General features: G+C 47.4%; 5 protein-coding genes across 16 annotated transcripts; 2 read left to right on the top strand and 3 right to left on the bottom strand.

Annotated features, from left to right (window-relative positions):
* Positions 1–29,390: 29,390 nt before the first annotated feature.
* On the bottom strand, positions 29,391–51,965 carry ACADS (acyl-CoA dehydrogenase short chain). Its single transcript, XM_061561367.1, has 10 exons — positions 51,578–51,965; positions 45,244–45,410; positions 42,765–42,914; positions 41,309–41,420; positions 40,360–40,511; positions 39,114–39,284; positions 37,260–37,397; positions 36,431–36,526; positions 33,736–33,792; positions 29,391–32,917 (listed from the first exon to the last, which is right to left on the bottom strand). Exons 1-10 carry the CDS (start codon positions 51,597–51,599, stop codon positions 32,762–32,764), a joined length of 1,221 nt encoding a protein of 406 aa, XP_061417351.1. The 5' UTR covers positions 51,600–51,965; the 3' UTR covers positions 29,391–32,761.
* Positions 51,966–52,651: 686 nt separating this feature from the next.
* LOC133348515 (uncharacterized) lies at positions 52,652–70,096 on the bottom strand. Its single transcript, XM_061561366.1, has 7 exons — positions 69,943–70,096; positions 67,334–67,423; positions 63,812–64,174; positions 60,752–60,838; positions 58,307–58,434; positions 57,648–57,695; positions 52,652–56,298 (listed from the first exon to the last, which is right to left on the bottom strand). The coding sequence occupies exons 1-7, from the start codon at positions 69,998–70,000 to the stop codon at positions 56,173–56,175; spliced, it is 900 nt and encodes a 299-aa protein (XP_061417350.1). The 5' UTR covers positions 70,001–70,096; the 3' UTR covers positions 52,652–56,172.
* Positions 70,097–71,740: 1,644 nt separating this feature from the next.
* Positions 71,741–97,256, bottom strand: UBE3B (ubiquitin protein ligase E3B). 5 transcript variants are annotated; one of them, XM_061561361.1, is made up of 28 exons: positions 97,142–97,256; positions 95,779–95,868; positions 94,883–95,062; positions 93,209–93,329; positions 92,311–92,370; positions 91,986–92,090; positions 91,740–91,836; positions 91,224–91,309; positions 90,653–90,735; positions 90,449–90,554; positions 90,215–90,335; positions 89,538–89,715; positions 88,611–88,783; positions 87,551–87,718; positions 86,740–86,911; positions 85,038–85,156; positions 84,391–84,505; positions 83,332–83,431; positions 82,392–82,529; positions 81,067–81,243; positions 80,479–80,589; positions 79,842–79,979; positions 79,351–79,416; positions 79,065–79,123; positions 76,247–76,429; positions 75,396–75,507; positions 74,717–74,809; positions 71,741–73,783 (listed from the first exon to the last, which is right to left on the bottom strand). In XM_061561361.1, exons 3-28 carry the CDS (start codon positions 95,050–95,052, stop codon positions 73,592–73,594), a joined length of 3,243 nt encoding a protein of 1,080 aa, XP_061417345.1. In that variant the 5' UTR covers positions 95,053–95,062; positions 95,779–95,868; positions 97,142–97,256; the 3' UTR covers positions 71,741–73,591. The 5 variants fall into 5 exon arrangements, with proteins under 5 accessions (XP_061417345.1, XP_061417346.1, XP_061417347.1 ...); XM_061561362.1 differs by having other exon boundaries at positions 95,783–95,868; XM_061561363.1 differs by lacking the exon at positions 97,142–97,256 and adding an exon at positions 96,882–97,112.
* Positions 97,257–100,892: 3,636 nt separating this feature from the next.
* LOC133348511 (acetyl-CoA carboxylase-like) lies at positions 100,893–204,836 on the top strand. Of its 8 annotated transcripts, XM_061561353.1 has the most exons (55): positions 100,893–101,026; positions 103,346–103,475; positions 106,578–107,299; positions 128,550–128,676; positions 129,090–129,228; positions 130,414–130,523; positions 132,483–132,564; positions 134,349–134,447; positions 135,906–136,018; positions 141,701–141,811; positions 142,281–142,490; positions 143,240–143,410; positions 143,668–143,829; positions 144,360–144,523; positions 146,691–146,841; positions 148,166–148,269; positions 149,252–149,333; positions 149,882–150,027; positions 151,141–151,291; positions 151,920–152,054; positions 153,091–153,237; positions 154,332–154,520; positions 155,032–155,132; positions 155,822–155,910; positions 156,683–156,807; positions 158,325–158,438; positions 158,654–158,767; positions 160,341–160,430; positions 161,492–161,610; positions 163,261–163,287; positions 164,021–164,170; positions 164,894–164,993; positions 166,845–166,952; positions 167,200–167,256; positions 167,810–167,851; positions 168,642–168,857; positions 171,346–171,501; positions 172,244–172,447; positions 173,902–174,057; positions 175,840–175,968; positions 176,580–176,849; positions 178,360–178,457; positions 179,379–179,499; positions 179,857–179,967; positions 180,887–181,030; positions 181,866–181,986; positions 182,404–182,500; positions 186,158–186,254; positions 188,096–188,231; positions 189,419–189,596; positions 191,529–191,641; positions 195,517–195,671; positions 196,492–196,698; positions 200,306–200,442; positions 202,161–204,836. In XM_061561353.1, the coding sequence occupies exons 3-55, from the start codon at positions 106,635–106,637 to the stop codon at positions 202,285–202,287; spliced, it is 7,467 nt and encodes a 2,488-aa protein (XP_061417337.1). In that variant the 5' UTR covers positions 100,893–101,026; positions 103,346–103,475; positions 106,578–106,634; the 3' UTR covers positions 202,288–204,836. The 8 variants fall into 8 exon arrangements, with proteins under 8 accessions (XP_061417337.1, XP_061417339.1, XP_061417344.1 ...); XM_061561355.1 differs by lacking the exon at positions 163,261–163,287; XM_061561354.1 differs by lacking the exon at positions 103,346–103,475 and having other exon boundaries at positions 100,900–101,026.
* Positions 204,837–223,302: 18,466 nt separating this feature from the next.
* On the top strand, positions 223,303–228,274 carry LOC133348388 (uncharacterized). Its single transcript, XM_061561161.1, has 2 exons — positions 223,303–223,953; positions 227,749–228,274. Exons 1-2 carry the CDS (start codon positions 223,303–223,305, stop codon positions 227,761–227,763), a joined length of 666 nt encoding a protein of 221 aa, XP_061417145.1. The 3' UTR covers positions 227,764–228,274.
* Positions 228,275–248,219: the final 19,945 nt, after the last annotated feature.

Genomic DNA, 248,219 nt, shown 5'->3' with positions numbered 1-248,219 from the left:
CCCCATGTAAGCGGACTGGTGAGTGTGTGTGTGAAGTGGAGAGCGGCGGCGGCAAGATTGATACACGAGTTCGATTCCCGGCCAGGGTTAACATCGGTGGCGTGTCGCGACATCAGCGAACTGTCTGTGGACCTCCCCGATATCAGCGCAGCTTTACCTCTTGCGCTGTGCGGAGTCAACATCTCCACGGGGGAAGCGAAGGCGAGCGGGCGCACTTTTGTTCGGCCCCACCAACGATGGATTCGTCTGACTTAAAACTTTCGTGACTGCAGGAATTCATATTTTTTGGTTCTTTCGGTAAAGTCGCGCAGATAAAAAAAGCAATAAAGTGAATTAAAATATCACGACGTTTCGATCGCAACACAAGCGGTCGCTTCGTGACTTTACCAAAGAACATGGATTCATCTGCTTCAGTTTCTATCCAAATATTGATTATAAATTGGCCGTCTTGTGTTTTCGAGCTTGCACGCGAACACTTTTCTGCTAGTAACAACTAAACGATCATGCATGATATGAGTGATCTGATTTCAAGGGTTACCTGGGGCGATGCTTAAGGATATGCCCCTGTTCTGCGTTAGGGACCAAGTGACTCTCACCTTTGGTTGTTTAATTTACCCAGGATTAGGGGGTCCTGCATGTAAAGGCTCACAATGCACCACTTGCGTCCACGTGCAGTGCAGCAATTTGAGTGTCAATCCACTGCTGGATGAGTGCCTTCCAAAGCGCCGCGTGCTGATCGCTGGTGTTTTTTTAAAGTTATACTTCACCACGCTGGTTAATGCGGGACGCGTATATATGGGTGCAAAAAAGTAGGTAATAACTAAAATAATGAGCCTAATTGTGGGCTTAATGTTTAACCTCAGTTATTATTATAATTATGATAACCTCGGTTACCTGATGACCACGTGTGGATGTGCGGGGAGCGGTAGTGCAACGGTTATGGCGCTGCGCTACGAGCCCGGCGACCTGAGTTCGATTTCTACTCACGGCCAATACCAATTATCTGAACCGGTCCTGGGCCTCCCCTAGGTCGACACAGCCTAAAATGAGTACCTGGTTGGACGTGTAAACATCGTCACGAGGCAGATAAAGGCGGCCGAGCGAGGTACTGGCTATCTACCCCTTCGTATGTCGTGCCGACCTTCATAGGTGCTGCTACTGCCTAATAGAACTTGCCCCAAATGTATAATTAAGTTATACGGGGGATCTTTGTCTTTGTACCATATATAGACGTGTGCTGATAATTAATATTTAACCATGCGCGCCGATTTCTAATGTCTTTTCAACGAGTGGTTGAATATCATCTGAATTCAGCAACACGTCATACAAAAACTTCGTAAGAAAGACAATGTGATTTGTGATATATGGAATTAGATATTGGCCCGCGTGTAGGAAGCTCTGAATTTATGATGTTATTTTCTCACTCATATCAGCGTGGTATCTGTAAACGCATGGCCTGTATGATCTACAGCAATTACTGCGAATGATCTAATTTGTTTAAGCCCGACTTTAGCGTTCTTCTTAAACCGCAAGTATGAATAGTTTAACGTATGTACGTTTAACTTCTTTCGCACCGTACGTAGCCAACCGTGCTATGTGGAGGTGCGGGGGTACACGTGCAGACGTAATCGTAATGAACACGAATTCGTTTTTCTGAAGACGCGCACTCACGAAATAGAAACGACGGGATGTCGGAGTCGGTGGGTAGCAACACGCTCTATGGAACCCGGCAACCTGAGTTCGACACCCAGCCACGGCTAACACCTGTGGCGAGTGACTGCTGTAAACCAGAGCCTGCCCGCCACGCACATCACCAGCCGGTACTGCCCGCTGTGGTCAAGTATGGTGAAACGCCACTCCCATAACGGACACGGGGTAGAGAATTCCATTTCGATTTTTACGCAATAAACACCAATGCATGCTGTGTGCGGATGGCGCGCACATGAACACTGCATGTCTCGGCTACAAGACGCGATCTCTTCCACACACCGTCCATAGAGACTGCATGACGTTCATGTTGATTAAAGTCGCCCTGCCCGATGAGACCGGCAGGTGAATTACCTGCGTCGCTCGACCCGTTTCAACGCGTTCCTTTCACTTGGGCAACATCATCAACAAGTCGGAGACAAAGATCTCCCGTATAGCCTGAACAGACTTTTGGGGCAAGTGCTATTAGCGAGTAGCGACACTTACTAAGGCCGGCACGGCACACGGTGGGGGGGGGGGGGGCAGAACAAATTGCGCGGCCGCCTTTGTCTCCCCAAAGGCGATGTTAACACATCGCGTCATCGCTCCAACAACCCGATGTACATTTAGATTTAAAGCTTTCGTGACTGCAGGGATTCATCTTCTTGGTTCTTGGTTCTTTCGGTAAAGTCACCCGATGTATTTTGATGCACCGTATTGGCACTTGCCTGCCTGCGCGCAAAGTCAGACAAAGAGTAGGGATTCTTTGTTCGATATCTGTATCGTGTGAAGATCACACACTGCAACTGGACTGGCAGCGGTGCGCAAGCACAAATAACAAAACACTCAACGGTACATTCGCCCAAAAAACACTGCTATAAAATGGGGAAAGCTAAATCATAATTTCAATTTGTGAGGATCCCAAAGCGCCACCGCGTATGGGAAAGCAGGAACATAAAACAGAGCCAGCAGCGTGAACAACCAAAACTATGGCGGTGAGTTTTCAGGGAAGATTTCAACAGCTCTAAAGGGATTCTGATTGTCTTGCCATCAGCGGAAACGCGTTCCATAGTCTTTGAGGTGCACTGACAAAATCCCGATCACTCCCAGGAACGGAGCCTTGATCTCGATAATAGGCGACGTTTTAGGCAACGGCCTTTCTTCGTCTCCTTCGTCTTCTTCACGGCAATGAATAACTAACTGGGCCCGTTATCCGTTCAGGTGTTGCCATTGAACGGTTTCAAGTTCGCGGTTGCTGGGCTCACGCGATCTCTCGTCTCTCTAAGGCGTCGTGCTCAGCGTGGCTTTGAACGCACCTACCACACGCACGCAATCCCCTCGTGTCGTTAGCATGTTACTCACACGTGTCGTTAGCATGTTAACTACACCGACGGCCTCTCAACGCAGAGAGAGACGGGATTCCCAAAAGAACAAAAATAAATTTCCGCCCAAAAGATAACGAACAAAAAAAACACAAATGCGCCGTGAAGACGTGAAGAGTCGAGAGGTATAAATTTTGATTTAAAGCTTTCGTGACTGCAGGGATTCATATATTTTTAAATTGGTTTATATAAATATTATTTTATTATTTCCCTTCTACGTGACTTTACCGAAAAAAACAAGAATATAGTCGAGAGGTATGTTCCCTATCGCCGGCCTCCTTTTATCACGGTTGACTACGTACGGTGCGAGAGAAGTTCAACATACATATATGTCAATTAAAATCAGGACTCTTTGTTACGCGTGTACTGGGAATTTAACTCAGGCGGGTCGGGTTCATGGCGCGGTTGCATCCCTCTGAGTAATTCATGTGCAGTCCTGTACTGTATCGAGTGAGTAAATCTACATTCCGTTCCATTGTCGCCACACAGAAATCACGATTGTTAATACATGGGATGATATGGACGACAAAAAAACCCACGACTATTTTGTTTCTTTGAGGAGACTATTAATTATTTATTTTACCAGGTAAGGGGCATTGAGCTATGTAGCTCCTATTGTTTGGGTCTTTCGGTAAAGTCACGTAGATAGGTTCAAATAAAATAACAAAAAACTACGACGTTTTGAAGGCAACACAAGCGGTCGTCATGCTTTCCATCATCAGGACCACCGCTTGTGTTGCGATCGAAACGTCGCCGTTTTTAGTTATTTTCTTTGAACCTATCTACGTGACTTTACCGAAAGACCCGAAGAATATGAATTCCTGCAGTCACGAAAGCTTTAAGTCAAAATTCATATAGCTCCTTTTCAGAAGCGACTTGGCCACAAATGATAGTTCAACGAAGTGGCTTATCGCGTAGAAATGCATGGCAGCCAAATGCTCTCGAAACGAATGTTGATTCGAAACGTGGAGGGGAATAACCGGATGACCCGGAGAAAAATCAACGCCACCACGATGAGAGAGAGAGAGAGACACGCAGACTCCAAATATACAGCAGCAGGCGTCAGGGTCGGGATCGAACTCACGACCTCCTGTATACCAGGCGAGGTAGTTAACATCTCCTAGCTACCGTGATGATGATGATGAGAGAGAGACACGCAAACTCCAAATATACAGCAGCAGGCGTCAGGGTCGGGATCAAACTCACGACCTCCTGTATACCAGGCGAGGTAGTTAACATCTCCTAGCCACCGTGATGATGATGAGAGAGAGACACGCAGACTCCAAATATACAGCAGCAGGCGTCAGGGTCGGGATCGAACTCACGACACCTGCTGTATACCAGGCGAGGTAGTTAACATCTCCTAGCCACCGTGATGATGAGAGCGAGAGACACGCAGACGGGATCAAACTCACGACCTTCTGTATACCAGGCGAGGTAGTTAACATCTCCTAGCCACCGTGCTGATGATGATGAGAGAGAAAGACACGCAAACTCCAAATATACAGCAGCAGGCGTCAGGGTCGGGATCAAACTCACGACCTCCTGTATACCAGGCGAGGTAGTTAACATCTCCTAGCCACCATGATGATGATGAGAGAGAGACACGCAGACTCCAAATATACAGCAGCAGGCGTCAGGGTCGGGATCGAACTCACGACACCTGCTGTATACCAGGCGAGGTAGTTAACATCTCATAGCCACCGTGATGATGAGAGCGAAAGACACGCAGACGGGATCAAACTCACGACCTCCTGTATACCAGGCGAGGTAGTTAACATCTCCTAGCCACCGTGGCGCACCGGAGATGCGGTGCGACTGTTCACTAATGTTCATTTACCATTGTCACGTGGTCTACAGCTGGTGATCTCGCCCTGTCCTGTGTGCACATTATCTTGTATTGCCGTCCTTCTTTAATCCCGGGTCTACCTTGACAAACAGAAACCTTTTGTCTTATTGGGTAATGGCAAATACAAACAGGACTCCGTCTCTGTACATGAATAACACACGCGCGTGTGTCTGTGTGTGTGTGTGCTTGCGTGGGAGCGGTGGTGTAGTGGTTAGCGCTACGCTGCGCTACAAACCCGGCGACCCGAGTTCGATTCCCGCTCACGGCCAACACCCAGTGACGATTATCTGATTATCTGAACCGGTCCTGGGCATCCCCGAGGCCGACTCAGCCTCAAATGAGTACCTGGGTGCGCTGTGTAGTAAACATCGACTGGGGAGAGACAAAGGCGTCCGGGCGTGGTATTGGCCATCCACCCCCTCGTGTGCCGTGCCGGCCTTAATAGGTGCTCGCTAACAGCACATGCCCCAATCGTCTGTTAAAGCTATACGGGGGATCTTTGTCTTTGTTAGTCCATCGGTCTACTGAGTCTCCACACCCATCTTGTCAAGCAGCATTTATTTAATCAAGCAACATCAGGGCCGGTTTCGATCTTCTGCATCTCACCAGCAGAGTTTGTTTTTCAGCCATGGGCTATTACCTGGTTCTAAATAAAGTACAATAAGCAGACTGTAACTCATCTCCTCCACATATCTGTCTCAACACAAAAACTAAAATTAACAAACAAAAAATCTATGCTAGTTTTACACTTCCCGTCAATCACACGCAAGGCCTTCTGGGAGTGCATGATTTCGTCAGCATTGGTTCAATACAAGCAAAACTCTCCATTGGATTTTCAATGCAATCACTGCTATATAGTGAACTGCCCGATGTTTTTCGGCAAGGACTCTCTCTTTAAAAAAAAAAACATGGGTCCTAGTTCGATTGAAAATTTTAAAAAATCCACGACGCGTCTGATTAGATGGATTATAAATGAAGGTTGCCGGCCAATGTAACCTCCTCCCCCACCACTCTCGCCATGCCGTACGGGTCCGTGTATCACGCAATGTATTGACAGGGGGCTCTGCATGTAATGTTACACTTCGATTCACATATCCATCCATATCGAAATTCCTTCTTCACTCGATTAATATAGAATACTCGTTGAACATTCATGAAAGAGGGTAGAAGCAAGCATCTATTTAAACCTCTCGTGAGGCTCGTGGTTATTATATTTGTGTTCTTTTATTAAATGTATTATTCTGTCAGTGAGATCCGATTTCCATTGTTCCGGCTCAAACATTGGACAAATGCACACAAAATATAAATGATTTTTTTTCAATATTATGTAACTAAATTTTAAATGCATATCTAATTGTTACATTTGACCATGAGAATTGTTATTCAACTTACTGGTGAGCTGAAATATTATTCTCAATAATAACAATAATACTTTGTGCGTTAAACCATTTCACACCTGACAATTTTATTTATCCCGTTATGTCCGGGTGGTGGAGGGCATTGACGACACGCAATTGGACAGATCATTTACATGGCCCGAACCCAACATATCAATTGTGAATAAAAGTATAACATTACGAGGAGTGGATTGTTTACAACGATTATAAAAAAATACCTATGTCAATCCACTTCTGGATGAAGACACCCAGGCAGCTATGGGGCGAGTAACTTCACCATACTTCACCACGCCGCTCAGTGCGGCGACTTTGAAGGGGAAGGCGGCCCAGGGCCGCTTTAGATGTGTAGTGTACCAATTCACAGACACTAGTAGGAGGTTCTCTCTCTCGTTAATTCCGGCCTTCACAACCTCAAAGGATAACCACACACCGGGTCGGGACAGCCAACATGCTGCTAGACCCACAGCTTGAAGAGGGTGACGATCACGACGAGTTCCACTCCAGATCGCAGCAGCCCCGACTGTGAGTCGGTGCTCGCCTTTTATCCTCCCCAGCGTGGCCAGGCTCTGCCCTCCGCACCTCCCAGAAGGCTCCGTGCCTTGCCCACAGGTGCAACTGGTAGAACGGGCTGCTACCCCTACCTCCATTGTCTACCAATCTCCCAGCGGCACGCGCTCCAGTGACTCATTCAATGTCACTACAGATGTAGCTCGCCATTGATGTTCGCCGTGTCCAGTGCTTGAACCCAATGCGCCTTGATGTGTTTTCTATGCGGTGCGCTTGGTCGACGCTACTTAGTGGTGAAGACATCACACGTGCTTGGGCTTGCGCCACGCAGGTGACTCATCGCCACTTGTCTACCGTTTGTAGAATCCGTGCGCGCATATCTAAGTTGACGGCGTCATTTGCACGTGTACGTATATTATTTCGGGTGGAGCGGTGGCGGAGCGATTAGCGCACCACTGGCCTAAAAGCTCGGCGATCCCGGTTCGATTGCCCGGTCGGTGACGAGTGATATGCGAACCGGTCTCGAAGCAACATTTACATAAAGCAACCCGCACTGGACAGCGTGGGAAGTATGGTCAAGCAGCATTCTCATCGACCCACACGGCCTAGGGAAGCTTCCATCCCAGCAGTGTATAGACAAAGCGCTCTGAATTAATATTAGTATTTATATATATTTAAAACTACAAACTCTCTTGAATTTTACCAGGTAAGGCCCACTGAGCGATATTTAGCTATTTTTCAGAAGCGGCCTGGCCACAAATAATACCTCAACGAAGATGGCTTATCGAGTGGGAATTTATAGCAGCCAAATACCCTAAACACATTTTTGAGTCTAAATGTGGAGAGAAAAACCAGAGGACCCGGAGAAAAATGCATGCGACCACGGACGGGGGAGAGAGACATGCAAACTCCAAATATACAGACACAGACGTCCGGGTCGGGTTTGAACCCACGACCTCCTGTATACCAGGCGAGGTAGTTAACATATCGCCACCGAGGTGCCACCTATAGCAACGTATATCCTCCACATGTTCCGTATCCTATGTAGATATATACACGCATGCATGTACTGTACTAGAAGTCAAGACTTAACATGGACTAAGATCTTTTCAAACTTAACCCGAGAAGAATATTCACATTTCTGAAAGAAAAACCCCTGCAAAGTCTACATTTTATCCGTAGCATATCAATGACAATGACAGTAAATTACTGCTGGATAAATGCCTCCCCGTGCAAAGTCGGGGTCGTTAAACTGCATTCAATATAGTGCAAGCTTAAGGTAGGCAACTCTCGTGCATTGATACATAAACATACGAGTTCGTAATTGGTTACACACATATTGTAATACAACCCCATTATATACAACACCCAACATAATTAATTCCCTTCTATAATGACCACACTAAATTTAAACACAGTCGCCCAATCACCATCTCCACTGTGTATCTAAATCAGCCGCCAGCCTCCCGTGCAACACGTGGCTTCTGCGTGACCACCCCCACTCTGAAACTCTCCCCACCCACTCTGAAAACAGACGCCGCTCCGTGCAGTAGCGTTGAGGCCCTCATGTGGCCTCTCCCTCCCTCTCAGTGCCCGATTATCCTCGTAGCAAAAGTAGCTACACATGTAGTAGCTACGGGCCCGCACTTTCAAGGGCCCTGCGCAAAATGCTTTCAAGCTATCAATTCCGGCTCAGTGATTCTGCACTTGCTCGATTACTATAGTAACTTTTTTTTTAATGAACGACTGGGTGTTTAAGGTTAGCGCTTTGTCGTATTATCTGGCTGTATATCAAATAAAAAAATACAATTACTTTACTATGCAAGTTCATTTTTCTATGTTTTTTTATATTTACGTGTTTTTTATTAATTTAAGATCTCTGTATAACATATGCTACAGCTTAATCCGACACTGCTCCCTCTCCTCAACTTTTCTGACCCTTCTTGACTCTAAAAATGTCCGTTCCTTTTCCTCGAACTTTACATTCTTTCTCTTCTCTGTTCCCTTTCCCATTCCTCTATATATTTCCCAAACCACTATACACATCCTTGACTCGACTCGTCTTCCCGCGATGGTGTAACATGGGCTAATACGTTGCTAGTTTATACTATTTATGGACAGTTCCACGTCAATGCAGTTGTATCATGGGGCGCAACACGTACTCGTACAGCCCCTGTGTCAATCCACGGCTTGAGTGAGGTCTTCCCTCCATGCAGTGGGTCTTCGGGGTTATCTAACCATACTTCACCACGCTGGCCAGCGCGAGTCGGTGCAAACGGTGAGCGTAGACGTTGGACGGTAGTACAGCACAACAATGGCTTTTTATGAACTGCCCCTGCTGACAACCACATCTGATACAAAAATCGGAATCGTCATTTACACTGGAATAATCCGATGAGCTATGAAGCTCTTCTCCACAGATGTCCAGTAGGGGCGGGTCAGTAGTTTACATCAAGGAACAATTCGATTCATCTCGCGATGAGTACTGCCTAAGGCCGAGGTTATATAAAACGTTCAGGGCTTTGCTTTGTGTTAAATACAGGAGCTCTTAAAATTAAGCGCTCCCAGAAGGCTGTGTGGCTGATGGGATACGATTTGTTTTTTTTACGTGAAGGTATTGATATGTGAAGGAGGCTTATTTTGTGATGTATTTTATCCTCAAGGGAGCTTCTGTTTATTTTTTGTAGAAAGCATCAGCATTGTTTCCTCCAATACACACACACACACGTACGTGCCCATTCAAGTGCTGTATGTCTAGCCAAACACGCGTGCATTGGCAGCCTATACCATGACTTTGTATGGTGCATGTTTATCCTGCAGAGAACACAGAAGGCCAGCCCGTCTCACGGACAAGGCGCTTCTTCTTCATTATTCGGCGCCGTTCCCACACTCACGAGACATTCGCCATCAAATACCCGAGACTCGATAGACACTCACTCACCTTACCACTCCCCTAACATTCACCGCAATCGAAACCCAACACTCGCCTGCAACCTCAGGCACTCTCCGCTAACCTGCCTCTCACCACTCACCCAAGACTCACTACGCTCACCCAATAGACCCCCACGAGCTGCCAGTGTTGTCGCGTGATGCCGGAGGCGAGACGCAGTTTCAGCCGGTCGCTTCCATGCCCCCTGGCGTCCACTCCGTGAGCAACGTCGTGCGCGAGCCAGTTTTGTTGACAGCCCCAATGCTCCTTCTTCTTGGTTCTTTCGGTAAAGTCACGTAGAATGGAAATAAAAATAATAATAAAAATAAAACATAATAAAATAATATAATAATAATAGAATAAAATAAAATACTATAATAATATAATAATATTATTTCCCCTTCTTGGTTCTTTCGGTAAAGTCACGTAGAATGGAAATAATAAAATAAAAATAAAACATTATAAAATAATTCTCATTATTTTATTATGTTTTTACCGAAATAACCAAGAAGATGAATCCCTGCAGTCACGAATGCTTTAAATCGAAATATTATTTCCATTCTACGTGACTTTACCGAAAGAACCAAGAAGATGAATCCCTGCAGTCACGAAAGCTTTAAATCGAAGCCCCAATCCTGGTTTGTACAACACTGCCGGACACGAAGGAGTGGGTAGTAGTAGCAAGTAGTGTTTAGTAACGTTAAATACGCAACACGCCTGCCCGTGTGCGCTGCACCCGCTCTCCAAAGCGCCATTCCTCGTGCTGAGGGTGAAGTCATTGTTGGGGTGGTGGTGGAGGCGGCGGCCCATCTCGGAGGATATTGGAAGCTAAGCTGGTGGCATGGCCCGCGTGCGCATGGCAGATGTTCCTCTGATTTCACTATGTAACACGATTTTTGTTCCTGGGTAGTAAGTGTTATTTTCTAATTGCTTACGTCTCAAAAGTACAGAAAATGACTATGATTCCCCACAAACGTTGCCTTTGTGACCAGGACTTTAAGTGAAGGAATGACACAAATGCACACGTTTTCTCATTGAAAATAGGTACATTTCAAAATATCACTGTCCTGGTCACAAAAGCAAAGTTTGTGGGGAATAATAGCCATTTTCTGTACCTTCGAGGCATAAGCAATTAGAAATTAACACTTACTACCCAGGAACAAAATAATTAGTTTTTTGTTACACAGTGTTCCCTGCCACAGTCATGAAGTCAAACGCTCGCGAATGGAGTTGGAAGGGAAAAAAACAATCCAATGATTGGCAACACCCTCGTTACAAAAAAAATATTCGAGTTGAGACTCAGTGAGGCTTTTCTGGGTAAATATTTGGCATAATTATGACTTATCGTTATCATTACCTATGGGGTGGGGGGTAGGGGGGCGCAGTGGTTCGCGCGCTGCGATAAGAAGTCGGCCACCTGAGTTCGATACCCGGCCAGGCCTAATGTCAGCAGAATCGCCACTTTTGATAACAAAGCAGCATCGACCAGCGCGATGAAGCATTTACTTTGATTTTATTTTTACTAATTTGAACCTATCTACGTGACTTTACCGAAAGACCCAACAACGTGAATTCCTGCAGTCACGAAAGCTTTAAGTCAAGATTTGAAGCGTGGATGGTCAACAACAACAACAAAAACCCACATGACCGCAACACATCGTGGGGGAGGCCTTCATCCAGCAGTCGATTAACGATGGACGGACCGATATAAATATACATGCAGTGTGATGGGTGACTTAAAGGGGCTGGCTGTAGATCACAAGTATTCATTCTATAACTGTGATGTGGGTGCGGGCTTAGCCAAAGCGTTGTGGCCATCTCTCAAGTCCGTGACATTCCGGACGCCTCTGATCGATGTAGGGGATGGTGGGGGAGGTGGGGGGAGGGTGGGGGGAGGGTGGGGGGAGGGTGGGAGGAGAGCTGTGGGGGGGGGGGGGCGATTGATGCGCTTATGATTCACACGCATTGCCCGCGTTTCCCACGTAAATCAGTAAATGATGCACGCGCGTGTGGACAGATCTGGTTGAACATTCATAAAAGTCAATTAACGGGTTCCGTGTCGCTCGCGAGAATAAAAAAAAAACGAGAGGAGGGAATTAAAATGACTTGGCTTTTACCGCAGTCCGGAGCGGAATTGCGTTCGCGGGTCCAGAAGGTCTGTTAATTAGAAATTGTGCTGGTTGGACGCGTCTGCTGCAACGGTATAATAGCGAGAGAATGAATTCGCATAAAAAAGTGTGAAGCGGGCAAGAGGATGAGGATGATGCGATATTTCAGCTGGCTCAGCGATCCGTGTTAAGTTTCAAATGGCAACACTCGCGCGGACTAGCGCGGAGTTCAAACGAGAAATCAGATTTTTGGTACGCATTGACGACGATTAAGCGGTCCACACATCTGTTTTTTTGAGTGTTCGTGGACGTACAGGGCCCGTCCATAGCGGGGTGCCGGGCCTGGGGCAAATCCCACGACGCCTCCAAACGAAACAGCAACCATGGGACCTTTTGGCCAGTGTCAAGAGAATAAAAAAATTGAGAATAGGCATTTTTTCTTTTTCTGGCAATCAAACACCGAATAGACGCCTTGTGCAAGGCATCGAGTTTGCATCACGGTTCGGCTTTTGCCGTTCTCTGGTCTCACGCTGGTGAGACAAGGACACGAAGAAGGACTGGAGGCCAGTCTGTCTTCAAAGACAATGCAAATATTATCAGAACATGTTTTTGCCACAAGAATGTATGATTAATGCAGACTTGATTCCTTGAAATAGGCATCTATATTTCGATTTAAAGCTTTCATGACCAGGGATTCATCTTCTTGGTTCTTTCGGTAAAGTCACGTAGAAGGGAAATAATACAATAAAAAAATATTATGTTTTATTTTCATATTTTTTATTTCCCTTTAAATATTATGGGTTTTTTTTATTTCCCTTCTACGTGACTTTACCGAAAGAACCAAGAAGATAAGCATCTATGTTGTTGTTCAAACATCTTAACACCTGTTTTATCGCCAGAAAGGGTAAAGCCTCTTCTTAAATCTTGAAGAGGCTCAGCAGTTCGCCTGCTGTATTTTTCACCTGAAGACGATTGCTTGTGTTGCGATCGAAACGTCGTGATTTTTTAAAATAAATACATTTTCTAGCTCCGTGACTTTACCGAAAGACCCAAAGAGTACCTCTTCTTAAACGTTTGTTCATCGTAAGTATTACATCTGACACCGTGACGCCAAAGAGCGAGGGCACCCCCCCTCCTCCCCCCCAAAGTGCGGCCCTAGGGGTGGAGGCCTCAGGGGTGGAGGTCTCAGGGGTGGAGGCCCCACGGGTGGAGGCCTCAGGGGTGGAGGCCCCAATTCGCCGCACCCTGGGGTCGGCTCTGCGCGGTCCGAGTTCGATTTACCCCGCCACTCATGGCCACCGACACCTGGCGTCGATAACACTGGTCAACAAAAAAAAAACATGTTTTTCTGGCCTGGACTTTTGCAGCTGTTTTAGACTAAATTCAGGATGCTGATTCCAAATCTGATCTCAGATTTGCTCTATCACATCTCATTTTTATGCTATCGGCATACCTCATTTTCATTCATTTTACCCGAAATTAACTCTGTCACTTATGATTGCAAGTTGTTGCGAGTCGGTGACTGCTTTAGTGTTAAAATATGGTGCTGTATTTTTAGGATAGTGTGTTTATAATATAATTTTATGTAGATATCCACATTTATTTAATATTTTCTTCTGCAGTTTTTATCGAAAATGCAATATTTGATATCTCAAAAACCTGATGTGATCGACAACAACTGATGACAGATTTGGAATCAGCACCCCAAAATAACATTAAAACCGTTGAAATACCTTATGCCCGAAAAAGTGTGTTGACCAGTGTAATTAATCTGCACCGGGCTTGGTGGGTACTGGGTGCGGTGCGTGAACAGCGCCACTTGGGAGACAAATGCGGTCTGGCGTGGTGCTGGCCACCCACACCACCCCCCCCCCCACCCCCCACGTGTGCCGCGCCGGCTTTCTCGATTTAATGTCCATTACTGGGAAGTTGTTGGCGTCTGCTTCTATTGCCGGCCCATTGTCTTCCTAGCGGATGTATTCCGGGGCGAATGTCGCTGCTTCGTGGCGGAGGCGTGAGCCGGTGTGATGCGAGAGAGTGCTGCGGACAACCGAGGCTTGTCCGGTCGAATTGAGTGCACCGGTTACGACTCTCGACTCTCATCGCCGAAGCCAGTTGAACGTCAGCGTCCTTCGCGAGTGACCTCACTGAGTGCTGCTCCTCGGCCAAATCGAGGAGCGGTAACTCAGCCCGCGGGGTGACACTCAGAGCGATTCTAGATTTGAAGCTTTCGTGACTGCAAGGATTTATATTCTTAGGTTTTTTTCGGTAAAGTCACGTAGGTAAAAATTTTAAATTAATGAAAGTTAAATAAAAAATAAAATAAAAATTACGACGTTTCGGAGGCGGAAGCTTGTGTTGCCTCCGAAACGTCGTGATTTTTATTTTATTTTCATTTTACTTTTATTCATTTTTATTTTTTACCTACGTGACTTTACCGAAAAAACCTAAGAATACTCAGAGCGATCACAGCAGCTCAGAGCGTCATGGTGCCGGTGACTCGGATGTCTCTAGCGAGTGTGTGGATGAGATGAACCCAACCTTTTCGTTTGCTGCCAGTGTCCTCCAGGTGTTACAGTAAAATCGGAGGGACACGCAGTGGCCCAACGTGATGGGGACGTGGGTCGTGCTCCACTCGTATGACTTCTTTCGCACCGTACGTAGCCAGCGGTGCTAATCGGAGGTGCGGGGGGGGGGACAACAGACTAAGCACAAAAAGCAGTTCTAAAGAAATTAGTTTTCAACCTAGATGATTTAAAACTTCATAGCTCCAGTGGCTTCCTAATATCTGAAGGAAGAGCGTTCCAGACGGCCGCAGAAGCGCATCTGAAAGCCGTCCTTGTTCAATGGCTGCTGCGAGGATGACCGGAGTTTGCGTGATGGTGTTTGCTCCTTAACGAGATCAGCAATATGTTGTGGTTCATTTGTGGAAAGCACTTTACGTGTAACAGAAGTTCACGTCCATTGTCCTTGCCCGATGATTGTCGTGAGTTCTAACTAACTACTTAACGAAATATTTTATTTATTTATTTTGCCAGGTAAGGCCCGCTGAACTATATAGAAGCGACCTGGCCACACATGACAGCTCAACAAAGTGGCTTATCGTGTGGAAGAGTACAGCGGCCACATACTCTAAACGCGTGCTTCTAAATGTGGAGGGAGAAACCGGACCACGGGGAGAGAGACACGCAAACGTACAATATACAACAGGCGTCAGGGCCGTGGATCGAACCCACGACCTCCTTCATTCCCCGCGAGATAGTCAACATCTCGTCACCTGTGTCGCTCGCGCAGGGGGCTGGCTGCCAGGTACCGCTGCCGAGCTGCTGTTGGTACGCACAGGACATCTTATTCCATTCCCCTCGCTCAGCGGTTTGGGGGCGAGTGTTGCAATGGGCTTGAGAGAGGGAGGGAGGGAGCGAGCGAGCGCGCCACGCGGCCGCCTCTGATGAGCGTGGGGTTTATGCGGAGGCACGCCCGGACCCCTCGGCCCAGCCACGGGGCAGCCAGCCGTGACACGAGCACCGCGAGCAATCATTGGGCTCACACTTCTCCGTCGCCACGGCCCCCCGCTCCCTCCCTCCCTCCCCTCCCTTTCTCCCTCCCTCCCTCCCCTCCCTTTCTCCCTCCCTCCCTCCCTCCCCTCCCACCCTCCCTCTACCAGTTCATCCAGCCGTACAATCTTCCATTCCTCCATCCGTCCGATCAATCCATATGCGTCTGATCCTACATCTTATTCACAATCTTTTACCCTGTATTCATCCGAATAACCGTCAATTCCACCAGCCATCAGCCATCTATTCCACTATCCATCGAATCCTCCATTCGTTCGTAAACAACCTGCAACTATCTACAAAACTAACCTCCATTGACCGAGGAGTCCACACACCCGTTCATGTATTCATTCACATTTCCATCCATTCCACCAACTATCCTCTATCCAATACATCCATCCCTCCATTCATCCTATGAATCCATAAAACTCTCTACTAAGCCCTAATTCTATCTCTCCGTCTATTAATATATCCATCTATTCACCCACCTTCCATGCCAATGTATGTATACATATTACCCACAATGCACTCGGGTTTAAAGGGGTGGCGACAGGTGATATGTCGAGGTTCCGTTTGTGCGATTGCGGCAATATGTAGCTAACCGATTTCTACCTAAAATCGCTCCATGCAGTCTGAATTCACTCATATGCGGCTATGCGGTCAGACTGGGACAAAGTTCAAAGTTCATTTATTAGGTATAGCCCTGTGAGCCATTCGGCTCTTGAATCGGGTGCAACCGCAACAAACAAAAACCAAAAACATGAACAAGAAAACATCTTAAAGTGACTATGTGCAAACAGAAAATCCAAGAAAAGACAGCAAAATATTGCAGAAAAAATCACCGTACACCAACCCTGTGTAAATATCCCAGTGGGATGCAAGTCAAAAAACAACAACAACAACATTGTGTCTACCGTACACGCTACTCGGCAGGCAGCTGTATGTATGTTGAACGTCTTTCGCATCGTACGTAGCCAACGGTGCTAATTGTACGTAGCCAACCGTGCTGTTGGAACGCATCGACTGCATGTAACGAGGGAAACTTGAATTTGCATGAGAAATCATCATAATATTGTGATGGCTAGATATTTAAATCACACACACTCAGGTTCACTACCGGAACACCCATTTTCCTACTGACTAATGTACGAATTCAACAATGTGGTTAGTATGTCAAGATTAGGTTTAAACATTCACTCACTATTAGGTTAGAAGTAATTTGAAAGAAATTGTTCGTATCTAGTCTCTACGTTATTTAGATTCACAATTTTGTAAGAATTAATTTAACGTTTTATTTCAGTCTATCTGCGTTTTGGCATTCCGGGCTAACGTTATTCGGTTTGAAACTTGTTTAAAGTGTGCCTGCTTAAACTAACGCTGTTAGATAACATTGGTCTGCAAGACCAATAGGTAGGCGGACTATTTCTCTCTACGTGGAGAGGAAAGGAGTATCCTTATTTTATTACCCATAATGCTCCACAACAGCATTTCATAAAACATGTTGTATGCACGATGTGGAGGGGATGGAGTGTTGGCGTAGCGGTTAGCTTTTCTCGCTATGGACCTGGCGACTTGAGTTCAATTGCAGGCCACAGCCGATACCGGTGGCGAGTGAAATGTGAACCAGTCCTGGACACCCTCTCACCATCTGCCAACTGCACTGTCCAGCGCGGTGAAGTATGGTTAACCAACCACCGTAACTCACAAAGGGATGGGCGAGTTTAAATATGATCCGTGTTTTGGTAAAGTGCGATTCGGATACTCATCAGATCAATAGACCCCCTTTGTTTGATCTATTATTTGGTTCTTTCGGTTAAGTCACGTCTAAAGATAAAATAATAAATTAAATTAAATAATTTATAATTTATTATTTTATCTTTAGACGTCACTTAACCGAAAGAACCAAATAATAATTCCTGCAGTCACGAAAGTTCTAAAATTAAGATTTGTTTGATCTGTTTAAGAAAAATGGCATCGGGTTGGGGGGCGACTTGAGACCAGGGGGACACTACCCCCGCCCGCCACCCCCTGCCCCATAGGTTCTGCGAGTAGTCGATTTCAAGAAAATGTAAAGCAAATCAGCCTCTGGGGTAGAGCGGCTCAGTAGATGCATTCACGGTTAGTCACCGGCCACAAGGAAGTTATGAGCGACGCGTAATCAGGGTGACTTGGTCACGCCGTTTCACGTGAAGCGCGCTCTAAATCAGGGCGGCGGTGACACTTTTAAGGGGGCCGTTCGCGAGGCTGTAACTCTCTTTAAGCGGTGGCCGAAATACACATTTATAACGGGCCAACAACACTCGCAAACGAGCCATTGTGCGGCGAGTGGCTGTTCAGCGGCATGCTGTCGGTGCCGGGTGTGCCACCTTGTGCGAAAAAAAAACATTTAAAAAAATGCACGTGGGCATGTGCCACGATGTATATGCCGCCGCCGTATGCATGGAACGGCTTCGGTTTCGGCAGCAGCTGGCTTGCACTCATTGATGAGGCTGTTCGTAATTACGAGCGAAACGTCGTACTCGAATTGTAAATGTTGCGGGTTTGCCCTCCAACACACCGGTGTGATGAATTGGTAACGAATTGGCCACGTTCTGTTTACGTGACAACCCTTATTAGTTGGCTGTGTCGGGTGGTGGCGGGTTTAACGACGTGTTTATCATTACGCGATCTAACCCACACACCTTTGTTATGGATGAACTGCATCGTTTTGCAACTCGTCAGAGTGGACGAAACGTTAATGGCTGACATTAATTGCATGACAATTTCAATGGTATTTCCCGGTATTAGTTGGACGTGTTTTGTGCGTTTAGAACGTTCTTCTCTGTGGCTTACTCAGTTGTCTCTTTCTCTCTTTACGGCATAAACATGCCGCAGTGGTTCTGCACAGTGTCTGAACATGCGGTTGCATTTATACGCTATGTAAAACCAAATTGTATTTCGTAAAATTCATTGAATAGATCCGCACTTCCATACGTCTTTAATCGTTAGCCCTACGTGTCCTTTAAAGGTGCAGTATATATTCATAGTATTTAATTGGTTGATGAGTTTCTCATTTAGCAAATACAAAAATGCTTCGCTCATTCTACTCGTAATATTTTATTCACGCTAAATATGGACCGTTATTACTCCCAAATGTAAGCCACGTATGTTTACATTTATAAGAAACGTGTTTTGGATGGGAGGGGAAAAGTATGTTTAAAGCCCACATTAATTTGGCTCATGCGGTTTTGAATACATATGTTTTACATTTGATCAGGTGAACTTCGAATATGAGCTTATAGTTTGACAACGTTAATTGTAAGAAATACTAACCGTTAGATACACTAACTACACGCTGATCGTGACTTGCCTCTATTTATGAAAAACCTCGGACAATAAACTACGAGCAACAACAACAAAAAACACTAAAACACAAACATTTGCAACCACTCATTCATTCAGAAAAAATAACTACAATAGCAATGACAACAACAAAAATAATAATGGCCCGTGTCCGGAAACATGGCGTTTGGATCTGCAGATCTGTGTCTGCCCTCTCTCTGTCTCGATAGTTGTAAAACACAAAACCCCACACCCAACAGAATTGAAGAGGGGGGGGGGGTCTCTCTATGCTAATTAATAGCAACCGATTGCTTGGCAGTGAAAGCAGGCAGTGAGCGAAGCCATCATTCTTGGGTGACAACAAGGGCCACGCTGTGTAAAGGCCCCCCCCAACCCCCCTGAGTGTGGATGCCCTTCCAAGTGTCCAGGCCGATAGGTTTATGACCTGCGTGTGTCTGTCTGTCTGCGTGTGTGTGTGCGTGTGTGTGCGTGCGCGTGTGTGTGTGCGCGCGTGTGTGTGCGCGTGTGTGTGTGTGCGTGTGTTTGTGCGTGTGTGTGCGCGTGTGTGTGTGCGCGCGTGTGTGTGCGCGTGTGTGTGTGCGCGTGTGTGTGCGCGCGTGTGTGTGCGTGTGTGTGTGCGTGTGTGTGCGCGTGTGTGTGCGTGTGTGTGTGCGTGTGTGTGTGTGTGCGTGCTGGTGTCTGTCTGTCTGCGTGTGTGTGTGCGCGTGTGTGTGTGCGTGCGCGTGTGTGTGTGCGTGTGTGTGTGTGTGCGTGTGTTTGTGCGTGTGTTTGTGCGTGTGTGTGTGTGTGTGCGTGCGTGTGTCTGTCTGTCTGCGTGTGTGTGTGCGTGTGTGTGTGTGCGTGTGTGTGTGCGTGTGTGTGCGTGCGCGTGTGTGTGTGTGCGCGTGTGTGTGCGCGTGTGTGTGTGTGCGTGTGTTTGCGTGTGTGTGTGTGCGCGCGTGTGTGTGCGCGTGTGTGCGTGTGTGTGTGCGCGTGTGTGTGTGCGCGTGTGTGTGCGCGCGTGTGTGTGCGTGTGTGTGTGCGTGTGTGTGCGCGTGTGTGTGTGCGTGTGTGTGTGCGCGCAGCGTTATGGTAGAGGGTCTGCCAGGAGGTGGGGGGGGGGGGTTATTGGGGTTGCGGTCAGCCATGGAGGTAGCCGGGCCCCCCACTATCAGGCCGTGTTATTGGAACTCGTTAGCTCTTCTTTCGCGAGTGTGCTGTAAAGCTCTCCGATGGCATTTTCGGGTTGTACGATGTCCGACGTTTCGCTGCACGTGCTGGGAATTAAGCGACGGAAGAAGCCCCCAGCACGGCGGAGCAAAACGTCAATAATGCCGAAGGACGCGCGGTGCAACCTGAATTCGCGTCGGGCAGGCGAGATGTTTTTGTTGAGCGATGATGTCGAACTTCTCTTAGAGTTGGTGAGCCATACTCGCCCCTGTGGTGTGTTTTCTCTCTCTCTCTCTCACTGCAGTCCTGCAGAGAGAGAGAGAGTACGGTGAGGATTGCGGTGTGTGCTGCACAGCCATTTGTGAGGCACGCGGCCAAAGGATTTCACGATTCGGTGCTGCGTCTGTGTTTTTGACACGGCCATTGTAATAACTCCCTTACCATCACCCACCTGGGACAGAAACATCCATCTGTAGGGCAGTGGTTCTTAACCTTTACTGCAGCCTTGCATCCCGTTGGTTCTCAATCGTAAAATATATATATAATGTTAATAAATACATTGGTTTGATGAAACAAAGTAATTGTGCTTGCGCGCTCGTGCTTAATGTGTGTTTTGATTATTTACCTTATACAAAAATATATGGTATGTCTCGCACCCCCAGGAAGGTCAACTCGCAGCCCCAGAGGGTGCGTGCACCACAGGTGAAGAACCACTGGTCTAGGTGGTCCTCATTGTGTACTCTCGGGATCTGCCGAATGTCAACAAATTCAGGACAGACGGAGACACAGCGAGGAAGCCAGAGAGAGAGAGAGAGAGACGGAGACACAAACGGCGAGACAAAGACAGCGATAGAGAGACATGGTGAAGAACACGCACAGCAGACAGGAACACACACAGACGGAAACATAGAGACAGACGCAGAGAGCGTCAGGGAAAGACACAGCGACGGGGAAACAGTGGTACGGCCACAAAGAGAGACTGAGAGAGACAGATTTGGAGACACACAAAGAGCAACCCTCCCTTCTTCTTCTCACACATGTCGTTTGTGAGTAACTAATTACTCCGAAAGCCCCCGTGACTTGTGGGGTCGTGTCCCTGCCCGACCCGTTCTCTCTCTGGGCCTCCTCGACAATCTGAGCAGTGCACAGAGTGGGGCCCGGAGACACGCGGGGGATGTCCGGGGCTTATGCGCTAGGGCAGCTATGAGCGGAGCATTCAATAGAATAACGTGGATTTTAATACAGCACAGGTATTCTTGGTTCTTTCGGTAAAGTCACGTAGAAGGGAAATCATAAACTAATAAAAAATAAAACAGCTCTGTTCTTCACATGAGGACGGCTGCTTGCGTGGTGGCCGAAACGTCGTGAAAATTTTATTATGTTTTATTTTTATTATTTTATTATTTTCCTTCTACGTGACTTTACGTCAGATCTGTTCTTCACCTGAGGACGGCTGCATGCGTTGTGGTCGGAACCTCATGATAATTTTATCTTTTATTTTTATTATTTTATTATTTCCCTTCTACGTGACTTTACCGAAAGAACCAAGAATATGAATCCCTGCAGTCACGAAAGCTTTAAATTTAAATTGTACAGCATAGGTAATTGGATTTTGATAACCCGGAGGCGAATGGTAGGGGGCATGGTACATTTCTATGGATATATTTGCCGGCAATATTTGTTTCATTTGCTAGAAAAGTCTGCAATTTGTCTAGAGTAATAGTCAGAGAGTTAAGTGAGAGTGTGTTACGGTATTTGAATTTAACGGACACTTTTTTATTTACAAATCTCCAAAAATAACTACGTCTATTTAAATGTAGTACATCATTTAGTGATGCATGTGGCAGCAGTGCACAAGCACAATTAACACCAAAAAAAACCTCAACACTTTCGTCAATCACGCTGGCCTTAAAATAAAAAAAACTTGGCTCTCCAACACACGGGTGTGCTGTACTAGTGGCGAATTGGCACGTTCTGTTTACGTGACAACCCTTACTAGTTGGCTGTGTCGGGTGGAGGCGGGTTTTAACGACACATTTATATATTTACGCGATATAACCCCCAAAAAACCCTCTATTATGGATGTTTAATTATATCTCTCTAACTTCTATAGCTACACGCATCACGTGATCATGAGCGATGGTGACGCGCTTGCGAAAGCCTTCAATCGAGGAGTGGATAGATAAGGGCTGATAATGCCATCGACTTGGTGTGTGCGTGGTGAGTGGGGGACCCGATTGGTGGTGCTCATTGGCAGAGCCAAACACGAGCCTGAGGTCACTGCTGACCTTGAGTTCAGATTTGTGGTGGCGATGATGGTTAGCGAGGTACCCAGTGCCGTTGCCTCTGTGCAAAACATCTTCAGGGCTTCAGCTGATTGAGAGCAACACAACCGAGAAAGCAACCTTTTATTCGTATCTGGAAATAAACTTAATTCTACGGTATATCCCAAGGGCACAAAAAGTCGGAGAAATAACTCGGCTTATCCGATTCAACATTGCTCAGCTTTTATTAGAATTGGCTGGGTCACTCATCGTTTTCCAAAACAGAACCGTGTTAGCGTAATGGCCACTACTGGCGTCATGTGCGGTGGTTTTTATAACCGTCAGTAATTGGTTGGAATTAATCGTGTGCAGTTGCAGTCTGCATCCTAAATCCATTTGATAATAATAATAAAAGTACTCGATAAAATATGAAAGGCGCGTAAATTTGTATCCTGTTTGCGAGTGACTACTTGTTTTTTGAATGGCGTTTACATTTTCTATCCATCCCAACAATTGTTCAACAATACCTTTTATTCAAAGAATCAGCACACTTCCTTGAACGCAAAGTTAAACTGGAAAGCCGATTAATTGAAAGCAACAAAAATAATCCGTGGCTTCTAAACCCCTTGCCTCGCTTTGCCTTGAGTTGCACCACTTTGGTTCAAACCAACCTGGACAAACGTTCGGATGAGTGAATAAACCCGTATAGCCGTAACACACTTTCAGAGGCAAGTGCTGCTAGCGAGTACGTGTACCTATGATAGCCGTGATGCTACACGAGGGGGTGGGTGGCCAGCACTCCGTCCGGCCCCCTTTCCTTCCATCGTGGCAAATTTTTACACATCGCACCAGGCACTCATGTGAGGCTCAGTCGACCTAGGGGAAGCCCAGGTGCGGTTCAGACAATCGGCACAGGTGTTGGTGGCCGTGAGCGGGAAGCGGAATCGGGTCGCCGGGTCCGTAGCGCAGTGCGCTAACCATTGCGCCACCACTCCCCATACAACAACAACCGCCATTCGCAACTAAATGGCGGTGACGTTACCAGGGGGCTTGTGCCAGGCTAGGTCCACTTTAAGGCAACGTGAAGTGTCAAACGCCCGCTGGCAGGAGGTTATGGAACAGACCCAGGTGCCATGGGTCGACTGTGAGATGACTGGCATCACCTGTGTCCCGACTGTGCCAACTTGCTTTTATCCGGACGGCGCTCCGCTCGTTGTTGTGAGCGTCGCTCCCCGTACAAAAAAACAAGACAACGATCCCCAGGAAAGCCTTAACATAATGTTTGGCAAAGTGTCGTTAGCGAGTACCACCTATGAAAGCCAGATGGCCAGCACAACGCCCGGCCGCCTTTGTCTCCCGAGTGGCGATGTTTACACAACGCACCAGGTACTAATTTGCGGCGGAGTCGATCTAGGGGAGATCCAGGCCGGATTAAAATAATCGTCATCGACGTTGGCCGTGAGCGGGAATCGAACTCGGGCCGCCGGGTTTGTAGTGCAGCGCGCTAACCGCTACACTACCGCTCCCTAGACACAAAGACAAAGATTCCCCTTATAGCCTTCACAGACTGTTGGGGCAAGTGCTGTTAGCCAGCACTTATGAAGGCCGGCACGGCACACGAGGGGGTGGGTGGCCAACACCACGCCCGGCCACCTTTGCCTCCCCAGTGGCGATGTTTACGCACCGCACCCAGGTACTCATTTTGAGACTGAGTCGACCTAGGGGAGGCCCAGGACCGGTTCAGACAATCGTCACCGGTATTGGCCGTGAGCGGGAATTGAACTCCGGTTCGTGGCTGCAGAGCGCTAACCGCTACGCCACCGCTCCCCAGACACACGCACGCACGCACACAGAGACAGGCACACAAACTCCATGCAACTTGCGTTGTTTGCCGGGCTCAAGTGGAGCCTGCCGCAGTCAAGTGTGACGGCCGATGTAATTTATGCATTGGAAGTTTGCAGCCCGCATTCCTCGCCGTCGGAGGCGTGTGCAAATCACGGAGGCATCAGATGGGGGGGCCGTAGTGGGGGGTGCGTGGGGGCGGCGGGGTGACTCGTTACGCACCGACACATGACAGCACAAGGACGGGGGAGGGAGGGAGGGAGGCAGTGGAGTGGGGGGTCCCCACGCAGGCTCACAGCTCCGCACCATCATCCTCATGATGGTGATCAGCCATGGTCGATCCCCTGCTGGGATGACGAGACACTTCTAGATTTGAAGCTTTCGTGACTGCAAGGATTCACACTCTTAGTTTTTTTCCGGTAAAGTCACGTAGGTAAAAAAATGAAATTTAAATTAATAAAAAATAACTAATAAAATCGCGACGTTTCAAGTCTCCGTCATCAGGTGGGACCGTCACAGCCAGATTTGCTGCATCAAATCTGGCTGTGACGGTCCCACCTGATGACGGAGACTTGTGTTGCCTCCGAAACGTCGTGATTTTATTATTTTATTTTTTTATTAATTTTAATTTCATTTTTTTACCTACGTGACTTTACCGAAAGAACTAAGAGTATGACGAGACACCCCAAGCGGTCGCCGTCTTTCCACGGTGCCGCGATGCAACAATGCCGCATCACGTCTCTGCACAGGAGCTGGTGTCATCGCTCGATCTCTCGCTCACTCTCTTTTATCGCGCGCGCCATCCCTCCTCTGAATGCCACTCCCATCATTCGTTCCGACCACCGCCATGATTCACGACGAGACTTGAGGCTCGCGTAAATGTTTGCCTATGAATTTGCTCGTAACGTATACATTGCGCATCGATGGGACTTTCCACGCCACACTCAGGGTTTTCCCAGGTTGATGGGATACAAAATGTCTCCCCCCAAATTTGTTTTTATCACGTCCATGTAGTTATGACGAGGCAAACACGTTGACATGCGCATGTGAATGTTTGTGCAGTGTGACTGAGAGGGGTGGGGTGAGAGTAAAATACCCCGAGGGTTTTCACGCACGGCACAGGTCCTCACGTCTCCAGCCTCACTCGAACTGCGCCCTGGAGCTACCGATAACCCAAGTTTGACCCCTGCTCTAAAGCCATCGGGGGCCCAACACTTTTCAAATAAACAATTCCGCAGATCGAGCAGAGACCTGTGGATGGCGCCCCCTTTCTGTGCCCACCTATGTGCGATTTTACAAACGTGCCACGTTGTACAGGGTGGTGCAGATGTTCTGTGACCCCCCCCCCTCCCATTTTATTATCTAAAACTTCATGTTTTTTACGTAAGGTTTATTTAGAACAAACATGAATATGCAAAAAGAAAAAAATATGAGGGGGCAATTCATTGGGGCGTCACAAAACATCTGGACCACCCTGTACATTACACATGACACACATAGAATGTCCGAATGAAGCTGCCTTGAAGTGATCATCAAATATGACATTTGCTGGACTAATAATGATAATATTACGCGAACTTGCTTATTCCCTAACTTCTGTGGTAATGATTGGATTTTTATTTTTTTACTCAAGGCTTACTCGGGCCTAGAGTTCTCTAAATGGCACTTTGGCTAAAGCCTCGCAAGAAAGGGCCAATAGCACGAGACGAGATACTTTCAACACAAAGGCGGTGTCATTTCGTAGACTGTGGCCCTAAAACAGTGTGACACTTCGGATTTGGGGAGGTCAGCATGGGGTAAAACAGCAGGCCATAGGAGACAGGAGTGTGAGAAATGTCCCAAGGGCAAGACCTAAAGCAATGCATTGAAGCCGAGCGTTCGTCGTTGGCTGCACACAAACACCGTCGCTGTGCACCACGTTTGCTTTGTCGCTTTGCTCCTCCTTCCATCTCGACATCTGAGTAACATTTTGGTGCGGCGTTTTTTAAAAGCATACAAATCCAAGCGGTCATTTTGCCAAATTTTAAATCGTCCACCTTAATGCCGCACCAGAGAGACGACCCCGAGGGTTGTTCGTGAGCAAAAGTTTCCAAAGTGTCCCACAGCGACACCAGAGGAAACAATAACAGCATCGCGGATCAAGACGGCCACAGATTTGTTTTGGGTCATAAAATCAGTAAATGGAATTGCGCGAAAACAATTACCCTTTGACCCCCGATCCGCATGCATACCACCCCATCGCTCCAACAAACAGGGGGCACCATTCTGGATGAGTTTTAATCCAAAGTCCACTCACTCGCTCGTACTTTGCATCACTGCCAGTTGCAGGGAATCACAAGTTAGCCGCTATGCCTTTGTGATTTCTGGGGTCACTGAGCCCTATTGCTCAACACCACTGGCGCACGGCTACTCCAAAAAAAAAGTACGTTCGCACATATTGTACGAGTGATTGTTTATTTTTTTTGTATGTATGTCTGTTGAACTTCTTTTGCACCGTACGTAGCCAACCGTACGAATTGAATGTGCGGGGGAAGGACAACAAACTAAACACAAAAAGCAGTTCTAACAAAATGAGTTTTCTATCTAGATTTAAAAGTGCATCGCTACAGTGGCTTCCGAATAGCGGAAGAAACAGCGTTCCAGACGGCAGCAAAAGCGCATTGCATTTAGATAGCAATTATAAAACGAATTACGTGACTGTTAGTCATCTTATCGTGTATCTGCCACTGATAGTTGTCGTATGGTGAAGACCATGCTGCTACGGCATATTGTAAAAAATCTGGTGTTGTTAAATGTATTTCCTAGAGCATCATTTGATGAGACGAGGAATCCATTCGGCAATCTCTCAGAAGCATTGCAACCCGTATGTTAAAGCATGGCTGTGGAACATCTTTCACGATACTTTTCCCAACATGTTCCAAGTCACCTTTGTATTTTCCCTTGCCACAGTAGGGATCACACACACCCCCATACAATCTGCCGTGAGATTACCGCATGACAGTCAATGCAATATAAATATTTATTTCATTTTTTTCTCAAGAGCTTCAGCCAAATTAAGTACAAAACGAAAAAAGTTACGTGATGAGTTTTTTTTGGTAGAGTAATTAATGACTGGACTGAGGCCATCATCATATTATCACTAGATTAAGAAGGTGGTTTAACCACGGCTGTGTGCCCAGATTGGAGCTATATGATCTCAACAGTTACGGCTGAGTGCTCTGACCCTATGAGCCACCGGGCAATATTGGCTAATGTGTTATGCTTCAGACAAAAAAGCATAAATACATCACTAGATAGTTTTGCTAACTAAATGCGGGACTGATAAGCAGGTTTATATGACAGGCATATCCTGCCTCTGCTTTTCACTCCTGTCATGTATTTGTATTGATTGTTGTTGTAACGTTCTTACCGTGAGTGCCCTTCGTCTGTGAAAAAGAGCTTCATAGCTCATGTGATTCCTCCAGTGTCAATAAATATTCAGATTTTTAAAAGGACAGCCACACAAATATCAATGCATATTCGAATAACAGAAACAACCCCATAGAGAGGGTATATTTTCAAATATACAGCGTGCTTCAAAAAAATGTTAACACTTCAGAGAATTTGCAACAATGCCACAAGAAATGTGTCTCCGGGCTCTGGAGACCACCTGGAGAAGATTCCAGGCACGCGATGACAACGATGGCGAACAATTGGAGACTCTTTGACTTTTTGAAGCTATTAACATACATTCGTTATCATGTTACAGTGTATTATCCGTTCTTTTACATTAAAAACAATAGTCCCATATAAGTGTTACCATTTATTGAAGCACCCTGTATTTCACGGATTTATAAAAAATCTTATAAATGTAGACGAGTGTGACCAATGTATATGATGTTGTTCCTAAACGCCTAGTAATAGTAAACTTGGCTCAACTGTAGCTGAATAAGGGTTATAACTGGAAACATCCAAAACCAACATTTCTGCATTTGGGATGTCAAAAATTAATGCCTGGTGTTTCATTGGTTTCACTCACCCTAAAATTCGAAATTGCTTCAAGCCTCATGCTAAACACTAACAAATATATGATCCATATGATCCTGTAGTGTGACACTGATGCCGATAAAAAGCAGGCGAAGATCACATCTGGTGACTATTTTACTGATCAAAATATAAAATGAAACCTGAAAAGTGGCTTGGAGTGGTGGCTCGGTGGTTAGCACACCGGGCGATGAACCGAGCATTGAGTTTCATTCCTGGCTATGGCTAACATCAGTGGCAAGTGGTATCTGAGCCGGTTCACCAACCTGCGCTGACAAGTGTGATGAAGCAAAGAGGTCTACATGATTATGTATTACTGGAAGAAAGGTGTGTGACATCAAATCAAACGGCAGCGTTTATGAGCGCTTTGTGCTTTAAGTGAACTTGTGTGATCTGTCATTTTAAAATGGGATACATTGTAAAACTTCAGAGCCCCCCCTCCCCCCAGTGGCAACGTGGATCTTTGATATATCTTGCCGGCACAAAAAGAACAGGTCACGTCACAGAAGCATTGCGATGTTTAGCGAGCGCACGACAAGAGGGCAATTCGAGTCGTTAAGACGACGCGTTAATGGTCCGCACGTGTGTGAAGTGTGGGCCGTGTGGACAGGCAGTTAAGTAATTTCTATTTTAATGCGGCAGATCACAAAAGAGCAGATTTCTACGGGGATAAAGTTCACTCTTTTTAAAATGTATATTAGCCTGTAAACTACTCCCAAGGCCAAGAAATGCTGGCGTCTTGTGGCTCAACGCGGCGCGTCGCTCCTTTAAAGTATTCCGTCCGGTCTCGTGCTCACTCTCATGTGCGAGCAGTTGTATAGAAAGTGCGTTGGCAGTGCTTTCTAGAAAGGATATGCGCACTAGGCTGTGCTGGTACACTCAGATAGACCCGGTAAATCCCGTGGCAAAGGATGCTTAGCGAATGGCTACTTCAGTGCCAAATCGTTTACCAACGCCGGGGCATTTTGTAAATGCGACAACGCCGGTGCTAGACTACTGGGAGCTCGAAGCAGACATTATTTTGCTGGGGCCTCCCTTTCAATCTGTACACTTACAATGAGTTGACAGAAGAGATATAGACAAGAGATACTGGTGTAGTGAAATAAGACAAATGTAGACAGATGTGAGACGAGAGACGAGCTACGCAGACAAGGTAGAGATTAGAGAGATTAATTGGATGTTAGTTTGTTTGGACTGAATTTGAGATAACCGTCCACACTCCTATTTGTTTCATGAACCTGGGGCTCCTGGAGCTGATTTGGCCCGAAGCATTTACTTTGTTTGATTAGGCCGAGCGCCGCCACTGTAATCATGAATTGGTAATCTATGAAGACGCAACATGATACGAAACAATGTACAATGGTTAAGAGTATTTTATATTGCAGATATCTTTACAACACACCTGTATGAGCCCGTGGGTTTTTCACCTAAGCACGAGGTCACACTTTGCGGAGTATGATGATATAATACATACAGATGTCAAATTCATTTAATGATTCTTAAGTGCACTGAATATGAAATAAAATAAGCACGCTATAACATGCGAACAATTTTAAGTCATTATTGCCATAAAATGCGTATTATACCAGGACACAGGCACAAATGATGTTACCCATTGGACATTACCACTGACGCTTCAGAATCGTGTTTAATGACTTCACATTTTACTTTCAGGGCAACTATAATACGTTTCCCTGTAAGTCGTTCACTGCTGGAAACTCCGCAATGCGGTGTGGCTGGCAATCTCTTTCAAAGACGTTCAAACGCCTTCAGTACAACCACCCAAACCAAATACACAATTCGCAATGCATCGTTATAATGCACAATATGTATATTTTTTATCAGTAAAATCATATACAACACAGCAATAAAACGACAATGATTTATAGTTCATCGTTTGAGGACGTTAGTTTTGTACTTTTGGCTTACAAGTTACATTTTTCCAAGGTTAACCCAGCATTTGAAGCCTTCATCTCCCAAATTGTAAATTACATTTGTATACTTCTTTGACTGACTTGAAAAGTAAAACACACTCGGTCACGGCGTTATATATATATTTTTGCAAGTGGTTGCTGGCAGACATCATGTGATCAATTCAAAAGGGTGGTTTCGACATTTACACCCACATTGTTGTCAAACGAAAATTGGTTTCTGGTGTTTTCTATAGCTTCGCTTGCGTCTGGATCGCAAGAACAACTAAAAGATACGGGCACCGTCAACGGGTGCTTTCTGTAATTCACAAGGCACAAAGGTTCATGGAACACATGAGCGCGGAAAACGTAAATCGTAATTTCGTGGACGGCACGCCAGGGTAGCAATTATGGAGTGGCACAAACCCCCGATGACACCTATTAAATTTGAAGAGTGCGTTTACTGGTACATTATTGCCCAGAGGCGCGTGGCTTCATAAAGGTTCTTACACAACACGCACCGTGGGGCTAAGCATTAACTATGGTGCAATCCATATCTTGTTGCATTTAGGGGGGGTCAAGCAGTTCCGGGACCCCCAATTTAGATTTTCAGCTGCTGTGCATGCAGACACGTACGCGCGCACACACACAAGCAACAATGTTACGCCCAGTTAAGAGCCTACTTAACTAAAGTTCTATACTCTTGGATACAATCAAATATCTGACAAATCGTTGAGGAATAAGTCGTGTGCAGTACAAGACGTTGCAACCGCTCGAGGTTCAGCTTAAGCAGGGAGGGGAAAAACGAGACCAACAGATGTGGATAACAAATTAAAGGCGCTCGGTTAGTGAGTGGCGCACGAGGCACTGTTTTCAAGAAGTAACTGTTTCACTTCGAAGTTTATTAATAGTAAACAAAAATACAATACACCAGCACTGTTATTTAGTTCAGAATAGTACAGCTGGAAGACTTGACAAACAGCATCGGACAAGTCAAGCGTGAACGATATTTGTGCGTTCGACGATATTTGTGTTTGTGCATAAAATCGTCAAATCGGTTTTGCTTTTATCGCGTGAAGCCGTTTTCTCACCCAATGTTTTCTACATTTGATTCATTTCACATTTTGGGTCCTACTCGCTAGAAAAAATCCCGACCGTCGGTCGCGGCTAGAGATGCACGGCGAAGTTCCAAGGGTCATAACTCAAAATCTTGCGTAAAAATGAAGTGCACCGCCGCACTTTACTGGCGACACGCGCGCAGATTCATAAACGCCGCTGCGGCGCACGCACGGAGGGTTGCGTCACGCTGCAGTTGCCGGAGATGTCGGCAAGTCCAGCGTGGCGGTTGAACTCTCCGCTGCATCAAACACCCCTTGATTTAAAGCTTTCGTGACTGCAGGGATTCATCTTCTTGGTTCTTTCGGTAAAGTCACGTAGAATGGAAATAATAAAATAATAAAAATAAAACATAATAAAATTATATAATATAATTATATTTTATTATTTCCATTGTACGTGACTTTACCGAAAGAACCAAGAAGATGAAACACCCCTTGCTTAAACCAAACTGCGCTATTCGCTGATTTTCTCACAGACGTGTTTTATCCCCATAAACAAATCGCCCGACACGTGCCCGATCTTATCATACCTCGGAATATAAGCAGCTCTGAGCCTGGGCAGTGCAAGCAGGTTGTCGTATGGCTTGTGGGGGCTACGTGGTGGACATGTACAGGACAGTGCAACTCCAATATTGTAAATCTATGCTCCCCACCTTCCACAAACCCCAACTGAACAGCGCGAATTATGGTCAAATAATCTCACGACCCGTACAGACGACAGGAGGCTCTAATCCAGCAGTGGACTGAGCTGTAAATGTACGTGCCGTTGTATCCTCCATCATGATCTTGTGTTAAAAATGTTTTTACGATATGTTTTATATTACATAAAGCAATTTTGGCCGTTGCATCTTGAAACGCACCGCTACCAATACATTCTGCTGTCATTCATTACGTTGTACTTGATCTTCCTTGTCAGCATCTCTGTGGCACAGTCAGGCGTAAATCTCACACAAACACGGTGGCAAGATGTTAACTACCCCGTCTGGCATACAGAAGGTCGTGGGTTCGATCCAAACCCTGACGCCTGCTGCTGTATATTTGGAGTTTGCATGTTCTCCCTATGGTCGTGTGGATTTTTCTCCGGCTCCTCCGGTTTATCACTTGCCATTTAGAATCAACATGTGTTTAGAGTATTTGGCCTCTATACATTTCCACATTATAAGTCACTTTGTAAAGCTATCAATTGTGGCCAGGTCACTTCTGAAAAAGAGCTATATTGCTTATTGGTGCTTACCTGGTAAAACAAAATATAAAAAAATACAAACACTTCTGATCGGATTTCGATTTAAAGCTTTCGTGACTGCAGGGATTCATCTTCTTGGTTCTTTCGGTAAAGTCACGTAGAAGGAAAATAAATAAAAAATTAAATAAAATATAATAAAATAATTCTCACGACGTTTCGGCCACAACGCAGAAGGCAGAGTCTGACTCTTCCTTCTGGACAGACCTGTTCTCCACCTGAAGACGGCTGCTTGCGTTGTGGCCGAAACGTCGTGAGAATTATTTTATGTTATATTTTTATTATTTTCCTTCTACGTGACTTTACCGAAAGAACCAAGAAGACTTCTGATCGGTTAATGTGGGGGCAGTGAGGACCGCCACAAGGCCTAGCGACGCCAGGGCGGACGCCAGTTTAGCGGAGGCCACGTGACGAAGTCAACGCGATGGCTGCTGGCGCCTAGGTCGGCCGCCCGACCCCTACTACTCCGTGTCGTACTCCTTGAGCAGTCGGTTGGCGATGACCAGCCGCTGGATCTCGCTCGTGCCCTCGTAGATCTCGGTGATGCGCGCGTCACGGTAGTGCCGCTCGGCCGGCATGTCTGTCACGTAGCCCATGCCGCCCAGGATCTGTATGGACTGCAATCGACACCGCCGTGGGTGGGGGGGGGTAGTTAGACGTGAGGTTGAGTGGGGTTCATTTATCATAAACAAGTGTTGTGCTTGATGTGAATGTAACAGAGGGATGTCTCAAAAAAGGTTAAAGCTTTCATTCTCTTTTCATTCTACAGTGTCTGGTATTTGAATATTGTATTTGGTCTGCAATTCCGTCCTTGCTAATTATCTATTTTTTTTTTGCTCAGGCGCCTCGAGATGTACTGCATGGGAGGTACGGTATAAATGATAACAGATAATGATGAACGTGTCCAATTGATACATTAAATATGTTGCTATATTACTAGAATTGGTAGTGGGCGTTCTGTGCTTTATATTGAGTTAAAAAGCTCCCAAAAAAGTTAGTTATCAATAAACTGATTTTATACTTGGGTTTAGCACCCTTAACACATCTCCAGTGACATACATTTGTAGGCATATGTTAAAAAAAGTTTAAACTGTTGTTCCAAAAGTTTGAGGGCAAAAATGCTTAAATTTAGATACTTGTATTTTTATAGCTAAAGCATAGATTGGACTATAATTGTACCAAATTTTATCCAATCTGGCCTTTCTAGAACATCACCTGAACTTAAATCGCTAACGATCGACTGCATTAGATATGGGCAAGAAGATGCCACTTCACAAAATGCGTGTAAATGTATTTCAATATTCAATTCTTATTGTCTGAATAAATATGAAATTTTATACTTTCAAATTATAAATGTGCACTCATCAGCAAGTCTGCTTCGGGACCACTGGGCACAGTGATGTTGGTAAGAAAGGCAATGTCTGCAAGAACGTACCTGGTGTGAAATAAAGGTAGCAGCCTCTGATGCTGCCAACTTGGCCATGGCAGCTTCCTAACACGGGCACACAAACACGCAGTCACGGACACATTCAAACGGGGATCTCCTACCTAAACGATTTACAACTGCATAATTTTCCACACGATTAATTCACCGTTTGCATGCATGCATACGGTAATAACCCGATTTCCGTCACCCCCTTTCACATCGCTCCGCAAATACGATGTCGCTTTCTTAACACCGCTACCTGATTTGCGTCGCCTCAACCCACAATTACGTCGCTGACAGCATCATCCGTCCTTTCTGATATCCGTCGCCTCAGCCTCCACCTGCCCTGTAAACGAACTACTTTGCGTCGCGCATAAATAGTTGTACTGTACTGCAGAGTAGAATATATTATTTACCTAGGGTATTTTGGAAATTTGTAAAAATTGCTTTGATTGACGTTGTTTCAATATTCGTCGCACCTTTCGGGAACGCCTCCCCGACGTAATTCGGGGTATTACTCTGCGATATAAATAAGTAGGCTCATGATAACGCGCATCGACTCATGTTGCTGACAATCATTTATTTATGGATTTTACAAAGTATTTTTTGCTCGTGTTACATTTCGCCTACATGGAGCAAAGGAGACTATAAACGAGAATGGGAATAAAATAGGAACAATCACATACCTGTCAACCCCTACCTTGTTAAAGACCAAATTAGAACTAATAGGGTTTTTCACCTTTTTTTCTGGCAACAAAACTGACAGCTTTTGCAAGGAATCATGCTTACATTAACCACAATACTTGCAGTCAAATGCAAACAAAAAACAATACTCTGCAAGTATTGTGGTTAATGTTAATGTAAGCATGATTCCTTGCAAAAGGTGTCAGTTTTGTTGCCAGAAAAGAGGGGAAAGACCCTATTAGTATATTTTGGTACTGGCAAAGAAGGTCCCATGATGACCAATTTAGACTTTATTGGTCACCCCGTACCCTTATAAATCTCAACGTTCATCCTATAAAGTCCCATCACCAGGGAAAAACACAAAGACAACATTTTTTTTGCCCGTACTGAAACGGCTGTACGCAGTATGGACGTGAAAACTCAATTTCTCTGCACAAGAAAACGGGTAAGCCGCAATGGGTTGACACGGTATGCAGTCCAAACGAGATGAAAAATAACGAGACAAATGAAACTGTGACTTCGCATCATGAGAACGAATGAACTCGCAGGGTGGGCAGTGAGGGTGGATTGTTCTATACCTCCTGCAGTAACAACAGTACGGATTTATACAGCGTCTGAAAAAATTACTGAAGATCAAGAAAGTGCACAACACATGCATAAATACATACACATGATTGAACACATGCATACACGCAAATATACATCTGATCGCAGATATACTAAAAGAACACACTTGTAATATAGACAGATACATACAAAAAACAAAGATCTCCCATATAGCCGGAACAGACTGTTGGGACGCGCACACACACAAATACATATGAGATACATATATAAATACACTACAGATATGTGGATACACATATAGACACCTGTACGTACAAATACACATAATAAACACACACATACACAATGCAGACACACACAAATATACACATAGATACAAATATACATATACACACGACGCAATGGCTTGCCATGTTACACGTAATATTGACAAAGATTCCCCTTATAGCCTTAACAGACTTTTGGGACAAGTGTTGTTAGCGAGCATCGATGAAGACCGACACAGCACACGAGGTGGTGGGTGGTCAGCACCACGCTCAGCCGCCTTTGTCTCTTCAGTGACAATATTTACACACCGCACCAGGTTCTCATTTGAGGCTGAGTCGACCTAGGGGAGCCCCAGGACGGGTTCAGATATCTGTCACCGATGTTGGCCGTGCGCGGTAATCGAACTCGGGTCACCAGGTTCGTAGCGTAGGCGCTGACCACTGTCGCACCGCTCCCCATACAAAGACACAGATCCCCCGTATAGCCTTAACAGACTGTTGGGGCAAGTGCTATTCGTGAGCACCTGTGAAGGCTGGAATGGCATACGAGAGGATGGCCAGCTCCACACCCGGCCGCCTTTGTCTCCCCAATTACAATGTTTACACATCGCACCAGTTACTCATTTGAGGCCGAGTCGACCTAGGGGAGGCCCAGGACCGGTTCAGATAATCGTCACTGATGTTGGCCGTGAGCGTGAATCGAACTCTGGTCACCGGGTTCCTAGTGCAGCGCGCTAACTGCTACATTACCGCTCCCCATACACACACGTAGAAGTGCACACACATACACAAAGATCCCCCGTATAGCCTTAACAGACTGTAGGGGCAAGTGCTGTTAGCGAGCACCTATAAAGGCCAGCACGGCACACGAGGGGGTGGGTGGCCAACACCACGCCCGGCCGCCTTTGTCTCCCTAGCGGCGATGTTTACACATCGCACCACGTACTCATTTAAGGCTGAGTCGACCTAGGGGAGGCCCAGGACCGGTTCAGATAATCGTCACTGATGTTGGCCGTGAGCGGGAATCGAACTCGAGTCGCCAGTGTTTGTATCACAGTGCGCTAACCACTGCGCCACCACTCCCGACACACACACACGCGCGCATGTATTCACAAGCAAGCGCGCATGTATTCACAAGCAAGCGGCGCGCAGTCAGACGCGACATGCGGTGAAGTGGGTGGCGATACCTTCGTGTAGTTCTTGCCGTTGTCCTTGAGCATCGCGGCTCTCCACGTGAGCAGTCGCGCGCTCTCCAGCGCCAGAGCCATATCTGAGAGCTTAAACTGCATCACAAACGCCCACCCGTGTTTTAGACTTGCAAACAAACGTGCTCCAAGCTATAAAACGATTACTGGGGTCATCACAAAAACTGCTCGTTTAAATATATTGCCGGTTTGGGAAATTAACAACAAGATGAGTCTGCTCGTGACAAAAAAAGGTCGATGTGTATAAAAAAAACACCAGTAACAAGTGTGACTATCTCAACATTCTATTAACATTGCCGATTACTATTTGTTTTGTTGAATTTATTAGAATACCTCGACGACCATGGTTGTGAACTATTTCTAAAAGGAAAGTGGCAAATTTAAAAGACAAAGTTCTTACATTCATTGAAATGTGCTTCCAACGAGAGACAATGAGCTGTCGCAATTTTGAACCAATGTATTTTTCTTGGCTGTAGCGCCTCCAGAGGCTGCAGGGGTCACGTGAACCCAGAACACAACACGCATTGAACGTCGATTCTCGCACACGTGATTTGATGCCTGTATCCCGAGCGATAGAATCAATTTCAAGAGCCGCATCGATGCACCGTTACGTTAACGAATTTTGTTGCGCAATTTTACGTGCGTTCATTCGACGCACAGATAGCTGCGCATGTTTAACCCACACCGAATAAACAGGGACGCACACGAACAATGAAATCAACTTGGCAGTAAGGATTTCAGGTTATCCAGGTCTCCCTGTGTTGACTTTTTGCGGCACGTGCAACTTATGAACCTGCACGATTATCCGTACCTGAATGGCCTGAAGCTTGGTGATGGATTTGCCAAAAGCCTGCCGCTTGCTGGCGTACTCCACCGCGCAGTCGAGCGCCGCCTGTCCGATGCCCAGCGCCTGGCCTGCGATGCCGATGCGCCCCGAGTCGAGGGTTTGCTGCAGGACAACGGTTGAGCGGTTACGGGAACAAATTCATCGACTCCTGCATGCCTGGGTCTCGCCAAATGCCAGTCCTCATGACACGCCATTGGTACGCCACCTGTTCGTATTAACAATCGTCCCCACCGCCATCAAACCAGAGGTCGCAAACGGGTTTTGATTCCTTACCCGTACCCATACCCGGCCGCACCAGGGTCACAAATGGGTACCTGGCCGGGTACGGGTACCCGTTCCCTACCTGTACCCTACCCGAAATGAGTAACAAACGGTTACTCACCAGTGACTCACGGCCTACCCATACCCGTACCCGGCCGCACCAGGGTCGCAAACGGCTACCCGTACCCGTACCCGGCCGGGTACGGGTAGCCGGGTATCGGGTAGGGTACGGGTATCGGGTACCCGGTTGCGACCTCTGCATCAAATACCGCATGGGCGCTGCCAGAATGCAGCGTCTGTCGCCCCCAATCGTCCGCTCGCTGAACTTCCCCCATTCCCTTGCTGTGAAACAGAGGTGGGGAATCTTTTCGTTCCCGAGGCGCATTATAGGATTTTCGAAGACGTTTGGCGAGTCACACATTAGCGCACACACACATCCCTCAGGCTCTACTGTCACTGCAAGAGGCTCTTGCCGGTAAAACAAATTTAAACACATTATTGCCAGGTCAAAAATATTACCCTCTAGCACCAATTCAGTGCTGCCAAGATTCTTGCAGTGATGGATAAAATATCGTTTGCGGCTGTTTCAAACTGGAAGGTCACATGTGGCTGTAAGATTCCTCACCCCTGCAAGAGGGAAATGTTAGGACGTCCCGGGAAATAGTTGCTTCACCATTATAAGAACATTAGTTGACAAAATATTGACAAATCTGGCCAGTGCTCCCTCTAGTGGGTAGCTGGGATCGCAACGTCAAATTACTGTATATCCAAGAGGTCACAGCTTTGTAGACCAATTCTTGATATCAAAACATGTTTTTATCGGTGAGCCACAACTCCATTACTCTGTACCACTGCTGTAATAAGTTGCCGTGGTTGCTGATAGTAAATGTGTTGCCGGTAACTATTGTCACAAAGTTGTCCTGGTGCCGTGTTTCACAAATCCAATCCCTGCGACCCCCCCTCCCCAAGGTACAGCTTTCTGTGATTACCAAACATCATGTGAAATCAATTGTGCAGTGGCTTAATTTGCATGTGACTAAAAAAGACTGGTAATTTAAAAGAAAGGTTGACCTTGGTGGGCCTCAAGGTCTGCAGTTGAGAAACACTTTCCGAGTTTACACCATTGGAACTTCCTTTGCCAGTAGCAAAATATGATAATTGTTTGTTTACCCTTTTATCTGGCAAACAAAACTGACACCTTTTTTTTACAAGGAATCATGTTTGCATTGACCACAATACCTGCCGTCGGAATGCAAACAAAAAAACACAACTCTGATAATGTATGCACTGTCCTTGAAATTGATTGGTCCACACCCGAGACAGCTTTCCTTAGAGCCTAGTCTCACGTGGTGTTGGACCAGACCGCAGGTATTGTGGTCAATGCAAACATGACTCCTTGTAAAAAAGGTGTCAGTTTTGTTGCCAGATAAAAGGGTAAAAAACCATTTATCACTTTCCGAGTTTATACAGCCCTTGATATGACATTTTCTTGAACAGCTCACAAGGTGTTTTCAAGTAATCCCACAGCAATTTGTAAATGCAAGAACCGACAATTACCATTGCAATCTTGAAGCCCATTCCAGGCTCTCCCACCATGCTGTCCCGGGGGATGCGGCAGTCCTCAAAGATGAGGTTGGCGGTGGATGATGCACGGATGCCCAGCTTGTCCTCTTTTTTCCCCAGCGACAGACCAGGGCACGGCATAGGCAGCACAAACGCGCTGATGCCCTGCTCGTGTGCGTGTGTGTGTGGTGACCATTCATGAGAAGTTGGATACAATCACGGTTCAACAATATTTGTTGCATGTACTCAAATGCTGGTGCCAAAAATGACTATTTGACCTTCTGCAGAGCAAATAATTTCTACCAAGCACTAGTTTGATGCTATGGGTGTGCATTTATTTAGCAGCATTTTTCATATTTAAGCAGGGATCTTTCCAAATTTATTTTGCCTGTACTCATTCACCATCGCAAATATGCTGATAATTTATTTCGACTGCTTCAAAGCATTCCATTTTGTGGAAGGACCAAAATGCACAAAAACATATATATATATTGCGATGGCCAAACTTTCAGATACCTTACGTGAGCTACGTGGTAACGTACACCTCAATCACATCTGTCACTGAGTGCGCGAAAAAACAAACTGTTGCCAAACTGAAAATCTTCCCCACGAGTACCTGATTAGTGCAGCTATTATGTTGCAATAAAATAAAATATTGTTTTGAGGTGGTAGGCCTCATGTGACCGTGGCCTTAGAGATATCACGATGTCATGAAAACAAGATGATTGCTGCTCCGGAGCTCTTACACAAGAACAGAATTTCGATTTAAAGCTTTCGTGACTGCAGGGATTCATATTCTTGGTTCTTTCGGTAAAGTCACGTAAAAGGAAAATAATAAAATAATTTAAAAAGCATTAAAAATATAAAACAAAAAAATTATCACGACGTTTCGACTGCAACACAAGCAATCATCATCAGGTGTGAAATCCACAAATTTTCTTGCTGTGGATTTCACACCTGATGATGATTGCTTGTGTTGCAGTCGAAACGTCGTGAGAATTTTTATTGTTTTATATTTTTATTATTTCCCTTCTACGTGACTTTACCAAAAGAACCACGAATAAGAACAGAATTGGCAACAAAAAAACCCGAGCCTTGTTGTTAAGGCTCAAAGGAGTTTTCTACCCGGCGAGACGCTTGTTAACAATCCTGGTGTGGCGAGTCAGTGTCTCCCGCTAGATCTGCGAAAGGGCGTGCCCCACGCGTGGACGTGTCCCAGCAAGGAGAAGAGGGCCACCACCTTGTGCTTGAGGCTCTTGTCGGTGGTGGCGAACACGACCGTCGCGGAGGCGTCCCAAGCGTTGGTAATCCACGCCTTGGTGCCGTTGATGACCCACGAGTCCCCGTCCACCCGCGCCGTGGTGGAGGCCGCACCCGCGTCGCTGCCGTTCCCTGCGTGGCGCAGAGCCCACGCGCGGTGGCTTACGAGGGTTAGACTCGCACGTCACTCACACATCACTCGTATGCCACGGGTCGAGTCGCTGCTTCACAATCTATTGCTCGACGTGTAACCCCTAGTAGACCGATCAGCTGGCTCTGTACCCCCCATCAGCAATAACTGCAAATTGTTGAATATTTGAAATTTTACTCTTTGGTTCTTTCGGTAAAGTCACGTAGGGAGAAAAAATAATAGATCACGACATTTCACTCGCAACACTTCAAATCAAGATTTAAAATTTTAATTTGAATTAAATTTACATGCAATTAGCACATAACATATTTAATTTACATGCAATAAAAATTAACTACATATTCACATTTTAAGTATGCACTGCCACCGTAACACCATATTACCAGCTTCTTTCGCACCATACGTAGCCAACCGTGTTCATCGTGCCCACTGGCATTAAGTGATTTGCATCATCGGTTGTTATAGGCTGCGTGGCTATGTGGTAAACATTAGAGGGCAGTGCTAAAAACTCCACACTTGTACTTTACTTCTACGCTCCCACATCCATGCTCTCCTCCTTCACAAACCCATGTCGTCCGGCGTGGAGAAGTGTGACCAAATAACCACTGCGACCGCACGGCGTGCGGAGGCCCTCATCCAGCGGTGAATTGACAATGGGCTGTGCATGTACATGCCGATTCATGTTACCAGAAAGTGGCCAAAAGAGGTTGGTTATGTAATGGAACAGCGGTAGTGGGTGCTGTACATGAGAAGGAAGCCAATTAAACTTGTCGCGCACCTGGCTCGCTCAAACCGAAGCAGCCGATTTTCTGTCCGTCCGTGAACGAAGGGATCCACTTCTCCTTGATGGCTTCACTGCCGTACTTCAGCACCGGCCCGAGGAACAATGACTGGAAGCAAACACGTTAAACACAGGCAATGAGTATTTGTGTAATCTGTAAGGCTGTATGTTGCGTATCAAAAAACAGCCCGTTGGCAATTATTCAATAATGTTCTTCACCTGAGGACGGCTGCTTGCGTTGTGGCCAAAACGTCGTGAGAATAATTTTATTTTTTATTATTTTATTATTTCCCTTCTACGTGACTTTACCGAAAGAACCAAGAAGATGAATCCCTGCAGTCACGAAAGCTTTACATCGAAATTTAATGGATGTACGTTGAACTTCTTTTGCACCAGACAAAGCTAGCCATGCTAATTTGAGGTGTGAATGAAGGCTCCTCACACCATATTAGTCGTTGTGGAGTTATTTGATTAAAATTCACCACGATGGTCAGTGTGGGTTTGGGAAAAGGGGGGGCCCAGGACTGGTTCAGATATTACTCGCCACGATATTGTCGCCAGGAATTCAACTTGGGTTGGCAGGTTCACAGTGAGCTAACCGATGCGTCACCACTCTCACCCCCATGAATAACAAATCATTGCTAAACTGGGAAAATGAAAGAGAGAGCAAATTATCGGGATTGTCCAAGGCCAACAAGCCCAGGGCAGGAGCCAAGAGCCAGGCACAGACTCAGCCATATGGGCCTGGCATCTGACCTCTGGTTATAAACTTTGACAATCAATACAAGGCTATGACCAGGACCACAAGAGTGGGATGGCAGGTAGGGCAGTTCGATACAGGCCTCAGAAAGGCTGGAGAGGGCATCATAAATAGTCGTGGTGGCCTCAAAGCGGGCGGCCACAGATGGAATTTCGTCCCGTGTCTCCAAAAAGGCAATGGTTGTGAGCAAGGTCAAGGGTGCACACGGGATGATTACACCGGTCAACACACTTTTTTCTGGCATAAGGTATTCCAACGGTTTTAAGGTAATTTTGGGGTGCTGATCTATCACATCAGGTTTTTTAGATAGCAAATATTGCATTTTCATTAAAAACTGCAGAAGAAAAATATTAAATAAATGTGGATATCTACATAAAATTATATTATAAACACACTATCCTAAAAATACAGCACCATATTTTAACACTAAAGCAGTCACTGACTCGCAACAACTTGCAATCATAAGTGACAGAGTTAATTTCGGGTAAAATCAATGAAAATGGGGTATGCCGATAGCATAAAATGAGATGTGATAGAGCAAAATCTGAGATCAGATTTGGAATCAGCACCCTGAAATTAGTCTAAAACAGCTGCAAAAGTCCAGGCCAGAAAAAAAATGTTTTTTTTTTGTTGACCAGTGTTATACGATGGGTCTTGCTGTACGGGAACATGGGCTCCAGGAAAGAGGCTCACATTGTTGACACTCATGATGACACCAGTGGACGCGCAGCCTCTGCTGATCTCCTCCAGCGCGATGACATAGGCCAGCGTGTCCAGCCCCGCACCCCCGTACTGCTCGGGCACCGCCATGGCCAGTAGCCCCAGCTCCCCCATCTTCTTGATCTGCGCGAGGGTATGGACAGAGTCATTTACTGTACATTTTCCAAAACAATAAACCTCCCTGCTCAAATCAGCCAATGGAAACAGTTGAGTGTCCTGTTGACATTGTCTGTTAGCATCAAACGCCTGCAATGAAAAGCATGGCTCTGTAAATGCAGCCCTTATGTCAATCCACTACTGCAATGAGGGCCTCCCCATATTGTGCGGGGTGTGAGGAGTTATTTGACCATACTTCACTTCGCTTGGTCAGTGTGTGGGGTGATGAAGGTGGGGAGCATGGATGTAGCAGCGTAGCACTGAACAACGGCTTTTGCTGCATTGCCCTCTGCTGACCACCACATGGCACAGCCCTGGAGTCACCGGACAAGGAGGCGTACATGGTTCCCATCCAACAGCTATTCAAGCTCAGAACTGCTTAGATTCAGAGTTATTTGATCATATGGAAAATATGGTAATAACAATGTCTTTTTTCGATTTAAAGCTTTCGTGACTGCAGGGATTCATATTCTTGGTTCTTTCAGTAAAGTCACGTAGATGGGAAATAATGAAATAATAAAAATAAACGTAATAAAATACAATTCTCACGACGTTTCGGCCAGAACGCAAGCAGACATCTTCAGGTGAAGAACAGGGCTGTCGGAAAGACAGCGTCTGAATCATTCAGACTGAAAGACAGCGTCTGAATCATTCAGACTGAATTCAGACTAAATCATTCAGACGCTGTCTTTCCGATAGCCCTGTTCTTCACCTGAGGACGGCTGCTTGCGTAGTGTCCGAAACGTCGTGAGAATTGTATTTTATTATGTTTTTATTTTATTATTTCCCTTCTACGTGACTTTACCGAAATAACCAAGAAGAACAATGTTATTAATAAAGATGCACTTGATAAAAAAAGAGCCTATTTGATGTGGCAGAAAAAAACATTATAAACTTAAACTTGAATGAGCAAGCATATAGATGTTCTCGAGTCATTTCTTGAGCCATCGCTGTGAGTTGTGAAAAAAAAGCTACACCGGTTTATTTCAGTTCATAATCCATTTTTGTAGTACAGTGCCCACATGAAGGTGAGGAGATGGCCAAGGTGAATCCAAGGTGCATGCAAATGTGAGGCACAAGTAAAATCCACAATAGTTGCCTCTAAAGTAATTTCAAAGTGAGTTCAAGGGCAAATGAGTTCACACAGCTGTATATAACAGGCACAGTGTGTTAACCTTATACACAGTTGCACAGGAATGTCCAGTGATGCAACAGAGCAAGGGCCTCTAAGTTAAACTGTCTGTACAGAAGCCGTGGAAGCTAGTTCACAGCTGGGTCCACCCTGTGGTGTGTGCGTGATTTTGGCAAAGGCGTGTTGTTGGTAGTAGTCTAAGAACAAACCACCTGAAATGCACCAGATTGCATCAGATTTCGTGAGCCTGGATAGTGTTTTGATGGGTGACCTTCACGCGCAGAAGGTTGTTATAGGCTGCTGTCAGGCTACGTGATGGGCAGCAGAGGGCAGTGTGGAAAAATAGATTACGATGCTGGGCCTTACGTACCCCCACATTTATGCACTCACTTTAACCAACCTGCACTCAGCAGGGAGAAAGAAGTCGTGTGCTCAAACAACCCCCACGACCTTCATCCAGCAGTGGTTTGACATAGGCACGATGAAGCCACCCTGTGGCACGTGTTAATTTTGGGAAAGGTGTGTTGCTTGTGATGGTGGTGGTGTGGTTGTAATGTAGGTGTCGCCACGTCAGTGGTGTGGCCATAGGTGTGGTTGTGTCGGTGGCATGGCTTGGTTGGTGGTGTGGCCGTGTCGGTGCTGTAGCCGTGTCGGTGGTGTGGCCATGTTTGTGGTGTGCACGTGTCGGTGGTGTGGCCGTGTCGGTGGTGTGGGTGTGTCGGTGGTGTGGCCGTGTCGGTGGTGTGGCTGTGTCGGTGGTGTGGGTGTGTCAAAAGTGTGACCTTGTCGGCGGTGTAGCCGCGTCGGTGGTGTGGCCATGTTTGTGGTGTGGCCGTGTCGGTGGTGTGGCCGTGTCGATGATGTGGGTGTGTCAGCAGTGTGACCTTGTCGGCGGTGTAGCCGCGTCGGTGGTGTGGCCATGTATGTGGTGTGGCCGTGTTGGTGGTGTGCACGTGTTGGTGGTGTGGGTGTGTCAGCAGTGTGACCTTGTCGGCGGTGTAGCCGCGTCGGTGGTGTGGCCATGTGTGTGGTGTGGCCGTGTCGGTGGTGTGGCTGTGTACGTGTGAGTGTGCATGTCCGTGTCGGTGGGGTGACCGTGTCAATTAGTGTGGCAGCATCGAGGTGGTGTGCTGGTGTGTGTTAGGGATCCCTGGGACGCCAGACCTGCTCGCCGGGGAAGCTGTGCTCGCGGTCCAGCCTGCTCGCGACCGGGGTCAGCTCCCTGTCGGCAAAGTCCCGGCATGTCTGCCGCAACATCTGGTGTGTCTCCGGCAGCTCGGCTATCTGGAAGGCGGAGTGGAGCTGACGGGCCCATGGACCCAGCCTCAACACTACACGGGTACAGGCAGAGCAAGTCGGGTGATACACAGCGATACTTTCTGTTTTTATGAAGGGGCTTTAAATTGGCTTATTTAGTCTAACACATTCTAAATTGTAATATCACCAATCTGCACTGAAGTATGATCAAAAACTGTTCTGAATGATGTAGTGTGGGGAGGCCCTTATCCGTTGTTGGATTTAGAATTGCTGAAATATAACGAATAAATCATCTGGATGGATGGGTGTCTCATTAACAAGCAGAAAAGTTGGCAGCTTGGTTAGGGTAACCTCCAATCCTCCACGACCGGCATGTGGAATAAAACAAGGTCTGCAAGCGTGCAACCCCTAATCCAGAAAGCCACAGCTGTCTTACACTTGGGCCACTAACGCATACCATAGGCATCCCTAACCATTACCCCATGTAACCAATGCATCAGATAACTCCCGACTTTACCCCCGTGTAACCCGAAAACCGACCTAACGTGACCCTGTACCGTACTCGACATTGTTCACAGATGAAGGAGGCCGCTGGCTTAGTCATGAACTGCGACAGCGATACCCGAATTAACATCAATCCGACCTACCTGTAGCAACACACAACCATGTCTAGATTTGAAGCTTTCGTGACTGCAAGGATTCATATTCTTAGGTTTTTTCGGTAAAGTCACGTAGGTAAAAAATTTAAATTAATAAAAGTAAAATAAAAATAAAAATCACGACGTTTCGGAGGCAACACAAGCTGTGACGGTTCCACCTGAAGACGGAAGCTTGTGTTGCCTCCGAAACGTCGTGATTTTTATTTTATTTTTATTTTACTTTTATTAATTTGAATTTTTTACCTACGTGACTTTACCGAAAAAACCTAAGAATACACAACCATGTACCGTACAGAGTAGCCGAGATGTCTTGTGACCCCTATTTACGTCTCTAAAAGAAAAATGTTGAAGGGTTTATTTAAAACAAAAGAAAAACATGTCAGGGGTCAATTTATTAGGGGTCACAAGCCATCTGCACCACCCAGTATAGTACTGTACATCGTTTCGCTGCGATATGGCAAACCCGCGATATATCGCACGATATAATTGTCTACGATAATCGTATTTATCGCATTTTTTTCAAGTTTTTTTCCGATCTCAATATTTTGCTGTTTAGCGAGCGCCTAGACACACGCGAGGGTGGGTGGCCAGCACCACGCCCGACCGCCTTTGTCTCCCCGGTGGCGATGTTTACACACCACAGCAGCAGGTACTAATTTGAGGCTGAGTCGACCTAGGGGAGGCCCATGACCGGTTCAGATAACCCGCTTCACCGGGTTCATAGCGAAGCGCGCCAACCGCTCACTACCGCTCCCCACTACACACACACACCGTGACACACACACCGTGACACACACACACACACAGCGTGACACACACACACCGTGACACACACACACATACCGTGACACACACACACACCGTGATACACACACACACAGTGATACAACAACCGCCATTCGCCACTAAGTGGCGGTGACGTCACCACAACGCTTGTGCCAGGCCAAGTGCACCTTGAGGCCACGTGAAGTGTCGAACGCCCCCGCTGGCAGGAGGTCACGGGGCAGACCCAGCAGGTGCCACGGGTCGACTGACCGAGATGACCGAGATGACTGGCTGATGCACCACCTGTGCCCCCTACTGTGCCAACTTGCTGTGCTTTAGCCACCCAGTGATACACACACACCGTGACACACACACACACCGTGATACACACACACACACACCGTGACACACACACACACACACCGTGACACACACACACACACACCGTGACACACACACACACACCGTGACACACACACACACACACCGTGATACACACACACACACCGTGATACACACACACACACCGTGACACACACACACACACACACCGTGACACACACACCGTGATACACACACACACACACACCGTGATACACACACCGTGACACACACACCGTGACACACACACACCGTGACACACACACACACCGTGACACACACACACACCGTGACACACACACACACACCGTGACACACACACACACCGTGACACACACACACACACCGTGACACACACACACCGTGACACACACACCGTGACACACACATACACCGTGACACACACACCGTGACACACACACCGTGACACACACACACACCGTGACACACACACACCACCGTGACACACACACACACACCGTGACACACACACACCGTGACACACACACCGTGACACACACACACACACCGTGAACACACACACACCGTGACACACAACACACCGTGACACCACACACCGTGACACACACACACCCGTGACACACACAGTGATACACCACACACACACACCGTGACACACACACACCGTGACACACACAACACACACCGTGACACACACACACCGTGACACACACACACCGTGGCACACACACACACACAACGTCACACACACACCGTGACACACACACACACCGTGACACACACACACCGTGACACACAAACGCACCGTGGAACACACCGCACCGTGACACACACACACCGTGACACACACACACCGTGACACACACCACCGTGACACACACACCGTGACACACACACACACACCGTGACCACACACACACACCGTGACACACACACAACCGTGACCACACACCACACCGTGACACACACACACCGTGACACCACACACCGTGACACACACACACACACCGTGACACACACACACCGTGACACACACACACCGTGGCACACACACACACACAACGTCACACACACACCGTGACACACACACACCGTGACACACACACACCGTGACACACACACACCGTGGCACACACACACACACACACTCCACACACACCGTGACACACACACACACCGTGACACACACACACCGTGACACACACACACCGTGACACACACGCACCGTGACACACACACACCGTGACACACACGCACCGTGACACACACACACACACCGTGACACACACACACACCCGTGACACACACACACCGTGACACACACACACCGTGACACACACACACACACCGTGACACACACACACCGTGACACACACACACACCGTGACACACACACACCGTGACACACACACACCGTGGCACACACACACCGTGGCACACACACACACACAACGTCACACACACACCGTGACACACACACACACCGTGACACACACACACCGTGACACACACACACCGTGACACACACACACCGTGACACACACACACCGTGACACACACACACCACCGTGACACACACCACACACCGTGACACACACACACCGTGACACACACACACCGTGACACACACACACAACACCGTGACACACACACACCGTGACACACACACACACATACCGTGACACACACACACACCGTGACACACACACACACCGTGACACACACACACACCGTGACACACACACACCGTGACACACACACACACCGTGACACACACACACACACCGTGACCACACACACACCGTGACACACACACACACCGTGACACACCCACACACCGTGACACACACACACACCGTGACACACACACACCGTGACACACACACCGTGACACACCACACACCGTGACACACACACCGTGACACACACCGTGACACACACACACACACCGTGACACACACACCGTGACACACACACCGTGACACACACACACACCGTGACACACACACACCGTGACACACACACACCGTGACACACACACCGTGACACACACACACCGTGACACACACCGTGACCACACAGTGATACACACACACCACCCGTGACACACACACACCGTGACACACACACACCGTGACACACACACACCGTGACCACACACAGTGATACACACACACACCGTGACACACACAGTGATACACACACACACCGTGACACACACACACACCGTGACACACACACACACCGTGACACACACACACACCGTGACACACACACACACACCGTGACACACGCACACACCGTGATACACACACACACCGTGACACACACACCGTGACACACACACACACCGTGACACACACACACCGTGACACACACACACAACGTGACACACACACACCGTGACACACACACACCGTGACACACACACACACCGTGACACACACACACCGTGACACACACAGTGATACACACACACACCGTGACACACACAGTGATCACACACACACACACACACCGTGACACACCACACACCGTGACACACATACACACCGTGACACACACACATCACACGTGACACACACACCGTGATACACACACACACCGTGACACACACACCGTGACACACACAGTGATACACACACACACACCGTGACACACACACACCGTGACACACACACACCGTGACACACACACACACCGTGACACACACACACCGTGACACACACAGTGATACACACACACACCGTGACACACACAGTGATACACACACACACCGTGACACACACACACACCGTGACACACACACACACCGTGACACACACACACACCGTGACACACACACACACCGTGACACACACACCGTGACACACACACACAACGTGACACACACACACCGTGACACACACACACCGTGACACACACACACACACCGTGACACACACACACCGTGACACACACAGTGATACACACACACCGTGACACACACGTGATACACACACACACACACACCGTGACACACACACACACCGTGACACCACATCACACCGTGACAAACCACACCGTGACAACACAGTGATACAAACCCACACCGTGACACACACACAAGGTGTACACACACACACCGATGACCACACGCACCGTGACAACCCACACGCCGTGACACACACGCCACCGTGACACACACGCACCGTTATGACCACACACACCGTGACACACACGCCCAGTTGCCACACACGCACCGTGACACACACACCGTGACACACCACGCACCGTGACACACACGCACCGTGACACCACACGCACCGTGGCCACACACACCGTGACACACACAACCGTGAACACACAGACACCGTGACACACACACCGTGACACACACACACAGTGACACACACACAGTGACACACACTGCCACCGTGACACACACGCACCCGTGAACACACCACACCGTAGACACACACGCACCGGTGACACCAGACCACACCGTGACACACCACACGACCGTGACACACACCGCACACCGTGACACACACGCAACCGTGACCACACACCAGTGACACACACGCAACCGTGGACACAACACCGTGAACACAACACCGTGACACACACGCACCGTGACACACACACCGTGACACACACACACCGTGACACACACGCACCGTGACACACACACACCGTGACACACACACCGTGACACACACACACCGTGACACACACACACCGTGACACACACGCACCGTGACACACACGCACCGTGACACACACGCCGTGACACACACACAGTGACACACACGCACCGTGACACACACACCGTGACACACACACCGTGACACACACGCACCGTGACACACACACCGTGACACACACACACCGTGACACACACGCACCGTGACACACACGCACCGTGACACACACGCACCGTGACACACACGCCGTGACACACACACCGTGACACACACGCACCGTGACACACACACACCGTGACACACACACAGTGATACACACACACCGTGACACACACACCGTGACACACACGCACCGTGACACACACGCCGTGACACACACACCGTGACACACACGCACCGTGACACACACACAGTGATACACACACACCGTGACACACACACATCGTGACACACACATCGTGATACACACACACACCGTGATACACACACACCGTGACACACACGCACCGTGACACACACACAGTGATACACACACACCGTGACACACACACACCGTGACACACACACAGTGATACACACACACCGTGACACACACACACACCGTGACACACACACGCGCGCGTAGTTACGGACGACAAAGCAACACAACAAGTGACCGTGAGACCTTCCTGCCACCACCACCGCTGCCAGCATCCCCGAACCATTACCCCAGAGAGAGAGACACAGAGACAGACGGACAGCCCTCCTCGACATCCACACACACGATACCTGTCTTCCTACACGCAAGCATCGTCCAGCTGTGACGGGGGTTGACGGTGGTGGTGGTGGTTGACGGTCTTGGTGGTGGTTGTTGACGGTCTTAATAATAATTAACGATGGTTGTGGTGGTCGATGGTGGTGGTCGTGGTGGTTGTTGCAGCCCCGAGTTGGCTTCCGATTTCGCGCAGCGCGGATTCGTCGCCCGCGCGGCGTCGGCACGGCTTGCCAGGTCAGAGGGGGCGATTTCCCTCCAGATTTGGGAGAGATGCAATGGCTTGCCAGGTCAGAGGGGGCGATTTCCCTCCAGATTTGGGAGAGATGCAATGGCTTGCCAGGTCAGAGGGGGCGATTTCCCTCCAGATTTGGGAGAGATGCAATGGCTTGCCAGGTCAGAGGGGGCGATTTCCCTCCAGATTTGGGAGAGATGCAATGGCTTGCCAGGTCAGAGGGGGCGATTCCCCCCCCCCTCCTCGTCCCCCCCTTCGCCCCCCCATCGTCCCCCCCTCGCCCCTCCCCCTCGCCCCCCCCCCCCTCGCCCCCCCCTCTCGTCCCCCCCCCGTCCCCCCCCCCCTCGTCCCCCCCCCTCGTCCCCCCCCCCCTCTCGCCCCCCCCCTCGCCCACCCCCTCGCCCCCCCCTCGCCCCCCCCTCGCCCCCCCCTCGCCCCGGCCACCTCTGTCCCAGTGGGCCACACAAATTGTTGACTTTGCTCAACGCCACTTGCTGGCAGAAGGGGCTCTTCTACTCGGGTGGTGGTTGGGCTCTCCAGGCGCGGTTCGTCCACTAGGGGGCATTGGGAGGGGGAGAAGCCGTCCCACCAAGCGGCTGGTGATGAGAAATTATTTTTGTAATTTAAATAAAACTTTTCGAAAAAAATTGCTTTGTTGCGTTTCAAAAAAATGCAAGCGGAACGATTCTTTTCAGCGCGAATTGCCTAACGAAGATGGCATTTTAAGTTGTTCACCATTAGAAACCGCTGCAGCACCACAGTCTGATTTGTTCATTTGCGATGAGCTTCACATGTTAGCCACGCCGTTTGAGACCCATCCAGGGCGGTGATGGCTGCAATGAGACGATGTCACAACGCTAGGTTGCAAGTGTTGAATTCGAAAACTCATCCCTATTGTGTACCTCAGCGTGTGCATATTTTTAAAAAAATATTTCAGCTCCGGTACATGGCCCGATTACAGGCATCCATCCTATTCAAATCCTCACCATTATCTACCAACAAGGACAAAGTTGCTACATTGTTAATATTTTAATAGAAACACTGTGGTTTGACAGCTACCCATTACAAATTCCACTCTAAATACATTCACTACGTATCACACAATCAGTAGGGAACATACACACTTTTTTTTACTTGCAAGACAGTACATCGAAACGCATATCATGTTATATGTTCCAGCGTGTTCTTAAATGTAATTATTTATTCTGCACCGTTTGCTCATGTGTGGGTTTGTTTTTGTTATTGCTACGTGTCTTTCTTTGAACGAGTTCTTTTAAAGTTTTGTTATTTCATTTCACTCCCATGCTATGGTCCCACAATCAATTAAAATATTCCTTAGATCCGGCTTCTGCAAGTACGACAATTCCTTCCCTCTCGACGGGTTTAGTTGTGGCGGTTTTCAGATAAATGTATTGAGATACGGTTCGCCAATCGCGCATCTGTGGCTCGGCCATTCGCGGTTGAACGCAAGATTCCTGGATGCATCGTAACTGCACTGCCCGCGATGATGCTGCCACGGAAGGACAAATTCGCCACCCTGGCCCCGAAAGCGGCAACATCCCGGTGTAACAGGCTAAAATAACCCCTGCCCCGATTAAACCCAGGTATAGTTTGGCCCAGGCCAGAGTATACCCTAGGGGGATAAAGTGTCCTAGGCTAAACTATACCCGGGGGTTTAAACCAGACTGAGCCAGACCATACCACTCCAGGCCAGAATATGCCCCGTGTGAAAGTTCAAAGGCAAAACAGCCGACAACGAACTTCAATCTGTATCTAAAAAGCGTATAAATGGAAGTAAGAATCTCAATTTGATCAATTGAAGCATTTTTAGGCTTAGGGTTATTATTAAAGTTTTTCTGGTTGAAGCAATCACAGTGTATGTGTTTACAGTTTTAAATAAAATGTTGGAAAAATTTACTAATTCATGTGTATATCGCTCAACACAATTACTATCATGGGGGTATGATTTGGCCTAGAGGGGCATCATTTGGCCGAGGCCATAATATACCCCAGAGTATAAATTGTCCTAGGCCATAATATACCCGGGTATAATCGAACCTCGGCCGTTTTAACCCCGGGTATACTCCGGCCTGTTACACCGGGTCCCAGGTCAAGTGTTCCTAGCCTCCAGTGAGGCAGTGGGGTTCAGATTTTTCTTCCTGCAGTTTACATTACTGCACACCAAGGGTGGCACAGTCGGGTTTAATTGTCTTTTTATGTTAAACCCGATCATCTGAGATTGGGAGAAATCCGGTTTAATTGGTTCTAATTGCGGCATTCGAGCGGAACTTCTCAACGATGGGCTTCATCCATTCCAAGCCAAGGAACTCACTGGCGCCCACGATTGTGGAGGAGAAGCTCGTGTTCATCAAGACCAACCTGCCCGCCGCATTCTACGACTACCCCGTGCCCGACGGCCCCCCGAGTACAATAATAGCAGCACCGACGAGGAAGCAGCCTAAGCCTTGGATCAGAGTTTCGTATTCATTAAACCAGGTTTTAATTCCCCTAAATCGTGTTTAATTGTATTAAAGAAAAAACCCGATGCCTGTCGCTGGAAAAATCGGGTTTTTTCCACCCATGCTGCACACGGATACATGTACAGTATTGTACACTGCGTTCTTTGTTTTAATTCTATACATTTATCAAACGAAGTTTTGATAATTGGTTCTTTACCCTTCTATCTGGCAACAAAACTGACACCCTTTTACAAGGAGTCATGTTTGCATAGACCGCAATACCTGCAGTCATAATACAAACAAAAGAACATAACTCTGATAATGTGCACTGTCCTTGAAGTTGATTGGTCCACACCCGAGACAGCTTTCCTTAGAGCCTAGTCTCATATGGGTTGGACCAGATGACGCCAAAAGGCGCACAACTCAAAGACAATGCACCATCAGAGTATGAGAGCTCGGGGCAAGCATCTACACTATGGGAACCTCATTTGCCAGTAAAAATATGATAATTGGTTCTTTACCCTTCTATCTGGCAACAAAACTGACACCTTTTTACAAGGAGTCATGTTTGCATAGACCGCAATACCTGCAGTCATAATACAAACAAAAGAACATAACTCTGATAATGTGCATTGTAAACGAAGTTTTATTGAACACTAGAAAACGTTAATCGAATTTTACATTCAAAATACGTCCTGTTTAATGTTTGGGTTGAAGTAGAGTAACATACATAAGGGGTGGATATTATGAACCCTGAACCAAACCCGAGTTTTCCCATAATGAACCTTATGGCGGGACCCTGGGGCAAGTCAAAATCGTAATTCATGTATTTTTGGCGACTCCGTCCCACGCACATAAAGGCCGCGACCCACCTGGCACGGATCATTCTGTTGTCATGTCGCCCAAGCGCAGCAGCGAGGACGAATGCGCAGAAGAAACAAAACTTTTAAACTTTGATTAGCGCTTCGTGTAGAGCTCGTCGAGAGGAATAGATTGCCGTGTCGTTCGCCTTCAACGGACATAAAATGACGTTGCAACGCAGTTAATGCAAGAGCCGGGGGCTTATGGGCCGATTGCAGCTATTTTGTTTCGCGAACTTGATGTAACTTTTTAATTGTCTAGGGTTGCCACCTTTGAGATACCTCTGAAATACAAAAGAACTGGACATATCACTGGAAAAAAAGAATATCACACAATACCAGAAGAGAGGACAACCACATGGGAACACATTTTTTTTGAGCACCATATTATTATACAACTGCCAAATGTTGCGTGAAGACTAACGGATTATCCAGGTCAGCTACCTCGACAAGAGCGTGATCCCTGGAAGACCAAGACAAGTAGCAACCCTCGTGGAAACACTATGCAATGATGCCTGCATTGTACTGATGAGTCCTTGCAGGATGGAACCGGTATACAGTTGCCTCGTTACACTGCTGTATATAAATATAAAAACATCCATAATCTCATCCCTTTTGAGTTGGTGACTTTCACAAGAATGTGCACAGGAACGGTGACGTCATCTTGATATGCCAAGCATGCCGATGTTCCTGATTTCCTCTTTAAATCACCTATTTGTGTACTATATTTTAAAAAGTTATTGCATTTATATATATAAGTGCGTAAAGTTATACTTAACCACATCCAACCTGATAAACAATGTTACTTTCAAACGTTGCAGGTTGCAACATTCATGGCTCTGATATAACCCAGAAATGTTGCATACACTTCCACTTTGAAATGTTTACAGCTAAAGTGAACACCCATGTCTAATTGAATACTTGCTAGTGATGTCCATAAATAATGGTGAATTCCACGCAACTTTATATTCAGGAATAAGGATTAATCAATGTTGCTTTATGCTGAAAACAAATCAAGGCCTAGTATTGTATCCTGAGATCCTAACACCCACACGGATCTAAAACTTTGTCTCTACGAGGATCAAGTCGGATTTATGAGCAGGGATCTTCTGAAACGAGTGCCGATGCTCCTGCGTGCTCCCATTCCTGGCTTCACGAACTCCACGAGCAGGTTCCGCCTTGCTCTGTGAAGTATAACAGAAGTCATTCAGCAAGTAACGGAGCGTCTATTATCAGTCGCTTCTCAAGCTCGCAATACACACATTGACCCATGGGTATGAGATTCGATTCTATTCAAGTCGTATACTTGCAGTCTATTTATGTTGATACCGGGCCACTTTCAATAACTGACGTAGAATATATTTTGCAGTCGTGTCTCTCCAACTAATATCTTCATTTGTCTAGCGAATATGATGTAAGTGACTTTTTAATTGTCTCATTTATCTTGAACAAAACGTTGCAGCCGTTCTTGATTAAGATCTTCAATTATTCAGCACATCTGAGATGGTTAGTAATTTCCCCTTTTAAGTGTAAATCAAAAATTCTGCAATCATTTTATTTGGAAAGCATCTGACACTGTGAATTACTTGCCCAACCCCCTTTGTGACTTTCTTCACGCAGTCTCATTTTAGCCGTTTCCATTGGTGTAAATGCATTTAATAGTTTCTAAATATTTTTACTCGGGCCTTGGTTTGTGAAAGCTCGGATGACTGCGTCAATTTGCACTGAGTCTACCACTAAATTCATAATAGTATCATTTATTAAAGGTGGACTGCGATAAAAAAATTATGACAATGAAACAAGTGCAAGTGGGCTGGAATGTTTTTAGAAAATTTTACTTGATAAAATTGAAGAGCAAATATCTATACAATATGCCGATGGAAGAAAATGAGTGTATATTACCTGCTAAGACGCATGTATGGGACGCGTGGACATTGACAAAGAGTGGAACAAAAGCTGGAAAGTGCACAAAGACACATGCAGCAGCGCATGCTGGGAATTACACTGACAAAGAGGAACACGTGACTTAAAAAAACACATATTAGGAACATCATGTTGACTGTTAAGAAAAGTAAATGGGCTTGAGTAGTAGACATCGCTATCAAGGATAATGATCGATGGAAGAGACTTTTGATAGTGACGAAGACTGAGCAAGAAACACGCACAAGAGAATGACCACCGCAGATTATGGAGCGATGAGATCAGCTCGTGATGAGGTCAGATGAAATTAGTGATGATCAGTGATGATCAGATGAGATCAGTGATGACATCAGTGATGAGATCAGAGCAATGAGATGAGTTCGTGCGGCACAGCGAGATGCATTGTGGATCTGTGTGTGTTGGGCTTCTTTCGCGCCGTACGCAGCCGACCGCGTCCATGAGATTTGGTCCTTGTATAAAATTCATGTACAGCGTTGTGGGATGCTGTTGGCATGAATGACGCTATATAATATGAAAGCGTATTTATTAAAAGACTTGGAGAGACCTTCGTCCAACACGCTGATGATAGTGATAATAAGATTGTAGCACTTACTCTTCCATCCCGTGCCCTGATCAATTTGCAGACGACAGCACTTATTTGCTGTAAAACATGAGAGTGTGAAAGCAATACCATTAGATAAGAATCACATTTATGTACACATGATATTTGTAAAAAAATATACAAGTGCAGGTATTACATAACGATGTCCATTTTTAGTTGAATGGTTTGCTTTGCAAAATTTGGCAACAAAACGTTGAGGAGGAGTGGTATCGTGTGGTTGGTATGGGCCCTGATGCAGGGATTGAAATGGGTCCTGCTGTTTGCCTCCTCCATTCTCTACACTATTCTAATGCCCCCTAAAACAGACTAAATAACAGTGGGAGTAAGCACTGCTCTTCGTGTCTCACCACATCTCTCTATCCGTCACTATGTTTCAAGGTATACTTTTCATCTCTCTCCATGTCTGTGTATCTTTCTCTTCGTCCCTCTCCATGTCTCTTTGTTTCATGGAGACACTCTTCCACTGTGGTCTGGCTGTCTACCCAAACCACTTTCGAGCCTTGCCCTGACCACTTGCTCTGGCCTTCCCCTCCCAAAATGATTTTATCCAAAGTCTCTGCCCCAAATTCCCCCCACCACCACCCCCAAATCATCTTCTGTCCCACGTGTCATCATTTGGTGGTGTGTGTGGAAATCTTAGCTGAGCGCACCTCCATTTTGACCTCAAACACTCCGAACACCATGAGAACAATGGCTGCTATCGTGCACACCACGAAGAGAATGACCTTCACGATCGCGGCCTGCTCCTGTCGGAACGCCAGCTCCTCGTCCTTCTGGCCTGTGAGCCATCGATAAACACACACACCCACACCGGTCACATCGTTAGTGGTGGCGAGATGTTAACTACCTCGCCTGATATGCAGGAGGTAGTGGGTTCCATCCCGACCCTGATGATGCCTGTATATTTGAAGATTGCATGTTCTCCCAGTGGTCGTGTGGATTTTTTACAGGTCCTCCAGGTTTTCCCTCCACATTTATAAACACGCGTTTAGAGTGTTTGGCTGCGATCAATTTCCACATGATATGCCACTTCGTTGAGCGATCATTTGTGGCAAGGTCGCTTCTCAAAAATGGCTTTACAGCTCAATGGTAAAATAAATACAAAATAGTTTAGTTTTAGTCTAGTAGTTCAACTCGGTCATCACAAACGTTCCTCGATAACTGAAAACGTGAACCCGGTCATTGCAAACGTAAACTCAGTCATCGCAAACGTTTCTCAGTTCACGTGAACACATCGTCAGCAAGCATCGCAGTGGCGTGGCATTCCATTTCACGAGATGGCGATGTTGGATGCTGCAGCGCTTTATATTTAGGATTGGAATCGTTCCCAGCTCGTGTCGTCTGAAAGGCAAGTGCTGCCTGGTTTTTTTTTTATATATAAACTTTTGAAAAATAAAGAAGAGCTCCCAACGATGGGATCAAGGCCTTGAGCTGGGTACTGACTGAAACACATCGATCTACATTTAGAAGTTCTCCATCGCTCCTCAGTTTCACAGTAATTTCCTGACCTCTCAAGGGAGCCACTTTCATCGTGAAAAACAAATTGATACATTTGCTGTGTTGCTAAGTGATAGTAATAATAATAGTGGGTGACTCAGGAGTTTTTGAAATGTTAGGTTAACAATTATACATTATCGCTGAACCCTTCATGCCGATAATGGAATGGTAATTACGTGGTCAAATTGCTGCTTCAGCGAACTTATACGGAAAATAACAGGTTATTAAAAAATAATATATTTCATTATTCCATCACTTGAGGTGTCTGCGTTTCTGATGGCTGGTCTTCTTGAGGTTGCGTTGAGGATGACGGGAGAAGCGGAGGCTACACTCGTCTTGAGGCTCAGAGCCAAAATCAGTTTCCTGACCTTAATGCTATTCAAGAATTGACTTCCACTAACTCGCCTATTACACTCCAGTCAGACCACCTATTAACTTCCAGAATGGATACTAACAATGGTAAATCTATACTCTTTGGTTCTTTCGGTAAAGTCACGTAGGTGAAAAAAATAAATGAAATAAATCACGACGCTTCGATTGCAACACAAGCAATCATCATCATCACCATCATCCACTTACTTCTAGCCCCCCCCCCCCCATCATGCCCAGTCTCACGTCCCAGCCCTTAGTGGACACGCAACGCTCCCCCTTCCCCTTACCCCCTCCCCTCTCTGACTTATATAAACGCCTTAACTCCGGCATCTCTCCCACTTCGGTAAAAAAAACTGTTTTCTTACTGTGGTTGTCACACCTGATGATGATTGCTTGTGTTGCAATCGAAACGTCGTGATTTATTTATTTTTATTTTTTCACCTACGTGACTTTACCGAAAGAACCAAAGAGTATGGATCCTTGCAGTCACGAAAACTTCAAATCTTGAATGGTAAATCGAATGCTCCGTTGCGTCCCAGCGAGGCCATTATCTGACATTAACTACCACTCCACATCACTCGCCAAGACTATGTAGCACTCTTTCTCTGTCAACCTCAAAATTTTTTGAAAGCCAGTCAGCTGAAATGTCGATTTTTCCATCCCTGTGTGACAGTAGAAAAAGACACCTGTTGTTATTTTCAATTAACTTGTTATTTTGTCGTAATTAGGTGTCAATTTATAGCGCATTTGGTAATGTAGCACCCAACATCCCATACCTCAAAGTCTGTAAGTGAGCGGTGGTCATCAGCATCAATATCATTCATAATATAGGTTTTTGGGTCAGATTGCATTATTTATAAATGTGTCGTAACCCTCCACCACCCGACACGGCCAAACAGTAAAAAATGTGTCACGTTTTCAAAGGACAAATTAATTGACTTTTCTTTAGCCCACTGGCGTGCTGAAGAGAGAATCAACAGCATTTTAAAATTTGAGTAGTACGACGTTTCGCTGATAATTACAATCAGCTTCATCGGGCAAGAATCAATTGAGTGTCCTTGTTGACAAGCATGCTCTGCCACTGCCGACAGTTGTGTTTGAGATAATTTAATGTTTCTTTGGTGTTCTTTTAGTCTACGTGACAAAAAAATTGCATCAATATCATCTGCGATGATATTCATCTGTGATGATATTGATGATGATGATGGTAATTCATGGTAGGTCACCTTCATGTGGCTCTTCCGTTGGATCGACATTGGCTCTTGGCGTCAGTCTGCTCATGAAGGAGCAAGTTGTAAATTCCTGTAAAGAGACTGCGTGAAACAAACACGTCACTATTCCGCCACCAATTAAATATCAACGGCATGTGCCGCATTGGCAGGGTGTGACGAAACATTCTGATAATGCAGCGATATTAGACCATATCCCACCCTTTTGTTATCTGCACTTCTTATTCACACCTCCAAATTGACACTGTTATCCGTGTGACAATCCTATTATCTGCGGGAATCTGTAGATAAGAGGAGTAACCAGAAGTTGTGGCAAATTCAGGATAACAGGATGCACCAATTACATATACAGTATGTTTATTATTAGCCTTGTTTACCCAGGAAAGCATCGTTTTCGCAGTAGGGGGCGATGTTGCTATGTGTAATTGCAATTGGGTGATTTTTCAGGTGTTGTATTTGCTTCAGCATGGGGCCTTCAGTTTGCCACATTTGCTCAAATATATTTTGATGGTGACCCAGCAAAAGAGGACACAATACCCTGGTTCAGGAACTGCTTGTGAGTGCTTTTTACACATTTCTGCGCGTAGTTTGAAACGTATGGGTTTTCTGGCCCGCACTATTTTTTTACACGCTTTTCTTTAACTCACTGTCTGTTGTTGTTGTCGTATCTTCAAATCTTGTAACTCAATTTTAACCCACTTCCCAATGTGGCATCGACTGCAAATTTCGTATACTTATGTTTTACTGATGACAATACTATATTCTATCATAAAAAAAATTTAAACATTATTTTTTACATGTTATGTTTCGGCTTGGGTCTAATTGTTCACAGTAAACTGACGTTGGCTGTAATTGGCCACGGTCCCTTACGTTATGGCAAGCATCGGGGCCACTTCCTGGAGTCGTGGAGTTTTGCCATTACGAGTACGGTACATTTAATTAAAGCGTGTTTAATAAAAAAAAATATTATTTATTTTTCTGTCTTGATAGGGTCTTCTCTCGTAAATTACAGAATCGACGACAAGGAAAGAAGCAGAAAGAGAAGTGTTTGAGCTCCAGTGTGGTAGTTGAACAGTGTGGATGAGACAAAAAAAAGTCTGGTTGCTAAAGTGTGTAGAGTAGCAATGGCAGGCAAGTGTTTACCGATCAGCCACACATTTCCCCTGTTTGAATAAAAAAAGTTGAACGGCCCATCTAAGAGGGTTGTACAATCATTACAATACATTGTGACTGGTGACGTATACGTGCAGCCATTTTGTCAATCCACTGCTGGACGAGGGTTTCCATATACAATGTGGATCATGGAGGCTACTCTTTGGTTCTTTTGGTAAAGTCACGTAGGTAGAAAATAAATTAAATCACGACGTTTCAGGCGCAACACAAGCGTCCGTCATCAGGTGGGACAACCACAGCAAGAAACAATTTTGGCAAGAAACAACTTTGGCAATTGTTTCTTGCTGTGGTTGTTCCACCTGATGACGGACGCTTGTGTTGCGCCCGAAACGTCGTGATTTAATTTATTTTCTACCTACGTGACTTTACCGACAGAACCAAAGAGTATGGATCCCTGCAGTCACGAAAACTTCAAATCTAAATCATGGAGGTTATTTGACTATACCTCAGTGACGTGCGGTGAGGTCATTGGCTGGGGAGGCACTGGCTCGTGTCAGAGCCAGATTCACACACTGAGGGGGGCGTGTCCTCACGGAGGGGGCGTGTCCTCACTGAGGGGCGTGTCCTCACTGAGGGGGCGTGGCCTCACTGAGGGGGCGTGGCCTCACTGAGGGGGCGTGCCCTCACGGAGGGGGCGTGTCCTCACGGAGGGGGCGTGTTAGACACGTGCCCCTCAGTGAGGCAGATGTGATAGCTGCCTCCCCTGACCGCACGTCCCTGATATACCTTACCACGAGGGCAATGCAAGTTGATGAAGATGGGAAGCATCGACACTGGAGCATTGCACAGTAAGCAATGGATTTTGCTGAACTCTACTCTGCTGACAACGAAGCTCCACAGCAGCTTGCAACACTTGTTTTAACCATGTGGCCACCAATCCAAGTACCGTACTGGACAAACTATCTAGCGTCTGAGACTGGGCGCCACGGTGGTGAGACATTAATAACTACCGCGCCTGGTAGACTGGAGGTTGTGGGTTTTATCCTGACCCTGACGTCTGCTGTATATTTGTAGTTTGCATGTCCTCCCCGTAATCACGTGGGTTATTTCAGGTCCCCCGGTTTTCCCCTTCACATTAAAAATCTTGTGTTTAAGAGTATTTGGTGGCTATGAATTCTAAGTGATAAGTCACTTCGTTGAGCTATCATTTGTGGCCAGGTCGAGTTCTGAAAAAGAGTTGAATAGTTCAGTGGGCCTTACCCGGTAAAATAAAAAAAAGTTTAAGTTAAATGTTATATTCTTGGTCCTTTTGGTAAAGTCACGTAGAAGGGAAATAATAAAATAATAAAAATAAAAAACAACAAAATTCTCACGTGACTTGACCGAAAGAACCAAGAATATGAATCCCTGCAGTCACGAAAGCCTTAAATCTAAATTTTATAGTTTGATACCGTCATAGGTATGCTTCTATAACTACAGAATTTGTAATAATGGTCGGAACCTCCTGGTTACACCAGCCCACAGGGGATTATTGTGTCTGTCCGTCCTGCATCAAAAAATGGGAGGGGTGGGGCTGGGTGGAGAGGGGAGGTTGGGGAGGGGCTGGGTGGGGAGGGTGGGGAGGGGCTGGGTGGGGAGGGTAGGGTGGGGAGGGGCTGGGTGGGGAGGGTGGGGCTGGGTGGGGGGTGGGAGGGGTGGGGCTGGGTGTGGAGGGGCTGGTCACCCCGCGGTGCCCTTATAAAACTGAATGTTTAACCTACTCACGCCGGCTTGTGCCCGCCCTCACAGTCGGCCATATTTGCGAAATACACCACGCCGCCGTTGACCCTGGCCATTGACCGAGCAACCCAACGTTCCTACCAGCTCCCTCCGCAGGAATGTGTTAGCATATTTTCCAATGTCCTGTCCAGTAATGCTATTGCATAAGATTCCACTGCAGCTCACCTGTTGTGTTGACCACGGCAATGCCGGGCTCACTGCTGCCCAGTGAAACCTCGCACCCAACCGCGCGTGAATGTGACCCGAGGTCTTCTGATGATGAGTGTAGGGAGGCCGTGAGTAGGGCCAGCGTAGCTTGAGGTATTTCTTTCACTGTCTCTTGAGGTCCATAACTGTCGGTCCCAAACCTGGAAGAGGTCGGCTGCGAGGAGGGAGCACGTGGCTGGGATGTTGAGGCGGTGGACAACGCTTCCTCCACCTGATGTTGAGGATTGACCCAAATGAGCACGGTGACTGGTGACTGACTGGCCCATGTGCACTGCAGGCTCAACAGCGACTTGTTTGACTTGGGCAAAGTGGGGTCCAATACTGAATGCAAAGAAAACACACACAAATGTCTTTTGAAATACATTTTTCTTATACTCTTCCTAATATTTATTCCGATTACGCTCTTACGGTCATGTACTGAGATGAGTTGTCTATTTGGAACTCTTGTACACTCATGCAACCCTTTGTGTTCGAGAACAGACTGTGGATGCAGATATCGCAGAACTACTATTGAGATGAATTATCTTGATGTTTTTATTGACACACATCGGGTCCAATTTTCTCGTAGGCGCCGCCGCAGAGAAATATTAGTCGTATGGCAGTCAAACTGATCTCTTAAAATTGTCAAAGGTGAAATTTACAAAAATAATCGAAAATATAATGATGAGGTTTTTATTTGTTCAATGCAGTCAATGGTAACAAGGCCGAGACCATGAACTTGCTGCATCGGAGAATCCAAATTAATCACAAGCAGCTGCCCAGATTCGAACCCAGCAGTGTCAGCGCGGTGCTGCGAGCACTGTGCCAACCTGGCCACTTCTAAAAAAACATTTTTCACGAGAATTTGAAGTTGGCTGCATTCCGAGTGAATTGGTGTCAATATTGTACTGTGCCGTGTGGTGTGCATACAGCACGAACTGTGATGTATGCGCGCAGTTGGAGGGAAACAACTGTATGCATTTGTCATTGATGCTGTCCATGCGGCGGTAGTTTTGGCTGTTTTCTGGGCTAGTTTTTTTAATATCTTCATTGCCGCTTAACTGGGCATGTAACGGTTCACAAATGAATCCCCTACGTCCAGTGATTTCGTGAAATGTCAGGACTCGAGGTTTTAAATCGTATTCATTTACGTTGCCTGGTTTGTATCTCTGTATTGTTTGACTCACTTGTAACATTAGCTGAATTCGTCTAAAAGTACTAAACTATTTTATCGTTGACATAATTTTTGCATAAATCACAATTCCCATTGTTATGCGCACTACTCAATGTATTTATCATGAATCGATAGATCGCTACATGCCTGCAGATTATATACATGTACAGTAATGATGCGAGTGTACAGGTCTTTGTTAATCCACTGCTGGATTAAACATTCCCCATGCCATTTCAGTCAAGGGGGGATTGTTTGACCATACTCGACAACGCTGATCAGGTCAAATTCGTGAGGTGGGGTGGTGGGGGGGGGGCATGCAAGACTCTGTCTCCTCGACAGACCTGTTCTCCACCTGAAGACGGCTGCTTGCGTTGTGGCCGAAACGTCGTGAGAATTATTTTATTATGTTTTATTTTTATTATTTTATTATTTTCCTTCTACGTGACTTTACCGAAAGAACCAAGAACATGCAAGACCAGTTCAGATATCACTCGTCCTCTGATCTTCTTGGTTCTTTCGGTAAAGTCACGTAGAAGGGAAGTAATAAAATAATAAAAATAAAACATAATAAAATTATTATCACGACGTTTCGGCCACAACGCAAGCAGCCGTCCTCAGGTGAAAACCACGTCCGTCGAGGCGACAGAGTCTGAAACGTCGTGAGAATAATTTTATTATGTTTTATTTTTATTATTTTATTACTTCTCTTCTACGTGACTTTACCGAAAGAACCAAGAAGATGAATCCCTGCAGTCACGAAAGCTTTAAATCGAAATCGCCCTCTGATATTTAGCGCTGTGGCCGAACATCGCACCCAGATGACCGGGTTCGCGGTGCAAGTGTGCCAACCACCGCACCACCCGTATATATAACGCGCGGCTTGAACCCGCTGTTGCTTTAACGGCCACACAAAAGTAAAACAAAACTTAGATAACTCTTCATTAGTTACTCAAGTGCCCATTGCAGCCAGAAAGGCTAAGTTTAGCTGCTGGCTCTGCCGCTGAATGTCTCCAACAGTGGCTGTCACCTGGTCACGCCATGAGCTCAGAGTGGGCGGTGTTTTTGTTTTTTGCTGAGTCGCCCTGAAATGGATACGGCTCCCGTTCGTTGTGGATATTGTTGAAGTCAGTGTCCATTGAATTTTTTTCGTTTGCTTCTGGCAACCGACCCGAACGGTCAGCGTGTAAAACGCCGTGTGACGGCTGCAGACGTGCTTACTGGAAGGGCTTTTTTGAGTTGTCGCACGCGTGGTGGAAAACGCTGTGGGAAATTATCTCGTTTCGCGCGATCGCATTCTTTGATTCGGATAGAGGTTACAAGTGTCGTGGATTTCCAATTAAAGCTGTCTGAATAATCAATGCAAGTTGGGCCCCTTTTTTATCATTTATATCTGCGTGCGCAGTAATAATTAATTCATTGCAATTAAATAAATTCAATGCATAGCCCTATGTCGATCCACTGCTGGGCGAAGAATACAAAGGCCCATGTCCTATACGGGCGTTGGATTATCAATAAACCCGACTGCTTTAGATTGAATTGTGTCCGACCAGTAGTGGCTGTGCACGCCTGTTGACCAGCACTGTGGAGGATCACCGCACACACATGCTGTAAAAACTCACTTCCCGTAGGCGTCAATGTGCTGTATCCGAGTTCGCCTGGAGATTTAAGTACAGCAAAAAAAATGTCAAGTCCACCCGTTCCGTATTTACGGAAGAGTGTTTTGCCGGTCTCCTCCCGCATGTAAACTCTTATTCATTGGCCAAGAACACCTTCGTATATACAGGGTGCTTCAAATTTTTTAACAAAATTATATGAGACTATCGTTTTTAATGGAAAGATAACGGATTATGCACTGTAACATAATGCCAAATGTATGTTAATAGCTTAAAAAATTAGTCTCCACTTGTTCGCCATCATTGTCAACACGTGCCTGGAATCTTCTCCAGGTGGTCTCCAGAGCCCCTGTATTATTGCAAATTCTCAGAATTGTGAACATTTTTTTGAAGCACCGTGTAATATCGAGGATCGCAGAGCTTGGGGCAATTTTTTGCGCCAGTTCACCGCGTGGCTGCGATCCTGCTCGTCCGTGGTTCCTCAAGTTCAAGTTCATTTATTAGGTATAGCCTCTCGCCCCTCCTGAGACGCTCTCTCTCTCTCTATCTCGCTTGGAGTGTGAGTGAATACCGTGCGCGATTTCGGGTTCAAATGATTCTGATATCAAAGAACAGTGAACTCATGAGCGCTCCATCCCAGATGTTGTTGCAACAGCGGGGAGTGTGTATGCAGTGGTGAGTTGGGTGGTGGGGGGGGTATAGGCGTCCTCTTACTGTGGATGAGGACATCGGTCTCGTTGCCAGCTCCGTCTCCTCCCCGTGGTGCTTGCACCTCGGCAGAGCAAACCCGGTGCTGCCTGTTCCCTAGGGGGAGCAGACCGCGTGTTATGTGCCCAGGTTATCGCTATGGGTTACCCGCGGTAACGACGACTTCGCCGCGTGCGTATTAATAGCGTGTGCACCTTCTGTGAGTGGCCAATCCCCTGAATAATGACCACCACTGTCAAATAATAATTTGCAGTGTTCCTTGTCGACCCACGCCTGATGACCAAATGACCCGGAATGCACCCGAACTCGTCAAATATCGGAAGCTAAGCAGCGTTGAGCCTGGTGAATGCGTTTGGATGGGTAATCGCATGCAAAAAAAACAGGTTTATCATAGGGCTTTCAGGGCTACTTGGTAGGCAGTAGAAGAGAGGAGATACGGCAAAATATAATGTTGCTCCCCGCCTTCACCAACCCGCACTGACCAGCGTGGTGAAGTATGGTTAAACAGCCCCTTTGACCGACACGGCGTAGAGAGGCCCTAATTCAGCAGTAGATTGCCAAACGGCTGTCATTTATTATGAAAGTGTCTGGTAATGCAGCAGCATTGCAGGACAGTATTTGATCGGAATATTAAATTACAACGCTATATTAACGTATACCTGCAATTTGCGAAAAGCCCTACGGTGTTAAGGGTATCGTGGCAGTGTTCTGTATAAGCACTCAGGGTTACTACGGTGACCCCTTTTTGTTTAAAGTCACAATTGTCGTCGTATTTTTGTGAGTCTATACAGCGATAAATATAAACACTAGAAAAGTACGTCGTACGTGTTGAGTAGCCACACTGAAGAAAGAGACACCTTGTTATTGTGGTGTCGGGTGCACTTAATACCTAACAACAAACATTACACATTCACAGTCGCTCATAGCGTCAACGCCTTCGTATGTTCTACTCCAATGCATACGTGCCTTCACATTGTACACGGATACTGCCTGTGACGATACGTGCCTGAGGTATCCTTTGAGCTATCTACCTCGGTTTAAACAAATATACAGGACATATATTGATCAACTGCTAGATGGAGGCCTTCCCACGCCGTGTCAGTCTTCAGGGGTTTTGTGACTGCGATTTTCCACTCGCGGGACAGTGTTGATCAAAGGGAGTGTAACACGGGACTGATGTCACCCGTTAGCAATCGCCGAGAATCGAACTGAGATGGCCGGGTTCGTGGCGCTGAGCGCTAACCACTGCGCCACTACTCCACCGCATGTACAATATTATTAAGAGGATGGGAAAACATAACATTTACAGGACAGAGTTATCATTTACATGCAAGTCCTTCAACGTGATAACGACGTTCTAGTTCATTAAATTACGTTGCGAACTAATGTTGCCTCGCATAATTATCTTCAGCAAACTCTTTTTGACTCCTTTGCCAGTAGCAAAATATGAGAATAGGTTTTCCCCTTTTTTCTGGCAACAAAAACAGGTGTTGAGATGTTAAAACACCAAACTGAAACCTTTTACAAGGAATCATGTCTGCATTAACCACAATACTTGTGGTCAGAATGAAAAAAAACACGCACTCTGATAATATAATATATGCATCGTCTTTTAAACTGATTGGTCCACATCAGAGACAGCTTTCGTTTGAGCCTAGTCTCAAAACGGTGTGGACCAATCAGTTTCAAAGACAATGCATATATTATCAGGGTACGTTTTTTTTTGCATTCTGACCACAAGTATTGTGGTTAATGCAGACATGATTCCTTGTAAAAGGTTTCAGTTTGGTGTTTTAACATCTCAACACCTGTTTTGTTGCCAGAAAAAAGGGGAAAACCTATTCTCATCTTTTGAGGTCACATCAAGCAGTCAGGCCCGTTTATGTTGCCACAATGGGGTCATTGGTGGGATCTATCTATCAAGTGATCCGTTTATAGACACCCCACTAAAATAACAGCGACATTGTATATATGGGATTAAACATTTTATTTAAAGAGCCTCTAACATGGCTTCCACGAATCTCAACCAATACACGTAGATTAACATTTGAACACTCTCCTCTGTAAGATATGGAGTCAGCACTCTCACAATATTCAACCGGCTGTTGAGAAATAAGAGGGTCATTAGAAATCAGTGAGGTATCCCGAAATGTATCAGCCTGTATTTCTGTCCAAGCACAAGAACAAATACCGTACGTGTAAAGCTGCTGTATGATTTGACCATTACTGTTAATCTGCATATGTACGTAGAATGTTGTGAAGTCCACAGCTGAGCAGTCTCCACATACGCGATTAGTACGGTGCGAAAGAAGTTCAACATACATGTCCATCATCCTATTGGCTTCCCGAACCAATATTACCAAAGCAGCATTTATTGCAGCAAACAATCTTCCGGGACCGGTTTCGACCCTCTGGGTTTCACCAGCAGAGCCAGGCTTGTTTGAAAAAAAATCTGCTTGATTATATTATCAGATGTTTTTTTGTTTGTTGTTGCAAGAGCACTCCACTACACATTACATGTTGTTTTAACCGACGATCTTCCACGGTAACGCGTAACGACGGGGGGGGGGTCTGTGTACCATTTAACCGTTCACGTGCCCGTTGCCACATTTTACCTTCGTAGGTGCGCAGGGATAAGGCGAAGCTCACGCACAGATGCAGCAGCACGGTCATCCTTGGGCCACCACCGGTAGGTTGCGCAACATCAGCGACTGACCCGAGCGAGCCGAGCCGAGCGACCAAACCCAAAAACTTGGGACCTGTCCGCCGCGTGCTCGGCTCACTCAGCTTGCGCTCAGAGACGCGCGTCCACAAGGCGGGGACGCGTCGACGCGCGCCCGCCTCCGGCAGCGGTGCAATAATTATTATTCATGAATTAATGCGTACGCAGAGGGAGCAGAAAAAAGCGCCACAGGGCAGGCGCCACCGTCGCCGCCGCACATCGTGATAGCGCATGCCGCGGGGGGGGGGGGGGGGCGCGCTAATCGGGGCTTCCCATCGCGAATGCTGGTGAACGAGCAATTCACACGTTGCAAACTGCGGCAGCAAACGCGTGCTGCCAGCGACGGCTGGGCTGTGTGGCGAGGTGTGTTTTGGTGACTTGCGCCCAGCCAGGGTTAATTTGTTTCTCGCTGAGTAACTTTGACTGACTGACGAGGCGTATAGACGTCTTCATTTCGCAGTGGATTGATGAAGGCTGTAGTGTATATTATACTGGTAGGAACCTCCTGGTTCCACCAGCCCACAGGGGATTATTGTGTCCGTCCGTCGTGCATCCAAAAATGGGAGGGGTGGGGCTGGGTGGAGAGGGCTGGGTGGGGAGGGTGGGGTGGGGCTGGGTGGGAAAGGGCTGGTCACCCCGTGGTGCCCTTATAAAACTCAACGTTTAACCTATTCACGCCGGCTTGTGCCCGCCCTCACAGTCGGGCATATTTGCGGAAAACACCACGCCGCTGTTGACCCTGGCCATTGACCGAGTAACCCAACGTTCCTACCAGCTCCCTCCGCAGGAATGTGTTTATTGTCGTGGAGAAACTTGAGCTGTTGGGTTATCAAACCATAGACTGGTTCTGTCAGTGTTCTTTAAACAGTTGAGATTCCCAGAAGGTAACATATCTCCAGTGGCCGCAAGGAAAAACACAGAAAAATCGCACTTTGTATAAAGATGAAGAGATAGGTGATTTAGGGCTAATCTAATCAAGTTGTCACGTGGGCAAACATGCCACTTGAGTTTTTCAGCAAACCGGAAAGTTTTAACAATTTTAGTTTCTTATTTTTCAAGTGGTAGGAGACATAACATCCAGTATTTATGGATTTCCACTATCTAAATATGCAAAGTGTTTATACAATTAATTTAGATTATATTTGTATTGCAAAAATAATACATTTGGAAATATAGCAACAGAACATCTCAAAGTTACCTATGCTCACCTTTAACACCTTTCTAATCATTCAGCACTCGTGTGAATGAAAGCATTTTAATTACTAACGGGACCAGTATTTTCACGTCACGTGTGCTCAAGTACAGTGCCATCTTTGCAAACGTTTTGTTGTACGAAAACATTTGACTTGCCCCAAACAAATACATGAATTCACACACAACAGGTGTGCAACATGGTTAATCTCTAAATAAAATTCTACACCGTTTGGAATTTGAGGATAACACATTGCGTTGTTTTTTAAGCCAAAGCAGGAGCAAATGTAACTGGAAATCACAACAAGACGAGCGTGGCTAGGTACACAGGATATGCGGTATTTTCCAGTTTGAGTTTGGTGTACGTGCTATGGTGTCGGGTTTTCCATGGCTACATCACCTCTCAGGTTCTACGTCACCCATTAGTAACGTGCAACCAAATGCAATCTATACACAGTAGGCAGAACATGCAAGTTGTAAGTGTCCACGAACAAATCGGATTAAATTACAATACTTTATTCACATTTATTCTGAAAAGACAAGACCACTAGTTCGTTTGCTGTGGGAACATTGTGTGGCTTAACAGCTTAACTGACCCGCGCTCATACAGTTATATTCCGCAGCTGTACAATAACCGCATGCGAGATCTGCACACGATCAGAAATTTAAAACTGGACAAACGACATGAACAGCTTACGATTTTGTTTTTATAACAAAGTACGTACGTAGGGTAACCGCGTGGAGTTAATCTGACAGAACGCAATACTTTTAGGACCAGGGCAGGAATACGAAATGCAAGTGAAAGCCAGAAAAACGTGTGTTCTTTACAGTAGGGCAAGGTTCACTCTTAGTGACTGCCTTCGATTAGCACGGTTGTCTACGTACGGTGCGAAAGAAGTTCAAAATACAAACATCATTGAGAATACCTTCAGGTGTTTTTGTATTGTGCACAGGGCAGGCCAAGTGGACTGTTACAGGCGAGTCCTGTCAGGTACCTTTTGGAAGGCACACGGTATTTTAAAGAAGTGCAATGCATGGCATTTGGGACAAAATTGAGGATGATTGCTTATACCAAGTAATTTCCCGACTTGACTAAAGAAAATGTGTTTTGTATACAAGCGATACAAAGGAGGAAATATATCTCACACACAAAGAAGATTGTGTCAGCAGTATAAATGTATGGTATCAGTGTAGTTGCTTTAATTTTAAAATAAAACCAAATAAAATCGTCCCATCTTTTTCATTCACAGGCTAAATTAATTTGTATATAGTTTTAGAGTGTAAAACTTGCCGATTAAGACTGCATGCCAGTTATAGTAGTTCTGTAAACACATGGAAGACTACACCGTAATAGGAAGTTAACATAGAAATGCAGATTCATGTACATAAAACAGCAGAACCTAAGAAATAAAAATGTCAGCATCGCTTCTATTTACACGAGTTACGTTTATATTATATCATAGCCCATTAGTTTATTAAATTTGACAACTGTGTTGTTGCACAAGAAGAACTTAAGGTTTGCAATTGATATTGCCGAGTGCACGCAACATAAAAATTATACATTCTCATTAGTTGACTGTGATCAACAAAGTCAGCCTGCACCAACACTGGTGGCATGAGGGCAGTTTATTGTGGAGTGTACCCAAGTGTACAACTTTAAAACGAGGTTCCGAGACCAGCTCCTTCCAAACGGAGAACATCGTGGAACGTGCGAGGCGTCAGAGCAGGGCCTCATTTTTTGCGGCGTTCAAGGGGCACATTTTGTCTTGAGACCAAGGTTGGGCAAATCGACAAGAGGCAGCAAAAATCCCATTCACGTCCCAACAGTGGCATAAAGCAGCCATGAGTTGCAAGTTTCAAAACACGTTATGCACACTTTGGGGGATTGTGCACCACCCACGGATGATCTCGACATGATGACAAAACGTCATCGCCTGTAAAAACAAGAAGACTCGAACAAAATTGGTTTGTTCTCTACGCTTGCAGACGATGTGTATGTTCTCTACGCTTGTAGACGAAGTGATGTTCGTCGATTCTGAGGTGTTTAAAGTGTACCGCAGGTAGGTCCACAGGTAGGTGAACGCTGTCAAGTGCAAGAAGCGTATCTTTAATACAAACATTACTTGCCCAAAATTCATGACCACCTCGCCACTCATCCTTGCAAGTGACACCTACCTTCACGGTCTTGCGTACAGCCGGGATAACGGCCGTTGGCTCAGGTTACGCTGTAAAGGGAGGTGCGCAGTATCACCTTCCTCCCTTACCTCCCTCCCTCCCTCGCCCTCCCTCCCAACGATGACGAGCTTATTCTTTTGCCGGCCATCGCGCAGGCGCCGCGTGGCACGAGCGCATCACGAGAGCTCGAATCCCGTGTTCATGCTGACAGCGTAGCGTAGCTTGTCTCGCAGGACGCTCTTCTTGCTGTAGTTGGGCAGCTTCAGAAGGTTGAAGCAAGTGGAGGAAGTGGGGAGACGGCCGGCCGGCTCCTTCTTCCGGATCGTGAAAAACCCCCGCAGCACGCTGCCCAGGGTGTCGCCTGTGTCCTGCCGGAAGATTTGCGACAAGTGTGGTCACTTTTTTTTATATATAGTAAACCGATGGGTAGTGTTACTAATTAGAATGCAGCTTCCGCCAATCAATCATACAATCCATTAATTTATTCCAGATAATGTTGTGGGTTTAATAATTAGCAAAACTAACGTGCAGTAATTTAAGCGTACATGTGTAGTACATTAACAGCCAGTTTGTCACTACACTGCTGGATAAGTGAGGGTCTTCCCACACCATATGGATCATGGGGGATATTTAACCAGATTTTACTACACTGGTCAGTGTGGGTTGGTGAAGATGGGGACCATAGACGAGTGAGAATAATGGTACAGTTCAACAATGGATTTGCTATATTGGCCCCTATCCACAATGTAGCACAGTAATCAGAATACATTTTACAAATAGACATTGCTAAACTAGCTACCACCTTAAAATGCTAGCAAATATCATCGCAACGCAGGCCGTAACTTGAGGAGGCCTAGCAGATTATAAATGGCGACTCAATGATAACCCCAGAATAGCGGCATTTTCCATCATAACATTTCACGTAATGCCCGTTAGCATAAGGGACATTTATTCAGAGACAACAACTAAATATAGGGTTGGCTCTGTGAGCATATGGAGGGAGTGCAGAACGCTCCCTCTGCAGGTGTAAAAGCTTTGTGAAATGCACCCTTCTTCTTGGTTCTTTCGGTAAAGTCACGTAGAAGGGAAATAATGAAGAAACAGAGCTGTCTTTCCGACAGCTCTGTTTCTTCACCTGAGGACGGCTGCTTGTGTTGTGGCCGAAACGTCGTGAGAATTTTTTATGATGTTTTATTTTTATTATTTTATCATTTCCCTTCTACGTGACTTTATCGAAAGAACCAAGAAGATGAATCCCTGCAGTCACGAAAGCTTTAAATCGAAATGCATCCTTCTCTCACCTGGTCATCAGCGACCTCCACACATCTGATGGAGAAAGATGGCTTCAGATGTGCAAACCCCAATAACGGAGGCCTGGAACAGCTGGTCACAAACTGTAGAGGATAATACAGATTACAATGTATTTTAAATCGCTTAACTTCATATTCTCGGTTCTTTCGGTAAAGTCGCGTAGAAGGGAAAGAATGAAGCAATAAAAATATAAAACAATAAAATTCTCACAACGTTTCGACTGCAACACAAGCAATCATCATCAGGTGTGAAAAACAGAGCAAGAAACTTCGTGAGAATTTTATTGTTTTAGATTTTTATCATTTTATTGTTTCCTTACTACGTGACTTTACCGAAAGAACCAAGAATATGAATGCCTGCAGTCACGAAAGCTTTAAATCAATACTTAACTTTAATTTAATAGATATATACAAATACAAAAAGCAAAGATTTATTCATTCTTTTTATTAGTCCAACTACTTTTCACTGTTAGCTCATCAAGAGAATATAAAACATGAGAGGCAAAATTATAGTTATGACAAGCCTAAATAAGTGCTGGCTATATTTGGTTCATCTGGCACGACACCGAGGGATACGAGAAGGGAATTGAAGGGCAGAGGAGAATGCCAACTGCTAATGAGAGAGTGGATACAGCTATGCAGGATACTTGTGTAGGGCGACGATACTGACCTTGAGAAACATTGCTCTCTCCTGGGCTGTGAACTCTTTAGTGAGAATGTCCCACAGCCATATGATCACACGGTGGTTGTTATGGAAGCCCCCATAATAGACTGTGTGTTTCCTGGACCAAACAAAACAGCAACAATTATCGCAATGAGCATAAACACGTGTGCATAGAGAGGCGCTGCACAAATATAAAGTGTGTTTGTGTGAAGTAAATGTTGGTTCTGTGGTACTTTTCACTCTCCTGTCAAATCTGCCTCAATTTGCATTATACTGACAATGTACTTGCCCGAGTGATCTAAAAGATTATCACGCATTCTTGATGGACTGGACTCATAAGAGTGCGCGATAACAAATGTTGAGACTTACTTACTATAACTCGTGTATAAGATTAGTTGCAGGGTAGCCATACAACCGTCAGACCTGTACTGGTGGATATATGTAAACTGTACTCCTGAGCAAGGCTGAAAATGATGCCTCCGTTCAGTCCAGTAAATGAGTATTTAAAAAAATATTGACATGCCTAGATGAATATTGATAAACGAATGATACATGCATTTAATTGTTTATCTGATTATTTGCAATTTATGTACATTTTATACAAATTACATGCAAATTATACCTATAGACTGATGGAACGAATGTAAACGAGATGGCACAAACAAGATTCTAAATAATTGATAACCTAATCAAACCATGACCTCAAATCATGAAAAGTGATAAACCATGGCAGAGTAGATGTGACTTGTGACATGCTTAGTATTGATACATTCACACAAAAAAACTTGACTTGTGCAGAATTGGAATCTGACGAGCGAGAATGCGCCACACGCGATGGCGTCTGTGTGTTTAGGCACCTTAGGTCCTCAAAGTCGATCTCGCCCGTGTCACCGGCGATGAGACGCTGCATCTCGGGTGTGGAAAACATGCCCATCCACTCTGGGCTGATGAGGGACTTGAATCCGTGAATGAACGCCCCTGTCTGCTTCTTGATCTTCACGTACATGCGGTGATGAGCCAGCATGTGGATGTAGCTGATCCTAAAGGCAAGGTGATAATACAACTCTCAAGTTTTCAAAACGTTAAATTTACTCAAATATTGTAGCACACTGTGAAGGTGTAAAAACAAACTCTTGGTTCTTTCGGTAAAGTCACGTAGGTAAAGAAAATAAGAAATAAAATAAAAGATAAAAATAAATAAAATTAAATCACGACGTAAACTTTAGTATGCATTTTATTGCCGTGGTGTTCACACCTGATGATGATTGCTTGTGTTGTAATCGAAACGTCGTGATTTAATTTTATTTATTTTTATCTTTTATTTTATTTTCATTTATGATTTTCTTTACCTACGTGACTTTACCGAAAGAACCAAGAGTATGGATCCTTGCAGTCATGAAAACTTAAAATCTAGAATGGGTGTAAAAACAAGTTTGTGCTTCATGGTGCGGTCCTTTCTGCAATTTATCATGACACTATATTACGAAGAATTTACGTTATTTATATTGTCATTTGTTAATTCAGGAAAGACTCAATTAAGGTCCTATGTTTGGGAGAATTGGCCAATTCCATTTTAAGGCAGCGTTTTGCATGTGGGAGGGAGCTGGAATATCTGGAGAAAACAAACAAACACGCAAGGGGATAGCACCCTCAAAAGGTTTCAGAAATGTGCAATTCAACCAACCCTTATCTCCAAAGCATTTGATTAATAGGATTAACCGACTGCACTAGGCTCCCTCCAAGCCCAGCTCGGAGGTACTGTAGATAGTCTCATTTGAAGTACTGGAGATGCTGTTAAAAATGCTGCAGTTATAGAAGCATGTGTTCTGGATGCTACTGAAAATTGTGTGATGACATATAGAAGACACACTGTTTAGCAAAAAAAGTGTTTATACATTTAGTAATTGTGATAGGAACCATTTTTACATTTGATTGAGAATGCAGTTAAGTGTGTACAAAGAAAACCCAACATTCGTCGATGACATTGCCGTGAAAGAAAAATATATTTTCGGCGGCGTTTTGGGCAATGGCCCTTTGAATAGCACATATATAGCACAATAACCCTTTCCCGTTCCGAGACATCTGGAAGTTGCAGGGTGGGTCCTGGTTCACCACTGAATCGCCGAACGTGAAAAGCGGTAAACGTTAATTTTATAAAAACATTGTGCTGTACTCACCACAGAGAACTGTAGCGACACGACCACACTCTATGATATCTGGCACCAAACTGCGCCCCACATGCCCTCCCACACGGCCTTTGACTTCCAATTCCGTTCCAATGACAGAATCTATCAGAATCGATTCTGTCATCGGAATGGGAAAGGGTTATAATAACATTTATGTACCATGAAGGGCCATTGTGAGAAATGTCACCTAATATATATTTTTTTAATGTTAAGGCCACAGTATTATTGATATGTTTCTTGTTCATTATGCGTTTGCACCACTGCCAATTCAACGTCACTAAATAATTTGTAATAATGCATTCATTCAGCGTGTGTGAAATCACCGAGCCATGCGATAGCACCCTCGGTGGCAATGTGCAGGTCTCGTAAACCTCCGCTGAATTTAGTGAACAGTCATCAATAAAACGCGACATTTACTACTATAATGAGCCAAGAATGTCTGTGTGTCCTGTTCGTGACGTCACTCCAGGTTAGCCAGCCCCCCTCATTAATACTCATGAACAGGTGACGTCCTCCACATGGACCCTCCCCCCTCATTAATAACATGAGCGGGTGACGTCACTCCACATGTAGCACCCCCCCCCCACCCTCATTAATAATCATGAGCAGGTGACGTCACTCCACATCGAACAGCCAGCCCCCCACATTAATAATCATGAAGAGGTGACGTCTTCCAAATGAACATCCCCCGCCATTAATATTAATTAGCGGGTGACGTCACTCCACAATGACGGGGCGAGAAGCCTGCTCCCCCTCCCTTTCTCGGCGTCAACTTACAACCCTCACTACAAAGGCAGAACCCTCACATCACGCGATCTCTGTAACGCTATTGAGACATAGAAGTAAAAAGTACATCATGATGAACAAGGAATTATAACCTTTAAATGACATAAGTCTGTGTCACTGCGGCCTTACAAATTGCACCCAAATTGATGCAATGAATATCACGTCGCCATCTGCTTTTCGCTTGCAAGTTTCGAATTTACTGAAATACACCCGTCCTTGGACGGGCAAAAGGCTAGTTCTGTATATAGTACCAAAGCTGCAGTGTGCATTAATTATCATCAAGACCCCAACGGTGGAGGCTGGCCGCACAGAGACCTTGCCCTGTCCGTAACCTGTTCAGCAAGGGCCACTGACAGCATGTCAAGTTGGGGCTAGGTGGACAGACTTTAGGATCCGCGATAAGGAACCGGTGTGATGCCGATTTTGGCGATGGATCAGCGGTCACGTCTTGCCACCTGTCAGTACCCGGTTCACACCAGGGAAACAAATAATCCTCCCAGAAAACCAAATTCCTCGAAATTCTATCGGAACATTGCTACTGACCACCCAGACATTGCTAAGTCGTCACAAGGACATGGTGATTACACAAAAGTGTATTCTCTAAACACAAAGGGGTTTTCAATCAGCAAAGATAATAAAGCTTGCAAGACTAATAGAAAATGATACTTGTATGGAAAGGGGTGTAATGAAAGTTCAAACATACTTGTTTTCGTTTGTTACAAGGGTTGTCTTTCCACCAGGGCAAAGTTCATAGCACACAAGCTGGGCAGAAAGAAAAAATACACTGGTGAATATACGTAGACTCCTGAATATGTTAGCTGCATAACCACATTGGACACCAATACAATAAACGATTAACCCATTTAAAAATTAACCAAAGAATCAATTTGTAATATATAATTTAACTAAAATCACGAAGGTGTTTCAAATACATAAACGGCTCCTCCACTGGGTGATTTAATGAATGAAACTTGAAAATCAATTATTACTTTTCCCATGATATCCTCTTCGTACGAAAACGTCAGCCCCATCTCGCTCACATCTCCATCATACCTCTGCAACGGAGAACATTTTAAGCATCGATTACTTCTACTGATACCATGCATAACACAACAGTAATTTACTGCACTTCATTTACATGATACAAGTACAATTCTGTCCTTAAAAAAGATATTTAATTCGCCTCCACATGTTGTACAGGTCCTCTTTCAGATGTCTGGTTCCGTGTTTCTTCATGTGAAATAGTGAGAAAAGGAAAATCAAGATTTCATTCTTTTTAAGTTTTTCCACATGGATCACACTCATCCACGAAGCACTGTGATATTACAAACCGCAGTTATAATCCCATGCTGGTAAAAAAATATCATGAATCACTCCCTTTTCAACCCAACCATGACCAATCTTGGAATCCTGCTTTCAGGAAGTATAAATGTCAGTGGTGGCAAGATGTGGCAGTAAATTAGGGCCTGTCAAATGCTACCTTGATGGAGGTGAGGTTCTTGTAGAACTCGGCATCAAGGGAGGGCAGCTCGTCGATGGAGCTGTAGGGCATGGATGTGTGCACTCCGCGCACCTGACTCAGGAAGAACGGCGCAAACGGTACGTCCACTACAATGCCCTGCACAACAGGTACACATTAATGGTGAGTCAATCAGATGCACGACCATTGTAACAAAATGTAATTCTTTATTACGCTATGTTCGAACCGAATGCTACCACCGAGTTGATGTTGAAGTTCGTAGCTCGGAAATGTGTGAGTGTCACAGTGATTGGTAATTCATTTGATTATTTTTAAATCACAGTGCAGTTTGCACACATGAGTGTTTATTAATAATGGATACAACTTGGAGCTCAAATAAAATCTAACCTTATAAGTAGTAGTAGGAAATAGTCTTTAATCCAGCCCATTCAGACTAAAGATATTGCAAGGAAAACCTTAGTCACAAATTGATATGAAATTGGAAGTCAAATCCTTAAGCCAAAACCATCGTTCACACCACTCTGCAAGGAGTCTGTGAAGTGGGTATTTTTGCAATGACAATATTTCTTAACAATAATTTCATCTCGCACTATATGGACAATGTGTCACAAGTGACTTTTGTATCCTGCAGGCAAACCTCATAGACGGCCTTTCCCAGCATTTTGCCGACAAACTCCATGAGTTGGAGGTGGTTCTCATGGACATAGGATGTGGGCGAGGGGTAGAGACGCTCATCCCCAATAGTGATCTGGAGACACGGAGCAGGCGGTAGTTTTTAGACGTCATAGTATTCCACGTGCAATGCGAAGAGATTAGGTCAAGTTTCATTATTTGTAATTGGACCCAAATCACCGGGATGACCCCAGACAATGTGCAGTGTGTTCTTAATATAACATGGACGAATATACCCCGACTGCATACAATAGCTATTTCTGGACTCCTAAAAATGTACAAAAGTTTGTAAGAAAATTAAGTTCGCACTCCCCAAGCTTAAAACGTGAACAGCACACAAAGCAATGCTGACTTACTGTTCACTACGGCCACAGTCCAACTTTAGTATGCTAACTACTGTAGCAGTGAATTGTGCATTTTGTGATTTTTGATGGTTTAACTGGTGTTTTTTTACCTTTCTTTCATATTACTTTATATATTTGTATAACAAAAAAAAAAACTATATAAACAGCATTACAAGCTCCTCATTTTGTCTGTCTGAATCTGGTCTCACCTTGAAGAGGTTGAGTTCAGGGTCAAACACCTTCTTGATTATCTCCTCCAGGAATTCTTTAAAGACACCATCCTGATCAATGCCGGCCTCATCCATGCCAAGGTCGTTAATGAACTTCACCCGGATAGTCCCTTTCAGCGAGTTTGGGGGCAACCGGCTGAGCTGTTCGTAGCCATCCTGCAGGTACATGCAAAGTGACAGTTAATAACAATAATTTACTTTTATTTTCTTGGTTATTTCGGTAAAGTCACATAGAATGGAAATAATAAAATAATAAAAATAAAACATAACAAAATAATGTATCGGTAAAGTCACGTAAAATGGAAATAATAAAATAATAAAAATAAATAAAACATAATAAAATTATTTTTTATGTTTTATTTTTATTATTTTATTATTTCCATTCTACGTGACTTTACCGAAAGAACCAAGAAGATGAATCCCTGCAGTCACGAAAGCTTTAAATCGAAATTTTACTTTTATTTGTAAGGCGCCTTCCACTAATGTCTCAAGGCGCTTGATACATTTTCTCACACAACCACAATATGGTTTGGATTCATACAATACCTAACAACATCCTGTATAAAATAGTGGGACATGCATCATCAGGGAAAAAGGAGGCGTAACATTAATATTAATATAGTATATGTACAGTCATACTCATTTACTTGATACAACAAGCGTGCTGTGACGGTTCCACCTGAAGACGGAAGCTTGTGTTGCCTCCAAAACGTGTTGATTTTTATTTTACTTTTATTAATTTCAATTTATTTTTTCATTTTTTACCTACGTGACTTTACCGAAAAAACCTAAGAGTATAGTCATACACTGTTTTTTAGATTATCTTTTTTTATAGAAGAATCATATGCAAAAGAGAGTCATACCCAATGGGCTTCTCTGGGTGCTCTGGTTTCTTCCCACGTGCATAAAGACTCATTAATTGGCTGAAAATGTTTTATCTATAGGGGACCGCAGATCTTGTGCAATTGGTGGTGCCGGCTCACCACCTGGCTATATTCCCGCTTGTCTGTGTTTCATTAGTGATTCTGAGATGCAAGTAGCATGGACGCCAAAATATGAAACTAAACATTATTATTATTCTGACAGTGAAAAGAAAAAAATGATTTGGATTTATCGTGTCTAACTGAAACCTGGATTTGAATAGGGACAGGCAGTCGGTAGCATGTATTACCAGGTGGAGGGAGTTCCAGATTACGGTGGCAATAGTCGTCAAGGAGCTATTTCCCACAGAGCCATGGCACCACCAGCTCGTGTGGTAACCAATCAAGGAGAGCAGACTCTTGGCCAATCCCGGCGCCTCATACCTCCAGCATTCGTGAGCGGCGAACGGTGATGTGCGTGATTGGCGCACCGTGGTTCAAATCCATTAGGGACACGATCTGATTGCCTGTCACCAGGCTGGACTTCTCCTTGGCCACCATGCTCCGGAAGAGCACAACTCGCTGTGGACACATACGTGCGTGTCATTTCCTCTTGCATTCAGTACACATGGAGCACTACTTGAGCTTATTTTAATGCACTATACATATAGTGAGGGGAGCGGTGGTATAGTGATTAGCACACTACGCTTAGCACCTGCCAACCCGTTCCGAGTCCTGCCTACAGTTAACAGAAGTGTCCGTGCAGTGTTCGCCGAGCTGCATTGGCTTCCGATTGCCAAGCAAATACATTATAAGGTCGCACTCGTTACACACAAAGTGCTTGCCACAAATGAACCACAATACCTTGCTGATCTTGTCAAGGAGCATAAACATTCAGACGCTGTCTCCCCGACAGACCTGTTCTTCACCTGAGGACGGCTGCTTGCGTTGTGGCCGAAACTTCGTGAGAATTATTTTATTATGTTTTATTTTTATTATTTTATTATTTCCCTTCTACGTGACTTTACCGAAAGAACCAAGAAGAAAAAAAGGAGCATAAACCATCACGCAAACTCTGGTCACTCTCGGAGTGGCTTTTGACTAGCGCTTTCAAATGCACACTTCTGCAGCTGTCTGGAACACTTTTCCCTCTGATATTAGGAAGCCACTGGAGCTATGCAAATTAAAATCTAGATTGAAAACTCATTTCTTTAGAACTGCATTTTGTGTTTAGTTTGTTGTCCTTCCCCCGCATCTCTGATTAGCACGGTTGGCTATATACGGTACAAAATAAGTTCAACATACATACATACAATGAGCATTGTAAATTGTTATTTCTGCAAAAAGTAATACAAATGGAAAAGAATGATCAATGTATCCTCACATCCTTGTGTGGAAGAACATGTGGGATGTGCTGGAGAAGCAGTTTGGCTCTCTTCTTTCCTTTCTCGAGCTCAGAGAAGAGGACATTTGCCTTCAGGTCCCTGCCGTTTCAAGAGGAAGATTACACAGCCATCTGTCAGCGGTTAAGCATGCTCACACAATGCAGGGGTATATTATAGGTGAAACTGAAAATAGGGGCAGTGGGGTGGGCAGTAAGAGAGCAAAAGGAACCCACTCTTGAATTCCACCTTTGACTCTTGTGCTGATCTGAACTCATATCTTTATAAAGCAGCACCTAGTATAACCACCGGCTACTGCATTGGCCACTCAATACAGTAGGTACATGTTAAAGAAACACTCCTGGCATAAACATGTGTTGCCAAGCAAGTTTGGATGAAAGCGAAAATAAAATAAGATTGTCTCATGATGTAGTTGCTCACCCCGAGCCCTCATTACTCTGATAGTGCATTGTCTTTGGGCTGTACGCCTTTTGGCGTCCTCTGGTGTAACACCGTTTTGAGACTAGGCTCAAAAGAAAGCTGTCTCTGGTGTGGACAAATCAGTTTCAAAGACAATGTATATATTATCAGAGTACGTTTTTTGCTTGTATTCTGACCACAAGTATTGTGGTTAATGCAGACATGATTCATTGTAAAAGGTTTCATTTTGGTGTTTTAATATCTTAACACCTGTTATGTTGCCAGAAAAAAGGAGAAAACCTATTCTAAAGATTGTCTCAATAAGAGTTCATTGCTTTTTTAATTAAAGATGGTTGCACATGAATGTAAAAAAATTGTGATTTAAAAAATTTTATTTTCCATAGTCATGTGGATATGCTGGTGCTGAGAGTTTGGCAGTGTCAATGATGTAGTTATCAAGTGTGTGTGCATGCAGTGCAACTGCACAGGAGCCCACGGGCCAGAGGGGCCCAGTGTTGGGCTATGAAGAGTGGGGCAGCAGTTGGACATAGGCCCCCCTTTCATTCTTTGCACCGAAGCCCAGACCAATGATGCTAGAGCATTGAGCAGTGCTCTGCATCGTGTTGCACGTGTGATCGTACTTTTTAAGCCAGTGGTCCTCGGGCGCAAACCTCCTCCTGCAGTCTCGCTCGTACAGCGTCATGAGCCAGCTGTGCACCGAGGCGAACAGCTGCGAGCGGTCGGTCTTCTCGCTCTCTGTGGTGCGCACACAGCCACCACACAACCACAGCATTCACCGCACATCCACAGCATTCACCACACAACCGGAGATCCACCACACATATTCCGGACACATCGATCGTCGCCAGTTTCTCTAATTTTGTTTTTACTTTCATCCCACTCATCTCTACTATCTACAGCACTTGCATCTCCATCTGTTGTTTATCACTCAACTCAAAATCGTTCTCTTTGTCTTGGCGAGCGTAAGGCCACTCCAATAACTTTTGTGCGCCACAATTCACGCATGGACCACCTGTGGAAGAGCCCTGCCATAGAGCTAAGCGCAACATATCTTTTGCTGACCTGGCAACCCAAATCACAATAATACAATCAGTTTGAAAGATTATGGCAGAGCAATATTTTAAAGACTGTATTGCAAGGGGCAGCAGTTTAATTTGTGCAGTGCTGGACTTTGAAACAAATGTCTACAAATGAGTCTCCACTGAGTAACGCAGGTCATAAACTCATATTTCTGAGTAATAAATGTTTAAGCCAGGGGGTACCTCACCTAGAATGCCATCCCAGATCATCTTGAAAACAAAGGTATTGAGGAAGGAAGAAATGGTAACCAGCTCCTCCAGCTTGAAGGAGACCTGCTCTTCGTACAGCTCAATGTCATCCAATATTCTATTGAAAAAATAACAACAAAAACATGCATGTGTACATGTACATCTATTGTCAATCCACTACTGGAAGAGGGCATCCCCACATCATGTGAGTCATGGGTTATTTGACCATACTTCATCATGCTGATGAGTTTTCATTCCTGAAGATGGAGAGCATAGATGTGGGAGAATATAAGTACAATACAAAAGTGTATTTAGCTGCATTGTTCTCTGCAACCCCCCAAGTAGCCCTGCACCCATAAAAAGCCTTTACACATAAGGCTGGTTGCACGCAGCGTTGATATACGGTGCTTTTTTCTGGAAGATTTTACTGTTTTTTCCTGGATTTTTCTGTTGAGCGTAGTCACTTTAAGATGTTCTTTGTTCATGATTTTGTTTGTTGCGGTTGCACCCGAGTCAAGAGCCGCATGGCTCACAGGGCTATACCTAATAAATGAAACTGAAAACTGAAACTCAGTTCAGCTTATATGGGCTCACAATTAATTTACGATACCGCCATCTCCTGGCGAACTTATAACGCACCCGTTTTTGCATTTCAAAACAATTAATTTGCTCTCCCAACCAACCCCTGTTCCAAAAGCAGAGGGACACTATAAAGGGACTCCCATTGGCTCTGTGGAATTCGTAATTAACAAGACTCATGACATGTGATGGGAATTGAACCCAGGGGAGGAGATAGGATAGTAATTGATCCCGCAGAAAGTGCTTGGTAAAGGAAATTATGATTATTATTTAATAAGTGATAAATAATGATTATTGATGAACAACATTGCCTTATAACATAATCATGATAGGCTGATGTTTTGTGCAAGGATGCGTCATCAGAGAGGAGAGACCATGGGTAGGGGGGATGAAAGACCTAAGTTCAAGAAGATTACATACAACACTGTGGAGCCGAGACATGTTCATTAAAGTTGACAAATGAACATATACTCATGAGGTGTACTCAACAATAAACTTGAATACGAATACAATACGATGATTCATTAATTGACTTTTCATTTTACAGTTTTCTCAGCGCTCTCCGTTAAAGTGTGATACCCAACTACATCACATCTGGCTGCCCCCACTCTCTGTGCTCTGAATGAGGGCTACTGACTGAATCATCGGCCTATCATTTTCATGCAATGCTTTGTTAAAGACGAATATTGTGAGGTCTTGATTTACAGTTTTACAACACTGTCCCTTAACGTTTGGTTACATCTTCATCACAATGTTACATTTCAGATTTAAGTAAACTGCGCTCTGCTGGTGCCTGTATAAAAATTATCTAAGCGTACACGCTGACAAGACTAAAGGGTGAGATGGGTTGAGAGAATACATTTTTCGTCAAGGTCAAGAAGTGGGATGAGATTAGAAAGTTTCTGACAGGAACAGATAGGAATACATTTGTTGTGAAGCTCATTGGAGTGAATAAATTGGGAAGAATTCTGATGGGACGAGATGGGGACAGATTAAACATGTTGTTCCCATGTCACTCTCTAGCCCAACGTGCCGCATTACAGGCCATCATTGTGAACAAGGGCTATTGTATTAAATCTCCTCTGCATTGCAGTGTAATAAGCAACACGGGCAGACACGCACGTGATCAGGTGTCGAGAGCAGTCGCAGAAAAGCGTGAGCATAGCGAGCAAGCAGCGTGAGTCCTCCGTGTCGCTGCTCAGGCACTCCAGAAAGAGAGCGAGGCCACCTTGAGGTCCTAGCTCACAGATGAAGGCCCACAGCTTGGGCAGGAGATCGTCAAGATACGTCAGACCTGCACAATACAATTTCAGCATATAAATGTGGCTTAATTCAGCCTACATAACATATCAATTTACAATACACATCAACTTCACCTAGTCAAAAATAAGGCATTTGGTAGCAGTGTGGTTGCAATAGTTATTTTGTCCAGGAATGCACAAATCATGTATTTACAGGATTTTGTATTAAGCAAGTAACATCTCTACATATATAACACAAATAGGAAAAACACCATGCATTTAACCATACTTCATCATGCTGACCATATGTTTGTCCTCGAAAGTATTTAATTAGCAATAAAGGGCACTTTTGCACTCAGTGTAAAGGAAGTGGTACGTCCGCGGGTCGAGACACAGCAAGGGGGCTAGGGACGCCGGGGGCAAGGACAACGCAAATGCATTAATGGCTTCTACGGTTGTTGGAAAGCGTAATAAAACGACCATATGAAGATAATCCTAAGAATTAAATGTTAAACCTGTACAAGTTAACTTGTTTTCTTACCCATCTGTTGAACACATTAAAAGCACACGCATGCACATTTATTTGCATGCTAGTGCCTTTACTCTCAATTGTTGGCACTGCCTCTCACACTCTACCGATAATCGTCAAATATGCCACCGCACGTGATGGCAGGAGAGCTTCACCGTCGTACCGGTGAGGATCTGGAGGCGGATCTGCGTGAGCGTGGTGAGCGCCGTCTGGTACAGCACACACACGCCGCACACCCTCTGCACCTCGGGCAAATCCACGCGTTTGCCGCCCACTGGTCGCAGGATGCTGCGGACGGCTGCAGAGCGCCGGAACGCCTTTCGGAACATGTCTGCAGAGACGGCCCAGGGAAACGGTCATGGTTAGAACAATGCAGGGCGCGTGGGTTGCATTCGAGAATCGCCGCTGTGCACGAGTGTCTTCGCCGGTAAGGTGACGTGGCCTCAATTTGCTACGAGAACTTTATCACACTATAGATTCTATGCCATGAGCAATTGTATGTATATTGTGCTCATAATGCTAACTTTTCCAATGAGCAAAAGAAAATTAATCTCAGGAAAATTCAAAGAATGCTCCCCATGCATTATATAACACAACTTAAATGTTTAAGGTAAGGGTTTTTTCCATGAAAATGGGCAAAACATTGTTTCACACTAATACACAAGCATTATTTTTTTTTGTGAAATTACCTAAATCCTAATATATGCTTACCAAAACCAGTATCCATTTCTTGCCAAGATAATTTCTGCACAGAAAATTGTTTCCTGTCAATTACCAAATTCGTAAAACTTCTGCCAATACTATAAAACACAAATTTTTGGCAACTGCTGAAAACAATCAGAATCCATTTGGTTAGAATTTGTACCAATTTTGTGCTGACCAAATCAGGTAAAATGTGTCCCATCTCGTCAGATCTCAGAAGCTAATCAGGGTTGAATATGAATATTGCTTGGATGGGTTGATCATGTGTAAAAACACAGCAGCAGAGGACAGCGCCGAAAAATCCATTGTTGTTATGCCCTCCCCACCACCTTTGTTAACCCGCACTGACCAGTGAAGCATGGTCAAATATCTCTCATGGCGCACAAGGCATGGGGAGATCCTCATCCAGCAGTAGACTGATAAAAACGGGCTGCACACGTGCACGTTTATGTTTTGAAATTACAATGGCTGCAGTCAGCAATGTTTCAAGTTTTGTACGTGTGGACGGTGGAATTCTCTACTTTTCACGGGCTTGTCGTTTGAGACGGCGGCAGTAGGTGGGGCAGCTGCCAGAGCCGGCTCCTGTCCCTCTGCCAGCTTGCGCGTGAGCACGTCCCGGAAGAGCACCCGGATCATGCGAATGCCCCACAGTGACTGCAGCTGCTTCGTCACAGCGGGCATGGCCTCGTTCAGCCTGCTCGGCACAACAACAGCATCACCAGGCGATGGGTTGCTGCGTACTCATCAATTGTTTGTGCAATTTAACAAGAGAATGATTTATTTATTTTATAACTGGCTCTTTCAAACCTCGCTGAAAGTAGTATGCTTTCTTCAGCAGTGAAACGTCTAGTACTGTGAAAGTTAAGTCTAAGTAAAAAAAAATCTTGCAATAATAATTTCCTAACTTGCATAAGTTAAACAAAAATTATGTCAACAATGTACAATCTATAGCATATTACAGAATTTATGATATCCATACATTGGGGAGCAGTGGTACAGTGGTTAGCGCACTACACTGTAAACAACGTAACCCGAGTTTGATTCCCAGCTAGGGATAATATCAGTGGCAAGGGAAATCTGAACCAGACCTAGGTCGCTCCGTTTCATCAACCCACACTAACCAGCGTGAAGTATAATCAATCAACCCTTATGATAGACATGTGGAGAGGCCCAATTTTCTCCATGCGTGTACTGACAGTGTCGATGAATTATTATGAGTACTAACTTGGTAATCTTGCATGAATGACTGAATGACTGAATGACTGGCACAGATTTTCATTTAAAGGAGGCATGGGGTCTTCATACAGTAGTGCCCAGAGGGCTGTATTGTTATACGAGCCAACAAGATATTTTATAACATTGCAGGATGCTCTTTAAAGGTAATGTGTCCCAAGGCAGTCTGCTTGCGGTTTGGAACGAAACAAAGTTGGTGGTAGGTGTTGACTGACCCATAGTCCATGCTCTGTGCGAACCAGCCAAGTACAGGGTGCCAGTGAGTGAGATTGGACTTCTTCTGCAGAACATATTTCTGGCAGTAGGTCAGCACTGAAGTCACAAGGCTACTAAATGCCTCTGTCTCCTCTTCAAGTAAGCTCTCATTTAACAATGCCAGCATGATTAAATTTCCTGCATAAACACAAATAAAGGTTAGCACCAGTGTCATACTACTGCCAGTGCAGGTAAAGTCAGATTCAGTTTACGTTCATTGTCGGTAATAATATAAATAAGTGCAACTTAAACCAATTCTAACACCTTCTGTAAACGATGAGAAATTCATTGGGCGGAAGTGTTTGCAGGGTGGAAACAAATAGGCGAACTACAGGCAAACTGTGCTCTCTATTCAGCAAGAGGTGCGAACGTGACCAAAGGCTCAGTTCTCCCATCATGCCCTGCACATGACATGACATCACCATACTGTGTATAATGCACACAGCCTTACTCGAGACCAGTAGTTCTTAACCTGGGGTGTACGCACCCCCTGGGGGCCAAAGGGGTGCAAGGCTGCGGTAAAGGTTACGAACCACTGCTTTAGACAATAAACTCAAGAGTGTGCACTGATTCTAAATCATTTGGATGACATTATTTCAAAATTTTCTTACATAGCAACACATTTTCAACAACTTACCGAGCAGGCAGAGGGACATGGTGCCTTCAAGGCAAATGCAGATATCCTCTTGATAATCCTTCTGCCTCAGGAATGTCAAGACTTTCCTAAACAAGTCGTGTCCTGACATCATGTTTAAGCACTGTGGAAAAACAAAGTTCAAACTAAAGCACTGCTATTGAGCTACCACAGTTGTACTGTTAGCTGGGGCTATTTGTGAGGTGAACTGCAGAGAAAGTGTTTCACTTGGCTCACCTCGGGGGCAATATTGGACAGGTGCAGCACTAACGCCGGAACGGAGAGCACGTGTAATGTGAATGATCTTAGCAAGTTTTCCGAAAACTTGGCTGCGACCACAGGCCTGTAAACAAATTACATGTGTGCGTTAGTATCATTCAAAAGTCAAGGTTTTATTACATGTTTATCGTCAAAAATGCAATAGAAATCAGTAAGACTTACCGTAGTGCAACTGTGAATACAGCTGTCAGTGTAGCTTTGTTCAAAGTTGGTACAACCCTTGCCAGTCCGTTGGTCATTAGTATCTGAGAACAAGTGGGAGACTGTTACCTCCTGAAGCTTCAACTATAACATTATTAGCAACTTGAAAACAGCTGTTTGTAATGTTTTTAATTAATTGATCGCTTGCATGGATGGAAACTGGATTGTTGGGTGGTGCACCACAATGTAAAAAAACAATAATCCTGAATCGAATCACAACCCTGCATTGAGACAAATCACTGAATCACAGCGATATGGTGAATATTGTTACACCCATAATATCGATATAGGATGAATGCTGACCAGTTGGAACCAAACAGTGCAGAAGGATATATAATATGTAGGTGTTGTGGAAAGAGTTTTGACTGATGACACAATTCGATGAGAAGCAGACATGGGTTGCCTGATGATTTAGTGACACATTAAGCAACCTATTCAAAGGACTAAGCTAAGATAGTCAATAGCTATATGTGTTTGCGTCTATACATATGTACGAAGTAACGTCGGCTAATAAGTCAGTGGACATGGGCACCTGTAAGCCGGGGTAGAGTCCTTTCTGGTTCAAATGTCCCATAACATTTGCACAGATGAGATTCATGCTGATCTTAAAAGTGTCACCTGCAACACATGGCTCGGTGTTTCAATCTCACTTGAGTACACAGAATCAAGTAGGTAACACATTGTATTGTTTATGTTTCTTTGGTTTGTTCTCATAATAATCTAAATGAAACAAAATGCATAACATTTACATAAGTAAAAAAACACATCTCTTTGTTCGAGCAGGCATGATAAGACACTTTGAAGATTCCAAACCATTTCATTGATGAATTGTTACGTGATGAATTGTTATCTTCCAAAGGTGAACTAACCATGTTCCTGAATATCAAACAAATCTGATTAACAACCATGATAATAAACTCCGGTGTATTGTAAGTATTTTGTTTGTTTAATTTTACTAGTTGCTTCCTACACAAAAATCTTCTCCCCTCCTAATTTTAGGAGCTGCTTCCAAGCGTGTAATTCCCACTGAGATGTCCTGACCTCTCACCTTTGACCCGCACCATTCTCCAGCCCCCAGCATCAGTGAAAGTCACCAGGACCGTGAGAAACAGCGTGATCTGTTTTGTGTCCAAGATACTTTCCGGCTGAAGGGAAAGAAAACAGTTTCCCACATTAATTAAAATCATTGCCCCTTAAACACCAGGTTTTCTCCCTTGACAAAAGTGCACCTTAAACAGTTTGTGTAATTTTAGCTTATTTATCAAAAGTGTCACTCTTTGTAACGTTGCAGTACCTTAAGTTTCTTTAAGTAACTGCAGCAGATCGAAAGCACGTCCTTGAGCTGTTTGATCCAACGTAGCATGTAGTCTTTAGAGAGTGCCAGGGATACATACCACACCTAGGAACAAACTGTTACTTGCACACCAGGCAGCGATGTGAAATGCAGACAGATCCATTTCAGTATCCACCTCGAGCGGGCTCAGGTTGATGACTGTGCACGATTTATCACACTCGAAGCTTAATTCACACTTGGAGATTGAAGACGATGCCCATTTACATTTATCATGGAGCTTACAAGCATCAGTCTTAATATAGGTGCACTGTAATGTCTCGCATACCTTGGAGTCGTTATCCTCCTCCATACTGCTCAGCAAGTGCCGGCAGAACTTTTCAAACCTCTGCCGAAAAAAAGCACATGAGTACATTGCCCTATATCAGCAAAACATTAATTTCACGAATATATTTTAAATTAATAATTATAACTATCAGCCCTGTGCCAATCCACTGTTGGACTGGGAGTTGTTTGACCACACTTTACTACACTGGTTAATGTGAACTGATGAAGGGGATGGGAGGGAGCTAGGACTGATTCAGATATCACTGACGTTAGCTGGGGCCTGGAACCAAAAGCAGGTCACTGGGTTCATAGAGCAGTGCTGATAAACTGCCACTGCTTTATGCCACGATAAAATACATTTAACTAAATTGTTTTATTTAACCAAGGGGCACAACAAAACATTTTAAAATCCCAGTAAATGCCATGTTAGAAATAACGACCTACTTAAGGTGAAAAAAGGGATACAAAGGGATTTATTTTTACATGCAGTAAAATATTCACGAGAAGCTGAAAACTAAAATGAGAATAGTTTAACACGTAGGCCTTTCGCGGCCAATATTATTCATAATAAACGTTTTTGGGTTTAGATCGCGTAATTTTATGTGTCGTAACCCTCCACCACCCGACACGGCCAATCAGCAGAAACGTAATCGGGTAATTCGCCCGATGATGCTGGATGTAATTACCAGCGAAACGTCGTATTCAAAAATTGTAAAGGTTGTGGATTCACTCTTCAACACACCGGTGGGCTAAAGCAGTGAACTATTTGTCTTTGTCAGCGTGACACTTTTTTTGCTGATTGGCCGTGTCGGGTGGTGGAGGGTTACGACACATGTAACCCAAAAACGTTTATTATGAATGAGAATAGTTGAAACACTAAATCCAAAACTTATACTTGCCTTGACATCTTCTGCTGTGTTAAAGATGAAGAGCAGCTTCTGCCCAATTTTAAACAGACAGAGAGCATTCTTTTTTGCAGGACTGGCTTCTTGTGCAGAGAAAAACTCATCCACCTCGTGCCTACAAGGAAAACACAGTACTTATTGTATGAATTTCAAGCATCCATGTCAAACAACTGCAAATTACTAAACACCTCTTCATTGCGAGTGATTCATGAGCTTTTTACCCTTTAAACTGGTACAAAAACTGACACCTTTATACAAGGCATCATGTTTGCAATAACCACAACACAAGCAGTCAAAATGCAAACAAAAAGAAACAACTCTGATAATGATATGCACTGTCCTTGAAGTTGATTGGTCCACACCCGAGACAACTTTTCTTAGAGCTTAGTCTCCATTGGTGTTGGACCAGATGACGCCAAAAGGCGTACAACTCAAAGACAGTGCACTATAAGAGTATTGAGAGCTCGGGGTAAGCATTTACACTATGAGACCTCCTTATATTTTGCCACTGGTAAATGAGGTCTCATAGTGATTCATGAGCTTGTGATTACCTTCAAGAGCCTACACAAGGAGGTTCAGTGTTTTTTGTGCTGCTTTTGATGAAGATTGAAAGCCAGTTTTCACGATCACTTCATGAAAGATTAACAATTGCACATTGTTATATGTTACGATATAAATCTTGTGCAAAGCAAATCTATTATGTTCGCTCATATAAATGTCTCATATGGGGTGTACACGTGTGCTGGTGTGAGGTGCTCTCTCAGATGCTTTATTTCATTATAAATACAAAAGTGCCTGTTTTATACAAAAGTCCTTACCACCTGTCAAATGTTTCTGCCTCTATAAACAAATACATTGAATGTATATTTGACATAACAGTCTGGGTAATTTGAATGGCCACACTACTGGCATAAAAGGACATCTTGTGAAATGGAGAGTTCTTTTGATGTCCGTAAGTAAACAAATCCGAGTGTTTGATACTTTCAGATTGAGAATGAATTAATGTTTAACTTTAAGCAAACTTTGCATTTCTGAGAGAAAAAAAATCAATACTCTGGATAGACCACCTGAAATAACAGAATTTTCAAAACCTCTTAAAGCCTATATTAGTCCTAGAATCTGCTTTGGGTTTGAGGGAAAGCTCTCAAAGTAGTAGCCTCATTCAATCCTGAGATTCAGTGTGGAGTAATTTGGGACACTCCCAGTGTCTCTTCGATTTTGTTAATTGCAAATCCCAGGAGTATTAACACTCATTTATTGGCTTCAAACATCTTAATATACATGCACCTTTATGTGTTGTACATGTGTAGCATTGTGAGATGCAGTTTGCATGAATATATAAAAACCATAAGAATTTTTTTTTATGAACCTCCCCATTTTTATTTACCTGTAATGAATCACACCAGAACCTTTGCACGGCACATTTGGCCGTTTCTAACAAATGATGGAAAATGAATAGCCCACAATGCATTTGTGCTCACCAATCTCAAACCATGGACTGCAAAGTAGACTACTGCCCACATCAACAATTTTTTGGCAGCTTTCACGTATTTAGCAGGCTACTCCTTAAGCCGTCCATTGGCTCAACAACCTTGACATGAATGCTGCATAACCAACTCCCCACAATACGAAAAAATAATTGTAACAGAAACAAAACGACTCCTTTACCGAGTGCGGCGGGCGATGCATCGGCGACACAGGAAGCCGCGCACCAGTGCTTGGATCTTGATGGCAGCACGCTCTCGATCCCGCTGGCCTCGCCGCTCCTCCCGTGCCACACGCGCTCGGTCCAGGAACTCGGCACGAGTGCTTTGGCTCTGGGCGCCCGCGCCAAACATCTCCGCGTCTCTGCAGATGTAAACGCACGAGTGCACAAACAGTGGCAGTTCCTCGATGCAACTCTCAACTGGCCACTGTCGCACCAGTTCAGTGGCCAGCATCCGCCAAGCTCTTATATTACATAGTACATAGGCATAATGCAGATTCTTTAATTAAAATTACCATGCTCACGATAACAGTCATGAAATCGTGAGTGTAAACATCTATTGTTTGTAAAATATGGAGAATATATGCGAATTTTGTGAATGTAGCATTTAAGCTCATGAAGGGGACATTTTAAAGATGTAGAGATCTAAATGAATACATTCTTGAATCAAGAATATATTTTTATTTAAAGCTTTCGTGACTGCAGGGATTCATATTCTTGGTTCTTTCGGTAAAGTGACGTAGAAGGGAAATAATAAAGTAATATAAATATTTTTTATATTAATATTATTTTATTTCCCTTCTACGTGTTTTATATTTATATTATTTTATTATTTCCCTTCTACGTGACTTTACCGAAAGAACCAGGAACAAGAATATATTCTGAAATGATTATTTGTACCTTGCCTCACTTCCATCAGTCCACAGTTAAATCTCTTTGTGGGCAATAAAAGCGAAAATTTTGAATGAGTCTCTTGGAGAAAAAAAAATGAGAGCAAGACAAAGGCTTAACTGGGTCACCGTCTGCTGTTGAAATATTACCAATCTACTCTGCAGCTGAATTGCAGATTTGACAGTACCTACTGACAGAATTCAGTGGAGAAAGAGCTTTAATCCAAGCTGCTGTCACATTCCGTGGACATTTCTTGTAGGGAGAGAGGTTGCCATGCCTAGCACAGTGTAAAATGTGAATGTTTAAAATTAGTTGTAAAGCCACCAGCGCTGCATATCATGGTTAAAGCACGAGTAAACAGTACAGTACAGGTCACCTTGATATGACACAATACCAGAACAGCAGCAATGAGCTAGAGATATTTTAAATATTCACACAACACTCATGATTCATGTGCATTATTAACACTTTTCCCCTAATTATTGAGCAATAACCCAGTGACTATTTTTTTATTTTACCATTGTAAGGCCCACGGAGCTTTACTGTATAGCTCTTTTTCAGAAAAGACCTGGCCACAAATGATAGCTGAACGAAGTGGCTTATCATGTGCAAATGCATAGCAGCCAAATTCTTTTAACGCATGTTGATCTTAAACGTGGAGAGGAAAACCGGAGGATCCGGAAAAAAAAATCCAGATGACCACGGGGGAGAGAGACATGCAATCTGCAAATATACAGGCGTCAGGGTCATGGATCGAACCCACAACTTTGTAAATTCGAGGCGAGGGAGATCACATCTCGCCACCGCGGCACCCCAGTTACACACATCCCAATGTAAACAATGTAATATTCATTTGTGAACATCAGTATATTACTGTATAACCACCCTTATTGTACATGGTAATTATATTAAACGAAAGGTTTACTTCTGGTTTAACTCCGAAAAAGTGATCAGTAATCCACAGCACTTACACGGGTCTCGCTCTCATTAGTGATCATCAATAATCCACTGTCCTTCCTTCGGTTTCATTCTAGTTAGTAATTATCAGCAATCCATATCACTTACACGGGTTTGACCGTAAGCCACAACCCTCATTTAGATTTCACCCATATTCGTGATCATCGATATGACAGCCCTTACACACACACGATGACATCAAATACCACGTTTATCATTTCATTTTGACCCTCATTGTTGCTCTTTGGTACTGCAGATCAATTAGTAACCATCAGCAAACCTGCGTGTGACCCGGGTGTCACCATCATCAGTGACCATGTCAGCCGGTCTCACCCCGAGTGACAGCTCTCGTACACACGCCGCCGACATAAAACACACCAGCTTCACCCTCATGAGTGATCATCGGCATTCCGAGGTGCTCGTGCTCTTCATCATATACACACAAAACTTGCACGAAGACGCCGCGCTGCCAATTTGTAAACAAAACGCGTCGCGTTCAAAGCAGCGCACGGACGATTCCCGGAGGAGGGATAGAAGAGGTAGCCGAGAGAACGAGGAGGCGATAGAGGAGGAGATGGAAGGGCAACACACACCCCGGTCACCACAGCGAGCCGAGGCCGCCGCTCCAAACTCTCGCGGGCGGCGGCAAAGAGACGCGGACGGAGGCCTTCTTCGTCCCAACAGCACCTATTACATTTCCCAGCGCGGATAAGCAACGGTAGCGGAGGCTCGCGGCGGGGGGTGGGGGAGGGGGCTACCTTCCACGTGCGCGCCCCGGACCAATCAGCGCGCGGGGGCCGCCGCCTCGCGCCGCTTATGCGCGTTACGGAATATAAAACGTTGCCGCCGCGCGTGCTTTATTATTGTGGTCGCTGAGGTCAGTGCGCATGCGCGTGGCGAGTCTCCGCCCTCTCAGCTCACCCCCCACCTCCCACTTTCAAAGGGGACGCGCACACTCGCAGCCTGTGTTGTGACACATGTTGATTGATCACTGCTAGTTGACTAATAGGGGTTTTCCCCTTTTTTCTGGCAACAAAACTGACACCTTTTGCAAGGAATCATGATTACATTAACCACAATACTTGCAGTCAAATGCAAACAAAAAACAATACTCTGATAATTCATGCATTGTCCTTGAAACTGATTGGTCCACACCAGAGACAGGTTTCTTTAGAGCCTAGTCTCATATGGTGTTCGACCAGATGACGCCAAAAGGCGCACAGTTCAAAGGCAACGCACTACCAGAGTAATGAGAGCTCGGGGTGAGCAGCTACATCATGGGACCTCCTTTGTCAGTACCAAAATATACTAATAGGGGTTTTCCCCTTTTTTCTGGCAACAAAACTGACACCTTTTGCAAGGAATCAAGACTGCTAGTTGAGTTATACGTCCTGATTAAAATGTTTTTATTTCACATCCTCCTTCACTTTAGACATTGCAACACCCTGACATTACGGACGCAATTACCAGCTGCATCGACGGTCTCAGGCAACATTAGACTCATTCTAGATTTGAAGCTTTCGTGACTGCAAGGATTCATACTCTTAGTTCTTTCCGTAAAGTCACGTAGGTAAAAAATTAAATTAAAATTAATAAAATAAAACAATAAAATCTGTCAGATTTGCTGCATCAAATCTGGCTGTGACGGTCCACCTGATGACGGAGACTTGTGTTGCCTCCGAAACGTTGAGATTTTATTGTTTTATTTTATTAATTTTAATTTCATTTTTTACCTACGTGACTTTACCGAAAGAACTAAGAGTATGAACCCTAGACTCATCAGAGCAGGAGGGGGGGGGGGGGGATTGTCTTTGGGGGAGGGGGGCTGGGTTGGTCATTGCCATTCTGGGCTCAGGTAATTTAAGACTATTCTAAGGTTTAGGAATGTAGCCCATGTAAGTGTGTATTCTTCTTCCTCGTCTTATAGCTCAGATGCTCCAGTGCTGAGATTGGGCCGAAAGAATGCAACCATTGAGTATTGGAGATATACTTTTTGATTTAATTAAGTAGCTACTATAAGGTAACTTCATATGCCTATTTTTTTTTTTAACTGGTAATCAGAAAAGATGTTTTAACTTTAATATGCAGTCTCCAACCCGGATTAACTCTATCTGTCTGGCCTCTATGTGACAAGAAGAAATGCCATTGTCCTAAACGTCGCATATATTATGTTTATTTTTATTTTAAGGCACTGATATGATTAGTCAGTTTATTTTTGGTAAGGTCATTGCTGAGGTGTTCATCGGTTAAAATCTATAAACATACTCACCGCATCCTAAGACGCTCCGTAAAAGAAACAGTAACAATTCATCGCGTCGTTGTGAATTTGCTGTTTCATATAACAAATCTGTTTGAGAAAAGGCTGTTGGAAATCATCAGTCTTTAAGGGCCAAAGGTGGATGGACTTGAAAAGTTATTTGGTTCACAATATGCAATTCTCAATTTTATACCGGATTTTTCATGCATGCTTTTTAACATTTATTTTGCTCAACTCTTCTTTCCCTCCTTTTCCACTATTTGTCCGTCACCTGATTTCATTTCCATGTGTATTTCCACACGCGTGGCATTTACGTGGCATATAAAGTTAAATCCTGATACTACCGCACTTTCATTTGGGCCTAACCTGGTAAAATAAAATAAAAAATATTTTAAACTTAATAAAATTTTCACAACTTGCCTTAACAAAGGATATAATTTTACACGCTGAAACAAACCCCCGTTATTATATGCAGCACACAAGAGTTATTCTATTAAACATCATTGCCTGAATTGACATTGGTTGGTATGTGTTCTTTTTTTTAATCTGCAGATGGATAACGTTATCACGTGGAGGCACCAATGCCTCTTGACTCTGGTTACATCACTAGCACGGGTCCTGCTTTGACATGTGCCGCTCTTTAAAAGGGACTCCGTCTACTGCCGCCTTGACGTGTGCTCTGTGACCTGTTTACTCTGCATAGGCGATTTGCGCGAGACAACTGTTCCAGGAAATGATTGACGTTCTGCCTCGACACGCAAACAGTCATCCGAGCCCTAACCTTGTCATCTGTAGCTAAACATAAACTGGATTTCTAAGTAGTGAGAAAAATGAATGCTACAAGTACAGTATACAATCGTTCTCCTCTCATTTAACACGCCTTAAATGTAGTTTGTGCCAATATAAATGAAATACCGTGCAAAGCTGTGAAAATATTTTTGGTATGGAGTTGATACAAGTTACGACGGGAGATTATATATATATTTATGTGTAATAGATTTTCCAAAACGATTTGTTTTACTGCCACAAGCAAGTTTATTATAAACCCGGGTAGTTATTTATCACAGATCGCAAACGTTAAAACGTTGTCATGTTTGCTTATTTGGATATAAAACCGTTTAAAGTGCCACTAAAATAGTCGGTGATTGACAGGAGCGTATCAATTGAAATGAATATTCAGCCCAAAAGTATTTTCTGAGAACCATCATCTAGAATTTGCAAACGTGTTCTATGGGTGTGACGAGTTGCATAAAACATTACATGAGACGTTATGTAACTTTTTAATCTAAGCTACCGCTAGAATCGAGGACTGTATTGACGTACTAATCTTACAAGCCCCGTATTGTTTTCCGGCACCATAGCCACAACAACAACCGGAATAAGTCCCCAAGTAGCGGTGACGTCACCGCGGCGTGCGTGCCAGGCTAGGTGTACATTGAGACAACGCAACACCGCACAACACCAACCACCGACATCACCAGTGACCAGAATATACTTTTGGGTTAGATCGCGTAAATATATAAATGTGTCGTGTAAACCCGCCACCACCCGACACAGCCAACTAGTAAGGGTTGTCACGTAAACAGAACGTGGCCAATTCGTCACTAGTACAGCACTAGTGTGTAGTGTATAGTGTAGTATACTAGTACAGCACACCGGTGTGTTGGAGATCCAAGCCACAACATTTACAATCTGAGTTCGACGTTTCGCCAGTAATTACAACCAGCTTCATCAGGCGACAGCCACATTTGTTCTGTTTACGTGACAACCCTTACTAATTGGTTGTGTCGGGTGGTGACGGGTTTACACGACACATTTATATATTTTTCGCGATAAAACCAAAAAACCTCTATTATGGAAGATGATATTTCTCTCGAAAGCCTGCGTGTTAAACTGATCACCAGTGACGTCTGCGTAAAAAATCTTCAACCCACGTGGCGACGACATTCCGCCCCACGTGCTTTCATCTCACGCGCACCCAACACGCCCTTGGCAACGCCCACTTTGCTCCGCGTTGTCCAATGGGGATCTCGAGACACCCCCCCCCCCACCACCACCCCACCCACCGCACAGCTGATGTCTGCATTGAGCGGTGGTGAATCGAAAGCTCGCCTGCGTAATTGCCGCTGTCATCCGCATATAACGGTGCGACAACGGTGTGCCGAGGAGCCCGGCGTGTGACGGCCGCTGTCTCCGACTGCTCTCATTCGTCGCACTCGGGGTAAGCACCTCCCGTTCTGCGTTTCTCTCTCGAATGCGGTGGCGTTTGATGTGCCGCAGGAACTATTGCTGCTGCTATACGTGGTGGCATGCGCCGCGCGTGCGTGCGCGTGTGTGTGGATGTGCGTGTGTGTGTGGATGTGCGTGTGTGTGCGTGCGTGTGGATGTGCGTGCGTGTGTGTGTGCATGTGGATGTGTGTGTGGATGTGCGTGTGTGTGTGATGCGTGTGTGGATGTGCGTGTGTGGATGTGCGTGCGCGTGTGTGGATGTGCGTGTGTGTGTGTGCATGTGGATGTGTGTGTGGATGTGCGTGTGTGTGTGTGGATGTGCGTGCGTGTGTGTGGATGTGCGTGCGTGTGTGTGGATGTGCGTGTGTGTGTGTGATGCGTGTGTGGATGTGCGTGTGTGGATGTGCGTGTGTGGATGTGCGTGCGCGTGTGTGGATGTGCGTGCGTGTGTGTGTGTGCATGTGAATGTGTGTGTGGATGTGCGTGTGTGTGTGTGGATGTGCGTGCGTGTGTGTGAATGTGCGTGCGTGTGTGTGGATGTGCGTGTGTGTGTGTGGATGTGCGTGGGCCTGTGTGGATGTGCGTGTGTGTGTGAATGTGCGTGCGCGTGTGTGGATGTGCGTGTGTGGATGTGCGTGCGTGTGTGTGGATGTGCGTGTGTGTGTGGATGTGCGTGTGTGGATGTGCGTGTGTGGATGTGCGTGTGTGTGGATGTGCGTGTGTGTGTGATGTGCGTGTGTGTGGATGTGCGTGTGTGTGTGGATAAGCGTGTGTGTATGTGGATGTGCGTACGTGTGTGCGGATGAGCGTGTGTGTGTGTGGATGTGCGTGTGTGGATGTGCGTGTGTGTGTGTGGATGTGCGTGTGTGTAGATGTGCGTGTGTGTGGATGTGCGTGTGTGTTTGTGTGGATGTGGGTGTGTGTGGATGTGTGTGTGGATGTGCGTGTGTGTGTGGATGTGCGTGTGTGTGGATGTGCGTGTGTGTGTGTGGATGTGCGTGTGTGTAGATGCGTGTGTGTGTGTGGATGCGTGCGCAGTTGCTACATGCCCACTGCCAACGTGTCACGGCATGCATTGTGCGCTCTCGTAACGGTTCAAGCTTGATAGCATTTCACATACATTGCTGTGTGTGTGTGTTTGAATACCGATACATTTGTACGATACAGTCAAAACACCCACGCCTGCACAACTCATTCCTTAATTGCCCACCTACCTTGTACGTATGCACATATATTACTGTCTACCGGACAGCGGAATCTATACATCCTATTTGTTAATGTACGTATTTGTGTGCGTGCGTATGGCTTAATGTATGATTCGTACGCGTGGTTGTTTGCATCGAAGGGTGTTCACTGTTGGACACAATGTTTTTATACGGTATGTAAATGGGATTTCATTGGCCAGTACACTTCCCCATCGCTGTTTAACAAGCGCTGTTTATCACGTACACGATTAACAGACTGACATTCTCATGAAGTTTAGCTTGGCAGTTTAGAGAACCAACCTGCCCTTGAGTGTTAGAGATTGGCTGCCGAAGGATTCAGCTGAAGGTGATAAGCAAAGACTTATGGTCTATGCTGTAGCCTCTTAGCTCTAATTTTAAATGGTATATCTTTTAGTTCATAATATTATTATGTTTAGTCAAGTAACCCCACCCCGCAAACACGCACGTTTTGGGGAGGGTCTCATCCAGCAGTGGATTGACAAAAAGTCCGTACATATGCCATCTATTGACTGGTTCACATGTTTTTTTTTCTACACAGAAATACACCACACACAGATATACACTGCACAAATCAACAATTTGTAAGGCGTATGGGCTAGTAGTTTAAAATAGCCAAGTCCTTTGTACACTTATCCGAGCTGCATGGCTCACTACTGCCTCTGATTTATGAGCTTACGTCCCAAGGTCTGTGAGAGAATGTCGGTATTACTGGAATGCTGACACAGCGATTCGCGCACTGCGCTATGAACCTGGCCACGTGAGTTGGATACCCGTCCATGGCTAACATCAGTGGCGAAGGAGATATGAACTTGTTTGACCTCTGCCATGAATGAGCGTTTGTCCTTGCGCTCAATGTGACTTTTCATACTTTTCTTTAATACACGTCATCCTACTGCAACCCATGCAGAGGAATACGCTTCCATTCCCTAACAGTTTGCATCATTGAAACTGTTCGGCAACTGTTAAAAGATAGCAAGGCATGGCGTTTGAGCGCGTGCTGTTTGTGTAAAGCAGCAGCGGGGCATGTGACCGGGGCACGGGAAGGGTTGCCATCCGTGGGACTCACAATCTTTGTAAATTTTCAGAGGCAGCTGCTGGCAGCGAGGAAGTGTACATTCCACGTGACAGTTTTGACGACTCGGAGTCAACGGTACACGTGGGAACGTGGGCAGTTTGACGCCGGTAACTAAGCCCAGTGGAGCACACTGCCTCTCTGTAAGTCGAAATCTCATTTCTTTGAACTGATTTTTGTGTTTAGTTTGCTGTCCTTCCCCCGCACCTTCGATTTTGCACGGCTGGCTATACGTACGGTGCTGCGCAAAGAGTTCGACGTGCATACACACACACACGCAGGAAGCACGAATTGATGGTTGTTGGAGGCTTTAACTAAAAGTGTCAAACTTCACTCGCCGTCGTGTGTTGATTGTGGGTAAACATTCACAATGTTGGGGCACGTGCGGTGAGAGCGTCACGCCAGGAGTTTATTGAATCCAGTGGATCACATTGCTCGAGTCCACAGGCAAGCGTTGGGCCTGCCAAGATTTCCTGGATCTATTTTGGAAATTATTAACTTACGTTTTGGAGGGATCACCTTTCACCCACTCGCTGTGGAGTAACCATGGAACAAACGCACCTTTGCACCAGTTCTTAATTGGTGTGCAGCTCTGACCCTCGACTTGGGAAAGGGGGAGTGGTGGCGCAGTGGTCAGCGTACTGGACTGTGAATCTGAATACTTGAGTTAGATTCCCGGCTAAGGTCATCACGTGTGGGCGAGTGCTATCTGAAACGGGGCGTGGGCTATCCCTTCACCAACTCCAACTGACCAGCGTGGTAAGGTATGGTCAAACAACCCCCTCCTCCCCCATGACGAATATGGCGCGGGGAGGCATTCATCCAGCAGTGGATTGACAAATGACTGTACATGACACGACTGCCTCTATTAAAATATTGGAACTCGTATCTGCTGTTCGAATACGAAGTACAGGAGTAAGCAAATGTTCGTTTATGAACTCCGGATATTATTTTTCGTTCCAAAATTTTTACGTGATTAATTTTGTAAACATGAATATTTAATCATGTAAAATTCAAGTACCGTAGTGGAGTTTATCACTAAGTACATTTATGTTGGAATGTATGCGACTATTAAACGCACATTGCAAAACTGTATTCATCATGACCAACAGCATATTTAATCAAGAATCAATTAACTCCATAATTACCCATTAACACATATTCTTATTCCGCACCTCTGATTAATAGGGTTGGCTACGTACCGTGCGAAAGAAGTTCAACATACAGGGACATACTGATGTAAAAATCTGCATAAACAAGTATTTTTATCTTCTTTGGTTCTTTCGCTAAAGTCACGTAGATAGAAAATTTTAATTAAAATAAAAGCAAAAAACCCACGACGTTTCGATCGCAACACAAGCGGTCTTCATCTACGTGACTTTACCGAAAGAACCAAATAATATGAATTCCTGCAGTCACGAAAGTTTTATGTCAAAATATAAGTATCTTTTCACGCTCATAATCGTATAGGTAAAATACCTTAATCTCACCAGCAGGGGGCAGTAATGTTTCACTGCCACGACGGGACGGTATGGAGATTGGGTTTAATGGTTTACTGCTCCCCGGGATGATTTGATCGATTGTCACGATTCAACAATCGCTATTCGATTGAATAATAGTTTATGTTTATTTTACATCATGGTGACTAAGGTGACCAAACATGACTGCAGAGGTCACATGAACCCATACCAAAAAATACAATTTAACACGTAGGCTTTCATGACCAATATTATCCATCATCGTTTTTTTGGGTTAGATCACGTGAACATAAATGTGTCGTTAAACCCGCCACCATCCGACACAGGCATTTAGTAAGGGTTGTCACGTAAACAAAACGTGCAAATTAGTTACTAGTTCAGCACACCGGTGTGTGGGAGAATAAACTCACTCGAATTGGAAATGTTGTGGGTTTACTCTTCAACACATCATAATTGGCATTTTGTTTACGTGACAAACCTTACTAATTAGCTGTGTCGGGTGGTGGTAGCCTTAACGGCACATTTATATTTACGTGATCCAACCCCAAAACATACACACGTACATTGACTTTACAGCATGGGCGTTTTATTATTATTATTATTTATTTCTAAGTTACACTCAAAGTATGGATTTCTAAAATATTGCTTTATTTAATGACCAACGTCACGTGATATTCATACATTGACACATCGATGCACAGAGACGCAGAGAGAGGTGCATTCTTAGAAGTAAACAATGAGAAAGACACGGATTCAGAAAACATCCACAAGTTATAGACATCATTGTGACTGCCTTAAAAGGTGGTGTACGTGGATTTGTGCAGGACATGTCTCCAGAAGGCATGATGGCCGGTGGTCGAGACTAACAACTGAGTAGCAGGCAAAGGAGAGAAAACTCCTCCAGGGACGTCCAGCACAGAGATGGAACGATGAAATAAGCAGCTGGTCTGCAGGTGGTAGATGGATGTTTACGTTGTGAGACCATGAGAGATGTTGACTGCTTAAGTAGGCCTTCATCCAGCAGTGGATAAATCATGGCTGATAATGTTAAACTTGTAAAGAGTAAAGAGTGTCTTAATATCATCCCACGTCTTCTTGGTTCTTTCGGTAAAGTCACGTAGAAGGGAAGTAATAAAATAATAAAAATAAAACACAATAAAACAATTCTCACGACGTTTTGGCCACAACGCAAGCAGCCGTCCTCAGGTGAAAACCAGGTCCGTCGAGGCGACAGAGTCTGAATGAAACAGCACACGAGCTTGGAGCATATATATAAGCTGGGCGCATTGACAAAGGAATTTGCATATCAAAAGGAAATTCCTTTGTCAATGCGCCCAGCTTATATATATGCTCCAAGCTCGTGTGCTGTTTCATTCAGACTCTGTCGCCTCGACGGACCTGGTTTTCACCTGAGGACGGCTGCTTGCGTTGTGGCCGAAACGTCGTGAGAATTGTTTTATTATGTTTTATTTTTATTATTTTATTACTTCCCTTCTACGTGACTTTACCGAAAGAACCAAGAAGATGAATCCCTGCAGTCACGAAAGCTTTAAATCGAAATCATCCCACGTGTTGTAGCAATTGAAAAAACTACAGTCATTCAATCGATAAATGTGCTATCATTTGAAATCACGGCCGCTGCTTGGCCACATATTAAATGTTCTGCAGCGTAATCAGTGTGATAAGTGAACTCCATATTAAGACGCTTTGATTCAAGTGTGACTACATTCTCACTTGTGAAATTATTTTTGCTTGCTCTCGTTTCAGGATTTTCCCACTTCTTGACTGTGAACTGGAACTGCAGCGTCTTTGGCTCTCGTGAAAATGGCAGAAAAACACAAGAAGATACAACGGTCAAGAATTTCGAGCAACCAGCTCTGGAAAGAAGCCCACAATGTAGCCACTCCCAAGGCTGGTGTTCGGAGAGGCAGTTTCGAATCCGGTAGAGAACCCAACAATGCGGCAGCATCATCGCATCAAGCCGACACTCAAAGCCAACCTAAAAATCTGTGCAGCAATTCTGCAGTAGGTCATTCGCAAGACACGCCTGACTGCTTGGCCATACCCAGTGGATATTTAAAGCAGGGCGCAAGCGACGCAGCTCCTGCTACCGCTACCGCTGTCCCAGACAGCACTAAGCTTGGACACGATAGTGTTCCGGCTGCCGGTAGTCGTCGCGGAAGTGCCGTCGGTGGCCAGATCGATGGAACGGTCAGCAGCCTCCCACCCCGCGGAGGCGACAGCTCCAGGGCAGGTGGCGGCGAGGCGCAGCAGCGAAGGGCCAACCTGGCCAAGTTTGTGCTGGGCTCCTTTGACGATGCGTCTGATGCTGAAGACGGAGGAGGAGGAGGTGGCTCCGGTATTGGTGCTGGCCTGGCAGCTGCGCTGCAGGGCAGGCGCGGCAGCTTGGAGGCGGAGGGTGGCAGGAGAGACAGGGCCGACGTCGATCCGCAGTGCTGTCCACGTGCCAACTTCCAGACGAACATCAGGTGAGTGAGGTCGCAAGTGATGGACGTTTCCAGCCGTTTTGAAATTTCCACCGATTTGCTGAAATGTTGCCATTGTAAGGTCGCTAGATCGATTCTATCTCCTGGCGCGGCAGTTGAAACAATGGGAACGTTTTGAAAGCCACCAGCTCTGTCCATCCATCGGTATACATAGATATGGATACACCACAGCCAATCGACAGGTCATGTGGTGGGGCAAAGTGTGGGTATTCCCACCTCGAAGATATGTGGCCAGGTTAGAATAGTAAGCCAAATATCTACTAGAGGGGCTCTCTCGGTCTTGCTCCAGCAGATACCCTTCCACCAACATCGTCATAAGCAAGCGATTGAAGGATGCACCTTTACCTGTGCATCATTGTCATTGTCACGAACACTATTGGCGGGTGTGGTTGTGCACGCTCGTGATCCACCGCTCTGAAGGCACGGGTTTAGTAGTCTTGAAATGTTCTCTAAAGTATGAAAATTGGAAACATTAACCACAGCAGACTATATATAGATAGAGAGGATGCAACAATGAGCATGGCATAAGCGTGCTATGACAGAGATTGTTTGAAAAATCAGTCAGAGGCAACGGACGTAAAACTACGCGCATTGTAGATGCTACATGATGTACAGCATCCTGAAATTCAGTTACATTTAGTTGCCTCCGTCGATTGATAACTGTGCTGTGATTCAGTGCGGGAGGGCGATCCTTAATGCCGCCTCTCTCTCTCTGTAGTGGTTTGTCACTGTGCCAGTCCTCCAACACGTCGATAAGATTTCGATTTAAAGTTTTCGTGACTGCAGGGATTCATCTTCTTGGTTCTTTCGGTAAAGTCACGTAGAAGGGAAATAATAAAATAATAAAAATAAAACAGAATAAAATACAATTCTCACGACGTTTGGGCCACAACGCAAGCAGCCGTCCTCAGATGTAGAACAGGTCTGTCGAGAAGACAGCGTCTCACGACGTTTCGGCCACAACGCAAGCAGCCGTCCTCAGGTGAAGAACAGGTATGTCGGGAAGACAGCGTCTGACGCTGTTCTTCACCTGAGGACGGCTGCTTGCGTTGTGGCCGAAACGTCGTGAGAATTGTTTTATTATGTTTTATTGGTAATATTTTATTATTTCCCTTCTACGTGACTTTACCGAAAGAACCAAGAAGACGTCGATGAGATGTTAACGTCAGAGCTGCATTTGGTTCATGAGATACTTTCCGACGCCGTCCAGCGGTAGTTTCGGCCAGGAGGGTCCTGCTACGTTTTGCCAGCAGGGGGCGGTGTTGTTACGTGTATGTATATTCTTAGGTTTTTTTCCGTAAAGTCACGTAGGTAAAAAATTAAAATTAAAAAAAGCCTCACCTTAACAACTCTTTTCAACCAGTCTACACAACAAAGGCCGCACTGAACCTCACAATTGGCTCATCCCACCCTCAACCAGTATATATACAAGGACTGTTTTCTTGGAATGTTTCTTACTTGATACAGCGATCGTGCTGTGACGGTTCCACCTGAAGACGGAGGCTTGGGTTGCCTCCGAAACGTCGTGATTTTATTTTTATTTTACATTTATTAATTTTAATTTTCAATTTTTTTACCTACGTAACTTTACCGAAAAAAACCTAAGAATATGAATCCTTGCAGTCACGAAAGCTTCAAATCTAGAATTAATACGTGTATGTATGTTGAACGTCTTTCAACTCCGTACGTAGCACTGTGGGGGTCGCTAGCCCCCGAGATCCCTCCCTCGATAATGTTAACGGCCGGGCTAGCATCATCAATCGCCCCCCCGCTGCTAAGCGAACCGCTGCTAAGTTCCTCACCCATGGGGTGGGAGCCGTCGCCCGAGGATTCCACTCCACCGCGGGTCCGCGTAGCAGGCATGGTTAATTACGTACGCGCACACCCACACACACAGCTCCGTACGGCACTCACTCTTGCGCTTCTCTGCGCCGCGCTGGCCGCTCACGTTACAATCGCGCACCTGGGGTACGCCGATTTCGCACGACGAGAGCTTACGCCTACACCGTACTACACGCGTTCACACTTATAACACGTAACGAGCACACGCAAGCGGGGCACACGCCGACACAACGACTAAAGTCGCCGCCGCCGTGCGCGCGAGATAAACCGTACAACAATGCGCAGCCGATTACGCTATGATCGCGCACCTGGGGGACGCCGATTACGCACGCTGCGAGCTTACGCACACACAGTACCACACGCGTTCCCACACGCTCACACTGCACGACAAGATCACGCGAGACCACGCTTCGCTATTAATGATTTATTACCTGATAACTAATGTTGAATTAGTGAGTCGACGAGGCTGGCCTATTCCACTAAACCGGCACCTATTCCCTATTTATCGGCTATGATTCTAATTCCCCTTCTTACTCACTGTTAAGTGTCCACGGCGGTCCGCTGATCCTTGTGTTAACCGCGTGCCTCGGTGCGTCGCACGGACGTCCGGGTCGCTGGCTCGAGCTGCGTCTGGTCGCCTGGCGCTGGAGTAAGAGAGCGGTTTCCCCTCTGCGCTCCTCTATTTATCCTCCCTACCTCCCAAAGGGGATGCTGCGCTGAACAATGGGCTCGTGCACCCCAAGCCCGCGCACGGCAGTCCCCAGGCGCTGTTGATATGCTAATCAGTGTGCTGCGTGCAAGGCGTAAATCCTAATTACTCCCTTACCCTTCCTACCAATGGGGCTTGCGCGCTCAAGCGCAATTATCCCAACCCTCCATGACTATGCGCAACAGCCCCTGTGACCCCGCTATTCATGCTGTCCCGTGCCTCCCCTGCTCGCCCCGTCGACCCGTGGGAGTGTGTGTGGGGGGAAATGCGCCTCAACCGCGGTGGCCGAATGCCCCACGCCACGACCTACCATATTAAGGCCGGCCGCAGCGCCGCGGTGCCACGTAGCACGGGGAGGTCATCCAATTCCCTGATCGCCGGAAACCGTGAGAATTAATCCCGATAAGGGTCTCTCGGATAAAAACCGGTCGATCAGGTGACCTTCCCTTCCAGCTCTATGGGGGGGGGGGAATGCGTGCGGGTGTGTGCTTATGTGGGGCGGGTGATGGGGGGCAGTGCGGTGGGGGAAGCCGGGCGGCTCCCTGGTTCGGCAGAGCGGCCCCGTCGTTGTGGCACCACATAGCCCCCCGGGGTGCCAGTCCCCGTCCCGGGTTGACTGGAGCACCTCGCCTGGGTTGCCCCCACGAGGTATCGCCGCGGGGTCCGCGGGATCCGCCCGGCCCTTGTGGCTGGCCTCGGGGGTGGCGGCTCCGTCTCCTGGGGCTCCGGCGGTGGTCTCCTCCTCCATTCCAACGGCTCCCCTCGGCCTCTGGCACCTGCGGGCTGGGGAACAAACTCAGAGGCGGTGGGGTTTAAGGGTCGCCGTCCTCGTCGCCCCCGGCCCCGCCCGGGGCCCCTCGGAGCCCGGGGCTCCGTGGGGCCCATGTACTGCGCGAGGCCCCCGGGCACGGGGGGTGGGGGGACCCCGGGGTTTCGGGGTACTTGGACGGCGGGGCTCCCCCCCTCGGGGGCTGCTCGCCACGGCTTCAGTCGGCGGATGTTGACCACCATCTCCCGGCCCCTCTCTCCTCCCTGAATCAGCACCGTCCATGGTGAGATCTGCCGTCTCACAATCCAGGGTCCTCGCCAGTAGGTGGTCAGCTTCCCCACCTGTCCGGCACCGACGCGGGGAGTGTACAGCCACACCTCGGAGCCCGCAGTGTAGAAGGGGGGCTCCATACGGGGTCGGGCGCCCTGCTCTTGCCGCTGGTGCGCGGCCTCTCCGTGCGGGCAGGCTCGGCCCCTGGCCCCTCGCAGGGTCTCCAGCAAGTGCTCCACGGGGTGGCTCCCTTCCTCCCGTTGCGGCGGAGGAACACCGAACAGCAGATCTGCGGGCAGGCGAGACTCGCGACCAAACATCATTAGGAACGGGGTCTGTCCTGTAGAGGTGTGAACGGCGGTGGTGTAGGCGAACAGGGCATAGGGAAGGTGTTCGTCCCAGTCCTGTTGATTCGCGGCCGCCATGCGTTTAAGCTTCCCGGCCAGAGTCTGGTTCATCCTCTCTACCATCCCGTTCGCCTGGGGGTGATACGCCGTGGTTCGGTCCTTCTGGATCCCGAACTCTCGGCACAGCGCCTGAAATAATTCGGCCTCGAATTCACTACCCTGGTCGGTAATGACTCGTTCGGGGATCCCGCACTTAAGTACATAGTTTTCCACGAAGGCCCGGGCCACTACAAGGGCTGTTTTATCTGGGATAGCCACCGCCACGGGGTAGCGGGTGAAGTATTCCACCGCTACGAGAATATATCGGTTGCCCCGGTGGGATCGTGGAAAGGGCCCCTGCAGGTCGATTCCGACCAACTGATTCGTCCGACTGACTCGGAACGGCCTCAGGGGTACCTGGTACCTCGCCGGCTTTTGCCCACACTGCTGACAGGCCCGGCAGCCCTGCACCCAGGCGGCCACATCTTGTGCCAATTTGGGCCAGAGATACTGGCGACGCAGGGTCTCCCGGGTGCGCCGTTCCCCATCATGGCCCCCGAGTGGGTGGTCATGCACCAGCCGTAGCAGCTGGGGTCGCACCTGGGCAGGAACACAGATGCCCCCCGGCTGGCCGGCCTCGGTTAACTCCCGTACCACTCCGTTCCGCACACACAACCGGGCATACAAACCGCTCCAGGGTCCTGGTAGGGCGCTCTTTTCCTCCCGCAGTGCCGCCTCCACTGCCGCCAGATCCGGATCTCGCTGCTGGGTCTGTCTCAGCTGCTCGTCGTTTAGGCCCGGGAAGGCGCAGCCGACGTCCTCCTGGATCCGTCCGATCGGGTCCCGAGCCGCGGGTCCCGCGCTTGCCGGGCGGTCGACGGGATCCTCAGTGCCACCTGTGAGGGTTTCTGTGGCGCACACTGCACTCTCCCTCGCTGGGGGGGGGTCAGTGGCCGCGGCCTCTCGGGGGTCCGTTGCCTGCCGGCAGCGTCCCGCCGTGAAACACGGGCAGGCCTCCTCCGCCCTCGTCTCGGCGTACACCGTGGGTCGCCTCGATAAGGCGTCCGCGTTTGCATGCGTCCGGCCAGCCCGATACTCGATTTGCAGGTTGTACTCCTGCAACTGCGCCAACCACCGGGCCATCTGCCCCCGCGGCTCCTTGAATGTAAGAAGAAACTGCAGAGCATAATGGTCAGTGCGTACGCGACATCTCCTGCCGTACAAATACGGTCGGAACTGTTTGCATGCGAAAATCACGGCGTACAACTCTTGGCGGGTCACGCAATAGTTCAGCTCGGCCCCACTCAAGGTCCGGCTGGCGTACGCGATGACTCGTTCCGCCCCATCCTGTACCTGTGACAACACCGCGCCCAGCCCGCTGCTGCAGGCGTCGGTGTCCAAAATAAAATCGGTGGTAAAATCGGGGAAAGCGAGGGTGGGGGCGTGGGTGAGGTGGTCTTTGAGAGTGGTGAAGGCCGTCTGGCAGGCCCCCGTCCACTGGTAGGGGTGCTTAGGGGAGGTGAGTTGGGTGAGGGGGCGTGCAATCTCGCTGAATCCCTTTACAAATCGACGATAATAGGTGGCGAGCCCCAAAAATGATCTGATCTCCGTCAGATTCCTTGGCCGTGGCCACTCCACTACGGCGCGTACCTTCTCCGGATCGGTGCGCACGCCTGCCTCGCTGACGCGATGCCCGAGGTACCCCACCTCGCGTTGTGCGATGTAACACTTACGTGGCTTGAGCTTGAGATGAGCCGCTCGCAGCCGCTGGAACACCTCTCGAAGCCTGGACCAATGCTCAGACAAAGATCTACTGAACACTATCACATCGTCCAAGTAAATCAGGCACTGTTCCCACTGCAAGCCCCGCATCACCAACTCCATCAACCGCTGGAACGTCGCGGGCGCGTTAGTGAGTCCGAACGGCAACACTCGAAACTCAAACAGGCCCATCGGGGTGGTGAATGCTGTTTTTGGCCGATCCTCCTCCGTCATCTCCACCTGCCAGTAACCGGACGCCAGATCGAGGGTGGAAAAATACCGCGCTCCTGCGAGACTGTCGAAGGTGTCGTCGATGCGAGGTATGGGGAAGGCATCGCCGAGCGTGACTGCGTTTAGTTTACGGTAATCGACGCAGAATCGGGTTGACCCATCCTTTTTCGTTACTAGTACCACCGGGGCTGACCAGGGGCTCGCCGAGGGCTGAATTATGTTATCGCGAAGCATGTCCCCAACTGCCTCTTTGATTTGGACGCGTTCGGGTGCGCCCACTCGGTACGCAGGGAGTTTGATGGGTCGGGCTGCACCGGTGTCAATTTGATGCTTAACAAGGTCGGTCCGACCCACGTCCGAGTCGTGTTCGCTGAACACGTCGGCATACTCCCGCAGTAACTCGCGCAGCCGATCGGCCTCTCCCTTAGGTAAGTCCGCCCATGGTACATGTAACGCGTCGAGCAGGGGAACGACCTCGGCTCGGGGAGTCGGGCCGACTCGCCAGGCCAGGTCCTGCTCACCCTCAGGACGACCGGGGTCCTCAGCCCAGAGTGCGAACACCGAGTCGTTAGAGTGGCGTGCGTGCAGGGGGTGTACTGTGGCTATCGGGGTGCGCCGTCGCAGTATCGCGGGGGTATTGTGGGGGTTAAACATCCGCATAAACAATCGGTCCCCATCTGCGTTTACCAACGTGGCGGATCCCACAACCCCATACCGTTTTGCCAACTCCGGGTGAGGAGTTAGCATTACCTCCCCTGATGGTCGGAGCGCGGGGTCGGTGGGGGATGTTGCCACCGGCACCAGCATCTCGGTGAGCGGGCCGATGGTGACTGCCGTCGTCAGGATAGCGGCCACAGGTGCAAAGCGGCGGCGCGTCGGTTCTCGTCCCAGGAACGGTATCCGCTCGCCGTTGCTCTCCATGGTGGCGCATCGCTGGCGGGGTTGCACGTTGAGTCCCAGCCGTTCTAAGAGGTCGGTACCTGCGATACACTCGTGACACAACGCACTCGACACGTAGAACTCCTGGGTGCACACCTGACTGCCTATGCGGACCTCTAGGGTGGCTCTCCCCAGCAGCCCCATTCCGGCTCCGCTCGCCGTGTGCAGCGCGCGGTCCGGTGCCTGCAGGTGACGCACGTCGACCCCGATCGCGCTGCAGTGCGCTGCGCTCACGAGCGAGGCCACCGCCCCCGTGTCCAGCAGGATTCGGGTACGCACTCCGTTAACCTCCCCTTCCACCAGCGACGTGGCCCCCGTGATCCCCGCCACCAGCTCCCGTAGCCAGTCGCCAGGAGTCACCGTTTCCGTGGGCGTTGTTGCTGGAACCTGTGTGGAGATCACTCGCTCGCCATTATTCTCATTATCGTCCATTTGTATCGGGACCGCGTCGATTGCACCCCTAGTTGGTCCGCTCTCTAGGGGGCGTTGGAGTTTAACCCCCGCGTCTGTCTCGCTCGGGTGATTTCAGGACAGTCCCTCACTAGATGCCCTCGGCGATCGCACATATAACATGCCCGGGGAGGGGGGGCGGTTCCGTAGCGGGTCCCCTGTCCGCTCCCTCCCCCCCCATTACGCCGCTGTCCACCCTCCGCCTCTAGTCGGGCTACCCTCCCAGATAACCCTCCCACCGTGGCGCGTAGGTCCCCCATTTCGGATCGGATGGTCTCAACGGAGGATTGCAGTTTGGTCATATTTTTATTTGCTTCCTCGCGTACCTGGGTTACCCTTTCACCTACGTGAGTTACCCTCTCACCTACTTGGGTTATCATATCTCCCATGCCGGCCTGTAACCCGGCTACCCACCCCGGGGTCGTCTCGCTGGGTCTCTGTGGCTCTCTTTCCCGGCCCCTTACCGTCCTCGCGAGCTCCTGTCCCTCCTCCTCGTCTTCCGAGAGCAGGCTCGCAATGGCGCGCTCTCGTCCCAGCCCCCGGAGCTGCGCGCGTTCGCTGTGAATTCTTTCACACTTACGTGCGCGCTCGACAAGGGTGTTAAACGGAAGACGTGGGCAGCTCATGTCTGGCTGCCACCACGCCGTGCGAGACAGGTACCGCTGGATTTTCTCGGCGGCCAGTTCCTCAATAACATCAGTTGCGTACCCCGGGCGTGCGATCTTTGTTAACTCACGCACATCCTCGGCGTAATCACGTAGATCTTCGCCAGGTTGGCGCCGGCGCGCCTCTAAGGCCGATTTTGCTTCCTCCTCGTCACGCGTGCCAAAACGCTGATCGAGTCGGCGCATCAGCTCCTCTAGCTGTGTCTGTGCGCTCGCGGGTAACGCTTCTACAAAATCGGCTGCCCGCCCATCAAGATTCATATTAAGTTGACGTACTGCCTGCGCGTCCGTCCATCCATTAATTTCCTTGGCCCCTAAGAGATTGCGGGCGAATGCCTTCCACGAAGGGGCCCCCCGGCCGGTAAATATTAGTCTTATTTTAGCGTGAGGTAACGCGGGGGTCCGTACCGCTTCTGACACCAATTTGTGGGGGTCGCTAGCCCCCGAGATCCCTCCCTCGATAATGTTAACGGCCGGGCTAGCATCATCAATCGCCCCCCCGCTGCTAAGCGAACCGCTGCTAAGTTCCTCACCCATGGGGTGGGAGCCGTCGCCCGAGGATTCCACTCCACCGCGGGTCCGCGTAGCAGGCATGGTTAATTACGTACGCGCACACCCACACACACAGCTCCGTACGGCACTCACTCTTGCGCTTCTCTGCGCCGCGCTGGCCGCTCACGTTACAATCGCGCACCTGGGGTACGCCGATTTCGCACGACGAGAGCTTACGCCTACACCGTACTACACGCGTTCACACTTATAACACGTAACGAGCACACGCAAGCGGGGCACACGCCGACACAACGACTAAAGTCGCCGCCGCCGTGCGCGCGAGATAAACCGTACAACAATGCGCAGCCGATTACGCTATGATCGCGCACCTGGGGGACGCCGATTACGCACGCTGCGAGCTTACGCACACACAGTACCACACGCGTTCCCACACGCTCACACTGCACGACAAGATCACGCGAGACCACGCTTCGCTATTAATGATTTATTACCTGATAACTAATGTTGAATTAGTGAGTCGACGAGGCTGGCCTATTCCACTAAACCGGCACCTATTCCCTATTTATCGGCTATGATTCTAATTCCCCTTCTTACTCACTGTTAAGTGTCCACGGCGGTCCGCTGATCCTTGTGTTAACCGCGTGCCTCGGTGCGTCGCACGGACGTCCGGGTCGCTGGCTCGAGCTGCGTCTGGTCGCCTGGCGCTGGAGTAAGAGAGCGGTTTCCCCTCTGCGCTCCTCTATTTATCCTCCCTACCTCCCAAAGGGGATGCTGCGCTGAACAATGGGCTCGTGCACCCCAAGCCCGCGCACGGCAGTCCCCAGGCGCTGTTGATATGCTAATCAGTGTGCTGCGTGCAAGGCGTAAATCCTAATTACTCCCTTACCCTTCCTACCAATGGGGCTTGCGCGCTCAAGCGCAATTATCCCAACCCTCCATGACTATGCGCAACAGCCCCTGTGACCCCGCTATTCATGCTGTCCCGTGCCTCCCCTGCTCGCCCCGTCGACCCGTGGGAGTGTGTGTGGGGGGAAATGCGCCTCAACCGCGGTGGCCGAATGCCCCACGCCACGACCTACCATATTAAGGCCGGCCGCAGCGCCGCGGTGCCACGTAGCACGGGGAGGTCATCCAATTCCCTGATCGCCGGAAACCGTGAGAATTAATCCCGATAAGGGTCTCTCGGATAAAAACCGGTCGATCAGGTGACCTTCCCTTCCAGCTCTATGGGGGGGGGGGAATGCGTGCGGGTGTGTGCTTATGTGGGGCGGGTGATGGGGGGCAGTGCGGTGGGGGAAGCCGGGCGGCTCCCTGGTTCGGCAGAGCGGCCCCGTCGTTGTGGCACCACAGCACACCGTACCAACCGGAGGTGCGGTGGAAGGACAAGAAAACACATCTAGATTGAAGAGTGCATAGCTCCAGTGGCTTCCTAGCATCGGAAGGAAGAGCGTTCCGAACGGCCGCAGAAGCTATGCAATGGTTAGCCAAAAGTGGCTTCTGCGAGGATGACCGGAGTTTGCTCGGTGGTTTATGCTCTTTGACGAGATTAGCAAAGTGCTGCGGTTCATTTGTGGCAATCACTTTGTGTGTCATGAGTGCGACCTTAAAATGTATTCGTTGGGCAACCAGAAATAATACCAATTGAGTAATTTTCAGCATTAGGATGTTTGGCCAATACCAGTGACATGGTCTTTGGTTCTTTCGGTAAAGTGACGTAGGTGAAAATAAAAATAAGAATAAAATAATTATAAAATAAAAATGAGAATAACTACATTTAATAAAAAAAATTGTATTAGTTATTCTCATTTTGATGTTATGTTATTTTTTATTTTCACCTACGTGACTTTACCGAAAGAACCAAAGAGTATATGGATCCTTGCAGTCACGAAAACTTCAAATCGAGAACCAGTGACATGGTTTTTTTTTATTTAGTTAGCTCTGGTTGGACATTTGTAGAACTCGGAGAAAACACATGCAGCACAGGAGGAGAACAGACAAATTGCACACAGAGAGGCACCCGAGTCGAGAATCGAACCCAGGTCCTCCTTCACTCTGAGGCACAGAGTGTTAACCACTGCGCCAACAAGGTTGAGCCTGGATAGTGTTTGTATCGGCGAACCACCATTCCTAAAAACACATGATTTGGTAATGCTTCGTTAGTAGTGGTACACAAGCGCTGGCGGAGCCAGTGGGGGGAGGGGGGGGCACGTGCCAATGATCCGATCGAAATCCCTAATTTCATTCGGATCATTGGGATTTCTTTGTAAATAAATCGGCATTTTGCGACCCCCACTGCCACTGTGTAGCATATTATTATGTTGCCAGGGACTCTATGAGATGATAGGTCAATAGTCTGAGTCCATAATTGGCAATTATAAAGCAGTTATAAGTGACTCACAGAATTGTGCACAGTTGCGTATACAGTACACGACTTCCCTGCTGAAGGCATTCACCTTCAGCGAGCGCGATGCCGATCACACAACGCGGTTCGAATTCGACCCTCGATCGATGGCTGCGCCATCGCCGCACACGCCTCGAATAAAAAGCAAGGCACAAGTCCTCACTCACTAACAACTCCTCTATCGTGTTTCATTGCTGGAGGGGTTGCCCCCCGCTACCTGAAAATCCTGGCTCCGCCATTGTACACAAGCACCAATAATACAATGAACATACATATATAACCGGTCATGTTTGGAGCTCAAAACGTTCCCTATTATGCTCTAATAATATATGGCATCGTCTCTGAAACTGATTGGCCTACACCAGAGACATCCTTCTTGATGGCCTAGTCTCACCAGTGTCAGACCGGAGAACGCCACAAGGCGGACAGCACAAAGACAATGCCATACGCATCAGGGCATGTACGGCTCGGCGTGAGGAGCTTTAAATATCGTGTTTATTTGCATGTTCACCACAAGTATGTGTTGTTAGTGCAGACTTGATTCCTTGCACAAGCTATCTATTCGGTGTTTGAACATCTTAACACCTGTTTTATTGCAAAAACCTATCCTTATTTATCATACTGTAATAAACATTTGCGTTTAAACCTAGTGAGACACAAAATATATATCTACAGTAGATTATGAATGCCCCAAATCTTGAGTTGAATTGATCTAACCACCCAGCCTGGAGTTTACTGCTGCTTAAACACATTCCTGCGGAGGGGGCTGGTAGGAACGTTGGGTTGCTCGGTCAATGGCCAGGGTCAACGGCGGCGTGGTGTTTTCCGCAAATATGCCCGACTGTGAGGGCAGGCACAAGCCGGCGTGAGTAGGTTAAACGTTGAGTTTTATAAAGGCACCACGGGTGACCAGCCCCTCCCCACCCAGCCCCACCCCTCCCACCCCCCACCCAGCCCCTCCCCACCCTCCCCACCCAGCCCCTCCCCACCCTCCCCACCTAGCCCCTCCCTGCACGACGGACACAATAATCCCCTGTGGGCTGGTGTAACCAGGAGGTTCTTACCAGTAATACCTGTATCTGAGAGCTAGAAACTAGGTACAGATTAGTGGGCACAAGTACAGACGCAACGGTGTCACGATGTCGTGGTATCATAACGCCTGCACGCATGATGAATGACATCACGTGGCCAGACATCCGCATACTAATTTTATCATTTGATCCATGGGGAAATAAGTTGGCGGAACCCTGCGAAATGGAATGTGCAGAACTAGAAGCGCCGTCCCTGTCGCAGGGCAAATGTGAAATAATCAAAGCGATTGGCATTCTCCGTGCAAGTAAAAATGAAAGTGATGTCACAACCCTTCATCACTTGACACCCTCTGGCTCTCCCACTTGGAGAGTGGGGGAGGGGCAGGGACACTGAAGTCAAGGGCTTGTTGAATGAGCTGTGTATGTGTGTGTATGTGGGAGAGACTCATATGGGAAAAACACGTTGTTCGGGCATTGTTCAACATGTAATGTGTCCGGTATTCCCTCGTTATTTGCGAGATATGCATTCCGGAGATGCTCATGAATAGCAAATTTCGCGGATAATAATATTGGCCGACGAAAAACTTTTTAATGGATTACCTTAAATACACAAATTAGCTATTAAATACGTAAAAAAACATGTATCTTTCATTTCTTTATCTCATCACGTTATCTCTCGTCACTTTATCTCCTTTCTCGCATTACATTCTCTCTCATCACTTTATTGTTTTTTTTTTTATCTCGATGCAGTCGTGTAGAGTTCGAGATGCAATTCGCGGATAGCCAAAATCGCAGATAGTAAGTTCGTAAATAACTTGGGAATACTGTGATAGTGTACGCTCAATCTCAAAAAGAGAAGACGACCCTATGATACAAAACAATGATGCAGCGTTTTTTATTTGCATTCGTTATTGCTGTACTTTGTTTTGATTGGTTATTGCAGTACTTTGTTTAGCTTGTACTGGTAGGAACCTCCTGGTTACACCAGCCCACAGGGGATTATTGTGTCTGTCCGTCCGTCTGTCGTGCATCCAAAAATGGGAGGGGTGGGGCTGGGTGGAGAGGGGAGGGTGGGGAGGGGCTGGGTGGGGAGGGTGGGGCTGGGTGGTTGGAGGGAGGGTGGGGCTGGGTGGGGAGGGGCTGGTCACCCCGTGGTGCCTTTATAAAACTCAATGTTTAACCTACTCACGCCGGCTTGTGCCCGCCCTCACAGTCGGCCATATTTGCGGAATACACCACGCCGCCGTTGACCCTGGCCATTGACCGAGCAACCCAACGTTCCTACCAGCTCCCTCCGCAGGAGGAATGTGTTTTTGTCATTTTGGTGACATAGGTGACTCTCGCAAATACGACTCATTCAGGTCTCTCGACCTCTCACGAGCTCTCACGTGGTTAAACGAAACAAACTCGAGAATTGACTCAGCTGTTCACAGTTGTGCCAAAACGGATTGCATGAAAAATGTTGTGCTCGCGCAACTCCAGCAGCAACTTTGAATGTGCTTCATTGCATTGTTTAGCACCGAGACAGAGTCACTGGAAGCAGTGGCGGAGCTGGTGGGGTGGGGTGGCACGTGCCCCCCCCCCCCCCCCACCAATGATCCGATCGAAATCCCTCATTTCGATTGGATCACTGGGGTTTATTAGTAATAAATCGGCATTTTGCGACCCAAACTGCCACTGTGTAGCATACTTCCAGGCCATGCGCCATCGCCGCACACGCGTCGAATAAAAGCAAGGCACAAGTGCTTACTTATTAATAACTATCAGTTTTCATTGCTGGAGGTGTTGCCCCCCCCCCCTTACCTGAAAATCCTGGCTCTGCCTCTGACTGTAAGTGTTTTTATTATTATTTTACCCCAATTTTATGATGAGTGCTTTCAGCATCATGTCACAAGACGGGGAAAAATATTTGGAAGTCTAGGAAGGGGCAGAACAATAGCTCATTGTAGAGAACGGCACACAGAAGCGGATATCACAGATCTACTTGCAGTCAAAGCAATGTAGTATTTTCTTTATTCTCAAAGCTGGAATTTACGCAAATTAAGTTCAGAACCAAATGTTACTTGTTGGCTTTTTTGTACAGTCGTTGGTGACTGGGCTGAGGCCATAAACTCACTCCATGCAAGTGTTGGTGACGATGGGGCTTCATATAGAAGGTGGATGTAGTGATTTTGTTTTGGGGAATCTTCATCTTATCAAATGAATCTCGATCAAGAAAAAGAGTAAACTCACTTGGCACAAGATATCATTCTAACACATTCCTGCGGAGGGAGCTGGTAGGAACGTTGGGTTGCTCGGTCAATGGCCAGGGTCAACGGCCAGGGTCAACGGCGGCGTGGTGTATTCCGCAAATATGCCCGACTGTGAGGGCGGGCACAAACCGGCGTGAGTAGGTTAAACGTTGAGTTTTATAAGGGCACCACGGGGTGACCAGCCCCTCCCCACCCAGCCCCACTCTTCCTACCCCCCACCCAGCCCCACCCTCCCCACCCAGCCCCCCCCACCCTCCCCACCCAGCCCCTCCCCACCAGCCCCTCCCCACCCAGCATTTCCCTCCCCACCCAGCCCCTCCCTGCACGACGGACACAATAATCCCCTTTGGGCTGGTGTAACCAGGAGGTTCCTACCAGTATAATACATTCCATAATTGGCTTTTCGTGGTGATAGGGCTGATATGCTTGTGGCTAATGTTGGGAAGAACATTCGGTTTGTAGAATACTGTACTTCACAACTGGTGCGAAGGACTTTAAGATAAAAAAAGTCTTCTCTGCCATTTCCGAACCCAAATGACATGTTTTTCTTCTTGTATTGAGAATTGTATGACCACCATGCAATATAAGACGAGCAGCCTGCATTGATTTCATTAGCAAATGTAGCCTTGTCCATTCTGCTGATTAAGAACCAGTTTTTTTCCAGTTGTCTCAGCAATGAAGACAATGCGTTTGCTTCCCAGGCCTAAGGCGACAACAGAGTCCATTGCAGGCCCTTTCTATGACTGCACAAGGTTGCATGCACTTTATCCAGAATTGGCAATGTTAAAGCTTGTGCCTCATAATAAAAAGTGTATTATTAGTGTGAGAAGCATCAACACAAAGTGTAGACGTTTTGTTAGCGTCCTTGTTTAATGCCTCATTACTTTTGGCACCCCTGCGGAAAATGGCACGACCCAAACTAATTACACTCCAGTGCATCCCACCGGCAAGGCTGCTGATTCTACCAAAGTGTGGGGGTGTTTCGTGTGACTGGCACAACCCGCGTGATGCAAGCAGTGTGGATGGGCCATCTTCCCATGCTGTGTTGTGTCGAGCCGGTCTAAGCGAGCTTGGAAGCTCACGAAACTGGTTGACTACAGCGAAAAAAGTAAGGCGTCTAACTTTAATAATACACGCACAAACAAACCTGTTAATTATGTCTCTCCACGTCAATACAACGTGTTATTAAACATAAAAACCGTTTTGTTGAAACATGCTGAATAGCCCATGTGGCCTGGTGGCTCAACATCCATCTATTTACACACGGAGAGAGGGGTGGATGTCTTATTGATTAATTCTGTTGCCCGGAATGCTTCACAGAAACGCGCATAGTAAGGTAATAAGTGTGCTGCGTTGTTATAAATTGTGAAGAATCTTCATTTTGGCACGAGTTTCGTAAGATAAAAGTGAGTATGCTACCTGAGCATAGTGGCCTGCGAACCACAGTTGCTGTGAACTTGGCGACCTGACTTCAGTTCCTGGCAACGGCTAACATCAGTGTTGGAGCGATATTTGAACCGGTCCTGGGCTGCCCCCCTTCATCAACCAGCACTTGACCGGCATGGTGAAGTATGGTCAAACCACCCCTATGGTGGCGGGGAGGGGGTGCATTCAGCAGTGGACTGACATGGCACCGAATTATTAATTTACGCGACTGTTATTATACCATTATACTGTTATGATACTATTAACGGTCGCCAGTGTTAAAGTTGTTAAGTTCAGTAACTGCATTTGTTAAGTATTTGCAAGCAAAAAGGGCCGGTCACTCAATGTTGTTTTGTTTGTTGTTCGCCCAGGAGTGGGATTGGAAAGCCAAGTAGAGGTATTGTGGAGCCAGGCTCTCATGCGAAACGTGAGACCCCCTGAAACTCTTCTCACTCAACCCGAGGGCTGACCCAGAGGGCCCTTTTCCATTGGTGAATTTCCCCCGTGAGGGTTGTGCCTGACAGCAACAGCGGCCGGGCACGACGCTGCCTCCTTCACCGCTGCTGCATTTGCCATTTAAGTCGTCGCTGCTGCTGCTGCTGCCGATTGTACAATTGGCTTTACACTGGGGACTCCCCAAGTCTTATCGTAGCTGTGCCACGTCCGTCTTGACGGCTTGCGATTTTGGTGTTTATGTTCGAGAGAGAGAGTTTTTCTCCCCGGCTTAGGAAATTGAACGAGTTGTCGTTGTTGTAAAAGTGTAGGGTTGTCTGCCGCTACTGCTGTGGCCGTTAAGACATTTAACCGCAGTGGTTGTGACGTGACTGGCCGATCATCTTCGGGTTCCTGTCAACTTGTGAAAACAGTAACCTTGTGACCCGTGTAAGCTCGTCCACATGGCTGCAATGAAGGCACCACGGATGGAGATGTCTGCAGGTTGGTCCAACAAGCTAAAACTTATTTTCATGACGTGTGATGCAAGTCGTGTGCTCGGTAACGTGGGTCAATTTGAAACGATATTATTGTATATACGGTATATATATACCTCGCTGTATATGTGCTATAATTCAGTATATATATTCACAGTGAGCTGTTAACGGGAGTTCACATCGGTTGCTGATTTTCTTCGATTAGCACGGTTGGCTACGTACGGTGCGAAAGAAGTTCAACATACAACTTTTGTACTGTGAAATACATCTATCATACCGTGACCGAACTTGTCCAGATTACATTGTCGAGAATGCCGCCGTGACACCACGAGCGATGCACGGAAAATCACCTAATCACGTGTGTCACCGTCCCCTTGTAATACATTTAAAAACACTAACTCCACAGCGCTGTCGTTATATCTTGGGACATACCTAGAATACAATCACAGCCGCACGTACTGACGCACCTCCAGAGATGAAGTGAAAAGTTAAATTCATTTATGAATAGCTGAATTTTATTTGTTGTTAGGGGCCCGTCCATAAATGACGTCACGCACCTAGTAGGGGGGGGGGGGTCAGACATGTGTGATGAGGGGGGGGGGTGTTTGAGAAATGTGACGTCACATCAAAATGCGCAACTTTAAATAGATATGGATTGTTATAACAACGCTAATTGTTATAACAACACTCCTACAACAGCAGAGTGCAGCGCCACATTAAACACGCACTACAATGACAATAGTTTAAAGCGATTTGAAGCATGTTTTATTTTCAAAATGGAAATATGGTTTTTGGAGTGGGGGGGGCAGAGCTTTGTGACGTCATATTTGAGGGGGGGGGGGGTCTGACTCTTTGTGACGCCGTGTGACGAGGGTGGGGGGTGGTCAAAAATCGTCCAAAATCGCGTGACGCCATTTATGGACGGCCCCTAAGCAAGCAAAAAACAGCAGCAGGCAGCAAAAAAAAGGGGGAACGGGTGGAGTTGTTGTAGGTGTTGGTGTGGGAGGGGAGGGCATTGACCACGCGGAGCCGGGTTGGCTGGGCTCCTTGTCTGGGCGGCACTTGAGGAAGTCGCTGGCTCGAGTTTCTTAGGCTTTTTGGCGAATCGCGCACTCTGCTTGCTTGCTGCTGCTGACAGCAAGGCGTTGATGATGTCTGCTGTGGTTGGTGGTGGTGGTGGTGGCGATGGTGGTGGTGGCCGGTGGTGGTGAGTTTTGCCCGGAGGTTGTGGACTGCCACGTGATGGACACGTGCCCGCGCGTGCCCTTCTCGTTGTTGTGGAAAGAGCAGCGGTCGCTGAAGGCTGCAGTGACCGGATTAGAGAAAGAGAGAGAGAGGAAAACAACATGTTTAAAACATCCACTGCTAATTCGTTTTAACGCAAAGGCAGACGTTTGGCAAATGTGATTTTTTTTTATTAATGCAATACATTGACAGGTTATGCGAAAACTTTCCGCCTCCCCATATTGCTATTTACACAATGTATCTTGCTCTCGAGAGTTGAGTTACAAAACGTTGCAGATCGTGTGCTGCGTATGTGGACGACTGTAGTTTCGCTAACATTGCCGGGGCAATTCGGGATCTGCGGACAGTCTTTTTGTTGTTGTTGCAAGGTTGCAGAGTTGTAATGACGGTCGGAAATGCACAACTCACTTTTGGTGTATGTTGGGGTGGGAGTAGTGGTTAGCTCGCTTCGATTTGAAGCGGGCGGCAACTTGAGTTCGATTCTCAACCACAACTGATGTCAGTGGCGAGTTGAAGTCTGGGCCCCCACTCCCCTCTAAGAACCCACACTGACCAGTGTGGTGAAGTACGGTACAATAAATATGCCCACCCCCTTGATTGTCACATTGTGGTTATTAATTCAGCAGTATGTTGACAATGGATTGTCTCTTTTTCTTGGTTCTTTCGGTAAAGTCACGTAGAAGGGAAATAATAAAATATAAAAATTAAACATCTTATTATTTCCCTTCTACGTGACTTTACCAGTAAAGAACCAAGAAGATGAATCCCTGCAGTCACGAAAGCTTTAAATCGAAATTTAATGGCATGTCTATTATTACCAACCGTAATACAATACAGTATTTTGATGACGGACGCTTGTGTTGCGCCCGAAACGTCGTGATTCATTATTTTATTTCAATTATTATTTTATTATTATTTTTATTATTTATGTTTATTATTTATTTTTTACCTACGTGACTTTACCGAAAAAAAACCTAAGAGTATGAATACAGTATTTAGCAAAACTGAAACTGTTACCCCGAAGTACGTCCGTTTCAATTGTTTTGTTTGTCAGGATGAATGCATTGGGGAACACGTGCAATGGAAACATAGCCACGAATATATCTGATTAAAATGTTCAGACTGGTGCTTGCTGTTCGTGCCAATTGAACAGGACACCAGCGGATGAGAGTGCCCTGCGTGGCCCTGCGCTTTAGTTATTGTGTCTTGTCACACACGTGTGCTAAAAATTGAACTCTTTTCACGGTCGAGTGGTCCCACCTTCTTTATAATGCACAAGGTGACCGGTCTGCATATGCTCGCGCAAATGTTTTTTGTTTCTACTTTCTCTGATATCGCTTTTGAAATCCATTTTGATCTGTCGCAGAGCGGTACAACAACCCTTCCCGTTGGAGAAACAGCCCATGAAGTGAATATTGCAGAGATTACCTCTGAGTTATTTTCAAGTGCCTGCCACTACCCTAACAAAGGCCTCTATTTTTACCATTCATAACGTAATCATCATTTTTCGATCGCTATTTACGTGTAAAGTTTAGCACACATTTTCCAAAACAATAAAGCTATTACCACTCGTCGATGCATTGAAATAAATTCAACCACAAGGCCTTCAACGGCGCATCCGTGCTCTTCGTCAAATCAGAAATTGCGTTGATCAGGATTTCGCAAATACCATCGCATCCACACTGTCATCACGCGCCTTGGCGGTTGCAACTCTCTCCTGTACAGAGTCAACGATTGCCTAAGCAAACGTCTCCAGCATCTCCGAAAAACCCTCCTCGCCGTTCAATTGCCTGGCCCCACCTCTCGCGACCTCTTGAAACCCTTTGAAAGTATACTCTTAGGTTTTTCGGTAAAGTCATGTAGGTAAAAAATAAAACATAATAGAAATAATAATAGAAATCAAATAATAAATCACGACGTTTCGGAGGCAACACAAGTCTCCGTCATCAGGTGGGACCGTCACTTGAGACAGTAAATCTAGCTGTGACGGTCCCACCTGATGACGGAGACTTGTGTTGCCTCCGAAACGTCGTGATTTATTATTTTATTCCTATTATTATTTATATTATTTATTATTATTTATTTCTTACCTACGTGACTTTACTGAAAAACCTAAGAGTATGAATCCTTGCAGTCACGAAAGGTTCAAATCCTTGAACCTTTGAAAGTAGCTGCGCTGCTTATCAGTGCATAAGCGAGTCCAGTTCAAGGTTGCAGCACTCACTTTTATAGCAGCCAACTGGTCAACCAATCTACCTGAGCAATGCCATCCCACCCATATGTACCATCACGAAGCGTAAACTTATCCATTACGGAACTACGGGGTGCAACATCCACTTGGCGTAGAACAGCATAACGGAGATCTTCATTTGCAGCCCCAGGTGGTCTGGAACATTCTCTGCCAAGTGAAGTCCACTCAGTCGTGCCATCCGCTCTTCCGTCTCAGCCTTTTGCTGAATAAGGCATGCGCTAGATATCTTAGGTTGATTAATTGGTTCACACTGTCGGGGACAGCACTTTCCCTACACAGAGTTATGTTTGTTGCATGGCAGCCAAACCGCTATTTTTAACTCTCGTAGCTGGAATTCGGAACCAATTTTAACGCGATGTGTGTGTTTTTTGTCCTCGCTGAGACAATCCAGTATATTACACTTGAAAACTTGGTTTTAATTGCGGATGGCTGGCTGGCTGGTTTTGACCCCAGGATCTCTGCGATGCCAGCTCTGACCTCTGCACCAAATGGCCACTGAGTAATAGTTGTTTTATGTACAGTGCAACCTCAGGTAGTTCGTATTAAGAATAACACCACTAGTTATATTACGTTTCGATTTAAAGCTTTCGTGACTGCAGGGATTCATCTTCTTGGTTCTTTCGGTAAAGTCACGTAGAAGGGAAATAATAAAACATAATAAAATAATTCTCACGACGTTTCGGCCACAACGCAAGCAGCCGTCCTCAGGTGGAGAACAGGTCTGTCTTTCCGACAAACAGAACAGATCTGTCTTTCCGACAGACCTGTTCTTCACCTGAGGACGGCTGCTTGCGTTGTGGCCGAAACGTCGTGAGAATTATTTCATTATGTTTTATTTTTATTATTTTATTATTTCCCTTCTACGTGACTTTACCGAAAGAACCAAGAAGATAGTTATATTACGTTAATAGTGGTATAAGTTAATGTTCACTACATCTCCTTTGGAAGAAAATACGTCCGAGAGGATGACTACCATGCAGATGGAGAGATAAGATCTGCTCGTCCACAGCAGCGAGTCGGACTCTGGCATCGCATTCCCGTGTCGGAGGGCATTGGCGTTTGAAGCCTTTCATCCAGCAGTGGATTGATCATGGCCGAAGATGCTTGCATGCAGAAATGAGATCGTAACTAAAGGCTTGACAGATTTCCTCGCATTGTTTCAGGCCAAGCATGTCGGGTTCCAATCTGGTGAGGATCGGACGCAGAGCCATGGATCAGCAACGCGACTTCACGGTGGCCTCACCCGCCGAGTTCGTCACTCGGTTCGGGGGAAACCGCGTCGTCGAGAAGGCACGTGACTCGGCGGAGCCTACGCAGAATTTCTGGTAGACTCTGTTCATCCCCTGTCAACTGCGTCATTCTATTCTGTCATCGTCAAGATCGTCACATTCCCACAAACTGAGCCGACTGCTGTACAGCCCAACAGAGCGCGAGGCTGCCGGTTTACGAGGTCGTGAAATCGATTCCTTGCCAAGGCGTACTTGGCCAATGTTCTCTTTTTTATAACCAAGAAGAGCACCGCTTATTGGGGAGTCAGTAGCTCCCGTATTGTAAAAAAACTAATTTGTGCCATAGGCACCTGGAATGTCCACCACTGTTGCAGATTCCCCATGCTTAGGTGAGCTCCGCCAAGCGCTCACTCCTTGACTCTTCTTCGCTCACTGTCTGTCTGTCCACGTCTCGCCGAATACATCTCTGTGCAGGTTCTCATCGCCAACAACGGCATCGCAGCGGTGAAATGCATGCGCTCGATTCGCCGCTGGGCCTACGAGATGTTCCGCAATGAGCGCGCCATCCGCTTCGTCGTCATGGTTACGCCCGAGGACCTCAAGGCCAACGCAGGTGGGTGGAATTTGATGGGGCAGATAAACCGACCACAGATGTTGGCCGTTTGTGTGTGTTTTGAGCCGTTTGTAATGGGTTTCCAAATCACTTTTTTTTCGAATATGGTGTTGTTGTTTAATTGAACGAAGGTTAACTGTAAATCTACGTACGTGTAAAATTATTTTGTGGGCTTCCTAATGCCATGTGGGTTGTGTCGATTACTTGACCATACTTCATGGTGGTTAGTCTAGGTTGCTGCATAGGGGGGGACCGAGATCAGTTCAGATGTTATCCACCACTGATGTTAGCCATGGCCAGGAATGAAACCACTAGTTTACTGAATACTATGAATGTATTTTTTGTACGCTTTTTATGGACGTTTATTGTTGCAAGATTAGCGTCGGGAAGTCTAAAGTTTACAGTACCTGTAAAAGAATAAGACTCGATGGCAAGCCCACCGTTGTTTGACCTGGTATCAGATATCTTGGCCTTGGCACTCGCAACAGACCTCAGGACTTTGAGCTGGAGTAACCTCCGATGTATTTTTAGGCATCACTGTCACTTGAATAGGGCAGTGTATTCCACAGCACTTCAGTTCTGCTTCTAACACGATGTTCAATATACAATGCCGGTAGAGTGTAAAATAAAATAGAATTGTATTGCTGTTTGATTACTGTTTTTATCAGACCCGGTTTCAATTCACTGTTTTTTCCAGGCACATCAGCATTATGTTAAAATATTAATAATCCATCTAGGATATCTTTCAGAGCAATGCATCACACCGTGTGTCTAAGAACGCCATGGAAGTGAAATTCGCATGAAATGTCTTCTAATTTACTTTTTTTTGCCACGCTAGTGGGTGCAACTTTCCCATACACAAACGATATATTCAAATTCACAGAGCAGTAATTGAGCCGAATTAGGTGTGCAGTCTTTGGTGACTGAGCTGAAACCATCACCTCACGACATGAGAGACAGGTGGCTGTAACTTGGATTCCACCCCTAGGATCTGCATAGCGCCGGCTCAGTGTTGTCATCCTGGAGCAACCTTGTCTCTTGTTAAAATCCTCAACATTTTCACGTTGGGCACAACGTGCGGATTTGTCAGCGCATATCAGTGTTTGTGTGTTTATACGATTGCTTGGGAGTCTGCATCACCTCATGAGCTGCGGCGGCCATTTAGGTTTTTTTGCCACTTCGCAGAATACATTAAGATGGCCGACCAGTACGTGCCTGTGCCGGGCGGTTCAAACAACAACAACTACGCCAACGTGGAGCTTATCCTGGACATCGCGCGCCGCATCCCTGTGCAGGTGCCGCCGTCTTGTGACGATCGTCCGTGCCAGGGGCGTCGCTGTCGAGTAGTGTGTACAAGCCGTGCAGATGCACCCGGGGCCTACTGGCTGTAACCGCCTAGGCCAGAGGGGTAGGGTAGGCGGACAGAGGTGCCGTTTAATCCCTTGCACCAACTTTCCCAAACCTTTCGATTTAAAGCTTTCGTGACTGCAGGGATTCATCTTCTTGGTTCTTTCGGTAAAGTCACGTAGAAGGGAAATAATAAAATAATACAAATAAAACATAATAAAATACAATTCTCACGACGTTTCGGCCACAACGCAAGCAGCCGTCCTCAGGTGAAGAACAGGTCTGTCGGAAAGACAGCGTTGTGGCTGAAACGTCGTGAGAATTGTATTTTATTATGTTTTATTTTTATTATTGTATTATTTCCCTTCTACGTGACTTTACCGAAAGAACCAAGAAGATGACTTCCCAAACCTTTTGAGTCGGGGTTATTTGCCCATACCTCACTACGCTGGGTCGTGCGATGTGGTGTAGGCAAGGAACATAGATGTAGCAGTATAGGAGTACAGTACAATATTTGTTTTTTTACTGGACTCCCCTCTGCTGACCAAATTTGCCACAGTATTAGCCCATGAGCAACCTGGCCACGTGTCTCTACCCAGCCACTTGCAGGTCACGTCCATCACTGGCCTGACCACATTCGGAGCTTATTTTGTTTTACGTACAACTTGACGAGCAACCAAAGGGTTACTTATATGCCACCATGGTTAAATATGCCCCCCCCCCCCCCCCCCGCTGAATGTTTAGGCAATCTGTCCTGCTTGGTTGATTAGTGTGTTGAAATAAGAATTGTTTTTTCCCTTTCTGGCACTAAAACAGGTGTTAAGATGTTAAAATACCAAACAGAAACCTTTTGCAAGGAATCGTACCTGGACGCCCACTGGGAGTTTTGCAACATTCTCTTGTGTGATCCCACCAATCCTCGCCTCCACAGTGCTGCATTACAGGCGTGCGCCACCACCGCCCAGCTAAATATAGTCGTGAAATGTAGGCAAGGTTATGGAAGTTCATTTGGCAGAAACAAACGCACAAGCAATGTTTTTTGTGTATTTATGTAAAAAAAACATTTCCATATGTAAACATGTGAAAGTACAGTATTTATTTGTTTCCTCTGTTACGAGGCTTTATATATATATCCTGCTATTCGCATCATGTCACGAGATGAGGAGGAAATTCCCGTTTGAAACACTTTCGGCGAGAGCATTGCATCGCTGTGCTGTAGAGAAACGGCACTGGGACGGCATCTTAGAACTCTTCTTGGTTCTTTCGGTAAAGTCACGTGACTTTACCGAAAGAACCAAGAAGATGAATCCCTGCAGTCACGAAAGCTTTAAATCGATATCTTAGAACTCCTTATGAAATCTCTTAAACAGGCCTCTTCATCCACACCGCGGGGCACATGATTTGTTTGCTGTGAAATGAGTGTTGGGTCACATGTCAAGTGAACCGATATGTTTTAATTCTCAAGAATTGACGTTTAGCCAAGTCAAGTGAAAAACTGAACGTAGCACGGTGGGGGGGGTTATATGTAGTTGATTTGTTTGCGGTGGCCGGGCTGAGACTATCGACTCTTACTTCTGAGAACTCAGTCTAATCACGGGCGGTTAAAAGCATGGTTATAAGCCGGCTCAATGTATTCTGACCTCTGAGCCACCCCGGACACGTTCCAGTAGAATTGTTCCTCAAGGCACACAGCACGGATTATATGATGCACTCCTCTCTCTGCTGGTAATTAAAGCAGAGAGGCTAGAGGTGCGTCTTATAGTCTGGTAGGTGTTTGTTTCTAACCAGATTCAGACAACTCTAGTTTTGGAGTGTGTCTTACTTTCCCGTAGCGTCTTACAATACAGAGAATACGGTGAAACTGTAGTTGTTGTTGTTTACTTAAGCGATGACGTTTTTTTTCCCAGGCGGTGTGGGCTGGATGGGGCCACGCCTCGGAGAACTGTAAACTTCCAGAGCTCTTGAACAAACATGGCATTGCATTTTTGGGTAAGTGGGAGACCCTCCTTCAACATACCTGCATTGAAACCTTAGTTGTGGCAAGTTTTTAAAAATATTTATTTTTTGTGCTTCAAACAAGAAGCTAAGGATGTAACGAATCGAAACATCAATATAATATTTATTCTTATGCTCATGATAATTAATCAAATCATGCTGGAAAGGACTGATTCTTTTCAAGTTGTCTGCATTGCATTCACGTGATCTCTGCTATGACGAGAGGCTGCTATACCCATCACAATGTTAAAATATAGATTCTTGAATTGATATTTAATCATGAACCATGACAATTCATTAGATTTCTGGGGTTGATTGTTACAAACAATCCTGTAAGAAGTGCTGCCATATGAAATAGAGAAACAATAAAAACGTGTTGACAAAGGGAATAAAAAAGAGTTGTACTTTCATTTTAGAATATGCGTAAAGTTTGTAGTCATTTAACAAGGGATCTGATTTATCCCTGGCTTGTTATTGAGTCCCCTACTTGAGCTCGTAATTAATGGTCGTGGTGATAATTAATTATGCCCGTTAGAAACAGCGCTCTTGAGTGACAGTGGAAATAGGTGTACGTGAAGTGAAGCTGGCCGGTCGTGCCACTCCCCCCCCACCCCCCGTTTTAGGTAAATTATTGGTTTACCAGGTGAGACCTCAAGACCAACATATTTTCAATTTCAAGAGTAACCTAAGCATAAAATGGCATGTCAACAGCATTAGGTGGGGGGTGGGGGGGGACAAAGGTCACCTTTGTGTGTATGCCTGGCTCAGTGAGCCAGTCATTATCTATTGTGTGCAGGCTGTGTAATGGGTGCTTGCTTAGTGTGCGCTCATCCCAACAATGTATCCTGGTTTTAAGGGGGCTGTGTGTGTGTGTGTTTATTCTCTCTAGAGTGTGTGTGTCACTAAATATATAATAGCTTCGCATGGAATTTGGCGTTTGCATGTCATGGCTGGTATGTAAAGACGGCTCGGTTAATTGATTAAAATTTCGGGGTTTGTGAGAAAAAGCATTAATATCGAACTGTGGGTGTAAGCCTTGATCGTTTTTCCATTTCATTGGTATTCTATGCAAATGTTGCATATAGGCTGATTGAAGCAATGAGATGGAACAAACATGACTGCGTATAATAGACCGTATCCGAGAAGACAAAAGTAGTCGATTCTAGAATTACATTTTGACACCGAATTGTGAAATTGCATCAGACTGTGGTCGGCGTGAAACATTACACACTTAGAGGGAATGTCAAAATGTCCTGTGCATACCTGTCTATGTAAATGTGCGTGTGTGACCTCGTGTGCCATGCCAGCCTTAATTGGTGCTCGTAAACAGCAATTCCCCCAACAGGTCTGTTCAAGGGTATATGGGTTTTGACTTTGTCATCGTGGATATATGCTTGTGTGATGGGAGGGGGGAGCGGTAGCGTAGCGGTTAGCGTGCTGCGCTACGAACCTGGCGACCCGAGTTCGATTCCCGCTCACGGCCAACACCAGTGACGATTATCTGAACCGGTCCTGGGCCTCCCCTAGGTCGACTCGGCCTCAAATGAGTACCTGGTGCGGTGTGTAAACATCGCCACTAGGGAGAGACAGGCGGTCGGGCGTGGTGCTGGCCACCCACCCCCTCGTGTACCGTTGTGGCCTTCATAGGTGCTCGCTAACAGCACATGCCCCTACAGTCTGTTAAGGCTTTACGGGGGATCTTTGTGTGTGTAAACCCTATGTCTGCATATAGCTGTATGTGTGTGTGTGTGCTCATTTGTGTATCTGTGTGTGTGCAGGGCCTCCCAGCTCAGCAATGTGGGCTCTGGGAGACAAGGTGGCGTCGTCAATCGTGGCCCAGACTGCTGGAATTCCGACCCTGCCTTGGACTGGCAGTGGTTAGTGACCAGAGGAAACACCCCACCATACTTTCATTGTCTGCACTGTGTGCAGTAATATGTACATAGAAAACTGCAGTTAATTTGAGGCCTTTTTTCCATAATCGGAGCACGAGACCAAATCAGCCGGAATGTGCCCGGTCTCGTCAGAGTTGACAGTCTGGATGGTGCATGGATGGCCTTGTATATAACAGGTGGTGTAGGCTACTGTTTGGCTTATACATAGGATGACATAGCCAGTTAAAATTCAAACAATGAAATCAAATAAAAATAATAATACATTGAAAATAATAAACGCAAAAAACCCACGACGTTTCCATCGCAACACAAGCGGTCTTCATCAGGCTTTTATTATTTTGAATATATTATTTTTATTTCATTTGATTATTTGAATTAAAATTTTATCTTATGATATTTTCTTTTCATATTTTTATTTTGTGTTTTCTATTCACGTGACTTTACCGAAAGAACCAAGAATATGAATTTCTGCAGTCACGAAAGTTTTAAGTCTAAATCTAGCCAGTTAATTAAACATAACAAGGTTTATTATACTGTCATAGGGAAGAAAATTTGATCTTGATGTTTCAGCTGTCTGGCCTTATTCAGGAAATATCTGGCCATGGATTGACACAGAGCTGCACATTATTCGTTTTGCACAATATCGCCGTTACTTGTTGGTTCCGGTGACTCTTGCGAAGGAGAGCGGTTGTCTCATTGGCGATTTTTGCACACAGCGTTGTAATACGGTGTTACATTTTTTCTGGAAGATTTGCTGGTTTATCCAGGATGTTTCTGTTGCGCGTCGTCGCTTTAAGATGTTCTCTGTTCATATGTTGTTTGTTGCGGTTGCACCCGACTCAAGAGCCGCATTGCTCACAGGGCTACACCTAATAAATAAAACTTGAATCTTGTGAAGTAAAGTCAATCAAATAAACACCCACAAGTATTCAGGGGGGCCGGGGTGGTGGTGTGCTAAACGCTTGTAGAAAGAACATCGTTCTAGATTTGAAGCTTTCGTGACTGCAAGTATTCATATTCTTAGGTTTTTTCGGTGAAGTCACGTAGGTAAAAAATTAAAATTAATAAAAGTAAAATAAAAATATTTTATTTTTATTTTACTTTTATTAATTTAAATGTTTTACCTACGTTCTTTATTCCTAGGGTTTTTTTCGGTATAGTCACGTTGGTAAAAAATTTAAATTAATAAAATGTAAAAACATATATTTAATTTTATTTTTATTTTACTTTTATTAAATTACAATTTTTACATACGTGACTTTACCGAAAAATAAAAATATTTTATTTTATTTTTATTTAACTTTTATTAATTTAAAATTTTTACCTATGTGACTTTACCGAAAAAACCCTAAGAATAAAGAACATCGTGTTTATCTCGACTCTCGCCCGCGTTCCGACCGTTGATTTGCTTGACCCTGCTCCACTGGGGTGGTCACGCAGGACTCACCGTGGACTCGCCCGTGGTGGAGGAGGGGCAGGGGCCCCGGGTGCTCAGCGTCCCGCGGGACGTGTTTGACAAGGGCTGCGTGCGGGACCTCGAGGAAGCCCTGCAGGTGAGTTAAACTAAACTAAATTTCGATTTAAAGCTTTCGTGACTGCAGGGATTCATCTTCTTGGTTCTTTCGGTAAAGTCACGTAGAAGGGAAGTAATAAAATAATAAATAATAAAACATAATAAAATAATTCTCACGACGTTTCGGCCACAACGCAAGCAGCCGTCCTCAGGTGAAGACCAGGTCTGCTTGCGTCGTGGCCGAAACGTAGTGAGAATGATTTTATTATGTTTTATTATTTATTATTTTATTACTTCCCTTCTACGTTACTTTACCGAAAGAACCAAGAAGATAAACTAAACTAGTTCAAACTATGATAATTGTTTTTTTACCCTTCTATCTGGCAACAAAACTGACACCTTTTTTTTTACAAGGAGTCATGTTTACATAGACCACAATACCTGCAGTCATAATGCAAACAAAAAACATAACTCTGATAATGTGCACTGTCCTTGAAGTTGATTGGTCCACACCCGAGTCAGCTTTCCTTAGAGCCTAGTCTCACATGGGTTCAAACTAAACTAGTTTAACACGTAGGCTTTCGCGACCAGTATTATTCATAATAAGGTTTTTGGGTTTGATCGCGTTATTTATGAATGTGTCGCAACCCTCCACCACCCAACACGGCCAGTCAGTAAATAATGTGTCACGTTGACAAAAGACATAGTTAATTAATTTAGCCCATCGGTGTGTTGATGAGTGGATCCACAACATTTACAATTTGAGTAGTACGACGTTTTGCGAGTAATTACATCCAGCATCTTCGGCGATTTGCCAGAATAGTGAAGCCATCCACCTGCTTCAGGTCTTAAATAGTGCATGATGACGTCATCATTGTTGAACCCCATCAGGATTCGAGATCAGAGGCGGAGGTGGGGGTGTATGCAATTATGTAATAGATCAGCAATCAGCCACTTAGTATGTGACTCACCTGTAAGGAATTGCAATATGTGTTGTGTATTATTTAATAATACACTTCCAGGCTACGCTGAGTCTATAGCTATCACAGCGATTGAAATGATTTGAATTCTTCTCAATTTCAATTGGCCAGTAATAATTAGTTCTGCATAACACTTCAACGTTATCAAAATAAATTGAATGTCCTTGTTGGCAAGCATGCTCTGCCACTGCTGACAGCTGTGTTTGGGATAATTTAATGTTCCTTTGGTGTTCTGGACAGACAGGACGTAACATTAGAACAAATAAATGATTTAGATGGAAGGGGCATGCAAGGGATGAGGAATGGCTGACCTTGATAGAGGGTGGTAAGTAGGGGTTAGGAAAGGGTAGGTGAGTGAAGATTTGGATGCTCAGGGGAAGAGAATGGGCAATGAAGAAGAGGTCATCTTGGGTTCGTGCACATCGATGGATCCTTGTTGATTAATTCTCTTTGATAAGCTTCTACCAGGGGTTGGGGAACCATGTCCTTGCTCGGGGTTTAATTTAATCGGACTCGAATACCTTTGGCCGGACGCACATCAACGCACACCTGAGTCGCTTCTCTCCCTGCCTGCTACTCCTGCGGTGACAGCAGTCACTGAGCACGACAAATCTTCAAAACCGAAGTGGTTGCCAGGTCGATTTTTAAAATTCAAATATTTCACCTGGATAATCCCTGAAAATCAAACAGCTAGTTTGTAAAGGCGTCCAGGGTGCAGTTGACGGGGACATCGTACCCGATTAGTACGGCCAAGATGCTTGAAGTGACAGGTAAATATCCATTGCAAAGTGGTAGGTGTCATGCGGCTGCAGGCCATTGGAAGTGAAGTCGGGGGTTTGATATGGCCCCGTGAGAGGGTGCTTGCGGGTTGTGCTCCTCAGTTTGTCCGAATTTATGTAAGTGTTTGCTCATAGTACTCACTTTAACAATTTTGCCACCATCTAATACACAGAGATGACTAATGTAAATATTAGTGGTATTCGAAAATGGCTAGAGAGCTTAAGTTGGGCACAAATATAGTCGCGTCTATGCTAGTGATTAGACACCACAGTTAACCAAATATTTAGAATTTGGCTCTTTGTACATTACGGCCAGGAGGTTGTCTGGTTCTTTTTCTAGAGTAGGGTGAGTGCATGGTTCTACATTTTTCAAAATATTGGACTAATCACTTAACAAAACAGTCCTCATCTGTGAACAGAGTAATTTGGCTCCCTTGGAGTGTGGCACTGAAGTGAAAAAGTGGGCAAAACTCTATCTGTTTACCAGTCATATCAAATTCATTGTCAACATGTTTTTGTTTTTACTGGATGATATACTTCACTCAACAACATGCTCGGACACTTTATCACGTGACAAATACTTCCTTAGCTGTCATGTTTTTAGTTTTTCTTGCAGGGATTTACCATGCTTACTTGTTGCTGGATTATATTTGATATCTGCTTACCTATTTTTTCATCCCCCACATTATCTACAATTATGAGGTTGATAGCAAACAGATGTCCCTGAGCCCTAGTTGTGATGTGAGAACATTCTAATCTCTAACACGTGTGGTTTTCCAAATAATTGGGATTTAAAATGTCTCGCGTTGCACAACACAAGATTATGAATTGCCAGTTGCATAATAAGCCACACTAACACCCCTCTACGAGCATGGATGCCGTAGCCACATCAGAACCTCCCCATCGCCATCCTAGCACCTGACAATCCTAACAGACCCCTAAAATAAAAAAAGTCTGGTGGCTGGATGGTAGCATACATGATTTTCCATGCTAGAAATGTTCTAATAATTATTTATGATTCAGGGTTGCTGTAAAGCTGTCTATCTGCTTGAGGCAAGGAGTCAATGTTGCTCTCCTAATTATGTGCTATTTAAGTAATGGGTAATGATAATGTTGTGTTTTTACTAGAGACTTGCTGTATAGACGACTGGGCAAAGGGTTTGCTAAAACCCAGCACAAAAATCCATGTCATTAATTATATGGGGCTCTTAGACCACTGTGATAGGTAGGGAAACCAGGTGAGGAAGGTCTGGCCCCAGGGTGTACTAGTCCTGAACTGTGTTTACATTTCATGAATTATTTATAAATAAGATGATGTCATCTCACGTGGCCTCATCTCATTACTTGTGACATAATCACATTTAGAATACATGGGACTGAGAACATTAACTCGTGATACTTGGCATTGAAATTAGCCTTAGAAAAAGATGTCATTTATTCCGCTTCGGTATTGACCTCGTGACATCACTAAACATCGCAAGGTTGGCCCGGGTAATAGCCACGGCAGCTCCCTTAGGAAAAGCAGCCACGTGGCCCAGTTAATGTGAGCCCTGCGGCCCAGGTCGGTGTTCACTTTGGCCCGGTTAGGACACTATGGGAAGCCGGACCAAGCCAACTTGTGTAGTTCGTGACCCAGGCTGGCTTGCTTCCCAGTGACTTTGGGAACACACCATACGTTTTCCTTGAACGCGAGTTACCTTTTGTGTTGTGGTGGCATTGTGTACCACTACGGTGGCACTAGCTGTGCCGTGCTTTGTCCCGCAGCTGCCACCCGTGAAGTGATGAGTCTGAGCAATAATGTGTTCTTGTCTGCTCACATCTGCACAAGTTAACATGCATGGTGATTAAGTAGTACAGGGACTCCGCTACTTGCGAACGAGTTAGAATCCAGTGGTCTGATCGTTAGTCGATTTGTTTGTAAGTTCAACTTTACTCCTGTTGATTCCAAACATGTTGTATGGTGTGTACACTAAACAAGGGGATAGGCTTTAAAAGTTAAATAATCTTCTGTAGATGCCACTGGTTCAAAATGTTCTGCAGATGAGTTGCCACCACCACCACCATCTAAGTAGAAGAGTCCCTATACATATATGCATACAAGCACATCTTACCGACTAAGGTAAATTCAAATGAATTCCCAGAAAGTGTAAATGTGACACAGTTTGAAATGTGGTCTGCCAAAATGAATGGGCAAAAATTGTTAACTTTTTAAAGTATTTGAACGTAGACTTATATAAGTTGGCATCTGGAGGTTTCCAAGTTGGCTGAAACCGAATGTTAAATCACATTTTGGACAAAATACATGATCCCATTCAAATATTGGACCCTCAATTTTTAGGCCTGAAAAAAATGCCATCTGTAAGTTTTGAAGGGTACCAATTCTGAATATGAAATTACATTTTGATAACTAACATTTTTAGTTAGTATTTTTCGAGCCTGACACCGAAGCTGATTAAAAAGTGGTTAATTGTATTCTATACAGCTCTCTGATGTATTTTGGGCCTCTAACAAGGTACAATGTCAAAAACCTACACAATAGTATCACATGATTATACAGCAGAGGTAGATAACAGGTTTTGATAATTAAATGTAAAAAAAACTGGTTCTCAGATGTAAAATTATGTACACACCAATACAGCGTTATTGTCTAATGCTCACAAAATATGCGTCTAAATCTGCATTTCCATGAAAAGTCTTTGTTTGCGAGTTAAAATGTTCCGCCATGTTGATCACTGGTTTGTGAATGAGTGTTAGCTTCGCCGCGCTTGTTGTGACCCAGCTTTAGTTTCCACTTGTGCTTTCCTTTTTCCAGTGACACCAATAGGACACCGTCTCTATAAATAGTGTTGTTTATGGCATTATCGTGCGCTGTCGTTGTGAGTTGTGGGTAATAAAATAATGAACAGATGAACAGACAAGGGTCTATTTTACCGCCACCAGAAATATTTGATGGTCTGTTGGTAAGAAATCAGTAGTTCTCGAAGCTATTGTTGGCATTACCAAACACTGAGCCGGCACTGCTGACAATACTGGGTTTCAAAAGTGAAATTCAGCCGACTGTGATGAATTATTTTGGGCTCTCAAGTTCAGTGAGTTGTTGGCCTCAGCCCCAGCCACCAATGCCTGTACCACAAAAGTCCCATGTTACATTTTGGTTTGCATTTCATTTGGCTAGATTAGAATTTCTGAGATTAAAAAATATCAGATTGATTGGCACTCAACAATCACTCTTGGCAGAACACATATGAGGTGTGCCACGATTGTGGATGACGAGGCATTGACGCTTGCATTTCAGGTCTGAACAATGTCTATTTGAATACCATGCGCGAACGGTACTCAAGTAGCAGGGTGGTGGGTGGTAGAGTGTCGCCCCCTAGTGACGATAAGGGGTCTTAATTCTAGATTTGAAGCTTTCGTGACTGCAAGGATTCATATTCTTAGGTTTTTTTCGGTAAAGTCACGTAAAAAAAGTAAAATAAAATTAAAATCACGACGTTTCGGAGGCAACACAAGCTTCCGTCTTCAGGTGGAACCGTCACAGCACGCTTGCTGCATCAAGTAAGAGGTGGAACCGTCACAGCACTCTTACTTGATGCAGCTGTCGTGCTGTGACGGTTCCACCTGAAGACGGAAGCTTGTGTTGCCTCCGAAACGTCGTGATTTTCATTTAATTTTATTTAACTTTCATTAATTTTATTTTTTATTTTTTACCTACGTGACTTTACCGAAAAAACCTAAGAAGATAAGGGGTCTGTTCAAGCGATCTCAGAAGCGGTTCTCTGATATCAACTTGCGCGGACCGTCCCCTAACACGGGCTCGCGCACTGCCCTGTGGGAGTCCTGAACAGCATGATGCCCATAGCTCAGTCTGGATGAAATTGAGGAAAAAGACAGAAAATGTCTTGGCATAGGATGCCGATTGAGCCCCGTGTTGTGCTGTTGGATGCTGCTCTTCTGGGACAGTCAGCTGAGAAGATTGGCTACCCGGTCATGATCAAGGCATCCGAGGGCGGCGGAGGAAAGGGCATTCGCAAGGCCGGCAGCCAGGATGACTTCCCTCTCCTCTACCGCCAGGTGCGTTTCGACCTCCTGCAACCTGCGCTCATTCGTTGATCATCATCTTCAGCCATGACCTACTTCCTGTTGGACGAAGGCCTCCCCAAGCTGTGGCCAACTCTCACGGATTTCCGATGTAACAATTCACCTTATTCACCTAATTCACCTAACCTGTGCACAAGATGATTTCATTGCTCCGTCTCCCCGGTAGTTGTCCTCTCGGGTTTGTTCTCTCCATTGGCTGCCAATCTCTCGTATGTCGCGGCCACCGGCCATCAACCCTTCCAGCGACGTTGTTCTGCCCAGGCCCCTCCTGTTTTTCTTCACCGTCATCCTCGCACGTTTCCACACTGCGACGGTCCACCGAGCTCCCGCGCGCGAGCAGAACTCGTCGCTCCGTCTCGGCAAACCGCTGCACCACGAACAACACGCACGGCTCGCTGATGCGATGGGCACATGTTGTAAGCAAGCCGTTTTCCGCGCTCAGGTGCAGGCGGAGGTGCCGGGCTCGCCGATCTTCGTGATGGCGCTGGCAGACCACACGCGCCACCTCGAGGTGCAGATCCTCGCCGACGCCTACGGCAACGCCATTTCGCTGTTCGGCCGCGACTGCTCGATTCAGCGGCGTCACCAGAAGATCGTGGAGGAGGCGCCCGTCACTGTGGCTCCGCCGTGCATCCTGGAGGTCATGGAGCAGGTCAGCTCGGCTCTTGCTCGCGCTTTCCCAATGAGCTTGAAAGTGTTCGTGCATCGGCTCTCTGCCCGCCTGGGTGCCTGTGTCTCTCTGTACGTGACACCCAATGATGACTCTTGTGAACGTAGTACCAATATGACCGAAACTTAAGATTGACGTGACGTTTCTCTTAGGGCCTTACCCCGATGGGACACTGGTCAAATTGATGGCATGGTTGCTCTAAAATTGGAGACACAAACCAGAACAAAAACGACTATTAAAAAATTCCTCAGATTTATTTCACCCAGACTGCTTTCAGAGTGCTGATTTAATACTTTCGAAGATAAACGCATCGTGCTGAGTGTTGCATAATTCAAGCATATTCATGATTTTGTTGAATTATTTCATGGTTCAGGTGCATTGTGGGATGAAGAGTGAGGGCCAAAGGGCAGGGATTAGATAACTCGTGCATTTCCCTGTGACGTTACGGCTAATGAACATCGTCTGCGTAGAGGCACTTGCCTCTGGGTAGAGGCTCCAAATCCCCCATTTTCGATGCCTTCACGGCAAAGCGGCGTTTAATTAACACTCGTCAATGTCGAACGGATTTGGAGCGGTGGCACAGCCGTTGCGCAGGAGCTCGGTGGATGATCCAGACCGTTGAGCGACGGCTTCGGGGGGAGGCCTTCACGCAGCAGTGGTTAGGTCGTGGCCGCTGGTGTCGTCCCCGGCGCTGAGTGGGGGTTGCGTGTGGTGCCCGTGTCGGCGAGCAGTGCGCAGTGAAGCTGGCCAAGATGGTGGGCTACGTGAGTGCCGGCACAGTGGAGTACCTCTACGGCCAGGACGGCAGCTTCCACTTCCTGGAGTTAAACCCTCGCCTCCAGGTGGAGCACCCGTGCACCGAGATGGTGGCCGACGTCAACTTGCCGGCCGCTCAGCTGCAGGTGAGCCTGCCCTCTGACCTTTGACCAGAGGCGGCCGAACGGCTGCGACCGTTGACTGAGGGGCGGGTGTCCTAGCGTTGCATACCACGTGGGTCAGTCGTCTACGCGCTGGTGTCGCTGCAGACCACGTGACTCAGTAGTCTTATTTCTTTAGGACTGCATTGTTTTTAGTCTGTTATCCTGCTATAAGTCCAAGGGGTCGTTTCGGCACGGCGCAGGTTGTACTGCAAAGCCTGCGTTTGTCCCACCACTCGCAGATCGCCATGGGCATTCCACTTCACCGCATCAAGGACATCCGCCTGTTGTATGGAGAGGCCCCGTGGGGGGACTGCCCCCTCGACTTCAACAACCCCAACAGCGGGCCCAGCCCCCGCGGGCACGTCATCGCCGCCCGCATCACCTGCGAGAACCCGGAAGAGGTTGGCCCCGTCCCCCGCCACTCCCCCCCCACCCCTGCCACTCCCCCCCGCCCCCCCGCCACTCCCCCCTCCCCCCCACCACTCCCCCCTGCCCCCCCCCCGCCACTCCCCCCTCCCCCCCGCCACCCCGCCACTCCCCCCCGCCACTCCCCCCTCCCCCCCGCCACTCCCCCCCGCCACTCCCCCCGATTGTCTGTTGCTGGCGAGGGGGGTGTGGGGGGGGGTTGCCGGGGTCACGAGAACTCTCGTAAAGATGATCTAAACCTTACACTGTGAAGTTTTGTTGTTGCTATTCGGCACGAATCCTCTGCTGCGGGTGGCGTGCGACACGTAGGCACGTGAATGCACCGACCCATCCATTTAAATGGATTACTTTGCTAATGATACAAGGCCTGCGGCACCGAGCTCGGTGCACAAACTTGACCCAGCGTGATTCCCGCTGTCCTGCCAGTGGAAATGTTGCACGGGTGCGGGAGTTATTATTGTTCGTCTTCTGTTCATGCCGCTGCCGCTGCTGCTGCTGGTTTTAGGGCTTCAAGCCAAGTGCCGGGACGGTGCAGGAGCTGAACTTCCGCAGCAGCAAGAACGTGTGGGGCTACTTCAGCGTGGCGGCGTCGGGCGGCCTGCACGAGTTCGCCGACTCGCAGTTCGGCCACTGCTTCTCGTGGGGCGAGAACCGCGAGGAGGCCGTCTCGTGAGTCTGTTGCCACACGCGCGAGTGCCCACGGACGGGGGCTCTTGGTGGCGTCGCCGGGAATTTTATTGCGTCCGCCTCAGGGGGGGGGGGGGGGGGCCGATCGGGAGAACGAGCAGACGTGCATCGTTAGCGCTCGTGCGCACATCAGTTCGCGTCAATTAGCAAATTGGTAGCTGGACGGGAGCCTGCCTGCTGCCCGTGCGGGTGCCGGGGTTCGTTGGGTCAGTGCGAGTTGGCGATTGTGGGGGAGCGTTGACATTGGTTGGAGCATGGCGCGTAGTACGGCTTTGGATTTGGCTGCAATGCCGCTGCACTGGACAGAACGTAGCCCCGCAGGTGGCCGTGAGAAACTATTTATTGGGTAGTGGGCGCTGATCCATGCACTGTTTAGGCTCAGTCGTGCATATTAAATGCCTGTACGAATGTTATTTTATTGAAAACGTTTCAGTAACAACTTATGGAGGGATTGTAGATTTAAGCTGATTACAGTGGGGATGCATGCCCATGGGTAGATGTATGACGTAGAGATTTGTGAAACCTCAATATGCACTAGGTTGGCCAGCTTATGGTAAATTCAAGTGTCAAGTTTATTTTGTTTAACCAGATCAGAACTCAAAAGGGACCAGCATAGTCTAATTTGAAAGAATGACCTTAGTCACGTGTTGCATCTACAGTCCTGCTCAAGCTGAGCTGGAGCTGATACGTGACCACCACTCTTCACCCACCCACCCATTCACTCGCTCACGTTTCAACAAACATACGTTTAAATCCTTCTATGCAAAGCTATAAGTGTTAGCCCTTCATATGTGGTTACTAGCTTTACTACCCGGCATCGCCCGAGACTTGGATTCTTGTCTTTTATTAACACACGGCCTACGCGGTGGGTGGATGGGTATGCGTGACGTCAGCAGGCACACTGCGTGACGCTGCCGCATGCGGGTGACATCATAGATGTGACGTCACCGCTCACTTGCCGTGCAAAATATGATATCTATTATTGCGCCCCCCCCCCCAAAATACGAAAGTCTATTTTTATACGTTTTGCATTGTGTACAGTCTGGAAGCTACCCACATGCCAAATTTCAAGTTTGTTGCATGTCGGGAAGTATGCTAAACATTTCGAACAGACACATAGTAACAAATTTCCCTTTTACATTTATAGATCATCTCCTGGTGTGCCAGTTTCCTTCCACATACCATCATCATCATCCACCATTATTTATCCACTGCTGGATGAAGGCCTCTAACACATTGCAACATTTTCCTCCTGAAAAAAACAGAGCCTTAAAACCTGGGTGAGGCTTTCTTGGATGACCAGAGGGCATTCCTGTATAAGTAAAAGAGTACAACCGTGAACCGTGGAGGGAAGGGTTAAAGCCTGCGGAACACGAGGTCATCCAGCCCACTCTCTGAGTCGTTTGCCTGTCGAATTATGCTGACCAAAGGCGTCACTAAGCAAGTAGGGAGGGAGGTATGTGGAGGTCGTCTCTATCGCTTCACGGAGAACGAGCTTTGTTAATTATTGTTGACACAAAGTCGCGTTTGGGTTGGCAGGGGTTGTGCAGAGGGGAAGGCTGCAGTGTTGGTGGGGTGTGTAGATCTCGATTAGAATCTTTTTTTTATAATTGTAACTCAACGAGAGCCCAATGCAAAGCACCGGTCACAGTGCGGGGGGTGGGTGAGGGGACGGTGGGGGGGGGGGAACAGAAACTCCGCGAGAAAAAATCCGAGACTGGCGCGCGAGGGACTTAACGAAGGGGCAGGAGGGGAAATTGGGGCTGAAAGTTAATATGGTGGAGGGAAGGATGAGGGGAAAGATAACGAACATGATGGTGGGTAAAGACAGGCAGGGGAAGGGTGGTGGAAATGGGGGGGGGGGATCTCTCTTGTGACAATTGTCTCGATGAGGCTGCTGATTCCACTAATGCTGTTCATTTAAATGTTTTTTTATAAATCAGCCCTTGATGAAGTTGGCCACCACTGTTTAAGCTGTTACTGTGTACATTCAATTAATTGATGGATTTTCTTTTTACAACCTTGACTTTCGGCTGAAAACCTGGATTCAAACGTAGCATCTCAGCAGAGTGAGGCACCGAGCCCAACCCCGTTGTGCATCTTTACGACGTTGGCGTCTCCCTCTCTGCCCGGTCGCCCCCCCGCGTAGGAACATGGTGATGGCTCTTAAGGAGCTCTCGATCCGTGGAGACTTCCGCACAACGGTGGAGTACCTCATCCGTGTGCTGGAGACGGAGAGCTTCCAGCAGAACTCCATCGACACGGGATGGCTCGACAAGCTCATATCGGAGAAAGTGCAGGTAAGGCCTCTCTCTCGTGGCACGCACACCTCTCCATTCGTGGCCAACGACAGGGCTTCATCAAGGCACTGCCCAATGAAGGCCTCAACCCCACGCCTCGTCAGTCACGGGGGTTTGTTTGACCATCCTTCTTCACCACGCTGGTCAGCGTGGCTCGGTTGAAGGGGATGCCTACCACCGGTTATGCAGCCATGATAGGACACAACACGGTGAAACTGGTGAGGTCATTATATGTTGAGTTGGCTAATTGCAATTTGCAAGAGTAGGGCATCGTCTGCTGGCTTCAGTGTCCAAATTTACCAAATTTGAAAGATTACCCGCAAATTACTCAATTTGAATTGCACGTAGAAATCATCGCTCCCTCCTGCGGAAACTTGGCAAAACCCTCCTGTAAATAGTCATGAGGTTCGGTGAAGCTTTCGTGGGTGAACGAGCGTAATGATAAAATTGTGACGGTGACGTGGCTCTCATGATTTGGTTCCGCAGGTCCTTAAATACATTTCTGTATCAGTAACATTGCATGTACTTTTTGAATGGTCAATTCTTGTTCACAATTCCCCAATTGATTTCCTTCCTGTGACAGCAAAGACAACACAGATCGTTATCTACAAATGTTTCGATGGAACATATGCAAATGTTATTCCAATCCTAACAAATGACAGCTATCATATATGGTGGGAATTATTCAGCTGTGGGTTTGAGCCAATGATGCAGTGTTATTGGCATGGGCTCTGATGCAAGGGATGACATGGAGCTCCCTGGCCCGCCTGCCACTCTATTGATAGCTGAGTGGCTGGGCCCCTGTGCCCTGTGACCTGTGGGCCCAAGTTAAGTTGCACCTCCTGCACACTCGATCTCGCCCCACAGCATGCCCCGCGATGTCCCATATTTCAAGCCATCCACTCAGCAGTGTGTGCGGCCTGCGCGTCTCACCGTGTGTGCCTCGCATGCCGTGGATCTCGCGTGTGATGCGTGTGCCACGCGTGACGTGTGTGGTGATGCGTGCGGCGTGGAGAGCTGTAGTGTAGCGGTTAGAGCGCTGCACAACGAACCCGTTGACCCGAGTTAGATTGCTGCTCATGGCCAACACAAGTGACGATTATATCTGAACTGGTCCTGGGCCTCCCCTTGGTCGACGAAGCCTGAAATATGAGCACCTGGTGCGGTGTGTAAACATCGCCACTAGGGAGACAAAGGCAGGTGGGCATGGTGCTGGCCACCTACCCCCTCTTGTGCAAGGCTTGCCTTCATAGGTGCTCACTTACAGCACTTGCCCCAAAAGTCTGCTCAGGCGTTATGGGGGATTTTTGTCTTTGGCGTGAAGGCCGAGCGCCCTGACACCATGCTGGGCGTTGCGTGCGGAGCTCTGCACGTGGCTGAGGCGGCGTTCATGACGTCCACGTCCGACTTCCTGCACGCGCTCGAGAGGTGAGGCTATACCGCATTTCTGGAAGGCTCAACCAGGGCACATGGCGAGCCGACAGCCTCTTTCTCATATAGCCCCGCCTACTTTTGCATAGTCACGCCCAGTCGAACACTAGCCCCGCCCCACCCACTGCTCAGGTAGCCCCACCCACTGCTCAGGTAGCCCCACCCACTGCTCAGGTAGCTCCACCAACTGCTCAGGTAGCCCCACCCACTGCTCAGGTAGCTCCACCCACTGCTCAGGTTGCCCCACCCACTGCTCAGGTAGCTCCACCCACTGAGTCAACATTGGGGGGGAGCAGATCTTCCAGGGGGTCTGGGGGTCCCAGCCCAGAAAAAAAAAATCTAAATTTGAAAACTCATTTCCTGCCATTTCCTGCCTAAAAGACTAAAAAATTCACCAACACATGGGATGGACTTTTTATTTATTTTTTACAATAAAGTCTAGTAGTGTATTGTATTACATTGCTCTGTATTAACTTTTTATCATTTATTGCCTCATTGCATGTAATGTATGATATTAGGGATTAATAAAGTACAACCATGACCACAATCATATAAACATAAATCTATACCTTGATTTATATGAAGACAAGTCCAGATATTGTGGCCAAGGTTGAGCAAATTGTTGTTTTTATTTACATAGCAAAGCAATTATTATTTTAAAATATTTTTTATAGCAGTATATTGGGGGGGACATTTTGAGCATATTTGAATATTGGGGGGGATGTGTCTCCCCCAATATATATTATAATTACGGCCTTGGTACTCTGTGAGCGTATGCTAATTCCTGCTGACGAGCGATGGGTTTATTACATCGCAGGAGCGACAGCGGCGGTGGTGATGGCGGCGGCTTGGGGAGGCCTCCGCGTAGCAGTGGATTGAGCATGCTTGATGATGACGAGCGATGAGGGGGGCTTATCGTGAGACGTAGTGTCCCAGGTACTGTGAGCCTGACGAGTGATGAGCGCCGCGTGCTATGCAGGGGACAGGTGCTGCCGGCGCACACCTTCTCCAACACGATCCCCGTGGAGCTCATTTACGACGGGGTCAAGTACGCGCTGCAGGTGAGGAGCAAGGCCTCACCCTCCCCCTCTACCCCCCCCCCCACCCACCCACCCACCCACCCACACTCCTCCCACCCTTTGATTCGTTGTTTTATCTGAAACAAGTGTTACACAGATCCCGGTTGTTTTTAAATCCTTTATATTAAGTTCGCTTGCTTGCTTGCTTACGACCGTGCAAATCTTTCGGTCGTTTTTTAACCCACTTTCCGAGATCCAATCGAGCTGACATTTTCCACACAGACTCGTTGTGCTTGACAATTAATGTTCGTGAAAAATTTTTCCCAAAATGTTACACTTTTTAGGACAAAAATATTATATTTAATTACCAATTGCTTAATGCTGGCATGCAATCATCTGACCCATAGGTGGCAGCCATCTCAAGCCAGAAGACGAGAGGACTCTAGCCGCCACGCATATAAAGGATTTATAGTGAAAAACTTTGTTTTTACGGGTTATACTTGTTAAATGGCGGCGTTTACAAAAATAGAAACAGGACGGTTGGCGGATTCGCCGATTCAATGATTGCGGGTCTGAAATTGCGTCTGCAGGTCTCCCGGCAGTCCCCCACGACGTACGTGATCATCATGAACGGCTCGTCCGTCGAGGTGGACGCCCACCGGCTGAGCGACGGCGGCCTCCTCCTGTCCTACGCGGGCAGCAGCCACACCACCTACATGAAGGAGGAGATCGGCAGGTCCGTCTCGAGTGACTATTCAAGCGATCCATCGATCGATGTTTGTTTGTTGCGCGGGAAAGTCCCAGTGTCGCCGCTTACCCCTTGCTCGGCTGTAAGGGAGATCCGCGGTGCCATTTGGCACGGAGCCACAGCATCAAAGTAATTCGTGCGGAAGAGCAGGCAGTAACAGAGCAGAGCGTGTCAGGGGTGCAGGCAGTTTGAGGCTACCCATTGCGAATAATTTGTTTGGTCGAAGCGTTTTGATAAATCAGCACTTCGCTAAGTGGGCAGCCGCTACTTAAGCTGCCACTGTAGATTTTATTTATGCCCTGATTGTGACCCCTACTTTGAAAGCTTTACGGACTAATTTGAAGTAACACTTTGTTATATTTTTCCCATTCAAGTTCAATGCCACCGATGCATTTGTTTAATTATGAGTACGTTTTAATTTAATTTAAAATAAAAATACACGGAAATGAATGTCTACTAAAAAAAAAAATCCTTCCCATTGTGCCGTTGGCAAGATGTAGTGAGACGATGAGTCCATCGGAACTTCTGTTGACGAGCAGCAAAAATTTGCCTTGTGATGCTCCAGCCATTGGAAAGTGATGGCACAACATAACAGAGGTGACACCGCAGCTAAGAATAGACGTCGCCGGCATGTGCTCATGTTTGCGCGTGTGTGCACGCATGTGTTTGCGTCGGTGCTCACTAACAACACTTGTCCCAACAGTCTGTTAAGGCTGTACACGGGTTCTATGTCTTTGTTTGTGTTTGTGCAGCAAGGAGCGGTGGCGTAACGCTTCGCGCTCTGTGCTATATACCGGCGATTCTTGCTCACAGCAAGCACCAGTGAGGATAATCTGAACTGGTCCTGGGCCTCCCCGTGTTTGACTCGACCTCAAATAATTAACTGGTGTCGTGCGTAAACATCGCTGCGAGGGAGACAAAGGCGGCCAGACTTGGTGCTGGCCACACCACCGCTTCTTGTGCCGTGCCGTCCTTCATAAATGCTCGCGAACAGCACTTGCCCCGGCGGTCTGTTACGGCTTCATGGGGGGGGGGGGGGATCTTTGTCTTTGTGTGCGTGTGAAACTTTTCCTGACCTGGAACACGTGGACGCGACGACAGATACCGCGTGACCATCGGGAACAAGACGTGCGTGTTTGAGAAGGAGAACGACCTGTCCGTGCTAAGGGCGCCCTCCGCTGGCAAGCTCATGCACTACTTGCTGGAGGACGGGGGCCATGCCGTCGCTGGGCAGTGCTATGCCGAGATGGAGGTGTGTGTGCGTGTGTTGGCGGGGAGCAGCGGTATAGTGGTTAGCACACTGCGCGTACGTACGAACCTGGCTCACCCGAGTTCGATTCCCACTCATGGCCACTAACACCAGTGACGATAATGATCTGTTCTGGTCCTGTGCGTCACCTAGGTCTATTCGGTCTCGAATTAGTGCTTGGTGCGCTGTGTATTTATCGCCACTGAGGATGCTAAGGCGGTCGGGCATGGTGCTGGCCACCCACCCCCTTGTGTGCCATGCCGGCCTTCATAGGTGCTTGCTTACAGCACTTGCCCAAAATGTTTGTTAAAGCACGCTATGCTACGAACCCTCCGACCAGAGTTGGGTTCCCACTCACGACTAATAACAGTGGCGAATATTTGAACCGGTCCTGGGCCTCGCCTAGGTCGACTCAACCTTAAATAAGTACCTGGTGCGCTGTGTAAACATTGGCTTTGGGGGGACAAAAGCGACCAGGCGTGGTGTTGGCCACCCACTCCCTCGTGAGCCTTGCCGGCTTTCCACGGGGCTCGCTAACAACACTTGCCCCAACAGTCTGCTAACGGCTCTACGGGGTGGGGGGGTGGTGGTGCTGTGGGGGAATCTGCGTCTCTGTGTGTGCCGTGGGCAGGTGATGAAGATGGTGATGACGCTGACGGTGCCCCAGGGCGGCTGCGTGCACCATGTGAAGCGCCCGGGCACTGTGCTCGAGGTCGGCTGTGTGGTGGCCCGGCTGCAGCTCGACAATCCCTCCAGCGTCCCCCAGGTGTCCCGACATCGCACAACAACACCGACAACACAGACAACAGCGACGATGCCCGTGTGCAGGCCGGTGCAGCGAGAACACTTTGCGCCAGACGGGGACAGCTGCTACTGGGGAGGGGAGGGGGTGGTCTCGACCTTGGCCATAGACGGCCGTGGGTCAATAGAATAGTTGAGATGACATGCGATGTAAAGCGTTTTGAGTTGTTGAGGCATTTAAGCGACCTGTCAATGCCAGTACAATATTCGTAATCGGTGGCAGTTTGGAGGTGACCTGGGTGGTTTACGCGTCAGAGCACCGAGTTGCCGCTGCTGAGATCCTGGGTGTGGATCTGGGGTTCACCAACCCGAGGCCACATTCAGGGGTCCGTCATAGTTATGGAACGATGGATTGATTTGTTGATTTGAATGTTATGTGTAATAGTTTTTTATTGTCATGTAACATTTTGGCTCATGAACTAAATAAATCTGTACACTGATCAAGGCCAAATGAATCGGGAAGAGAACAAGAAAAAGCATGTCCCTAAATTGTGAGAATTCATTGCGTTTGCTGGGAGGTCCTCGTGTGATGGGAGCCAAGGCTGCCGAGGCAGCAAGGACCGACAAGGCCTGGAAGGATGACGTGAGCAGCTCGGCATTGTGCTGAAACTGGTTACCTCCGTTTCATTCCCGGTGACGGTTAACTTGAGCGGCGAGTGATATTTGAACCAGTCCTGGACAACCCTGCCAAGGTCAGCTCGAACCTTACATAAGCGATGTGGTGTATGAATATTAGCAGTGGGGAGACAAAAGTGGGTTGGATATGGTACTGGCCACACAGCCATAATGGGCGATTGCTCGCAGCCCTTGCCCCGGACAGTCTGTATCAGACAAGGGGTCAGTTATAATTACAATTGCAGAAGCGTTGTTAGCTGCAATTACAATTGTACAATTTTGCCATTTTAAATGACGCAATTATAATTATATCTGACCGTGGATCTGGGGTGTGTGTGTGGCTCTTTGGTGAAATGTTTTGTTTTCTGTGCGTGTGCCCCTCTCAGGCCGAGCTGTGCGTGAGCCTTCTCCCGCAACAGCAGTCGCTGCCCCTGAGAGGAGGCAAGCAGCACCAGGTTTACCACACCGTCCTGGAGAACCTCCTCAACGTCATGCACGGCTACTGCCTCCCCGAGCCATTCTTCAGCTCCAAGGTTTGTTCGTTTGTCAGGGTGGCATCAGTTCTACCTCGCCTGGCATGCGGGAGGTCGTGGGTTCCATTCCGACCCTGACACCTGCGTGCTTGGAGTTTGCATGTTCTCCCCGTGGTCGCGTGGATTTTTTTCCGGGTCCTCTGGTTTTTCTCTCCACAATGGCTGCTGTAAATTTCCACGCGATAAGCCACATCGTTGAGCTATCATTTGTGGCCCCATCGCTTCTGAAAAAGAGCTAATAGCTCGGTGGACCTGGTAAAAAAAAAATAGTTTTTCGATTTAAAGCTTTCGTGACTGCAGGAATTCATCTTCTTGGTTCTTTCGGTAAAATAATAAAAAAATAAAATAATTCTCACGACGTTTCGGCCACAACGCAAGCAGCCGTCCTCAGGTGTTGTGGCCGAAACGTCGTGAGAATAATTTTATTACGTTTTATTTTTATTCTTTTATTATTTCCCTTCTACGTGACTTTATCGAAAGAACCAAGAAGAAAAATAGTTTTGTTTGTTCATCAACTTATACCATGATTCAATGTTGTCGTGGGATTGGTTGTTTTCTCTTTGCCAATCCGTGGTTGGATCGGAGAACAAAATTGCCAGCTCGAAAAATCGTTTTGACTGTTAGGAACAGTTCGTGGGCTCGGGCAGGACACGTTGCTCAGGGCGGCAGGGGGCCATGGCCGGTGGTCGAAACTATTGACGGGTTGGCAGCCATTTTTAGACCGTATGATACAATATACACATTTCCACAATGTGGGTATTGATAACAGAGGTTTTTTGGGTTCGATCGCGTAAATATAAATGTGTCGTTATAACCCGCCACCACCCGACACGGCCAGTTAGTAAGGTTTGTCACGTAAACAACACGTCCAATTTGTTACTAGTAAACCCACAAAATTTTACAATTCGAGTACGACGTTTCGCCAGTAAATCCATTGTAATTTGTATGCATACTTTCACCCCCTCCCCGGCCTTTGCACCCGATTTACTCACAAGTGACGACACCACTGCAATTGTAAATGTTGTGGGTTTACTCTCCACCACGCCGGTGTGCCGTCCTGGTGTTGACGCGCGTGTGTGCTCGCGCGCGAACAGGTGAAGGGCTGGGTGGAGGTGCTGATGATGACCCTGAGGGACCCTTCCCTGCCACTGCTGGAGCTCCAGGAGCTCATGACGAGCATCTCGGGCCGCATCCCCTCGCCGGTGGAGAACGCCATCCGCAGGGAGATGGCGCAGTACGCCAGCAACATCACCTCGGTGCTCTGCCAGTTCCCCAGCCAGCAGGTGCCGCATCGACGCTCACTTTGTTCAGTTTTCCGGGGCGGAACGGGGGGGGGGTGGATGGGGGGGGGTCAATGGGGGGTGAACAGGGTGGGGGGTGAACGGGGTGGGGGGCAGGCGGTGGATGGGGGTGGATGTGGTGAGGTGGGGGGCGGGGGGGGCGGGGCGTGTGGGGGTGGATGGGAGGGGTGGGCGGAGGGTGGGGGTGAACGGGGTGGGGAGGGGCGGGGGGTGGATGGGGTGGATGGAGGGGGTAGGGGGTGGATGGGGTTGGGGTGGAGCAATCGTCGGTGCCGCTGTTCGATTTCTTCTCGAACGTGGTTGCTTTTGCTCTGATTTTGATTTGCTTAATTGTTGTACTCCACTTAGTTTTTACGTTGCAAATCTGGTGACGCAGGTCGCCCTTTGCAAACGAGACTACATCTTTGTCTTACGGGTCCTCGCCCGGTTTAAATAAAACAAACTTGACGCCTTTTTCTTGTTGCGTGCGCCGCTATTCCGCCGACGTCGACAGATCGCCAACACCCTGGACAGCCACGCGGCGACGCTGCAGCGCAAAGCCGACCGGGAGGTCTTCTTCATGAACGTGCAGGGCATCCTGGTCCTGGTCCAGCGGTAGGCATACCTGGGCACAAGCGCCACTTTTACTTCCCCCGCAGCTCCCATTTAGTTGCGGTCGGCTACGCACGGTGCGATAGAAGTTCAACATGCACGCGTACGAAGGTAGCCAGGCGTGGCAATAGACACGCCACCCCTCCGTGCACCGCGCCCGCCTTCATCGGCGCTCGCTGGCAGCACTTTTTAAATCCTTTATATTAAGTTCACTTGCTTGCTTGCGCGCTTAGGACCGTGCAAATCTTTCGGTCGTTTTTTAACCCACTTCCCGTGATCCAATTGAGCTGACATTTTCCACACAGACTCGTTGTGCATGACAATTAATGTTCGTGAAAAAAAATTCCAAAATTTTACACTTTTTAGGACAAAAATATATTTAATTACCAATTGCTTAATGGTGCAATGCAATCATCTGACCCATAGGTGGCAGCCATCTCAAGCCAGAGGACGAGAGGACTCTAGCCGCCACGCATATAAAGGATTTATAGTGAAAAACTTTGTTTTTATGGGTTATACTTATTTCATATTTAATTTAAAATACCAATGTGATAAAAATGAAACTCTTACTCAAGAAAAACAGAAATGAATAATAAAATAAAATCGATGCCACGCATATGAAGGATTTATAGTGAAAAACGGGTTAATTTTTGTACAGCTGAATGGGGGAGTCGGGGGAATCTCTTCCACAGGTATCGCAGTGGCACCCGGGGCCACATGAAGACAGTGCTGCTGGACCTGCTGCGCGAGTATCTCAAGGTGGAGACCCTGTTTCAGCAAGGTGCTCCCTCTCGCTTGCGTGCAACTCGCTCGATCACAAGTCGGCGAGGACTCTCTCCTCTGCTGCCGCCCGTAGTCTGGGACTCTCTTGTCCCAGCCGTCCGTGCCGTCGATTCCCTTGCTCCTTTTCAAGTCCCAGGGTGTTTTTCTTTTTCCCCCACTGCCTATGACTGCCTCAACTTGGTAGTGGTGGTTGCACAGACGGGGATACAGGTGGTGCATCAGCCCGTCATCTCAATCAACCCATGGCACCTGGGTCCCGTGACATGCTGGCAGTGGTCGTTCGACACTTCACGTGGCCTTAAAGTGCACATAGCCTGGCACGAGCGCCGTGGTGATGTCAACGCCAGTTAGTGGCGAATGGCAGTTGTTGCTGTTGGTGGCACAGTGGTTAGCCTACTGTGCTATGGAACTGGAAACCCGAGTTTGATTTTGAGCCGCGTCTGATATCGGTTGAGAGTGATGTCTGAACCAGTCCTGGGCCCCCCAGCTTCTCCAACCCACGCTGGCCGGCATGGTGAAATGTGGTCAAACAAACTCCTGTGGCTAATTGGAGGGCTAATAGCGCCCCCCTTTCCTCCCTGCCCTGCGTCTGCCCCCCCCCCCCCACCCTTTTCACTGCAAACACAATGTAACCAGTTTCCATTTTGCTACAATTTCCTCTGCGCGGCCTTGTTACTGTTGCACGTGGGGTTTAAATAGCTCGTCGTTTGTTGTCGAGTGGCGAGCAAATGGCGGAGTACGTTCACTGACCATTAACTTGTCTGTCACAGGGCACTACGACAAGTGCGTGATTGCGCTGCGGGAGATGCACAAGGGAGACATGACGTCGGTGCTCGATCTCATCTTTTCGCATGCTCAAGTGGCCAAGAAGAACATCCTGGTCACAATGCTCATTGTAAGTTGCCTTTGCGACGGCGCCTGTTTGTGGTGGCGCCAAGTTCAGTGCCCAATGGCGTTACGGCACAGCCCGTGGCTGTAGACGTGAACAACGCTGAGCACAAACCGTCACGCGAACTCCGTTCATCATCACAGCAGCGACTTTTGGCTGGCCGTTGAGCAGATACGTTCACGGCATTGCGCGCTTTCAAATGCGCTTCTTCGGCTGTCTGGAAAGCTCTTCCTTCCGATATTTGGAAGCCACTGGAGCTATGCACTTTTCAATCGAAATCGAAAAGCTAATACTTTTAGCACTGCTTTTTGTGTTAAGTTGTCCTTCTCCCGCAACTCCGATTAGCACGGTTGGCTACGTACGGCGCAAACGAAGTTCAACGTACATAAGCGGTGACCTGGTGCGTGGATGACAATGGAAATTAGTAAAAATATGGCCTCGGTGCCAACGCGAATTGATATTGTTGCCAAGGCGACTTGCTCATAGTGTGCAAGCTATTGTTTTTGCAGACTTTATTGTAAGAATGACAAAGAACATATTTTTGATGGATAACATTTTTGAAGGATTTTTGAAGGATTTTTGATTTCCCGAGCGGGAATGAGAAACCACAAGTGGAGAATTTTTATTTCATAATTTTTTCACGTTTACTGTACATACAACGTAGTGTAATGGGATGTAGCCTTTACCAGCCTGCGCTAAGCAGCATGGTGAAGTATGGTCAAACGACCTACATTCGTGACAAGGAATCGGGAGGCCTTTATTCACTCGTGTATTTTAATAGGATTGTTAAATATATTCTTGGGTCTTTCGGTAAAGCCACGTAGATAGATAAAAAAAAAATAACTGTCACAAATTTTTATTATTTCATCTATCTACGTGGCTTTACCGAAAGACCCAAGAATATGAATTCCTGCAGTCACGAAAGCATTTAAAGTCAGGATTGTGAATTATTATTATTATTTGCAGTTTTACAAATCGTCTGAAATGTGCCCGATCTCGTCCGCTCCCCGGAGCTAAGCAGAGTTGAGCCTGGACAGTGCCTGGATGGGTGACCACCAGTCACGTGGTTCTGTGCTACACGGCAGTCAGAAGTGGTGCAGTGCAGCGAAATCCATCGTTGCGCTGTACTTGCATTCTCTCACGATGCTCGCGTGCACCGACATGCACTGACCAGTGTGGTGAAGTCTGGTTTTGTGACCCCCGCGACTCGCGTGGCCGTGGGGTGGCCCTCGTCCACGAGTGTGGACGGACGTGCGCATTCGCAGCTCGAGAACTGTGTCCTCTTCGTGCGTCTTAAAATGTAAAGTGAACCGGCGAAACGTCTCGCTTGAAGAAATGTGTTCACGCTTGCCCCCTGTTCGCGCCACAGCGTAGTATCAGGAGGCACGAGATGAAGGATCAAATGAGTTTGACTTCTGGGTCTCGCGGCCACCGTTGCGAGGTTGACGAGCCGGCGGAATGAGCCGTGTCGCTTTTTTTTTGTCGTTTGTCCTCTCCGCCTCGTCGCGCCCGCCTTTGTTTAGGACCAGCTGTGCGGCCGAGACCCGACGCTCACGGAGGAGCTCACCAACATCCTTAACGAGCTCACGCAGCTCAACAAGACCACCAATGCCCGCGTCGCGCTACGCGCCCGACAGGTGCCGCTCCGCCGACTGCCTCGTTCTCTCTCCAAAATGCACATGCCCGTTGCTTCTCTCCGCAGCGGCTTGATGAGCTGATGCGCTCACATTCGCAACTTTTTATGAATTGCTTTCACCGCGAGCCGTTGCCCAGGTGCGGTGGCGTCAGATGGTGGGGTGGGGCGACTTTGATGCGTTTTGTATCGGCGCTTCCCCTGGACCACCTCCTCTAGGTGCTCATTGCCTGCCACCTGCCGTCCTATGAGCTTCGGCACAACCAAGTGGAGTCCATCTTCCTGTCGGCCATCGACATGTACGGCCACCAGTTTTGTCCTGAAAACCTGAAGGTGCGTGTTTGTGTGTGTGTGCACCTGTGTGTTGGAGCAGTTGTGGAGAGAGTGGAGAGTTTGCCATACCTGGGCAGTGTGCTTATGACTAGCTCCGGTTTGACAGCAGAGGCCTCACTCCGAATCAGTCGGGCGGCATTATATTTTCATCGGCTGCATAATGCTGTGTGGAAGCTACCTGGTCTGTCACTCCGCACGAATTTTCGGGTATTCTTGGCCAAAGTCATGCCGTGCCTTCTCTACGCTTGTGAAACGTGTACCCCTCTGGTGGAACATCTGCGCCAGTTAGAAACATTCAGGCTGGCTTGCCTACGATCCATCCTGGGTTTAACCAGGCTGGTTTGTGTGAAGAGCTCACAAATCCTTGAAAGTTCTGGACACATCCCCATCGGTGATCCCCTCCGGCAGGAAAGGCTGTGTTGGCTGGGTCATGTAGCCTGCATGCCCAGCCACCGCATGCCCAAGCAACTTCTATTTGGCCGCATAGAGGGGGATAAACAGGCAGGAAATGGACTGGAGAGGAGATGGACTGATGCGGTACGGGAGGATGTGGAGCTGAGTGGACGTGTCGAAGACTGTTACCAGCGGTGTCAAAATCGGGTTCTGTGGAGGAGGCTCGTGAAGGACGCTGCTGCTACTGGGCAGTTGGCAGTCGCCCTCCAACAACAACTGAGGGCAGAGGAGTGACGCTCACAACAATGAGCGGAGCACTGGGCGGCTAAGATGCAGCAAGTTGGCACAGTAGGGGGTACAGCTGGTGCATTATTCAGCCAACCCATGGCACCTGGGTCTGTCCCATTACCTCCTGTCAGCTGAGTCTTCGACACTTCACGTGGCCTCAAAAGTGCACCTGGCCTGGCACAGGCGCCGTGGAGACGTTACTGTCCCTTAGTGACGAATGGCGGTTGTGTTGGTAGTAGTGCCTGTTTGTCGTGGCAGTGCAGCGGTTATCGCACTGCACTATGAGCCCGACGACCCGAGTTCGATTCCCGCTCACGACCAACACCAGTGACGATTATTTTAACCGGTCCTGGGCCTCCCATAGGTCGACTCAGCCTCAAATGAGTACCTGGTGTAGTGCGAGCACCTATGAAGATTGTTCCAGACTTCATAGGTGCTACTCGCTAACAGCACTTGTCCCAACAGTCTGTTAATGCTATACGGGGGGGGGGGATCCTTTGTCCTTGTGGGGAGCAGTTAAGTTTGTTCAGGCTGTTTAGGCTATATGGGTGATTTTTGTCTTGTGGGGAGCAATAGTTTCGAACTGGGTACCACCCCAAGTTCGATTCCCGGCCGTGGTGTTGGCCACACCACCCCAATGTGCGCCGTGCCTGCCTTAATAAGTGTTTGCTAACGGCACTTGCCCCAACAGCCTGTGGGCTTTTTTGGGGGGGGGGGATTTTTTTGTGAGTGAGGATTTTCTTAGGGCACTGTCCAATTAAATTTCCGAATGTATTTATCCTCTCACGACATGATGCCTCTGGCACAATGGGAATACGCTTGAGAAAAAGACAAAGGAGAAAAATGGAACCCCGAAGAAGCTAATTTATTTTGCCTTGCATCTCCCTTGCAGAAACTCATCATGTCTGAGACGTCTATCTTTGACGTGCTCCCAAACTTCTTTTATCACAGCAACCAGGTCGTTCGCATGGCTGCCCTGGAGGTGAGCTTTAAAGTGTTTATATCATCATCGTAATCATCTTCAACCACGGGCTATCCACTATTGGATGGTCTCCCCATGATTATATCTCTCACAAATCCCATTTGCCACCACAATACATCTCTGGTGCACAAGCCGAGTTTATATATCTGTTATTTCATAATCAACATAAGCATCATCAGCCATGGTCTATCCACTACTGGATGAAGGCTTACCCATGCCTTCACATCCCTCACCGTTTCCGCGCGCCCCCACAATCCATCTCTGGTGAACGAGCTGTGTTTATATATCTGTTATATTCGTAGTCATCAACATAATCATTATCAGCCATGGTCTAACCACTGCTGGATGAAGGCCTCCGCATCCCTCCGCGTCCCTCACCGTTGCTGTGTGCCCCCACAATCCATCTCTGGCACATGAGCTGATCTCATTACTCCATCTCTGTGGTTGTCATCCTCTCAGATGCATTCCGTCATTTAACTGTCGTTCCCATCGCCAATATAGTCCATCAGCCATCATCTCTTTGAGCGATTGTGTCCTGTCCCCACCCATGAATGTGATGTGCACAATGTGTTTGTTCTCTGATCCACGTTCCTCTTTCTATCTTATTATTACGTTTGTGTATCTTGGGAAACCTCACTAAGTCTCTTTTCCTTTTTCCATGAGGTTCCTGCCAAATTTACGCATTTTGAGGGTGGGGCGATGATTTCAATGTTTTAATCCCAATTGAGTGATTGTAATGTATCATTATAACAAATTTGGACAATTACATCAGAACGCAGTAGCGTAATCTTGTGAAGGACAACGCAAAATCTTTAAACGTCCACTCTGAAGCAGATGTCACGTAGTGTTCTACGGTTAATGCACAGACGGTAGTAACTGGGCGGCCACTGGATTTTGACCCATCAGCCGCCTGCGACAAGCGGCGAAACATGCTGCCGCTGGGCCACGTCAGCGTAATGGACCTACTAATAATTACCACGTTACACTATAAATCCACATTCACTTGCGTTGTAAGTATGGCGGTGGGTGAGCGAGCGATTGGTGTTTGCTGTTTGGCATAGGTGTACGTGCGGCGGGCGTACATCGCCTACGAACTCAACAGCCTTCAGCACCACCAGCTGAAGGACAGCTCCTGCATTGTGGAGTTTCAGTTCATGCTGCCCTCCTCTCACCCCAACAGGTCCCCAGCACTGAACGCTTTCAGAACCGCAACGAACACTTTAGAGAAAATGTTTGTAGCCGTTAACCCCCCCCCCCCTCCTTTGGGAGAATTCGCTTCTTGTCCCGCGTTTACTCGGAGGCGCCACGCTGGCGAGATGTTAACTACTACCTCGCCTGGTGTACAGGAGGTCGTGGGTTCGATCCCGACCCTGATGCCTGCTGTATATTTGGAGTTTTCATGTTCTCCCTGTGATCGCGTGGATTTTCTACGGGTCCTCTGATTTTTTCCCTCCACATTTATAAATGTGTTTAGAGTGTTTGTTTGATTGCGATACATTTCCACGTGATGATGAGCCACTTTGTTGAGCTATCATTTGTAGTCAGGTCGCTTCTGAAAAAGAGATAGCTCAGTGGACCTTACCTGGTTATTCTAGATTTGAAGCTTTCGTGACTGGAAGGATTCATACTCTTAGGTTTTTCGGTAAAGTCACGTAGGTAAAAAATAATAATAGAAATAATAATACTTACCTGGTAAAATAAAAATATTACAAATTTTTTGTTTATCAAATATAGTTTTGTTTAAATGTTTAGTTGGTAAAATGAAAACTGTTTATAGTTTACTCTTTGACTGCAAGAGGCCCAGCCCTGCAGTTGCTTGCTCACACTACTGCTGGTGGTAGGGCATCCACCAGAGACACCACTAAAGGGCCCCTCTATAAGGTATTTGGCCTACTCTTTCACACTGGTCAGATGTCTTGGAAGAGGTGGGGGTACCCACATTTTACCCCTCCACAAGAACGACTAATTGGTGGGGGTAGTAGATGTGTCAACTCTTAGTCATGCCTGGTAAAGTAGCACATTGTATTCTAGTAATCTGAGGATGCGGTTGATGTGCTTGGCGATACAGCTTCAAAACGGTTTTTATCCTCAATTTACACGCGAAACATGCGTCACCATGAATTTCCATCCCATTGAGTATAAAGTGCTGTGCAGACCGTCACTGCTGAGTTGTTACTAAATGCATTCTTTTAAATGTACTGTAATTCCTTCCATCTCTCCCTCTCTCTAATGACACCTTGTGGGATTTGTTGTCAGGGTTGTGCATGTTCATCTTCACAAATCTAAGGGCAACTATTTCTTGCAGCGAGTACTGGGGGTGGGTGTGGATACAGGTGCGGCAATAGCGAAGCAGCTGGATAGGGACAAAAGCTTTCAGCTTGATGGGGGTGGAAAAAAATCCCCGGGTAAAATTGAACGTAAACACGGTCGTTCTGCACAATTGGTACCCTGCGCCAGGCACAGGGGAAATGCGCGAGCGTGTAAGCCCTTTGACGTCGGGAACAAATAGGAGCACGCCGGTCGTACTCTCATTAAACGTTTTTAAATTTAAAGACATACTTGTGTAGCCGTAAGCTAGCGCTCGTAGCAATTAACTGTTAAGGTAATTGGACTCATCGGCGTAACAAATCGTGAACCTGCTGCGCATACGCAAAGGTTTATTTTACTGTAGAAGACATTGTGCCCTTTCAGGGGTTGTCTCTGCTCTCTGAAGCTCTGACACGAACACTTTCCCCGCACCCGTGACGCTTGCTGCTGGAAATATCCTGTCTCTGTGTTTTACCCATTTCTGCTCGTCCCATCTTCCCGTCTGCCTGTCTCTTGCTTCCAGAGGGAGCAGTGCCTGCAAGCATGGCAGGTATTGGTCTCATCCCTCAATGTGCACGTCTGGAGCAACGCAGACCGACTGAACTCAAACGCACCTCGACCTAATGCCCAAAAACACCCAAACCCCTCGCATGCGTTTCCTGGTTGTCCCGCGTATTGTTTGGCACGATCTCCAATGTTTCACTCCCATGTGCTCGTGGAGAATCTCACAGCACGTGGAGAGATACGTCGGACATTTTGCAGAACAGTACACGGTACTTCCCAAAAACACTTTGTGGAGTGATCCAGCACAACCGCGAAAAAACTCCACACTTGACCAAGCCTCTATTGTCAATGACTGCTGGCCTGCTACTTCTTCTTTGGAAGGATCATTTGACTTGGTGGTGTTGCACACGGGCTGTGCCAGTGATTGGCTGGTGTGCCTTTGAGTTCAGATCAAGGCGTCGTTCGTTGAAAAATAAGCCTAAAGCTGTTGCCTATATAGAACGACTACACTGCTTTCATTGCTCCATTGAAATAAAGGACTAAGGCATTTGGCAGTCCGTTGTATAGACGGAGATAATGCCCCTGTTTTTGCAAATAATAATCGCTTTATAAGCTGCAAAGCGCCGTGTCCGCTGTGCCGGACATCACCGCAAGTCGGTCGATTGCGTTGACGCACACGGCTCGGGTCCGCGCGCGCCTTCGCGCTTTGCATTTTTCCCCGAGCCGCAGTGCGCGCCGTGCATCGTGGGCGCGCGAGTGACCCTCTCGCCTCTCCGCAGGATGTCGGCCATCGCCGCCAACCAATCGCACTACACGAACGTGATCCGCACCGTGGGCTCTCAGGAGGTCATCACCGACGCGTCCTACACGCCGCCCTGCCAACGCATGGGCGCCATGCTGGCCTTTGACAACTTGGAGCAACTCGTGCAGTGAGTGTGGGCGCAGTCGACGGGGCAGCCTTTAGTTGTGACCAACTTTGACAGCGGGAGAGGCATGGGGCCCTGGGGCAAGCAATGGAATGGGGCCACCTGTCCACCCCCCTCCCCCCCACTACCCCCTAAGTAGCTCAGCACCTGGGCCCCTCTGAACCGTGGGCTCTCATGTCGTTCAACCGCCTGCATGCTTGATGGTTACACCGCTGATCTTTGATGAGCCCTTTGAGATAATAAGGGTCTGGTGTACAGCAGGACTAACTGCCTTCGATTAGAAAGAGCCAAGAGGTTTTATCGTTTTGGAGCGAGTTATAATTTTTTTTTTACATCCAATTATCATCTAGATGTGTTATCCACTTGCATGTTAACTAGATTCTAAGGATCCTTTTTTTTACAATGGTCGTCTGGTGCAGTGTGCACGCCGAATTGGAGGGGCACATCCATTGCAAATACGGTGCAGCATGAAAATAATTATTGTCTTGAGATGGCATATTTAAAATGTTGATAAAAAATATATATTTTAAATATAATTGGTACGAACAAATCAATGTCTTGTTTTATGCAGAGGACACAAATGCATGTTTTGTATGTCGGCTGTAAATTCCCTTTCGCGTGGATTTTAAACAAAATATTCCATGGACACATTCAGCGCCTTATCACGATCCTTAACTTGACGATGAGCTGCGTTTTCACACATTGGGTGTTCAACTTGCATTCCAGGAACTTCGACGAAGTGCTGCAGTGCTTTTCCAACTGGCCGTCCGAAGGATCTTCGTTGACTGATTCTGGCTGCAGCACACTCTACCACGACGACAGCAAAGTGAGGTTTTGATTGTAATAATAATGATGATCATGATGCCCTTCATTTAATAGGAATGTTCATTATTTTTTATAATCCAGAATTTGTAACATGCACAGTTTTTCGATCACTCTCGGAGAGAGATTGAATCAGAGGTGTGGGAAGCCACAGCTGGGCCGGAAGGTAACCAGGACCGTTGCCAATAATTGTCCAAGCTTTGTTGCCCTGTATTTGGATGTTTCACCAACTCCATTTGCGAGCGTTAATATATACGTAGTTCAAAATACGGGATCTAAAGAAATACCATGGACGGGAGGGGGCGTAACACTCGTCCCTCGGATGCACTTGCTGTACTGCTGTATCTTGACAAGCCAGGAGATGGTGACCTCCACACCCATCATTTGGGATTTTCACGAATTTGTGTGAGCCACCAATCCCCGCCTCCACAGTACTGGCCTACATGCTGTGCGCCACCGGTGCCTGGCTTGCCCAGGAAAGCCTCGATGAGTCTCACTGCACTTTTTCAGGAGGACCCTGCTTGGGATGTTTGTCCAGTTCCATTGAGCTGTGCTTGGGATTCACGGGGAAGGAATGCCAGATACCCAGAGAAAATCGGAACACAAGCGGTCATCGCCCACAGCACCGCACAGATTAGAGAGTCAATCCACAGATGGACCAAATTCGTGGAATATTTTTGTAGACTGAGCCCATTTCTGTTGCTGCCATCTACTGGACACTTTTGCACCCTCATGCCCCAAACATCTCGTGGTCACTGGTGGTCAGCCATTCGAACACTAACCAGGCCCAGCTAAGCTTTTGCCATACGAGGTCGGGCGCATTCAGAGTGATTCCATTGGATCCGTATGAAAAGAGCTCAGGTGTATGTACTCGGAGTTTCCAATGAGCTGCTAGTGCAGGGACTGGCAATGTGCTTGGTGTAATGTTGTTTGTTGCTCAATTCAGGTCGAGTAGGCCTGCATCAGAGGTCGCAAACGGGTTTTGATTCCTTACCCGTACCCGGCCGTACCCGTACCCGGCCGTACCCGTACCCTACCCGTACCCGGCCGGGTATGGGTAGGGTATGGGTATCGGGTACCTGATTGCGACCTCTGGGATGAAGCCATGTTGCAGGCGCGGGTGGGTTGATTCTAGGAACTTGAATTGTGAGAACAGACAAGACGTTGGGAAATGAGTGACAAACAGTTACTCACCAGTGACTCACGGTGTACCCGTACCCGGCCACACCAGGGTCGCAAACGGGTACCCGTACCCAGCCGGGTAAGGGTAGCCGGGTATCGGGTAGGGTACGGGTATCGGGTACCCGGTTGCGACCTCTGTCCTGCATGCATTCCAAAATTACTGATATATATTTTTAAGGCTGGCTTGCATTTGCGTCAAAGGGTAAAGATTCTGCCCTGCAATGTCTTCCTTATGCCACTGCCGGTAGGAGAGTTGCCAATCGAGGGAGCTCTACAGAGCCCCCTCAGGGCTATTTGGCCTACTCTTCCACACTGGTCAGACATCTTGGAAGAGGTGGGAGTACCTGCAATTGACCCCAACACAGGCAGACTCGCCGGTCGACTAACTGTGGCGTTCCGTGTAAATTATACACGGGAATAAGGACACTTTTTGCAACAAAATCCTCCCCTCCCCAACTAAGTAAATAATTGCAGAGCATAAAAGTTTTTCTATTTTGCTACGGCAGGCTACTTTATTTGATACTTAGTTTAAAAAGCATTTATTGAGGGCATGTGGGTGGTGGGGGAGGGAGTACGCGCAAGGCATCTAATTTGCGATGGAAATCAGTCGGAGCACAGTGGGGTTATTTAAAGTGAGGCGGTAATTGCCCCTTTGTGTGTCACCGCGTGTCAGGGCGTTCCGGAGGACCCCATCAACATCATCAACGTGGCCCTGTGGATGGAGGACAACGGGGTGGATGAGAGCCTGGCTGATCGCTTTCACAGACTCATCCAATCCAAGGTTGAGGCCCTTTATTTCCCACCCCCCCCCCACCCCTCCTGCTTCAACACATTGTGCGGGAGTATTTTTCCGCGGGCACATTATACGCATCGTTGGGTTTCCCGGTAAGTGCCCCGCGCTAAGTCCGCTTAAAGTGGGGTAATTTATTTAAACGCGGGGGACCTGTAGTTTCAAAATGAGGCCCCCCTAATGGTCATTAAAATCCCACATGAAGGTCTTAATCCCCCTCTTGTATTTCCTGTTTCAGAGACCCATGCTGCGTGACCACGGGATCAGGCGTCTTACCTTCCTCGTGTCACAAAAGGTAAAATAAGGGGAAATTATCGCACGGAGGAGGATGTCGGGTGGTCCGACAGCGACTCCACTCCAAACGAATTGGCTCCTTCATGGCAACGCACAACGCAGGCGCTCGGACGTTGGCATCAGTCTTAACAGGCGCCGTCCAAATTTGAAAGAAAGCGAAAGGGAATTGAAATGTTGCCCACGACAAGAATGCCCGGGAATGCGCCCAATTTCGTCGCGTCTCGAAAAAGCCAAGCAGGCTTGAGCCCGGATAGTGCCTGCTTGGGCGATTAATCACCCTGCACAAACAGGTTCTCCTTGACGGCTGCGTGGCTACAGAAGAGGGCAATGCAACATAATCCATTGCTGTACTGTACTTCAACGTGCCCATTGATGTGATCCCCCCCCCCACCTTGACCAACTTTGCGTTGAGCAGTGCGTTGAAGAATGGCTATAACACCCACGTTCCGCACGGCATTGGGAGGCCCTCATCCAGCAATGGATTGACAATGGGGGTGTATATGTACTTGGAAAATGTTAATTGGGGATTTTGAAACTTGTTTTTGTCGTTCCAGAGGGAATTTCCAAAATTCTTCACCTTCAGAGCAAGAGACAAGGTGAATTTGCCGACGAGTTGTGAAATGTAATTCATGAATTCAGTCGTTATAACTGTTATTATCTTTGTTCTACCCAATCCGTGTGCATATCTGAGTAATATAAGTGCAGTCCAGAGTCGCTTCAGATCATTACATGTTCACCATGGCCAATAAGCCGTCTACACCCAATAATGATGATGAGACGTATGATATCTAGTGAGAATTCTAAGGAGTGATGGTAATGAGCGGCAATGATGAGACCAATGATGATAATGCGCAATGTTGACCACCCATGAATGACAGCGAGCGATGATGATAACGAGATGAGAGCGGTCGTGATAACGATGATTATAACGAGCCAATCAATAACGAGTGGTGACGTTTGTGAGCGATGACGAGACTAAGATGGGCAATGAGATCAAGATAAGCGATGACGAGAACGAGTGAGACGGGCAATGAGCTATGATGACCATGAGATAGACGATCATAACAGTCCGGAACGCTATCCCTCTGCACATTCGCAGCATCACCTCAATCGCCTCCTTCAAGAGACACTTAAAAACTCACCTCTATAACCACGTGCTTTCGAGCGACTCTGTGAGCTTGGCTCCGCGCCTCTGAGTTGCGGCCGTTACGTCCGCAAATTTGCGCGCGTTATGAATTGCATTAATATTATAATAAACAATGGTAACCAGCAGCGATGATGACGATAAGAGTGCTAATGATAAAGGACAATAAACGCGTGAGCGCCACCTCACCGCATCCTCTCCCTGCTCCCACCACCGCTGCCCCTCACCCCCCCTACCCTTAGTTCGAGGAGGACCGCATTTACCGGCACCTGGAGCCGGCGCTCGCCTTCCAGCTGGAGTTGAACCGCATGCGAAACTTTGACCTGCGAGCCATGCACTGCGCCAACCACCGCATGCAGCTCTACCTGGGCTCCGCCCGCGTTGAGGAGGGGGCAGAGGTCACGGACCACCGCTTCTTCGTGCGCGCCATCATGCGCCACTCCGACCTCGTCACCAAGGTGAGCGGCCCGGCGCGGGTAGTGCTGTGCCGGGTGCGTGCCGGTGTGTACTGTGCCATGCCCAGCGCGTGCCGTGCAAGCGTGTGCAGTGTGCAGTGCCGTACCGGCGCGGGTCGGATCGGCCCCTGTTTGCCCCCCCCCTTGACTTCATCCGATTACAAATTAGATTTGTAAAGTACCTCAATATAATGAAAAGCAATATGCCATCATGTCCAAAGAAGAAAGGTTTTAAGGAGCATGTTATTACCTGCTATGACGTACGGATCTCAAGCACAGACATGGATAAAGAATGGTATATACACATCTGTAAAGTGTGCAAAGGGAGTGCTCGCTTCGAATTCAACTGAGAGGTAGAGGAACACGTGTACGATAGAACATATGCAAGTTCGCAACATCAAATTCACTCTTGATTTGAAGCTTTCGTGACTGCAGGAATCCATAATCTTTGGTTCTTTCGGTAAAGTCACGTAAGGTAGAAAAATTATAGATCGCGACGTTTAAATCGCAACACAAGCAATCGTCATCAGGTGGGACAACCACAGCACTCGCCATGCCACGCGAGGGCTGGTACCACACCCGCCCATGGGGTGTACGCGATGACGGTGCATCGCACGCCGTGCTGTGCTAGAGCCGGCCTCACACAGCGACCCACCCGGCGCTGTTCGCGATGTCGGGACATCGCACGCCACGGCCCTCCCGGGCTGGCCCCATTCGGTGACATCCACCACGATGTCACTGCACGTTGATGGAGAATCCGGCCCCGAAGCCGAGTGGGACTCTTTTTTTTTTTTTAACAAGCGGGAAAATTGCCCCCACTTATTTTGTTCAAATTTGCTGCCGGTGCTCTTATCCATAAAGTATTATCTAATAATGTTACGGGCAAGGTCAGATACAACATCGGAAAAACACAAACATTTTTACGACAACTTGTTTGCCGTGGTTGTTGGTCTGCCCCTGTTTTATGTTTCTGAGGTTGTGGTCTAGTTTTCAGATTGAGTAGCGCATGCGCTGTGTGCGTCCTGTACTCGTTCACCCCACCCGGAAATTCAATTAATTGTCACGATTCGAGGTTCGCAATTCGATTTGAGAATCCATTCTTTTAACGTCTCATTTATGCCGCCTCGTTTATCTTGGTTTTTGTTTTTCTACCACATTTTGTACAGTTGTGCTCGCTCCATCAGCGTAGACGTAACACGAGAATATTATTTTCACGTCGTTTTGCATAAATCGTAAATTTTCGTTTCTCGTGCACATAATTCTACGTGTGTATCGTGGGTGTAATGATCGGTTTTAATAAATGCATCTCTGCATGCCTGATCTATTTGTGCATGCTACCAGTGCAACATCACCATGAATGGCATCTTCAAAATGGGGCTCGAAAATGTATTTTAATGTTCATGATGTTGCTACATCTATGGACAGTGGTTTGCGGCTTTAATTAGCTTTTGCAGCAAATGGAATGTTAATTTGCGTAGCAATTAGTTGGGGTGGTCGCATAGCAGCAGAAACTACAGATAATTCAATCTATGCCATCGTTTTTGTTCGTAAAATTAATTGTAAATACGTGACTTAATTGGTCTGTGGAATACCGTGGCCTCTCAATATGAAAACATGTCAAGCTTTTGATTATCATTTCGGTTTTAATTTAACCGTCTTAATGGCTTTTTATTTTTTTCACAAGCCCTTTGTGACCCGGCCTTTCACATTGCTCAGCTGTGAAGGGGCAATAAAGGGCAAATTTGTCGAGTTAATGGGCCACTTCATCATCAGCATGAGCGTGGTCAATCTACTGCTGGATCAAAGGCCTCCCCAGACCACCACCATCTCTCATGATCCTGCAATGTGATAGCAATGGCCTCCTGCTGGTTTGTAAATCTAGAAGTATTGGTGGAATTGATAACAAGAGGGTGACCACCTCCTCAATGCGAATGTATGTAATGCTGACACAGGAAGAGATTGCTCCTTGTCTGCTTTACAAAGACTGCAGTAAAATTATTATGTTAAGATAAGGTGTGATGCACAAGTGTTCATAACAAGAGGGTGCCACGATGTCGAGATGTTAACTACCTTGCCTGGTATACAGGAGGTCCTGGGTTTGATCCCGACCCTGCCGCCTCCTGTATATTTGGAGTTTGCATGTCTCTCTCCCTGTGGTCGTGTGGATATTTGTCCGGGTCCTCCGGTTTTTCCCTCCACATTCAGAATCAACTTAGGTTTTGAGTATTTGGCTGCGATAAATTTCAACATGGAAAGTCGCTTTGTTCAACTATCATTTTGCGGCCAGGTCACTTATCAAAAAAGCTATACAGCTCAGTGGGTCTTACCTGATAAAATAAACAAAAATAGTTTTCGTTTCAAGCAGGCCCTCCTCTGCGAGTGAACGTGGCCGAACGAGCGAGCGGCGTTTCTATTCAACGAGCGAGCGGCGTTTCTATTCAACGAGCGAGCGGCGTTTCTATTCAACGATCGTCCCCCCCCCCTTCCGCAGGAGGCATCGTTCGAGTACCTGCAGAACGAGGGCGAGCGGCTTCTCCTGGAGGCCATGGACGAGCTGGAGGTGGCCTTCGACAACACGGCCGTGCGCACCGACGCAAACCACATCTTCCTCAACTTCGTGCCCACCGTCATCATGGACCCGTGCAAGGTGACAATGGGCCCTGCCGGTATCGGAGGCAGACGGGGGCGGGGGTGGCGTGAGGCCCTCGTGCAAGGACCGTGGCCCAAGTTTTACCAAATTTTGCTCTAATTTGCATCGAGGATGTGCTGTGATCGAACAATTTCAGGGCCGTACCGTCATCTTTGACGATTTGCATGACCTATGTCGTACCAATCGACGCACCATTTGCATGCCTACTGAGGCGGCAGATCCTCCCTTGGGGGTCACGGTCATGGAGCTATGAAATAGGCGACCCGAGTTCGATTCCCGCTCACGGCCGACATCATTGACGGTTATCTGAATTGGTCCTTGGCCTTCCCTAGGTCGACTCGGCCTCAAATGAGTACCTGGTGCGGTGTGTAGTGTAACATCACCACTAGGGAGACAAAGGCGGCCGGGCGTGGTTGCTGGCCACTCACCCCCTCGTGCGCCGTGCCGGCCTTCGTAGGTGCTACTCGCTAACGGCACTTGCTCCAACAGTCTGTTACAGTAAAGTCACGTAGAAGGGAAGTAATAAAATAATAAAAATAAAACATAGAATTATTTTATTATGCTTTATTTTTATTATTTTATTACTTCCCTTCTACGTGACTTTACCGAAAGAACCAAGAAGATGAATCCCTGCAGTCACGAAAACTTCAAATCGAAATTTAAGTCTGTTACAGGTTATACGGGGGATCTTTGTCTTTGTGCGCATGTGCTCAAATTGCCCATGCGCGTGCGTACGCAGATCGAGGAGTCTGTGCGCAGCATGGTGATGCGCTACGGCAGCCGCCTGTGGAAGCTGCGCGTGCTCCAGGCCGAGCTGAAGATCAACATCCGCCTGACGCCCACGGGCCACGCCATCCCCATCCGCCTCTTCCTCACCAACGAGTCCGGCTATTACCTGGACATCAGCCTGTACAAGGAGGTCACCGAGCCTCACACGAGCCAGGTCAGAGAGGAGGTGCCACCGTTGCCACCTTGCTGAAATGTGTGGGGGTGGGGTGCAGGGCAGGGGAGTGGAGGGTGGGGCAGGGGGGTGGGGGGTGGGGTGGGGGGCGGGGTAGGGGCAGGGGGGTGGGGGGTGGGGCAGGGGGGTGAGGGGCGGGGCAGGGGGTGGGGGCGGGGCAGGGGGAAGTTTGGAGGCTGGGAGCTGGAAGTGAAAGAAATGGTTGTGTTAATTGGTTGTGTTAATCGGTTGTGTTAATCGGGGGGCGGGAAGGCATTTTGTGGCGAGCAGGCGGAGGTGGGATGGAACGCGTTGTATGGCGGGGGGGGGGGGGGGGTGTAGGTTACGTGGGGCTTTGGAGGCAAAAAACGTATGGGGCCCGATTTTGAGTGGTGGCGAATTTATCTCCTTGTACAGCCTGGTTTTTTTTTACTTTTTCCACAATTTCCCAATTGTGCTTTTGGCATCACATCGCGATTGTCCATTCAGAACTTTTGCAATGCAGTGCGTCAGCTCAATGTGTTGGAGAACAGCCCGCAGAAGGAGAAGTCATGGAACGCCGTTTGAGATCCCTAGAAATAAGTGGTTATCATTTGGCGGTCAAATCTAGAATAAACAAATATCAATTTTTTTTTGCATGAAGTCATGAATGACCAGGCTGAGAACATCAATGCATTATTCTTGAGAACTTGGTTTAATCTCAGGTGGCTTGTAACCCACGATCACGCTCGTGACAGCTCAGTGTTGACCTCTCAACCTCAGACCCATCCGGGAACACCTTTCATCCAATTATTTGGAAAAAAGTATCAGTGTGTCTAACGACAACAATTGGGAATATCGGCAAGACTATGCATTTCATTGAAACTCACATTTCCGTGGTAGTGCCAAGACAGCTTGGTGCAGCTCAGGAGGCGCAAACTTTTTTTTCTCACTGCAGAACCAAAGCTGTACTGCTCGTATAACATGCAGTGAACTGGCCGAGACACATGTAGGTGACACGAGGACGCTGCATCCTCACGGTGTACTGACTGACGTCACATACGCAGGTGATTAAACCTGCCCCTGCTTGGGTGCCCTGAGCCAATTTCAGCTGTCACGGTTTGGTTCCAGCTCGGCACAGCAAACAGCCAGTAGAAAGCCACTGGCTCGACTTGGACGTTCATAATCATAATCAACGTTTTTGGGTTTAGATCGCGTTATTTATAAATGTGTCGTAACCCTTCACCACCCGACACGGCCAATCAGTAAAAAAGTGTCACGTTGACAAAAGACAAATAGTTCACTGCTTTAGCCCACCGGTGTGTTGAAGCGTGAAACTACAACATTTACAAATTTTTTTTTGGACGTGCTGGTGGACAAAAGTGTGATAGAGAGCCAAATGCATGCAGAGCATTCGTATCATATTGCATCGCTGAGGCCTCCTGCTTTCCTGTGCACCCCTCTCTGCCCTCCCACAGATCATGTTCCATTCATATGGAGACAAACACGGCCCCCTGCATGGCATGCTCGTCAGCACGCCCTACGTCACCAAGGACCTCCTCCAGTCCAAGCGCTTCCAGGCCCAGAGCCTGGGCACCACATACGTCTACGACTTTCCCGAGATGTTCCGGCAGGTTCGCCATTGGTGGAAGTCCAAAACGCCGTCGTGTTAGTGGGGCGATATTTTTACGGCAAGCGTCGTCTGTGGGTTTACGAACAAATGGCTATGGCAGTAGAATTAGGGTGGTGATAGGGTCCTGTCTCACAATTTGTGTTCGATCAACGGTGATTGGCCGACAGAGAACACAACTACAGGTAGATTTCGATTTAAAGCTTTCGTGACTGCAGGGATTCATTTTCTTGGTTCTTTCGGTAAAGTCACGTAAAAGGGAAGTAATAAAATAATAAAAATAAAACATAATAAAATAATTCTCACGAAGTTTCGGCCACAACGCAAGCAGCCGTCCTCAGGTGAAGACCAGGTCTGTCGGGGAGACAGCGTCTGAATGAAGCGTGGTGGTGTTTCATTCAGATAGCCGTGTGACCTTAGATGTATAATATGACTGGAAGTTGCCATCCCAGTTGCCCACGAGTTGCAACAGTTTTTAACATTTCCCAAATTAGGCAGATGCAAACTTTAAAATGAGATAACACTTAAGCAACTATTGCCATGAAATTGTCTTCGCGATTCATGGCCTCAGCTCGTGCCATTAGCATTTCTTATGTTGTCTGCACTTGCCCCAGAGAGTTTCTGGGGTGTAATGTTTGGCAGCACTGGACTTGCAATCCAGAGGTGGCCGGTTCGATCTCACCTTCTGGCGGCACGGCAATTGAAACAATCCTTTGTCTCTTAAATCCTCTCCCCCTCCCTCCCTCTGCCACCCAGCAGCATAAATGAGTTCACTACGTCTTCTTGGTTCTTTCGGTAAAGTCACGTAGAAGGGAAGTAATAAAATAATAAAAATAAAACATAATAAAATAATTCTCACGACGTTTCGGCCACAACGCAAGCAGCCGTCCTCAGGTGAAGACCAGGTCTGTCGGGGAGACAGTGTCTGAAGTTCACTACGGTTAGGCGATCGGCAGCTCGTGTGTGGTGGCATAAAGTGTGGGTATGCCCTCCCTCTTCCAGCATGTTGGGTTAACGTGGAAGAGTAGACGGACGGATTGAGAGGACATCTATCGAGAGAGTGTCCTACCAATCAACATGGAGCGATGACATCAGATCCTATGCAGGTGCTAGATGGATTTTTATATCGGAGGACCGTGAGAGATGGAGATGGCTTTGGGATGCCTTCGAGCAGTGGGATTGAGCGTCGCTGACGACGGAGATGATGGAAGCAGGCCCACTTGGTTGTGATTTGGTGCACGGCAGCGACTGAACACACATGTCAGGAGTTTGAGGTCTCCAGCAGTTATGGTCGCCAATCAAAACGCAGCGATAATGAGGCCGCCCTTCTGAGCTTCGCCCTGTGGCTTTCAAAATAAAAGGTGTGAAATTTCACTCCTGACGCCCCACTCCCCCCCCCCCCCCTCATTCTGTGATCTCCCCGGTTTCTAGACCAGCATGGCACAGGCAGAGTGTGACATTTTTGAAAGTCACAGATTATATAAATGATAAATTGGTTTGGCATCCCTGTTTTGAATTCTGCATTTGTTCAACTTAGACTCGTGCAGGTTTTTTCCACATTACATTCAAGTAATATGAAAAAGTCGCTTTTTCAGTTGCTTGTCAACGTTTCATTTTTATTTACTACGACTGCTGCAGTGGGGCACCAGTGCCCGCAACGAAGTGCATTGTTTTTTGGACATGCCGAGCGTTTATACAGGAGCCGAGTCATTGGCGTTTGAGTAGCTCCAGCACGTTCGGCGTGTTTACTAAAACGCAGGATGTCCCCCGTCCCACCGGCGCGCAGGCCTTGCTGAAGATGTGGAAGACTGAGTGGAAGGAGACCTGCCCCAACGACCTGATGACGTGCACGGAGCTGGTGCTCGACAGCCAGGGACAGCTGGTGCACATGAACAGGCTTCCCGGCGGGAATCAGGTCCGCTGCAGCGAGTGTTTATTTATCAATGAAATAAATCCACGAGCCAAGTTTGCTGGGATGGTGGGTGGGGAGTGACTGAAAGGTCAGGGAGTTTTCATCTGACGTGCTCAAGTGCTGTGGAGGTGTCTGCAGTTTGTGCTATATAGCCCCTCCGTTGTTATGCTCGCGTTACGCCGTGTGTAGTTCAGGTCGACGTCTCTGACGGATTCGTTCCACGTGTTGGAAGCTTCTTCAGGAGTTGAATCGAGCGACGGCTCTCTTGCTCGACAATACTGCGTTTGAACTGTGCGCCTTTTGGCGTCATCTGGTCGAACACCATATGAGACTAGGCTCTGAAGAAAGCTGTCTCTGGTGTGGACCAATCGGTTTCAAGGACAATGCATAAATTATCAGAGTATTGTTTTTTGTTTGCATTTGACTGCAAGTATTGTGGTTAATGTAAGCATGATTCCTTGTAAAAGGTGTAAGTTTTGTTGCCAGAAAAAAGGGGAAAAACCCTATTAGTTAATACTGCGTTTGCCGGCTTTTGTGAGCGAACGCGAGAGCTGCCCCTCTCGCGCGCCCCTCTCACCTTCGTGTCCCCCTCCGCCCATGCACGCGCGCCGCAGATCGGGATGGTGGCGTGGAAGATGACGCTGAAGACGCTGGAGTACCCGGCGGGCCGCGACGTCGTGCTCATCGCCAACGACGTGACGCACCTCATCGGCTCGTTCGGCCCGCAGGAGGACCGCCTGCTGCTGTGCGCGTCGGAGCTGGCGCGGTCGCTCGGCGTGCCGCGCCTCTACATTGCCGCCAACAGCGGGGCGCGCCTGGGCCTCGCCGAGGAAATCCGCCACATGTTCAACGTGGCCTGGGTTGACCCCAACGACCCCTACAAGGCATAGCCGCCCCCCCCCCACTCCCCGGTGCTATCGACTAGCGATTGGTTTTTCTCATGGACTAATCGCGCGTGCGTCTTATGTGTGGCCCTTTTGTCGATCCGCTGCTGCATTAGGGAGCCTCTCCGTGCCGTGCGGGTTGCATTTGTGCGTGTGTATGTTTAACTTTTTTCCACTGTATGTAGTCAACCGCGGGAGAAGGACAACAAACTAAACACAAAAAGCAGTTCTACAGAAATTAGTTTTCAATCCAGATTTAAAAGTACATAGCTCCAATGGCTTCCTAATATTGGAAAGGAGAGCGTTCCAGATGGCCGCAGAAGGGCATCTGAAAGTGCGCGATGCGGTCACCGTTTTTGTTCGATGGGTAGTCAAAAGCCGCTGCGAGGATGACTGTAAAATATGAACGATGTCGTTAGTGTAAGAATCCGCACGGATTGATGAATCATTTCACCCCCCCGGTGTAGGTTCGGTGAAAGGGACGTAGTGTAGAAAGTACAGAGCACCAATGGCTGCTGCCCTGCCCTGCAGCAGCCTGTAAACACCTGGTGTGTCCCTTGGGTTAGTTAGTTCACCCTCCACTTGGAAAGATCAAGTGCCCAGGAAAGGTAAAGAGCTGCATTTGTTCAGACAAAATTATTACCGAACGGACGATATCACAATTACGTCACCACATACAGCTTGATTGACGTTTAAATTTGTTCATGAATTCGATCTTCGTCCCCGAAACATATATCACACTTCCATTTGCGTGCTACTGTGGAAAGGTGTGATCTTAGTCGCGTTGTTCGTCTTTGATGTATGGGTGTAATGGGGATCAGAAAATTAAAATCGACTAAGGAAGGGGGAACGAAAGCTGAAAAGTGCGCAAAGAAGCGTGGCGTACCTAAGACGCCGCGGTGACGCAATGAGAAACCACGTGGATTAGAGAACATACGCAGATGAAAGACACCACATTTCTCCCTCCCCCTTCTTCCCCTCCCCCGTAAATACACTGCTCCCAATCGTTACCCTAACTGTTGTAAGGCAGTGAGCTCAGATGCCTCCCGGTCAACCCTTAATTTTGAGGGTGTATCGCCCCGGGTTTGTTCCACGTTGCTTCCTGTTTTTCCCCCTCTTCGGAATCTACTTTGTATTCTGGCTTTTTGAAAGGAAAAAAAAGACACCGTATTGACTGTAAAAGTAAATGGGCTCGAGCAGAACACGTTGCTAGGAGGGACGATCGTGTTTGGGGGTCGAGAGTAACAATAGAGTGGCAACCAAAGGAGAGAACACAGTGGAGATGGAGCGATGAAATTTGTTTGATTGCAGGCAGTCACATTGCAACAATGTAGACATGGCAGCTTCTTGTGGAAGGTTTCAATCCAGTCGGGGATAGATCGTGGCTCATGATGATAATGCTAGTCTTAAAACACTTCTGCATTGACACTTGGGCAACGGTGCATTGGGAGTTGTTGTCAAAGCGCCCACTGACCTTTGGTTGTTGCGTGTGTTCTGTTTTGTCGTGCAGGGCTTTAAGTACCTGTATCTGACGCCACAGGATTACAAGCGCGTGAGCGCGCTCAACTCTGTGCACTGCGAGCACATTGAGGATGAAGGGCAGTCGAGGTTTGACCTGTGCACCCGCACACTCGTCTGCGTAGTCATCTCTGCCGTGTTCGCAACAACAACGTAAACAATCGACAAAAAATGCCAAATTAATTTCGACGACTCGGGTTCGCGATCCGATTCATGTTATCTTTCATCTCGTTTGTAGTCCCTCGCTTGCATCGTCTGTCTCGTTCACACAATCTCCCTCGCTGCATTTGGCATGGGCCCTGGTACTCAAGAGTGCAACGGGTTTTTACCCTCTTCCATTTCCCCCCCCCTCTTTATAGCCCCAAACCTGAGGTGGGGGGGGCCTGACCCGCTATTGGACCGCAGTGCAATTGCACCGCCTGCACACCAGATAGCTTCACCCATTACTCAAAATCTCACTGGTCACTGGGAGGCTGGAGTAGGTGGCACATGACTGGTAGCCACCACCTTAGCGAGAGGTATGCTTAATGTGGTGTTATGGATACGGAAGTATCTTTCGTGTCGCCATCCCCGTCTGAAATTAAGACCTGAATGCCCCGTTAAGCCAAACTTTTTATTTTACCAGGTAAGGCCCATTGAGCTATATGGCTCTTTTTCAGAGGCGACCTGGCCACAAATGATAGCTTTGGCTTATCAAGTGGCTTATCATGTGGAAATGTAGAGCAACCAAACACTCTCAACACATGTTTTTTAATGTGGAGGGAAAAACCAGAGAACCGGAGAAAATTCAACGCAACCACGGGGAGAAAATGCTAACTCTGAATATACAGGCGTCGGGGTTAGTATCAAACCCATGCCCTCCTGTATACCAAGCGAGGTAGTTAACGTCTTGCCACCGTGGCGTCTTAATTGAAATAAGGCACGGTGGTGGAGGGGGGTGGGGGGTAGGAGGCATTGGCGCGGATGCGCGGACACACGCGTGTCCTGACGCTTGAGGCTGTCCCTCCGCAGGTACAGGATCACGGACATCATCGGCCAGGAGGAAGGGCTCGGGGTGGAGAGCCTGCGCGGGTCGGGGACCATCGCCGGAGAGACGTCGCTCGCCTACGAGCAGATCGTCACCATCAGCCTGGTCGGTGGAGCCGTGCCGCGGGCCTGGGCGATCATGAGAACACTTGAAATCCTTTAAACACGTTTTCACTTTTTATATGCTGGTTCTGGCTAAACCCTTGCACTACCCAAATGGATCGTAACCTATTGTAATTTGTGAATTAATCACCGTTGCGATTCATCACCGATCCACCGCCATCGCGTGTTTGTCACTCTCATTGCACCGGGACTTGGTTTTCCCTGCTCGGCGATGGTGACTGATGGCCACGTACGCCGCGTGCTGGCGAGCAGAGCGTTTCGCGCTGCCGGGCGGGTCGCGATTTTCCCGTTGGCATTGTGCTGCGCCCCCCCTCCCCCCTCCCCTTCCCCCCCCCCTCAGGTGACTTGCAGGGCCATAGGCATCGGCGCCTACTTGGTGCGGTTGGGCCAAAGGGTGATTCAGGTGGAGAATTCGCACATCATCCTCACGGGAGCCAGTGCCCTCAACAAGGTACGGCCCTACGTCCAAACACGCCCGGGTGTTGGTTGAACGCTTCCTTTGACGGTTAACCATTGAATAATCCTGCTGGAGGGATGTGTACTGCAACGCTTGTATTATTTTTCATACCAGCTATTTTTTACCACCTCTTTTTTTTTCTTTTCCCAATTAGTTTTAATAAAAATATTAATGTCAACTATTTACTCAGGATGGCCTCGCTAAGTCTCAAGACTTTTTTTTTTTTCAGGAGTACCCCATATATTTTTTTTCACATCGTTCTATCATCATAGTGCAAAACTTGTACATATTTTTCGATTTAAAACTTTCGTGACTGCAGGGATTCATATTCTTGGTTCTTTCGGTAAAGTCACTTTGAAGGGAAATGATAAAATAATAAAAATAAAACAATAAAATTCTCACGACGTTTCGATTGCAACACAAGCAATCATCATCAGGTGTGAAAACCACAGCAACATTTTTTGCGGAAACATTAATTGCGCTTCAGACTGCATGTAGGCAGATGAGTGTGCGAGTGCACACGTGTGTAGCTGCCAGCGTGTATTTCTCATTGTGATCGACTCTGTTCATCGTTAATGCTCGTCGTGGCTGCGAGTGGCCAGCAAAACCACTTTGTCCAAAGTCTTTTCAATCTTGCCTTTGTTTTACGGGTCAAAAAATTTAATGATTCCTTCTGCTGTTGTGATGTTTTTCTCTTTCGCGACAAGGTTTTTTTTTTTTTGCGGCCGGTCGCTATTATTTTCAGCTTTCTTGTTTTCTGCCCATGTGGTTCGTACGCAAGTCTCCATGTGTTCGTGTGCATGTGCGCGCGTGCCCGCATGTCTTTATCCTTGTTGTCTGATTTTTTTTTTTTTACCCCCTTTCTCCTCTGTTGTTGTTGCCGTTGTTGCTTTTGCTTTCGTCCTCGCCCTAGGTGCTGGGGAGAGAGGTGTACAGTTCAAACAACCAGCTCGGTGGCATCCAGATCATGCACAACAATGGAGTGACTCACGCCATTGTGCCCGATGACTTTGAAGGGGTCTACACCATCCTGAAGTGGCTCTCCTACATCCCCAAGGTAAAGCAGTGCCTGGGGAGGCATAAGGCTCGTACAGCTAATTTCTCATTCCTTTAGAACTACTTTGTGTTTAGTTCGTTGTCCTTCCCCCGCACTTGCGATTAGCGCAGTTGGCTATGTACGGTGCGAAATAAGTCCGACATACCTACAGTGCGCGTCGGCACGGCACTGCCCCTTTTGTCGCTCCACTGCTGGATTGCGAGGGCTCTCCGATCCACGCTGGCGTGGGCCGGCACAGCAAAATGTTCTGGGCCATTCCTGAATTTCTCGGAATTCCTGGAATGGCCTGGCATGAATCGAGTTTGCTCTCCAATGGTCGTGGGAATGCGGCCCGAGTCCTCTAACGAAACCCACTGCCGGTACCTTCAGGGGCGGCTTGCCAGCGTAACGGCTGATATTTCATCAAACGCTTGCATGCGGGGGCACGGCGCGTTATCCAGTGCTAATGACTTGCTGATTATGGCCGTTACTGCGCTGTCTGCGAGGGGGTGAACTAAATTTATCGGTTCCAGTGCTTCATCTCGATTCTTAAGGTTCGAGATACCTGCCTAGAAATGCACAGCACATGCAACGTAATACGCTAACCCTTACATTTAGGGTAATGCAGCGAATATATATAGCGAAAGCGAGAGGCAATGCAAACGAGGCCGTAACAGTAGTGAGACAAAAAAATCATGAATTGTTGAATCGAATCATCGCTGCCGTTTGTCAAATCGTCAGTGAAGGGTGAAGTGGCGGAGGGGTGGGTGGGGGTTGGGGGGGTTGTGTAATGAATGGTGCGTAGTGAATCCCCTACACCTCACCCCACCGTGTTTCCCCGTACCGGACTCCACAGGACAACAAGAGCATGGTCCCCATCACGACGCCGGTGGACCCCGTGGAGCGGGAGGTGGGGTTCGTCCCCAGCAAGGCGCCCTACGACCCCCGCTGGATGCTGGCCGGGAGGCCCCACCCAAGTGAGTGCGACGCCGCACACGACGAAATCCACTGCGAGAAACCCCGGCTCCAGTTTTCACTTTGCGAGTGAAGTGTATTTTGAGTTGGTAAGAAGCAAATTTTTGTTGCAAAAATGCTTGTTTTGTCTATTTTTTTTTAAACAAAAGTTGGGGCGGCTGGGGGAGGGGGGCGCATCTTATAATCCGGTATTTGTGCTTGACAACAGATTCGTTTAACTTTATTGACGCTGGGCACACGTTTGGGATGACAGTTGTTGACGAATTATCTATTTAACGATCCGTGAACATCTGATGGTGGCGATCGAGGTCACGGTGATGATTCTTTGCCCCACCCCTCCGGTGCTGCGCTCGCTGCATGAGCCGAGCCTCTGTGGATCCATCCAACACTCGATCCCGTCTCGATTCGTTTCTTCCCAGGCAACTCGGAGGAATGGCAGAGCGGGTTCTTTGATCACGGCTCGTTCATGGAGATCTTGCAGCCGTGGGCTCAGACGGTGGTGGTGGGGCGGGCAAGGTACGGCGTGACGAATATATACATTTGCAGGGTCAGCGAGAAGTCGCGGCGACTTGGGGGGGGGGGGTCGTTATCCAGCAGTGGATTCGCTGTGGCTGATCATGGCCATGATGATACATGTCCAGTCCCTTTGTCGATCCACTGCTGGATGATGGGCGACCCACGCCATGCAAGTCGTGGGGGTTATTTGAACGCACTTCATCACACTGGTCAATGGCCTCCCCAGAACTGGTTCAGGTGTCACTCGCCACTGATGGCTAAAATCGACCTCAGGTCAACAGGTTTGTAATAATACTCTGGAGACGGCTTGTGGAATCGGTCCTTTTATTTACTTTTCTCAGTTCACAAGCACTCCCCGTTGCTGGCAGGCAACGGGAAGTGGGCAGACAGATTGCAAGAGACGCACCGCCACGTGGCACTCGGAGCCCCGCTCGCGCGTGACCCCTCTCTCTCTCTTCGTTCCTTGTCTGACCCCGTGTCCCTCGGCTCTTCCCTTATTTAATGCCTGAGTCACGTGGTACGCTCCAGCCAATCCTTAATGGCCTGCGCTGAATGTTCCAGATTCCCCCATCAACTCCCGGGACCACGCCCCTGACTTGTCTTCCCATTGGCTGAGGCCAAGACCAGCAGAACCAATCATCCTAGCTGACATCCCTCGATCACGCCAGGGCCATGCTCCCAGGCTCTCCCCCCATTGGCTGTAGAGCAGGACCGGCAGAGCCGATCACCACGTGAGCCGGACATAGGCTCTCATTACAGGTTTATAGTACAGAGTGCGAACCACTGCACCGCCGCTCCACGCCCGTGCGTGCGTGTGGGTAAATGTTTTGTGTAGATAGAGAACAGTAGAACCCCTCTTAACGACGGAACTTGGTTCCACGAAAACGGTCGTCAAGTGATTTGGTCATTAAGCGAGTAGCATCGAAGTTACCCTTTTTCACCCAAAAAGTACATTATAATATTGAAACAATGGATATTCATACATTAAGATACTAACAACATCATAAACACGTAGTATTAAAAGAAACATGGTTAATCAATGCATTAATGAATATTTATTGCACCTACAGCAGTGAACACATTGTGCTTTATGGAGGCCCATCATTAACAGCCATTAAGAAGGGATCTGTATTTGGATGTGCGTCGGGCGTGTTTACGTGTTCGCAGTGATGGAAACGGGCCGGTATACAATGCTACGCCACACTGGCACTTGTCAGAACGACCAACATGTGGACCAGCACCTTTCAGAATATTTTAACCTCAAGTAACGCTCGTTTTTTGGAGGCAGAAGGACATTTAACATTGGCTGCAGGATGAATATAGGTATCATATCAGAACTTATACTTGATTTTCCTTTTCAACTACTGTATATGTCTGGAGTATATGTAGTTGGTCAAACCATAACACCTGGTTCTCGCCTGTGACCTCCTGCCAGCGGGCATTGGACACTTGGCATGGCCTCAGAGTGCACCTAGCTCGGCATAAGAGCTGTGGTGACACCACCACTTAGTGGTGAATGGCGGCGTTTGATGTTGTGGCAGTATTTTGTATTTCTGTGTATTTGTCAAGGATCTTTATGTGCCCCACACCTCTGAAATGCCCTTTGAATTTGTGCGCTTTACAAAAGAAAATAATGGTATAAATTTCATTCGTGTATGTGTGTGTACAAATATCTACCGTGGTAGCCCAGACTTGGTTCAGATGTAACTCGCCACTGGTGATAGCCGTGGTCGGAAATCCAACTTGGTTCACCAAATTTGTCAAACAGTTTGCCAACCACTGCACCACCGGTCCCTGAGCGTTGTGTTCGTCCTGTACCAATTATTTATTTTAGGACGCACGCATGTTTTTGTACATTCTTTTGCTGCTATTTTATCGGCCGGCGAGATAAAATAATTCACGTGAAATGGTTTGTCGATCGATGTTCATCATCGAACTCGCCTGCAGAGCATTTCTTTGGAGAAGTCCCTTTGGTTTACAACGACCCGCGCTTTGTTCTCCGGGATGAAATGTAACTGCACAAGGTGCCCACCGCCCGCCTCCAAGGGCATCGCCTTCATTTGGCGAGATGTTAACTACCTCGCCTGGCGTACGGGAGGTCGTGGGTTCGATCCCGACTCTTGATGCCTGTATACTTGAATTATTTAAATATTCACTCTCCATGTCGCTGCATGGATTTTTTTTCGGGGTCCTCCGGTTTTTCCCTCCACATTTGGAATCAACGTTCGTTTTGAGTTTTTATCTGCTATAGATTTCCACATGTTAAGCCACTTCGTTGAGCTATCATGTGCGGCCCATGTTGCGTCTTTAAAAGAGCTATGTAGCTCCAGTGGGCCTGATTTGGTAACAAAAAAAAAATTCAGGCAGAGGACGGAATCCGCCACCGCCAGTTCCTAGCGAGTGTCTCTCTTGCTCTCGTGACGCTCCTCTGATTTGGGGGTCACCTCGGGGCAAGGCACCCTGCGCTCGCTTCTCCGTCTTTGCTTTCGCGCTCCACGCGCGCTACCGGCCGCTTTGCGGGGCGAGCCCGTTCCGTTATTTAGCGCCAAGACGTAAAGTCGATAAGAGCTCCCGAGATTGCCACTCCACGGCGCAAGCCGACAGAGTGGGACGGAATGGCATTGCAGCGATGCGTGCGCGCGCGTGTGTGTTTGGTTGTTGGAGCGGTGGCACAGTGGTTATGGCGCTGCGATACCAACCCAAAGACCTGAGTTCCATTCCCGCTCACGGCTATCAACACCAGTGACGCTTATCATGAACCGGTCTAAAATTAGTACCAAGTGAGATGTGTAAACATTGCCTCTCGGAAGAGAAAGGCCGTCGGGCATGGTGCTGTGGCCACCCTTGTGTGCCGTGCTGGCCTTCATTGGTGCTCGCAAATAGCACTTTCCCCAACTGTCTGTTAAAGGCTACGCAGCGGATTTTTGTTTTATGTTTGTTGAGGTGTGTCGATAGAGGTGTAAATATATGGCTAGTACTGCGGCAGTGGGTGAGCGTGCCGTGCTACAAACTTAGCAGCCCGAATTAGATTCTTGGCCCGCGGCTAACATCAGCGGCTAGTTACGTGGAGTGTGATTACCTGGTATGGTGTGTAAACACCGGCACTGGGGAGGCAAAGGCGGGTGGGCGTGGTGCTAGCCACACTCGTGCGCCGTGCTGGTCTTATCAGGTGTTCACTAACGGTGCTTGCCCCAACAGTCTGTAAGGCTATACAGGGATCTTTATTTTTATTTTTATACGTATATTTAAGTGGTGTAAAGATGCATCAATTAATCATTTAAAGTCTATCCTTAAACTCACGATACGTGCATCGAATCTTGCGTGTGAGAATCGAATTATTTTCAGCTCATACGTGTTAAGTTCAGGTTCCTGGCCACGGCTAACATCAGTGGCTATTTTTATCTCCTTTATCCACCCCGCACTGGCCGGCGTGGTGAAGTACGATCACACAACCCCCATGACCGCCGCCGCCGCGCGTGGTGGTTTACTTACACGTCCGGTACTCCTGGAAAACGCCCTCGCTCTGCCGCCCATTAACCTCCCTCCTTTCCCCTCGCCTTGCTTCACCTTCATGACCTCACCTGCCGTTTCGGGTTTTGTCTCCTACTCTCACTCCACTCACACCGCCACCCCCCCCCGCCCCCCCACCGCGACCAGGCTGGGTGGGATACCGCTCGGAGTGGTTGCCGTGGAAACGAGGAGTGTTGAGCTCGGAATTCCAGCCGACCCTGCAAACCCAGAATCCGAGGCACAGGTGAGCTTCGCAATCTATAATCTTTTACCTGGATTATGTCTCCGGTTGGAACGTCTCGTCTGCATCCAGTGAGTGGTCTGATGGTGGCTTCTGGTTGCAGGGCACTGAGCCCGGCACTGCCCGAGATGCTGCCATCAAATCGTGGGTTCGGTCACCTGCGTTTGAACGAGGTTTCTCAAGTTTAGTGAGTCGTTGGTCTCAGTCTGGTTACCAATGACTGCACAAAAAAAAATACGATGTTAAATTTGGTTGTTTAGTCAGTTTGTAAGAAATTCCAGTTGTGAGGGGAATTCCAGCTGTGAGGATTATAAATGTAGGTCAGTGGTGAGATGTTAACTACCTCACCTGGTATACAGGAGGTCGTGGGTTTGATCCTGATCTTGACGCCTGCTGTATATTTGGAGTTTCCTTCTTCTCCCCGTTGGTCGTGTGGATTTCCTCCGGGTCCTCCGGTTTTTACCTCCACATTTAGAAACGTGCTTTTAAAGTATTTGGCTGCAATACATGTCCACATGATCATAAGCCACTTCGTCGGGCTGTCATTCATGGCCGAGTCACTTCTGAAAAAGGGCTGTATAGCTCAGTAGGCCTTTCCTGGTAAAATAAAAAATAGTTTAGTTTTACTTTAGGGATGACCGACATTTGACGAACAATTACTCCCAGTGGCAGAAACAGTGGGGGAAGGTGCTGCCCGTTAGTGCGTGCAGCAGTGGTCGCTTGAAGGGAGCCCAGAAGTAGTTGTGTTAAATTTGCTTCCATGGACTGTTCTCTAACATGAGGGGTTTCCCTGGTTCTGCGAGAAAGTCAGAATGAATACTTTTGTCCCGTGACGTGAGGCCTGGTAGCGAGTCGGTATAAATATTTGGGGGGGGAAAGATTCAGATTTTATTTTTTATTATTATAATTAAAAAAATCTGGCATCGTTGAGGTGGCCGGGTGTCTTTAGTTTCAGAGCGCTGAACTATCACCACGAAATTGCTGGGATTAAATCCGGATGTTGTTCGCTTGTGATTGAACAAGATTCTCAAGTATAGTGAATTTATGGTCTCAGCCGTGTCACCAGTGACTACATTACAATGTATTTAGTTAAGTGGATTAAATGAATACTGGCGAAATTCCAACTCTGCTAAGTTGTGTAACCTACGGATTTGGAGCACCGTCGTACCTTGCTGACTCGACTGTTTTATCACGAGCCATAATCAGTTCACTGCTGGATAAAAGCCTACCCAAACCTTTTCGATTTAAAGCTTTCGTGACTGCAGGGATTCATCTTCTTGGTTCTTTCGGTAAAGTCACGTAGAATGGAAATAATAAAATAATAATTAAAAAAACATCATAAAATAATTCTCACGACGTTTCGGCCACAACGCAAGCAGCCGTCCTCAGGTGAAGAACAGGTCTGTCAGAAAGACAGCGTCTACCCAAACCTATTACCATTTTGCGCTATCTCTACTACGCAACTATCCACCTTCTTGGTTCTTTCGGTAAAGTCACGTAGAAGGGAAGTAATAAAATAATAAAAATAAAACATAATAAAATAATTCTCATGACGTTTCGGCCACAACGCAAGCAGACGTCCTCTGGTGAAGACTAGGTCTGTCGGGGAGACAGCGTCTGAATGAGTCGGAGAGACAGCGTCTGAACTATCCACCCAGCCTCATGCACATGGGCCGTTCTCATCGCTCCACAGCGAACGGCCTCTTTGGCGCGTCACCTCTTTTGCCCGCCACTCCACAGCTTCTCACTGACCGCGAGCAATTTCAAGTGTTTTAACCCTGAGCTTAGAAATGCCCCGTCGCATGCCTACCTGTCCAACGTCGCGTTTTTTTTTTTTCCGGCAGATCATTCAACAAGCCGGGCAGGTGTGGTTCCCAGACTCCGCCTTCAAGACGGCCCAAGCGATTCGTGACTTCAGTCGTGAGGGGCTGCCCCTCATAGTGTTCGCAAACTGGCGCGGATTCTCCGGGGGAATGAAAGGTGAGGGGGGAGGGGGGGCAAGTGTGGGGCAAAGCGTCGGTCTCACGCTTGCCGCCAAGCAACCTCACATTTTGCTTTCCCGCTACATCCGTCCCGCTTTAGTGCCTCTTCTTATCCTGCCGCCGCTGCAAAAGCAAGTCAACCAAGAGAGAGAACATTCACTGGGTGGGCGCGGGGGTTAACCAAATGGGAGATGGAGTGCTGAATTTAAGTGCTTGCTTTTTGAGTCCTATCGATCACACCCAATTTAGGCCGATTGAACGTTTGGAGCTCATGACCGTATCACCAGGGATGTGCCTGACATTGTAAGCTCTCGGAGGCTCATCGGGGTTAAACCCGGTTGTCACAGGTGCTTTTGGGGCTAAGAGTTTGGCAGTAGAGGGCAGTGCATAAAAATCAATTGCACTTCACAAACCCACACTGACCAGCATGGCGAAGTACGGTTACACAACCCCCACGATCCGCACGGCAAGGGGGAGGCCCTCGCCCAGCACCGGATTGACAAACAGGGGGCGGTACAATTCAGTGTGCACGAACGTAGGGAAATGTGGGGATGGGCACAAAATCTGACACCACCACTTATTTCGTATGGCGTTTGAAAACAGCAGCACCACCAGGCTACAATTGCCACTTTAATGTTGTGAGCCATTCCGTGGCATCTGAGGTGGCAGCTGAGCGGAGTAGTCTGCTCGTCCCACCAGGATACGCGTGTTGTTTTGGGACAGCCATCGGCGATATAGGCCCAACGGTTTGCACCTCGTCGCATTCACAGGTTGGCGAGTCCCCCGATCATTCCGTTTACGGAGGGAATATCCACACTGCCTTCCACGTGTTGTTGTTGAGAGCGGTCCCCACTGTCGTCGGGGCAGCAGAGAGAAACCGGGGCTTGTTCCTTAGTTGGGTCTTCAAACAAGTATCTCACACCGGTGACGGGTGATCTGCAGGTTCGCTCCAATAACGACCACCCCCACGCAAGTTCAAGTTCAAGTTCATTTATTAGGTATAGCCCTGTGAGCCATTCGGCTCTTGAATCGGGTGCAACCGCAACAAACAAAAAACAAAAACATGAACAAAAAAACATCTTAAAGTGAATATGTGACTAAGTGCAAGCAGAAAATCCAAGAAAAGACGGCAAAATATTGCAGAAAAAAACACCGTACACGCACTTGACACGCGCGCACGCGCAGACATGTACGACCAGGTGCTGAAGTTTGGCGCGTACATCGTGGACGGCCTGCGCGAGTACCGGCAGCCCGTGCTCGTCTACATCCCCCCGCACGCAGAGCTGCGCGGGGGCTCCTGGGTCGTCATCGACCCCACCATCAACTCGCGCCACATGGAGATGTACGCCGACCCCGAGAGCCGGTACGGAGGAGCCGCGCCGTGATGCCGGCACACGCGCGCACCCTAGCAGCACGCCGCTGTGCACCGGCACAATCCCGCAGCACGTTACGGTAACGGCACGCTGTTATAGCACGCCGTAACATTACACCGTAACAGCCTGCTGTCATAACAGCACGCCGTAGTAATAACATGCCGCCGTAACAGCGCATCGTAGCGGCGGATTGTTGTGCCAGCACACTACCATGTGAAGGCTGTACCATCGCAGAGCAAAACTTTATTCTTGCCTACTTCAAGCAGGATCTGTGCTTGTTTCACTTGTGCTGCTTTGTTTTTGTGTACTTATGCTGTAATGTGGAGTATTGCAAGAGCCCTATCTTGAAACGATGTACTCCACAAAGTGATTCTGGGAACCCTAAAATTGACTTTTTGCTAAGTCATGCTCCGTAACTCTATACCCAGCGTTGTACTGTCGCTGATGCGGCTGCAGTCGGTAGCAAACTTGGACTTGCAATGTAGAGGTCGCCGGTTTGATCTCCCAGTGGCAAGTTTGTTAAATCCTCGCACCACCACCTCCCCCCCCCCCGCTTTTATCCACCCTGCAGTATAAATGGGTTATGCCACAGTGAGTCGATATGCTGGAAAGATCACTTTGTCTGTGGTAAACTGATGAAGTCCATTGGTATCATCAGAAATGTGGGTGTTCTGGTTCATCAAGCTTGCTTTCTAACTCTATACTACAGCTTAATTTACCCATATCTCATCTACTGCAATATTGTCTGGGCCAGTACATATGCTTCCTACCGATATGAATTACACATCATCCAAAAGAAATGTGCAAGACTGGCCACCTCCTCAAAGCACTTGGCTCCATCTGCCCCAAGAAACTAAATGTCACGTCCATCTACAACATTAATATACTCCAAATATTCACCTTTATCAATGAATGCACGTACCTCTGCGACATCTTACCGAAACCCTTCAAAGTATTCACAAATCCATGCGTACAACACAAGCCACTCCGATCACCTTCATTCTCCCCGCTGCCGCACCAAGCGCAGTCAATTCTCTATCAGTTACGGAGGTTCCGTGCTCTGGAATTCCTATCTTCACATTGCCAAAATATCAACATCCCTCAATAACTTCAAGCATAGGCTACGAGTCGGCCTGATGAGCCAAACTACCGAGTAGTCTCCTCCATGTAGCCTAACTCACACAAAGATCCCCCGTATAGCCTTAACAGACTGTAGGGGCAAGTGCTATTAACGAGCACCTATGAAGGCCGCAACGGCACACGAGGGGGTGGGTGGCCAGCACCACGCCCGACCGCCTTTGTCTCCCTAGTGGTGATGTTTACACACCGCACCAGGTACTCATTTGAGGCTGAGTTGACCTAGGGGAGGCTCACGACCGGTTCAGATAATCGTCATTGGTGTTGGCTGTGAGCGGGAATTGAACTCGGGTCGCCGGGATTCATAGCGCAGCGCGCAAACCGCTACACTATCGCTCCCCACACTCACACACACACATACGCACACATGTGCACACAAAAAACAAACGTGTTTTTTTTCAACACTGACTTTAACATGTTTAATTGTAATTAGTATGCTTTACTTAGTTGATTCATCAATCAATTTTGTACATACGTTGTCCTTTATTTTGGTGTGGTTTTCAAAGAAGCCCTCTTGGATTTCCAACCTCACCCGCACACCTTTATTTACCTTTTTTTATATTTGCACCGTTTGTTTTTTTTGCGAATAAACTATACGAATAGAATACAAAGTGTGGGTTACTCCCATACCCTTCCAAGATGCCTGGCTAGCCTGGAAGAGTAGGCCAAGAAACCTTCTGGAGCTGCCTCGAGTGGAGGCCCTTTTGCCTGTAGGAATAACTTACAGCGCTGCAACTTCGCCTGTACCCATTGGATCCATCTCCCGTTCCGTCTCCATGGTGCAGAGGTGGCGTGCTCGAGCCGGAAGGAACCGTGGAGATCAAGTTCCGACGGAAGGACCTGGTGAAGGCGATGCGCCGAATCGACCCCATCTACACCAAGCTGGCCGAGCAGCTCGGTGAGCGAGCGGGAGCGGCCGCCGCTTGCGCCTGAGCAACCGTTCACGTGGCTCACCCCCCCCTTGCCCGCCCCCCCCCTCACCCCCCGCCCCCCCGGTCGTTGGGGTTTATTTTGGCAATACTATGCAAAGCTGGTCTGTGAAGGAGGCGAGCATAGGCATACAATGGTGGATTTTGCGGCACTGCGTAGCCCCGTGGGGCTATAACACCTGTTATGCATGGCGGTCACCCATCCAAGCGCCAACCGAGCCTCAACCATGCTTCCAAGATCTGACGAGATCGGGCGCATGGAATGGGTGGTCGTTCGTAGGCCCCAGTGCTTGTACCTGCACCATTGTCCTCACGTGGAAAATGTTACACGAGTACAGGGTATCCTTAAGGGTGCCTTTCATCGTTAAATGCTAATAACGAGACGGTAGTTTGAGCTAGGTCTATACAACTATAAACACGCGCGCGCTGGGTAGTGTGAGGATCTTATCGTACTAGTCTCACCCCTCCCACGTGTCCACCCGTGCGTTGGTGACGCGCATCAGGTCGAGATTTGATAGAGTCCCATGTGTTCACCAGCATGTTCGCTGTGTGTTCACCAGCATGTTCGCTGTGTGTTCACCAGCATGTTCGCTGTGTGTTCACCAGCATGTGTTCACCAGCATGTGTTCACCACCACGTTGACCGTGTGTGCACCAGCATGTTCAGCGTGCTGCACAAGCATGTGCCGTCGAAGATCACTCGAGATTCCTGAGTGCAAATAACCTAATTACGTACAGAGGGGAATATGTTGCCAATATATCCACCGTGCAGTTCAAATTGCTCTCTGATCAAAAGAATAATTCTTTTGTAATTGAATCGTCATTCTTTTTGATGAAAAGTTCCTTTTGCGTACGTTCTGTACAAAATGTAATCGTCCAGCAAAGCCTCGTACAGTCGGCAGTGCACGCGCCAGCGCACCGCACTCGGAACTCCACTCCTCTCCTCTGGCTCTCCGCGATCCTGCCCAATGACCCGTCTGTGGGTGTTCACCACTCGGGGTGAGCTCGGCGTGCACCCAGTGCCATGGTGATGTCACCACCACTTCGCGGTGGATGGTGGCGGCTTGGTCCAGTGCACTCCATTGTGTACCCAGCAAACCTGAGTTTTGATCCCTGACCATGGCTAACATCTGAACCGGTCCTGACTGCCCCTTCTTCACCAAGCCACGCTGACCAGCATGGTGAAGTATGATCAAACAACTCCCATGACCGACACAGCATGGAGAGAGAGCTTTCGTGTAGGAGTGGATTGACAGGGGGCTATTTTTTTTTTATTTTTGACCTAAAATAGCCATTGTAAGATAATTGAATCTGCATAATTGTAGTTATAGGAGGCTACATCATTGTTCCGCAACGCTGCTGTGGGTAATTATTGCAACGTAAGTTATCTCGTGTTTAAATAACCTGTATTTAGCTTCATAATATTTTCTCACCATTCACAGCCTCGTGAAGACGTTTGGAAATGTAGGCAGGCTGCCAGTTCGTCGGCAGTGGAAACGTGTTTTTATATCTCAGTTATTGTGTGTGTACGGACCAAACAACGTTTGATTTCCATAAAGAGATCTCGGCCTGTTACCACAGCACACAAAGTGGCAGAATTGTTGTTTTGTCCCCCGTTCAAGGAAATCCACCGAGGTAAGCCATAGATTTTTTAATATTGATGCTTGGTTGTAAAAGTTTTTTTTTTTTGATGGCGGCACAGCCATTACAAGGGTTTGTGGTGATCTTTAACTCTTCAAATGGCGTCCTCACCGCATATCTGCGAGAATTTCAGTTTTGTTCAAGTTAACATTCTCCAATAGCTCTATTTGTCGGCATTTTTTTCGCCAGCGTCTGTCATTTCTTAAGGCCGAGGTGGCATTTTCAAATGCAAAAATATATTTTGAGCGCTTCTTCTTTATACGCGTTAAGGCAATTGCAGCGTAAACAATCTCCCACAAGTGTGATAGATTTTGTTTCATCCGCTTACGAGTTAAAACTTCTTGCGAGGCATGATATTTTTGAGGAAAATTATGCAGTTTTATTTTTTGTTCTTCTATTTCCTTCATAAATGGCATAATTGTAGCATATTGCACAATTACTTGAAACACCTAAATACTAACTGCAGCTATTACCGTTTTCTGGAAGAGCAATTTGACTCGCTGCCTGCCTATGGGTGGTCTGTCATGGCTAAAGTCCTCAGAAATAAATTGAAGAAAAAAAAGGAAAAATGTTTTTAGGGCATCTTGAAGATGTAATTTTCTGCTATTTTGCAAGAGCAGCACCCAGCACTGCTCCACATGAATAGTTTGAGATAATGTTGGTTATTTTAAAAGTGTCCTTGTTATTTATTTATTTACATTTTTATTTCCCCTTTTTGAAAATTGTGCCCCTGTACAATTTCTTGCATTTCCCCCCCCCCACCCCCTTCCTCTTAAAAAAAATGCAGGCAGTTATTTCTGGGCATTTTCCCATTCGGCTGTTTTGTCATTGGCAATGTCTTTTAAGAGGCAAACTTCATTCCAAAGGCACTAATGTAAAAGTCATCAAAAATGATCTGCCAATTTTATCAGGAACTAATTAGGGGATGACAAATGGAATATGAGCAGAGAAAAACACCCTTTCCTCTTCCCCTGATAACAGAAATAATAACAATGAATGCAATCGTATTTTTCTAAATGAATCTTATTACGGTGTTTGTGCATTTGAAAAAAAAAACCCTCAAAAGAACATATTTCCCTTTTATCCTCGTAAACCGACAAATAAAGCATTAGAAGTCATGGTGTGCGTTTATAAAAGCACAGGCTGAATACAAAGGTGTCTCCAACCCTGTTATTGGCCAACTTGATGTCACTTTCTTTGTGCCAAGTTTACCTCATCGGGGAGCAAACTGTCCCAAATTACTATGAAAGCATAAAGGGTCACGCGGTGGTTTCAATTGGAAATGCTGTGCCGGGTATTGTGCCTTAAAACGCATGTAATTTTTTATTCTCAAGCATAGGCGGAATGAGAAATTTAAGTGAGTGGGGCTCGCGTCTGTACGAGTAGGAGAGGGTGCACGACGGCTCTTATTAAAACAGCTCGGCAAAAGGCAAAAGCTGTGTAGTTACGTGCGCAGCTTGGTGCACTGAAGCCAAACGTTTGTAACGGCTAGATATTTTTGAATACAAAATATCGTTATTGGCATATCAAATAGCGTTCTTTTTTTATTATTGTTGCACGGTGTACCTGCGCTGTCTACAGACCTTTTCAGAATAAATATTTGCAATAAAATGTCAGTGCGACTTATGGGACTCTCTTCGCAGTGATAGAGAGAGACAAACTGAATTACCTAACTGCCCTCATCATTATTAATATATAATAATAACGATTTACAGTCCTTAGTCAAACCACTTCTGGATGATGGCCCTGCACACCCTGTGTCAGCCATGATCATTGTTTTAACCATACAGTGCCATGCTGGCCAGCGCGGGTGCTTGAAGGATCGGCCAGTGACGTTAGCCATGGTCGGGAATAGAACACCAAGTCTCACCGGATTTCTAGTTCAGCGCACTAACCACTGCCGCCACCGCTGGCCCCCCCCCCCACCCCCGCTTCCATGTGTTGACGTAGTCTCGTTTATCAGTGTGAGTAAGAAGCCGTTTTGATCATCTGGAGTTACAAGACGAGGGATTTGGCGAGGCCGCCTCGGCGGGATGCCTCTGCAGTAGTCGAGTCGCGATGCGATGAAGGCGACAATGATGTGAGCTTCAGCAGCGTCTGCGACGAAGAAATGCCAGAGGTGGGGGGGGGGACGTTGGGCTGACATCGGTGCGAGACCCTTGAGGTTCGTGGACGAGCCTGTCCGTCTGTCTTTCTCCCGACAGCCACGCCCGAGCTGAGTGCCGAGAGCCGAAAGCTTCTGGTGATGAAACTGAAGGATAGGGAGGAGTTCCTGCTGCCCATATACCACCAGGTGGCCGTGCGCTTTGCCGATCTGCACGACACGCCCGGGCGCATGCAGGAGAAGGGCGCCATCATGGTGAGTTTCGCTGCGCAGTGAAGCTGACTTCAGCAGGCCAGTCCAATGGCAATTTAAGCAAAAAGTATCGCCCCTTTCAACTTCAGATCGATGTTTCCCCGTTGAGACAAACTGTGCGAGCTTTGAAAAGAATACTGTACTGAAACAAGTTGATGCTTATTTTGTTGTGTGTTTTTTTTATTTTGCCACTTATTTACCCAGGAAAATCCTCGTGAGAGGAAACTAGTGAACCCAGAGAAATCCACCACAGCTACAAGGGGGTTAGGCTCAGGGTTTTGGGCGGCGAGATTAAATCCATTGCTGTACTGCAGTTTCCTAAGCACCTCTCAGTCTTGGGTTCAAAACTAAAACGAGCAAAAAATGCTGCATATTACTCTAGTAGTTTATGAGTTAACCTCATGGATTAGACAAATAGAGAGATGAGCATTACTTGAAGCTAGGTGAGAGCCCCCAGCGGTGTCTCGCGTGACATCGCTGCTCATAAAATTACGTGGGTTTGGGCAGAACGCACTAACGCTAGAAGGTATCAATGCTGATGGGCGAGCTCGGTGACGAGACGGCAACCACAGGGAGAGAACCCCCCTGAGAGGGCGACCGCTATGGCGATGGAGCGAGGAGATCGGCTCACGTGCTGGAGCGAGACGGATTACTCCATCATCCGCGTGACCGTCCGGGACCAGTGACAACTTTTTTGGGGAGGGGAGGCCTCCCATCCCGCGGTGGATGGACCGTGGCCAGCGAAGACGAGCACAGCGAGACCAACAGGGGCTTGTGTTTTGTTGTTTTGACCCTTCGACCCCACCCTGCGTGCGTCCGCTAGGACATCATCGAGTGGCGCACTTCCCGCTCGTTCTTCTACTGGCGCCTACGGCGGCTGCTCCTGGAGGACGTGGGCAAGCGGCGCGTCCTGGCGGCCAATCCGGCGCTCGGGCCGTCCGTGAGCCCCAGCGCGGGGAACACGCCGGGCCCCGGGCACGTGCAGTCCATGCTGCGCCGCTGGTTCGTCGAGACCGAGGGCACGGTCAAGGTGAGAGGGTTTACGGCGCTCCTACCTCGGGTGAATCGTGGAGGAGGCCGGTGCTTTTGTATCCCCTCTCCAAGGTCAGGTCGGCGGGTTGAGGCCTTCTGCAAAAGCTGACGTGCAGTTTGGAAAGGAGGGAGGCTTCCTGGCAGAGGTCGCAATCGGGTACCCGATACCCGTACTCTACCCGATACTCGGCTACCCGTACCCGCTGGGTACGGGTACCCGTTTGTGACCCTGGTGCGGCCGGGTACGGGTACGGGTAGGCCGTGAGTCACTGGTGAGTAACTGTTTGTCACTCATTTCCCAACGTCTTGACTCTTCTCACAATTCAAGATCCTAGAATCAACCCACCCGCGCCTGCAACATGGCTTCATCCCAGAGGTCGCAATCGGGTACCCGTACCCGTACCCTACCCGATACCCGGCCGGGTACGGGTAGCCGGGTAGGGTACGGGTACCCGTTTGCGACCCTGGTGCGGCCGGGTACGGGTACGGGTAAGGAATCAAAACCCGTTTGCGACCTCTGCTTCCTGGTGCGTTGTTCGCCTTCGCGCTCGTTTTGGTTTGCTATCGAGCTGGGGGACGGTGACGATTGTAATCTGGCCAAACGGCTTGAATAGTTTAGTGGTGACTGCACTAAAACGCTTCGACAGTGTAATTGTGTTAATTTTAGAACTTTCGTGACTGCAGTAAATGATTATTTGGTTCTTTCGGTTAAGTCACGTCTAAAGATAAAATAATAAATTAAATTAAATAATAGCATACGACGTTTCGATTGCAACACAAGCAATCATCATCAGGTATAATGAAATAGCGACATAAAATCTAACCAGAAAACTATAGACAGACATATTAGCAGACAGATATCACCAAGATACATAGAGGGAGCAACACAGGAACCAGAGAGGGGTGATCATCTCTGTGGGGTGGCCTTAAATAGACAGAGGGGGGAGGAGGCAGAGAGAGGGAGGGGGTTAGAGAAAACACTTGCATATCAATGAGTGGTCCAAAAACAAGGTTCTGCAAGTGCGATGACACGGCAAGCAAGTCTGAAAATCAGAAGGACAAACTAAAATTCAATAACCTAGCAAAATATCGAAATGTAATGTAATACAACACAGAGAGTCGGTCAACACACAATTAACGCATAGCCTGGTTGATTACGTACTTCAAAGATTGCTAAGTTAGAATTTAAGTGTGAACATTCCAAAGAGAAGACACAGGCAGAGAGGAGAGAGAGAGAAAAAAGGATAAGCTCAAAACTTCCCCGTAGAAGTGGTTCAATCTTAATTTTAGAACTTTCGTGACTGCAGTAAATGATTATTTGGTTCTTTCGGTTAAGTCACGTCTCCTCTCTGCCTGTGTCTTCTCTTTGGAATATTCACACTTAAATTCTAACTTAGCAATCTTTGAAGTACGTAATCAACCAGGCTATGCGTTAATTGTGTGTTGACCGACTCTCTCTGTTGTATTACATTACATTTCGATATTTTGCTAGGTTATTGAATTTTAGTTTGTCCTTCTGATTTTCAGACTTGCTTGCTGTGTCATCGCACTTGCAGAACCTTGTTTTTGGACCACTCATTGATATGCAAATGTTTTCTCTAACCCCCTCCCTCTCTCTGCCTCCTCCCCCCTCTGTCTATTTAAGGCCACCCCACAGAGATGATCACCCCTCTCTGGTTCCTGTGTTGCTCCCTCTATGTATCTTGGTGATATCTGTCTGCTAATATGTCTGTCTATAGTTTTCTGGTTAGATTTTATGTCGCTATTTCATTATACCTGATGATGATTGCTTGTGTTGCAATCGAAACGTCGTATGCTATTATTTAATTTAATTTATTATTTTATCTTTAGACGTGACTTAACCGAAAGAACCAAATAATCATTTACTGCAGTCACGAAAGTTCTAAAATTAAGATTGAACCACTTCTACGGGGAAGTTTTGAGCTTATCCTTTTTTCTCTCTCTCTCCTCTCTGCCTGTGTCTTCTCTTTGGAATGTTCACACTTAAATTCTAACTTAGCAATCTTTGAAGTACGTAATCAACCAGGCTATGCGTTAATTGTGTGTTGACCGACTCTCTGTGTTGTATTACATTACATTTCGATATTTTGCTAGGTTATTGAATTTTAGTTTGTCCTTCTGATTTTCAGACTTGCTTGCCGTGTCATCGCACTTGCAGAACCTTGTTTTTGGACCACTCATTGATATGCAAATGTTTTCTCTAACCCCCTCCCTCTCTCTGCCTCCTCCCCCCTCTGTCTATTTAAGGCCACCTCACAGAGATGATCACCCCTCTCTGGTTCCTGTGTTGCTCCCTCTATGTATCTTGGTGATATCTGTCTGCTAATATGTCTGTCTATAGTTTTCTGGTTAGATTTTATGTCGCTATTTCATTATACCTGATGATGATTGCTTGTGTTGCAATCGAAACGTCGTATGCTATTATTTAATTTAATTTATTATTTTATCTTTAGACGTGACTTAACCGAAAGAACCAAATAATCAGTGTAATTGTGTTTATTTATAATGAATTGCAATTACAATATCATTTTTATCATCATCTCGGCTAACAGTTGCCGCAGCAATTAACCCCAGGTCTGGTTTACAGCTTATAAAGCAATTGACAGAAAATTATACTTTAAATCACAAGCAGTTTAAAGCCAATATGAGCGGAAACTCAATTCTGTGTTTCCACTAATAAATAAAATATGGTTTAGTCCACCAGCCAGACACATATCAAGTAGCATATATTCAAGCGAGCAAATTCTGGACCGCTGTTGACCTTGTAGGTCTCATCAACCTTCAGAGTCAGGCTTGTTAAATTAAAATAACACATTTATTTACGTTGAAACATCGAAGGGAGTGTTAATCATCTCTCCTTTTATAAGGATTCACTCTTAAACACACCGGTGGGATAAAGTATTGAATTATTTGTCTTTTGTCAACGTGACACAATTTTTACTGATTGGCCGTGTCGAGCGGTGGAGGTTTGCGACACGTTTATAAATAACGCAATCTAACCCAAAAACCGTTATTATGAATCATATTGGTCGCGAAAGCCTACGTGTTAAACATCTATCCTTTTCATAATCAACTTTTTGGGTTTAGATCGCGTTATTTATAAATGTGTCATAACCCTCCACCACCCGACACGGCCAATGAGTAAAAAAAAAGTGTCACGTTGACAAAAGACAAATAGTTAACTGCTTTAGCCCACCGGTGTGTTTTAGTGTGAAACCACAACATTTACAATTTGAGTACGACGTTTCGCTGGTAATTGCATCCAGCATCATCGGGCAATTCACCAGAATGGTGAGGCTCTGCTCTGTCTCCCGTTCTTATATAGAGCAGCAGCAGGGTGACGTCATCATTAACTCATCAGGTGCAACGATTTGAGGGGGGGGGGGGGGGTCTTTGTAATTATATACTAGATTAGTAATCATCTATCCTTTTACCCATGATTCTCCACGGCAAAGCGTAATGTGATTACGAGTGGCTTCATCTCTCGTGCCTCGTCATTGTGGCAACGGCTTCTCGGTGACGATGCTCATCCCCTTGCTCTTTGTTGACCCCCCCCCCCCCTCCCCCCCCCTCCCCTCGTGTAGGCCTACCTGTGGGACAACAACCAGGCAGTGGTGCAGTGGCTGGAGAACCATCTCAAGCCGGAGGAGGGCGTCCGCTCGGTGATCGAGGAGAACATCAAGTACATCAAGCGGGACCACGTCATGCAGCAGATCAGGAAGTGAGACCCCGCAGAAGTGTTGTCTCGCGCGAGTTCGTAGCGTGGACCTGCGTTGGCCTTCAGCCAATTGTCCACGGTCTGCCAGGGCTGCTGTCAAAGACTGCGTTTATATCTTCTTGGTTCTTTCGGTAAAATCACGTAGAATGGAAATAATAAAATAATAAAAATAAAACATGATCAAATAATTTTCACGACGTTTCGGCCACAACGCAAGCAGCCGTCCTCGGGTGAAGAACAGGTCTGTCGAGAAGACAGTACGTGACTTTACCGAAAGAACCAAGAAGATGGATCCCTGCAGTCACGAAAGCTTTAAATCGAAATTTACTGCGTTTATATTTACGTATGTGTGTTGCACTTCTTTCTCACCGTACTTAGCCAACCGTGCCAGTCGTAGGTGTGGGAGAAGGACAACAAACTAAACACAAAAGCCGTTTTCTATCCAAAAGTGCATAGCTCCAGCGGCTTCCTAATATCGGAAGGTAGAGCATTCCAAACGGCCACGGAGGCGCATCTGAAAGCGCGCGATCTGGTGACCCCGTATTCTTAGGTTTTTTCGGTAAAGTCACGTAGGTAAAAAAATTAAAATTAAAATTAATAAAAGTAAAATAAAATAAAAATAAAATTAAATAATTTATTTTTTATTTTTTTACCTACGTGACTTTACCGAAAAAACCTAAGAATATGAATCCTTGCAGTCACGAAAGCTTCAAATCTAGAATTGGTGACCCCATCTTTGTTCGATGGTCAGCCAAAAGCCTCTGCAAGGATGACCGGAGTTCACGTGATGGTTCATGCCAGTTGTCTGGCTATTTGACGACGGAGATCCGTGGTGTGTGAGCACAGAAACAACAAAAACAATCGCCAAAAGTGTCAGTATTGCAGAGAACGCGTACAGGGTCCCTGAATATTACACAACATACAAACGAGGTACTTAATGGTCGTAAAGGAAACACGCGTAACAAAAAAACATTTAGCAAATATTTGCCAATGAGCACAGTTAATACGCAACTTGGATAATCTGCCCACGGGTAATTGAGAGTTGACTGCAAAACCTGAGTCTGCTGAGAGTGAAGATATATTTATTTGTTTTGCAAGCACGGTTGATCCGTATGGATAATTGAGACCAGAACTCAGACAAAATTTCAGCCGGTAAGGCCCCATGGAGCTGAGCAGCTCCTGTTTACAAGGACGACCACAGGCCAAGAAGGTTGGCAGTGGCAGCAGTTCCAGGACATTTCTGGGTGGAATCTGTCGACTAACAAGGGCAAAAGTTACATGCCAGAACTCTGTGCAAACAGGATAAACAATAAATTTCGATTTAAAGCTTTCGTAACTGCATGGATTCATCTTCTTGGTTCTTTCGGTAAAGTCACCTAGAAGGGAAATAATAAAATAATACAAATAAAACATCATAAAATAATTCTCACGACGTTTCGGCCACAACGCAAGCAGCCATCTTTTCGACAGACCTGTTCTTCACCTGAGGATGGCTGCTTGCGTTGTGGCCGAAACGTCGTGAGAATTATTTTATAATGTTTTATTTTAATTATTTTATTATTTCCCTTCTACGTGACTTTACCGAAAGAACCAAGAAGAGGATAAACAATAAGTAATGTTTAAATGCACGATAGTTACTGTTACCCTCCTCTGTAAAATTGCGTGTTTGGTTCATGTCCGCCTGCCCCCACCCTCCATCCTTCCTCTTCCCCCACCCTCAGCCTCGTGCAAGAGAACCCAGAGGTGGCCATGGACTGCATCGTGCACATGACGCAGCACATGACCCCGGCGCAGAGGGCTGAAGTGTCGCGGATTCTGGCGAGCGTCAATAGTGGCACTCCACCTTGAGCCCGTGAGAGACGGTGAGAAGAAGAAGCAGAAAGAGCGATGGAGAGAGAGCAGTACGTGCCTGAAGAGAGGGATCAGCGGTCGATGCACTCTGTTTCTGCGGCTCGCCCATGCACGTGTATTTTGCGAGTTTGCCTGCCAATCTGTATAAAAGGGGCAGTCAGAGGATTTTCACAGTGAGGTAACGTGATCCACAAAACAATTGCACTACAGTCCTGTGATGTTCATTTGAAGTTGAACGGTGCCACTTTTCTGTGATAGTGTTGCGGGGGAAAAAATATTTAGTCCACGTTACTCTGCTTATAAAGGGATGAGCAATGCTGGAGAAATCAAGTTGCGCGTGGCTTTGCAAGATGCAACTTTGTTTATGACCCTTTTGATATTTGTTGTTGTAGCACCTGTAATGGTGCTGCGATTGGCTGAATTTGATCTCATGATTTCGTCATAGAAAGGTAAACATTCCAACGTGGCAGATTTATTTTTTGTGTTAATTTCAACTTTGAGGTGTTTCAGAAAATTGTAATAATGTCTTTAAGATGGTAAATAATCGACTCATTTTCCTCATGTTCACCATAAAAAAATGCCTGTTGCTTTGATTTATAGGCTGCAGACCCACATTTCCTTGCCGAGATGCCTTGTCTGGTGACTGGACTGGGAATCCAGGCAGCAGAGGAGGGCTGTGGTGTCAGGCCTCGGGCCTTTGAAGCCTCTACTGTATTGATTATCAAAGAGATGGATATTGATTGATTTTAATTCTTCAATATTTTTTCACGTCAGCTGTATAGCCATAGCCACAATTTTTCGGTGTTCAAGATGGGTTATGTTGGAACGAGTGTGGAATGTTTTTTCAGGAAAAGTGCACCGTTGAGCTTCAGTTGTGAGCTTATTTTAAAACTATATCCAACTGCAAGTAATATCATGTGATTGATGCATTTATCAGAAACTTATATTTAAAATACTATAAAAACTGTGGGTACTTGTTTTCAAAACTCTTGATTGCCCCTTCGTGTGTGCGCGTGTGTAACAATACCTTTGTACATTTCATCATGTGAACAGTCACACGCAGAAGTGAACCTCAGGGTAACTTGTAAAGATTTAACTTTTATAGCTGTACTGGTCTTCGTATTTCCATCCTGTGGTTCATGGATGAAGGGCCATAAGACGTTTTGGTGGTTATCGGAATTGAAAAATGTGAATCTGATCCGACGTGCATCCAGCAAGGGAGTGATTGCAATGCACGGTGCAGCCAAACATAGCGTCTTGGTCCTGGGATCGGCCCTGGTTGCAGCACGGTTGGCTATGTGCGGTGCGAAAGAAGTTCAACATACATGTGCTGTCGCAAGGTCGGTTTAACTGGCAAACTGCGGACCCAACCATCTCGTGTTGTCCTTTGAAATAAGACCCGGATGTCAACCTTGCAGTGTGATGCTTTATTTTTTAATTTAACGCGATCGCCTATTGATGTTAAAATTCACCGTTGGGCATTGCCTCCTTATTCAACTTGTTCACCTCCTGCAATGCTCTCTAAATCCTCCGCACGGTGACCTTTGTGAGCCCAGGCCTCGGTGGCTCTGGAGACACGAGGCGCTGTCGGAGAATCTGCAGCAGTTGGCATTCATGCCATGTGAGGGCTTCGTATCGAGTGATGCTTTTTACCGTGGGGGCATGCTGCCCTTTTGAGATGCACAAACTGATCTGAGGAGAGTTAACTAAGAATCCAAGCTGTAGCAATCGCCATTAGTGCCTGCCTTGTTTAGTTCCTCTCGCATCACTACATTGTCGATGTTATTTATTTCCAATTGTGAACTCCAAGAGGGCCAGTATCGCGCGTGTTCTGCGCGTGTGCGACAGAGACTCGGGAGTACCCTTGAGAGTGTTTTTTTATTTCTATTCGTAACGAGTACAACTCACGAACGTGTAGCAGCAGCAGCGTACCTCTTCGCGTGATAAGCTGTGGGGCGGGGGAGGGGAATCCGTCGGTTTGGGAAACTTGAAATGAGAAAAACCAAATGACCTGAAAGTGTTGAAATGATTATGTGAATGTATTTAAATGTGATACAATTGCAATTGCCAGTTTTCTAAGCTGCGGAACTTTAGCCCAAAGACACGTTTGGATGGTGCAGGGCACTGAGCTGGGTACCTCAATGACATGGATTTTATTCTGGTTCTAGATTCTATACCTGGTAAGGGGCTTCCCCTACGTGTACTTCAGCACTGCTGGTTGAAGATTAAAGACGGCTGATTTGGGAGTGACCATCTGGTGTACGTCTGGCCGAGACTACAAGTGCAGCCTTTGCAGTATTTTTGTTTCACTCGTGGCTTGTTAAGTGTGTTTTTCCGTCTTGTTTTAAGTTTAAAAAAAGAAAATCACGATCGTAGTGGGAAAAACGTGGCTTCCTATAGGTGCAATATAATGTTGTCATGTCTGATGTTCTGCACGTCATCTCCCCCCACCCCCTCCTAAAAAAATCCCGATACGAAATTATGGTATCAGCAACTGTTAGAGTCCACAAAATAAATAAAAAACCCATTGTTGCGTTCTGTAAGAAGAGAGTGAGTGAGTCATGACTGATTGTGCACTCCACTGCGAGACACCGCAGCGAGCCAGCAGCCCTGGCTCGCTGTGGATGGCGATCGACGGCGGCTGCAGCGGCGGCGTGACAAATTCATTCCTTTCTCTCTGCTCTGTGTGCCCATGGAATCTGTTCACCCGGTCCCACCACCACCACAAACAGTCAGGTCCAGGGTGATGTGCCAAAATACTTCGGATGGTGGAGGGGCAGGGCCGGATTAAGGCACGGGGGCTTTAGGGGCTACAATCCAGGAACCTCCACCAGCTGGAGGGCCTCCAGAGATTAAGCGAAAAGTTATTTCATTTGTGAACGCTGAATTGTATTTGTTAGCCTTGTAAAAATACATTTTCTTTTTTTTAACTTTGTATTACTTTTGAAAATATTACTGGGGGGCTCACAGTACTGTACCTGGAGCCCAGGGGCCTACACAATCTTAATCCGGCCCTGTGGAGGGTGGAGGTTAATTTACGAACAATGTATAGTTTTAAGATGGTGAATTTCACACTTGATGGTCGACTTCCTTACTGCCAGCGTTGGGAAGCGCATATATTACTCTGGGAGTAAAGAACGTTTTTGTCTTCACAAACCTTCAACTAAAATCCGACAGTTCGCCAAACGCCCACCCCGACCCAGATTTTAGACCTCTTGGCAAGTTGTGCCGGCTTGTGCGGCGTGCAATATTCAGTGTGACGCTGCGGGGACGGATAAGACGGCGCGTGTGGAAATATGGACAGGGTGGCGTGTCGGGCATAAGGGACTTGCGAATTCTTTCTCTGTGCCAAACGCATTGCTACTGATGCAAGCCCCTCTAAACCGCAGCACGTGGCGTTTGCTGGCGAGACACTTTCTGACCCAATTATGAGCGTCGCTTGTTAACGTGTTACGCAAACGGGATTTGTGTTCTCTTGACCTCCCCGTGTGACATGTAGGGTCCCCGTGGGTCGTAAAATGCGAGCGTTATTGCCTGGAATGCCATCATTTGTGTGGCTTCGGTCGGGAGATTCGGTTGCGTTTGAGACGCGCGTCCAGTAGTCGAATCGCATTGTGTTCACAAAGTGCACTGGGGGAATGACGATAAAGGTGTGGGGGCGGGGGGGGATATTGAGACACGGTGGTGGTGAGGTGAGCACTCGGCATGGCCAAGTGAGACGTTTGTACCATAACGATGAATTATTGTTGACCGTGAGGGGGGGTGGAACCCGATGCAGATGTTTGCATGTTGAAACAAGTGCTGTCGGCTCGCGTACACATCTGGAGGACTAATCGACCGATAGACGAGCGTGTATTTTCACGCGGAGATACGTAACAGAAGCTGGTTAATGGTTATATTGTTTTTACCCACATTAGCCCACTGCAGCACTCGGTGAGGCTGTTACGCAGCAATTCATGTAGACCACCCCGTGGCTGAGATAATTGAGGGCTAAATTCGGAGATGATGTCGTGTCGGTGCCTAGGATGCGCGCAAGCGGTCTGAGAGACTCGTTTGGGAGGAAACTAAGATTCGATGCTTTCGTGACTGCAGGAATTACTCTACTTCAGAGGTCGCAACCGGGTACCCGATACCCGTACCCTACCCGATACCCGGCTACCCGTACCCAGCCGGGTACGGGTACCCGTTTGCGACCCTGGTGCGGCCAGGTACGGGTAAACCGTGAGTCACTGGTGAGTCACTGGTGAGTCACCGTTTGTCACTCATTTCCCAACGTCTTGTCTCTTCTCACGATTCAAGTTCCTAGAGTCAACCCACCCGCGCCTGCAACATGGCTTCATCCCAGAGGTCGCAATCAGGTACCCGATACCCGTACCCTACCCGTACTCGGCCGGGTATGGGTACGGCCGGGTACGGGTACCCGTTTGCGACCCTGGTGCGGCCGGGTACGGGTAAGGAATCAAAACCCGTTTGCGACCTTTGCTCTACGTGACTTTACCGAAAGAACCAAAGATTTGTTCGGGAGGATTACATCTTTCGAGCTGCTACGGCCGCGTCTTTCCCCACGAAATGTGTACGCGGGCGAGCGAACTCGGCGGCGTGCCGCGATTTCTGAACGACGGAGCCTGTCGTGTACAATAAATCATTACATTGCAACAACACACAGAGTCATTTGAGTTTGTAAGCGATGATTTGGGTTTTTTGTTGTTTTTGTATGGATTTCCCAACCCGCATGTAAAAAAGCGAACTCGGGTCAACTCATTCTTCTTGGTTCTTTGTGCGTGACTTTACCCGAAACAACCAAGAATATGAATTCTTGCAGTCGCGAAAGTTTAAAGTCAAAATTTTGAGTCAACTCGCACGAGAGGCGCGTCGATCGCACGGCCAGGAAAGTGGCGTCATGCCCTGTGACGTCATGCCCTATGGCGTCATACCCTGTGACGTCATGCCCTGTGACGTCATGCCCCGTGGCACTTTGACACATTTAGAATCGCTTGGAGAGAAAAAAACCACACGTGGAGAGACCGCTATGTGAAGAAGACGTCTGCATACAAATACATCGGTTATCCGAGTTGAGGATTATTCGTGCTGGTGATTAATTCAATTATTTATGCACACACACGCACGCACACGCTGGTGTCATTATCAGCTGCTCAACTCGTCGAAGATCGATCGGTGCTCCCGTGATCACAAGGATGTCATAAAACGATTACTTTCAGAAGCAATACAAACATGATGCAGTCTTCGTCTCCACCCCTGTTTTCTATGTAGGTAAAACAAAACATTATTCTAGAGCCTAATTCACATGTGCTTTGCATCCACTGTGTTTCATTTCATCCGGGCCATCTTCCCTCCCCCCCATCGATACACGAGAGTTGCCCGTGGACGAGACTCGATGTGTCCATCGGTCTGTCGGTCACGCCACTCGCTTGAAGATTCGTTGTCGCACAGAGTTGACGGCGAGCCCGCGATGATCGGCATGGCTCAAGGGAGGAGCTGTGGTGTCCGAGAGGATGCGTGTGACCTTTGACCGAGGTCAGACAAAATTCCGCGACTTCAAACAATGTCTTGTTACTCTTTGGTTCTTTCGGTAAAGTCACGTAAAAAGATATGTCTCCCCCCCCACCTAGGTGCGTGACGTCATTTATGGATGGCCCCTTACACACATCCGGGAGAAAGGAGGGGTCCATAGTCGTATCTTGAAATAGGTAGTTGGGCCCTGTTAATGATAATTAATTCGCTGTTTGTAATGCACCAGACGCACACTATTCGCTCATCCCTGGCAGAGAGAGAGAGAAAGGACTCGGGGCACGAGGAGGAAACCGCAGAGAAGTGGGAAAGCCAGCAAGATCGCCGAGCCAGGACCAAATTTCCTACCACGCTCTGCGGTCCTCTACATGTAAAGCTGTTCTCAGCCTCTTTATGCGCGTTTACATGCGCGCGAGGAGCCGCGGCACCCGGAGAAAGTCCACGAGTGTGCGGGCGTGGGAGTGGGGCAACACTCTATCCCATACCGATGGACCGGGTGGAGTCCACGTTTGATGGATCGCCTTTTCCCGGCGAGCTTCGGGGGGGGGGGGGGGGGGTATGACGCCCACGGGAATAAGTTTCGCGACGTCTGCGTGATCCGCCGACCCTCGTCTCCACAGTACCGGATTAGAGACGTGCACAGCCACCATCGCGGCGACTGTCGTAAAAATCTGACCACACTTCTGCGGCCCACGCTAAACGGGTTGCGCGAGTGATAGCAGTGGATAATGCCATCGTTATCATCTGCCGTGCTCTATCGACCGCTGGATGAATGTATCCCCCCTACGTCGACGCCACAACCTCGAACGGTTGCGCGATTTCACGCCGTGACCGTCCTCTTCGCTGCGCCGTCTCCTCTGGAAGGTGTCTCGCCACGTGGTCTCACAGCGTGTGTCTTGCACAACACAACGTTTGCTTTTTTTTCACAGGCACGGTTACGTCTCTGACTTGGGGGGTGGGGTTGTTCTAACTTAATTTGGAGCTTTCGTGACTGCAGGAATTACTCTTTGGTTCTTTCGGTAAAGTCACGTGTAAGATAAAATAATAAATTAAATACTAGCATACGACGTTTCGATTGCAACACAAGCAATCATCATCAGGTATAAATGAAATAGAAACACAAATCTAGTATACTTAGAAATGTAATGTAATACAACAGAGAGTCGGATAACATAACAGTCAACACCCTACCTGGTTGATAACGTTCTTCCTGAGAATGCTAAATTTGAGAGAGAGATAAAACACAGAACCAGATACATTTAGACAGACATATAAGTAGAGACAGATATCACAGAGATACATAGAAAGAGACAAAACATAGGCACACAGAGAAAAGTCTTGATAATTGGTTTTTTACCCTTCTATCTGGCAACAAAACTGACACCTTTTTACAAGGAGTCATGTTTGCATAGACCGCAATACCTGCAGTCATAATACAAACAAAAAACATAACTCTGATAATGTGCACTGTCCTTGAAGTTGATTGGTCCACACCCGAGACAGCTTTCCTTACAGCCTAGTCTCACATGGGTTGGACCAGATGACGCCTTTTGACAGTGCACATTATCAGAGTTATGTCTTTTGTGTGTATTATGACTGCAGGTATTGCGGTCTATGCAAACATGACTCCTTGTAAAAAGGTGTCAGTTTTGTTGCCAGATAGAAGGATAAAAAAACAATTATCATATTTTTACTGGCAAATGAGGTTCCCATAGCGAGAAAAGTCTTGTTACCGTGATCGTCCCATCGAGTGCTGGCGACGCCTGGCGGCCAACGCGTGGCATTGCAAACCGGAAACGTGCAACAAGGTGTGTGTGGAGGGAGGGCTAACCTCTTCTCGAGGCTTCAGGATACCCTTTGCAATGCGGTTCTTATTCACGTCTGTAGTTTGGGCAGAGGTCGCAACCGGGTACCCGATACCCGTACCCTACCCGATACCCGGCTATCCGTACCCGGCCGGGTACGGATGTACGGGTACCCGTTTGCGACCCTGGTGCGGCCGGGTACGGGTACGGGTAGACCGTGAGTCACTGGTGAGTAACTGTTTGTCACTCATTTCCCAACGTCTTGTCTCTTCTCACAGTTCAAGTTCCTAGAATCAACCCACCCGCGCCTGCAACATGGCTTCATCCCAGAGGTCGCAATCAGGTACCCGATACCCGTACCCTACCCGTACTCGGCCGGGTATGGGTACGGCCGGGTACGGGTACCCGTTTGCGACCCTGGTGCGGCCGGGTACGGGTAAGGAATAAAAACCCGTTTGCGACCTCTGAGTTTGGGTGAAGAGGGTGGGATCAACCCCGTCCATACGAACGGATTGTCAGAACTGCATTGTGTTTTTAGTTTGGCGTCCTACCCAGCCTCACCTCCGATTAGCACGGTTGGCTACGTACGGTGCGAAAGAAGTTCAACGTACATACCTACCGTATGTCTAAATAAGCCAGTTCCGTGCTATTTAAAGTGAACCACAGCAGTAACGTACACTGACATTTATTTTGGGACTGTGGTGCTTCTAGATTTGAAGTTTTCGTGACTGCAAGGATCCATACTCGTAGGTTCTTTCGGTAAAGTCACGTAGGTGAAAATAATAATAAAATAAAATAAAAAAGTGAAAAAAACAACTAAATTAAATCACGACGTTTCGGGCGCAACACAAGCGTCCTTCATCAGGTGGTGCTTGTACGAACGACCTATTGTGGTAAAATATTAATAACAATTCCATTCAATATCAGACATTTTCAACTGTTGACAATGGGGCACGTGTCGCAATGCCATTTGCGGTGCGCTATTAACCCAGTGGGTTTGATTCCGAACCCACAGCTAACATCAGTGTCGAGTGATATTTTAACACGTCCTATGCACTAGGGGCTGAACGATTTGGGGAAAATATCTCGTGATTTTTCTGACATTGCGATTGCGATTTGATTTAAGATAAAAAAAATTTAAGTCAAGCTTCAGTTCAATGTTCACTGTGTAATAGATTAAAAACATGTGATGGAGCATTACCACATGATACCATAAAAATTTGAACTGCTCTATATATTATAATGCAAGGACGAGAACTTAAAAGCTATGTATTGCTTCCAACATGTATTTATTAAAACTTTTAATTGAAATGGAACAATCAAACGCAGAACAATTGCTAAGTTAAATAAATAAATAAAGACGCGCAAAAAATTCGCACCCTTTGCGATTTGCTCATCGCATTGTTTCAAATTTCGATTTCGATTTGAAATCGATTAATCGTTCAGCCCGACTCTGCACCCTTTCCCACCAGCCCACGACTCACTGGTCAGAGTGGTGAAGAAAGGTAACACCAAACTACGGCAGACACTGCTTGAGGGAGGATTTAATCCACAAGTGGATTGACTAAAGTGGACCGCAAATTATCTTAATTTTGTTTACATTAAATACATTGTCGTGTTCAGCGGCAGTGCACATAAAATGGCAACAGTGCCTGGTCATTCGTGTTTCACGTGGGTTTATGTATTGCTGTGTCTTTCGGAGTCGAACAGAAATGTTAAACAGGCCCGTGATGTCACGCTTCTTTACTAAGGCATCTGCTTTCATTTCGAGTGTCCTTGGTTGTACGGAGATGAATTGGAGAGAGATTGAAGCGTTGGGATTTGGTGAGAATGCAGTATTCCAGTCTCGGTATCGGGATCATTCATTTCTTTGTGGCATGAGGTGCGTGTGTGTGCACATCATATTACACATCTGCGGTGCCCGACACTTGCCACATTGACCAATCCTTCATTCTCTATCCATTGTGCAATGAAGGCATACGTGTGTGTGTGTGCGTGCGCGCGTGTGTCTGTGCATCGTTGTATTTTGCCTCTGTGTGCGTCGTAGTGGAGAGCGGTAGCGGAGCGGTGAGCGCACTGCGAGTTCGATTCTCGCTCACGGCCTAACACCAATGACGAAAATCTGAATCGGTACTGGACCTCCCCTAGGTCGACTCAGCCTCAATTGAGTACCTGGTGCGATGTGCGACATCGTCACGAGGGGGACAAAGGCGGTCGGGCGTGGTGTTGCACTCTCCCCTTTGTGTGCCGTGTTGACCTTCATAGGTGCTCGCTAACAGCACTTTCCCCAACAGTCTGTTAAGGCTATACGGGCGATATTTGTCTTCGTGTGCACCGTTGCCTCCTACCATCGACATCAGCCATGATCTATCCACTGTCGGATGAAAGCATCCTCGGGCCTCCAACCGTTTCTCACGATCCTGTGGTGGAACAATCCGCCGAGTACTTTGCACGCGAGATTATTTCACCGCTCCGTCTCCCGAGTGGACGTACTTGTGCGCGTCTTTTCCACCTTAAGCTGACGCTGTCGTTTGTCTTGACCATCGGTCATCGTCCAATCCAGCGACGTGTCCTTCCCATGCCCGCGTACTTTTTTTTTGACAGTCAATATGATGATTGTTATTTGGGACTTGCATAGATTTCAGATATTTTACCCAATGTATGTTTGTAATAATACGTTACGCTTCATGACTTGTGTTTGAACACACATTTATCAATTTTATTTGGCGCCAATCATTTCTTCGGTTGATTTGTTTTTTTGTAACATTGATCATTAGTAATGTTAACAGCCAGATCATCAAAGTGGATAATCCACAGTGTCGGGGCGCTTACCAATTGCAATCTGGTTAAGCAGCAGAAATAATTTGGACGTCTAACTGCTGATAAGCTGCATATAGGGCGAAACCAGTCCAGAGTTTGCACGTTTAAACAAATGCCACCGCTGGTTAACACGTCTGGTAGGTCATCCGGCAGATAGTTTAATAAAAAAATATATTGTATGTGGAAATGTAGAACGGAATGTCATTTATTTAATTCATTACAAACAAACCATATTAGTTTTTTTTCCCAGTGGATAAATCTGCATGCAGCGTGTGAGTGTTGAACCTGTCTGATTGACATCGTGATTCACATCGTGATTTCAAGGCTCGTCTGTGCGCCTGGGTAACTCTTGCGGCTGCTGATGGCTGCTATAGCCATACGACATGGGCCACATCTCCGACAGCTCGGAAGTCAAAGCTGTTACCAGGAGCTCCGTATAAAAAGAATACAAATTACAATCCCTTTCACACACCGCTGCGGGATGAAAGCATCCCCACATTGTTTCAGTCTCGGAGGTTGTTTGACCATACTTCACCACCATGATAAGTACAGGTTTGATGAAGAGGGATGCGGGGGGGTCACGACCTCTCCAGATATCACTCGCCCACTGTTCCACTGCTCTGTCTCGCGGTGGCGACATGTTAACTTCCTCGCCTGGTATTCAGGTCGTCGGTTCGATTCTGAACCTGATTACTGCTGTATATTGGGAGTTTGCGTGTCTCTCTTCCCGTGGTCGCGTGGATTTATCTGTGCGTCCTCAGATTTTTCCCTTCACATTTAGAATCGACATGCGTTTATAGTATTTGGCTGCTATACATTTTCACGTGACAAGCCACTCCATTAAGCTATCATTTCTGGCCAGGTCGCTTCTGAAAAGGAGTTAAAAGCTCAGTGGACCTTACCTGGTCAAATAAAAAATAGTATTTTAAAATATTTTTAGTTAAATTTAGCGAAAAAATTTAATTATAAAAATTAATAATTATCAATAAACACTGCTAACTCCAGAGCCGCCCTGTCCGCTACACATATCCGCCGGAACAATCAGGAATTATGTTGGCACGCTACATCCGTCGAGCCTCAATCAGTCCCCGTTATCCTGTGATGATGCATGTGGTGGTGGTGAGAAAGCCACATGCGTGAATAGAACTTGGGGTTACCGGGTGTCCTCAGTACTAACGAATATCGGGCACAGTGATTTCGGAATATTACGCATAGGCGTACCTTGTACTATAATCCAGTCATCTAGTGGCAGTTCCTTACGCCAATAATCCCGACTCGAAGCCAGCCTAGCAGCGTTCCGTAAAAAACAAGTGAGAAAATTAAACCCTGATTATAGTGATCCGGTGCATGCTTTGTGATAGGCAATGCATTTTGTATGTAACAAAAGCAATTGTATTCGTGGTTCAAATTGCTTGAAAAATAATGCTCTGAAGTCACAATGTTCCCAACGAGCGCTGTGGTGGTGCTCCTTCGCTCTGGGGCTGACCCAGCCGGTGAAAAGATGTCACGTGCGTTGAATTAATTTTATTTCTATTAATTTATATTAAATTTATATTTTCAACACCGTGCGGTGCAGATCCGAGGTACACAACTCACACGAGTGGCCCGGGGTTGAAGAGAAGGAGTAGACATCGATCGGAAGGGAAGAAGGCGAGAAAAAAGGAGTGGCTGGCAGCAAAAACGACAACACCGCAGTGGTGGAATGGAGCCAAATCAGAAGCGAATCAAAACACCCGACTTTTTTTTCTGAAAAAAAAAAACGCCCGTTCCCACTGTTGACTCGCACAAAAGCGATACTCATTTTGTAGTCTCCGGAGGTGATTGCTCTTCCTTTCCGCCGTGAACTTTCGACCCCCCCAAGACACGTCTACAGGCCGATTTGTTCCCAAGTTTGCCATGCTTCACTTCGGGAGGCTTGCATAGCTTCCCGCGGTGAGCAAAGGGAATGGGAGGGGGGGGGGGGAAATGGTTCAAGCGTTTATGCGAAGTCTTCCCCCCACGGTGAAAATAATTGCGGCTTTACCTGTGCGACATGCAGCGGGGTTTTGCATCCCCGCAAATGGCGAGGCATTGAGAGAGAGGGGAAATAAAAAATAAATTACACGTGAATGGAGAGAGATTTCAATAGAACAGCGGTGATAAATAGAAGATTTTCAAGCGGGGTTTTGATTCATTGTAAAGATGTTTGTGCTCCCTTTAAAAAAAGAGTATTGGTTGGGAATAAACATGTTTTTATAGCATTTTTTTGTGGGGGTGGAGGAGGGGTACGGGGGGATGTTGGTTGCCAATTATTACCTGGCAGCACTTTGACCATCGGGGACACCACCCGTGATGTCTACCTTCACAAGCGTGACACACATAATGGCACCATCAGCCATTCTCGATCCACTGCTGGGCGAAGGCCACTCTCAAGCCGTGTCGGTCACGGGGTACGTTTGAAGATTACTTTTTTTCACATCACTATAACTGACATGACATGAAGAAGGATCATTGCCCGAAACGTCGCCTATTATATATTTTTCCCATTTAGAGCCGCAATGCTATCGGCGAATGTGTTGAGTTTTTTGCTGCTTTTATTTGTGTGTGTGCACCACAGCCAACGCAGCGGCAGCAGCAGCATCACCAAATAATTATTAATTATAACAAGCGATTTGTTGTAATAGTCAATGGTGGATTGTTTTGCAATCCGACTTTTTTTTCCCCCGCACGCGTATGTATGCATGTTGAACTTCTTTCGCGCCGTACGTAGATAACCTTGATTATAATTATCGGAGATTGCGGGGGAGAAGACAACACGGAGAAGTGCGCCGATGTACAACGGCCTGATCCGCGTGTCGCTTTCGACAGCGGGGTTCTTCCAAGAGCGCCCGAGAGACTCCATGGAGAGGTTTTTCCGTGGCCCTCGAGAGGGGGAAAAGGAGCCGTGCAAGTGGATTTGTCGACACCGCGTGGTGATTACCGCCAATTAACAGGCGAGGGCGGTGTCCGTGCAGTTGCTACAACTGTTGTCGGCAGCTCAATGCGCGGTATTACGCGCCGCAGTGGGTCGTCATTAGGTTGCTTCGGCGTTCGCAGAATGTCCCCTCGTTATGGAGAGCTAATTAGTTCGTGATTGTGTATTTAAAAAAAAAAGAAACCTCGTGTTTAATCGCTGAAGTGGAGCATTCTTAAACGCCGTAACATTCTGTAAATAATCTAATCCACTGCAGAGCGTGACTGTATACCAATTCATAACATTAAATAACGGCATCTTTCTGATCGTGATCTATCTACCACGCGTGTTGGAGTTCGACTGGCGCGTTTAAAATGTCGTTGCTACCTCGCACAAAGCCCCGTTTGGGTAAAAAATGCCAAAGATGATCATTCGAGTTCTATAAATGATGAAGATTAAGGAAGAATAAAAAAAGCACGTGTGGTCCCACCGCTGATAATAACACCCAAATATATATTGTATAGTCCGTGCACCTATTTGCACGGTTGAGTTACGGAGCGTCGGCCGAATTCATCTGATCCGTTTACCCAGAAGCCACTGGAGTGGAACAGCGGCGCGCAGTGGCTGAGCACTGCGCTGTGAATCATTCGACCACGAGAGTTCCACTAGAGGTGACGTCTCACATTCGTGGTGAGTGATGTCTGACCCCCACCCCCCCCCCGGGGGGACACTTTCACCACGACCGGCGTGGCATGCGGGTGCCTTCATCCAGCTGTCGCTCGGCAGAGGGACGTTCGTTATTTCTTACTTGTGTTGTGTTGTTCACCAACACGGAGGCACACATTCTGGACCGGGAGGCAACCACTGGCGGAACCAGTGGGGGGGGGGGGGGGGGGGCGGTGGGGTGGCACGTGGCCCCCCCAATGATCCGATCGAAATCCCTAATTTCGATCGGATCATTGGGTGCGGTTTATTAGTAATCGGCATTCTAAATCGGCATTCTGCGACCCCCACTGCCACTGTGTAGCATATTATTACGTGCCAGGGACTATGTGAGATGATAGGACAATAGTCCTATCATCTCATGCACTGTCCAGCATATCATTATCATCATCAGAATTGTTTCTTTTTGTTTGCATTTTGACTGCTTGTGTTGTGATTATTGCAAACATGCCTCGTATGAAGGTGTCAGTTTTTGTACCAGTTGAAAGGGTAAAAACCTATCACTATATTTTGCCACTGGTAAAGGAGATGTCTCATAACGTCAGGAAGTGTTATGCTAATTTCTCATCATGCTAATCTCTTACATTAACATAGCCACTTCCGTACCCAGTTACATGCTAATTTCTCACATTAACATCACTAGACCCAGCCACTCCTTTATAACCCTTGGGCTACACCCATTTAAAACCTTTAAAACAGTCTTCATCAGCAGCAGGCCATGCTTACCCACCCGATGACGGACGCTTGTGTTGCGCCCGAAACGTCGTGATTTATTTTATTTTTATACCTACGTGACTTTACCGAAAGAACCAAAGAGTAAGGAAGTGTCTTGTAGCGTGTCCCGCGAGACGGATCGGTCGACGTCGACGACACTCCCGGACAAAACACGTGGGGTGGCACGTGCCGTCCCCGGTTTTAGTAGACCCCCGGCCAATTTGTACCCCGGGATGGCTGCTTTGAGCGCAATTTGACATACAAAGTGCTGCTGCTGCTGCTTCTGCTGTAATTGCTGCTCGGGCTGGCCACGGGAAAATTGCTGAAGCAGCCTGCTGTGGGCGGAGGTGGGACGGTGGGGAAAGAGGCCACATGCGCAGTTCGATTTACGGTAACTATTACACGGTGTCATTATTTGACGTCAGATAGAAAGTATGTTTTGGAAATGTACAATAGTGTGTTTCTACAAGTGTGAATGTGTTAAAGTGCCGGAGAGCGTGGTGCTGGCCACCATACAAACCCGTGCCGTGCCGGCCTTCGTGTGTAACTCGAACACGGCACTCGCCCCACAAAGACTGCGAAAGGATACACGGCGGGTCTTCGTCGTCGTGCGCGGACGAGGATGCAGCGCCACTCAGCCACTGCCGCTTAAAGGGGACACGGTGGGGGAGCCTCCGTGAAGGATGCTCTGCAAGGAACAAACATAAATCTCTTCTTGGTTCTTTCGGTAAAGTCACGTAGAAGGGAAGTAATAAAATAATACAAATAAAACATAATAAAATAAAATAATTCTCACGACGTTTCGGCCACAACGCAAGCAGCCGTCCTCTTCACCTGAGGACGGCTGCTTGCGTTGTGGCCGAAACGTCGTGAGAATTATTTTATTTTATTATGTTTTATTTTTATTATTTTATTACTTCCCTTCTACGTGACTTTACCGAAAGAACCAAGAAGATGAATCCCTGCAGTCACGAAAGCTTTAAATCGAAACATAAATCTCCACCGCTGATGAGACTGGAGCCAGACATTGCTCGCTGCTGCTGCTGGTTCATCATTACCGCACGACGTAGTCTCACCGCGCGCAGCGACAACACTTGTGGCCGGATGGTTTCACTCGGGATTCACGCAGTCCCTATGACTACATCATTGGAATCGCGCCGGATCTGGGGTCAGGCCTCTGAAAGCGCATCATGTTGGAGCCAGGGGTAGCCCTTTATATAGGCTGAGTATTCACCGTGCGCGCCACGCTGTCATAAGCGCTGTGCCATGCTGTGGACAGAAGAGAGGGCATTGCGAGAGAAAGAAAAAAATCAGTTGTACTGCACTTGTATGCTCCCGCGTCTTTCGCCAAACCGCAATGGGCAGCGTGGTGAAGACTCAACAAGCAACGGCGTGGGCTGGCCCTCATCCAGCAGTGGATTGAGATACCCCCCCCCTCCCCACGTCTATTTGTACATGAATTTAATCGAACAAATGTGTGAACCGCTTTACGTTGCTGCTGTAATTCCGAGCGTGGAGAACAAGAGAAAACTCCCGTTGACTTGGCACGGATATCGGTGGACCTGAGCGAGGCACGTCGCTTAAAGGGATCAGAATCTGAAATTAAATATTTATTCCCTGCATGGAGGAATTCGATGAGCTATCAAAGCACTTCTTTTTACTTCTCACAGACGTTCGGGAGGGGCGGGTCAGAACGTTACAACAACAAACAATACAAAAACACCGATTGGAGTGCAGTTTATAGGAAAGGTGAACAAATATGATAATTGGTTTTTTACCCTTATTTCTGGCAACAAAACTGACACCTTTTTACAAGGAGTCATGTTTGCATAGACCGCAATACCTGCAGTCATAATACAAACAAAAGACATAACTCTGATAATGTGCACTGTCCTTGAAGTTGATTGGTCCACACCCCAACCCATGTGAGACTAGGCTCTAAGGAAAGCTGTCTCGGGTGTGGACCAATCAACTTCAAGGACAGTGCACATTATCAGAGTTATGTCTTTTGTTTGTATTATGACTGCAGGTATTGCGGTCTATGCAAACATGACTCCTTGTAAAAAGGTGTCAGTTTTGTTGCCAGATAGAAGGGTAAAAAACCAATTATCATATTTTTACTGGCAAATGAGGTTCCCATAGTGTGAACAAATACATTTAGGAAATATGGTCGAGACTAAAGATGGAGCATCGGCTAAAGCAGAGAACGCGTCCGAGGGGCGGCTCCCACCGAGGAGATGGAGCGATGAACTCGGCTCGTGTCTCTGTATGTGTGTGTATATGTATGTTGAACTTCTTTCGCACCGTACGTATCCAACCGTGCTAAGCGGAGGTGCAACTCTTTCTTTTATATTATGATTCAAATTACAATTTACAGCCATTTGTCAATCCACTGCTGGATGAAGGCTTCTCCACCCAACACCGTGTTAGGCATGGAGGTGATTCTGCCATACTTCACCACGCTGGTCAGTGTGGGCTGGTGAAGGAGGTAAACGAGACCTTCTCTTTCTTCCGATATAAGGAAACCATTTGAGATATGAACTTGTAAATAATCTAAATAGAAAACTAATTTCTTTAAAACTGCTTTTTTGTGTTTAGTTTGTCCTTCCACCGCACCTCCGATTAACGCGGCTGGCTACGTACGATGCGAAAGAAGTTCAACATACCGTTTCGCACATATACATCCAAGGGGGAAGTGTTTAATTAAAGTTTATCCCCCCCCCCCCCCCCGATTACGTTCCACTTTGCGCGTTGCCAACGGGACGCATCAACTTCTGTAGCGAGCGGTGCACCACCCTGTGCTCGAGAACGGCCCCCGCAAGACGGCGTCAGAGAAGCACTGTGAGGTCACCGCTACAGACCTCTGCATATCCCCCACGTCTGGGGCAGGGCAGCAACCACTCACGGGGGGGGGGGGAGGTGGGGGACGCCGGGCGGAAAGGAATTTTGAAAACGCGAGTTTTGGCTCTGGCTTCGAGGACCTGCAAACAACCACCAAGCCGGGCACGGAGCGGCGTTGAGAACCGAAGTCGTCTGTCCGCGCCGTCGAGTTCATTTCACTGGGACCAAAGCACCAATCTCGGAAAGCGAAGCAAGTCCATGAGCCCGGTTATAGGCACCCAGACGAGAGACTGCCTCGGAATAGCAGAGGCGTTGAGGGCCTTTGGGGGGGGGGGGGGGGGAGGTTGCCAACGGCAGTGGTCAAGCGGGATGGTGGCGCGCGCCAACGGATGATTGATTCTCTCTCTGTGCAGAGGAGCTCTCAGTTTTTAAATCCTTTATTAAATCCTTTATATTAAGTTCGCGTGCTTGCTTGCTTGCTTAGGACCGTGAAAATCTTTCGGTCGTTTTTTAACCCACTTCCCGTGATCCAATCGAGCTGACATTTTCCACACATACTCGTTGTGTGTGACAATTAATTTTCGTGGAAAAAAAAATCCCAAATTTTACACTGTTTAGGGAAAACAAATTAAATATTTAATTACCAATTGCTTAATACTGGCAGACAATCATCTGACCCATAGATTGCAGCCATCTCAAGCCAGAGGACGAGAGGACTCTAGCCGCCACGCATATAAAGGATTTAGAGTGAAAAACTTTGTTTTTACGGGTTTACTTGTATTAAGTTCGCTTGCTTGCGTGCTTGCTTGCTTACGACCGTGCAAATCTTTCGGTCGTTTTTTAACACACTTCCCGTGATTCAATCGAGCTGACATTTTCCACACAGACTCGTTGTGCGTGACAATACATTTTCGTGAAAAAAAATGTTTCCAAAATTTTACACTGTTTAGGGAATTTTTTTAAAATATTTAATTACCAATTGCTTAATTCTGGCAGACAATCATCTGACCCATAGGTGGCAGCCATCTCAAGCCAGAGGACGAGAGGACTCTAGCCGCCACGCATATAAAGGATTTAGAGTGAAAAACTTTGTTTTTACGGGTTAATTTGTTACCCTGCCGTGTGCGTGCGTGGTGCGTTTTAGCGCGGGGGCATTCCGGTTTCTCATCCCGTACGCCAAACGCACATTCTCGGAACCGTGAGACGAATATCCCGGTCGCGTCTTGCGCCGCAGTCGAGTTGGTCAGAGGTTCCACGTTCGTTGATTATTCGCAGCCTTGTCATCTAGACGTCGTAAACAAACTCTGGTATGTGAATCAAAGCTGGCCAGTTGTGAATTCTTCCGCACGCTGAATACCTCGTTTGTCGGTTGTGCAATATTCCTTAAGGATCTTGTACAAGTTCTCTGCAATATTGACGGGGTTTTTTAAAATCTTTTATTTGGTTGCTGCCAGAGGTGGGACAAAGTCATTGTTATGCAAGTCCAAGTCGAGTCTGAAGTCATCAAATTCATGACTCGAGTCTGACTCGAGTCCAAGTCACATGACTCGAGTCCACACCTCAGAGGTGGGACAAAGTCATTGTTATGCAAGTCCAAGTCGAGTCTGAAGTCATCAAATTCATGACTCGAGTCTGACTCGAGTCCAAGTCACATGACTCGAGTCCACACCTCTGGTTGCTGCTGCTGCTGCGCTAACGCACCACGGATCTCCTCCCGTGTAAAAAGAGCCGGGAAACTTGCCGAACGGGAGCATCCGTGTAACAAATACAAACACACCAACATATTTATGTTGCTGCGAATCCTTTTAAAAAATGTGGAAATTAATAGAAGCCACCTATACCTGTACGCGTGTGTCAACGCCGTTGCGCTCGTATTTTCACGAACGTTTAAAAAAAAAAGCAACAGGGAACCGGTTCTGTGAAATTTAAAATACGAGGCAGATGTCTAATACTCGTCTCACAACCATCCTGTACTCGGAACACTAACATGACTAGTGCTTTATTAAAAATGTAATCGTGAAATGTCAAGTTAACATGCAACAATTGAGGTTGTTTATAGTCTCTCGAATTTGTGCTGACGAAAGAGTTACATTAATAGGAGCACAGGCTGAACAAGTTTTAGACTATTTTTAAATTAACTGTGTGGTCAGTACGCTGTTTTCGTTAATCCCATCTCTTCGGTATCGCTCTCTATTATTATTTATTACAAATCTTCCGAACATTTTCTTACGCCGTTTCAAATCAATGTATTGCATTATTTGTCACACGGAAAATCCCGTTTGGCCAGTTACTCAGCTAGTTTCGGTGGCGACTGCTCGCAAACACGAACAATAACAGAGCTTGATTTGAAGCTTTCGTGACTGCAGGAATTACTCTTTGGTTATGTCGGTAAAGTCACGTAGAAAGAAAATAAATTAAATAATAGAATACGACGTTTCGATTGCAACACAAGTGTAGTGACATAAGAAGGGAGGGGCTGCTGTAGGCTCTGGGTTCCCAGGTGGGTCCAGACGCGTAAGCCTCTGGGCGCCAGGCACTGGGTTCCCAGGGGATCCAGACGCTTTTAAGCCTTTGGGCGCCAGGCGTTGGGTTCCCAGGCGCTTAAGCCTTTTTGGCGCCGCCAACGGGGGGGGGGGGCTGTGTGTGCTCTGTGGGATGTCTGGTGGCGCACAAGACCCACCCCTCGTCGGACCAGGCATAAAAGGAGAGCTCCCTGGACGATCGGCCCCAGTTGTAACTCAAGACCCAAGACCCACGACCAGCCATCTGAAGACCCTGGGATACTGTGAGAGCCAGCGCTGGGACTCTGGAACTCCCGACGCTACGACCTTGTGAGGGCGAGTCCAGAGCGTAGCCAGAGTAGAGTATCTAGGCTGTGTAGCTAGGCTGTGTACCTAGGCTGTAACAGAGTATCAGGACTGTTGGAGTGTTGTATTGTAATAAAGAAGTTACATCTACAAGTGTCTCCGGAACCCATTACATTTGGCGTCAGAGGTGGCAATGGAGACAAGAAGTAAGCCACGTACCTTCAGTCCTGACGGCGATGTTGAGGAGCAAGCGGCGACGGGGCAGCCAACTCGGGCCGACAACAACGCCGCACCACCGGCTGAGCAGGCGTCCACCACACCTGCCGATCCTCCTCCAGCGTCGGGAGCAGCAATGGAGGAAACGCTGCTTCGCCTCACCGAGCTGCTCCACGCCACCGTCTCCATCCTGGACGACATGCGTCGCTCACAGGCGGAGGCAGGAGGGAGAGAGGCGGCGCAGCGACCGCGCCATCCCGCCGGCTCCAACACAAACACATCCGGGTGTGTCGTCACTTCTGCGGGGGGAGCAGTGGCCGCTGGGAGCGACGTCACTTCCGGGCCCAGCGTGGGCCATCCCGATGACGCCGCGTCATCAGCGCTGCGTCCCTCACCGCCGGGTGACAGCTGTTGGCAACCGCCGAGTGAGAGCGCTGCGAACGCGCAGCCAGCTTCAGCCGGGTTGCCAGGCAACGGAAGCTTGGCTCACGTCCAACAACGCCTGCCAGCACTCAAGGCATTTTCTTCAGAGGGGGGTGAGTGGGCAGCGTTCGAACGCCGGTTCGTCTCTCTTATAGAGACGTCCGGCTGGTCGGAGTATGAAGCGCTCCAGGGCCTCCCGGCCATGCTCGACGACGACTCCCTTGCAGCACTCCTTGCTGTGCCACGCGCGAAACGTGCCACGCTCACGGATGCCCTTCATCAGATGCGGCTGATTTATGGACCCCCATCCGAAGCACGTCACCGCTTCGATGCGAGGAGGAAGAAGGCCTCCGAGTCGGCGATGGGGTACCGCAGCGAGCTGCTGGCCATGGCGAAGGTTGCCTACCCTCGCATGGATGAAGACGCTGTGGAGTCACTCGTGCTGCAGAAGCTCATGAGCTTGGCCCGCCAGCTTCGAGTTGCCATGCCGACAGCCGACGACGACGACGACTTCACGTCGCTACGTGCTGCCAGGTGCATCCAAGCACACCTACATTGCGATGAGGACACGACCATCGCCGCCTGCGCAGGCCCACCTGATGCACAAGCCTATGACGTGCATTCGGGGCCTCATCAGGCCTTCGCAGCAACAGAAAATCGCGGATCGTCCAACTGGCGATCCCAGCGAGATCACCACCAGCGGGACCGGCCAACCTCGCGCCAGGACGGAGCGTCCATCGTCTGCCACAACTGTGGCCTTCGGGGCCATGTGGCGTCCGGCTGCCGGGTCCCCCGACGCCGGACTTCAGGACCTCCGGCGCCTCGGCCACCACCTTATCCTCGGCATACCCAGGCGAGTCACGACACCTCGCACTCTCGGCCCCCACTTACAACAAGCACGCACCCTCACACCACACAGGGGGGTCATGCTTCGGAGGAGGGGGATTCGGGCCCATCATTGAACAACCGGGCGCTCGGACCGGGTCAATGGTCCGAGTTGGCCCATAGGGTCGTTGCCGCTGCGGCAGGGTCCTCTGCCGTAGTGGGTTCCATCGAGGGCGTTGATGTTCGTATGTTGATCGATACGGGTGCGTCGGCGACCATCATTTCAGACATAATTTATAACATTTTGCCCGATACATGCCGTCCCTTGCAGCCAGTTGATGTGCCATGCTATGCCGCAAATGGGGGTTCGTTGGGCATCACCGGACGGATCAATGCTCAGATCCGCATTGCTGACGTCCAATTAGTTGGGCCCATTTTGGTCTCATCAACCCTCGCCGTTCCGTGCCTCCTCGGAACAGATTTCTTGGGGAAGATGCCCATTAAAATTCTCATTAACAAAGGGTGTATTGAGCTCCCCTCCGGCCGACGCATGGCCTTCCTACCCACACCCACTCGGTTGCACTCCGCATCTATGACGGTGCAGGCGTTGGCGGCGTGCACAATTCACATTCCTCCTGGCTCTCAGATGTTAGTTCCCCTCCGGTTTCGTAAACCCCTTGATTACGACGCGTTCATGGGGGGTGCTGTGATCGGGCCTTCGCGTTCAGCTGAGCGGGTGCCGGACCTCGTGTGTGCACAAACGCTCGTGCGAAGCGACCACGACCCCTTTATCCAGGTCCTTAACGCTGTCAGGGAATGGTGCTTGCTCACGCGACGCCAGCCCCGCCAGAAGATGTGATCGTGGGTCACGTAGGGGGCGAGTTCTCTTCCGTTGCCAAGCCAGGTCCTGACACAGGATGGCTCGACGCGCTTTGCTCCACTTCTGCCGATTTGTCACCATTACAGCATGCTAAATTACGCACGCTGCTGAGCGATTTCGCCGACATTTTCAGTCAAAGCAAATTCGACATTGGCTGCACTAAATTGCTAAGCCACCACATCGACACGGGTGATGCCGCTCCAATTCGTCAAAACCCATTCCGGTTGAGCCCGGCCGAAAAAGAACATGTACGGGTGGCCGTCAACGATATGTTGGCGGCCGATGTCTTTGCGCCATCAAATAGCCCATGGGGGGCGCCGATCGTTCTTGTTAAGAAGCACGACGGGAGCCTCCGCTTTTGTGTTGACTTCAGGAAACTTAATAAGATTTCTGTGGCCGACGCCTACCCGCTTCCCAGGATGGACGAGTCGCTCGATGCCTTAGCAGGTGCGCATTACTTCTCCACCTTGGATCTCCTCTCGGGGTTTTGGCAGCTACCCCTTGATGACGCATCCAAACCAAAGACGGCCTTTCGCACGCCGCAGGGACTGTTCCAATTCAACAGACTTCCCATGGGTCTTCACTCGGCCCCGGCGACGTTCCAGCGCCTGATGGAGCTGGTCCTCGCTGGGCTTCAGTGGGATTCTTGCCTAATCTACCTCGACGATGTAATCGTGTTCAGCAAAACTTTTGATGAACACCTCACGCGATTGAAGGCAGTTTTCCTTAAAATGCGAACGGCTAACCTCAAATTCAAACCGCAAAAGTGCCACCTCATGAGGGATTCGGTTCGTTATTTGGGCCATATTGTCAGCCGCTCGGGAATTGCCACGGACCCCGAAAAGACAAATTGTGTGCGCTCATGGCCAACTCCTACCTCTGTTGGGGAGGTGCGGAGTTTTATCGGCTTCGCCTCATATTATCGACGATTTGTTGCGGGATTCGCATCCATCGCGAAGCCCCTCCACGCATTGACGGCCAAAGGGGTCAAATTCCGCTGGGGAGAGTTAGAACAGGCATCTTTCAATGCCGTCCGAAAAGCACTGGTCGATGCTCCTACCCTGTCTTATCCAGATTTTACCACTCCGTTCATTCTGGATACAGACGCCAGCAACACCGGAATTGGAGGGGTGCTGTCGCAAATTGTCAATGGAGTGGAGCGCGTCGTCGCCTATGGCAGCAGGGTGCTGTCGCCCGCGGAGCAACGTTACTGCGTGACGCGCCGCGAATTGCTTGCTATCGTTTTTTTCATAAAGCAGTACAGGCCATACGTGTATGGCAGGCATTTCACAGTACGCTCCGACCATGCGGCGCTACAATACGCCTTGCGAGTGGACCAACCATCTGGACAGCTCTCGCGTTGGCTCGAGATCCTCCAGGACTTTGCGTTCACTGTCATTTACCGCAAGGGGATTCAACACGGGAACGCCGACGGGTTGTCGCGGCTGCCGAACAATGGGCGCTGTGCTTGTTTTTTGGGTGCGGGGCGTTGTAGGCAGCCTGACGGGGTACCGCCCCTATCCCTTGCGGCCGCGGCCGGGGATGGGGTCGGGGACCACGGGGCTCCCTCCACGCAAGTTCCGCAGGACGCATTGCTGGGCCTCGGGTTGGACGACTGGGGACGTCTTCAGATGGAAGACGTCTCCCTCCTCAAATTGAGACGCCGCGCTAGGGATGCCGAGGGTCACAGGGGGCAGGGGGGCCCCGTATCATATGTCATCCGGGAAGGCGTCCTCATGCATTGGGATGGGGGGTCCCAATCCCACACATTGGTGGTGCCCACCTCCCTGCGGGGGCGACTTGTGTGGGAAACCCACAGTCGCCTCTTGCACTTGGGTGTTCAGAAAACACTAGCTAAAATCCAATTGGAATTTTTCTGGCCGGGCATGGCAAACGATGTGGCTGACCTTGTGCAAGGTTGCACAGAATGTGCACGGCGGAAACCACCTGCTAGGCCGTCCTGCCCGCCGCTCCAATCCATTAAAGTTTCCCGGGTCAATGAGATCGTCGCATTGGATATTTTGGGTCCGTTTCCCGCTACTCCTCGGGGTAGTAAGTACCTTTTGGTTGGGGTCGAATATTTTACCCGATGGGCCATGGCCTGGCCACTCCCCAACCAGTCTGCAGCAGCCATTACGGAGGCCTTTTTCCAGGGCTACGTCCTGGACAAGGGTGCTCCCGAACGCCTGCTGACCGACCAAGGGAAAAATTTCTCTTCCACGCTGTTGCGGGATGTGTGCAACCTGCTAGGGACACACAAAATTCGCACCTCGCCATATCACCCCCAGACTGACGGTATGGTCGAGCGATTACATAGGACACTTACCTCCATGCTAAGCCACCAGGTGTCTGAGTCACAGACTGATTGGGATCTCCACATACCTGGTGTCTTGGCCGCCTATAGAATGGCGCCCCATGCTGCCACCGGGTACTCGCCATTCTATCTTATGTATGGTAGGGAGGTTTGCCCCCCAATCGACGTACAATTGCACATTAAACAGCCCGCACCTAAGGCTAAGATTGCCGACCACATCCGTGCTAATGTGCGTCGTCTCATGGATGCCCGGGATGCTGCTCAAAATAACTCAGAAGCCCTTCAGCTTGCCAACGAGCGGTTGCGGAATCTCCGCACATCCCGCCACGTTTGGGTGGAAGGGGACCGCGCCTGGCTCCACTGCCCGCAGGTACCATTGGCTACTTCCTCAAAACTGCTTAAGCCTTGGAGAGGCCCGGTTGTTATTATTCGCGTTCTCCGCCCGCAGTGTGTCAGGATCCAGCATGGCAAGCGACGTTGGTTCGTGCACCCGTCACGTCTAAAACCTTACATTCAACCCTACACACCTCCTTCACTTCTCCGGGGCCGAGAGCGCGACATGTCTGACGAGCCGCGCCGCGATGATGCTGCTTCTAACTCTCGGGCAGGTCCCGCTGACCCGCCCTCAGGTGCCTTGGGAATGAAATCCGCCACGGCCGACCAAGCGGGAACAAGCTTGCCCGCGGGATCAGCGACCCAGGACACAAGCGCAACAGCGGGTCGTCGGTCCCCTCCCGCCTCCGTCGCGACCGATGGACCTGCCACTCGGACTCGCTCAAAACTCAAACGATTTTCATGACCCCCGCCCACGAACTCTCGTCCCAACGCGACGCCACTCACTTTGCCATCATGTATAGTGGGCGATTGGGGCGTGCGTTCATCCTGCATATATGTGTTTATACAGTGTTGTTCTGCATCGGTGACCACAGGAGGGGGAGAGGCGCTTTCTTCTCATTTTTTTTTCTTGATTGTCACACACTCATTCTGATGGTTAACAAATAATTTCTTGTACAATTGTATTTTTTTTTGACAGCCGGGTCGGCTGGAGGCTACGTAGAGGGGGGTAATGTAGTGACATAAGAAGGGAGGGGCTGCTGTAGGCTCTGGGTTCCCAGGTGGGTCCAGACGCGTAAGCCTCTGGGCGCCAGGCACTGGGTTCCCAGGGGATCCAGACGCTTTTAAGCCTTTGGGCGCCAGGCGTTGGGTTCCCAGGCGCTTAAGCCTTTTTGGCGCCGCCAACGGGGGGGGGGGGGCTGTGTGTGCTCTGTGGGATGTCTGGTGGCGCACAAGACCCACCCCTCGTCGGACCAGGCATAAAAGGAGAGCTCCCTGGACGATCGGCCCCAGTTGTAACTCAAGACCCAAGACCCACGACCAGCCATCTGAAGACCCTGGGATACTGTGAGAGCCAGCGCTGGGACTCTGGAACTCCCGACGCTACGACCTTGTGAGGGCGAGTCCAGAGCGTAGCCAGAGTAGAGTATCTAGGCTGTGTAGCTAGGCTGTGTACCTAGGCTGTAACAGAGTATCAGGACTGTTGGAGTGTTGTATTGTAATAAAGAAGTTACATCTACAAGTGTCTCCGGAACCCATTACACAAGCAATCGTCATCAGGTAGAACTAAATTTGAGAGAGAGACAAAACAGACACAGAGGTGTGTCTATGTTGTGTGTCTCTCTGTGTGTGTCTGTGTTGTCTCTCTGTGTGTCTATGTTGTGTGTGTGTCTCTCTCTGTGTCTGTGTTGTCTCTCTCTGTGTGTCCATGTTGTGTGTCTCTCTCTGTCTCTGTGTTGTCTCTTTCTGTGTCCATGTTGTGTGTCTCTTTCTGTGTCTCTGTGTTGTCTCTCTCTGTGTCTATGTTGTGTGTCTCTCTCTGTGTGTCTGTGTGTCTATGTTGTGTGTCTCTCTGTATGGCTGTTGTTTCTCTCTCTACTTGTGTGTCTGTCTGTCTCCGTGTTTGTGTTTTGTCTCTCTCTCAAATTTAGGTCTACCTGATGACGATTACTTATGTTGCAATCGAAACGTCGTATTTTATTATTTAATTTAATTTCTTTCGACGTGACTTTACCGAAAGAACCAAAGAGTAATAACAGAGCTATTGTTGAGGTGGAGAGGAGTCTAGCTTGCAGCCAAGAAACTCGAGGCATCGATTATTATGTTTAATAGTCGCGTGATTAACAGGGAAAAAACAGTCAATATTGTGCTAGAATTAGAAAAAGACTGGCCAGATTCCTATAATTAGAGTTGGTTTGTGAAATCTCTAGGTGATGTGGTTACGAATATCGAATGAACATCGGACTGCATACCAATTCCATCTGCACGGCACCGCGTGCGGTGGGGTAAAGCCAGCGGGAAGGTGGAGACCAAAATACGTCACGCGATTTTGGACGATTTTTGACCCCCCTCCCTCGTCACACGGCGTCACGAAAAGTCAGACCCCCCCCCTCAAATATGACGTCACAAAGCTCTGACCCCCCACCCAAAAAAATTAAACATGCTTCAAATCGCCTTAAACTATTGTCATTGTAGTGCGTATTTAATGTGGCGCTGCACTCTGATGTTGTAGGAGAAAACATTTATTAAAAAGTCTATTTAATTAAGTAGAACGTGTTGTCTATATTCATTTAAAGTTGCGCATTTTGATGTGAAGTCACATTTCTCAACCCCCCCACCCCCTCGTCACACATCGTCACAAATGTCTGACCCCCCCCCCTAGGTGCGTGACGTCATTTATGGACGCCCCCTAAGGGTATCCACTCACTATAGGGCGGATGGGCTCTCCAGAGTTGCGTCTAATCGAGGCCCTTCCACCAGCAGTGGCCTGCGCAAAGCAATTTCAGGGCCGCGACTTTACATTTGTTTTACACTCTTGTCAATTCGGATCTTGCAGAGGTAAACGTCAAACAGCACGTGCTCCTACAACGTTGCCCGATAAAATGCGAACCGCTGCGGCTCTGAAAAATACCGCTGCCACCAATCAGAATTGGTTTTCGGGACTCGCGGGGCGCGCGCGGTAATGGATGTTGTTAATCGGCGAGCCGCATTGGTGCGCGGCGAAGGGAAGAGTGTTCGTGTTAGGGACCGCCGATTCTCTTGCATGTAACGGCAACACTACGCCACCGCCGCTTCACTCCACATCGCCTATGGACCAGCGGTTCTTAACCGCCCCCCCCCCCCCCCAGGAGGTCGTGAAGGCCTTCCAAGCTGGCGCAGGCTGCGTTCGGCACGGAGAACGTGCAGGGGAAAATTGTTTCGCGAATGTTCCGCGAGCATCGTCGGCGCCACGTTGTGCCGTACTTAACACCACGTTGACTCGAAATGTGGCCACGTGACATCTATTCTTAGGTTTTTTTCGGTAAAGTCACGTAGGTAAAAAAAAAATTATAAAAGTAAAATAAAAAATAAAATAAAAATCACGACGTTTCGGAGGCAACACAAGCTTCTGTCTTCAGGTGCAACCGTCACAGCACGATTGCTGCATCAAGTGAGAGAAATTCCAAGAAAACAGTCCTTGTATATATACTGGTTGTGGGTGGGAGGAGCCAAGGTAGGCACCTGGATATTATTATTATTGTGAGGTTCGGTGCGGCTGAAGCACGCTGCTAGGGATATGTGATATCTCTGTGTGTGGGTGTGAATCGTGGCCCAAGTAACCTTAGTTGTGTGTTTTTTTGGGGGGAGGGGTGGTGGGGTGGGTTGGGGCTTTTGGGAAAATTGGGATAGGGCCGACGATGACCACAGTGGTATGGATTAGTGGGGGGGCGCGATACAAAAAACCTTGAGACCCCCCGCTGGGCTAGAGTTAGCACCACTTATTGGCTGTAAGCGTAACATCGCCTGCAACGCTTTTCAAATGACACACGTGGTATGCATTGTGCAAACCACTGCGCCACGGCTCCACTTATGCGTTATACAAATATCCAAATTGTTATCTTTTTGTTTACGCGGGACAGTGCGTGTAGATTCAGTCGCTGGCTGGTGAGAGCGGAACTATTCACAATCCACCTTCCAAATGATTCTATTGATGGTTGTTAATGAATTCAACAATTTGTACAAAGTATCGATGAATGTTAGCGCCTCCAGTGGCGGCAGGGGTGACGTGAGCGTGTTCCTACCCCAATGCAGTTACACTACACACGATGATGGCGCCCCTTTTGGGGATTCAATGTTTGACCAACGGACACGCCATCGAAAGGCCTTCATCCAGCAGTGGATTGACAACGGGGTATATATAATTGTACGCGTGTGCGAGTTTCCGTGATCGTGTTTCTACGTTCACCTTGACCTCAATTGACCCTGACGTTAAGTCTGTGCGCGAATGTCCTTGTGGACGGCACCCATCACGACATTCGTTGTGCCCAATGGCACTTCGTGAATCAGCGATGTTCAGGGACAGATCTAAATGCACTCAACTCGTTAGATGCTAACGCTTATATGGGATTGGAATATATAAGAGTCTGACGTTACGGGCATTGACCCTACATCAGAGCATAGCGAGAGTGGGAGGATAGATCGACATGATGATCAAGTTATATATTTGTTCCTCTCCACAAAATTAAGTTGGAGAATATAAAATTAGGTTTGAATGAGAGACCGACAGGCTTATCCCACAAACATCGGTGCACAGAACAATAGACTTCTTGTTTCATAGGCTTCGTTCAACCTAATTGTATTGACGATTAAACGTTTAACACGTAGGCTTTCGCGACCAATATCATCCATAAGAGTTTTTTTGGGTTAGATCGCGTAAATATATAAGTGTCGTCAAACCCGCCACCACCCGACACAGCCAACTATTAAGGGTTGTCACGTAAACAGAACGTGGCCAATTCGTCACTGGTACAGCAACACCGGTGTGTTGGAGAGCCAAGCCACAACATTTACAATCTGAGTACGACGTTTCGCCAGTAGTTACACGATGAAGCTAGTTGTCAACCCATTGTTGCATGAGGGTTCCTGCCCAAGCCGTGCGGGTCGTGGCAGTCGTTTGACCATACTTCACCGCGCTGGTCAGTGCGGGCTGGGGAACGTGGATACGCTAGAATGGATGTGGGAGCATAGAAGTACGGTCCATAAATTTGTGCGTTTTGTCAGTTATTCACATATAGCAGCTATACGTCCAGGAGTTCCTTATTCCCTTTGGAGAGCAGCACTTTAACACCGCTCTGGAGCACACAGCCTCATAACAAAGACAAAGATCCCCCGTACAGCATTAACATACTTTCGGAGCAAGTGCTATTAGCGAGCACCTCTGAAGGCCAGCATGGCACACGACGGGGTGGATGGCCAGCACCACGCCCGGCAGCCTCCCCCCCCCCCCCAAGTGGCGATGATTGCACATCGTTCCAGATATTAATTTGAGGCTGAGTTGACCTATGGGAGGCCCAGGACTGGTTCAGATAACCTCAACGGTGTTGGCCGTGAGCAGGGAACGAACGCGTGTCTCAGGGTTTTGTCGCGCAGCGCGCTGACCGTTTCACCACGGCTCCCCGTAGCCGCTACATCGCCACCACGCACTCAAACTCGGGGTCTCCCCACTGCACCGAGCTTGCCGGGCTCCCGAAGGGTCTAGACAGAAGTGTTGTCCACGGAGAAACTTCTCATCCACCAAAAAAAAAATATATACAATCCAAATTCACCTCTCCCGTTCGTCCCTTCCAAATAAATTATTAATTCTTGATTAAGAAACCTCTCCTTCACACGTTTAATCTCATTAAACCGGGCATTGTCTTCTCGCCGGTCTTTTCTCTTTCCCAGATTGCTCAGTTGGCCTTTAATCAGCCTTTGCGTCACCCTCAAGAGTATAACCTTCAGTTACGCCATGGGTGTAAGAGAGGCTGCCTTCCAAGCCAGTACATCATCTTAAGAACTTTTGGGTGAAACGCACGTAGTTGTCAGTGTGTATATATATATGAATAGATTATACAAAATAACTTGTATTTAGATCGCATCCAAATGTCACACCTGTACAGAAGCAGCGGGGGTATTTATTGTCTAGAGAGGCATCCACAGGAGTCGGGGATCGACGGCACGGGCGGCTGGCAGATGGGAGTTCCAAAATACAGGAGCAGCAGAGGAGAATGAGCGACCTCCTACTGATCGATGGCTGCCTTTGGGCCTTGGTCACTGGAGTGGACAGTGCTGGAGGGATGTAGAGCACTCGTGGGTCACACGACGAACGTTTCAACACGAACGCAACAACGACAACAGCGACAACAGCGGTCATTCGCCACCAAGTGGCGTTGACGTCACCGCAGCGCTTGTGCCAGGCTAGGTGCACTTTGAGTCAAGGTGAGTGTCAAACGCTCGCTGACAGGTCAGGGGACAGACCCAGGTGTTATGGGATGACTGAGATGACTGGCAGATGCACCACATGTGCTCCCCACCGTGCTAATTAAATTGTATCCGCCCGGCGCTCAGCTCGTTGTTGTGAGCGTCGCTCCTCCGCCCTCCGTTGTTGCTGGAGGGTGACTGCCTCCAACTGCCCAGTAGCATCGTCCTTCACGAGCCTCCTCCACAGAGGCCGAATTTCACAAAGCTGGTACCAGTCATCTGCAAGTCCAATCAGCTACACATCCCCCTGTACCACAGTCATTTTTTTATTTATCCTGCACCGTGCCAGGTTAAGCCCCCTCTATCCAGCCAAACAGAAGTTGCTTGGGCATGCGGTGGCTGGGAATGCAGGATACATGATCCAGCCAACGCAGCCTCGTCTGCCGGAGGAGCTCACTGATCGGGGACGGTGTCGCGAATTTTCAGGGATCTGCGAGCTCCAGTCTGGTTAAACCCAGAATGGGTCGTAGGCAGGCCAGCCTAAATTTTTCAAACAAACGCAGATGTTAATTTCAAGGGCTCAATGTTTCGCAAGCAAAGAGAAAGGGAGTGCATAATTGTGGTCGAGGAGACACGTAGCTTCATGTGAAGCCACAGGTCAGGTGGCTTTCAGACAGCGTTACGCAGCTGATGAAAATATATTGCCGCTCGACTGATTCAGAGTGAAACCACTGCTGCCAAACCGGAGCTGGTCAATCAGCATGCTGCCCAGGTACGGAAACTTTTCTGCCACAGACACACATCAGTGGCCGGGGTTATTATTGCTAGAATATTTCAATCAGCCATGATCAGTTCACTGAAGTCACGTAGGTAAAACATTGAAATTAATAAAAGTAAAATAAAATAAAAATAAAATAAAAATCACGACGTTTCGGAGGCAACACAAGCTTCCGTCTTCAGGTGGAACCGTCACAGCACGCTTGCTGTATCAAGTAAATGAGAAATTCCAAGAGATACTACCTGAAGACGGAAGCTTGTGTTGCCTCCGAAACGTCGTGATTTTTTATTTTATTTTCATTTTATTTTACTTTTACTAATTCCACTATGTATGTCTATTGAACGTATTTTCCACCATACGGAGCCAACCGTGCTAATCGGAGGTGTGGGGGAAGGCCAACAAACTCCAAACAGAAAGCAGTTCTAAAGAAATGAGTTTTCAATCTAAATGTAAAAGTGCATAGCTCCGGTGGCCTCCTAATATTGGAAGGAAGAGCATTCCAGACGGCCGCAGAACCGCATCTGAAAGCGCGCGATGTGGTGACCGTCTTTGTTCGATGGCTCAGCCAATAACTGCTGCGAGGATGACCGGAGTCCACGTGATGGTTTATGCCCCTTGGCGAGATCAGCGAGCAAGGTGTTGTGGTGCATTTGTGGCAAGCACTTTGCGTTTAATGAGTGCGACCTCGTTTTAACGGCTTGAACGATGTCATTTTGTGTCATTGCAGGACGCACTCGCTGATTGTTTTCGTATGCCTGATGTAGATGCAGAGCAGCAACTATAATCTCAGATTCAGGTGCCATTATCAGTGAGTACTTCCAGACAACCGTGTAAAGAGCAGCAGAGTGTATCGCTGTGATGTCTCCTTCGTATTTGTGGATTGGGCATTGCGACATTATATGTTGTATGGTCTGTGCTGGATGAGCACAGTCGCACACTACTGAAGAGCTTTTAATTCAATTTAGGCAAATTGATTGACCTAATGATCGAAGGTTAACGTGGGGTCTTTGATAGCCAGCCATGATTACTGTGCCGAAGCACTCGATCCAACCTGCTCTAATCTGTCTCTTGATTCATCATTTAGATCCCGGTCCACCTTCAATGAGCTGTCCCAGATGCATTAGACATTCCGTTTTCCACATGTTTATGGGAATCATTTACATTTGCACGGCGCATTTCATCTGTAGATGCAAATGCGTTAGCCCATAGGCATTCATATCCCTGTCGTTCACTTTAATGTCCCTCCATTTTAACTCTAAAGTAGATTGTAATGTCGACATTTTGCTTTATCGACCACATTTTGCCTAAAACTATCGGTTTTAATGCCATCTTTAAAAAACACAACACAGCACCCACGTTGGGCTGCAATTGGCCAATTTTCACAGCTTATTTCGATTGCTATTGCTGGATTACACCGCTATTTTGCGTTAAACCACTGCCTTTACAGCTTAAAGGGTGAACCCCCGATGTAACGGTGATTTGTTGTCGTAAAAGGAGCCTTTTAATGGGAACTTTCAACAAAAGAGCGCCCCTAGTCGCGTTGAGGTAGAGGAGCACTGGGAGAAAACAAATGTATGCCAGCTACCTCTTTGCCCTCTCGCCTTGTCCCTTCCTGTACACCAGGCGAGGTAGTTAACATCTCACCACCGCAGACCTGGACCCAGAATCCGGGTTGTGAGCCGGATTCTGAGCTGAGCACATCACGTGACAACGCCACCTCGAACACTCGCCACTGAAACACTCTCCACGCTCAGGGCACCCCCCCCCCCCCCCCCCGAGTCTCGATCGTCACATTTATCGGATCATTCGTACGATTTGGTGTACCGCAACCTTCCAACAGTGGCACCGATCTAACGGTTTGTTTCTTAAAAAGACGTACTCGTTTCAAAACGTATTTTTCGCAATAACAAATTACGGAACGATTCAAAGGTTAACAAAACGTGACAGAATCGATTTAAAGAAAACAGACACCTGGCAAACTGCGAATGGGTTGAATTTTTAGGCGAAAAATGTCGGCCTTTCATTGGCCCATTCTAACCCCGTCCACAGGGAGGCCCCAACCAATCACAGGCCGTCCCTCCCGCTCCCAAATATCCTAGTCCAGTACCAGTCGTAGCGGTGGGATGGGGCTGTTTGACCATTCTTCACTACGCTGGTCAGACCGAGTGCCCATCATGAAGGTTTTTTGATGTTGTGTTAGATCGTGTACATATAAATGTGCCATTAACCTGCCACCACCCGACACAGCCAATTAGTAAGGGTTGTCACGTAAACTAAACGTGTCAATTAGTTACCACTTCAGCACCACCGGTGTGTTGGAGAGTAAAGCCGCAACATTTACAATTCGAGTACGACGTTTCGCTGCTGATTACAACCAGCTTCATCAGGTGATTTGTGAGAATTGTGAAAAAGTCTTCCTGTTTTCCGTCTTAAACAGGTGATGTCATTACTGTGAGCCTATGTATTGTGTTAATTTGAGAACATGCAAAGTGGGATCAGGACCAGTTCAGATATCCACCCACCCCATCCCCCCACTTGCACCGCTCCGCCAAAATTATGAGCCACCAGCTGCCAATGCTTGTGTTCTAATACCAGTCAGACGAGTCTTTACTTCCCCAATGCAATCAATGTAGTATTAAAACAGACCATCACTATGCCTGCTTTCTGAACGCCTTCCCAGCTAAGAGTAATCATAATACGGGCATCCCTCGATGCACAGAACAGATACGTTCTTGAAAAGTTGCCCGGAAATCGAAATTTTGTCTATCGAACCCTATTTTCCCATTCACTTCCATCATATAAATTGGAGATGAGTTTCTACAGCAACAAAATTGTCTCCAAAACTTTATAAAATCACTCTTAAGAATGCAGCAAATCATTTTAAAGTACACATGTAATGTACATTGATCCCACCCGCCCTCCCACAATCCCCTACACACAAAAATATAATTATAGATACAAATTTCCATAAATACGAATTTAACGACACGCGTATTTAATTAGTTCCCAAATGTATACGTTACTCGACAGCGCATTGCCGTATCCTGTATCGAGTTGCCGTATAACGAGGGATGACTATTTTTGTTTAATTACAGGACAATTCCCCCCCTCCCTGTATTTTAAAATAAAAAAAATGAGGGTGCATCTTACTTTACGGGAACGCATTATAATCCAGATAATGTGGCAATACGTGCAACAGGTGATGTGGCACCATTGTGACCAGGGCCGTTCAAAGAGGGGTGCGGGGCCCGGGGCAACTGACACGGTGTGGGTATGAAATCTGACACCGTGACGTCGAAACGCGGGCCTCCCCAAAGCGCAGGGCCTGGGGCGGACGCTCAGATTTTCCGTACCCTAGAGACGGCTTTGATTGTGACCATAGGTTCGGATCCCCCATTACGCCTTGCAAGGCACTTTACATCATCATCATCAATCACAATGCGTGTATATTGCACACAACCCTTGTTATAAGACCATCCCGAGTCAAAATTTGTGACCGTATATGTTTTATTTTTGGACAACAGCAAGACAATGAGATGTTCAACATACCGCGTATCTCATTTTTCAGAGGCTCCTTGATCAGACCGTGGGTCCAGAACAAAGCCACAGCTGGGACCCACACTTAACTTCCGGCGACGCATCCTCCGCAGAAATTGTTCAGACACCATCGAATCAATATCGACGCACGTGCGTGTATTGTGCACGCCGTCGAGTCGTGCAGAATTGTACAGCTCCCGTATCCCACACGAGTCATCATCGTCATTGTCCGGTGAGTCATCGTTCGGCAAGAGCTGCACACGTGAGATACGATCAACGTACTCGTCAGTGACCCCGTGACTTCTACAACATCACATGCTCATGCTGTAGCCAGGGTCACCACGTGTACATTTTAATGCAACCGTGTTAATGTGTGTGTAAATAAACACAGCACTTATCCTAACAGCCAGTATACATCTATAGGAGGGTTATTTGTCTTTGTGCACACATACACACACACATTGCATGTAGTTAATCTTTTAACAAAAAGTCCAAACAATCCCCATAACACTGTTCCGCAAACGTAGCCTCAATGGAAACCCATTCATAAAAAAAATGTCGCTGCCACATTGACGGCAGTGTCAGTGTGGTTATGATAATGTCCTTGTTCACGTTGGCTCGAAGCCAGTCGCCCACTGTTTAAAACCGCATGGTCCGTCATGACACAGCCTGGCAGCTGGAGTGATGTACTCGTTTGGCCTTCATGTGGTTAATCGCGCAACAGCACGCTGTCAACAGGTACACGATTATCCTCTGTAGGGTTTCGTGGCCGCGCTATATAGCTCTGCTGTGTGTGCTCAGGTGCAATTGTGTGTTGCTTTGGCTCGATGTCCGAGGCTTTGCTGCCCGCCCCTGAGAGCTTCCGTCACTGCCTCCTACACGGCCTCCCACGACTGCTACTCAATGAGCCGCTTGCTGATGACTCAGGCAAGCCTCTGCTGCTGAAGCAGGGGTCGGCAAGCTGCCGCTCCGGAACTGATGCGGCTGTTCATGGACTACTTGGTGATGCAATGTATGCGTGCGTGCGTGTATTCACACCCCCCTCACCCCCCCCAGAAAAAAAATATATTTAAATTTGAAAACGAATTTCATGCCATTTCCTGCCTAAAATATAAAAAAATTCACTAACACATAGGACGGACTTTTTTTCCTTTCAATAATGTCTAATAGTGTATTGTATTACATTGGTGTTTTTTTTATTTTTTACCTTTTCTTGTTTCATTGTATGTAATGGCATACATTAGGGATTAATAAAGTACAACCATAACCACAATCATATAAACATAAATCAATTTTTCGATTTAAAGCTTTCGTGACTGCAGGGATTCATCTTCTTGGTTCTTTCGGTAAAGTCACGTAGAAGGGAAGTAATAAAATAATAAAAATAAAACATAATAAAACAATTCTCACGACGTTTCGGCCACAACGTAAGCAGCCGTCCGTTTATTCAGACGCTGTCGCCTCGACAGACCTGGTTTTCACCCGAGGACGGCTGCTTGCGTTGTGGCCGAAACGTCGTGAGAATTGTTTTATTATGTTTTATTTTTATTATTTTATTACTTCACTTCTACGTGACTTTACCGAAAGAACCAAGAAGATAAATCTATTTTATAGCAATATATTGGGGGGGGACATTTTGAGCATATTTGAATATTGGGCGGGGGGGATGTGTCCCTCCAATTTATATTTTAATTACGGCCTTGATTCACATGCATCGCAGCTCTTGAAAGATGGAGTTCTGTACCGAATGGACAAAAAAAAAACAATGGCTCTTCTTGTTATTTTACTTGTCCGATCCCTGTGCTAAAGCCACCGAATTTCTGGGAGGCTCAGCGAGGACACATTTACACGTCGGATCAGCCACTCCCTTTCGCCAGGCCTGCCCACTTTCACGTAGTCACTCCAGAATCGACCAAAAAGCCCCGCGTACGCAGCGAGCGGTCGTCTCGCTCTTACTGACGATGTCGGCCCGAACCACTGCTCAGCCCAAGCTGGTCTGCCAGCACCTCCGATTAGCATCGCACCTCCGATTAGCACGGTTGGCTACGTACGGTGCGAAATAAGTTCAACATACATACGTAGTTACGTACCATGACCTTCCTGGTTCTTTCGGTAAAGTCACGTAGAAGGGAAGTAATAAAATAATAAAAATAAAACATAATAAAATAAATGTATGTTTTATGTTTTATTTTTATTATTTTATTACTTCTCTTCTACGTGACTTTACCGAAAGAACCAAGTAGATGAATCCCTGCAGTCACGAAAGCTTTAAATCGAAATTTACGTACCATGAGTCAAGCATTTGCAGACAAGCCACAGTGCGATTGTGGCCATGCAATTAAAACTGCACGTGTTCAACCACGGAGGAGTTAAATCAAAACTACACGAACTCTCTCTCCTAAAGCCCTCTAGCGGCGAGCAGGTCTCGACATTGGCATTTAGCTCCGGAATATATTGCCATACGCACGAATAGTGTGAGGCCAGAACAATTTAAATACCACTTGCCACTGATGTTTACCCGTGGCCAGGAATCGAACATCGGGTTCACAGCGCTGTGCGCTATCCACTGCGCCATCGCTCTACAGCCATCAGTTCTTTACGTGATAATGTAGACGTATACAGTATAATAAGCAAATGATCAGTTCGCTACAGATCCACAATGCTGGAGCCAAGGCAAAGAGTAAGATGCCATTAATAATAAAAATAACTTATGTTTTAGTAATGGGCTATGTCAGAACAGCCTGCTCCAGTATAACCTTCAACTAAAGCTACCAAACGTCCTGGTTTGATGATCCAGGACAGTCCTGATGGCCAGAGACATTTGGGAATATCGTGGTCGCTTGCTCGACTTGTGATGGGGCAAATAGTTGGCCTACCTGAGTACTGGGCGGGGTTACCCGAGTAATAGGCGGGGCTACACAGATAGTGGGCGGAGCTACCTAGGTAGTGGGCGGGGCTACCTAGGTAGTGGGCGGGCGAACAAAAGGGGGCTTTCCCACCTCACCGCGTGCCCAGAATGTGGTCGTTTTACCTCCAATGGATTTTACAAGTGAATGCACACGTCGTAAATACATTCATGTGTAATCTGCTAATTCACAGACACTAATAGGAGGTACTCTCTCTCTCCTTTATTCCGGCCTTCAGAGCCTTAGGGGATAACCACATACCGGATCAGGACAGCCAACATGCTGCCAGACCCACAGCTTGAAGAGGGTGATGATTACGACGACGACTGCACGACGAGTTCCACTCCAGATCGCAGCAGCCCCGACTGTGAGTCGGAGCTCGCCTTTTATCCTGCCCAGCGTGGCCAGGATCCGCCCTCGGGCCCCGCCCCCCTCTGGATCCCCCAGAGTGCTCCGTGCCTTGCCCACAGGCCCAACTGGTAGAACGGGCTGCTACCTCTAACTCCATTGTCTACCAATCTCCCAGCGGCACGCGCTCCAGTGACTCATTCAATTTCACTCCACATGCACACATAATAACTCCCTCTTCCTGCCCCCCTCATCGCCCACAAGGATCGTGATCTCGATGGGAGTGCGTCGTTCGAACGCTGGTCTTGCAAGTCACGATAAAACTCGCAAGGAACCGAACATAACGACTTTATATAAGATGCTGAGGGATTACCAGATGCTTGAGAGGTCCTTGGGGACGGATTGCGTGATGGTAATTGATGACGTGGCATAAACACGCGATTAATCAAACAGGCAGCGGCGTAGCGTGGTTGACATGGGTCCTGGTGCAAGAAATGAAATGAGCGTCACATCCAGGGGCGGTTTCTTCATTAGGGCGATTGGGCGACGCACCACCAATGTCATTGAACCACAGAGTCACGCTAGCCGTCACTGTCAGCCTCTGGATATAGTCCAATCAGCGTCATGTCACGTTCTGTGGAGTACCGCCTCTTTTTGGGCGATTTCACTCCAGCTGAGAATCGCCCCGAGTGGCCCCGTAGACTTACATTGAAAGATGTTTTTTTCGAACGGCGGGCGCTCCAATGCATTCTCTATGGCTTCCGGGAGGGCAAGCTCTAACGTGCTTACGTCATCATACGTGCTAACGTCATCATACGTAAGCACGTTTCATCCAACAATATAATTTATCGCCACCTAGTGTAATCTTCTTCTTGGTTCTTTCGGTAAAGTCAAGTAGAAGGGAAGTAATAAAATAATAAAAATAAAACATAATAAAATTATTCTCACGACGTTTCGGCCACAACGCAAGTTATTCTCACGACGTTTCGGCCACAACGTTCCACTCACTGGCATGGTGCAGTGTGCAGAGTAATGTATGGTGTCGTAATTGTATAGTAAATATATAGCAGTGTGATACACATTAGGGTGGGTAGAATAATACATAGTGTTATATTAAAATGGATAAGGCAGCAACTGCAGCAGCAGCAGCAACTGCAGCAGCAGCAGCAACTGCAGCAGCAGCAGCAACTGCAGCAGCAGCAGCAACTGCAGCAGCAGCAGCAACTGCAGCAGCAGCAGCAACTGCAGCAGCAGCAGCAACTGCAGCAGCAGCAGCAGCAACTGCAGCAGCAGCAGCAACTGCAGCAGCAGCAGCAACTGCAGCAGCAGCAGCAACTGCAGCAGCAGCAGCAACTGCAGCAGCAGCAGCAACTGCAGCAGCAGCAGCAGCAACTGCAGCAGCAGCAGCAACTGCAGCAGCAGCAGCAACTGCAGCAGCAGCAGCAACTGCAGCAGCAGCAGCAGCAGCAACTGCAGCAGCAGCAGCAGCAACTGCAGCAGCAGCAGCAACTGCAGCAGCAGCAACTGCAGCAGCAGCAACTGCAGCAGCAGCAGCAGCAACTGCAGCAGCAGCAGCAACTGCAGCAGCAGCAGCAGCAACTGCAGCAGCAGCAACTGCAGCAGCAGCAGCAGCAACTGCAGCAGCAGCAGCAACTGCAGCTCCCTTTGATGCTGTTAATCCTGCATAATGCACATGCATATGCAGTACTAATCACATTCCTGCATTTCCCATAAATATGCTAAATTCATCTTGATATGCAAATTCCTTTGTCAAGGCGCCCAGCTTATATATATGCTCCAAGCTCGTGTGCTGTTTCATTCAGACTCTGTCGCCTCGACGGACCTGGTTTTCACCTGAGGACGGCTGCTTGCGTTGTGGCCGAAACGTCGTGAGAATAATTTTATTATGTTTTATTTTCTCTTTCTCTCTCTACAGCAGGGCGTGTGGGAATGTCCTTCCTCCCCACCCTCTAGTTGTGGGTATCAGGTCGTTTGAAGGGATCTCGGCAGTAGTTCTGTGATATTTGATTTCACGAGCAGGTCTCTAACGCGGGGCGAAGAACCACTGCACTGCGAGTTCGAAATGAGGTGACAATCAATAGCAGCATAAGCGGAATAAAAAAATAGACACTTTAAAAAAGGCTGATGTATGTATGTTGAACTTCTTTCGCACAACACGCAGCCAACCGTGCGGATGAAGGACAACAAAATAAATGACAAAATCAGTTCTAAAGAAAACACAAAAATCGGTTCTAAAGAAGACACAAAAAGCACTTCTAAAGAAAACACAAAAAGCACTTCTAAAGAATGAAATGTCACGGGCTTCAATACATTTTAATATTATTTTACCCACGACAGCGTCTATACCGTGTATATATTAATCAACGTTATTGGAAAAACATAACAAAAAATAAAACGTACGCTTTCGCTGCGTGCACGCTCAAGATGAACTTCAAGTGCGGCACAATTCACGGTCTCACCATCACTGCCCAGTGTACACGCGCGTGCCCGGCGTACACGTGCGCGCGCGCGTTCTCGTGCACACGTGCGCGCTCGTGTGCACGCGCGCGCGTGCTCGTGCGCCCATTGGCGAGGTCGCATCAGTCCAGCAGCTACATACGTTATTTATTTGCAAATGAGTCGCTGCCTCTACCGAACAGAGATAAATAAGGCCGCGACTAAAAAGACATTAGCGTTTTAATGTCAGGTCATAATGGGATTAATGTCTTTCGGACTTAATAGCCTAAAACCTTTTTCATCAAGGTTAATTATTTATATATTTATAATGCAAGCCTCGCGGAATGCGTCGGCGAAGCGGCGAGAAGCCGTGCACGTGGGGGGGGGGACGTGGGGTTCGCGTTGCCTCGCCATTTGGAGAGCAGCTATCAGTCACAACTTGCGGGGGTTGTCAGCCGGACACATTTTGGCTCATGCATAATGTAGGCTTTCCCCGGTTCAGCTTTAATTACGCCCCAAATACCATGTCAGTCGCAGCGTGGCGAGTCAGCAAAGTCTTTGTAATCTGCTAACAAAGGTCAGGGCGGAGGAGCGCCTTCATAAATCAACGTTGCAAATCGTCGCTATAATATGTCACGGGCTCGTTAGCGGGCCGGGAGATCATCATTAAAGATGTAAACGGTTGCCTTCTGGTTTCGTTGCTCCAATGCGTTCAGATGATATACATACTGAATTTCGTTTTTGTTAGTGTCCCTAGTAGAAAAATGCGAGGAATGTGCCCCTTGCAGATATCAGTTGCGGTGGTAGGGGGTGGGGGGGGGGGCATTCGTGGACGATGAGTCGTGAATGAGCCTGGTTGGTACTGCACTTGGGATGGGTTGATCACCGACAGCGCTTGCCCCAGGTGGTGGTGTTGCAGGTGTGGGTGCCATGCGAGCTTGTGGCCAGGTGATGGCGGTGCTGAGTGTCACGCCTCTTCGGCGCGGGTTCCAAATAAGCCATTCCGGACGGTAAGAGCGACCTGCGAAATATATTTGTATTTTTAAACTGTTAAACTATTTTATTTATTTCATTTTACCAGGTAAGAACCACTGAGCGAAATAGATATTTTCATAAGCGACCTGGTCCAAATGATAGCCCAACGAAGTGGCTTATCACGTGGAAATTCCTAGCAGCCAAATAATCTAAACGCACGTTTCGAAAAATGGAGGGAAAACCGGAGGGTCCCAGGAGAAAAGTCCACGCGACCAAGGGGAGAACACGCAAACTTCTAATAGACAGGCGTCAGTAGGCGGGATCGAACCCACGACCTCCTGTATACCAGGCGAGGTAGTTAATATCTTACCACCGCCTTAATTATGGAGCTTTCGTGACTGCAGGAATTATTCTTTGGTTCTTTCGGTTAAGTCACGTCTAAAGATAAAATAATAAATTAAAATAAAAGCATATTACGACGTTTCGATTGCAACACAAGCAATCATCATCAGGCAAAAAAGAAAAAGCAACAAAAATCTAACTAGAAAACTATAGACAGACATACAAGCAGACAGACATCACAAGGACACACAGAGAGAGGACACATATCGGCACAAAGAGAGGGGTCGTTTCTGTGACGGTCCCTTAAATATAGAGAGGGGGGCAAGGACGGAGAGAGGGAGGGGGCAGAGAAAATTAGCATATCAATGAGTGGACTGCAAAGTGCTGCTGCTGCGCAAGTAAGATGACGACGTGGCACGGCACGCAAGCTTGTAAATTAGGAGAAAGGCACACTAAAATTAAATAACCTCGCAAAATATCGAAATGTGATGTAATACAACACAGAGGGTCGGTCAACACACAATTAACGCATAGCCTGGTTGATTACGTATCTCAAAGATTGCTAAGTTAGAATTTAAGTGTGAAGCTTCCAAAGAGAGGACACAGGCAGAGAGAACAAATAGCCAGAGAGAGAAAAAAGATAAGCTTAAAACTTCCCCGTAGAAGTGGTTCAATCTTAATTATGGAGCTTTCGTGACTGCAGGACTTATTCTTTGGTTCTTTCGGTTAAGTCACGTCTAAAGATAAAATAATAAATTAAAATAAAAGCATATTACGACGTTTCGATTGCAACACAAGCAATCATCATCAGGCAAAAAAGAAAAAGCAACAAAAATCTAACTAGAAAACTATAGACAGACATACAAGCAGACAGACATCACAAGGACACACAGAGAGAGGACACATATCGGCACAAAGAGAGGGGTCGTTTCTGTGACGGTCCCTTAAATATAGAGAGGGGGGCAAGGACGGAGAGAGGGAGGGGGCAGAGAAAATTAGCATATCAATGAGTGGACTGCAAAGTGCTGCTGCTGCGCAAGTAAGATGACGACGTGGCACGGCACGCAAGCTTGTAAATTAGGAGAAAGGCACACTAAAATTAAATAACCTCGCAAAATATCGAAATGTGATGTAATACAACACAGAGGGTCGGTCAACACACAATTAACGCATAGCCTGGTTGATTACGTATCTCAAAGATTGCTAAGTTAGAATTTAAGTGTGAAGCTTCCAAAGAGAGGACACAGGCAGAGAGAACAAATAGCCAGAGAGAGAAAAAAGATAAGCTTAAAACTTCCCCGTAGAAGTGGTTCAATCTTGAGTATTTGGTTCTTTCGGTTAAGTCACGTCTAAAGATAAAATAATAAATTAAATTAAATAATAGCATACGACGTTTCGATTGCAACACAAGCAATCATCATCAGGTATAATGAAATAGCGACATAAAATCTAACCAGAAAACTCTAACCAGAAAACTATAGACAGACATATTAGCAGACAGATTTCACCAAGATACATAGATGTATCTTGGTGATAGCAGCTTGTGTGAACCAATCTTAATTTTAGAACTTTCGTGACTGCAGGAATTATTCTTTTGTTCTTTCGGTTAAGTCACGTCTAAAGATAAAATAATAAATTAAAATAACCACCGCAGCGACCTTTAATGTCAAAGTCGTGAGAGATGACGGCGGTTTTGGGATGCCTTCATCCAGCAGTTGAGTGACGATGCTGGCTGACGAATGCCATGTGATCAAATGACCCGAAATGCACCAGATCGCTTGTGTGCTATTTGTTTCCCTGGACTATTTTGTCTCCTCCACTTAATCAAACGTCTCCAAGACTACATTTACACTCAAACGCGCATGCAAGAAAACAATCCTCTCGCACATATCTCAAATTCCTCTACCCTGCATTATCGTTTTTGCGTGTGTTAAATTGACCTTCAGCCCCCAATTAGCTCACATCGTTGCATCTTCAGTGGCGTCGCTATCGAGTGTGTAGGCGGTGCAACTGCACCCGCGCCCACGGGTGTCGAAGAGGCCCAGAAGCCGAGCTACGGACACGGGGTGGGTGGCGGAGGAGTTGGACAGCACCAGGGGTTCTTGTCACCAACGCGAGGCCGCTGTACAGCCCTTCTCGTAGTAGCTCTACAGTCATACGCTTGGTTCGTTCGGTAAAGTCACGTAGAAGGGAAATAATAAAAGAATACAAATATAAAACAATAAAAACTCTACGGTCGTAACGTGGCGACTAATACCGCAGGCATAGCGCGCCTTAAGATGCGCGTCTGTGGCCGTCTGGAACGCTCTTCCTTCCGCTATTAGAAAGCCGCTGGAGCAATGCACTTTTAAGTCATCTCGATTGAAAACTCATTTCTTTAGAACTGATTTGTGTGTGTGTTTAGTTAGTTGTCCTTCCCCGGCACCTCCGATTAGCACGGTCGGCTACGTACGGTGCGAAAGAAGTCCAACACACATACGGTGTGCATCTGTTTAGTTTGTACACACAAGCTGCCAGGCACCCGAGATGCCGAGAGATTCTAGGACGTACACACACACACACAAAGAATGCTACGAAGACAAAGATCTGCCGTATAGCCTTTCGCAGACTGTTGGGGCGACCAGCACCCCACACCCGGCCACCTTTGTTTCCACAGTGCAGATGTTTACACATCACACCAGGTACAGTAGCCAGTATCCCTCCCTAACCTTCCTCTCCTAAAGCCTCGCCTCTGCTCCGTTGTCAATTCTCTTCGTCTCCTTCGCCCCTGCAAAGCTTCCCGTCCCTCCTTTTTTTACGATCAGAGGAAACAAGAAGATGCTCGGTGTAGTCGGCACTTAGCTTCGTTCATCATTTCGTTTTTTTTTGGTTTATTTTCAATGATTTGTTATGTGCCCCCCCCCCCCCCCCTGTTTGCATGAAAGATTTCACAAAAGATTTCACGCTCTGCTCTCCCCCTTATTACCCCTTCCCTCTCTCTTTACCCCCTCTCTCTACCCCCCCCTCTCTCTACCCCCCCCTCTCTCTACCCCCCTCTCTCTACCCCCCCCTCTCTCTACCCCCTCTCTCTACCCCCCTCTCTCTTTACCCCCTCTCTCTACCCCCCTCTCTCTCTCTACCCCCTCTCTCCACCCCCTCTCTCCCTACTCTATGTCTATGTTCCCCCTGTTTTCTATGTAATATTTTTAAATGTTTTTTTTGCACTACTTCGTGATCCCGAAGTACCCCTCTATCGCTGTCACTCATCCCTCGATCCTTGCAGCACGCCCCAGTCAACTGCTATCATTCCATTCTGTCATCGTTTTGTAAGCGACGCCAAGCGCCTTGAGTGAAAGACGCTCTATAAATATTCGATTTAAGGCTGAGTTGACCTAGTCGAGGCCCAGGACCGGTTCGGCGATATTCGTCACCGACACACACACACACAACGACACACACACACATATGTATGGCTCTATGATACCGAACCTAAACGGATTTCAAC

This window comes from Lethenteron reissneri, chromosome 27 (assembly GCF_015708825.2).
Source record: "Lethenteron reissneri isolate LAM-NWPU_2019-01 chromosome 27, ASM1570882v1, whole genome shotgun sequence".
NCBI lineage: Eukaryota > Metazoa > Chordata > Hyperoartia > Petromyzontiformes > Petromyzontidae > Lethenteron > Lethenteron reissneri.
Note: the sequence above shows the minus strand (reverse complement) of the source record. Positions and strands in the feature narration are given on the sequence as shown.

Excerpts from the sequence above, each read along its gene's own strand:
- LOC133348515 (XM_061561366.1), bottom strand. The coding sequence starts at position 70,000 with ATGACCGTGCTGCTGCATCTGTGCGTGAGCTTCGCCTTATCCCTGCGC. Across the intron at positions 64,175-67,333 it reads GACCGATGTCCTCATCCACA|TATTGGACCCCACTTTGCCC; the intron begins GTAAGAGGACGC and ends CTTTGCATTCAG. Across the intron at positions 60,839-63,811 it reads TGCCGTGGTCAACACAACAG|TCTCTTTACAGGAATTTACA; the intron begins GTGAGCTGCAGT and ends TGTTTCACGCAG.
- ACADS (XM_061561367.1), bottom strand. The coding sequence starts at position 51,599 with ATGCTTGCGTGTAGGAAGACAG. Across the intron at positions 39,285-40,359 it reads ACAAGAGCCTCAAGCACAAG|GGCATCAGCGCGTTTGTGCT; the intron begins GTGGTGGCCCTC and ends GCACACGAGCAG. Across the intron at positions 33,793-36,430 it reads ACGGCAAGAACTACACGAAG|GAAGCTGCCATGGCCAAGTT; the intron begins GTATCGCCACCC and ends TGCCCGTGTTAG.
- LOC133348388 (XM_061561161.1), top strand. The coding sequence starts at position 223,303 with ATGCTCGACGACGACTCCCTTGCAGCACTCCTTGCTGTGCCACGCGCG.
- LOC133348511 (XM_061561353.1), top strand. The coding sequence starts at position 106,635 with ATGGCAGAAAAACACAAGAAGATACAACGGTCAAGAATTTCGAGCAAC. Across the intron at positions 148,270-149,251 it reads TTCCTGCACGCGCTCGAGAG|GGGACAGGTGCTGCCGGCGC; the intron begins GTGAGGCTATAC and ends CGTGCTATGCAG. Across the intron at positions 172,448-173,901 it reads CCGAGCCTCACACGAGCCAG|ATCATGTTCCATTCATATGG; the intron begins GTCAGAGAGGAG and ends GCCCTCCCACAG.
- UBE3B (XM_061561361.1), bottom strand. The coding sequence starts at position 95,052 with ATGTTTGGCGCGGGCGCCCAGAGCCAAAGCACTCGTGCCGAGTTCCTG. Across the intron at positions 87,719-88,610 it reads AAACGACAAGCCCGTGAAAA|ACATGTTCCGAAAGGCGTTC; the intron begins GTAGAGAATTCC and ends CCGTCTCTGCAG. Across the intron at positions 75,508-76,246 it reads ATCGACTTTGAGGACCTAAG|GAAACACACAGTCTATTATG; the intron begins GTGCCTAAACAC and ends TGTTTGGTCCAG.